The sequence below is a fragment of the Petromyzon marinus genome, chromosome 42 (genome assembly GCF_048934315.1).
Source record: "Petromyzon marinus isolate PM22_M1 ecotype Great Lakes invasive population chromosome 42, UKy_Petmar_22M1.pri1.0, whole genome shotgun sequence".
Lineage (NCBI taxonomy): Eukaryota > Metazoa > Chordata > Hyperoartia > Petromyzontiformes > Petromyzontidae > Petromyzon > Petromyzon marinus.
Window position 1 is genome coordinate 12,277,710 of NC_133708.1, and position 224,234 is coordinate 12,501,943.

General features: G+C 47.1%; 1 protein-coding gene across 7 annotated transcripts; it reads right to left on the bottom strand.

The window, feature by feature from the left end:
- Positions 1-21,725: 21,725 nt before the first annotated feature.
- Positions 21,726-221,994, bottom strand: LOC116951307 (plasma membrane calcium-transporting ATPase 2-like). 7 transcript variants are annotated; one of them, XM_032969843.2, is made up of 24 exons: positions 221,544-221,994; positions 176,768-176,838; positions 150,408-151,253; positions 124,662-124,859; positions 116,375-116,632; positions 114,287-114,412; positions 106,801-106,917; positions 96,539-96,670; positions 91,906-91,941; positions 87,064-87,381; positions 84,730-84,944; positions 81,492-81,734; positions 69,847-70,088; positions 67,705-67,945; positions 62,992-63,171; positions 62,007-62,094; positions 60,686-60,792; positions 58,547-58,738; positions 57,591-57,804; positions 56,606-56,817; positions 55,881-55,988; positions 54,780-54,962; positions 48,581-48,730; positions 21,726-34,930 (listed from the first exon to the last, which is right to left on the bottom strand). In XM_032969843.2, exons 3-24 carry the CDS (start codon positions 150,619-150,621, stop codon positions 34,397-34,399), a joined length of 4,308 nt encoding a protein of 1,435 aa, XP_032825734.2. In that variant the 5' UTR covers positions 150,622-151,253; positions 176,768-176,838; positions 221,544-221,994; the 3' UTR covers positions 21,726-34,396. The 7 variants fall into 7 exon arrangements, 6 of the variants coding, with proteins under 6 accessions (XP_032825734.2, XP_032825733.2, XP_075929647.1 ...); XM_032969842.2 differs by lacking the exon at positions 176,768-176,838 and having other exon boundaries at positions 221,544-221,993; XM_032969848.2 differs by lacking the exons at positions 48,581-48,730; positions 176,768-176,838 and adding an exon at positions 42,281-42,326 and having other exon boundaries at positions 34,770-34,930; positions 221,544-221,991.
- Between the last annotated feature and the right edge of the window lie 2,240 nt (positions 221,995-224,234).

Here is a 224,234-nt window from a genome sequence, read left to right on the forward strand (position 1 = left end):
TCGAGCTGGGTGTTTCACGTTGCGCGTCGAGAGTCAATGCTCTCGGCGCAGTCTCCCAATGGCTGCACGAAAAAAAAAACTTTTGTTGTGTTTTGTTCCCAACACTGAAATTTGTGTGTGTGTGTGCGCGGCACTTCATTTCACGTGGCAAGCATATATTTATAGAGCCCTTTGTTTAGGCAGGCTGTGATGGGCCACCGTTACGATTGAATTGATTGTCATAATTCGGCATACAAATTCCATACAAGAATCAATTATTAGATATATTTTTTTGTGAATGGAGCACCTGTAGTGACTGCAGGATTCATTATCAGCAGCAGCCATGAATTTGTCCATTGTTGGATGACGGCACCCACCAATCTTTCACTTTCACATGGGACACGACGCATGTGGACAGAAAATAAGAGATTCTCGCACGCGATATTTTAAGATGACAACGCGTTACCATCAGTGAGTCGATCCACCATTGCGTGCATAGTTTGAGTTGATTCATCTTATTGCGATCATATCTTCACAGATCCTGGATTCGTTCTTAAGATTCTGCGTTATTTAAGCGTCAATTTCCCCCCTCTCCCCCTCCCAAAATGCACCAGACCTTTTCTGAATGTCTGTCACATCCCAAACCGCGATTTTTTGCGATTTGGTCATATGCAAACACAAACGACAGTAATTCAGTCGTGACCGCTGTAAGAGCCTGCACACACTCGAGAGGCGGGCTTGAGACGCTGATTGAAGGCACCGCTGGCGAATAGGGCCCCCCCCCCCCGTGGAAGATTCCCCGTGCACGCGTCTAGCTATGCTGTCTGAAGGATGTTTAACAGAACGACCATGGTAGGCAGAATGTTTGGGGGGAGGGGGGGGGGGTTCGTAAAAAAAATGAAGACCAAAAAAAATGTTTTTGTGCATGCGTGCCGTTGGTACAGCACTCGATATCCAGCTTGGTGGCGCAGAGGTCAGAGTGCAATTCGAAGGTCACGAGTTCAAATCCAAGTCGGGCTGTTGAGCTCCCTCCTATCATCGCCCCCCCCCCCCCGGGTCCATAAAATGAGTAACCACTTTGTCTGAAGTCACCAGTGGGGTTTTTTTTTCTGCGACAAAAATACAGATCCACTGTCATGGTAATGTCGAATTTCCAAAATTTGCAAAGTGGTCCTCCAACGGGGGAAAGCAAGGTGTTTCTGTGGGTTTTTTTGGTTCGGTACTCGGAAGCAGAGGTTCCGGATTCACACTCAAACAGGCCCTTGCAGGGAAGGCATTTGCAGTGCAACTTTAAACACTCATTGCTCTTCAACTTTTCGGGCAACTGTTACTTACTTGAGCCGTTCAGTGCCGCAGCGACCGTGGTTTCAGTTTTGCAAGGATCACAGAGACTTGCCATAGCAATGTGGAATTTCCACCACGGCCTCCGGGGGTGTCAGAAAATGAGCGCCACTCCATGTTCACTTGAGCAGGGAGGCTTCTTTGACTTTCTCAGTCTATCTGGTATTTTTACCTTTACCGAATTGCCATTTCTATAAGATTGTTTTTTTTTCTTGCAGGACGTTCTGTCGAGTTCGAGACATGGCAGCTCGCTTGGTGAAAAGTTTTCACTAATCTCCTAGACGTTATATTGACGTAAAGCTAATAGCATCACAGCACACACATCCACCACTTCGTTATGAAATAACCATCAATATATTTGTTATTAATCTCACCATATTACAGTCATTTTGCACTGCAATGGAATGTTTGGCCGATCCCTTTCTTACGCAAGTGGGAGCAAACTGCAATGCCCCAGAGAAAACCCACATATACAAAGTTAAATGTATGAAAAATACATGTAAGGTTAGGCCAGCAACCTACTTGATATGCATCATTTCCCGGCCACATCAGTCTATTGAACCGGAAGTATCAAGCATAACGTGGTGTCGATCCACCACCACTCGGCATCTAAAAGTTTTTACTTACACGCTTGAGCCAAGACAATGGGCTATCTATCTCTTGAATACTGTTCCGTATACAAAAGTTAAAAAAATTATGAGCCACGGAGGTCAAGTTAGTCACGCCACTTTACAGGAAAAGAACGCGGCTGGTTATCTGCGGAGACACTGACCAATGTCATAAAAATGTGGAATTTCCACCACCGATTGAGGCCCCCACCAACGTCCACGTTTTCTGTTGTTTTGACCTGAGCATGAGGTTCTCGAAAACACGTACGTCTTCAACTGGATGTCATTTAAAGAGGACTCTTCATCCAGCTTCCCACGGTGGCGAGGGAGGAGGGTCGGGACGATGCCACTTCTCGCGATACCGTACGACGTCAATTGCACGCTGCTGCGACGACGATCACGATTTCACGCGATAAATGTACGGGGCGGGAAAGGGGGGAGGGTTCATATCGTGCGGCGTGAACACGGTGCCGCCACACTTATGACCTCCTGCGTCTTTATCGAACGAGGAGTACCCACGTTTGCCCCCACCTATTTGTTGGGGTTCTTTTTGTTCTTCTATCTTTGTGGAGCCAGGAGGGGGCACGAGGGCCAGTAAAAAAAAAAACGGCAAGCGGTCAGTAACAAGCAGCACTGTTCGAAAGTAAATCCGGAAGATTCGATTTTTTTCATCGGCAGGAGTCGAACCGAAAACGCGCTTTTTGCCAGGCCCAGCTATATCATCGCCTGTCCCAATGCCGTGCGCATTGTAAACTTACATTGTTATTACATATCTATATTTTCATGTTTCAAATGTATTCAGCGAGGGCATGTTTAAAATCCAAAAGGATTGGTTTCAATCTGTTAGATTACATTTTTTTAGAAAGCACTCGGATTGACTACCCACTCCGGAGGTTAAAGTTCAAATCCAGGTCAGGGATTGACTCGGCCCATCACAGTTGTCCCCACTGGACAGGGTAAAGTAAGTACCACTTTGTTATAGCTCTTGCCATAGGAATGTGGAATTTCCACTACTGACTACAGACTGCCATTTGTGCCACCAATGAAGATGTATGCCCCAACTCTCACTTGGGCAAGGAGAAACCTTAACTTTTGTAATGAATGGAATACGTATAGATCTCCTAGTTTATAATGGGAAAAGTGACTTTAAATTGCCATAATTGAGACGTTTGAATAGCATTTGATAAAATGAACATCAGAAATTCGTCAGCAGTATATTTCCGTGGTTAAGTTTTCAACTTTTTACCGACACTGTGGGATGCCAAGTCACTAATGAGTTGGGGGGGGACTCCTGCAAAAGAAAATGTTATTTTCCTTTAAATGACAGCGACCCTGTAATGTTTAACTTTTAGTCACATCGACAGTGCTTGTGAGGTTGTTTCAGAGCTCTGATGTGCACCGTACATGATTTGCATAATATAAAAGAAAGTCCATTTCTCCCTGGTTGACATTCATCTCCATTGGTAGCCCTGAGCCAGCGTTGTAAATTCCAAATTCCTATGACAGTGGCCAGTTTATTCATAGAGAACCAACCACTGTCGACTTCCCACTCGAACAGATAAGTCGTTACATCACACGATCTTGAGAGGTCGCGGTGGCTTTGTGGAGGCCTTCATCCAGCAGTAGATTAACCATGGCTGATGACGATAACGACGATGATGACGACTGATAATGATGATGATTTCAGCAGCGCAACTTGGCACGTTCAGAGTCTTTCGACTCAAACACGCATTGGGAAGTAGATAAAATTCCACATTCATGACCGGCACCAGGGTATTCTGAATACAGCTGCTGCTGATTTCTCACAAATTATTATTCTGTAGACATCTGGGGGATCGATGGCCTGAGGTGACCCCTAACCAGGGTTTGAACCCCGTAACCTTTACAATTGTGAGTCAAGCGTTCTGACCACAGTACCACTCGGCTCGATATTGGTGTGTGTAAGTATATACAGTATATATATGAAATGATTTGTATTTTCCAATTCTGGCTAACAGCGGCATTTCAAAACCAACCCTTTTTTTCCTTTAGCAAACCACACTTCCAGCGTGCGTAGCTGCGCCGTACACAATATGAATATTTTTGTAATTAAATGTATAGGCTTATTGGATTGGCTCAGCGGGCTGAGAGAGTATCGCGGAGAATGTATGGGGGATATTTCTGTCAAATTAATTGTTTTCCGTTCCCGTCCACGTGTGCGCTGTACGCATGTACAAATCCTCTGTTGAGCTGTGCACCGTGTCACTGGCTAGTGATGTTAGCGAGCACCTGTCATCCCGTTTCTGGTGGTCGAGGGGCTGTGCAATGGTTAGCGCATTGTGCCATGATCCCAGCGAACCCGAGTCCCGATCCATTGCCATGATGTACAATTAATCATGTCATTGAACATTGACCTGCGCCTTAGGTGTAGGTTGACCTTGTCTCAATTCAGGAATGTACCTGATGTGGTCTAAATCAGCAAAGGGGGTAGACAAAGGTAGCCAGGGTACTCATGGTCCTGGCCACACCGCTCCTTTCTCATGTGCAATGCAGTAGGTTCAATAGGTGCTCGCTAACAAGACTGGTCCCGGCAGTCAAAATGTTAAACAAAGGGATCTTGTCACGGATAATAATATATGGATAATATGCAAATGCAATTACACTCTATTCATTGGCTTCTAAAGTCATACATATACCATGTACGGAGACATATGTTATAAAGAATTTATATTAAAACTATCAATTCAGATAAATATTTCAAATTAAATGGTCCCCCTGAAGCTAAATACATAAAGGAGTATTAGCTTGGTTCCAAAGGGGTTGTGTAGCAATTTACGTTTTATTTTTGCTGCAAATTTCATTCAACTGTGCTCCAACTGTATTAAAATGTGATTTACATTCTGGGAAATTGCATTGGGGAAAGTTTGGTTACATATGCTCACGGAATTGGCCAGCAAAGTTTACAAACGGACCATTTATCAAGTGAGGTGAACTGCAAAATGTATAACAAAACCTCCTGAAATATAGTTTAAAATAATGACAAATGTACTTCGATATCTACAAGATAACCGCAATATCGCAAGAAGCTGGTAGCACAGCACATCGGCTGCTGACCTGTCTGTAGGAATTGAGTTATTTCTCCCTTCCCATGTGTTTGGGTTTTCTTCAGATAGCGAAACTCAACACATTCTTCAGTCCACACGTGATAGGCAACGTTTCAAGCAATGGCCCTTCTTCATAACACAAGAGGAGGGCAATTGCCCATAAAGTCACCGAGTGTGTAATTTTAATTTTAAGGCCACGTGGTGTCATTGACGAATGTGTTGAAGTTGTCTTGTTACGTATTATAACATTTGGCAATAAAAGGCCGTCCAGGTACTCTGGTTTACTCACTCGTGAAGCCACTCATTCATGACATTGGCCAACGCAGGGCCCTCAGGAAATGCAGCCTTGAGATTACGTGAGGCTTTCCGGTATTGATAAGGCAATGTTAAAACGTATCAGGTCTGTACTCATTCTCTAATTCGCACAGTTCTATTAATTATCGTAATAGTTTTGTTTTGTTATGGCGAATGCAGTGTATCCACGACCTCCCAAGATTTACGAATCTCAAATAAAAACCACTCTTCCACGCACAATTCGATGCATGTTGCTGGAGCATAAGCATCGGTGATTCTATGGGGCGTCACGCCACGAATATTTAACTCCCAACGAACTGGCAGACAAAGGCTAACCTTCGTCTTGTGAATCTCATCGCAGTGCTGTGCATTGAGGGTGCTTCTGCAGGGTGTAACGTTTAGCAGACCGGACTTGAAATCCAGGGATCACCAGTTCGATCTTTCTGGCACGGCAGTAGAAGACAACACGTTTTTTAACCCCTCTCCCCCCACTGGCTGCCTCTGTCAACCCAGCAGCATCAATGGGTGCACTTCAGTTCGTCGATTGTCAGCTTGTGTGTGGTGGGGTAAAGTGTGGGGCGTACTCCCACCTCTTGCAAAACACCTGAGCAGTTTTGAAGAGTAGGCCAAAATAAAATACCTTCCCAGAGGGGGGGTCCTTCTGCCTACAATGGAGGGTTCCCCTGTTTTCCGCCAGCAGCGATCTGAAGCAAGCAATTGCAGTTGCTGCACCTTGATCTTTTTAGCGTGCACTTGGCATCCGTGTCGCAACTTTGATGGCAACGCGCACGCGTTGGTAGCCGGCAGATGGTGACCCAAAAAAACCTCACGTGCGGCCTGCCACCCCCTGTCGAAAGGGGTCGCGCGCTAAACAAGTCCTTAACCTTTCCGAACGATCCCCGGCTGACCGTGGCAATGAACCACCTGGGACCGTTCAAGAATTTTTTGTACAACTGGTTCAGTGGGACTGGTTCACGCTTTTGCCGTGTTTTTTCTTTCTTTTTTTAAAGAAGAATTTGTACTGTGAATTGGTAATGGAGTCTTGCTACTTAACAGCACGCTTTGATGATGATCGTAAGGGCAAATTGAAAGCACTTTAAATGGGCATGGCTTTTCTCGTCGTTTTGACACAAAGGGACAATTTAATTGTCCGTATCGCCACAACGTTTGTGTAATAGGGTTCCCACTAAAGACACAAATGTGGACCCTGGGGTCGGATTTTGAGCGACTCGATTGGAAGCGCTTTGTTTTACGTCGTGCTTGCTTCACGGTTGTCTGCCACTTGCGAGCAAGTGCTGGTTGCATGAAGGGGGTGATTGGGACAAATGTTGTCTTGCATAGAAAACGCATCGAGTGAGCCTTTACATGAGGTGCGTGTCGTCCTCCTCCGACGACGACGACGACGTGAACGCAAAGCAACTGGGTGGTTCATCGGCGTGCCGAGGTCTTCATCAGCGCCTGGAGGGGGGAGGGGTGGGTGGGTGGGCGGGGGGGCGGGGTGGGGGGGGGGACCCTTGGGCTTGCACTTCACGTGAGCTGTGTAACAGCTCGCATTGCTTTCATGGCCGCTCAGGAGGACTTTGCTTTCTCTGCACGGTCACGTTTCCTGCGTCGGCACATGTGGAAGGCACTGGGAGCCGCCGTGTCGAGTGAATTGTATTGTATTGTTGTTTTGTTTCTCTCCACTTTTGTATTTTATACTTTCACCCCCCCCCCCCTCTCCTCTCACACCAAAAAAAAATCTGTTGTTTTTCTCTCTCGAATTTCCTTTTTTGCCGGTTAATAATAAAGGTCAATTTAAACTTCTGTAAAAATAATAATTAAGGTGTTGATATGATTTTTGGTACTTTTTTTTTAAATGTATTATCAGGTCACGGATTTTGTTGTTGTTGACTACTCCTTGTTTGTCAAGCCAAGTGTTTAAATGCAATTATTTGTGTGCCCGCTAGCAATGGCGTGGAATCGACGATGTTTTCGCTGAGACGTGGCCGTTGCATAAATGGTCTTCAGTGGAAAGGAGCACGTGTTATATGTTGCAAGTCAAATATGCGTTCCAAAATCGCTGTTTCTAAGTCAATTGATAAGCTTGAGTCAAGAAACCCTTCCGTAATTTAAAGACATTCGGGTGTTCGTGGCACGACCCTGACTTTTTGTTAATCAGCGTGGCCAAATAACCTAATGGGTGCATACAAAATGGTATTTTCCCCAACACATTGAGTGAGTCTAAAGAAGTCAGAGTAAAATTTCTGCTCAAATGGGCATTGAGGCGGTGCTCATTTCCCGTTTACAGCCCTGAGAACAGTGGTGGAAAAATTCCACATTCCCAAGGCGGGGTTCAGTCTGTCCCAGGGGTCAGAAACCAAAATAACAAGAAGAGCCCTATTTTCAAATTCGGTAAAAAAACAACCCATATTTCCAGAGCATTTCAATACGAGACGGTGGTCCTTAATAAATAGCGTCACGAAGCTCCCCGAGCCACAGCTCTCCGACCCCTGGGCGGTCCGAAGGCCAACCACGGCTGATTTCAATTGAGCGACCCTGGAGGGAATGTGGGCCGAGTCAAGCGCCAGCCAAGATTTGAAATTGCGACCTTCTGATTGTGAGCCTGCTCCTCTCCTGCTGAGCCAGAATTGGGTATTTTACATATGCAGTCTGATCGGTAGCTTACAGGATACCACAGCACATTTGGTTGTCTCCTAAATTGTGGCCTCGGATATTAAATATATCTTACAATAATAATGATGCCATTTTCTCTGGAATATAATGCACTTTTTCCGCTTTATATTTGAAAGAATAGTTGGGGAATGCGTGTCATGATCCAATAGGGGTGTGTGTGTGTGTGAGCATAATTGTACAACATGCTGAAGACCTGGTACAAGTTTTTGAGGTGCTTCTCAAGTCCGGGAGTCCCTTATAATCCAGAAAAGATGGTGGTGGTAGTAGTAGTAATACTACAGCTGCGGTATATTTTAATGCATGGCCAGGTTGTTGCTGTGTTTCTAGGATTTGACTCACAATTGGTGGTCGATTCGGCCAACCACAAACCTGCTGGGTTCAATTAAATCACTTTGCTGTCATTCCAACAGTCATCGTACTAAAGAGTATCGATTCAACAGGACTTTTTTTTTTTACCCTTCCATAGTAATATGGAATTTCCACCACTGGCTGGGTGGCCACAAAGCAACGCCCCAAACTCATTCGAGCAGGGAAATAGCCGACGTTGGACATCCCGAGTTCAACCCCAAATCATTGTTTGTACACGTAAGCATAAAGTAGACGCGGTTGCTATTTATACAGCAGCATTTCTCCTTAGCGTAATGTGCAGTTGTCTGGTAACTGCAACAAATGAAATTGTGAAAATAATGTATGGCGATTGTGAAGATGTTTGTTTTTGTTGTTTACCTGCTGCCGTCTTATTGAGCAGTCCTGCAAACTATTTATCATTTCGCTCCCACCCCGTATCTCTGCCGCGGGTGTGGGTTTCTTTTTTTTATCCCGAGCACGTTGCTTGGCATTTGTTGCTTTTGAAACCCCGGGGCTTTCAAATCAGTCACTCTTTCGCCTTGTAAGTGAAATTTGTAATCGTATTATTATAATTTCCCCCCACACACGTTCCCTGAATGTTTCCAAACGTGAAGGTTGCAGGACTTTACCGTCATAATCAAGGCCTACTTTCCGGGTGAGATGACAGCACCTATTTTTTTTTTCTTCACCTCGATGTAAATCCCCAGTTACGTTTGCTCAAAACGTGTCTCGCGTTCCGCGTTTACAAAAAAAAACACGCAGCGACGGACTAATGATGACCTACTGCATTCGTACCTTCTTCAAAAGGTGGCTTCCGCTTAATACGGCGGAGAGATGCGCTTCAGAAAGCAACGCCTCATGCGTTACATTTCCATCGTGTGTATGCCCTGAACGTGGAGGGAGTTTTGATTTAAAGCTTTCGTGACTGCAGGGATTCATATTCTCGGTTCTTTCGGTAAAGTCACGTAGAAGGGAAACAATAAAATAATAAAAATATAAAACAATTAAATTCTCACGACGTTTCGACTGCAACACAAGCAAACATCATCAGGTGTGAAAACCATAGCAAGACATTTAAAAAAAGTGCCAGGCCACCAAGATTATACGGCTTACCAAAAATACATAAAGTAGATACACCTCTTCGTCCCATCGTCTCTACTATCAACTCCCCCACCTACAAACTGGCTCGTTTTCTGTCTGAAATCCTGCGGCCTTTCACTGGAAAAACCACCTCTGCGGTACAATATTCTACTCACCTGGAATCGACAATCAAGGGTATTTCCCTGTCCCCAGACGACCTGCTTGTCAGTTTTGATGTAGTTTCCTTATTCACCAAAGTTCCTGTACCTGACATCATCGCAATCATTGAAGACTTGGTTCATCAAGGACTAAACACTGCTGAGACACTGCTTAACTAATACATACTTCAGTTGGAATGGAACTTTCTACAAACAAACTGAGGGCACCCCAATGGGCTCCCCCCTATCTCCGGTTGGAGCCAACATTTTCATGGAGAAATTTGAGACTGACGCCATCCAGACTGCCACTCTGTGCCCAACCTTTTGTCATCTGGCCACATGGCCGGCCTGCTCTAGACCAATTTCTCGACCACATCAATTCCATACAACCAGCCATCACATTTTTGGATGTCCTAATAAGAAAGAGACCTGATGGATCAATGAGCCACTCTGTCTACAGGAAATCTACCCATACGGATGCTTACCTGAAACCAGATTCCCACCACCATCCATCCCAGAAGAATTCCCACATCAAAACTCTGCGCCATAGAGCCCAATGCATATCCGACCAGGAACACATAGCCAGTGAACTCAAGCACGTACACCAAGCTCTTAAGGCTAATGGTTGCTCCGACTACACAATCCGCAAAGCTATCACTCTAACCATGAAGAAGGACCCTCTTCAGGAGCCTTTCAAAACCATCACTTTACCCTACATTGCGGGGATCACAAAAAATATCTCCAATCTTGAATAAACACAAGATCCAGGTCCGATTCAACACATTACATAAAATCCGTGATCTGGTTCCATCTGTAAAAGATATGATTCCGGACATACAGTACCCTGGCGTCTACAAACTAAGTTGCCTCTGTGGTAGTAGTTACATTGAAGAAACCAAACGACATGTCTCGGACCGCATTCGTGAACACAAAGCAGACCTAAAACACGGTAGGACCAACACCTCGGCCGTGGCAGCTCACTGTTATAATTCAGTAGGCTCACATGACATTGACTTCTCCAAGACGGAGGTTCTTTGCAAGCCATCTGGCTACCATGAGAGATTCGTTCATGAGGCTATCCACATATACAAACACATAGATAATTTCAACCGAGAAGATGGATTGTGGCTTAGCAATCATTGGAAGGATTTGTTAAACTATATCGGGTCTTAATTGATTGTTCACGCTTACGGTGGCTTTCAGACCGCATCCATTATTTTCGTCTCCCCCTCCTCTTTTCCGAACATTGTTTTATATATTTTTATTATTTTATTGTTTCCCTTCTACGTGACTTTACCGAAATAACCAAGAATATAGATGGACTCGTCCATCTGAACAAACTGTCAAATCGCTCTCCGTTTTGCTAACGTTAAAAATAACCGCCACTTTTTCAAATTTTCTTGCTGTCGTTTTCACACCTGATGATGATTGCTTGTGTTGCAGTCGAAACGTCGTGAGAATTTTATTGTTTTATACTTTTTGTTATTTTATTGTTTCCCTTCTACCTGACTTTACCGAAAGAACCAAGAATATGTGGAGGGAGTTGTTCAGCGTCCTTTATCTTCGGTTTCGTGTCCACTTTGCAGACTCACTTTCGGTGAAAAATCATAGAAGGATTTCGTTATGAACCCGACCCGTTGTATACACAATAGAACGTTCACGTAATTGAGCCATATAATGGTGCAAAAATATCTTGACATTTAATTTCATTTAGCGCTTCCATGTGTCTTGAACGGCCTTTTAGAGGGTACATGTCTGTTATTTCAATAATATTGCTTTTTTACATAATTGTTCTCATAGGGTATGTATAACCAAATATCCCCAGTATTATTTAATCTTTGTGGAATGTGTTCCAAATTAATGTTAAGTGTTTCTTAAGTTAAATTGTTACGTTAGATGATTGTTTGAGGTGTGTTTGTGTGAGAGAGAGATTGTACGACTGCAATAGTGCAAGCTTATGAATTTTTGCACAGCAAGCTGCCAAATTTGACCAAAGCACAGCACAGCGGATAGGAAAAAAATATATATAAAATTGTCACTTGCGTTGTGCTTACAGAAAAAAAATACTATTTATATACGATATATTTATAGTGTTGTGAATGCTAATGATGATATTGTATTTTTCAGTTATACTTTTACTTACATTTTGTTACAAATTACCTTTACTTAATATATACCGTATTCTCTGGAGTGAGGAACTTTCCCCCCATTCCTCGATTTGAAAGCAAAAGATTGGGATGGGGGAGTGCAAGTTATAATCCGGTAGGTATCTGTGTGTGTGTCTGTGTGTGTGTGTGTCTGTGTGTGTGTCTGTGTGTGTCAGTCAGTCGACCCGTGGCACCTGGGTCTGCCCTGTGACCTCTTGCCAGCAGGCTTTCGACACTTCACGTGGCCTCAAGGTGCACATGGCCTGGCACAAGCGTCGTGGTGACGTCACCGCCACTTAGTGGCGCATGGCGGTTGTTGTGTGGTGGTGTAGCGGTTAACGCGCTGCGCTACAAACCCGGCAACCCGGGTTCGATTCCCGCTCACGGCCAACATCGGTGACGATTATCTGAACCGGTCCTGGGCCTCACCTAAATAGACTCAGCCTCCAATTAGTACCTGGTGCGGTGTGTAAACATCGTCACTTGGGAGACAAAGGCGGTCGGGCGTGGTGCTGGCCACCCACCCCCTCGTGTGCCGTTCTGGCCTTAATAGGTGTTCGCTAACAGCACTTTCCACAACAGTCTGTTAAGGCTATACGGGGGATCTTTGTGTGTGTGTGTGCGCGCGTGTGCGTTACAGACCAGATTTGTTCAACTTTATAGAAACCGGGGAGAGTTTAGGAGTGCTTCTTACTTTCCGGAGGGTCTAGTAATCCAGAGAATACGGTATGCATGTCAGTTGAGCTTTGCGCGGTACCGCTGGCATTTGTCCCATGCGATGAAACGCAGGGCATTTTCTTTCTTTCTTACAGTCAAGAAATCCCCTGGCCCCTAGATCGACGTCTTGTCTCGAGAGGCACCTCCACATAGGCTGTGTGAATTTACACCGGTTGCGCATTTGCTACTATGACGGATTAAATGAAAGTCGAATTCTGCACAAACATGATATATTTACTTAAAACGTTTGAATAAAAATTATGTCTTGAGTTTGTGGTTGTGCACGTGTTTCTGCAACCCATCTGCATCTCGAAGTGTGAGTGTTTGGTACCATCGGTGTCAAGATTGGCTTCTGTGGAGGAGGCTCAGGAAGGACGCTACCTGGCAATTGGAGGCAGTCACCCTCCAAAAGCAACGGAGGGCAGAGGAGCAACGCTCACAACAACGAGCGGAGCGTCGCGCAGGCAAAAATGCATCAAGTTGGCACAATCGAGGATACAGCTGTTGCATCTGCGCGTCATCTCAGTCAGCCAACCCATGTCACCTGGGTCTGTCCCGTGACCTCCTGTCAGCGAGCCTTCGACACTTCACGTGGCCTCAAAGTGCACCTGCCTGGCACGGGCGCTGTGGTGATGTCACCGTCACTTAGTGGCGAATGGCACTGATTGGCATTGGTGAGCTTTTGATTGGGAGTAGTGGCGCAGTGGTTAGCCCGCTGCGCTTAGAATCCAGAGATCTGCGTTTTTTTCTTAGCCCGCCACTGATGTCGGTGATAAATGATATCCCATCTGGCTCTGGGACTCCTCCTTATTGTGGAAACACCAGCACTGGTGAAACAAAGTGGGGTCAAGCGTTGATGCTGGACACACAACGCCTTGTGAAAGCTAACTTCGTGATTGAGAGGCAACGTGTTAACGTTTCTTGAGGGAGAACATTGTAGTCAATGTGTACAACCCGTAATTTATGTTGAATTTCGCAGGCGCCGTACGTATTCGCAGGTGCGGGGAAGGACTATAAACTAAACACAAAAAAGACCCAAAGAGTACAAAAAAGCAGTTTTACAGAAATGAGTTTCCAATTGAAATTTAAAAGCGCATCGCTCCAGTGGCTTCCTCATATGAGAAGGAAGAGCGTTCCAGACGGCCGCAGGAGTGCCATCTGAAAGCGCGCGATGCGGTGACCACCGTTTTTGTCAGATGACCAGGCAATGGAACGAAGTTCAACACAATCGTAACAAAGTGGTGCATTGACAAGAGCAAGCCTGTTCTCATCCTCAAATGAGACCAACACAAGTGGTTGTTTTTTTTTTCCTAATGGCTACGTACGGCGCGAAAGAAGTTGAACGTACATGCGTAAGGTTTACATACACAGCAAAAGCGCATTTCGTGACACTTTCGTGGTAGATGTGTACCACTTCCAATGGGACCCGTTCCTTAACAATTTTCCCGTTAATGCCACGAGAAATGCGCTAAATCCCCTCTCTCAGACTTGCGCTATGTGTTTAATCTGTCTCAGAAGACTGAGCTCTTTATAATCACGAGCACAAGGAAGGGGATACAACTGCACACATCGGCCGGCAAAAAAACAAAACCCCGTACTCCGAAACTTCAAAAACAAATTGGACGCACGTGACGTCGTGATTTTAATTTTAATTGCTCTGCTCTGTAAATTTCCACGCCGCGAATTAATCCGGGGAGTTGTGGCGCGGGGTGGGGGGGGGGACGTGAATAAAGAAATTATTGGACTCTTAATAAAATAATTCAAACTAAGCCCAAGAAATAAGTAAATCTCGAGCGGCGACGCTGCCAAAGCCGACAACACCCCCCCCCCCCGCCCCAACCCCAACGTTCTGCGCGCGCTAAATTCATTCCTCGTGCCGCTCCGTCGCGGCAAAGGAGGCGTCGGGGACGATGAGCAAAGGTGCCGCGGGTACCGCCCTGTCCTGGAGCGCACGCTTCACGATGTGCTCCAAGCCCGGCGGCCTTCGTCTGTTCGGAGCGGGCAGGCAGCAGTCGCGGGCGGCCTGCGGCGGCGGTAGTGGCGGCGGTGGAGGCGGCCCGCACCGAGACGAGGTGAGGAGAAGTTGCGTGACCTCGGGCTCCCCCACCACCCCCACCCCCCCCCCCCCCAAGGTGTTTTTTATTTGTTGCGATAAAGTTGCGACGTTACCCAATCGGGCACGGCTTGGAAGGCCTCCCGAGCCCCTGCTCGAGTTGTGAAGTGTGTTCATCTGCCCAGGTGGGAACTCGAGGGACCCCTAGGATAGTCCCATAATGCAAGAATGGCCTCGGTTTTGGGTCACCAAAATGTCTCCAATTTAGCACGGTTGGCTGCGTACGGTGCGAAAGAAGTTCAACACGCGGTGCACACAACATGGGTGGTGGAGAGTGAACGGCGCCTCGACGCTCGAGCATCTTCACAGGACCTCGGCCTCGTGACGTTGTCTCCGATATCCTGTACGGTACTGGACAAATATTCTAATGGTTATTATTATTTGAGTATTATAACATAAAGCAGAGCAACGTCGACCGATTACAAATCAAAGTTTGTTGTCCTTACACCCGCACCTCCGGTTAGCACGATTTGCTAAGTACGCGTGTGAAAGAACTTCTACGTAACAAAGAAAATTAAACCGCGTTGCAGGATAAATCGAAAAGTGCTGCTCGAACACGGGTCAATATTAGAAAGACATTTCCCTGCAGCGAACGCTGGCCGCGGCAAACTACTTTTAAACCGTCCGGCGTACAATGAAGTAGGGTGAACATTTTGCCGACGTTTCCATAAACGCGTAGAACAGACGAGGATGTATGCCACATCCGTTCGCGGTGGTAGGAGACACTTGTCTCCATTGGCCGCTCACAACCGGTGGTGGAAGTCGCTTGATTTGTTGATTCGCGACACTCTCCGGTCCAGGTATCGGTAAACTGCATTGCCCGTGCCGGGCATTCGGAAACAGCGGTCAGAGCCAGTGGTGGAAGTTGCTCATTGCATAGGATGACCGCTACGGTGGCGAGATGTTAACTACCTCGCCCAGTATACAGGAGGTCATGGGTTCCATCCCAACCCTGACGATGTCTGTTGTATATTTAGAGTTTGCAAGTTCTCCCTGTGGTCGCGTGGAATTTTCTCCGGGACCTCCGTTTTTTTTTCCCTCCACATTTAGTATCAACAATGTGCTTTTAGAATATTTGGCTGCTCAAAATGTTCAGGTCATGATAAGCCACTTCGTTGGGCTATCACTGGTGGCCAGGTCTCCTCTGAAAAAGGGGCTATACAGCTCCGTGGGTCATGGCCGAGAAAAATAAAAATAGGTCGACGTCTCAAAAACAGATGATACTTTTTTTGTCCCACCGCCACCCAAGTCTGCCTATCAAACCGGGATTTAAACGTTCAACCTTCCAACTGCGAGTCGAGCGCTCTGAAGCCCCGCAACGTCTCGCCAGGTGTCGCATTCGGTTGGCTCCAATGGCCATCCCGGATCGTGAAGCCAGCAACCACGGCTGAGAGGAAAGCTACCTGCCCACGTTACAGATGAGGATTTTTTTTATATTGTGGGGCGAGTGGCATTGACGGAGCTCGACTCGCGATCGGAAGGGTACAAAGGTGCAGCCCTGCAATTGCTTTGCTCAGTGCCTCTGCTCGTGGAAGGGCCTCCAGCAGACAGAGCTTCTAGAAGGGCCTTCTGGAGGAAAGTTATCGAGTAAACACGAGTGGCTGTCAACTCAGACCCATCATTACTCCCGGGTGGCTAAAGCAGTGCACTTTGTACCAGATGAAATGGTGGTCACAGAGGGTGGTTAGCACTTACCATAGGAATGTGTAATTTCTGTCGATGGAAGTGAGCAACCACCTCATGCTCAGTGGAGCAAGGGGGCCCAACCTTTGTTGCAAAAAAAAGTTTGGACCACCCCACATTCATTACTATATGCATTTCACACTGGCGGTTTTGATATACAGTACATTTACATTTGTAAGGCGTATTTCATCCAAATTATCCCACTGCGTCACCGTGTATGGAAAGCGGGGAAATAAGACCGATCTAGCAGCGTAAACGACCACAACTATGGGGAAAAGGCCATTTAACAGTGGTGCGTTTTCAGGGGCACAGAGATTCTGACCGTCTTTATTGTCAGAGGCAACGCGTTCCATAGTCTTTTGTAGCTGCACTGGAAAAAAACCGATCACCCCAGGAACGGAATCTTGACCTGTGATGATGATGGTGCTAATTGTGATTAAACACAACCTTAATGGCAATCTCTGCCCCGTCCTCCCATGGTTCTGTTCTGCAGGCTTACGATGCCCTTCTGCCAATGGACCGAGACTCTCAGGACTCTGAAACCACGGCAACCGTAATGCCGGCCGAACAAGACAGCCTTGGCATGTATCTCTCCGGGACTACTGAGACGGAATCCGACTGCTAACGAAGCGTCCGTATGGATCCTTCACCGAAGGCCAACTTGAGAGTCACTGCAGTGCCAAGATGAACATTATCTGAGGTGGTTGAGTGGCTACCTGGGAGGCTCTGATAATGGCCCTGTCAAGGCCACTGAGCCAGGCGCTACTGAGATCCGTGATGCAGAGGGCACCGATTCAACTTAAGATAGAAGATAGAGGTCTTGTTAGTGTGTGTGTACACTGATGCTTTCACGAGCCAGAATTTGCTTGCCTGCTTCGCCTCAATAGCCTGTGAGGTTATGCAGGGAATCTTTGCCCATGCGTGTGTGTGACTGTGTGTGTGTGTGACTGTGTGTGTGTGACTGTGTGTGTGACTGTGTGTGTGTGACTGTGTGTGTGTCTGTGTGCATATGGGGAGCGGTAGTGTAGCGGTTTGCACGCTGCGCTATGAACCTGACAACCCGGGTTCGATTCCCGCTCACGGCCAACACCAGTGACGATTATCTGAACCGATCCTGGGCCTCCCCTAGGTCGACTCGGCTTCAAATGAGTACCTGGTGCCACGTGTAAACGTCGTCACTGGGGAGACAAAGGCGGTCGGGCGTAGTGTTGGCCACCCACCCCCTCGTGTGCCGTGCCGGCCTTTATAGGTGCTCGCTAACGGCACTTGCCCCTACAGTCTGTTAAGGCAACACGGGGAACCTTTGTCTTTATCTTTGTTTTTGATGGGGAGCAGTAGGGCAGTGTCGTGGTTCGCGCCTCGGGCTATGAACCCGTCGAACCGAGTTCGATTCCCGTTCACGACCAATAGCAGTGGCGAATATTTGAACTGATGCTGGATCAGTTCTAATATTGAGGTCCATTTAGTCTTAAATGAGTACCTGGTGCAGTGTGTAAACGTTAGCACCGGGGAGACAAAGGTGGCTGTGCGTGGCGTTGCCCAGCCACCCCCTCATGTGCCGTGCTGGCCTTCTATAGGTGCTCCTCGCGAACAGCACTTGGCCGAACAGTCTGTTAAAGACTACACAGCGGGGGGGGGGGTCTTTCTCTTTGTGTAGTGTGTGTAGTGTGTGTATGTGTGTAGTGTGTGTAGTATGTGTGTGTGTAGTGTGTGTGTAGTGTGTGTATGTGTGTGTAGAGTATGTGTGTAGTGTGGTGTGTGTAATGTGTGTATGTGTGTAGTGTGTGTGTGGTGTGTGTAGTGTGTGTGTGTAGTGTGTGTAGTGTATGTGTGTAGTGTGTTTATGTGTGTAGTGTATGTGTGTTGGAAGTGATGGCGTAAAGGTCGGCGCACACTGCCACAGATGAACCAAGACACGTCGCTGATCTCGTCATGGACCATAAACCATCTCGCGAACTCCGGCCATCCTCGCAGCAGCAGCAGCTTTTGGATAACCATCGAACACAGATGGTCACTGCATCGCGCGCCCTTCTCAGATGCTCTCCCACGGCCGTCTGGAACGCTCTTCCGTCTGATATTCGGAAGCCACCGGAGCTATGCACTTCTAAATCTAGATTGAAAACTCAATTTATTCAGAACTCCTTTTTTCGTGTTTTAGTGTGTTGTCGTTCCCTCGCACCTCCGATGAGCACGGTTGGCTACGTACGGTGCGAAAGAAGTTCAACGTGCAGATGCACACGTTGCTGCGAACGTCTGTTCAAGGCTCCACGGGGGGGGAAGAGGGAGCGGTGATCTTGTGCCTCCGTGCGTGCGTGGGAAAAGAGGCCACGGCTCAGTGGGTCCCCGACGGCTTCCCTCCTCCGACGGTACTCGACGCTCGACGTCTCCACGCCGAGCTTCGCTCAAAAGTCGTCTCGCGCTGCTCAAAGAGCGGAAGCGGGGGGTGGCCATCGAGGACATTTTCCACAAGTCGCCACAAGTCGCCACATCTGGCCCACCGCTGCTCGGCGGATCGCTGAGCCCCACGATGCCCTACCCCGCGCCGATTGTCTGTCCGCGAGGGCCCTGCTTGGGGGGGGGGGTCCGATGGATCGTGGGGAGCTGTCTAAACGCCCCCCCACCACTGTCGACGGTCTAGCGCAGTGAGTTTTAACCTTTACTGCAGCAGCCTTGCGACCCCTTTGGTTCTCAATCGTAAAAAAAATAGATGCGTTAATAAATACAACTAAGCTTTGTTGAAACCAGTCAGTTGTACGTACGTGCCCGTGCTGCATTTGTGTTTCGGTGATTTACCTTCCAGAGACGTCTGGCCACGTCTCGCATCCACAGAGAGGGCATCACGCACCCCCAGGGGGTTCCGTGCCCCCCAGGTGAAGAACCACGGCCACTATTTACTACAACCACTACTCTCGGTTGCTTCTGCTCAGAATGTGAGCTGACTGTACTCGATAAAGAAAAGAATAGGCTTTTACCCTTTACGGCAATAATACAGGAGACATTAAGATGTTCAAACACCCAATAGGCATGCAACAATAGGTTTTACTTTTTCTGGCAGCACAAAAATGTGTTAAGATGGTGAAACACGGAACAGAATCCTTTTCCAAGGAATCCTGTCTGCATCAACCACACGTACTTGCGGTGAGCATGCACAAGCAACACGCTCTGGTCGTATATGATGATGCATTGTCTTTGAAACTGATTGGTCCACACCAGAGACAGCTTTCTTTAGAGCCTAGCCTCAAACGGTGTTAGACCAGAGGACGCCAAAAGGCGAACAGCACAAAGACAATGCCACGATCTGGACATTGAGAGCTCGGGGTGAGCAGCTTACAATATGGGACCTTTCTTGCCAGTATCAAAATATAACAATAGTTTTACCCTTTCTGGCAATGAAACAGTTGTGTTAAGATGTTAAAACACCAAACAGGATCCCTTTTCAGGGAATCCTGTCTGCATCAACCGCACGTACTTTTGTTGAACATGCAAACAAAAAACGTGCTCAGATATTATATACATTGTCTTAGGCTCAAAAGAAAGCTGTCTCTGGTGTGGAATCATTGCTTTTATTATCAGTGTTTTTGTTTGCATGTTCACCGCTAGTACGTGTGGTTGATGCAGACAGGATTCCTTGAAAAAGGATCCTGTTCGGTGTTTTTAACACCTTGACACAACTGTTTTATTTCCATAAAGGGTAAAACCTATTGTTATATTTTGATACTGGCAGGAGATGTCCCATATTGTAAGCTGCTCACCAAATAGGCAACGCCTTTTGCAAGGCGTCAAGTCTGCATGAACCACACATGCTCTTGGCAAAACGTGCACACGCACGTGCTCTGAATGTGTGCCTTCTCTTTGACACTGATTGGCCTACAGCAGAGGCCTCGTCTTATTAGTGTTAGGCCAGATAACGCCAAAAGGGCGAACACCGTAAATATATAACTGTACAATTGTAGTCGCTATTTATACGTAGGTTCTCACCCGAGAAAGTACATCATTATTGTCGTACAAATCCACGTGATTTCATATTTCCCTTTTTACTGCTGCGATATTGTCACCAAATTGATTGTTCCCCCCTCTATATCACACGGAAATCTGCATATACTTTTAATAAGTAAATAAAATGACATGTTCACGTAATTCCAAAGTGTGAGAATACAGGGGTTGGTCCACAACATCCCAACCAGTGCTTAATTTCTCGTGGCACATTCCTGGACCGCTCCAGCTGAGACGAAGCCCCATGGGGTGAAGCATTGCACAGCAACACTCCACTCTCTTGGCTGTAACTCATACTGCGCCCTCCAATCCATTCGCGAAAACTTACCAATATTTTGACTTTTTGCGGATCAGACGAGTCGCGTGGCAAATCAAAATCTGTTTAATCCACGGATAAGAGGCGCAACCCTGGATGTGATCGCCCTATGGTGGCGCTAAATTGACCATATTCGTTTGTGAGGGGTTTCACGGATAAGGGGGGTCGTCCTTTTATCCGCATTCATCCGCGGGCGAGATGAGTGACTTTTAGCGAATAATTGTGGGTCGTGCGATCTGCCCACACCGCCCCGGACGATGCGGATAAAGAGACCCGTTGGGGCTTTCCCGAGGAGTTTCGCCGCCATTGCAGGGACGTTTCGCAATCGACATAAAGTAAATTAAACTTATTACGCGGTGCCGCTGCAAGCACGGTGTTTGTTGCGCTCTCGTTGTGATAGAACGAGCCAGAAGTCCGAGGAATCGCAGACAAGCAGGAGGGCAGTCACGTGGTGAGCCGCTGGCAACAATTTCCCAAGTTCTGCAGTTATCTAAGCATTAAGGAGTTTGTATAATAAAAAAAAATAGCGCTTACATGTGGGAGGATACAGCAGCACCTGGAGAAGAGCCCCGCATGCGAGGGGGAAACACTCTATCCCATACATATAGAACGGATGAATTCCCCATTTTGACCGCAACGTCCCAATTCGTTACGAGTACAGCACACCGGCGTGTTGGAGAGTAAATCCACAACGTTAACGACTCGAGCGAGACGCTTCTCCAGCAATTGCAAGGATCATCTGGCGACGGGAAGATGTGTGGAGAAATCCTCCTGTTTCGGTCTTAAATAGAGGGAGGTGATGTCGTCACTTGTGAGCCAATCACGTACGAAGGCCCGGGGGGGGGGTTAATATTTACGCGATCTAACCCCCCCCCAAAAAAATCTTATTGATAATATTGCTCGCGAAATCCTACGTGTTAAACGAAACACAAAAAAAGCAGTTCTGCAGAAATTAGTTTCCAAACCAGATTTAAAAGTGCATAGCTCCAGTGGCTTTCTCTTATATTTGAAGAGCGTTCCAGACGGCCGCAGAAGAGCATCTGGGGTATGGCACACCACCTCGACGCCCAACGGGGAAGGAGTTTCGCAACAATTGTGCGCGATCCACATCACCCCCCGCTGCCTCCAACAGCTCCGGATCACCATCACCACTAGCCGTCTGAGAATAAGAGACGCACACTCGCTCTCGTACCAAAAAAAAAGAGATGCCTTTAATTAGATATTTTGTTACAGATAAGTGTCGGCAGCGAGTTTGCTATTTATTCGCACGTTAATTTATTAATGACAATCGGTCAAGCAACAACACATGGGGCATACACAAGACAAATGACACCAGACCAAGTTGCATAGTTCAATTAGAACAGATTTGCACAGCGGTTCGTATGTACACTACAAATCAGAGAGCTTTGCATTGGTGTTCAGAAATTGAAAGTCACGTACAATTCGAGTGTATGCGATTTTTAGTCACTGGTGAACCTTCACACAAACACCATTCTTCCCCTTTTCGAGCGGCGTTTCCTTATTCGCTTTCATCCCTGGATGAAGAGTGCTACATAAATCCAATGTATTATTACTTTTTTTCTTTTCTCGAATAGCAGTAGCGATGTCTCGGATGTAGTTCCTTATTATAAACGGACGCTACAGTTGGCTCAAGAATTTCCGCAGCTGCTGTTATTGATATAATTAATAGTCACGACACACCAACTTGAAATTGTGGTCGATTATATATTGCCCACAATTCTCTAACGCTGTCAAAACAAGCCACTTGAATGCTTAATGTTGACGGTAAAATAACGTGTTTTTTGGAAGGTGCGTATATTTTTTTCAATCGCTGTTTCTCACAACGTTGCTTACATGTGTATGGCATGAAAATAACAACGAAAAAAAAGCTGTACGTTTTCTTGGAAATATACTTGTCAAGAGCAGTGGTCGTAACGGTCTTACGAATGTTACAACAACAACTTAAGTGAAATGGTTAATTTTTTTAAAATCAAAATCGCAATGAAGCCCTCCCACCCCCACTCCTGGACAACGTTTCAGGACACAGCGTTAATATTGGTCGTGATTGCGATAAAGAATAACAACAGATGAAAACGTGAGAAAAGTCACCATAAAAGTAGTAGTTTGGACTTTGGATAACACTTGAATACTGTTGCATGGCGTTACAGATTACGCAATGCATAGTCCAGACAAAGCTTTTAAAACAAACATTTTTTTAAATTTTATTTTACCAGTTAAGGCCCACTGAGTTTTCTAGCTCTTTGATAAAAGCGACCTGGCCACAAATGGTAGCTCAATGAAGTGGCTGATCACGTGGAAACTTATATCAGCCAACTACTCTAAACGCATGTTGATTCTAAATGTGGAGGGGAAACCCGGAGGACCCGGAAAAAAATCCACGCGTCCACGGGGAGAACATGCAAACTCCAAATATACAGCAGGCTTTAGGGTCGGGATCCAACCCACGTGGCGAGATTTATTAGAAGCCAATGTTTATTGTGTTGCATTCAAGACCCACAGCTTTGACGGGGAATTGTGGCGTCGGTCAAAGTGGGGTTAGGCATGCGGAGATTACATGCTCTCTTCCTGTTGGGTGTTCAGCCAGACCTATCTCTGTAATGAATACGACTACATCGATGAGTCGCATGAATGCGACTACACAGGCCAGCTTGGACTATCCCTCGCTGACCTGTGTGTCATTGCTGTTATTAACTTGCTAACCCACCCCATACAGGAACATCTGTGAAAAAGAGCGTCATAGTTAATCGGATTCCTCCAAATAGAGATTATGATTCTGTCAAATTAACACGTCATGTAATCCCTTGTCTGTACCATAAATGGATTTTTCTCAAATTAAATAGCCCCCCCCCCCCCCAATATCATGCTCTCTAATTGAACTCATTTTTTTGTTTATTTAACAAGACAAGATACACCCAATAAAAATGTAATAACTAAAACCCAAAAATGATCAACTCTACGCGTAACAAATGCATGTTTTCTTCTTTGAAGTTCCATTTTCTCACAGATCAATTTATAGTTGGTGCACTCATTTGAGGAAAACTGCAAGGGTAATAGTTTTTCTGTCGACCTATTAAGCAGCAAAATAAAATTTGGTAACACTCAAATTTACAATCGCAGCACGAATACTGTGGTATTGGCTTCCACACACACCACGGTTCGGGAAAAAATTACAGGCATAGCCCATGGGCCAGTGCAGACATTGGTACCACCTCAGGTGGCAAAACTTTAGTTGTACGGATTTAAACTTGATAGTGGTACGGATTTATTCACGTGGCCAATGGGAGAGAGCGTTACTTGATAATTCCGCTCATTGTCAGTGGCTTTCGCACGGTTCGCTGCGTTTGGCCACGTCAAGGCATTCGGAACCACTTAAGTTTCGCCAACTCGGGCGGTAGCAGGAATGGAAGGTTAAACATTGCTGGAAATGTATTTGACAATTTGAGCTCGGATCAACGCATCACGAGCTCAAAGCCAGACGTGTGAACGTGGTGGAGCCTCAACAAACACATTGCAACACGAAGCCAGCTCTTCCCGAGGCACTGGATTAAAAATCAGGGGTTTGAACTCTCCGTGAATGTTTTTTTTGTCACTCGCTCAGATTTCAGTATCTTGGCTCATTCAGCATTAGTGCCAAAAAAAGGAACGCAAATCCCCATCTGCCATAGATCTCCAATGCAATGTTGGGCTAATTAACTCACGCATCGAACAAGAGGTTAAATTTCCAGCTCACAATGGCATTCTACTCCGTCTCCGTGCCGCCGGAAAGGAGCATTAACAATGACAGTCCAAAGGTTTCGTTCTGTAATCAAATATAACAATAATTGCTTTACAATGTAATTAATTAAGGAGAGGGAGGGAGACGCTGATTTCATTATATGAAAACATGACAGTACAGCACTTTGAATAATGGCGCGTAATGCAAATGTTGTTTTGTGTGTGTTCGCAAAGTGATTTTTGTATATGCCATAGCTATTAGCTGTTTGGAAAACCAAGCAACGAGTGTAATAAACCACGTAAAATAATATTTTAAAATGAATTTTTTGCTACGCACCACGACTGTTATGGCACTCAATAACACAACCGCATGGATGCTTTACAGGCAAATTGAGTCACGTGTTTTTTTTAATAGAATATCAGCGAATCTTGAAACGGGAGAGTCTGACAGAGATTCAAAATGTTATCGACTTTCTACACCAGATACATTCTCTGAAGTCGGCGGACTCCGTTTGGCAATGTGTTCACTTACTAATGTTGTCGTTTAATACATTATCAACTCCACTCCTCTCGTACAATCGTTTCTACTCACCCCCATCAGGGTGAATATGGAGCTGTCCACATACGTTTAGGAACGTTGGAGTGTTCCATTTTCATTCAAAAATGAGGGGGTTGGGGTTGTAATTAGGTTGGTGAGTATTTGAAAGCGTGGTGTTTTACATGTATTTTCAGACAATACAAGCGGAATAATCGATCGTCAGATTCTCTATGATTCCTTCTGTCGGAAAGTTTGTCCCAAAAATACTGCATGCATACACACACGATATCAATGAGATGCTAATCAAATGCAATGGAATCGTCAACATCATCATCATTATTATTGTACTTGACTTAGCACGAGTTATATTTGTTTGCCCTATAATTAGGACAAATATTTATTCTCAACTCATATTTGTATTATTGTTTTTGTATTCCGTTGTCCAAAGGTTAGCCAATTTAAAACCAGTGGTGACAGTGTTTTTCATGTTTGTGTCTATTTGAAATAGACACAAACATTTACACACTACGCCAGATCCTCAAAATGAAGGCGACGAATTAACCTGGGTGGAGGCCAAGACAAGTTCAGACACGTGCATGGCCAGGAATGGAACCCAGGTAACTGGGATTCTAACACAGTCTGTGAACCACTGCACCACTACTCCCCAAGAATAAAATAAACCATGCATCTCTCTTCACATTCTGTACTTGAGTACGTGTGTGGTGTGGTGTGTGAGATGAATTACATATTTTGGGGGAGATGACATGGGATCTGATAAGATATCTAAACAACACAAAAATACCATTACCATTGTAATAGTTCCCTGCTTTGTAGGAAATGGCAATAACAGCTGGTTATAAGCATTTTACAATGTGCGTACACTATTGTATCTTGTATATATTGTGTTGGTACAGATGTGTGCTATAAATTACCAGCTGGCCAAGCTTTATTTGCAAATGTTATCATACATGTCTGTATTCTGTGATTTGCAAGTTGATGGTAGTTACAGCAAGTAGGGCTTTCCTATAGGTGTTGAGGATGAATGCCTCGTGTGTTCTCGAACACGCAAAATCCTCGCCGAGGAATTTGACCAAATATCCCAAAGCGGGAGCCTCGTGCAAAGAGTCTTGAGAGTCAGTGAGGCTTCTCTTTGGCCATAAAAGAAGTAAAAAAATGAACAGTGTGAAGGCAATTAATCTTATCAGATCCCAGAATACAATTACCTAATTCAAAATTGCATTGGGCTTCGTTCCATAGATATTAGCTGCACTGAATGTTGTAAATTCTAAAACCCATTCAAACGTAATTTGTTGATGCCGCTCTGCTTTCAAGTCCTAGTTCAATGGAAGTTGATGAATGTCCAATGCCCACGATTGCACGTGTCTTTCAATATCCCAACACAACAGGCGGATCATATTTACCGTTTTGCTCTAGACGCAGCTGATCGTACAAGTCCACCTGCAAATAAGGTACAACAACAGTATTGCTTGTAGAGGAATCGATTGTTAGATTTTGTCATACTTTTTTTGTAACATTTAATTTGCCTTTCCCGTTTGTAATTATCATAAAAACACGGTAAGTAACTGTACTGTAGGAAATGTGGCAGAATGCTTTGCTCACAATCGAAAGGCTGAGTTTGAAACCGAGATTAGCTCAACTCAGCCCATCGTTATCATCTCTGCAGGGTGCATAAAATAGGCAACACATTGTGGAAAGCCAACAGTGATTACTCAATGAAAAGACTGCTCCCTACCAGAGGAATGTGGTATTCCCACAACTGGTTACAAGATGAAAGTGATTGTGACAGGTTCACCTTTTGATTTCAGATTACGATGATGATACTGATGATGATGATGATTATTATTGTATAGCGCCAGTAATTATTGAAGTACTTGGTTCTCATATCTTCTGCAATATGTTTTCTTTGTAAGAAAAAGGAAACTGACTTCGAAGTACGCACATTTATATTACGGACACGAATACATTCCTTGAGTTAGGAGTACATGAAAACAAGATATTGGTGACTTATTTTTGTTTAACTGGATGGAACGCAACACTTGGGACAGACGATCATGCTTATTTCTCCGGGACGAACAGACGACGGAAACATAAAATATTATTTTTCGAGCAACGCACAAAGACCAAAGAAACGTCGGACAACGTGCAAAGGGGTGAACGGTTGACGTTGGGTTTCGATGATGGACTTGGGGGAAGGGAAGGAGAGAGGGAGGGGGGTCCGCGTACAATCGGTTAGACGTGCAAAAGTTCTGCTCATACTATAGAGATATATACGTGGCGATGTCACAACGATTGCAGTTACATTTTTTTCTTCGAAATTCCAAAAGCTTTCATTCATGTAAGTAATCATTCCTCATCCTGTCTAAATGCATTACTTTTACAGTAAAGCTTTATTTTTTTTTAATGTTCGATTCATTTTTTTATTTTCATGTGTTTTTTCGTGTGTTTTTATTATTATTTTAGTATTTAATATTTAAACGCCTCTGTATTTTCAACACGCACTTTCAGACATGCAGAAAAAGAGCATTATAGAATAGATATTGTTTTTTTTGTTAATCATGCAGCAAACGATATTCACCTTCTTCAGCAACAGGTAACAGAAAAGAAGACACGCAGACACACTTTATATTTTCAAGTTGCGCTCTCTCGTAGGCCCTAACATCCCTTATTTTAAGCCGCCTTCATTTTCCGCCGCCTCGTGACACGGAACCATTTTTTTTTTGCTGCAACAACAGAAAACCTCGCACGGCAGATTCACGCTTAGCAGCAACAATACTGACAATGTGGCAGCGTCTCAAACCCATGACGAGTCAGATTTCTGAGCGCTGCTTTCGGGCCAGCGCTGCAAAAACGCGGCGCAATCATTTTCCATTTGACTTTATTTCACTTTATTTTATTGTCGGTGTCCTCTGAATTTGGCGATGTGTAATTTCGCCACGGCGAGGATTTTGTAGATTTGGGACCTTTTCCAACATGGTGTGGCAAACCCACAACGAAATTGACCTCGCCCTCATTACACAGAGAATGAGTATTGCTTTGCCTTGTTAATACAAACAAATGATTACAGCCGCTGTAATATATCCCAAATTATTGACCTGTTCGTTTCTTCTTCTTCTGTGGGACTATGAGACCTGTTGCTTCCATGATGCAATACTAAGAAAAAGCAGATCCTTTTGTATTTAAGCCCAATATGCTGACGTTCGGCCAGTGAGCGTGCAATTGCTGCATGTGTGTGCATCATGCAGTTCAAAGTGAAAGTTGCCCTCCTTTGCTGCGTAGAAACACTGTGCCAAAAAGTGCACGTGCTGGCCGGCGTTCTGAGGTCATTCAGAACAATTGTTATGCAAAAAAATCCACAGAACGCAAAATTCCCCGTAGATTTCAAATTGATTTTTGTTAATGCCTTAAAGAGTTAAGAATAAATTCTTATAATGAATCAGTTTAGATTAAAAAATGTTATATTTCAATTAAGACTGTTATAGGATTGCACTTGAGGCCTTGCAAGATTTTGTAATCATAACAAATGGATTCACTGGGGATTTTTTGTGTGTCTGTTTCTCGATAAGATGCACACTTTTGCATATGGTAAAACAGCATTGCGTTTGCATGGTTGTGTGCTCACGCACGCACGCGCGTGTTTGTGTGTATACACGCGTGGACACGCGCGTTCAATTGTGTATCGCATAGCTGTTCGGCAACCAGGCAGGGATGCTAATATTAGCTAATCCAGCGTCAAAACCCATACAAATCTCACCTTGCTGGATTCATGCCAACCAAAGAAAACCAGCGCTCCATTACAATTCTTATAATACATTTTAAATTGAACGAGTCATTAATGTCATCAAAGTGCACGGACAACGTAACTTTTAATAACTGTGTCACACTGATCAGGGAGAATCCATGATGCTAAGAATGAAAAGCGTCCGAATAAGATGCAACTGGGCAAAATTATCTACATACCCTGTAAACAAACAAATCAAATTGTAGATTCCACTTTGTTAATGCACCGCTTTGAAACGAGGCATATATCTATAAAGCATTCAAAAATTATCCGCAAGGTGCTCAATTATTCTCCGGCCAGCAAACAATCGTAATTTTAAAATCAAATTAACGTAGGCGTGTATTGGTGCGTTTGTGTCTTTGCCAGTGTGTACATGTAAATAATTCTACATTAGTTTATCAGGTAATGATTATACGTACAAGGATAACATTTTGTAGGGAACAGTGTCAGAAATCAATGTTTGGTCAGTTCCAATGTTTTCATAAGCAAAGCCCATCAACTTTAACGTCAATTTCCATGTTCAGCAATCATTTGTATTTTGAACGGTTTATTATTATTTACAATATATGCATATTTTCGAAGTGTATATATTCGCAGTGTATCTAAATGTTATTAATCAACACTTAGAAGTTAACGATTTATCTTTCAAGAGCCAAATCTTATGCTACCATACAATAAAATTGCCCCCCTGCCATAGCAATGTGGAATTTCCACCATATGTTCAGGAGCTTTTGATAACGACGTGAATAGGCTTAACATTACGTTGGGTTGTTGTAAAAAATATATAATAAACATGTCTACCCAATTGCATTCACACACAGGCGGGTGTGTGTGTGTGTGTGGATACACCCCGCACCTCGGATTAGCACGGTTGGCTACGCACGGTGCAAAAGAAGTTCTACATATGTGCACGCAAGGTGGTGCATATACTTACGTGTATGTGTGCTTGTGTGTGTGCGTTTGTAGTAGAGTGTGGGGAGACGGCCAAACCCCCCCCTCCACCCCCCTCGTGTGCCGTGCTGGCCCGCGCAGGTGCTCGTCGACAGCACTTTCCCCAACAGCCCCAACAGCCTCTGCAGGCTACACGGGCGGGGTGGAATCTTTGTCTTTGTGTTCAGAGAAGCCACCAAACCAAACATGAAACATAACCTCTGATGGAGAACCAAAGGGTGAACCGCGTTTATACTGAACGACCACACTATGGCAATCGAATATTTCGCCAATGTGCTCCCGGTCTCAAGTTTGCTCGCGAGCGCAGCAATCGTTACGCCAGCGATCATTAACACTCCGCCAGTTGTCACCGGGCGAACCTTGTTGACCACTCGAGGGACTCCCCTGCCCGAAGGAAGCGTCTACTCCAACTACGACTACCACACATGCGCCTTCAACTCCGACGTCTCGAAGATCAAGAGTCTTCCGGATTGCGTCCTCCCCCAAGGGGGCGAGGCCGAATTTATCGCACGCGAGAGATGCGGGCGTGCGAGTTCCTCCTCCGTCTCTCCCGCGAATGCCGCTCCATAAATGTCCCGGCCACTCACGCCCCGGCAGTCACGCAGGAGGGTCCGGCGCCGGAACGTCACGGACAACGCAGAGAGCGCGAGCTGCCGACGCGAACGTCGCGAGGTCACCGTCGCTCTGATGCGCCACGTGCCACGAATCGTCGCAAAATTCAACCAAAGCCATTGCTTTTTTCTTATCCCCCCCCCCACGAGTAACACGATACACTATATACAGACACACACGCGCGCGCGCACACACACCTGTAAATGTTTATACGGGCAGTTGCACGTCAATATAATTACAAGAACAATTCGGGGCATATTAGAGACGGTAATGATGCGGGCTCCTTTAAGGATCATCGTGCCGCTCGCGCGCCCGCTGTGAATTAAGAACATTTCAGAAGCTATATATTAAAAAAAAGATCTTTACGTTGGACGTTGTGATTACCAGGCTCTCTGTGCCGTGCCAAAATGTCTTTACCGTGAAATAGGCGATATGCAGACGCAGAGACATCGACAAAAGGAGTTTATGCGGGAGACATAAGGAGAGTTACTTCTGGGTGTTCTTTAGAAGCAGAAAACGCCAGAAACCAGCGCTTCAATTGACTGCCAGTTGCTCCCTTTTGAATGATTTTGTTGTTGTTGTTGTTACCAGCCCTGCCGCATGCATCGCTACCCCAGAGCTGCAGTAACACGGAAAGGGGCTCGAATTGCTGCAAGCAAAGCGGGGGCCGCTACGCTCCGTGTGAGCCAATTGGAGCAAGAAAGTCGTGTTCTGCCCCTTGGGTGAAGGCGGGTTGAACGAAATCATTCTTAATTATGGGAAACATAAACCTATATGGGGGTCTAAATGAAGCCGCATCTCAAAACGTGGTTCCAAAAACAATTGTGGAGAGATATATATATATTTTGCAGAAAGAGGGACAGTCGTGGGCCGATGTTAAAAGCGAAGGCTTGAGCCTCGACGTGAATGGTGGCATGGAGTCAACAGGACAGACGGCTGGGGGGAGTGGAGTTCCAGACAATGGGGAAAGCAGAGGAGAGTGAGCAACCTCCCATGGAGTGAAGGTTGACTGGGAGGTATTGACAGCAATCATCGGCTGCTGTAGCAGAGAGTGCCACATTGCAGGAACTAATCAGTCAAGGAAGCCTGGTGCTGACATTTTCTCTTCTGCAGTAATCCAGAATCAACTCATATCATGTACACACATGTAAATGGGACATACATTAGGCACATACTCGTTCACTCCTCGCCCCATGCCGCTTGTTAATTCTCCACGAATGGAACTGGCCAAATTGGCCAACATAATCCCAATGCGATACCCTCTTTATAAAAAAAATATAAGGGTTTCCTGGGATAATGGGCATTCGTTGAAGTTGTGTCTCATTATTACTGTTTTAGGTTTTACTCTCGTCTTGTATAGTATGGTGATTGTTAGTGTCCTGTATGGTTTCAGTTGCTCCGCAAGCCCAGGGTATTGGGATAGATTGACTTCAATTGGATCCATTCTTACGCACACAATTTGATGCATGTGTCTCATGCAAAGGAATCTATTTTAATCCACTTGCCATTTCATGCCGAACATACATGTCTGTATATGTATATACTGCATCCATGTATCGATAAATACAGCACCTTGTATGTTTGCATGCACACATACACATGCAAACACACATGCACATACAAGCCTGTATATACTTATATATGTGTGTATACATAACATACTGCATATACATATCCATAAATATTCTGCACACGTGTGTACTTGCACCCCCCACATTTTAGACACACGTCCAAGCCCCGTTCAATCGCTCGCTCACTCACTCGCAAGAGGTGGATGTAATATTTTTTCAACGCATTATATTTTTGAAAGGGTTTATCAACCTGATGTTAAGCTTATCCGTCGGTGCCTTTTGACGCTTTCAATGTGGTAGCAGAGTAAAGCGCATTTATTTTAAGGATTGTGGGAAATGCAGTGTAGAGAGAGAGAGAAAGTTGAAAGGGTGCCGTGCATTTGAAAATTGAATCAAAAAAACATTTCCACCGCCACTTCCGTGTGTGCGCGTGATTGTGGCTCGGATTCGGAACATCAGACGCAACATCGAAAAACATTTTATCTCAAATTTCGAGGCCGCTTTTTTCCCCCACTCGAGGCAACAAGACGCCATCAAAGTGCCACTTCCCCGTCGATGCTTCATGTTTTGCATAAAGTCACGTGAGCACGCGCACACACAAAAGTCACTGCTCTTGACACTTTGATGCACTTTTTCTTTTCGGGTCCACGGATGTGCATCGCCTCTGCCGATAAATGAATGTTTGCACGTATGTACGTAATGAATATAGCTGCGCTCCTGCGTTAAATGAATTCAGGGGCACCAACTTTTATGATAGATGGATCGTCGATGACAGAGTAAAAACAGAAACACCACAACTGTAGGCAGGTAACCTTTAGCCTGTGGTGTGTGCGTGTGTACTGTTGCCATATCGGTATACACGCGCGCACACACACGGGGAGCTGTGGTGCAGTTGGTTAGTACACTGCGCCACGAACCCGCCCACCCAAGTTCGATTCCCGCTCAAGACCAATAACAGTGGTGAATATTAGAACCGGTCCTGGGCCTTCCGTAGGTTGACTCAGCCTTAAATGGGTACCTGGTGCGGTGTGTCAATATAAGCACCGGGCAGGCGAAGGCGGCCAGATGTGGTTGTTGACAACACTTTCTCGTGCGCTGTACAGGCCTCACAAAGGTGCTAACAGCACTTGCCCAAACAGTCCGTTAAGGCTGTCTTTGTAGACCATATTTCCCAATAAAATGTCCTCTTTATATATATATACCTTTAAAAATTACTGAAACATTATTTTGTATCGTAATATTGCGAGCTATTTTGTTGTTCGCGGACCTGCGAGTGACGGTCATAGATTCACCCAGAGTCTGAATCAATATGAGCGTAAAAAATAAATCAGATATTGGAAACTGAAAGCTTAAATTAGTTCAACATTATTGGCATTTGGCGAAAATCGTGGCTATTCTTTATCGATGCGGTAGGCTTCCTAAGTACATTTTTTTTTCTAAAATGTACCCCATTGCAAATATTTTATTGCCACTAAAAACATTATAGGCGCTTCACTTAGGAAACTGGGAAAGAAACGTGCTTATAGATTAAAGCGCACACATTTCAACATTGGATGTTACCTGGGTAATGGAAGTTATTATAGTTACTTGTGTTGTGGTAAGGAATCATTAATGGATGATTAAAGAGTGCTTGCATTTTTATAAAAACAAATTAAACATTAAACTTTTTTAAAAGTCTAATACATTAATTTTGCACATTTAATCATACGCTTTTGGTTACAATAACGCCCCCTCCCCCCTACAAACCCCTACCGTAGTGTCAACAGCAAAAAACTAATAAAAACGGCGTTCAATGGAATTGGCCAGGCTGGATTCTACAAAAAAGGTTAATAGCAAAAAATGTACTAAATTGCAACCATGAAAATAGCATCCCAATTTAATTCACACGTCTGTAACTGATTTTTGCTGTTGTTAAAATTGAACATTTTCTTCGAGCGGAATTGCAAAAAATAACGATAAATACATGAGATGAAATATCATTTTCTGAAACAAAGAAAGAAAAATCGTGATGCATATCACCGATCTGTGATTACTAAAACATAAACTACCGTTCATGAAATGTCACGAAAGAAAACGTTTAAACAAAATCGACGAATGCGTTGTCACCCTTCTCTTATGCTGAATCTCTCGAAACAAAAAATGATTGACAGAGCCTGGGTAATCATTCTCTGTCTGCTTGCTGATTAAAGAAGCGCTCTCATGGGCGGCTCGGCTAAATAAATATTAGCTTAAACGATAAATCCGCTTGTCTTGATCACTGCACTAAATTCTACCTACACTTGACTTGGGAGCAAACAAGCCGATGTTTGACTTTAGATTTTTCAATTGGTCATTCTTCGCTCATCTCCATCCCCAACCACCCCCCCACACCTCTCCCACGCCCTCCCTCCCCCGTATTCTTCTGGGTGAACTACGGATGGCCATCATCTTCTCCTGCCTGTGACGACGACGACGGCGGCGATGATGATGACGACGGTGCCGCGGTGGAGCGAAACTCTTCACGATTGCCACCGCCACACCCCCAGTAACGTATTCCGATTAATTTGTTGTCAGACTTTGACGATCCTCGGCCGCTCTCCCTCCCCCCCCAAAAAAATCCAAAAGTGCCCCCCCCCCCTGCCCCCCCCCCTCCGTCACCCACCGCGCCTCTCCGTCTAAAGCGCCGTCTCCAGGCTGTTCTGGGGGCTCGCGGGCGCAGAAGACAGCGAGGTGTTGGTGAGCGCCACGCCGCTGTCCGTGTTGCGGTTGGTCGGCGGCGAAGACGAAGACGAGGACAGATTGGACCTCCCGGCCGCCGCGTTGGCTTTCAGGGCCACGTTGGGGCTAGGGTTGGGGCTGGGGTAGGGGTTGGGGCAGGGGTTCACGGCGAGGCACGGCTCGGACGCAGCGGAGTCGCCGATCGGCGGAGGGAAGCAGGAATTCAGAGGCGTCACTGCGGTGGTGGTGGTGGCGGTGGCAGGCTTGAGGTGAGATTTACTGCTGCCCGTGGGACTGGCCCTGGATTTGATGTCCACGTCGCTCGCGCCGCTGTCCGACGCGGCTCCTCCGTGTCCCAAAGAGGCCAGCTGGGTCTGGGAGTCGTCCATGTTGAAGCCGGGGTCGTTCATGAAGTTGTGGATGGAGGTGCGCGAATCGGGTTTTTCGAAGCCCTCGTACAGCGAGCTACGGAACGCATCCACCACTCGGAGCTGTCGAGGGGGGAGGGCAGTGGGGGGGGGTGACGGAGACAGAGAAACAAAGAGAGAGAGAGGGGCAGAGGAGGGCAGGGAGAGGGCAAGACAGGGAGACGCAGAGAAGCACAGAGACGGGCAGAGAAAGAGGCAGAGAGGCAAGGCAGGCAGATGGGGAGGGCTCGGAGATGAGGTACAGTGGGAGTGCAATGGGGATGTGGGAAAGAGAGAAAGACAGAGAGGGCGAGAGTAACAGCGGCCGTGGGGAGAGAGAAAGACGGAGAAACGAGGGTTACAGGCGGATAGGGAGATGGTCAGAGATGTAGAAGGCACAGTGACAGAGGAAGAGAGCGATGGGGTGGAGGTAGATCGAGAAAAGCAGAGACGTGAAGACAAACAGACAAGGGGGGATACAGAGAGACAGAGAACGCGAGAGGCGGACAGAGCAGCAGACGGCAAACACAACCACGTGCTCGTGTTGCGTGTGTGTTGAATGGTGCACGCACACACGCGTCAGCATTTTATGTCGGTGTGTGTGTGTGCGGAGGTGTGTGTATGTTGAAGTGTGTGATGTGCGCATTTTATTACGCATAAATATGCGCGTGTATGTAAATTTAGGTTATGTTTGTACATATGAACGTGCAAAAGTCCCAAAAGTGTGAATGAGATGTGGTGGTGTTAGTCGGTGGGTAAATTCACGTAAATATGTGTATGTTGTTGTAATGGGCGTATGAATGTACATACACAGGTATACACACAAACAGGGGAACACATGAACACATATCCATGTAGTTGCAGTGAGAGAGAAAGAGAAAAGGGAGAGACAGAAAGGACATTGGAAATTAGTACCGCGTGCTTTGTTGGTCCAAATATTTTAAGAAATTCCATCACGCGCTCATCAAATTGAAAGAAGGTGAAAATCAAAAATAATTGATCCGAGGTTAGGATTTACTGCCTGCAATTGCAAAGGGGGCAATCCTTATCACATATATTTTTTTTACTGTCAAGCAGAGCTTGGTGCTGAAGATGACACTGCAGAACCAATTCTGGAGTCAATTCAAGAAGCCGCTGTCATCAAACAACAGACGGCAATCCTTCGTGCTTTGTGAAGATCGGTTCACCGTATGTGGGTCACATGACATATTTATTAAAAAAAACATAGACAAGGATGAATTAAAATAAAATAAAGACTAAATCCTTACTGAGTGTAGTCATTGGTGACAATTAAGTGATTAGAATTACGAATCCAGTTTAATTGTGGGCATCTCAAACTCAAACCCAGGAGCTCGTCAGTGGCGGCTCAGTTTCAGTCAGAGCCATTCTCAATCTCTCCTGGGCATTTTCCGGCCACAATTCGAGGGGTAGGTTTTGTGCCTAAATGAATTCTCATCTTGTGTTGTTTTTTTTACTCGACAATTCAATTCCCCTTTGCAATTGTCATTTTGCCGATTTCAGGTTAGTTGGCTATTAACGCTGCGATTACAAATTAGGCGTCGCATCGCTCGTTCCGAAATCTCCGAACGTCATAATTTTTTTAACGTAGATTGATTTTCAGGTGAAACTTTCGGTATTATTTTAAGCATCTCACATGTGTCGCAAGCTGAAGAGTGAAGGTGCGTTTGCAAATGGTCATCGATGTAAAATAATTAATGTTCATGTTATAAAACTGAACCCTAATGGTTCAAATGGCACAATTTCTGTCAATGGTAAAATTATATTCAGTCATTTGAAAGGAATCTTAATAGTATGTGGCTCATGAGCAAATATTCCCGACATTATTTGTATTAATATTGTAACTTATTAAGAGTGGTTAAATTTGACACTGGCATAAAATCGTATGTTCTCGTAACTGATGTCAAGAGTATTTTTGTTAAATATATGGACTGGATTACTGTGTTCCACCCTACGAACCCCTTGCAAAAGTGTTCCATTTGCTCAACAAGAATATTGGATTAAAACTTGTGATTAAAACTGATGACGTTATTGAAATGGCTGGTACTTCTAAGCGAACAAATGTTTTATTTATTCTAAGACGGTGAATATTTATCAGATTTTAAAAGACTGCAACGTTAATTTCAAACAATTTTTTTAAAATAAACAAATATAAAGGTACATTGGTATGAGACTGTGTGCAGCTCAATTCACGTGGAAGTAGAGGTATTTTCACCGTCAGTTGATAGGGAGAAAAAAAAAGGTAAAATCTTTGCCATTATCACCAAATTGACCACTTTTATTCTCCACTGAACATTTTTGGAAAGCTGTCATTAATTTCTGGTGTCTGAACATCACAGGTTGTCTCGCCACGCTAGACTCGGGCTGTGGTGGCGCGGGTCTGATGGGAGGGATATTTGCGTTAACAAAAACAAAAAGCGACCCTCCTGATCGTCCATTGAAATCAAAATTCAGCGACAGCAGCTATGCTTTTACGGAGGCCACGCAGCTAGAGGAACGTAAGGGGGGTGGTGGGGGGGGGTGTTGTGCTCTGGATAGACTGTGTCGCAGCTGCTGCCTCCGCTGCTGCTGCTGCTAAGGCGGAGAGATTTGTGGAGGGTCGCACTGCGCTGTCCGGAGTAGCAGGGGTATCATTGTGACAGCCCGTCGGCTCAAACCGGCAAAGACAAAGGATGGGCTTAGAATAAGCGTGCGGTTGCTGAGCGTGGTTGTTGTTGTTGTTGAATGTTTATGAGTGCCAAATAAATGCCGAAATAATCCGGCCGGGTGGCACGATTGTATTCCTGCACATTGCAGTCGACATTTTGAGGCGATGAATGTCAATGTCGAGGTCTGCTAGCCACGAAAAGAGAGCGGGCTTCAGGAGAGAGTTTGTGTCGTTTTGCTATTCCTCCATGGATGAAGTGCAGACTACAGTGGTTTATTATATGGCCCATGGTTTGGGTTGCATAGCTATGTAGCATCGGGTCTAGCCCTTAATCAGGTTATGAGTTAAAATAATGACCCGGGGATCTGCTCAGCCCATCATCTATACTCTGGGGTCAGTAAAATTAGTCTCGCTTTGTAGGAAACCAATTTTCCAATGAAGCTTGCCAAGGGAATGTGAAATGTTCTCCACCAGTCCAGTGCCGACAAGGGAGGTGGAAACATCCCAATGCACAATTGAGTATTGGACAGCAAAGAACACCGATGACTTACAAAAAGGCAATCCAGTATTTACACACCGATATTTTTGCATTCCTGTCCACTTGTGAGCAAGCATTGTGGCACTTGCCATGAATTCAAATTATTCGGTGCTCGGGTGAGTGGATCACAAAGAGATTGCCTCGTGCTTGAGACTCAAAACCCCTTTAGATATCGTCGAGTCCATCAGCTTTCCAGATCAGTAAGGTCAAAATCGGTAGAAAGTCTGCCCGCTTCAATAAATGCTGCCGAACAATAGGCCAAATGGCTGACTGCCTAAACACATTTTAGTAATATGTGGAGGCACAACACGGAGGTCTGCGTATGATTGTTTCATGGAAAAAAAATACTCCACGGAAATGCATAATGGGTATGGGGTTTATCCACTCTGCTATTATTTTCACACGCGCAGCATACTCAATGAGATAATCCCAAGCAGGTCCCTTTGATCACGTGTTTTTAAATTTCCAGGCACGTAACTAACCGTATTGAGCTGATGATTATGTACACATAGCTTCTGTTGTGGGGATGCAATACAAACGATGTATCATATAGTAAGCCACTTCTAATCTACGCTCCTTTAAACGGATAAGGAACAGCAACACTCCATGAACTCTCTCCTGAATACCTCTCGAAACTGGCATCGACCTCCTGAACATATCACCATTGTACGCAAGAATATCACCTGGCATCATTACTTAATAAAATGAGTTACACGACCATGATATTTGTGGGTAAACAAATCGCTGAAAATAAATAGGGCGTGCGTACAACCGTGTGTTTAAATGTTGAAATGCAAAAAGGTATCAACGTTTTATTTAAACTATCCCAGACAGAATTCTGGTTTCACAAAAATGGAACTGAAATGGGTGAAATCGAATAAGAACAAAGTTAAAAGAAAAAAACTTATTTTACAAACGTGTAAACAGGAAAGCCTTGCTTTGAAGCCAAAATGTCCCATTTATTAAAAGAGGCGGCGTGCGTGCCAAATGGTTCGTTAACTTTTAATCGACTCTGATGCCGGGGGGGGGGGGGGCTATAGTGTGGTGGGGGTTCCGGTATCGGTAGTGAATACGAAATGAGGCAACCAACCAATGTTGCGATCTGCGCATTCCGAATTGCTTCAAAAGAATCCGGCGCGAGACAAACAAAAAGTAAAACCGTCAACCGCTCGGACGGCGCGACCGTTCAAGCGAGTGCAATGCGTAAAGCGCCATTGGCAGGGAAACGAAACCTGCAATAGAAATAGGCATTATCGGGGTGTAATTCGAGCAGAGATCAGCGTGCGATTGTGTTCGGTCTTTGCGGAGTCGATTGGCTTAGTAAAAAAAAAGAAATCGACGTAAAAAAATGCAATCAAAAGTATGATCTGGAGCGCTAATTTATGCACGTACACACACAATGAAATAATTATGATGGTTAATATCCCCCCCCCCCTTTATTTTTAGATGTCTACTCGGGCAAGTGCTGTAAGCGAGCATCTCTGCAGAGCGGCACTGCACACGCGTGAGTGGTGTGACCAGTGCTACGCATTCCCAGCTGCCTTTGTCTCCCCAGTGGTGATGTTCATAACCACGCCAGCTAGCCCCGGAACTGAATTATAGTCCCTCGTTAAATTCATTTGAGCTATTTAGTGCCATTAAAATGTTACTTGGTATTTAATTATATACAATTATTTAGAGCGTTATGTCAACCTGTGGCTAGATGGTCTCCCCATGTGGGGTTGGCATGACCAGAGTTTACCACGCTTGTCAATGCAGCTTGGTGAAGAGAGGCCCCATAACCAGTTGAGGTGTCACCCTCCACTGATGTGAGCCGTGGTTGTGAATCAAACTCCGTTTTCTGGATTCCTCGCGCAATTGTACTAATCACCGCTCCTGCTCAACACTTGTTCATTTCATGAAAACATTTTGCGCTGATTCACCTTTGAGTCTCACGTTCCCCTTGCCATGAGCCTTGACAAACTCAATTATGAACTGAAGAACTCGTATGTAAAGCAAAACAAATCAAGGAAACTAATTAAGCACTGGCATGAAATTTGGATGATATCCAGGTTTGTTTGTGAGAGGCTGCTGGAAAAATATGATGACAAAAAACTAACGCTTAATCACGAAAAAAATATTAGTTCAAAAAAAATGTTAGGTTGTTGAGCACTTCATGAAATAAAAAGTGTGATTTTTAATTCGTTTTGTTTCAAGGAAAAACTATTAATCGTAAACTGCTAGACTATGTTAAATAATGGGCGTAAGTGGGCGTAAGTAAATAGTGGGCGTAAGTTTTGCCACTTGCACCCACATGAAAGGCGCTGCAGAGCGGGTCGTAAACACGTCGGCCAATGTGGACGTCTCTTTCAAGTGGAACGCTGCGATCGAATCGTAGTCGATGCAACGCAATCGATTTCTCGCGGAAACTGCGCGCCGTGAACCACGCGTTGAAGGTAAATTCGGGAAAATTGGGTCGAGCGACGCAGGGGGCGACGAACGAGCACGTCATTTATCAACGCACATCTCTCTCATATAGCCCAGGCTTATCTCGGGTGCACCAGAGACGCGGTGAAGTTCATTTGGAGGCGCGATCGGCGGTCGCGACGTCCGTGACAAGGAGGCTCTGCCGTGAAAGGTGTCACAACCGCTGACTTGTGTCACGGTGTTGGAGGTTACATGGCCGAGTGACAATAACATCGCCCCAATGTGCTCTGTTAGGTAAATAGACTTTGATAAATAGACTTTGATAAAATACTCTTTGTGGGTCCATCATATGGCAGCATGCTCTTGCCCACGGCATCACGGGGTGTTGGATATCACTAACCTTAGAGACATGCGTTTAGATTATCAGAATCGTTTTGCTGCTATACATTTCCACATGATAAGCCACTTAGTTGAGCTCATAGCTCGGTGGGCTTTACGTGGTAAAATAAATATATATATTTTTAGTTTAGTTTTATTTGGGTCTTTTTAAAGTAATTTATTTACCTTTCCTATACTTTGCCCTCCCGTCATGTTTAATATTGTGTTGTTGTAACGTTCTGATCTGGAATAAAATAGCTTTATAGCTCATCGGATTCCTCCAATATAAATCAATCTTCTGATTCTCAAGACAGCGAACTGCATGTCAGGTGTATGAATGGGAGATGTGCTAACCACAGGATATCTAGCCACTGCGCATAAAGTTAAATCATATATATTTAGATAAACATTGCACATGTGCATTCAATTTATTTAGGGGTTTAAAATATATATATATATCAAATCTGACAGTGCAATAACAACCCAACATTTAGGTTTGGTTAGAGCGATTGTAATTATCAATAATCATGAACAGTGCTCCAGATAAGCCTCATTTACCCCGCAGTCTACGCATTAAAAAAATTAATTGACTACCTCTGACGATTGCATTTAACGCATAACATGTTTTTTTTTGCGACAACAGTCGAAGCGGGTTTTTTGTTTGCTGTTTCTGCGCCACTCGAGGTCGCGAGACGGGGCAAAAAAAACGGGGGGGGGGGGGGGGCGCACGAGCGGTCACGTGACCTACAGGGCCCGATTCGAGGGCATTTGGTGGCGTTTACCGCTAAACTACAATGTGTAGCTTTTGTTGTTTGTTTTAGATTAGAAGAAATGATTGGTGCGTGAAAAAAAGATTTGAAAATTTCTAATTTACAACGTTTGTTGGGGCTCGTAAGACCATTTGTTTTTCTTTGCAGTAGCATGAAGTTTTTCTACAATGTAACATTGCAGTTCAAATAAACTGCTTTAGCTATGAATGCACCCCCCCCCCCCCACACACGTTAGCATTAATTTCTTGCACAGTATTTATCGAAAGTACTCTCGGCCATGCAGCCCAAACTACGGATCCGGTCGTAAGCCGCTGTCAGTCCGTGCTATATCAACGCAGGAAGAAGAGCAAAGTCGAGGAAAGGTCTCTCTCCTGAAGCCATCTGGTGGCAAGCAGACCTCGATTTTGCCACTTATCCCCTGAACGTGTTTCCATGCACAAGAAGAAAATTTTGCATTTTTTTGCCATCTAGCATACACTGGACAGCACATTTAAAAACACCCCCCCCCCCCCCAAAAAAAAAAACCCAAAAAACTTATTTGGAGCGCTGATCACAGATTTACCATTGGGTTGACATTGAACGGCGTTCTACTAGGATTAGCAGCAGTCTCGGCAGACTAATGATGTGTCGGACACAAAACAAAAACGAGCTGGCTCCTTTAGACACCGTTCACTAACCAGCAGGCTCCTCTCTCCTTCTCGATAAAAACAAAAAAAACACCAACTGCATGATAGAAACCAAACAACACAAAACGATGAAAGAAAAACACGCACACACAAAAAAATATACAACTTTTTTTTTTGCATTTGGCACTCACCACCCCTTAGCAGCGCTGTGGTCAGAGCGCTCTGCTCGCTATCAAGTCACGAGGTCAAATCCCGGTTGAGATTCTATTGAGCCCAGCCCATCAACATCCGAGCAGCTATAATAGATACCACAGCTCCGCTGTGAGCTCCCGGTTGGCTGTTTTATGGATAGACTGCCCCCCGTCATAGGAATGTCGAATTTGCACCACTGGCTCAGGGCTGCTCATGGGGATATGTCCGCATCGCCCAGTTGCTCACTGGATGGAAGGAGTGGCGTCGATTTTTTTGTATCACTTGCAAAAATAATATAAGTACCTTCTTAGCAATTATTTAACCCGTTACATAACAAGCACAGACGTAAATGGCATAACACAATAATGACATGATGACGAAAAAGTAATTAAAAGCACAAGAACAAAAAAATACAGCATACAACAGCTCGAATGCTGAATTCACTCCTCCACCCCGACTGATCTCGGTGTTTGGCCATGGCTGATAAAAGAGTTTTGTCATTTCCGCTGTTGCCTGCCCTTAACCGCGGGGCGAGCCTCAACGCTTTCATTCCCACGGAACCTCCCCCAGGTGTCCGGCTTTCGAGCCCATTCAAGTGTCTAATTGCACCACCTATTAGAAATCAATCAATCGAGCGTTTTAATGCGCCACTGTAAAACGTGAGAGCACTGCACTTCGCGAACACGCGGAGAATTAGTCCTCTGTCCTGAACTGCTCAATGAATACAAAATCTCGGAGTCCCGTTTTTTTTTTGTTGCGATAAATATAATTAACCGATGGGCAATCGCGCGTTACTTTAAATCCTGAATCACCTTGCGAACGACGAATGGTTTGTGCACTCAACCTCTTCAAATCGAGACTTGAAATTAGACTTAGTTATTTCATTTGTTTATTCTCTCAATTCCTACTTGAGCTAAAGTTACATTGGGTAATACGTCGCGCCAATTACTGTCCACGGTAAATGAAGGTACGTGATTGCTCTGAAGAAGGGTCTTGATCCGGAACGTCAGTCAAAAAAATAAGTAAAGTTACAGACCACTTTGTGGGCGGTCGGCAGTGGTTCGCATTTCGATTAATTTCCTGCCAAAGGGGATGATAAAATATTATCTTTAGATAATACGATTGTTTTAAATTGTAAACTTTCGATGTACGGTGAACAGAATTTAAGATATGGTTTCACAAACCCGCCATCGTGTCTATCACCGTGGCGCCGAGTCTGCTGCGATAAGGGGTCGCGTAAGCCACCGCTGGTGTTCCAGCTCATCCCGACTGTGTAGGGTTCAAATATGTTGTGAAAATATTTAGACATAGACTGACAAAAATGAAAAATACAAAAAGAGTCCTGTTAATTGCATTTGTGTTTTTAAAAAAAAATGTCAACATTAACGGACGTCAACCAATGAATGGGCTTGCTTTGTATTGCAGCAAGTAAGGTCAAGCATTGTAACTACACGGTTGCTACGTGTGAATGGAACGTGGGAAGAATGAGTGGTTCAATAAAGGAGAACTTGACTGACGGTCAATGCAATGTCTTGTAGTTTCACAACATTTAAATTCATATTCATGGTTATTCATATAATAGTGTGTGTGTGTGGGGGGGTGATGTAAGTGGGCAAATGAAGTTTGAAAATGTAGGATGACTAGAATGAGCGAGGGAGCAGTTCATTAAGATGTTCATGACTTACTTTGAAATATACTGATCAATGGAGATTAAAGCAGAGGGCAAAGTGGTTATAATTTACCACCCACAAGCTTTAACTTTGAATCATGGGTGAAATCTATAATCTGTAACACGTACACTTAATGGTGGCATTTGGGTCAAAGTTACCAAATCACATCCCGATTGGGTGTTTTGCCTTGGGCACAATCTCTCCGGCATCGATGGATTGAGAACCATTCTGTGGGAAGCCAACGTGGGATATTCCATGAGTAGACTGGGCCCCGTCATAGTAATGTTGAATTTCCATCACCGAAAAAGGAGACGAGAAGCATCCCATGTTCATTCGAGCAGGGACATGACTTTGACTTGACTTCATCTAAACAATATTATCGTGTGTACGTGCGTGTATATTATGCATTTTATATATGTATATATTGTTTTCATCTGAAATGAACACACCTGAAAGGGCAAAACATTTATTTTCAAAGTATAATAATGAAACCTTGGTGCTGGTGAACCACTTACAGAAGAAAGTGGTGGTGTTTTTTTTTTAAATGTCAAGAGTAAAGCAGGCAAAATGCATTTCAAGAGGCAAATTCAAGGAACATGTTGCAGCATTGACATTATAATGGCCAGCAGTGAATACACAAGAGGTGTTCGAAAATGTTTTTGAAACAAATATATCTCAGTTTTATTTTTATAATGGCCTGGCACCTCAGCGGTAGGGCAAGCGGCTCGCACTTGGAAGGTTGCCAGTTCAAATCCTGGTTGAGGATTGACTCAGCCCATCATCCATCGGGGGCAGGGGGGGTCAATAAAATTAGTACCACAGCTCAACTGTTTTCTTGTTGTTGTTATTGTTGTTAAGATGTAATTTTCAAAACATTTTTGAAGCTCCCCCTCTTGTTTGATCTGCCATGCATGGAGAAAAAACATCTGTGTCATGGATGCTGTCTTGCTTATCCAGATGCAGGGAACTTGCACAGCCGTAAATATAAAAGGGGAGAAAATGATGTTAGAGGGGTGGAACAGCAGTCGCAATGGAGAGAGAGAGACGGGTTAGTTTGTATGTCTGTGCGAGGATGTAATGCTTTGCCAGTGTTGGTTCGTGACTTAACACCGCGCTTACACGCTCTTAAAAAAATGTTGAAGACTGGCACAATGTAGTGTTAATGATGCAGTCAGGTAAAAATAAAGTCCATGTATTCCTTTTCAACATCTGTGGAGCTGTCGAGAAGCGAGGGTTCAAGGCCACCGGAGTTGCATGCACGTGCTGTGGTGTCCGTAATGGCCATGACACAATGGCAATGAGATATAATGTGATCAACTACCATGACAATGGGCCGAGAAATTGCGCAATAGATACATTCAAAGCTGCGGTTGTGACAATGGTTAATGTTTCGGTTAAAAATGCGCACTTGAATTTAAAGCCCAATGGAACTGAAGGAGAATTAAAAAAAATCATGCAACGTGATTTTGAATTCGGCCAATTGTTACGTTTGTTACAAAATGTAGTTTGTAAAGTAATACAAATCTGTTTAAAAAAAAACTAACTCGCCAAACGTCCAAACCAAACTTGTCAAATCTCATCCGTGCCTCCGAGCTAAAGCAAATGTGACAAGCTTTGAAGTAATTTCAATTGGTTGAACATTAAATGAAGTTCGGTAATTCATATATCGCTTATGAAAACATGAAAGCAGTGGCCGCCTGTGCAAACAAATTTCACAAACGGCCGCGGAACTCTCTCGCAGTTGTTCGCTTGGAATCGTCGCAAGTGCAAAAGGGATCTTAAAAAATAAGAATCTGAAATTAAAAACGGTGTGCATTGCGCGCAGCATACGTGTACGTGAATTGTGCGGTAACGAGCTCGCGTGTCAAAACGTGTAATGAATTAGAACTTTTATCTGTTGGAGATTAAATAGCGGTATAAAAAAATTATGAAAGTGTATTTTCTGAAAGGGAATAATAATAATAATAATCAGGCTTCTGACGCAATACGCCTTGGAGGGGCGTGGGTGGGAGATGCATCACGCTGGATCCAACCGAGAGACAGGGCACCAGGGGTGCCTTCATGAGGTAGTAGAGCAAGTAGCATGCTGACCTACGTGGATTTTGTCGGACTGTAAGCATTATTCCTTCATAGGCGTGGGTTTTTTTTTAATCCTGAAAACTTTGGTTTCGTCCAACTCAACAAGGAAGTGGCCGAGCATCCCGTTACAGAACCCTCCTGAAATGAGTCTCGAGTCTCAGTGAGGCTTTTCTGGGTGGACAGAAACCGATATTAGGCATTAATGTAATAATGTTTTAATTGGGAGTAATGGAGCATGCGTCCGTTTCATAGTTTAAGCATTCGTCAGCAACATTTTCAGTGCATGTTTGGGAGATTTTGGCTGTTTACGACAGTATCTTGGAATGCTGTAGCAACCAACGACGGGCTTGCTGATGAATGCTTATAAGTGTGAAACGTGGTTTCAGTCCAGCTGTCGTGATCAATCACCTTCCAGTTGTAAATGTTAACCCTCGCAATGTGACGGCCGAAAAGCTGAGTCACCATTCCCTTCAGTGATGAACACATTTTCATCTTTTCTTTTATACACTCACTCCCTCTTGTCAATAAAAGAATAGGGAAAAAATGAACACATTTATAAAGGGGACACTTTGCACATCGTTTGCAATCAAAAGGGTCAAAAAGTGAGATTCAAGTCTGGTCCGCACTTAGAGATCCTTACGGAGAGACACATCAGGGGAGACCTCGGGGCGACAATCGCCGTCGCTCGCCGGGGGTCAGTGATTCGCCCTCGCCGTGACCTACGGTGGCATCAGCCGGGTGACCCTGTGTGGCGTCACGAGCTCAGAGTCGTGATGACTACGAGGAGGGGCTGGACTCGTGTTTCTGTTGCACGAGGACAATGAACGAGGACGCTTGGAGACAGCTGCTGCCCCACAATGCCAATTCCAATTATGACATTCAACACGTGCGTCAATAGCACTGTGTGACAGTTAAAAAAAAACGTTTCAGCCAACGGACCTTCTTCATGGGACATCAAGTAGAGCCATTGGCCCAAATTTTTTGTTTTCCTTTTAAGGCCACGCGGTGTTTTTTGCCGAACACTTTGGGCTTTTCGTTGTTTGTCTTCCACTGCCGACGGAGCATCAACACCAAGCGATTTGTTTGAACTCCGATGGTCGTTTCGCTTGGTTTTCTTAAGGATACTGGAACAAAGCTACGTGCCGGCGAATGTCCATTTTCGCCTCAACGTTGGCAATGCGCAGACAGATGTCTCCATTACCAACAGCGGGGTGAAAATATCCACGGTGCCGTGCATTGTGCCGTGCCTCTGGTGACTGCAATTCAACTGCAAAGTCGACAGTGTGTGAGTTCGGGCTGAATGTCATCGCCTTGGGTTGGATGGCACTTTGCGATAAGTCAATCGTGGTTCTTCGGTTAATTCTGCACCGCAAAGGGCCACTCCCAATCGATGTTTCAATAGGGGTCAGGTACTCTCCGACTTTAACTCTGGCTCTTCTCAATTTACACCGTGAATATGAACGATCAAGTGTACCGTTTTTGGCGACGTTTTTCTTCCTCTGCACTCACCGGGTCCGCAGCCGATTTGTGCGGAGCTTTTCGACGATGCTGCCCGTCCTGGCTACCTTCGCTTTACAACAGCGTGGGAAGCGTGCGCTAAAGACACTGTCAAAGATCTCCGCCCTGGATCTCTTTCGTGCGAAAGAACCTTCTGCCAGCAGCGGCAATGAGGAAATAATTTCAGTGGCTGCGCTTTTGACGTTACAATTAAATCACCTTTTGCCACGATGTCACCTCCTGATTAAAAAAAACCCTCTTACTAATGTGTGCGTGGCGTGGGAACGTGTCGCACTCAACTCTGATTGGACATTCGACATGACCATGCCTCTGCTATCTCAGCTGTTGTGAGCACCCCTAAACCAACAGCAGAATCAGAATATTTTTGTTTATACTGGAGGAATCCAATGAGCTTTAGAGCTCTTTCTCACAGATGTCCAATAGGGGCCGAAACTAAATGACGCGGGTTCAGCAGTTAGATGTAACTCGGTTGCATGCAATTCAATCGTTCGTGCGAGAAGAAAAAAAACCCTGGCTCTGGGCGGACCGAGAGGGCGGATTGGCCACCCTGCAAAAGCGAATCGCTAAGTACGGACCGTGTGCTTGGAGGTAGTTGTGGCAGGGAAGGCGTAGGGGAGGGGGGGTCTCTTTCCGTCGGACGAAACGCCATGCAACGCGCGTAGGAGCTCTCACTCACGGGCAGTGGTGCACGGGACAAGCTTGCGCTGGGTAGGGGAAGAGCCAGCGGTCAAATAGCTGCAGAGAGTGGCCGGGCAGGGCTACACATCGCTGGCGCCAAAGGCATTTTGACTACAACATGCGCAGGGGTGCAGGAGGAGGGCGCATTCATTGCCGCTGCTGATGCTGCTGCTGCTGCCGCTGCTGAAGCACTGATGGTTGCAGCTGCTATTACATCTTGTTGCTGCTGCTGCTGTTGTTGTTGCTGCTGCTGTTGCTGCTGTGAATTTATCTGCTGCAGTTGCTGGCTTAGCACGGATGCCTGTCTGCGTAGGGTCGGGGGAGGGGGTGCTGAGCTGCCTTGAAAGGCATTTACTACGTCCATCTGTAAGGCGTCCGGAGTGGGGGGGGGGCAGGGAGGGAGGGGGTGGAAGGGGGAGGGAGGAAGGACACAAAGGGGCTCCCCAACACAAGGAGAACGAAGACAGACGGACAGACAAGGCAGGGGGGGACGTGCGTGCGAGGAAAATGAACCAACGCATGTGGAGCGAGAGCGACGCCAACGGAAGAACAGCGGATGGAGACAAAGACGGATGGACATGGGCTCGCATGTGGAGTTAAATAAAAGACATAGAAGGGCGAGACATAGGGCAACCGGCAGGCAGAGGAAAGGCGTTCAGAATAAAGATTGACTTCAGCAGACAAGCACACACAGAGAGAGAGAGAGATCGAAAGGTGGAATGAAAGCAGCAGCAGATAATCGAGAAAACGGAAGAGGAATTATGACGACGGCAGTGCAGGTTGCGGTCGGGCATGCCGGGAGAGATCGGGATGGACCAGGGGGTGAGAGTAAAAAACGAAAATGAAAACGGCACACACGGGCAGCGCACACAGACGCACAAGGTCAGGACGAGCTCGACGCTGAGACGTTACATCCGGGCAGAATTAATTCGACAAGAAACGCGCCGGAAACGGTCGAGGGTTGAATGGTGCAGCGCGGCGGTAGGATTTAAGAATGTAACTTCGAGCAAAGAGGGATCTCGTTTTTTTTTGTTTTTAAAACTGCCCTCTCCGCTCAACTCCACAACAAACGGCGCGACCGTGAGATTCACGGCTCGTGGCCCTCACGGGAGCGCAACGATGCGGCGGCGGTGGCACCGCCGATCTCTGGATTAAAGGGCGTCAAGTGGCGCGGATCGTGATGCCACTCGGCGGGTGAAGATCCGGCGCACGGGGCCAGCCGTCGTCACGGCCGTCGAGGTGGTGGTGGTGGTGATGGTGAGGCGACGGGGCAAAACTCTGGCTGCCGTGTAAATAAATAAAGGCTCAGCTTTGTTTTTCTTTCTCGTGCATAATCCCCGGGAAAGTGTGTTGTTGGGCGTATGCCGAGACTGCAGGGATTCGCCCAAAGGCTGCGGGCGCAGTGGCTCTCAGTTGCAGACTTCTGCAACTCGCTGGGATGGTCGCTGCCTTTGTGGAAACGCTGGACAGCGACACACGTCGCTGCGGTTCGCTGGGCGGCGAGAATGTTAAAAGAATTGACTCGTTAATCGAAACGCGCGATCCTGATTCGAGACAAGCCATCAAATTGATCCGGTGCCGTATGAGTGTTAAGAGTACAGTACTCAGATGTCTCCTTGACCGCTGCTTGGCGTCTGCTAAGCCACCGTGGTTTAGGAGCGGTGAGTTGTAAATCAGCATGTCCGCTAGATCGAATCCCGTTTGAGTTGTCGACTCGGACCACCACCCACTTGGGGCCGATACAAAAATAGGAACCGCTTTTTTAAGAATTCACCGGCGGTGTTGTCCTCTGCGGTGACTGACCCCTTGCCACATGAACGTCGAATTTCCACAACGCGCGGTGTGCCATGCACTTCTGAGCGGTGAGAAGACAACCTCGGCTTTGACCTAGAGTGTGCCCGCGTGCTACCAACTTCACCGAGCTCCGCCTAAACGTGCGAGTTTGTGCACCATTCAACCCTAAGCCCCGCGATAGCAGCGAGCGAACGTCAACGCATGGGAGACATTTAGCACGCAGCGACAGTAAACGGCGTGGTTAGAAAACGCACACAATGAAACGAGGTGCCCAAGGAGCGGTCAACGCGGCTAACGACCCTGCCGCTAATAAGGAGAACGCATGCAAAGTGCACGCGCGCGTGCATGCAACTCGGCCGTTGTTACGCTGCAAGAGAAAAGTGAATGGTTAAGAGTGACTGTGGGTACCGCGATCTCTGCATTTAATGGGATGCACAATGCGACTACGTTAGCCCTTGTTTACATGACCAGATTTTAGTTTTTGTCGCTCAAACGACGACCCTTTAAGGGGCTCACCGCAATTTCAGTGAAGGCGAAGGGGCAGCCCCCGTAATTGCTTGTTCAAGCCACTGCTACTGGCCCAAGGGCCTCCATTTTTGGTGGAGATCTATAACGCCTCTGAATTTGAACATCAGGCCTCCTCTTGCAAGCTGACCAGATGTCCTGGAAGGGGTATGATTGCCCACTCTTTTCTCTGCCACAGGCAACGACCTGCCCCATTGACGAAAATCTATTCAATACCAATTTATACAGAGGCGGGGGTGTGGGGGGGTATTTATGTACCTTAAACTCTAAAAAAAATTTTACCAGGTAAGGCCCACTGAGCTATACAGCTCTTTTTCAGAAGCGACCCGGCCGCAAATGATATCTCAACAAAGTGGCTTATCACGTGGAAATGTGTAGTAACCAAATACACGTGTTTGGAAATGTGGCAGGGAAAAACCGGAGGACCCGGGGAAAAATCAACGCGACCACGGGGAGAGAGACACGCAAACTCCAAATATAGAGCAGGCGTCAGCAGGGTCAGGATGGAACCCACGACCTCCCGTATACCAGTCGAGGTCGTTAACATCTCACCACCGTGGCGCCCCATTGTTTTAACTGCCACGCCGGGAGATATGCTTGAACCTCTGGATTGCAAGCCTGGTGGGATAGCCGTGGGGTAACCGTGACACGACGATACCGTTCCAGGCATATGCAGCAAATTGTAACATTCTTCACTTTGGACACTTTAACGGAGATGAGTGACAGAAACAAACTCCATTAGGCTTTTGAAATCAATATAGCCTGATGGAAAAAAATAACCATATAAAGTAAATAAGGGTACGTTAAACACGAAATGGGTGCTGAAGAATACTTTTTAATTGGTCGGTCTAAATCTAGAGTAATGATAGTGTTGATAAAATCGAAATGTTATATCGCTTACTGTGGCAGTCATTTTCCAAAGGCATTAAATACAATTCGATTTGGTGGCATCTAAATGCGATCATAATAATAAAAAAAACCAGTGGCACATGTCTAAAGATAATTTGCATCTTAAACTGCATCGAAAATAAACCGTTGTCATAAGGGCAATTTCTGTATCCAAATTGGGTTAAGGATACATTTTTGATCTATATTCAAATTTGTTTTTTTTTCATCTCACAGTTTAGGGACTTTTAAATTCCAATTTGATCATGTAAATAAAAAGGGCTAAAGTATTTCATCACTGAAAATAAAATGTGGTTAGCATAAAACGACAACATCGGTTATATTCACGTTCATCATAGTTTCACACCTAAACACAAAACCGCAGTTCTTCATTAGCGAAAGTTGTCACTGTAAAACTTTACATTCAGAAACTGTATTTTGTTTTCAATTAAAAAGAACCGGCAAGTTATTTAAACATCCAGATAGCTAAGTTAAAACTTCTGGGCATACACATATATGTGAAGTTAAAGGCGCAGCCCTGCAATTGCTTGCTCACACCACTTGCTGGCAGAAGGGGTTCAGCTAGAGGGAGCATCTAAACAACCGCTTCTAGAGGGTATTTGGCCTACTCTTCCACGCTGGTCAGATGCCTTGGAAGAAGTGGGAGTACCCAGACTTGACCCCCACCGCACGAGACCAGCCGATCGACTCACTGCGGTATACTCAGTTAGACAGCTGGGTGGACAGAGGCAAGGATACAGAATAAACTTGCACCATCGGCCAGAGCAAGGAACTAGAATCCAACTGGCCACCTCTGAATGGCAAGTCCAGCGTGCTTGATAATAATTACAGCACTACAGCATCCATAAACACGTCTTTGTTTGTCAATGGGATCCGCAGGCGGAAATTATATGTGCAATGGATGGCCACCGATTTCGCGATAACCTCCAACCTAAAATCCTCAAATCATGCAATTTGGGAATTAAAATGCAAAATTTGGGGCTCAGTTTTTTTTTCAAACGCTCGTGTGAACATAAAAAACAGCAGAGCGCATCTTGGCAGAAAGAATGTGCAGCTTCAACAGTGTGAGTCAAAGGTGAACACACAAAACACACATTTAATTAGTCACTGACGCTGGGCCTGTAATGAAGAGAAATTGCAATTGTTAGTTGAATTATTTCATCCCTCTGAGATTAAAAAAAAATCAGGCACGCCTCTTGTGGGCATGAGTTAATCGCCATTCACGCCCACGGCATTAATTACGAGGAATCAGAGCCTCCGTTAACATTCCCCCACCGTTGTTGCACAGCTTCGGAGATGTGAATATCGGGCTGCACATGACCACGTCTGGGCTGATACGCGTCTAATAGCCCCGAGCCCCTGTCTGGAAGGAGACTTTGAAAGGTTCACACCCTTGGTGACCCTCTGCTCTGCTAGCGAGCACGCGGCTTAGGGCAAATGAGGCTTTATCCACACTTTATCCACATCTTGCGAGATGCCCGCCAATTATTAATCAGCTGCCTCAGCGTGTGGGTTTGACGTTGGTTGTTTTGATGCAATGGCCCAGATGGAGGCAACCTGCGGATGACGAAGCGTGGGTGCGGCTTCACGCGCACGCCATCACGATGGATCGCCAAAAGATTTTACGAACCTTCGCCCGCAATTATTTGGGACTTTCGGCAAGGGCTTTGAACCGCGTGGCGCGTGTCAAGAGATGAACGTTGCGCTACAATTCCTCGATTCATCCACTAGAGCTCTCGCGCGAAATGGAAAATTTGCAGAAATGATTTAACGCGACCTCCTGTTTTGCGGCGAACATTTGCAATGGTGTCCGTGGCAGCTCGAATTGGTGCTCGCAAGAAATATTTTATTGAGCAAATAAAAAAAACGGATTAAATTTTTACGTGTGTTCAGAACACATCAATTTTGTTAAGTTAGCAGTGACAGGACAGCTGTATTTTTTTTTGTATGCAGAGGGTAATTAAATTCCTTATTATTCGAATGAATGTTACCATCTGTTAGAACATAAGCCCCATTCTATTGTTAAACGACGATGGTGATGATGCAATGCTACTGCTGCTGCTGCTGATGAAGATCGTAAAGATGATGGCAATTTACGATGGTGATGTGTGTCCCCGCCTGGAATCTAGGGATTTGGAGGCAGCATTGATCACGGAAAGAACATCAGGTGCGTGTAGCACCCAACTCAAAGAGGTGTTAGGTGGCCAGTAGATGAAGTGAGACGTTGGTCCCCGTCTCTACATCTCACTGAAGTTGGGCATTTCGAATCTCATAAAAATGGTTTGCATGGTCACCACTTGCTATTCGGAGCACGCGCGCAAGTGCGCGCATACACAGCAGCGCACTCAGACAAACATTTCACGAGGGACAGAACTGTTTTCGCTGCTAATACGAAGTTAAACGAGATTGATCGCGTACGAATTAAGCTTTCGTTACGTCACGCTGAACGCACCAACGATGGCATGCGCATCTTTGGCCACTTGCCGGTGTGTCCTGGGGGTTGCGCCACGTTAATTCGCGGACCGAATTTCAGGAACTGTAATCGACGACTCGGTTCCTGAAAGCAGCTCCCGGCGCATGGAGCGAAACGTCGGACATTAGGCCGAGCAGCGTCAAAACCCCCGAAAACACAGCGGAGAGCCACAAAGCGCCACTGCGAAAACCTACATGGCAAAAGAGAATGGGTCAATAATTGTTCAATTGTTCAGTGTTACATTAACTAAAAATATATATTGGGCAAAAAAAATTTCCATCACATACAACAGTCATGTAAATATTTCAGGGTGGAGGGGGTGGGTAGGAGGGGGGCGATGGGCAGCCACCCATCACCTCTGCACGCACACAAACACAACAGAGAAAGACAAAGCTCCCCCATGTAGCCTATCACAGACTTCTGGAGCAAGTGCTGTTAGCGAGTAGCACCGATGAAGGTCGGCACGGCAGACGAGGCGGTGGGTGGCCAGCATCACGCCCGACCGCCTTCGCCTCCCCAGTGGCGACATTAACACATCGCGGCAGGGACACATTTGAGGCCGAGTCGACCTAGGGGAGGCCAAGGTGTTGGGCCGCGAGCGGGAATCGAACTCGGGTCACGGCCGCGGCTCGTCGCGCAGCACGCTAACCGCTATACTGCTGCTCCCCACACGTGACACAAGTGACACGCACACACACACGTGACACGCACGGACCTGCGTCTGGATGCGGTTGAGCCCCCGGAACCAGAGGATCTGCCCGCGTCGCAGCTCGCGCTCCGCGTGGTCGATCTCGTCCACGTCGGGGGACGTGACGTCTTCGTGCAGCTCGTGCTCGGCCGGCCCGTGCCCGGCCTCCTTCAGGAACTTGAGGTGGCTCGTCGGGATAGTGACGATGAGCTGGGGTGGGGGGGCGGGGCGTCCCGGGACGGCAAGGGTTAAGTTTGTGCCGGGACGGGTTGACACACGGCTCCGTACCACGCTGCGGGCCAAAAACAGTTCTCTCTCCCCAAACTCGTATAATAGTCATAACCTTGCTCAATTAAAGAAACGTGTTCCACTCTTTATCGATTATAACTCTGATACGAGTGCTGTTTGTTGCTGCCCGCTTCGTATTTTTGGCCTGTGCTCGGTACAAAACAAAGACCATAACAACGTGAGATAGAATTACAAAGTTACGGTAAAGTGGCATCGCGATAGTTGTCCCATCATGCAATCTAATCTCGCATTGTCACGAAAACACAACGAGCAACAACCCCTCGTGGCAACATCGAATGATCTCTTAGCACAAGTGCACCATCTGCTGGGGAAATTATCGGAACTACAAAATGAGCACAGGAGCATGTGCCAAGTGACCTGTGTGGGGCCAAACATTGCGCACCTTAAAAAAGGCATCGCTTGTTAACTATACAACGCCAGGCTTCGGGGGGGGGGGGGTCGCTAAAATAGGTACCACTTTGTGGGGAGATTATTGTCGTGGCATACCTTGCCTTCTCAAACCAAGGAAAGCCTCAACAATGAATTGGCCAAACATCTAAATTAACTAAACTAAAACTATTGCTTCACCGGCTAAGGCCCACTGAGCTATATGGCTTATTTTCAGAGGCGACCTGGCCACAAGTGATAGCTCAGCGAAGTGGCTTATCACGCGGAAATTTATAGCGGCCAAATACTCGATGTAAACGCACGTTGATCACTAAATGTGGATGGAAAACCCGGAGGTCCCAGAGAAAAATGCAACGCGCACATGCAGACTCCAAATATGCAACAGACAGACAACGGAAAACGTCCAGAAATGATTTTTCGACGTCGCTATACCTGTCCCCAGAGCAGCTCCCCAAAGCCCAGGACGACGCACCACAGCCACTGGTCGATGCTGAGACCCGAGCAACTGAAGGGTCTTCCTCCGAACTGGACGATGACAATCTGTCGGAGACACAGCTCGGTGTCACGTGGCCGGACCGACGGTCCGTTATCGTTTAACTTTGCTGTTGCGCCTTCCGCGTCTTTAGCGTGGCCGAGTGAGCTGTGCCCAAGCAGCCAGCGGATGTCGTCCATGATGACGACGTCGTGTCGAAATCCTCCACCTTCGTTTTTTTACTTTGCACAGTTTTAAAGCAATCTGGCCGTCACATTATCTGCGGGGTCATCCACGCAATTATATTCCTCCTATCCGCATGATATAAAAGGTTCGCGGATAACCCGCAGATGATAGGATCTCGGGCTTTTGCTTGCAGGATGTATGCCACCCCCCCCCCCCCACTGCGTTTCTTGTTCTGTGATCGGTGCTTTGTAGCGGGCTCGTGTTTGGTTGAAAAAATAATAACACCGCTTACCGCATGCAACAACAACAACTATCGCCATTTGCAACTAAGTCGCGGTGACGTCACCACGGCGCTTGTGCCAGGCTACGTGCACTTCGAGGCCACGTGGAGGTCACGGGGCAGACCCAGCAGATGCCGCGGGTCGACCGACTGGGATGACTCGGCCGATGCAGCACACGCAGGCGCGCGCGACAGGGCAACTCGGTGGAGCGACCAGACCTGGATTGCGAAGGTGCCCAGGACGATGGAGCAGAAGATGGGGTTTCGGAACACGGCCTCGAAGACGTTGCGCTCGCCGTGAATCTTGCGCGCGTTGATCTCGTTGAAGAGCTGCATGAGCACGAAGGTGTTGAAGATGATGGTGTAGTGCTCCGACGGCGGCGCGTGCAGGGGAACGTTGCGGCCGTTGTCGATGTCGAAGATCTGCTCTCCTGCATGGGGCGCGAGGGTGGGCGGCGGACAGGATGTCGTGGCCGGAAAAAAAAGGGGGAGTTGTCCTCAGGTGTTCAGAACAGCCTTATTGTTGTTATTATCAAAACAGACAGTCCAGTGGTGCCCAGTGTTAACAATCAGACACACGTGTGTCCGATGGCAAGGCTGTATGGCAAGGTGAAGCCCTGCAATTCCTCTCTCCTGCCATTGCTGGCAGATGTAGATAGAAAACTCATTTATCGAGAACTGCTTTTCTTGTGTTTAGTTTGTTGTCCTTCCCCCGCACCTCCGATTAGCGCGGTCGGCTACGTACGGTGAGAAAGAAGTTCAACACACACACATGCCCTAACCACTAACCCATCACTCCCCTACACCCAGATACGACTAAGGAATATTCTCCGTATAGCGTGTACGCAAAGTTGGGGCGAGTGCCGTTTAGCGAGCGCCTACGAGGTATGTGGCCAGCACCGCACCTGATGAGCGTAACAAAACCGCCATCGAGCACTCAGTGACGGTGAACTTCTTTCGTGCGGCAGCCCGTTCACATTACTTTAGCCCCGAGAAGGACCTTGAGTACCGATGCTTTTCGGGCCCGGTATACCTTTGTGGGGCATTCGGCCGGCATTTTGACGTAGCAGTGAAGACCGCGAGCAGGCTATCATCTTCTCCCCCAGTAACATTCATTATGCTTCCGACACACATGATGCATACACACATACGCACAGTCCACGCGCAAAACAGACCATCCGGGTGGCCGTGGAAATCACTTTACCGCAGAACAAGAGCGTGAAGATGACGGTGAGCTGGTAGACGGTGTGGCCCAGGATGTTCTTCATCATGGTGCGCGAGATGAGCGGCTTGTTGCGCCCGTACGGCCGCCGCAGCAGCAGCGCCTCGGTGGGCGGCTCAGTGGCGAGCGCCAGCGACGCGAACGTGTCCATGATGAGGTTCACCCACAGCATCTGCACGGCCTTGAGCGGGGAGTCCTGGGAGGGCGGCACGTGCGGAGGGTGGGGGGGGGGGGTGGACTCGTCGGTGTGTCGACTCGTCAACAGCGGAGGCAGCGGTGACCGTGTGCTCTTCTGGATTATAAGACGCACTGGAAAGTAAGACGTGCCCCCCCCCCCACCGTGCTACCGGTGTCACGAAACAAAAGGATCCATTTGGATCCCTCGCAGAGCAGCAGCTGCAACCCCTCGTGTTAAGAGAATGGCCCACGCAAGTGGAATATCGAGGAGCTGCTGCTGTTGCCGAGAAATGCCTTCGAGTGACCCCTGGCCCCGCGCACGACAAAGGGCAGCGCTTTCCACGGCTGCCCTGCACGCGAGTGCGAACGTTCGCCGAATGACAGCGAAACCGTGATTTCAATTCTTGGGATTCGAATTTCGCCGCGCGAAGTGCAGAACAAAATAGAATGCGTTGGCCTTTTTTGTTTGTGTGTGTGTATGTATGTTGAACTTCTTTCACGCAGTACGTGGCCAACCGTGTGTGCGTGTGCAGTCATTGGTGACCGTGTTGAGACCATCGACGGCCCTGCGGTTGAGGACTCAGTTCTCATCACACGCAGCCGCCGGGATTCGGTACCGGGGATCTCGGCGGCACCAGCTCCGAGCCGCCCGGCCACCTCCCGACCCGAAACTCTTTGTTAACCGTGGATTGGCGCGAAGGGACGCGAGAGCCGGCGACCGATCGAGTTGTGGGCTGGCCGGCAGCTCAGGCTCAGGGCACCTGCGTGATGCAGGCGCCGGTGAAGGCGACGATGACGGCCACCACGTTGACCGTGAGCTGGAACTGCAGGAACTTGGAGATGCTGTCGTAGACGTTGCGCCCCCACATCACCGCCTTGACGATGCTGCTGAAGTTGTCGTCGGTGAGGATGATGTCGGAAGCCTCCTTTGCCACGTCCGTGCCAGCAATGCCCTGAGTGCAATCGCAATGGAGGGGAGATAGGAGATGAGAAGCGATGAGTTGTAGAGATATCAATGTGAGCGTGTGTGCGTTTGTGTCTACCGAGGCAATCGCCCACCGAGCAACAATAGAGGGCGGAGGAGCGACACTCGCAGTGAGCAATAGCGGCAAGCAGCTAAAAAAACGTGGCGAGTTGGCACGGTGAGGAGCCCAGGTGCTTAATTTACCCCTCATCCCAGTTATTTAACTCATAACACCTGGGTCTCTCCCGTGACCTCCTGCCAGTGAACCTTCCACACTCCGCGTGGCCTCAAGTGCACGTAGCCTGGCAAAAGTACTGTGGTGACATCCAACGTCACCGGGGGAGAAGATGATAGCCTGATCGCGGTTTTCAGTGCCGGATGAAGCGAGTGCGGGGCCTGTAGCATGCGTTATAAAGGGGCCCTAAATAAATAAAAAACACTTAAATATTAAAACACAAATTCTTTACTTGCATAGTCAAGTAATTGTATAATTGCATTTGCTATACAGCCAGATAATACGACATACCCAGTCGTTCATAACAGTTGAGAGCAGTATAGTACTATAGTAATAGAGCAAGTGCAGAATCACTGAACCGGAATTGATAGCTTGAAAGCATTTAGCACTAGGCCCTTGAAAGTGCGGGGCCAATAGCTACTATATATGTAGCTACTTGTGTAATCCGGCACTGGTGGTCTTCCCTGCGACATTAAATTGCCGGCCGAATTCCCCAACGAAGGAATCCCGGCCTGAAAGCAACAGTACTCAAGGTCCTTCTCAGGGCAAAAGTAATGTGAACGTGCTGCCATATGAAAGACGGAGATCCCCGTCACTTGGAGCTCTACGGCAGTTTGTGCTATGATCATCAGGTGCGGTGCTGGTCACAGACCGTGTCGGCGCCCGCCCCAACAGTGTGCACACGCTATACGGGGCATATTCTTTATTCGTATCTGGGTGTAGGGGAGTGTTGGTTTAGTGCTTAAGCTAGAGCACTTTTGATACGAATCAGGCCACCTGTGAGTTAGATTTTCGGCCATAGCTAACATCAGTGACGAGTATGTATGCATGTATGTTCAACTTCTTTCGCACCGTACGTTGCCAACCGTGCTAATCGGAGGTGCGGGGGGAAGCACAACAAACTAAACACAAAAAGAGTTTCAAAAGAAATTCGTCTTCTATCTAGATTTAAAAGCGCGCAGCTCCAGTGGCTTCCTAATATCGAAGAGCTTTCCAGACGGCCGCAGAAGCGCATCTGAAAACGTGCGACGCTGCGACCGTCTTTGTTCCGTGACAGCCAAAAGCCGCCGCAAGGATGACCGGGCTTCGCCTGGTGGTTTATGCTCCTTTACGAGATCAGCAGCAACGCATCGTCGCTCATTTGTGGCGAGCACTTTGCGAAGTGATACCTGAACAGGCCCTAGCGCTCCCCTCGCTCCAACTTTGGCGAGCAGTCAGTGCCTGGTGCGGCGTGCCAAGACATCAGGGACTGGGAAGAAAGAGGCGACCCCGAGCGCGAAGCTGGCTACCCCTGCCTCATCGTGTGCCATGCCAACCCTCAGTGGGTACTCGCCAAACTGAACTTGCCCCGACAGCCGATAGTCAACCCGCACCTCCGACTAGCACGGTTGGCTACGTGCGGTGTGAAAGAAGTTCAACATACGTACGTACATACCTCCGACTAGCACGGTTGGCTACGTACGGTGCGAAAGAATCTCAGCCAACGTACGCACGTGCAATATCGCGGGATATTTGCGGGTGTCACGCCGAGTATATGTATTCAGACTGGCCGTCCTGCAATCCATCCTGGGCAGCTGTTAGTAGCATTGTTGTTGTTGTTGTTGCCACTGTTGTTGTTGTTGTTCAACGTTGATAAGAATACCGCAGGCGTCGGCTGCCAAGTGCACGCCGGGACGTGCCGCTTCGTGCGACGGCACTCACCATCGCGAATCCGACGTCCGCCTTCTTGAGAGCGGGGCCATCGTTGGTTCCGTCGCCTGTCACGGCCACCACCTGCCGCTGAGCGCAGACGGTGCTGTCGATGATCCCTGCACACGCGCACGGGGTCGGCGCACACACAACCAACACGGAGATTCCACCCGTGTCGCCTTGGCAGAGTTGTGGGGCAAGTGCTGTTTGCGAGTAGCGCCTACGAAGGCCGGAGCTGCACACGAGGGGGTGGGTGGCCAGCATCACGCCCGGCCGCCTTTGTCTCCCCCGTGGCAATGTTTACACGCCGCACCAGGTACTTCACGCATTTGAGGATATGTGGACCAGGCACATGCACGCGCACAAACGCACGCACACAACACACAGCAGCAACCATTCACTACAAAGTGGCCGTGACATCACCAACGTGCTTATTGTCAGGCAAGGCGCAATTTGAGGCGACGTAGACTCACGAGCAGGAGGTTTACGGGACAGACCCAGGTATTTATCATTGACCGAGATGACTGGCGTTCTGCTCGTTGTCCTGAGCATCACTCGTCCACCCTTCATTGTTGTTAAGTGGCCGATTCCTCTAACTGCTCAGCAGTCTCCATGGGACAAGTTCTGCAGGATTAGCGGAATGGCCCTTGTGGGCTCCCCATTTGTAAGAAGTGGCACTGCACTGATTGTGACAGCTGTCAGGGCATCTCCCTCTTTGGGGAGCAGGCAAAGCTTCTGATTAGAGGTGCAGTCTGTTCTCGAACGTGGCGATGTTTGCGTTCCTCAAGAATGCCGCAATATGTAAAAATCGCGTCAGAAGTAATCTATAATGGAGGGTGAAGCGCAGTCCGCGGTGACACGTGAGATGCATATGCAGGCTGAACAAAGACTGAGGTGCGTGGGGAGCATCTAGAAGCATCCAGCAGCATCCCGCCTTGTGTGATGATGCTACATCGAGGCAGCTCTAAAACCGCTTATTTCTACCCGCGCGACGTAGTTCTGTTCACTCAATCGCGTTATATCCCATTCGCATCCGCGTTATTAATAATGTGTTTCCGTTATACATTCATCGCATTGTATTCAATTCACGTGATGAAAACAACACGTGGCGTTGTAGCAGAACGGACTGTATTCGACATTCAGGCAAATGCACATACAACGGCAACCGCCATTCGCCACTAAGTGGCGGTTTACGTCACCACGACGCTTGTGCCAGGCTACGTGCACGTTAAGGCCACGTGAAGTGTCGAACGCCCGCTGGCGGGAGGTCACAGTGCAGACCCAGTAGGTGCCATGGGTCGACTGACACATACACACATAGACACAGTCGTACCTTTCACGAGCGTGTGTTTGTCCGTCGGAGAGGATCGTGCGAGGACCCTCAGCTTGGGCCATATCTTGTCTATCCTCTCCTGCTCAATCTGCCAGCACAAGCGCGCGTGATAGTAGGTAGATAAAACTCAGTTTCACTTCGTGCCATTCACACGAGGCCTCACAGCGCTGTACAACGAAAATTCCAGGAAAGACCCTTGACACTAAAACCAAGAGGAAAACCCACCCCTTACGCAGACGAATAAATGTGTTTTCAGACGAGCCCCAAAAAGGTCGACTTGACGGAGCACCCCTCACGGTCTGGGGCCAAGGCGTTCCACAAACGGGGCACCTGACTTTATTTAGCGACTGCTTTTACACGTGACTGTCATACGGTTAGAGCGCCAGCTTAGCGAGAGAATAATGAACTATGCCTGTCAGTGGTTTATGTTGTGTGAGTGGACGTCAGCACACGTAGCCACTGAGCCACGTGACAGCCTCCTCCTCCAGCACGTGCAGGGCAACAACCACAACCACCACAACCACCAGTACCGCCCGGCAGGTCCTGGCGGACTTCACAGCCGCAGACGATGTGAGACGCAGATTTGTCCCCCGACTGGACATCTGTGTAAATATTCTGCACTGACTGCCAGAAAGGGTTAAAGCCTTTTGTTTGTCTCACATTTAACTGAATTTCACGTACAAGGGACCGCATTGGCAGAAGTGCAAGCACATGTTATGAAGAAAAAACTCAACATCTCCATTATTAGCAATTCCTTATGAAGGAAAATTACATCATAAGCCCATTCTTTTGGCATTAGTCCTCTATTCTATTTCGGGGATTTATGTAGATAAGTATCTCTCGAGAAAGGCTTATACACCAAGAGTTTATAATATATAATGTTCGGTTATAAGGCAATGTAATGGTGGTAGAAAATCACGTGACGTGATACGGTCCAGACGAACAAAGCCTCTGCATTGCTCTCCAGCCCGCATCGTCCACTCGCCTCTCCCTGCTCGTTGCGAATCCGGCGGTTGAAGTCTTTGCCCTCGAGACACAGGAAGTCCTCTCCCGGGTGCAGGATGCCGCACTTGACCGCGATGGCACGCGCCGTGTTGATATTGTCTCCGGTCACCATCCGCACCGTGATGCCCGCCCGCTGGCACTTGCGGATCGCTTCTGGGACCTGGCGGACGCACGTGCGGGGTGATCGCGAGTACCCACGATGGGACCTGGCAGACGCACGTGCGGTGTGATCGCGAGTACCCACGATGGGACCTGGCGGACGCACGTGCGGGGTGATCGCGAGTACCCACGATGGGACCTGGCAGACGAACGTGCGGGGTGATCGCGAGTACCCACGATGGGACCTGGCAGACGCACGTGCGGGGGTGATCGCGAGTACCCACGATGCGAAGTGGTTCACGGGGCAAGCCGTGCGAGCAAATGTCACTCTCGAAAAAAAAAAACGCCGTCGCCATCGGACTGCCTTGTCCACGTCCGAGCGGGTAGCTGTGCAACGAGAGAATTAAACGGGGGGAGGGAGAGGAGGGGGGGGGTCGTAACCACCGATCGCAGTTCGTAAATACGGCACGTGATGGCAGACGTCGCTACGAATCGCTGAGCGGGTCGCCTGAAAGTCGAGACTGCGAAATTGATTGCGCGACCGATCACTCACGTTTTGGAACCTGGCTTTAGCAGGTGTGCAGTTTTACAAGAACTTCGTTACTCAACACTTTAGATTGAAGGACGGTCAAGCAAGGAATGACTACGAATGAAAGATGAATGTTTGGGTTGTTTTATTGGCTAATGACATGCAGCTGTGAGAGCTCGATATTGGCTTCTTGATAATTAGGTGTAACATTATCATCATTTTCGTCAACATCATCTTTTGTTGTCGTTATCTAAATCCAATCGTGACTGTCATCATCTCAAATACATTCACCGTCATTCATGAATTATCGCGTATGTATGTTAACCATAGTTCATCATTAAATATCCATCCATCAATCATTGTCATCAATACCCATCGTCGACCATCATCATCATTTGGGCCAACATCATCATCGTTAAACATTCGGCAGAATTATCATTCATTAGTCATGAACAACCATCCATAAATATATATTTTTACCGTCATTAATCAATCGCGAGCCATCATTCACCATCAACATTAGCTAATCAGTCATCAACAATAACCCTTTGTTTTTGGGTAAACAATACCAACACCGCTTGCAGAGGCTGCGATTAGTAGGGAAAGAGAGGGGCAGATGCTAAATAACGTTTCTACACGATGTAGCCTTCTCGTTATTTAACGCAATGCTTGCATTGTGATTTATGTCATTTATGTAATGTATGTACATTTAATCAAAGCTGTCGGCTCGCTGTGATTAATTTTATTTCTCAGTCCCTTGAAAATGCTCCACTGCGTTTAATCAAGAGTGGGGGGGGGATCTGCAAATGCACAATGATGCAATTAGTTTTCCCCCTAATTTCAAGCAAATTCCACCATCTGCGGTGTCACTATTCATAAAGATTTATTTACGACACGACACAGTGTGGACCGCGTTCCACCATCTGCGATTGGAAATTCAATCAGTGCCGCCCCCCCAGATAATGAAATGCCCTCCACGAGCAAGCTTTTGAAAACGGTCGGGGATGAAACGAAATCAATGTTCATTCCCAAGTTTGCCAGTGCAGCAAATTCAAAACTTTCTAACTTATTCTGAGGACCGTTTGATGTTGCGTATCGCTTAAGTATTAAAACAAAGAATGAGACCGATGACGCTGATTATAGCATAGATTACATTTTACATTAAAAAATCGTGAAATCTGTCTGGAAAATCAGAGGGCTGATGGATTTTAAAAAAATTGCGTTATTTAAACGTGGCCAGACAGATTGGCTTAATGTACGCTTTCATCCGTGCTTCTCCGCAGAAACGTACAATGCGATTTGGATGCAAAATTGATTTTTGTGCTGAACATGGCACTAACGTTTAGACAGAGTGCTCGAGACAATATTATCTGGCAACGCAGCATTTTGTTTAACAAGCCTCACTGCTGATGAGACCCATAATGTCGAAAACCAGTCCAGTATTCTTGTTGCTTAAACAAATTCTGCGGATTATTATCCTGGTAGCCCAGTTTGTTGACGGACAAGGTTATTTTTTTTATGCTCATATATTTTTTTTTCTTTGATCATTTGAGACCTCTGGGGATAAGCATTGCAGCTGTACATATCTGTGGCTGTTTTATTTTAATGTTTACTGATCTATATACTTTTAATTAAGTGTGCATTTAATTATATTATTTTAACGGTATGTTTACGTTGTGCTCTGTGACAATGTTACTGCGAAGGGCGTTATATTAAGTAAAGTTTGATTAACTGCATCCTCACGGTACAAATCTTTTGTTTATCCAGCAGTGAATAGAGAATGGCAGACAATGGTGACAGCAATAAATACATCTGACACGTTTAGGGAAATGTGTATACAGTGTAACATGGTGCAGTATCGTGTTTATCCAGTAATGGATACAAAAGCATTGCCACCCGGAGAGTCCGGCATAAATGGCATCTGTTTTTTGGTGGGCATGAATCGATTTTGTACCGAGATCTGATGGTATTGTGTTGAACTTCATTACAGTCCACTGCACAGTTTTGACAGACCTAGGCTGACTGAGAAATGCCTCGGTCGGGTCTGATGAAAACAGGTGGCTACCCGAGTGGATATACTATATCATCGTTATAAAATGTGAAACAAGGTCACCCAGGAGGTATATAGAACATGAGGATTTTTATAAAACATAGATATGTTTTTGTTCTCTCTCTCTCTCCCCCAGTGCTGTGCAAAGGCACATAGTGTAGATTGTTTTACTGCTCGCTGAGTCAGAACAAACTGGTTTGCCATGGGGAAGTGTGAATCAAGGTGTGGCTATTGTGTTTTTGAATAATTGGAACCCAGTGGAGGAAGCTAGTCAATTGACCAGGACCCATTATTAAGGGCGCTAACCCCATTAGATGGTTTAGCGTGCCTGGATAAGTGAAGGCCCCGTGTGATTGGCTAATGCCAGGGCCAGGCATTATCTATAAGGTTGCACAAACTCGTTTAAATCAATCTCTGTGTGATCGGCTAGCAAGGAGTCCACTGGGGGATAGCCATATGATGCTACAGTAGGCAGATGCTTTGGTTATTCTGCCAATGTGTTAAACAGTTGTAAGTAGGATGTTATGGTAACGGTAAAGAGCTAAAATACTCTTTAAGGGCTCCAACTCCAAAAACTAAACCATTGTGGTTGAATGAGCGAGTGGACGTTGAATTTATTTAGCACCATACGTAGCCAACCGTGGTAATCGGGGGAAGGACAACAGACTAAAGACAAAAATGTGTTTAAAATGTAAGTGATTTAAAAGTGCATAGCTCCGGTGGCTTCCTAACATTGAAAGGAAGAGCGTTTCAGACGGCCGCAGAACCGCATCTGAAAGTGCGCGATGCGGTGACCAACTTTAAACCTCTCTCCTTAGGATTGCGAACTTTCAATACGAAGCTATTCCGAGAGATGTATTTTTTTTCCAACATGACGTCATGTACGTTCATGAGCGCACATACGCGTGCGTCCATTATAGACCACGTAATGGTCGCGCTGCCCATGACATGAAATAGGTGGTGGTGAATGGGTAGTTGAGTGGCCAGGTGGGTGTATCTAAAACAAGAATTAGGAATACTATACAGATTTTTTTTCAGAAGCAACCTGGCCACAAATAATAGCTTGACGAAGTTGCTGATCATGTGGACATTTATAGCAGCCAAATACTTTAAAGGCATGTTTCCAAATATGGAGGGTAAAACCGGAGGACCCGGAAACAAATCCACGCGATTACGGAGAACACATGCAAACTCAAAATATACAGGCATCGGGGTCTGGTGTGAACCCACGTCCTCCTGTATACATCTCACCACCATGGCGCCCCAATTCTGCAATTCATCAACGCTGACAAAAGTAACCGAATGGCTAAATCACTCAGAAGTGAAACCCTAATACCCGATTCTCTGGCTTTATGCGGTGGCAGTAGATGCGTTCTAAAAAAAAGTAGCTCACAAAGAGAACCTGCACGGGACAGCTGCCTGCCGAGTAGCGCGTGTACGCTACACAATGTTGTCCCACGTCCCACCGCGCAGCCGCGTACGAGTGAATTCGAACCGCGTAGAGCGAATTTTGAGTGGCAAAAAGTTAGCCGCATACACAGGGTGCTTCAAAAAATGTTAACACTTATATGGGACTATCGTTTTTGATAATACACTGCAACACGATAACAAATGTAATGTTAATAGCTTCAGAAAGTCAAAGAGTCTCCACTTGTTCGCCATCGTTGTCAACACGTGGCCTGGAATCTTCTCCAGGTGATCTCCAGAGCCCGGAGGGGCACATTTCTTGCGGTGTTGTTGCAAATTCTCGGCAGTGTTAACATTGTTTTGAAGCGCCCTGTACGGCGCGTGAAACCGCGCAAACCGAACCGGAGTTTAACCTGCAGTTAGTTGCTTCACCTTAGAATAATAATAAGAAGAAGACCCAAATAGAAGACCCAAATGAAGCGGTCAGGGAGGGGGGGGGGAGGTGGCCGTCCTTGTCTCAAAAGTGTCCGGGGTATGCCGCCGCCGCTGCCGTCGAGGGCCGGCAACGGGTGGCGAACCGCGCTGACGTGAGGGCGCGGGCGGTTCACCTCGGGCCGCACTGGGTCCTCGATTCCAACGACGGTGATGCAGGTGAGGTCTGTGACGATGTTGGCCTCGTCCTCCCAGTCTGGCTCGCCGGAGCTCCCCGCCGGGAAGTCGCGGTAGGCGAGGCAGATTGTGCGCAAGCCGTCGCACGCCATGGGCTCGATCACCTTGTGCACCATCTCGTCGCGGTCGCGTGGCTTGAAGGCGCGCGCCTTGCCAGACGCGTCCAGGATGTGCGAGCACCTGCGTGTGCGTTCGTGCGCGTGTGTGTTTTGTGTGTTGTTTGGTGTGTGCGTGTGTGGTTTGAGTGGAGTTTCCGTAGTGGGTTTTATGTACGCGTGATGTTCACATGTACGTGCGTGAATTTTGTGCGTGTATTTTTTTTACGTGTTTGTGTCATTTTTTTTGTGGGTTTTGCATCCGTGTTAATTTTCACGTGTGTGATTTTGTGTATATATTGACGTGTGTGTGTTTGTGTGTGGTTGCGTGTGTGTGTGTTAAATTCGTGTAAGTTCACGTGTGTGTTGTAATTGTGTGTGCGCATTGGCATGTGTTTGTGGTGTACAAGTTTACGAGTGTTCACAAGATTGTTTGCAGTGCGTTTGCGTGATTTCGTGTATTTTTGTGTGTTTTCATGCGTGTGTAATTCCAAGTGGGATTATAATTTTGCATGAGTTTTAGCGTGTGTGTTTTGTGTAATTATGTGTGTTTACGTGAGTGTTTGCATGTTGGTGTCATTTGTGTTTGGGTTTTATGTTCGTGGTGGAATACAAATTTGCTTTGAATGTGTGTGTTTTGTGTTTGCAGTTTATGTACATTTGCATATGTGCGTTTTTGTGTGTATAGTTTATGTTTGTGGCTGAATGCAAGTTTAATTGTATTTGGTGTTTGCAATGCGGTAGTTGTTTGTATGTGTTGGTGATTGAATAGTGCATGGGATTCGTGTATGTGTTAAAGCAATTGAGGTGTGCACAATGAATTGCATTTTGAGTTTGTGGATCAATTTATGTTTGCAGATCATTTATATTTGATTTTTTTTTTTACGTTTGAATTGAATGCACATTTACGTTTGCAAATGCGTCGATAATTGCGTTATATTTTGTTTGTTGAATTGTTGTTTGGGAATTTGTGTTGGCAAGTTGTGTTTGTTTTGTGTTGTTTGTGTTGAGTTTCAATCGGGAGTGAAGAGACGCGCTTTGTGCGAGTGTGCAGAAGGGCCCAAAACATCACGTTCACCATTATAATTTGTCCCAAACCCTCCACGCGCAAGACCAAGCGACGCACCAAATTGGCAGACCAGTGTCCGTTTTTTGCCGCGCCATGGTGGCTGTGCAGGCAGGGGTTGGTGGATCACACAAACCTCGTGGATTTGGCATCGATGTCTCCATATCGTGGCTTCCCACGAGAATGTGGTACAGCAAATTGATTCCCCTCCATCCCTTCCCATCCGTTGTGGGATGCTGTTGCCCCCTCGCATGCATGGGTTTTTTTTCGGGTACTCTAGGTTCCTTTCACATGTATAAACGCTAAATAATTAGCCGAAAACATTTATATGTAGAGGACAACATATCTTGAAGGGGGGGGGGGGGTGGTTGAATTTGGCACCGAAAGAAGGAATGAGCAACACGAAGAAGACATTGTTATTGATTTCCTGAATTATTGTAAAGCCACGAATACCCTCTGGAGCAGGGTTACTACAAAGCTCCCTCTCGTAGAGGCCCTTCTGCTTAATGTGGTTGTGAAAATGGTTCAACTTGTCGGCAAGCTGAAAGAACAACAACAAATCATGATGCTAATAATAATAGGCGGGTTAAACGCTTGTAACAGTGACAATTTAATTAGTTTGCCTCTGTCGGGCGGCGGAGGTATTCATGACGAGCAAAATAACATTTGGTCAAAGTATTAATTTGGCACGACCCAAGAAAAATCTATTGCGAACTAATACAGCTCACTTAACGGTAGTGAAATCACCGTTGGTGACATTTGCAACTAAACGGGACCGTGGCAATTGGTGTACGAGGCCTGGGAGCAAAAAAATAGCCACTTTTTCGCCCTCCACTCTGAGTGGCTCCTGCCACTCCGCCCCCACCCCCACCCCTCATCTGCTAATGACCACCAGTTCCCCGGTGCCCCGCTTCCCATACTTCTTGAGGACGATCTCCGACGCCCCCTTGGTGTAGAGGCGGAAGCCTCCGCCCGGCTCGCTGAGCACCGTGCTCATGGACTTGCGCGTCGAGTTGAAGGTGTAGACCTTGTAGAGGGCCTCCTCGGGAAGCCGGTCGCGCACCGCCTGGTAGCTCCTCTTCATATCCAGCACGAGGCCCAGCAGGGAGCACTCCGTCTTGTTGCCCACTTGCTTGGGGAGGCCGCCCGCCTTGTCGGGCGGCTGCGTGGTGCCCGTCGACGAGACAAACGAATGGGGTAATTGATTAAGGAGTGTATGTGCGAGAGGTGCGGGGGTGGTGGGGGGGGGGAAGGTGATATAATGAAATGGATTGATGGCCACATGAAGTACGTATGGCATTAGACCGGCGGTAGTTTTGTCAGGTCAAAAATACCGTCAAATAGGGGGCTCGACAGTATGGCCAGCTAGCACGGGCCCTTGCAACAGCAGCGGTGCGAGTAAGTAATTGCAGGGCTGCGTTATTGCATTTTACACAATAGTGCAGTTCATTGTCGACTGGACTGAGACGATCAAGTCACTTGCAAGCAGCTTCCTGGGTTGGAACCCAGGATCTCGGTGGTGCCAGATCTGTGATAGCTCTGAAGCACCTCATCAAACGTTATATTTTAAGGGGTTGGATATCATGAGGCGTCAGGGGAGGCTAGGAAGCTAAGACACTATGAACGGAGGTCGGCTCCAACTACAAAGAATAATATTTCTTTATGCAACGTTTGTAAAGGACGGGCCGCAATTGAATTACCAACGGACGAACAGGCGAGCAGTAATTGCTTATTTTTAAAGGTCTCTGTGTTAAAAGTTAAAGAGATTACTGGCACTTTTATATTATTATTTTTGTGACACGTTAATTAAAAATTGAAATGTATAAATCTCTCATGACATTTTTTAATCTTTGTTAATTTATAAGGAAGGCACGTTTTTGCGGTGCAGGAAAATTAAACATCACGTGCACTTTTCGACGGCATCTCCCAGGAGCCCTTGCGATGGCCATCTTGCCTGAGAGCAGATCACCCCAAATGCTCCCAATCTCATCACACCTTGGAAGCTAAGCAAGAGTTGAGCCTGGTTTGTAGTTAGATCCATGACGACAATGGTTACCACAATGTCGCGACAAGATCCACAACAATCGTATTGTCCATGATAATCTTGTCGTCAATTTTGCAATGATTGAGCATGTCTGCTGGGGCGTATGCCTGCGGTGGCTGGGTACGCCTGTAATGCAACACTGCGGAGGCAAGGGTTGGTGGACCACACAAACATTGTGAAACGCTCCACCCATGGACATCGAGGTGCCATACCCTGGCACGCCAGGAGAAGGTGGTACAGCAACTGTGGAATAATATTCATCTGTTCCATCTGCATGGGATTCAGTGTTGCTCTCTCGCATGCGTGGGTTTTCTCCCAGGTGTTACGCTTTCCTCTCGTATGGATATATAAAACTAAATTATTTTAAAACATCTTAATATATAGAGGACCACAGAGCATGGGCAATTGTTGGCATCGGCTCAGCACATGGCTGCTACCTTCTCGCTCGTCTGTGGAACCTCCTTGTGCTTCCGTTGATAATAAATAATATATTTTGATTTAAAGCTTTCGTGACTGCAGGGATTCATATTCGTGGTTATTTCGGTAAAGTCACGTAGAAGGGAAACAAAACAATAAAAATATAAAACAATAAAATTCTCATGACGTTTCGACTGCAACACAAGCAATCATCATCAGGTGTGAAAACCACAAGAAAATTTGAAAAAAGTGGCGGTTATTTTTAACGTTAGCACCACGGAGAGCGATTTGACAGTTTGTTCAGATGGACGAGTCCATCTATGTTCGGAAAACAGGAGCGGGGAGACGAAACATAATGGATGCGGTCTGAAAGCCACCTTAAGCGTGATCAATTAAATAAGACCCGAAATGGTTTATCAAATCCTTCCAACGATTGCTAAGCCAGAATCCATCTTCTCGGTTGAAATTGTCTCTGTGTTTGTATATGTGGATAGCCTCATGAACGAATCTCTCATGGTAGCCAGACGACTTGCAAAGAACCTCTGTCTTGGAGAAGTAAATGTCATGTGAACCTAATGAATTATAACAGTGATCTGCCACGGCCATTTTTTTCAAATTTTCTTGTTGTGGTTTTCACACCTGATGATGATTGCTTGTGTTGCAGTCGAAACATCGTGAAAATTGTATTGTTTTATATTTTTATTGTTTTGTTTCCCTTCTACGTGACTTTACCGAAAGAACCAAGAAAAATAATATATTGTTGCTAGATACAATCCGTACGATTGACGCTATCTAAAAAGAAACATGATTATTATTCCCTTGCGTATCGTTTCTCGTTTAATTGTTTAATATTTCATTTCCTGGCACAACGTTTATAAAACAACATTTTAAGTGGGAAAAAATGCATACATTCAATTACTTCGTTGCAATTTCTGTTAATGTAACTGACGAAGTTTCGAGCACATACCATAATAATCGTCTGGGTTGGCCAAATATATTTTTAGTGGAGACCCTTCTGCCACCAGTGGAGGGAGCCGGTTAATAACTGGGTCGCATCTTTACCATTTATCTTTACTGCACATAAGCCGACACAAACCAGCAGCTCAGAAAATCATAGCACTTGAGCTCATAGGGCCTAAACAATATCTGCTCGTTTAACTACGTCTCAAACCGTGAACAAACAAACCAAAAAGTAAAATAAACTTGCCATATATTGCGGAACGAACATTTCTCAATGACGTTATAAGATGGAAAGCGCCACAAATGCCCAGCAGTGTTACATTTTCTGTGCATATTATCGCTACTTGGGAGGAACCAACAGTCTCCTTGAGTGCCTGTCATGTTAGATAAATATAAATACAGTTCACGCCTCCTCCCCGTCTTTGTTTCTCCACACATATATATTTTTAAATACTGCACTTTTTACACGTCCCATTGTCCGCATGGGCTCCTGGAAGCACATCTCATCAACGGCGTTGGATCTTTCCAAGCGCACTCCATACCGCTTTTGACAACAGTAATTATATCAGCAGAGTCCAGCTTCCTTGAACCCATACCGGTGAACTGCCCGATGTGTATAGGCGAGGAGCCCTGTGTGTAAGAAATTCATCCTCGCAGTTGGCCTGGCCTCTGTACTAAAATGGCAACACTGTAAACATAATTGTATCGTTTGTGGAATAAGCTGTTGTTTTGGGTCGCTTGCCGAACCTGCTGGTATCTGTTTTAGGTTTGTACACAAGACAAATACAAAGAGCCCCCATATAGCCTAAGCATACATTTGGGGTAAGTGCTGCTAGCGAGCTGCTATGAAGGCAAGCACGGCACACAAAGGGATGCGTGACCAGCACCACGCTCGGCCGCCTTTATCTCCCCAGTGGTGATGTTTACGCATCGCACGGGGTACTCATTTGAGCCCGAGTTGACCCAGGCGAGCCCCATGACCGCTTGAGATCATCGTTAGTGGTGCTGCCCCTGAGCGGGAATCGAACTCGGGTGACCCGGTTCGTGGCGCACGCGCTACGCTGCTGCTGTTCCCCACTGTGGGCTCGAACACCACCAGCACACGCGGACACACACACACGCGCGCACACACACGCACACGCGCCTGCGATTACGCGGCCAATGAATAATGTGCAAATTAACAAGTGGCAATGCTGCAATCTTTAGACGATCCATAAATCACGCAAAAAAATGCAATCCATAACACGGTGTCAAGGAAGATAAATTGTGTTCGCCATAACGACATTTTACATTTGAATTACTCTGTCTGTTAAGCTGCATGTAGAAGTGCCTGCAATAAGAAGGCCACCCACTATGAATGGGTGTGGGTCTGCCCTCTCCTATGCTGGCCCCCATAGTGAAACTTCTACCGGACACACAGACCTCACCGCATGCGAGTCCTATGTTGAACTTCTTTTGCAACGTACGTAGCCAACCGCGCTATTTGGAGGTGCGATCCCGTAATCTTCAGCTTGTGTCGGGCCTGGTTCGTGCTTGGACGGGCGGCTACACAGGGCTGACCAGGCAAGCGGCTGGCGAGGGCTGTGAGTGACCGCCAGATGGCAGTACACGTGCATCCCAGGAAAGCCACCGGTGTGCTGTGCTATTAACGAATTTGGCCACGTTCCGTTCACGTGACAACGCTTACTAGTTGGCTGTGTCGGGTGGTGGTGGGTTTTAACGACACACATTTACGCGATCTAACCCAAAAAAACTCTATTATGGATGGTATTGGTCGCGAAAGCCTACCACGTGCTAAACTGTTAAAAATAAGTTGGTGTGTTTGAGCAGGACGCATCGCGATAAGGGACGATGGGAAATGGTCGAGACTAATAATGGGGTGCCAGCCAAGGTATGGAACGCGTTCGCGAGAGCGTCCACAAAGGAGATGGAGCGATGGGATCAGTAACAAGTGCAGCTGCCAGATGGATTGTTGCATCACAGGATCGTGAGTGGTTGCGGGTGCTTACGGATACCTTCATCCAGCAGTGGACGGGTCATGGCTGACGATGGTGTTGTTCTATGTAATTGGGTCACATGACCCCTGCATATTCAATAACTCAGACTCAATCCATTGAGCGGATGGAAACCACTGCTGTGGTCCAGAGATGGATTTGGCCCACGCGCTTTATTGACTGTGGATTTAATCCATCTGTGCAAGAGCTTTGAGTGTCATCATCAGCACGGCTGGTCTCTGGGTGTTCTGGTTTACTCCCACATTCAGAGCACTCAAAGCATGTCAATGCAGGATCCCACCAGAAATAAATAAATACAAATATTAAGACTCCGTGAGGCTTTCTTGGGAAAATTATTAATGTACAGTATATGTTAACGTATAATCTGTGCTGGCTCTCTCTGCTTGGATGTCTGTATATGTGTCTGTGATCTGTACTCTATCACTCTTAACCTATAATTTAGCAATCTTTGAAATAACGTAATCAGCCATGCGTTAATTTTGTTTTGACCGACCCTCTGTGCTGCATTATATTGTTTCCAAATTTTACTAAATCTTGTTCAATTTGATGTGCTTCTCCATCTCTCTGTGTTTCCTCTCTCTCTTAAATTTAGCTCTTCTATACCTGATGATGATGATTGCTTGCGTTGCAATCGAAACGTCGTATGCTATTATGCTATTTTATTTCATTATTATTTCTTATTTCTACGTGACTTTACCGAAAAAAAACAAAGAGTAATTCCTGCAGTCACGAAAGCACCAAATCAAGTTGAAAGCACCAAATCAAGTGGTGGTGTAGTTGTATGAATACTCGGCTTTGAACTCGGTGACCTAAGTTCGATTCACGGTCAAGGGTACCTATCGGTAGCGAGTGATACCTGAAACTACCCTGAGTCACCCCTTCACCAAACTTGCTCTGACCGGGATGGTGAAGTATGGGGCGAACAAATCTCAATAACTCACCCGGTGTGGGGAGCCCTTTATCCAGCAGAGGATTAATGTAGGGCCACGCTGTTTTTATTATTTGTATTATTGTTCATTGCACTATAAACCCAGACAACTGGGTTAAATCCCTGGCCACAGAAAGAAAGAAAAAAACATCATCGGTGGTGAAATGGCGTCTGAAATCTCCCGTGTGCTTCCCCTACATCGACTCAGCCTTAACTTGGCACTTGAAACAATTTATCTTCGGCCTTTCATCTCACAGAAGAGGGGGTGGGGGTGGGCGAGGAGGGGATGGCCCAGGACCAGCTCAGACTCTCCACTGTCGTTAGCTCTGGCCATGAATCGAACGTAGGTTACCGGGTTTCATAGCACGGTGCGTTAACCAATGTCCCCGTTGCTCCCGTCGCCTGTACTGTATACTATTCGTAAACATGTGCCTGTGCGTGCGTGACATTTATATGCAAGCCTCGAAAGCAATTAGTGAATATTGACAAATATGGCTTCTTTAGAGCCAGAGTGACTGTTGCAAGGTCACAGGGCAACGATATTGGTGGGTTGACCTATAGGCCTTTGAGGCATTGGGCTTGTGTTTTTTTCCCCTTTCGAATGATGCATGCAGGTAACCAACTTCAAAGTGTACAGCAAAGCTATTGGTACCTCAGAGCCTTGCAATTTTAAAACGTTTTTAAATATCCGCTCGATTAACTGCTCGTTTTCCATTCGGGGGTGGGGGCGTCTGATTTCCCCACCCTCTCCACTCTTTGTCCATGCACAACAGCAATGCGAAATTAGCCGCCTAAAAATAATTAAACGCATTCTGAGCTTTGCCTCGACTCGAAACGTCAATGTTTCCCAAACGGCGACGACTCGAGCGAGTTTTCCTTGGGCGTTGGCTGAGGAAGGCAGCTCATGAAGGTCCTCAGATCGTGCGTTGCTCATCCGTCACCACGGTCTCGGCTTCACGCTTTGGGGGTGAGGGTGCATTTGCAAATTTGGGCACCTGAACTCTGGAACTCCGAGACACTTTACAAATCTTCACATTTCGACGAAGAACGTGTCTGTTTAAATCGGCTTTCTCTCTCGTTATTTTCAACCGCCTTTCTCGCTTCTTCTTTAATTGCTTGTTATTAATCATTTTCCGACTTTCCATGCATTGCGCCCTGAGAACGATTGTTTAAGTGCGCTATATGAATGATTATTATGTTACAACTAGCTTGTTTGCCCATCCAAGGACGAGTGTATATTGCAGTACATCTGAAATATTCAAGATAAAAATTGTTCAGCTCATGATTATTGATGAGGGGGGGGAGTTGCCCCATGTGGAGAGACGTCACCCGCTAATGGTTATTGGGGAGGGGTGCGGCATGTGGAGTGACGTCACCTCCTCATGGTTATTGTGGAGGGGTGCGGCATGTGGAGTGGCGTCACCCCTCATGGTTATTAATGAGGGGAGGGGTGCGGCATGTGGAGTGACGTCACCCCCTCATGGTTATTGTGGAGGGGTGCGGTATGTGGAGTGACGTCACCCCTCATGGTTATTAATGAGGGGAGGGGTGCGGCATGTGGAGTGACGTCACCCCTCATGATTATTAATGAGGGGAGGGGTGCGGCATGTGGAGTGCACGACCTTGTGCGTTAGTGTCCATTTCCACGTGGGCATGAATATTAATGAAGGGGGGGGGGGGCTCTTTTGCAGTGACGTCACGCACGGATGTAGCACTGTGCTGCGTAGATTTACTTTTTTACCGTCACTTTCTGTAAAGGAACGTCATATTTGAAGCGACTTTGCGTCATAAATTATTTAATTCAGCTCGACCTTCCTCTGCGTTAGTGTAAAAATCCACCCACTCATGAATATTAATGATGGGGGGGTGGGCCTCATGTGGAGTGACGTCACGCGGGGGGGGGGCGACAAAATAGGGTACCGCTTTTGATTTAAAGCTTTCGTGACTGCAGGGATTCATATTCTTGATTCTTTCGTTAAAGTCACGTAGAAGGGAAACAATAAAATAATAAATATATATATAACAATAATATTATTATTTTTATTATTATTTTATTGTTTCCCTTCTACGTGACTTTACCGAAAGAACCAAGAATATATATGGAGAGAGCCGACCCGCCCCAACGCAGGAAGGTGGACATTTCCACCACTGGTTGTCGAGACTGTTAAACGGAAGATGAGTGCTAATAAGTGGTCATATGAGCAGGAAATCACTCTTGACTTTTGAATGTGAATCGTATTACATGGAAAGGCCTCATCATGGCCTGACGACCCTTTATTTACGGAGGGTTCTGTATTTAGATGTTTGGCCAATTATTTTGTTGTTTCATAACACGTCGGAGAGCACGTCAATGAAGGAGATGGAGCGATAGAATTCAGGCCATATGCAGGTGGTGGATGCAGTTCTACGTCGTAGAAATATGACAGGTGACGGCGGCTCGGAGGAGGCCTTCATCAGTGGATTGGCCGTGGCCGATGATGAAAACGATGGTGGTGATTAATTATCTTTTACCTGTGTAAGATAACGACGCACGTGAATTCAATTCCGCAGGTCTTTTTAAATGTAATCTGTGTTTTTTTTGTATGCGGCGTCTGCGTGTTAATGCGTGTAGGTGTGTGTGTGCGTGGCGCAGTGGTTAGCGCTACGCTGCGCTACGAACCCGGCGACCCGAGTTCAATTCCCGCTCATGGCCACCAACACCGGTGATGGTTATCTGAACCGGTCCTGAGCACTCCCTTAGGTCGACGCAGCCGAAACAATGAGTACCCGGTGCGGAGTGTAAACATCGCCACTGGGGGAGACAAAGGCGGCCGGGCGTGGTGCTGGCCACCCACCCCCTTCGTGCTCCATACCGGCCTCCCTCGGTGCTCGCTAACAGCACTTGCCCCAACAGTCTGTTAAAGGCTATACGGGGGATCTTTGTCTCCGTGTGTTTGCATCACAGCGGGTGGGGATTGCCTCAAGTCACCCAGAACGTCCACACGGAACGCTCGATTTGCACAAATTCAGAATTTGCGTCCGAGTTGCAAATTGGGATAACCTCCGTGCCATTTCGAGCACGAGCCGCGATTGGTGGGCGGATTGGGACTCCCGTCCGGGATTCAGACACTCTCCTGACCGCGCTGCGCAGGCCGGAGGATGAATCCCAAGAGTAGTAATAATAATAATAAAAAAAGATGGAATCGCTTTTCAAACCGTGAGGTGCGATTGTGCTCATCCGTACGTCCCGCTACGAGCCGTTCATCGTTAACGAGCCGTTCATCGTTAACGAGGAGCGAGCCGTTCATCTTCATCATTAGACCTCCTTTGCCAGTACCAATTGGTGCTCGACCAGATGACGCAAAAAGGCGTTCATCGTTAACGAGGCCTGCGAAAATTCTCTCCAACGCCCGCGCCTCGCGGGGTTCAGCAAAAACACAGAAAAAGTCAGTCGCTGCAATTAAACTCGCCGAGGATTCGCAGCAATTATCAAGTCTTGTCAGCGGGTGAGCTGATGGGACTGAAGAGGGGAGGCGCGCAGCAATCAATAAAAGCATCGGTCGGCACTCATTACTCGTGCCGGCGCGTAAGTTCCGGTGTGTCTGTTGGAATATTATCTTATTTAAAGGCTCCCTTCATCATCCACTGAGCTATATAGCACAAAATGATTGATAAACGAAGTGTCTCATCATCACATGGACGTTTATAGCAGCCAAATGCTCAAAAACGCCCGACAATTCTAAATGTGGAGGAAAAAACCGGAGGACCGGGAGAAAAATCCACGCGGTCACGGAGAAAGAAAGACGTGCAAACTCCAAATATATAAAGCAGGCGTCAGGGTCGGGATCGAACCCACGGCCTCCTGTATCCCAGGCGAGGGAGTTAACATCTCCTAGCCACCGTGATTAGTGCTCGCGTTCAGCTAAACAACCCTGTATCTACGATGGGTGTTGTAGGTAGCAGGGTTGTGGTGTGTGGCCAGGAGGGTGTCCTTGCCGTGTCCTACATACATAGGTTTCATGAAACAAAGTTGTAATTACATACCCTTGCTTAATTTGTGTTTCAATGATGTACCTTCTAAAAAAAACTCTGGCAATGTCTCGCACCCCCAGAAAGGGCATCTCGCACCCCCAGGGGGTGGCGTGCACCCCAGGTGAAGAACCACTGGCTTAGACCAAATCGGAAATTCTTTGTTCGATCTCGCCCATTCTCTGAGCTGGGTCCAGCTTTTGCGGGAGTTACGTGGAGGGCGCCAGAGGGAAGTGCAGCGAAAAAAACAACATTCCACCTCCACGTTTCCATGGTCCCTGCCTTTACAAACCCAAATTGACCGGCGTGGTTCAAATACGGTCATGTGACACGTGCGACCCGCACGGCATGGTTGAGGACTTCATCCAGCAGTGGATTGACAAGGGGCAGGGCTGTGCAGACCTAGGGGGTGGGTGGTGGGAGGTTTCAGGTAACACTGCCACTATTTTGTGAGTTCGTCACGGTCAGGAATTGAAAGCCTTGAATTTCAAGGTTTGCCTTAGACGGCAACAACAAAGCAACTCCCTTCAACTGACGCAGACGTAATTATGTATTTGTGCGGCTATATATTTATTTCTACAGAATGCTAACGACCCGTATTAAATTGGTTTTAATTAATTTGCTCCTGGCATCAGCATGGGGGGGGGGGGGCATTAACCAAGATGCTGATCTGTGCGCGCTACCGAACGCTGGCGCAGTCCCAGCAGAGTTGTCTAAAAAAAGTCAATTAAGTCCAAAGCAACGGTAAACGGCACACTTCAACATGTACATCAAGCTCTCGGGAATATTATAATGAATTGTAACGACCTTAAAGTCTCATATGAGTAGGTGTTAAAGTCGCCACGGTAGTATCTCCCCCCCCCCCCCACCGCCCCTACCCGCCCCTTCCACCTCGCGCCCACATCCCAAGTTTATTTAACGCTTTGAACATTTTACCATCAACTTTGGAACACTGGAAATGAACGCGGCGGGTAAGCATTGTTGCTATAGTTGCCACGTACAGGGACTCCTCTACTTACGAACACTCGACTTACGAACTTTCAGAGATACGAACAAACCTGTCCGTATATCCAGTTGCCTGTTCAGACCGAGAGTCGTAAGTTCCACAGCCGTAGAATCGATTGCGGTGGTGGCATCTACATCTGCAAAACGTGACGAACCATCTACATCTGCAAAACGTGACGAACCAGTCAGTGGCATCTACAGATTATATGAAACGACTTTTAAAGCCATTCCTCATTTTTTTGGAGTAAAGTTGGACTTACGAACAAATCGACTTAACTCGTTCACGAGTAGAGGAATCTCTGTATTTCACTTTTTTCACTTTTGAAGTACAATCGCAAAGCTGCGGAAAACCGATATTGCAATTGTATCCTCTAGATTGACAATTCCTTTCTTGAGAACTGCTTTTTGTGTTTTTAGTTGTCCTTCCCCGCATTTGAAATTAGCACGGTTGGCTACGTCCGGTGCAAAAGAAGTTGAACATGAAAACGCATATCCTTTATTTAACCAGGAGATAATATAAACCCAATGAGACGCATGCAAATAAAAAAAAACGTAACCCATTTTTTGCAAAGGGTCCCCTCTGGGTACAAACTTTGACATGGCGAGACACATCGTAGCTCGCTGAGACGCCCCTACTGGACATCAGCGAAAAGAAGAGAGCTTCAAAGCTAATCGCATTCCTCCGGGGCGGGGCTAAATAAAGATTCGGATTCGATCGCGGCAGCACCCGCCCCGCCTGCCCCACCCCGCCCCACCCCGCCCCACCCTATCCGCCCCACCCCACCCCGTCCCACCCCGCCCCACCCCGTCCCGCCATGCCCGCATCAACCCCGCCCCGCCTTGCCCGCCCCGCCTTGCCTGCCCCGCCCTGCCAGCCCCGCCCTGTTCGCCCCACCCCGCCATGCCCGCCCCACCCCACCCCGCCCCACCCCGTCCCGCCATGCCCGCATCAACCCCGCCCCGCCCTGCCCGCCCCGCCCTGCCCGCCCCGCCCCGCCCCGCCCCGCCCTGCCCGCCCCGCCCTGCCCGCCCCGCCCTGTTCGCCCCACCCCGCCATTCCCACCCCACCCGCCTTGCCCGCCCCACCCCACCCGCCTTGCCCGCCCGCCCCACCCCACTATGCTCGCCCCGCCCCGTCTACCGCTCCTGCCCACCGAGACGCGAACGACCCGTGGGAGCGATCCTCACCAGGATCTTGGTGGTGTAGGCGCAGTTGACGGCGATGCCGTTGATGAGGGTTTCCAGCGTGCTGGACGCCACGGAGTCGGGCTCCGGGATCCCGCGGTGGTGCACGTCGCCGATGTACACCTGCACCACCGTCATGCGGTTGGTGGTGAGCGTGCCCGTCTTGTCGGAGCAGATGGCCGTGGCGTTGCCCATCGTCTCGCACGCGTCCAGGTGCCGCACCAGGTTGTTGTCCTTCATCATTTTCTGTCGAAGGGGGGGAGGAGGTGCGCTATTAGTTTATGACGATCGAGAGCAATCGAGAATGCGTAAGGGCAACAGCGTTGTCGTTCGATCCTTGAGAGAGAGTAGATGAATATTCTATGGCGTGGGAAAACCACAAAGTGGGATGGTAGCCACAGAACCGGTGCCAACAATTGTCTAAGCTCTGTGCTCCTGCATTAATTATTTGGCCAACTCCGTCACTGCGTGAGCGCCATTAGCGAGGACCTATTAAGACCGGGACAGCACAAGAGGGGGTGGGTGGCCAGCACCACACCCGGCAGCCTTTGTCTCCCCAATGCTGATGTTTACACACTGCACCAGGTACTCGTTTATGACTGGGTCCACCTAGGGGAGGCCCAAGATCAGTCCGAAAATCGTCACCTGGTGTTGGACGTGAGAGTGAATCGAACTGAGGTTGCCGGGTTCAAAGTGCTACTTGTTAACCTCTGAACTCCCACGCACCACACGTGACACAGACATGTTGGGTCCATGGGCATCACAACCTCTCATGCAAAGGTCACAGTTGAAGCCCAATGACATTCGGCTCAGTTAGAATATGTAATAAAGTTTACAAAGGGATGGCCATTGATTTCAGTGCCGTAAGTAAAAGCCCTCGAGGGAAAAGGTAATGCAGTCTAATCAATACGCAATCGTAGGTCCAGCAGGTACACAGGCTTCAAAGCAACTCTGACCACACCAGCAATCACGCTGTGGGGTGTGACTGCTACAGGGCCATCAGAGTGCACAGCAGGACATTCGACAGCGATGGGGACACCGATGGACTCCCCAAGCAAAGTTACATTTTTACAACGCGCAAACCCGTCTGCAGAATTACACGTGCAAAAAGCTCCTGGGGCCTTGCCCGGATCGCCAGCTCGAAATAAGTGAAGGCGGGGTGAGCGATCGTTTTGTCGTTGTTGAGACCACACCGACTGGGAAGAACTGAGAAAACATGGGCACATCCTCACAAAAAGTGGTGAAACATGGACACATCCTCACAAGAAGTGGTGAAACATGAACACATCCTCACAAGAAGTGATGAAACATGGACACATCCTCACAAGAAGTGGTGAAACATGGACACATCCTCACAAGAAGTGGTGAAACATGAACACATCCTCACAAGAAGTGGTGAAACATGGACACATCCTCACAAGAAGTGGTGAAACATGGACACATCCTCACAAGAAGTGGTGAAACATGGACACATCCTCACAAGAAGTGGTGAAACATGGACGCATCCTCACAAGAAGTGGTGAAACATGGACACATCCTCACAAGAAGTGATGCAACATGGACACATCCTCACAAGAAGTGGTGAAACATGGACACATCCTCAAAAGAAGTGGTGAAACATTGACACATCCTCACAAGAAGTGATGAAACATGGACACATCCTCACAAGAAGTGGTGAAACATGGACACATCCTCACAAGAAGTGATGAAACATGGACACATCCTCACAAGAAGTGGTGAAACATGGACACATCCTCACAAGAAGTGGTGAAACATGAACACATCCTCACAAGAAGTGGTGAAACATGGACACATCCTCACAAGAAGTGGTGAAACATGGACACATCCTCACAAGAAGTGGTGAAACATGGACACATCCTCACAAGAAGTGGTGAAACATGGAAACATCCTCACAAGAAGTGATGAAACATGGACACATCCTCACAAGAAGTGGTGAAACATGGACACATCCTCACAAGAAGTGGTGAAACATGGACGCATCCTCACAAGAAGTGGTGAAACATGGACACATCCTCACAAGAAGTGATGCAACATGGACACATCCTCACAAGAAGTGGTGAAACATGGACACATCCTCAAAAGAAGTGGTGAAACATTGACACATCCTCACAAGAAGTGATGAAACATGGACACATCCTCACAAGAAGTGGTGAAACATGGACACATCCTCACAAGAAGTGATGAAACATGGACACATCCTCACAAGAAGTGGTGAAACATTGACACATCCTCACAAGAAGTGGTGAAACATGGACACATCCTCACAAGAAGTGATGAAACATGGACACATCCTCACAAGAAGTGGTGAAACATTGACACATCCTCACAAGAAGTGGTGAAACATGCACACATCCTCACAAGAAGTGATGAAACATGGACACAACTGTTGGTCGCTTTCATCATCCCCACCATCGCAATAGTGGAGTCATCACTCTCGCACCTCCTAATTAGCACGGTTGGCTACGTATGGTGCGAACAAATAAGTACACGCTGTGCTTACACAATAATGGTCCTTTACAAATCCCATTGTGCCGTTGACCAACGCGCTCAGAATTCATCCAAACTCATCGGATTTCGGAAGCTCGGCAGAATTAAGCCTCTGACGGTCATTCGCTGGGCGACCACCGTGGATGACGGGCTATAGACTGTGGAGGTTTGTGCGGTGGTGGACAGCGGAGGCGTAGTGGTTAGCGTGCTACGAACTGGCGACCCGAGTTCGATTCCTGCTCACGGCCAGCAGCAGTGACGATTATCTGAATCGGTCCTGTGCTCTCCCCTAGGTCGACCCAGCCTCAAATGATTACCTGGTATGGTGTGTAAAGATCGCCAATGGGGAACCAAAGCGGCCGGGCGTGGTGCTGGCCACCCACTCCCTTGTGTGCCGTGCCGGCCTTCATAGGTCCACACGTGTGTGCGGGTGCACACACACGCACAAACACTCCCAGCGCGAGAGTCACTCATTATATCTCGCGGAGGATCACTGCTTAACAAAATAGGTCCACCGTTCTGTTTGCCAGTAGGAGTTCGCGTTTTAAGTCAATGTAAAAAATATATATAATGGAAGCTGGTTTGTAAGTACGGGTGTTCGTAAGTCGGGTGTTCGTAAGTTGGGTGTGTTCATAAGTCGGGTGTTCCTAAGTCTAGAACTCCACGTACATATGGACCCGGGATCCGCCGCTGTTGCACGCACGCGGCACGCACACGGCACGCGCGCACGAACCTTCACGGAGTAGGCGAGCGAGATGGTGACGGCCAGAGGGAGTCCCTCTGGCACGGCCACGACAAGCACGGTGACGCCGATGATGAAGAACTTTACGAAGTACTGAACGTAGACCGGCGTGCACTCGGCCAGCCAGGGCCGGCCCTCCACCCAGAACGTCTGGATGACGAAGTAGAGAATGAGGATGAGGACCGTGATGGAGGACATGACCAGGCCTGTGTGTGGACAGACGGGGTTGGGGGGAGGGGGTTAAGGGACACGGGTAGAGAAGGGTGGAGAGACCGTGTGAGGGTAAGAGCAAAACAGAGAGCTAGCAGGCGCGCGTGCATGAATGTAGGAGGAAGGTATAGACCTTGAGGGCACAAAGAGAGACAGAGCCAGGTGCTGAGAGGTTATTGAAGGTGAACACAACAGACGGCCGGTATCTGTGTGGGCGATCAACAATGTCAGGAACTTCCTTCCCCCAGTCATCTGAGCTGTCGACTCCCTACCACCTGTTCAATAACAAGTTCAAGACCTTGTACTATCCCTTTGCCTATAAGTGTCTCTTTCTCTTCTATAATGTGATATCAGTATTCCTACGTTATACAGGATGCATGTTTAACGCGTAGGCTTTTGCGACCAATATTATCCAAAATAGAGGTTTTTCTGGGTTAGATCGCGTAAATATAAACATGTTGTTAAACCTTGCCACCACCCGACACAGCCAATTCATGAGGTTTGTCGTGTAAACAAAACATATCTATGTGTTACTTGTACAGCACACCGGTGTGTTGGAGAGTAAACCCACAACGTTTACAATTCGAGAATAACGTTTGGCAGCTATTTACAACCAGCCTCATCAGGCGACACCCAGAGTTGTGGATAAATCATTTTTGGTCTTAGAGGGGATAGATACGATGACGTCACTCGTGAGCCAATCAGGTGCTAAGACCAGAGGGAGGGGGGAATATCATGACGTCACCCGTGAGCCAATCAGGTGCTAAGACGAGAGGGAGGGGGGAATATGATGACGTCACTTGTGAGGCAATCAGGTGCAAAGACCGGGGGAGGAGGGAAGGGTGTTAATGCATTCATATAAATTACAATGGGAACTATTTTTGATTGGGTTATTCACAGTTAATAAATATAAATAATGTACGTACATCACGTGCATTCAGATTATGCATGCGCATTATGTATGCACATTATATCTGTACATTCTGCCGTTTTGGGATGCAAAAATGGCGATACCTGTTATTGGCTGCTCGCAGTGAATCACCATCGACGTATGGTGACCTGTTACAGCGTTTGTAAACACTGTATGTGGGTTGTATTTAGACTCAACATGAATCCAGTAGGTATGGTTCCATAGACGTCACCATCTGCGAGAATTGCACAGTGCTCAACATGTCATTATTTTTTGTTGGGTGCCAAATTTTCTCCGCTTCGAAAAAAAGTTCCCTTCCACGCCTTCGAATTCATCTCGTTTGAGGCGACCGGCGCCGAGTCTCCTCCCCGCTCGGGTAAGCGTCGGGAGATGGTTGCCCCCCTGTCCGTGGTCCTGAACCGGTGGGGAGATGTCCATGATCCTGATGAATGGGCTCGGCAACCACTCAAGGTGGAAAGCTTCTTGACTCGCTCCAAAAGTGGTGCTCGTTTTTAACGACCAACAGAAGAGTGATCGTGCGAGTTGTGACCCCCGCCCCACCCCCGCCTGGGATTTGAACTCGCAACCATCCAACCGTGAGGCTTTAATTTGGCAAAGGTCAAACCCATTGCGAAATAAAATGCTCATGTTCCATGGGGACTTGGTTGCATCGTAGAAACCTGGTCACTACAGCAACAAAACATAGGCGATCCTAAAAGTGGTTCATTTACGAATGGCAAGGTCATGCATCAAGGATGGTATAACTAATACAAAAAAATACAAGGCTAATAGAATGCCAATTTAACACGAAGGCTTTAAAGCGCATCGCATACAAAATCAATAACTCAAATTCTGCAAAGCAGAGCAATCGATTGCACAACTTGAACATTAATATGAGGGCCAAAAGTTATTTTAAAGTAGGACGAGCATAGTAAGGTTTTTATCCAAAACATATATGGGACCACGTGGTCAGATAAGTGGCCACTGTCACTGCTCTCTGCCATATGAATGTGCAATTGCCACCATCGGTTAGGGGCCACCGGTGAACGGCGCCAGGCACCACCCCACGCACGTTTTACACTTTGACACTTTTAATCCTTTCTTCCCACCTTCGCATCATCTGCCAACGGGTTGCCCTGCCGGCTGCTGCGCATCACAAGGCCTGAGGGGCTCCCTGCTTCCCCCCTCACCCGCAGGTTACTCACCGGCTTTCCCGATCTGCACCGCGAGCTTGGTGAGCTTCCCTTGCAGCACCGACTTCTCCTTCTTGGACACGTTGGGCTTCTTTTTGACCTCCTTGTTCTCGTCGCCGCCGTCGGCGGGCGACGTCCCGCAGCCGACGCCTCCCTCGCCGCCGACCCCGCCGCCCGTGGCGGCTGGCACCGGGGATGAGGGCGCTGCCCCGACCCCAACGCCGCCGATGCCACCGCCACCACCACCGGCAGCCGTGCCACCTCCAACCACCATCACCTCCGGAGTCTTCAGCGGTTGCATTTCCATGGCCGCTCCACCTGAGGCTTTAACTAGGAGAAGGGAGGCAGCAAGCACAAGTTGAGGACATTACATTGCAGTTTTCATCAGATCCAACTAACATGGTTGTCATTGGTAAGGATGTTTGCCGTGTGGCGCCAAGGTTAGCACACTGGACTTGCAATCCAGAAGCCATCGGTCCGATACCATCTCTTGGCATGGCAGTGGAAACAATGGGGCAAGGTTATGTATATCGCCACACCACAATTCGTTTGGCAGGTCCCGTGTGGTGGGGTAAAGTGTGGGTTCTCGCACATCTTCCAAGATGTCTGGTGGGCGTGGAAGAGGAGGCAAATTACCTTCTAGAGGGGTTATTTTTTAGTTCATTCTACGAGAGGCCCCTTCTGCGAGGAGCAGCATGAGCAGCATGAGCAAGTGATTGCAGGGCTGCACCATCACCCAGAGCTCGAATTATTCGGCAGTTTGAGCTACGCCCATGAATCCACACCGACGCAGACTTGGCATTGAGAACGTTTCACGAGGCTCGCCTCTCTGAAACCTCCACGTGCAGGCCACGCCATTGCTGGCGACGGAGAGAAAGCGGCGGTCGCCAGTGCCTCGAGTGCGATCGTCTCGGACACTTCTGCTGCGTAGGCTTTCGCGGTCGTGCTGTCGCCGCTGCTGCTACTGCAACTCTGACGTGCTTGTGGGCTTTGCCCCGCGTCGTTCGGAACGACGCCAGACGTTTCGCTCGCGCCCTTGCTGGAAGAGCCTCTCGGGGAACGATTCGCGGTTCCCACTGTCCTGAAGAAGCTTTCCGGCACTCGGAGCGAAACGTCGGACATATTGCGCCCAACGGCTTCGCTGTTCAACCTGGAAAACGCTGCAGAGAGCTGGACGTATTTTGTTGTGTGTGTTTGCGTAGTTTTATGAACTGATTAACTGAGCTCAAGGTGCATGTTTATCATAATTCCTTCATAGTGGATAATACTCTCATAGATGCCCTGTCTACTCAGAATTTATGGCAAAGGAAGACGCAACCCAAAATAAAACAGATATTATTTTCCCACCAATTCAGGCGCGACAAAAAATAAAATACATTCACAATTACAATTTCGATTTAAATGCAACCATATATCAAGACGCCCTACAAAATACTGGCCCATGTGTTTTATTTGGAAAGGTCAGGTGTTTAAGATAATGTTCATGTATTCATCATCGGTGAAAGGGAACGGAGAAGTGGGTGGGGGAGGGAGTCCACAGCACGGATGGCTGGGGGGAGCGGGAGGATGAGTGAACAATTCCAGACTACATGAGCAGCAGATGAGATGGAGCGACCTCCCACAACGCGAAGGTTGACCTTGGGGATTTAAAAGGAGACCTTGGCGGAGAAAGGGGGAGAGGACACGAAGTTGACAAATGCTGCGAGATGAGCGGTGGGTGGGGGTGGCGAAATCCGTGGAGGATTTTGAAGATGGCAAAGGCATTTTTGTAATTGATCTTAGTCACTGCATTGGGAGCCAGTGGAGGGGAGAGAGAAAAGAGAGAGTCTGTTGGAGTGATGTGGCCTCGTTTTACTCGCGAGCGAGGAGTCTGGCAACTGGATCCTCAACAGTGTCTGAGCAATCGGAGGTGGGGGGGGGGAGTGGAAATGCGGCTAAAAAAGTCAACCGCATTACGCGCTTGACGTTTTTTTGGGTCCTTCAGACCTCCGGGAAGAGTCGAGAGAGACACACTCAGCGGCCCGCAGAACCGGTGAAGAAATGCGTCTTGCTGCTCCATCACCGAGACGCAACCGCGCCAAACGACGAGATGTCGCAGCACAGCTTGCTTACGATGTGCGTCCTGGGCTGACGTGACTCGAAAGCTTAGTGAGAAGATGCTCACAAATCTGGCTGTCGCCTGATGAAGCTGGTTGTAATTACTGGCGAAACGTCGTACTCAGATTGTAAATGTCGTAGCTTGGCTCTCCAACACACCGGTGTGCTGTACTCGTAACGAATTAGCACGTTCTGTTTACGTGATAAACCTTACTAATTGGCTGTGTCGGGCGGTGGCGGCTTTATCCACACATATTTAGGCGATCTAAGCCAAAAAAAACCTGTGTTATGGAGAAGATGCTTATCGCTGCTGTTGTTGTCGTGAAAATGTGACTTTCAGATGCACACTGCCTTGGTGCCCTGTATAGCAGTTTGACTTGAACGTGACCACACGAGCACAATGCGATCATCATCAGCCACGATCTATTCACTGCTGGGTCAACTCAGACCCCAAGCCCTCGTATCTCACAGCCTCGTGAAGCAGGCTATCCCATATAGCTCCTTCACACGATCCGATTCCATCGCTCCATCTCCATGCTGCGCGTCCTCTCGGGCGTCGCGTTCCCACCTTTGCCTGCCCACTCCATCGTTAGCCTCCACCATCCCTTCAGACGACGTCTCCTTACCTAGCCCACTTCCTTTATAACTGCTTGCTGGTCACGTACGGTGCAAAAGAAGTTCAACATACGTACTGGGCTCCCATTTTCTACGTACGCTCACGATGGGCTACCCTCACCACCTTCAACTACCATCATCAGCCAGCGTGGTGAAATACGGTCAAGCAAGCCCCGTGACCCGCGCACGGCATGGGGAAAGCCCTTATCCAGCAGTGGACTGGCACAGTGCCGTGCGTGTAATTGCTTTGGCGGGACTGTGGGTGTGCCGTGGTCGATTTGATAGGGCAATAAAATATACTTTTATAGCAGGGGCGGTATGAACGTTTACTTATGTGCCAACATCGTAAATAAACCTTTCGGGTCATACATTTTTACAAACTGCATTTTACTGTGCTTTCAGGTAAAATGTAAAAAATAACGATTATAGTTTCAAATGGAATGACATTACGAACCATGTCTAATCATTCTAGTTAAATGTATGAGCAGTTTTTTTTCCTAATATCATGAATTAAGAATTTTTACAACTTCGCAAGAAAATTAGTTTATACTGAAAGCATTGACATTGAATCCAGGCTCGTAAAGCGCTGAACGCATTACTGTAACCAGACTACCAAAGGATTACCTGTGATCCTGTATTTTTACCTTATTACTGACGTAATAAGTAATATATTACTATGAACTATTATTTGCTAGATGAATACTCTTCATGTTTGCTTTTGTATTATATGTTTTTTATTCCAAAACAATTCCTCGACAATTAAGTCGGGGGGAAAATAATGGTGTCATTTTCCCAACGCGGATTATTCCACGACCAAGGCTTCTCATTTTGTATGCAGCCGGGCAGTGGTGGTGCATGCCTCCTATCCAGCACTGGAGGAAGCAAGGGTTGGTGGATCGCACAAATGTTGTGAAACTCCCCTTTCCCTTGAGTCTCGAGGTGCCATAACCTGGCTCGCCAGGAGAAGGCAGGACAGCGAGTCGACTCATCGCCATCTGTTTCCATCTGCATGGGGGATCGAGAATTGCCCCCCCCCCCCCCCCCCATGCGCAAGGCGTGGGGTTTTCTCAGGACGCTCCGGTTTCCTCCCACGTGATACAATAAACATAGTTCCATTTATTTGGTATAGCCCTGTGAGCCATTCGGCTCTTGAATCGGGTGCAACCGCAACAAACAAAAAACATGAACACGAAAACATCTTAAAGTGACTATGTGAGTGTGCAAACAGAAAATCCAGGAAAAAAAACATCAAAATATTCCTGAAATAGCACCGTACACCAACGCTGTGTGCAAAAATCCCAGTGGGATGCAAGTCAAACAACAACAACCACCCAGACAACTAAGATTAAGGCCATCAGTCTGACTCCGTACTACAATCAACAAAAACATGGCCAAACAAAAAAACTTTTCGAAATCACCAAAATAAAGCCATAAATGCAATGTAACAGTGATCATAGGGACTGTGACTGAATTTTTAACATAGCTCATCATTCATTGCCAAGGACAACATCTTGACACATAAAAACCCAGGACCCTCCTGAAGAAGAGTCCTCCGGCTCGGTGTGGCTTGCATGGATAAAATAAATTACAGGTAGTGAGACAGCCTACAATCGTAGCACCGTGCCGCTATTCTGGAGGCTAGATCGATCAAAAATGTTTCATTTCATTACGTTAACTTTACCCCCCCGTCATGAGAATATGGAATTGCCACCAAAATTGATATTTTAGCCGATGGGGCACTTTGAGATTGTTTCGTAAAAGTGTTGTGAATTTTAAAATATCACGTGCACTTAAATTATATTTAATTGCACGTATTTAAAATGATATTCAACTGCACGTAATTTGTAATCGGAGACTATTTATAAGTAAGCCTAACCCCCATTGCCGGGGAGTTTAACCTATGTTTCCGAGGTTGCCGGCTCATTGCTGGAAGTGAAGATCGGACAAACCCTGCTTTTGAATGTAGCGTTACTTTCCAATACCCTGCACAAGTATTATTATTATAACCTCGATATATAAAGTGGCAGTCGTTTACAGAAATATAACACAACTTTTTTTATATTCTTGGTTCTTTAAATCAAAATACAACTTTATTTGTTTCTGGTTTATATATACTGTACTGTATATATTTTTCCTCATTACCTTTGTCAGTCTCCACAGTTGCGTCTTGGTTTTTTCCTGAAGGCATACAAATGCATTTTACACAACAACAAAAGGAATGGGTTTTAAACGGAAAAGAAGGACCGTGACTCCGATGGTGGTTAAAACAGAGTTAGAAGACGCACGCGCGAGAACATCTGAATATTTTTCGATGCGTTATGCGACCTTTAGCAATGACTGATATGAATTACCCAGACATAGCAGGCTGCAAAATACAACACAGTGATACATGCCGCCTGGGACCCAATGCAAAAATTACAGTAATATTATTGGAGCACCCCCTTGCACTCAACGGGCGATGCTAATATTTACATTTAATGGTCACCGTGTTAGATTGTGCATTGTAATGTGGTCAATGATTTCGTGTGAATATTACACGGCACTGTGTGTGTATATACATTAACCTATGTATATACATACACACAGGGGAGTGGTCGTGTAGCGGTTAGCGTGCTGCGCTACGAACCTGGAGACCCAGGTACGATTAACGCTCACGGTCAACACCGGTGACGATTATCTCAACCGGTCCTGGGCCTCCCCTAGGTCGACTCAGCTTCAAACGAGTACTTGGTGTGATGTGTGAGCATCGCCACGAGGGAGAGAAAGGTGGCCAGGTGTGGTGTTGGCCACACACCCCCTCGTGTGCCGTGCCGGCCTTCATAAGTGCTCGCTAACAGCACTTACCCTAACAGTCTGTTAAGGCTATATGCACTGCTGCAGGTGAGATATAAGTGTGCTTAAGTAGTGAGTATGTCAGTTTAACACGTAGGCTTTCGCGACCAATATCGTCCATTATAGAGGTTTTGTGCAAAACTAGCTTCTACTGGCCAAGAAATCTAAATAACTTTAACCGCTCAGATCGTTACCGCCTTATTGCTGCGTGGAAGCGAATCACAAAATAAAACATTATTTAAATACATGCCGACAAAGGCAGCGTACTTCAATAGGGATTACCGTTGGTAGGGCTATTTGAATAAACACAATAGACAGGAAGGACAAGTTCAAAGCGCATAATGCACATGCATAATGTACGTTGCCTCAGTAATGCCCTCCCCCCCCCCCAATTGTGCAAGATCGCAGAAGGGTGGTCGACATATCTACGCCTCTATATAAGGAACGAAACAGTAAGACTTTTCCACAAATCTGGCTGTCGCCTGATGAAGCTAGTTGTAATTACTGGCGAAACGTCGTACTCTGATTGTAAATGTTGTGGCTTGGCTCTCCAACACACCGGTGTGCTGTACTAGTGACGAATTAGCCACGTTCTGTTTACGTGACAAACCTTACGAGTTGGATTTGTCGGGTGGTGGCGGGTTTTAACGACACATTTAGATATTTACGCGATATAACCCCAACAACCTCTATTATTTATGAGTGTGTGTATTTAATGTGCATTTTTGTGTGTCTGCGAAGGCTGCACAATAGGTGATCTGTATTTAGTAGTTTGGACGTGATGGCCTATCATTGTGGTTAGAACACTGCACTACGACCTCGTGACCTGGTTTTGATTCCTGACCATGGTAGAAAATGGTATCCGTGTGTACCTGCTCTGGGCGACCTCTAGGTCAACTCAGCCCCAAGTAGCTGTCGGACCAGGTATAATGGCAATATCATGAACATTAGACAGAAAACCGTGGATGGGCACGTGTGTGTGTGTGTGTGGTGTTGGCTGCACTGCTATGGTGAGCGGCAATCTAACGGTTAGCGCGCTGCGCTATGAACCCGGCGACCCAGGTTCAATTCCTGCTTCCTGCTCACGACCAACACCAGTGACAAATATCTGAACCAGTTCTGGGCCTCCCCTAGATCGACTCAATCTCACATGAGTACCTGGTGCGATGTGTAAATATCGTCACTAGGGAGACAAAGGCGGCCGGGCGTGGTGCTGGCTACCCACCCCCTCGTGTGCCGTGCCAGCCTTCATAGGTGCTGCTCGCTAACAGCACTTGCTCCTGCAGTCTAAGGCTATACGGGGGATCTTTGTTTGGCTGCACTATCTCCTTTGTGCTGTAATTGCCTTAATAGGTGCTCACCAACAGCACATGCACGGATATTTTATAAGGCCAGACATTTACAATTTATATGAGATACATTATTTATAATGGAGCTAAACTGGTATACGAAAAAAACCCTTTAATGCTATGTTGAATTGACCCAGACAATTTATAATTAGGCTGGAATTCCATAAATAACCAAGCAGGAATTTACCATACATAATTGAAATGGCCAAATATTTGTACATAAGACATTTTTACGTATCATCGATAGGGGGAAATTACTAAATATGAATACACTTAAAAAAATATATTGAGATTTTTAAGAGCAGCACAACAATTCAACAATTAGTGCAATACATTTCATTTTGATAGCTCAAGGATAAGCAGGATAATATAGATTTCCAAGCAGTGTTCATTTGGCCAGCATCTTTTTTCATTGCATTTTAGTCAAGAGTCCTAGTCACTGGCGTGGTAGTCAAGTCTGTGGCTGTGGATTTCACGTTTCATGTCGTCATTCTCTCTCGATCTCGCCCACTCGAGCAGTCAAACGCTGCACTGCCCCTCGTTGTTAAACGTTGGCGAGAACCACGTGTAAGTTTCACCCCCCCCCCCACGCTCCCCTAATATTTTCACGTCGACCGATCCATTAACTCGGTGAATCTCTTCCTATGCAGTTCCAACCAATCACCACGCTTGTTTTTTTTTCTTGGCGCATTGCTGGGGTGCCACGGTGGCTCGAAGATGTTAACTACCTCGCCTGGTATACAGGAGGTCGTGGGTTCGATCCCGACCCTGACACCTGCTGTATATTTGCAGTTTGCGTGTTCTCCATGTGGTTACGTGCATATTCCTCCACATTTAGAATCAACATGCTTTTTGAGTATTTGGCTGCAATACATTTCCACGTGATAAGCCACTTCGTTGAGCTATCATTTGTGGAAATAAAACTATATCGCTCAGTGGGCCCTACCTGATAAAATAAAATAAAAAGTTTGGTTTAGCTTGGCTCTAAGAGGGCTTGTGGATTTGTCTCTGCCTGCATCGTTAAATTCGGCTCATCGTGGCCAAGCTTGGATTGACAGTGGGCGGTCGTGGTCATCGTCATTGCGTTTCGTGCACTCCGTCGTCATGGTTGAAATAAATAAGAATCGACCTTTCGACAAATATGTTTGTCACTAGTTTCATTCACATAATTACCAATGTTCAAATTTTTACGAAGAAGGCCTCCATGACCGATATTATTATTTGGTAATTGATTTTTGTTGGGTTGGGTCGCGTAAATAAAACTTTGTCGTGCACCCTTCTCCACCTGACACGGCCAATGAATAAAGTTGTCACGTGATGAACAAACTTGCCAGTTTACAGCTGCTTCAGTAACACCACCGGTGTGTGTTGGAAAGAAATCTCACAACATTGAAATGGGTACGCCATTTCACTGACAGTTACATCAAGCATCATCGGGCAGTTTCTAGAGTGATGTCGTCATTTACATCATCGGCAGTTACTTGTTTTTATATGATTGTAATTCCAGCACGGTGAATCACGAATCTACGTGTCACACGTTCAACACGACACCTTGGATTTAAGCGAAGCGGGAGTGGAATTTCCGGGGAAGACATTCAGAGTTGGCAAAGTTTGGCAGAGTTTATAAAGCCTGGGCCTTTCCAGCAATAAGACGTCAACGCAGGATCAAGAATGAGGGAAGTCGGACTGCGAATAATGCCGACAGAGAAGTAGACAAGAGCGAAGCAGATTTTACCAAGTTGTGCACTACTCTACGCCACAGATCCCGGCGAATTAACAAAACCATGACAACTCCACTGAAATTGTCCCCTTCTAATAACTTATTTACCCAGGAGAGCATCGGGCAGAGGGAGGCCGAATGCACATTTTCAGGACGGTCCTGAATTGGGATGTTGGGCCAATTGCATGTTGTTGAGTGTGTTTGCATGTGGGCTGACATTGCAGCACTAAGGGCACGAAGAGATGAAGTTTGTGTGTACCACTCCATGGGAAGTCAACAGTGGTCATCCTATTGATAAACTAGCCCCTCATGGGAATGATGATATGAGTGCCATCTCATTTGCCCATTAGAACAGGGAAACTCCGATTTGATTGTCATACACACTTCCCCAGTGAAACTCACTCATCACGTGTCGTTGCTTCAAGGCAATGAGACAAAACTCCCATTGTTATAGTGGCACGCGTGTGCACGTTGTATCCTGTTCTGAAGTTCACGAATTACTGGTTGGTATTTACATCGTGGGCTCATGCTTTATTTCCCAGACCCGGATTTACTTTTGAGAAAAAAAATCAACTTTGATTTATGTATTGCGCTGCCAGCAATAATGGGTTGAGACGATCCAATCGCCATACTTGGGAACTCTGTTTGTTCAAGGGCAGCTGAAGCTCCTGATCGGAACCGCGAATTCGTCAGTGCTGGCTCTATTTTAGCTCAGACACGGCCAAATTATGAGCCTCCTTGTGCAGCTCGGCGAACTCGGGAAGGCACGAGGGAGTTCAAGTGGCCCAGGGTGGAGTGCGGTCCCTGTGGCGATTTTCAACGGAGTTGGCATTAATTTCGCCGGGGAGAGGGGCGGGACGGCGGTGGCACATACCGTTGGAGACACCCGGGTTTGGGTTCGCGGCAGAATTAGCGTGGCCCCGGGCACGAGGCCGGGGGCCCGGAACGTGGGCCGCTGGGGACGAAACCCCGGGGGGCTGGCCCTCCTGCACACCTGCTGGCTTTCCTGAGTGCAGTGCAGTCAGTGGCGTTGGCGGTTTGGGACGGAGGTGGCGCGAAAGGTTGTGAAGGCGACGGAGGTGATGATGGATGTGGTGATAGATTTTTGAATTCCCGTGGTGGTGGATTTGAGAATGCAGGTAGTGGTGGTTGTAGTGGTAATGGTGAAGTTAATGAGTGGCGGCGGTGGTGGTGATATAAATGAGGCAGGTGTGGTGGAGGTCGTGGATGTGCGAACGCAGGGTGGTGGTGGTGGAAGTTATGGAGGTGGTGAAGGTGGGGTAAGTGGGAATGAGTGGTGAAAAAGAGGTGCGAATGGGAGTGGTGTAAATAAAGATGGCATTTGAGATGGTTGTTATAGCGGTGAAGGTGATGGTATTCAGCATAGAGTTGGTGGTGGTGGTGAGAAAATCCAATCAGTTGTTGGTGGTGAGTATTGTGGTCGTAGTGGTAGGCGATGGTAATGATGTAGCGGTTATGATTTTTATATTAATTATTGTTGCGTAGTTGATGATGATGATGGAACAGTGGCCACAATGATACGACAAAGGTGGTGGTAGTGGTGAAGATGTTATTGAAAAATATGATGCGAGTCAAAGTATAACATGAGCATATGCATAATTTTAACGACATGCAGTAACTTAAACTTGATGGCAACCAAACATTCCACCCCTAGTTAAAGACAAATCACGCACACAATCTTTTAATAAAAGTAACACGATGATACGGACAAATGTGAACGAGTCCAAGAGGCAAAGGGGAACCCTCGGCAGCCAAACGGTGGCCATGACGAGACTGAAGCAGCCTAACGTGCCCGGATATCAGGTGCACAACAACAGCTGAGAGATCTAGCAGAAGGAAGGCAGCAATGGCGATGGATAGGGGTACCACAAATGTTGGCCCTGATGACCTCTTGACCTTCACCTCGTGTATGTATGTTGAGCTTCTTTTGCACCGTACGTAGCCAACTGTGCCACTTTGAACGAAAAATATAATATAGGTCTTCTTATGCGCAATAATATTCTCCCCGACCACCCTGATCTACCTGCAAATTCCTCACCCGCAGAATAGAATACCTCTTTCAGCTACATTACAGATCAGAGGTGCCACCTTAAAGTGGTTGAATATTCATCCTGTTATCGGGTTGTCCACGGCACACCAATGATGCTGCCGCTGCAGTTGCTCCTGGCAACTCCTGTTGTCTGTGGAAATTTCACTGATAGGAGGAGAGTCGTGCGGCAGATTCCTCTGATAATAACCGCATTAATCTACATTTGAACTTGCTGTCTTCTGAATCTAGCATTCTCATCGTGCTGCTACCAAACCTAGATTGTTGTTATTACTGGTGCAATTGCATGATATATATTTGTATTATATCGGAGTACAAATTTCTAATTTATAAAAAAAGTATACATTAATATTAAACTGTTACATTTTCACGGAATTTATATGATGTATGTTGAACTCCATTTATCTGACATGCACAGGCCAATCACCTCTTTGAGATCATAGCACCCAATCCTGATATTGAAAATGGCAAAAGAACTTCTGAGGATTTCCATGAAGACAGTGTGGAACTTCGCGGATTGCCTGGCAGGCCTGGCCCTTAACAGAGAGAAGTAGTGCACTGAAAACATGTGCTGTAAAAGGGGCTCTGGGATCATGGCCTGAGCCCCACTGCTGAGCTTCTCGCCTGCGATGGACGGATTCCGAGCATGAGTATCTGTGACCGAGATGCACGGCGCCCGCCACCAAAAAACGAGAAAGCGATTCCCTCGCCCGTGACCTTCAGATGCCCTACACTGCCGAGATGGCTGACAGCGACGTGTGGTTGGTGTGAGAGTGGTGGTTGTGGGGAGCGGTGGCGTAGCAGCAGTTAGCTCGCTGCGCTACGAACCCGGTGGCCCGAGTTCGTCCCCGCTCACGGCCAACACCAGTGACGATTATCTGAACCGGTCCTGGGCCTCCCCTAGGTCGACTCGACCTAAAATGAGTACCTGGTGTGACGTGTAAATATCGCCACCAAGCAGACAAAGGCGGTCGGGGCCTGGTTCTGGCCACCCACTCCCTCGTGTGCCATTCCGGCCTATCATAGGTGCTGTCTGACAGCACTTGCCCCAACAGTCTATTCGGGGTATATGGGGGGTTCTTTGTCTTTTATGATGCTGCGTCACTAGTTTTGAGAGCATCGTTGCCAATGGCCCCATAGACTCGAAGTTGAGAAGGACGTGGGTTTAAATCCCGGTCAATGGTTGATTCAGCCCATCATCGTCATCATCCGTCGTCATCTCGAACCTCCGATTAACTTCGTACAGTGTGAAAGACGGTCGATATACATCATCATGCCTGCTGATCATGATGATGATGATAGCCATGGATAAATTTCGATTTAAAGCTTTCGTGACTGCAATGATTCATCTTCTTTGGTTCTTTCGGTAAAGTCACGTAGAATGAGAATAAAATAATAAATTGATAAAATAAAATAACACAATAATATTCTCACGACGTTTCGGCCGCTTGTGTTGTGGCCGAAACGTCATGAGAATATTATTGTGTTATTTTATCAATTTATTATTTTATTCTCATTCTAGCCATGGATAACATCGGTGGCGAGTGACATCTGAACTGGTCCTGGGGCACCCTCCAACCCTTCACCAACCGGCACGGGATCAGCATGGTGAAGTACGGACAAACAACCCCCATGACCAACACGATATCGGTAGGTCCTTTATCCAATAGTGGATCGATAAAAGAACGAAAATGGAAACCATTAAGGCACCCAAGTACTTGGGATTACTCTGATGATAAAGTGCCAAATTCTGGTATGTGCATAGAAAAATAGTAATCGAGTGATTTCTAACCCATGAGCATCGAGGTAGTTCTCATCACTTATTTACAGCCCTGAGTCAGTGGTAGAAATTACATGTTCCTGTGGCAGAGGTGAGTCCATCCATCTACTACTATATCATGGTTCCTTTTTTTTTACCAGTATCAAAGTATGAAATATAACAATAGGTTTTACTCGAACTGGCAATACACAGATATTTTATTACATATTAAGTTGTATCCATCTACGTTGACTTCTGCACAAAGTTGTACCTATTTTATCGACCATCCCCCCATCCCGAAGAGATGATGGACTGCGTCAAGCCCCCCCGCCCCACCCTCCCCAAAACAGGATTTGATCTCACCACCTTGGGATTTGCGAGCCACTCGCCCCCCTCAAGCTCCTGGCAAGTTGTATACTCAAACAGCCACGAGTAATCGGCAATTTGAGACTGGTGATGTATCAAAACATATTCCTTCTCAGCACCCCCCTATAGATATAAAATGTTGTGTCACTTACCCATTCGGTTGTTAGGTGTAAGATGCCGCTTGTTGGCATTGTTTATCAAGGCACGAGGGAGCTGGAGTAATTCGCATTAACGGATTTCTAATTTGCACTCATTTACACTTCTGTTTCGAAAATAAGGAGCCAGGGACCCTGGTATCATTGTTTCCACAATTAGTATAAACGGCGACAGATCGCGGCTCGCAAATTGTTTTCTCCTGCCTTTGTTTATTTACCCATCTAATACATTTTTGGCCGATTTCAAAACAAGCGATCACCCCGAGGAGCGAAGTAAAAGAGAAGACATAAAACATGCAGGTTTTCTTGACGCAGTCCATCCACTGCACAGCCTTCAGGGAGCTCATTTCGACAGCCATCGATGCCACACAAGCAACTTCTGGACCGGTCGTCACATCCAGCGTCTCATCGGCAGAGAGAGAATTGCTTCGACCGCCGCTGGTGAACTCCCAGGTGCTGAAGGCAAGGGCCCTCTCTTTAAGATGGTGGTTCCTAGCTCACCGAAGATGTTGAAATACAAAGCTCAGAATAATCACGAGCGTCGCTCTGCAGAATGTAACAATACAACTTTCCACTTGTAAAACGCATCGCAGAATGTGACAACAATCGCAGAATGCAACAATGCAGCAACTTTCCACTTGTAAAACGCATCGCACAGCGATCGCTCGTTCTCGAAAACAGAGAACGAGTCGGAGGCGCCAGGAGGAACCAGCACAAAATCCCCCCCCCCCCCCCCAAGCGCTGTGGTCCTCTGTATATTGAGGTGTTAACGGCAAATTAATGAGTGCTTACATATGTGAGGAAACCCATGTGTGCAAGGGGGGAACACTATATCCCATAGAGAGGGGACAGATGGAGATTAGTCCACACTTGCTGTGCACCGCCTTCTCCCGACGAGCCAGGGTTATGGCACCTCGATGCCCACGGCTATGAGAGTTTCCCATCGCTCGTGCGATCCATCAACCCTCGCCTCGGATTTCGCCCGTTCGCAGCCGCCACCGCCGTCCCGGCAATAGCAAGATAGGAGCGCCCAAAAAAAATCGACGAGTGGACAGAATACCGCCTCCTCCCCTTCGTCGTCGAGCTATTTCGCCGCTCCTGTGCCCTCGGTGCAACGCTTGGCGGGCAGCGTCCACAGAGCGGAGGGAAAGCGCGCGTCTCGAGCGGATGCGGCACACGAGCGGGTCTGTGGCCAGTTGACGTGCAGATCAATGACCCCTTAGAACATTCAGATTATGCACTGATTCCTTCATGAACTTTGTTCGGACTGAGATCACGGGTTCCGTTTAGTTCCACTCGTGAGAGCTGACCAAAATCAGCTACACAGCGAACCATGGAGCTTAGAGAAAACTACTAGCGTGCCTCAAACTAATGCGTAATGTCCTGAAATGTTGTTTGCATGGTTTTACATTTGTTTGCGTATCTTGTCATTTATTCCAGTTGTTTCTATTTGCATCGTCATGAGACCAAGAATCCAATCAGAACTCTCACGGGGCGGAGCGTCGCGCAGTGTCATTAAGAGAACGGCCCACGGAGCTAGCTGTCGCAGAACCACAACTCAGAGCCCTATGAGGGACATTTTAATTCACAAACCAGGGGACACTGCACTTACCCCACACGCCACGCTTGGCTTTAATTCGTGATTTTTTTCAATGTTCGCATAAATCGGGCTGTGCTGTAACCGGTGACACCGACAACTACGGAAAATATTTCGTATCCATGACCCAGACAAGAGGAGAGGGCTGGCTCTGGTCAGCGTAATAGCTGACGGCAGAACTATGCCAACGTTACCCTTCATGCCTCGGTGACGAATCACTCGAATGAGCTGATCTCATTTGATGGCATCAGTCTCATCGTTATCCTGGCATGAGTTCACTCGTCACTTTTGACGTGGATTTGTTTTTTTTCCCCTGGACCTTTTTCTTATCACAAATCATATCAGATCATGTCACAAGAAGAGGAAGAGGAGGACGGGCCCCCGTGGAGCCCTCGCACTTAGCAGAGGCTCAAGTTCGTCAGGCAAAATGTCCCTGCAAGGCGACGCCATGGAACTACATCTGCAGTCAAATAAACATGCCTCTTAATAATAATATCCTTTGTTTAAACCTGCAAGGTGATGCCATAGAACTGCAACTACAGTCAATTAAATACACCTCCTTGATGATGATGATGATAACAATAATGTCCTTTATTTCAACCAAGAAAGCCTGCTTGAGTCTTAATCATCCTTTTTCAGGATGGGTCCAGCACTGGCATTCAACCACAACTCTGCAGGTGACAACACTTCTCCTTCTGCTTCACCTCTGTCGCTGCTTCCACTGGGAAATTCCCTCCCGTCTCTCCACTTTTTTACCCCCCCCCCCCCCCAAACGTGTGACGTCCATAACGCCTTCAAGAGTGCTGTTTGTCGTTGGCACCTTGGCAAAAATTGATTTGCCGGCCACTTGGCATGTTGAACCTTTGGGTCGACTGCAATGCTCAGCAACTTTGATTAATAATGACAAAAAAATTGGTTCCCAATTTAATTTAAAGGGTGTGTTGGATATTAGCACGGTTGGCTACAATAAAAGTTCAACATACAGACATACGTAGGAGTGAATAAGAGTTATTGCACTCTAAGTGACTATCATTGTGGCACAATGGTGACATCATATGACATCACTCCCACGCGTTTCGAGACAACATCGGTGTGGGGGTTCCACCGCATCACGCTGACGGAGGCATCCTGACCTCGACTTTGCAGTCTTTCTGCTCATCGGCGATTGCGACGACGCAGCATCATCAGAGGTTGTTTAGCGAAGCTACCGTTTAACACCAGGTCACGCCTCGCATTAGTCGGTCAACCATTCAAGGCTCAAGGAGTCCCGCCACTGCATTGATAGTCGTCGTCAATTAAAAATTGTCGGTACAACTCGAATTTTTGCCATCTCAGGTGGCCCAAATTTGGCAAGTCTCAGATGTGACCCGCAAATGACTGCATTTGAATTACACTGAGCAACCATCGTTCCCTCCTGACAGTCGAGTGCTCACTTGGAGCCCAGTGCTGAGCTGTCTTGTGCCGCAGAGGAAGAAGTTGTCATCAGAGGGTCCTCTAGGCTAAAATAACCAGGCTATGAGATAACGCATTCCATTATAGTAAAAATATAAAACTATAAACAATTTTTTATTGTGCCAGGTAAGGCCCACTGAGCTATAAAACTATTTTTTCAGAAGCGACCTGGCCACAAATTATAGCTCAACGAAGTGGCTTATTACGTGGGAATCTATGGCAGCCAAATGCTCTCAACGCATGTTGCTAAATGTGGAGGGGAAAACCGACGGACCCGGAGAGAAATCCACGCGACCACAAGGAGACCAAGCAAACATCAAATATACAGTAGGCGTCAGGGTCAGGATCGAACCAACGACCTCGTGTATACCAGATGAGGTAGTTAACATCTTGCCACCGTGGCGAGATGAATGCAAGTGTTACATTATTTCATACACCGTCAGGGTCCCATTCTATGTATGTTTGTTGAACTTCGTTCGTACCATACGTAGCCAACCGTGTTAATCGGAGGTGCAGTCCTGCAACTCTTATCAACTCGTTTTCTCTCTGGCCTCTCTCGTCATGTGCTATGGAGAAGGGCTATTTCTCGAAAGGACGCTGGCTACATATTCTCACTTTCAAGGCCACAATGTTCTTGACGAACGTGTTGACTTCATTGTATCGTTCTTTCCCGCGGTGACCTTTCCGACACCTCTTACCCTCTCCTCGTGAACGAAGCTTTGATGTCCGTTTAGGAGAGTTGGGACACACAGCCGAGGGGATAAATTGCGCACGGAGGCTTTAGTGCCCTCATTTGGTGACCGGGTTGAATCTGTTTGTGACGGAACTTTTTCGTTTAAAACCTCGAGGTTACCTCACGAGCGCTTGTTTTGTCATTTGGATATTATGGGGGGGGGGGGGTGATTAATCTCCTCCGACTCTCTCAAAGCAGCAGTGCGTGTGAGATTGCTTTGACCACAGCTCACGGTTATATACATCTCAAACATTCCCTTCCATTTGCGACACCATTCAAATACAGCCGTCAAGAAAGCCAGTTCCATCATGGATGGCTGAGACCCAGGATTGAAGTCGGTGATTTAAGCCGTGCTCTTTCATTGCCCCCTGACCTGCCCATCGCGAGTCCCTGAGCCCAGCGCACCCTTGCCATGAAAGTATTGTCGAAGGCCAGCTTGTGAGGTAGCACAAACAACAATGCCATAGACAAGCAAAAAACTTGTTATGGTGAAACAATGTGCATCGCCTGTTCATGCATGGACGCATTGTTGCACAAATATCTAAACAAGTCGAAAGCGTTGCTGCTACTAAGTTGTGGGCGTAATGCTCTATTGATTCATCAATTAATATAGATTAGTACGCCCATGATAGGTGCATTAAATCACGTATGTAACAATCGATATCCTTTGGTTTTCATCGTCGACAATTATGGTCACTGCTGGATGAAGGCCTCCCTAAGTCGTCACCGTCTCCACATCGCCTCGCGTCGCAAATATCCATCTAAGCGCCTGCACGGGTGAAGGGGAGGGGGGGGCTACCGGGTGATTCATCATCCTCTGGCGTCCGTTCCCTCCCTCGGTTCTGTGATTGATGCAAATTGTATGCACGTGATGTGAAGACATCTCGCGTGGGTTAATTAATGATGCGAACAAAACTGTGCAAACGAGACGGAACATTTTGAAATGGGAATGAGATTCTACAAACGAGACCGATCGTAATTGCTTCGTGCATTGAACAGTGGCCCTGAGTACAGAAGATTCATCCCTAAGTGGGAGGGGGGAGGAGAGAGGAGGGGGAGCTGGATGAATACCAGCAAGTCTGGCTCATCATCTTCATCCTCGTGCCAGATTCTGTGTTTCACTGCCATGAACAAGACCTCGAAGGTCTGATTTTTCAGAGTCTTTCATCATCGTCGCAGACGTCAAAGCTCTGCTTTTACAATCTCCATCATCACAGACCTCGGTCTGATACTGCAGTCTCATCACCATCTTCATCACTACCATCGGTCTCTGTGTATTCTACTTGTTAACCGAGTTAATAATCTAATTTGAGGACCATATTTGCGCTCTCATCGTCATCACCACGTGGCTTCAGCTCTCCCACATCCCCCCCCCACCCCGCCCCCCCTTGGCTGCCAGCCTCTGGGTGCCACTCCGCTACTCGTCTCGGTCACCTACCCCCATCCGCCCTGCGCCACCGCCTCCTTCCCGATGTTATGTCCTCAATTCTTTCTTGCCGTTATTCTATTCCAAGCTTGCGAGCTGCTTATTCTCCCTTAACACATCACACTGTGTGTGTGTGTGCGTGTGTAAATATAAAGTGTAACAAAAACACACCAAACCTACATAATCTAGTGAGCAGATTAATTCTAAGAGGCACGTAAAATCCCCATGGGTGTAACATTCCACATTTAGTTTAGCCCGAAGGCAAAGATGTGAGATTGCTATGTGCGTGCGTGCACACGCTGTGTATACGCGCGAGCGTGTGTGGAGTTGCGGGAGTGTGGTGGTTTAGGGCAACTGCCCTGCAAACCCAGCGACCCGAGTTCGATACCCACCGTCGACCAATAACAGGGACGAATATTTCAACTGGTTTAGGGTCTCCCCGAGGTCGACTCGGCCTTAAATGAGTATCCGGCACGGTGTGTAACAATCAGCACTGCAGAGACAAAGGCAGCCAGACGTGGTGCTGGCCACCCGCCCTCTCGTGCGCCGCTCCAGCCTTAACAAGTGCTCACTAACACCACTTGCCCCAACAGCCCGTATAGGCTAGACGGGGGCCCTTTTTCTTTGTTTGCGTGTGCGGGTGAGCGCGTCTCTTTTTAATTTGATATTTTCTCTGATGAAAAGGACTGTTGCACTGTTCAAGGTGAGAACAAGCCACCCAAATTAATTTTTCACAACAGCATTTCATTGCAGCTCAAAGGAAAAGCTATTAATGTTTTGCTGTTTGTGTTTTTATATATATAAATTATACACACCGCACCTTTACTTAAAGCAGTCGTAGAGGTTTGAAAGATGTAGAGGTCAGAACAAGTGCTATTAATGGGTGTAAACACATTTGTAGTAGCATTTATTGGCCGTGTTTTTTTCGTTGTGGTTCATTCGAGATTAATACCACGGTTTGCCAAGCGTACCGAAACGTCACAACGGTTCTAAACGGGTACGTGCTATCATATGTACGTCCATTCTGGAAGTGAAATGTGAATACTGCCGCAGTGGTGGTGTAATAGTAAGCCGACTGTCCGCTGGACAGGTTGGTCCCTTCACCTGATGAAGGCCGCTTGTGTTGTGGCCGAAACGTCGTGATTTTTGTTGTTTTAATTTTTTACCTACGTGACTTTACCGAATAGACCCAAAGAGTATGTTGTCATATGATTGTGACCTTGTTATGTCCTAAATGCAACATGCATAACAATAGCACACTTGTGGCCTGATTGTAACATATCTGTGGCCCGATTGTGTCCTGATTGTAACATAACTGTGGCCCGATTGTGTCCTGATTGTAACATAACTGTGGCCTGATTGTGTCCTGATTGTAACATAAATGTGGCCTGATGGTGTCCATGACTGTACTCATGATTGTGGATTCACTGTGACCCGGTTGTGACCAAGCGGTAACTAGACCGCGCCTTGATTGTGACCTGGCTATTGGCTGATTTGTGGCCTTGATTGTGGCCTTGATTGTGGCCCGCTTGCCCCGCTGTTAGCTAATCACACGATGGGCCCGGTGAAGGCCCTCTTACTTTGGTCTTTGTCGCCTTCTTCGGCTGCTCCCAGGAGCGTGAAGATGATTCCCGTTTGGGAGTTGACGCCAACAGCTGTGACCACCATTCGGCCCGAGCCCTCCATCACATGGGTACCTGCAACATCATCATCGCCATGGTCAATCGCCATTAGCACCGCCGCGATCATCAACATCATCGTCATCGCCACCAGCAGCTCTATCAACAGCAGCAGTTTCACCATCATTGTCACGATCATCATCATCCTCAACAGAAATCAAAGTCACGGCGATGATGATGATGATGAAGATAACATCACTGCAAAATGATTGTTGTTGATGAATATACGGAAAATGAAATGCACGTGAATAATACAAAAAGTGGCAATATAATATGAGAGCAAGAGGTGCCAGGAACAATTCCATACAAATTCAAGTAACCTCTATAAATTACTATAACTGTGACATAAAGAGTTTGGGGTGGGGGGGGGGGGGTGCATCTATTAATCGTGCACACGTGACCAGATTTGTATAAGTCTATCGAGCGTCTTACAATCCCGGAGAATGCGGCACTGTAGTAATTTCATCGGTTCCCGGCGGCGATGGTGAACTTAGTCCACCCCTTTCCCAGCCATCGGGATTGTGATGGAAGTACTTGCACCTCATCACCGCAACCACCCAGCCGCATTGATGGCGAAGCATTACAACTCTTAAATAAATTAATAGGTCTGTAAATAAATAATTCAAGCGCGTTCCGACAGGAGAAATGATACGGACTGCAAACAAAAATCAATAGGGCACTCAGTCGTAATGAAAAGAAATTCTAAAATGAATGTATTATTAATCTGCGAGAAGCATCTTGTGTTGTTGTTGTTAAAATGCTGCTTTTGTGCACAAAATACAAACAAAATGAACAAAGGTGGCCATTGTGATTCGGTGATTGTGGGAGGGTTGTGATTTTATTTTATTTAGTTTATGCTTTATTTCTTGATTTAACTGGTGATAGCTCAAGTGATATTCTGGGAACCCAAAAGCCACTCAGCGATAGATTTAGTCTGTTCTTTAATGCAATATCAAATCGAAAATCAACGAGATTCTTAGTTAAACGGTAATAATACCAATTATTTGTCCAATAGAGAATCGCTGAGACTCAATACATTTCTTGAGGAAGGTCCTCCTTTGGGATCTTTCGCTTGATGGACGAAATCAGAGAAAACCCAGGAGGGGTAAGATAACCTTAAGGCCTTTCAGACGGCTAGGCCAAGCCCTGACAGTGAACACCTCACCAACAATGATTGTTAGGGCAAGAATTCCTTCTAACCGTCTCGGTCTCCCCAATGACCTTTCTGTTTCGAATCGAGGCACAGGACCTCTCATGCACAGTGGCGTTGGCGCGGAGGGTTGGTGTGCCACGGTGGTTGGGATGTGAACTACATCGCCAGGTAACAAGAGGTCTTGGGTTCAATGCCGACCCTGACGCCTATATATTTGGAGTTTGCATGTCTCTCTCTCCGTGTGGTCATGTGGATTTTTGTCAGGGCCATCCGGTTGTTCCCTTCACATTTATAATAGACATGCGTTTAGAGTATTTGGCAGCTATAAATTTCCATCCTATAAGCCACATCATCGAGCTATCATTTGTGGCCAGGTCGATTCTGAAAAAACAGCTATACAGCTCAGTGGGCCTTACCTAGTAAAACAATATATATATACTCTTTGGTTCTTTCGGTAAAGTCACGTAGAAAGAGAAAATAAGAATAAATAAAATAATTTATTATTCCTGCAATCACAAAAGCTCCAAAACAAGATATATATAGTTTTAACTAGTTTGGTGATGCGAGACTTCCAATTCACTGGGCTGCAAAGTGGCGAGTACTACAGCGAGTAGGTTCCTAACTCGTCTGCGTAAAGCTTTGAGTGTCTTCTCCCCTGACATAGATGATACCCCCTTGCTATCCACCACATGATGCCGCGTGCCCATTGAAAAAGAAATTGGACAACACGTGCCCAAAGAAAGAAACAAAACGTCTTGAGACTTGGCGAGGCTTTCTTGAAAAAAGGACACAGTTGCCTGTGGTAGTGTTTACAATAGTTCTTGACAACACTTACTGAGGTTGGTAACATCTGGAAGAAAAATACTCTTGTAATTTATTAGAATACGAAAATACTGTACTGTATAAGCAAACTTTATTTGCAGCCTCCAAATACATTTATGATATATTTTCGTTGTCAGCCTATCGACTTTTCTGGACCAACATTTTTAAGCAGCAATTGTTTAAGCAAGCAAACTCTGGACCAGTTTCAACATTCTGGGTCTCATCAACAGTCTGGCTTGTTTAACAATTGCTGCTTGATAACCAGGAGTTATAGCCCAAAACACTCCATATAAAATATGGGACCCCCGTTGAAAGTAAAAATCGATCCTGAACCATGCACTTATTAGGTTCCATTCGTAACTGTTCTGATCACAAGGCTCCTTATTTATAAAAATGCAAAGTCTGTAAATAATTTTCTACATTCCCTTTTTCATTCTGTCTTGTTCCATTAAGCTGTTGTTGTTTCACCTTTCGTCGACCCCCCCCCCACTAACTCCATGTCCAAACAATCCTGATTGGAGCGCAATGACAGCTCGCTATAATGAGCTGTCACGCTATTTTTATACATGTGCATTAGAGGCGATGGGATAATTTTTTGATGGGCCATGTGTGTGTGCATGCATGCATACATTCATGCGTTCATGAATGTGTGTGTGTGTGTGAGTTTGTGTGGCTCGTGAAGGACGCTACTGGGCAGTTGGAGGCAGTCGCCCTCCTGCAAAAACAGAGGAGAGAGGAGTGCCGCTCACAACAACGAGCGGAGGGCCGGGTGGCTAAAACACAGCAAGTTGGCACAGTAGGGGGCACAGATGGTGCATCGGCCACTCATCTCGGTCAATCAACCCACGGCACCTGGGTCTGTCCCGTGATCTGCCAGCAGGCGTTCGACACTTCAAGTGGCCTTAATGGGCACATAGCCTGGCACAAGCGCCGTGGTTACGTCACCGTCACTTAATGGCAAATAGCGGTTGTTGTTGTTGTTGTGTGTGTCTGTCTTATTGGCATCCCCCAAGGGACAGAGTGATGATCCAATCTCTGACGCCCCCCCGCCCCCCCGAGGAACAGGTTTGCAGATTTGATGAACATTTCTGTGAGGTCTTGGTGTAAGGAACAAAAAAAACTCCTTCTGCTCAGATGGCACAACTTGGGGTTGACTGATGGCGCAACTTGGGGTTGACTGATGGCGCAACTTGGGGTTGACTCTGATGGCGCAACTTGGGGTTGACTGATGGCGCAACTTGGGGTTGACTGATGGCGCAACTTGGGGTTGATACTGCTGGGACTGCTGTTCCTCAAATATTGGTGCAGGAATTAGACACTCACACAATGGCCTCGACGTTGACCTAGCCCGGTACAAGCGCTGTGATTATGTCACCTCTACTCTGTTGTGAATAACAGCTGCTGTTGTTGCTCTTGTCGTATCTAGTTAAACGCATGTTAGAAGCCGACACACACTGCGTGACACTGCACTAGAATTGTGGAAAACTGGGTTAAAGTCCTTTCCACGATGCACAGCGGCGGTGGACGTTGTGTCTGTGACAGTCATTGCCTTCCCCGAGAATTGCACGCTAATTGGAAATAATGATGACAGGGTATTTGTTTCGACCGTCAGTGGGAAGAGAGGAAGACCTTGAAATGTTCTATTTTGGCCACCTTCAGAGTGTTCCCCTAGGTGAACTCGGCCTCAAAACGAGTTCCCAATGTGGTGTGGGCCAAGAACGTAAGCACCGGGCGAGACAAAGGCATGCGTGGTCCTGTCAATAATAATGAGCCTACTGGGCTCTCACATTGCTTACGTAAGAGATATCCAATGTAATAATTTGCATATTTAGACAACAGCGTGAGAGTTGTAAGACCCCCCCCCACCCCCGAGGAATGGCAGTCAAGTTATTTTTTAAAACCGCAATAGCTAAAAGTAGCGATGACACGAAATGTGACATTGAAGATATCCTTGTTGAAGTTTAAATGAAGATTTACTCATGATTAGAACAAGTCCTCAAGTCCGGCCAGATCATGGCCTGAACCCCAGTCAACAATGATTACGCCATAAAGCATTACATTAAATTAGATTTTTTTTCACTTAAATTTGCTAAATTGCAACTCTGAGAGTAAAGTATCGATTGCACTGTCATTCCACAATATGAGAGCACAGTGTGTGGGAAAATGTGACCTCTCCTAACTGCGTAAAAAGAGAACACACCACGTTTTTGTTCATGACAAGACGCCGGTGGTACAAATTTGAATGCATTTGGTAAAAAATAAAATGTCAATTTACGTAACTGGGGCAATTAGCAATAAATTAAATTATCGAAAGTTAAAGTGGGTTCTCACTAAAACAAGTCTGGAGCAGTGCTCCTCCACTGTTGAAAAGCCTAAATTTATGGATGGAAACTCCGCATTTCTCTGACAGGGATTAGTTGTCTTTTTTCACAGGGGAACACCATACTCTAAAGTAGTATGCATTTTATTGACCCGACTGGGTTTGAAGTGTCGAGTCGACCCCTTTCACCTGGATTCGAACCTATGCCAGCCACTGGTTTTCACAAATGAAACAAGTTGGCGATGCTGCGTTGGCAGCGGCGCGCGACCCACATGTTAACAGTGAACGATTAATGTGCTGCGAACAAGTGCCGTTGCCCGGAACGTCGACCGTCGTTACATTTTTCATTTTTAAGGCCGCAGTGTTTGTTGAGGGGTTTGTTTTTGGGGAGGTGGGGGGAGGGAAAGGGGGTTGAGGGGGGGGGGATCTCACAAAAGTCGTTTCGAAGTTTGAAGAGGAAAAACAAATCTAGGCGTCAAGTTCACCTTCACGAAGACTTTCTCCGCCAACAATGTGTCAAGGAAATAACATTGCCAATGCCATATATATTTTTTTTTTGTTCTCGCTGTTACAATCAGGCCTGTGTTTTACAAGACTTAATTAAGGTTATTTTTCCATCATTTTTAGAGAGCAAGGGAACTTGAAAAAATTACTTCCGCAAAATTCCGCAGACCCGTGTTGAAAGAACGGGGGTTTCAAGAAATGTAAATGCCTGCCGATGATTTATTAGCGGGGTTTGACATTCTTTAACACATAAATATATAGTTTATTTTAAAAGGACGGTTTTAGCGTACGGCGTATTATCGACCTCTGTTGGTTACACCTGCTGAAGCAAAGTTATTTATTGCAAATGAAAATTATGCTGTGGTTGAAGCCAATCACCAGATTCCAAAGAATGTTGATATTTACGTGTATAATCTTCATATTTCTGCGTATAATTTTCATACCTGCATGTATAATAATCATTCACATTTATAATTTTCATATATGCATGCATCATGATCATATACACATGCATAATGTATGATCATATGTGTGTGTGTGCCTAGGAAAGCTTTAAAATACAAATGACAAATTGATGCCTTAATTGTACCAAAGAAACGAGACCCTTTTCAGAAAACCACGCTTGGATATTAAAAGTTCCACTGAAGCATTCATGATGTCAAAAAATAATAATCACAGAGCTATTATAATTTTGCATACAAAAAATGAGTTGTTGAATTTTTTTTTACGTAAAAATACATTTGGGAGAATAATAAAACACTTAACCCCGATTTATAGAGGTGTCATTCCCTCAACGATCTTCCATTCATATCCGACGCACGGTGCTTTTTATTACTCCTGTAATTTTTCTCTTATTTCTGCACAATTTAATGATTGCCGAGGTGTAATTATGGATGAGGACCTGGGGTTGTGGATGAGGGTTAGGGCCTGGAATTGTGGGTTAGGGTTTACAGTTGTGGGTGAGGGTTAGGGTCTGGGGTTGTGGGTGATGGTTAGGGCCTGGGGTTGTGGGTTAGGGTCTGGGGTTTGTGGGTTAGGATTAGGGTCTGGGGTTGTGGGTTATTGCTAGGTTCTGGGGTTGTGGGTGAGGGTTAGGGCCTGGGGTTTTGGGTTATTATTAGGGTTTGGGTTGTGGGTTAGGATTAGGGTATGGGGTTGTGGGTTATTGCTAGGGTCTGGGGTTGCGGGTGAGGGTTAGGGCCTGGGGTTGTGGGTTATTGTTAGGGTCTGGGGTTGTGAGTTATGGTTAGGGTCTGGGGTTGTGGATTGGGGCTAGGGGTTGTGGGATAAGGCCTGGGGTTGTGGGTTAGGGTCTGGGGTTGTGGGTTAGGGTCTGGGGTTGTGGGTTAGGGTTAGGGTATGGGATTGTGGGTTAGGGTTAGGGTCTGGGGTTGTGGGTTATGGTTAGGGTCTGGGGTTGTGGGTTAGGGTTAGGCGCTGGGGTTGTGGGTTAGGGTTAGGGTTAGGCTCTGGGGTTGTGGGTTAGGGTTAGGATCTGGGGTTGTGGGTGAGGGTTAGGGCCTGGGGTTTTGGGTTATTATTAGGGTTTGGGTTGTGGGTGAGGGTTAGGGCCTGGGGTTGTGGGTTATTGTTAGGGTCTGGGGTTGTGGGTTATGGTTAGGGTCTTGGGTTGTGGATTGGGATTAGGGGTTGTGGGTTAAGGCCTGGGGTTGTGGGTTAGGGTCTGGGGTTGTGGGTTAGGGTCTGGGGTTGTGGGTTAGGGTTAGGGTATGGGATTGTGGGTTAGGGTCTGGGGTTGTGGGTTATGGTTAGGGTCTGGGGTTGTGGGTTAGGGTTAGGGGCTGGGGTTGTGGGTTAGGGTTAGGGTTAGGCTCTGGGGTTGTGGGTTAGGGTTAGGATCTGGGGTTGTGGGTTAAGGTTATGGTCTGGCGTTGTGGGATAGGGTCTGGGATTGTGGTATAGGATTAGGGCCTAGAGCTGTGGGTTAGGGTTAGGGCCTGGGGTTGAGGTATAGGATTAGGACCTGGGGTTGTGGTATAGGATTAGGGCCTGGAGCTGTGGGTTATCGTTGGGGCATGGGGTTGTGGGGTTTGTCAGATTCATAGCACAATGCAGTAATCCACTAATCCACTCCAAGTTTGGAATAAAATATGATGATGATCATCGCCATCATGATAACACCGTCATCATGTTACTGCTGCTGATGATGATGATAATAGCTGCTGCTCCTGTTGCTTCTACTGCTGGATTTTCTCCTGTTGATGATAATTTTATCTGCTGATGATGATTATATATGCTGCTGCTGATGCTGCTGAGATTTCTCCTCCTGATGATCATACTGTAGTTACTGCTGCTATGATGATGATAGTGCCTATAATTGCTTCTGATATTTCTGCTGTAACTGAGATTACTCCAGCTGTTGCTGATGATAGCTGCTGCCAATGATGAAGATGATTATTGCTGCCGCATGCTGCTAATGATATTTCTTCCTCTGATAACGAGAGCGCCTTCTGCTTCAATTACAATGCTTATGACACAATATGCTGCTCCTGCTGCGTGGATGACGACGACGACGATGATGATGATGATGACATCATCAGCTGATAAAGATTTTAGAAAAGCCTCACCCGAGAGCAGCATTGGATCCCTGTCGATGCTTTTGCGCACGTGGTCCGATTCTCCGGTGAGAGAGCTCTCGTCGATCTTGAGATCGTTGCTCTGTATGAGCATCCCGTCGGCAGGCAAGAGGTCACCTGGGCACAGGAGTGGGGGGGGGGAGTGGTGGTGAACGAGGGCAGGAGGTCAGCGGAGGCGTCGAATCGTCACGACATTACTCTTGACAAGCAACGGCCGTTTCCACTGTGAGATGAGCGCGTGCCAATGTGGAGCCCCATGTGCACACCGGTGTAATTTTGTCTCGTGCCGCAGTTTTATTCCAGCATCGTGACGCCGAGAGATCGAAGCGGCGGCCAATTGGAACTCGTCATGGGGCAGCGCATCGTGCCGTGCTCGAAAAGAAAGCCCATCCGTGGAAGGAGATGTCGGAGGACATGCCTTTAAGTTGAGCTCTTATTAACACTTGGTGGGGGGAGCTGTTTTACCTAAGTGCCCTGATATGAATAAGTTCGGCGCATGGAAATCAAACTATGTGTATATTGTTTTCGTGCTCAAAGCTGGAATTTAGCCAAATTAAATTGCAGAAAATGTAACATTATGGCGGTGGGGTTTGTGCAGTCATCGGCGGTGACCGAGCCGTGACCATCAACTCACTCCACTTGAGAATTTTTTTTTTTACATATAATGGTGTGAAATCTGGATTCGAAAAACGTATGGAACCACAAAACTTTTCGCCGGCTCCAAACGCAACAGTTTTGTGTTTCCGCCTGCGTTGCGATTTAGTACAGAAATACGACTCCACGGTCCCGCTATTTGCGTAGCAGCATCACTGATGGTGGATGAGGTGGTACCGACGTTTCCGCGCAAGCCCGAAAGAAAAAAACACGTCGGATAACTTTTTTTTTCTCAAGAAAAGTTCGACGGGTTCCAAAAAAAATATGTTTAACGAGCTGAATAGGGCCAGGGGTTTCGTAATCACGATAAATGATGGTAATTAACGTCAGTTCGTAATTAGCATTGCTGCTCTTAGCACAATAAGTCGAGTCAATCGAGCGCAAGATCTTTTTATATTTTTAATCGCAAGAGGTGCGCAAGTAATTATGAAACAGAATAAAAATTTAAATAACTCTTCTGACTAATTCAGTAATAATGGGGACTGAGGAGGGAACGAATGGAATTGTCTGTCTCTGTGTATGCCTGTCTGTTCATTTAACTGTCGGTCTCCCTACCAGATATCTGTCTGGCTTTGTCTTATCTGCCGCATGTCATCTATATATCTATCTGAATTATCTGTGTCTGTCTGTCTATCAATCGGTTCATCTGTCTGTCCGTAGGTCTCTCTGTCTACACGTGCATCTATGTATCCATCTGTTCTTCTGTCTGTCCATCCGTATCGGTCTGCCTGACCTTGATCTGTCTGTCCACTTCTGTGTGTGTATTTGTGGCGCTGTGGTGACATCACCGTCACTTAGCGGCGAATGGCGGGTATTGGTATTGGTGTGTTTGACTCGACAACTGTCCTTCAATCCGTCTGTCCATCTATCATCGGTGGCAGTCTTTCCGTGACTCCCCCCTCCAACCGGCATTGGCGATCATTCATCGCTAACGCTGGTGGAGCGATATTATCGGAGGTGGGGCGGTGGACGGAGCGAACAATCGTCGGCATTGCCAGACGACATCCCGGTGCCTTGCAACAACAAATTAAGGAAGGCTCTAATAGGATGTGTTTTTCAGCCCGTGCCAAGGTTCCACACACTTTGTTCAAATGCAGGATATCTGCTCCAAAAACCGTAGCCTTGGCCATGACCACTCACTCCACTGCTGTGAAAGGTCTCTCTCCAAGCCGCTACGGCCTCATGGTACAATACGGTGCTGCCATTGTAGCAACACATAAAGGATCCACAGCCGATATCATAGATCCTTCTTCTGCAGTGCTCATCTGCTACGGCATTTACCCATCACCGGCTGCTGCTCCAGTACCAGTCTCAACCATTGGCCGAGGTGCCCGTGCCAAGCACATTCCTTTTTTTTTAATATTAAGAATGACGTCTATCAATGTGAGTTGAACTTTTTTCGCACCGTACACACCGCCGACTCACCGTACTTGACCTGCGCGATGTCTCCCACCACGATGTCGGCCACCGGCAGCTGCAGCAGCTGCCCGCCGCGGATCACGGAGAAGCGTTGCTCCTGCTCGATGCGGCTCTGTAGTCCGCGGAACTGACGCTCCTTGCTCCAGTCGTTGAAGGCCGTGACGAGCACCACGCACGCCACCGACAGGAGGATGGCGGCGCCCTCGATCCACCCGGCGGCCGACTCGCCCTCGTCCTCCGCGCCTCCACTCACACTGCCGCACACTGCGAAGGCGGGCGAGTGCAAGAGGTTTGCGGGCGAGCGTCGGTCGAGCGGGCGAGTGCTGGTGGATGATCGTCAGGGGATGGTGGGCTAATTGGACGGTCGACGGTGTTGATGGACGGTGGTGGTTGTGGTTGTTGGCGAACGATGGTCAGCGCTGGTGGTTGAGCGGGTGACCACCAGCGTTGGTGCATGATCGTCAGAGTCGGTCAGCGAATCGACGGTCACCGGTGTTGATGGAGGGTGGTGGTCGTTGTTGGTGAACGATGGTCAGCGCTGGTGGTTGAGCGGGTGACCACCAGCGTTGGTGCATGATCGTCAGAGTCGGTCAGCGAATCGACGGTCACCGGTGTTGATGGAGGGTGGTGGTCGTTGTTGGTGAACGATGGTCAGCGCTGGTGGTTGAGCGGGTGACCACCAGCGTTGGTGCATGATCGTCAGAGTCGGTCAGCGAATCGACGGTCACCGGTGTTGATGGAGGGTGGTGGTCGTTGTTGGTGAACGATGGTCAGCGCTGGTGGTTGAGCGGGTGACCACCAGCGTTGGCGGATGATGGTCACGGCTTGGTGGCCAAATGGATGCTCATCATTGTTGATGGAAGATGGTCGTAGCTGGTGGACAATCCTCAGCGTTGGTGTACGATGGTTCAGTGTTGTGGTTGAGGCGGCAAACCATCAGTGTTTGTGGACAATCGTCCACCAACAAGGCTGATGATCATCAATGTTGGTGGACGATCATCAGTATGGGTGGATGTTCGTTGATGGTGGTGGACGACAACGGTCGGTGTTGTGGAGTGTCACATGTCGAGTTGCGCGTTCATGAAATCAGATCGCCAGTGGCCGGTACTGAGCCAGCAATCTTTTGTAATGTGATGGTCCGGTGATGGGCCTCTCCTTGGTCGACTAAGCCTCAAATGAGTACCTGGTGCGGTGTGTCAACGTCGCCAATAGGGAGACAAAATCTGCCGTGCCGGCATTCATAGGTCCTCACTGACAGCACTTGCCCCAACAGTCTGTTAAGGCTATACGGGGGATCTTTCTCTTTGTTTCGGAGCAGCGGCACAGTGTCTCACATGCACTGTGCCACGGCCGTCGTCACCCAAGTTCGATTCCTGGCCACGGCTCACATCAGTGGCGAGTGCTGAACCGGTTCTGGGCCCTCCCCGAGGTTGACTCTGCTTTTACTGTTCACCTGGCGCATTGTATACAAATTAGAACTGATGAGACAGTGCTGATGTTTAGTGTGTTGCTCATCACAACCGCCCCATCCCCCCCCAACCCCAACATTGTCCACGATTCTATCCTTTATAGGTGCTCGCTAACATCATTAGACCTCCTTTGCCAGTACCAAAATATAATAATACGGGTTTTCCCCTTTTGGCGTCATCTGGTCGAGCACCAATTGAGTCGAGGCTCAAAAGAAAGCCGTCCCTTGGTGTGGACCAATCAGTTTCAAGGACAATGCATATATTATCATAGTATGTTTTTTGTTTGCATTTTGACTGCAGGTATTGTGGTTAATGCAGACATGAATCCTTGTAAAAAGGTTTCAGTTTTGTTGCCAGAAAAAAACCTATTATTAAGTGCTCGCTAAGTTTTCAACAACAGGGCACAGGTCAAGGTTTGGAGTTCCAAGCCCAAGACCGAGTTTTGGGAATTCAAAAAGCTTTGTATTCAAATTGGAATGTCTGAGGCAAGGTCATGTACGTGTCCCCCCCATCGCATATATTAAATAAAGGTCATAAATATTACAACTGTCCCTCCGAATAATTTTCCCTATTAAATATTAATTGCAATGTCACTCTCAGCTCAGTAGTGACACAGACGTAGCGATGGCCACCTGAGCCACACATCCGCTCCTCCGTGCCAGTGGGGGGGGGGGGGGGCTTGCTTTTTTGTCCTCGTCAGATTAATTTGATGAATTGTTGCCATTTCTCGGCTCCGACTTCCACCGCGTCTTCGCCTCAACTGGCACTGCTCAAGCGAGGTGGGTCAACCGGCCTAACTTGGCTTCCCCCATCGCATCGTGCGTTCCGTCTCGCTGCCTCCAAACGGGCGCGAGCGACCTCCACCCCCCTTCTCCCTCCTACTCCTCCCTCCTCCCTCCTACTCCTCCCTCCTACTCCTCCCTCCTTCTCCCTCCTACTCCCTCCTACTCCTCCCTCCTTCTCCCTCCTACTCCACCCCCCTTCTCCCTCCTACTCCTCCCTCCTACTCCTCCCCCCTTCTCCCTCCTACTCCTCCCTCCTTCTCCCTCCTACTCCTCCCTCCTCCTCGTCAAGCCCTATCGTCTGTCGAACCCTACGAGGGGAACGTCGCTTCTCTGTTGCAGCTCCGGTCGTCTGGAATTCCACTCCGCCCATAGAACAATGCCCACAGAGACCCATAGACTCGCAAGGAGGCCCATATACTCCCAAAGAGAACCATATACTCACACAGAGACCCATATACTCAAACAGAGACACTGGCATAGCTACAGTCGTCTTGAATTCATTTCCACCTCTCTTACGCCACCGTACATCGGCGTCAGTGTTGTCCTCCTTTCAGAATCTCCGGGCTTTTCTCTTCCTATAATTGTTCCCCCTACGTCTCCGTCCCTTTAAAGTCCAGATTGCGCCCGCTACAAACCGTATTAATTAATCTGTAAATGGATAATATTCAGGGGGGGCGTGGGTCTTGCCAGAAAATTGAGGAGTGGCTGAAGCTGACGAATAATTGGAAGAGGGGAAAAAAATCGCAATGCAGCAAAACGCAAAAATAGCTGACCCAATAGATAACCACGCGCCGAGAATTTCCCAATCTGGGATTAAAGACGAGATTAAGTCATATACACACAGGGGATCGTATTACCGTATTGACACTGGGATAAAATAAGTCCGGTGTAAATTGCCGACCGCCAGCGCTCTCGTGATGAGTAACACACCCACGGCGGCTGCGCGGGTTGCGGGATGAGGCGCCGTTGAACTTGACAAGCCGGCGAGCCAGTGCGTTAAGCGAGGATCTGTTTGGGATCTTCAAGCTTTTGCGAGAATTAAGCCGGATCGATCCGTGCTCTCTGTGGTTTCCTTATTAAATGTCACTCTTATGCAAGAATACAAAGGTGCATTGGGTCCATTCCTAAACCTTAGAACACTCTTGCATCCCTGAACCTTAGACCAGTCTTAAGCACCTAAACCTTAGAACACTCCTACATACCTGAACCTTAGACCAGTCTTAAGCACCTAAACCTTAGAACACTCCTACATACCTGAACCTTAGACCAGTCTTAAACACCTGAACCTTGGAACATTCTTACATACCTGAACCTTAGACCAGTCTTAAACACCTAAACCTTAGAATACTCTTAAATACCTGAGCCCAGAATGGCAATTACCCAAGGAAACCCCCCCCCCCCGGCGCCTGCTCTGATGAGTCCGGTGTGCTTGATGATAACGTCGATGCCCCTGGTAAATGCCATCAAGACTGTCAGGATGTTGCAACGCGTGATGTGAAGGAGGATGAGCATTAACAATATTTTGTATTTTTAAAAAAATCACCGTTATGGAGTCAGTATCCTCCCCTCCCTCCCTCTAAGCCCCTCCGCTTCCCCCTCCCCACTCCCAACCTGAACCTTGCACACTGACCAGCGTGGTGAAGTATGGTCAATCAACCTCTCATGACTGCAAACGTGGGGGAAGCCTTCATCCAGCAGCTCCCGTGATTTTATTATAATTAATCTATATTAAATATATTCAAGGCATCTCTCTGTAATTTGAATAACGAAGTTCCTGCATCAATTCATTTCAACAATGTTTCTTAATACAATATACATAACGGCTCAACCAGAGCTATTAATGCTTCAATATTTGCATTGCTTTTGTGCTGTTCGTCTTTGGCTTTCTCTGTTCTAACACCGCTGATGCGACAAGGCCATGATAGGAAAATGTCTCTGGTGTAGTTGAACGAACGATTAAATATATAATATATAACAAACGAATATATATTTTTTTACACTGGAGGAATCTGATGAGCTATGGAGATATTTTCAGCAGACGTTCGATGAGAACAATAGCCCTATTCTTGAACGCGTTTCCCCATTTGTTAAAGGCAAAGTATTGTCGTAAGATTTCTATTCTTTAGCCAAACAGTTGCAAAGCGTTTGTTGCGCTGATTGAATGAGCATCTCGGATGTTATTTTTTCTCCCCCCCCCCTCCATTTAGTTTTATTGATTGCATTGCCCCTTTAGCCCTTCCCCTACCTTCCCCCATCACCCCCCCCGCCCCTCTAACGTTCTCCCTAACCAACAACCGATTGCGCAAACAAATCACGAGAGAAGCACAAATAAGACGGGGGGGAGGGGGGGGGGTCTATGTGCATGTGGGAGATCGATAGCGGGGAATGAGAAATCCCGGGCCGTGCGAGATTTTTAATTTGAAAGCTGTCCCCACCACCACCACCACCACCAAAAGATAACCCGTGCCGGCCAATGAGTTGCAGAGGGGTGGTGGGGGGGGTGGTGGGGGGGGTGGCGTGGGGGGTGGTGTGGGGGTAGTGGGGGGGTGGTGTGGGGGTGGTGGGGGGGTGGTGTGGGGTGGGGGGGGTGGTGTTGGGGGTGGTGTGGGGGGTGGTGGGGGGGGTGGCGTGGGGGTGGTGTGGGGGTGATGTGGGGGTGGTGGGGGGGGTAGTGGGGGGGGGGCTCATAATGGCCGTGTCAAAGACACGGAGGATGGCGTCACTCACATCCCAGGGTTCGAATCCAGAGTTTTGGACACTCCCGTTATTTATTTAGAGCTGCTTTTTAGGTGTGTGTGTGTGTTTGTTGTCCTTAATCCCGCACCTCCGATGAGCACGGTTGTCTATGTTCGGTGTGAAAGAAGGTCGGCATACATACACACGTGCGGGCGTGCGGTGACGGGGCCAAGCGGTCGTGTGTTCGCCGCTTGTTGCGGAGGTTTGTGGTTCGAGCCACGCGTCTCTCCCTGGTTAATACTGCGCGCGGTCTACAAACCGTAAGATGCGCCAGCATCTGCTTCACAGTGTAAATTTAAAAGGGTTCAGAATCAGACCGCTCTCCTCCTATCTTGCAGTTACATGCTAATTTCTCACGTAAACATCACTAGCCCCGGCCACTCCTTTATGACCCTTGGACTACACCCATTGAAAACCTTTTAAAACAGTCTACCTCAGCAACAGACCATGCTTTCCCACCTGATGACGAACGCTTGTGTTGCGCCCGAAACGTCGGGATTTATTTTATTTTATACCTACGTGACTTCACCGAAAGAACCGAAGAATATGTATTTATACTGGAGGAATCCGATGAGCTTATAAAGCTCACAGACATGTCCAGTAGTTTCGCAGACGTCCAGTTATGGATCTTCAAGTGCAGCAAAGGGCTGAGGGTCTCGGGCCGGTCTCCAAGTCTGTTGCTTGAGTCTTATCCAACCGTGAGGTTCAGGTGCAGGTAACGGTGCGGGCCCTGCAAAATGCACTCGCTCATGTCAACGCTGGTGGAGGGATGTGGAGAGAGCCCCTCTAGAGGGTATTTTGCCCGAATTATCCGCATCAGTCAGCCATCTGGGAAGAGGTGGGAGTTCCCACGCTTCACCCCACCGCAGGGGGCCTCCTGACGATCGACATAACTGTGGTGCTTGGGTGGACAGAGGCGGCGGCGGTGGGAGATCTGACGGGTGACCTCTGGTGTGGTGACCTTTACACCACCATGGCAGCGATGAGCCTTGGAGTGCGTAAACGCATCGGATGGCTGGTACACGGCATTCCGATGTTTTGAGGGCACGAAGGAGCGCCGTTCTCGTGTTGGGGGTCAGATACAAGTTTATTTCATTCAGCGGGAAAAACAAGGAAGAGCGTCTCGTTTGCCGAGATTGCCCTGGCTCACCAAAAGGTGCCGCAGTGGCGAGATGTGAACTTCCTCGCTCCATCCTGACCCTGACGACTGTATATTTGGAATTTGCATGTCTCTCTCTTTCTCCGTGGTCACGTGGATTTTTCTCCTGGTCCTACGGTTTTTCCCTCCACATTTAGAATCACCCGGTTAGAGTATTTGGCTGCTATAAATGTCCGCATGATAAGCCACTTTGTTGAAAAATCATTTGTGGCCAGGTTTACTTCTGAAAAATAGATATATAACTCAGTGGACCTTACTTGGTAAAATAAAATATATATTTTTTTCATGGAATTGAAGTGTAGCAAAGAATCTAATGAGAAATCGGAGCGAAAACAACTACTGTGTGTCGCATGAAAAATCTAAAAACACTGCGCTGGGCAATAAATCGATGTGAAATCATATTATTTCTATACTGGTGGTAGTACAATTACAAAAGAAAGTTTCAGAAACATAAAAAACTGATTAATGCATCGCTATTGCATTCACATGTAAAAAGACAAGGAAAGTCACCCTGTATCTCAAACAGAAAAGGACGTATTGAGGTAGCTTCCTATTGAAGTCGTTCTGTGGTGACTTTGTCTTGCGGGGCAGTTTCTCCGATGCACGTCGAACTTCTTTCGCGCCGTACGTAGCCAACGACTCTACGGCGCGCCAGGCCCCCACGGACCGAGACGAGTCCGCGAGAGGATTTCTTCACATCGCCGCAAACTGATCGTGAACGTCGCAGCCGGAGTGGGTGGGGCCGGGAGGGGGGGGGGAGGATTTTCCCCGACGATGTAAAGCCACGCAAAAAAAATGTTTTTATTCACGCAACGTGCTCATTATTAAACATGTTGTTCTTGTTGTTGTTGTTGTCGTCGTTCAAATTCCACGGCTCGTTTGTGAGCGCGGAGACTCGACGGGTGCCAACGGTTCGGCCTTCTCAAAGAGCAGGGCGTGTAATCAAGTCGTACATCATGATGCCTGACGTTAATGTAAGTGCTCGAGGCGGACTGCATTTACGCGGGGAGGGGGGCGGGGGGGGTGGCTGGAGTGCTTCTTACCGGAATACGCACGAGGCGATGAATATCCCGCGGTCGCTCAAGGCGCCCTATAGGACGGCGGGCGTCTCGACCGGCCGATAACCAACAGCTGCTATGAAGAAGCTCTTTTAGCCACAGCCACGTCCAGCCACCCATAAGTCAATGTGGGGGGAAAACTAATGATGGCAGCGAATGGACACGCAGCGATTGAAACTATGTCTTCATTCATGTTGCTGCCAAGTGTAAGTCGCGGTGTGTAGCTTGCGTGGTATTTAAACTCCGAATTATACACCGACGCACTCTAGGACCCAATTACTGTTGTGAAGATTGCCGTTTCGAATTACAATCCGTTGTTTTACCTTTATTAACTTATGGCAATGGTGGTGGTGGTGGTGATGGTGATAATGATGGTGATGACAACAAGAGTAATGATGATCACACGACGACGATGATGATGATGATGATGACACTGGTGATGATCATCACGATGACAGATGGCGATGATGACCGTGTAAATGATTTCAACTTGTAAAGCACCGCAGAGTATCCCCGACTCTGAAAGAAAGAGAGCAGCCTGGAGGCGTGAGGAACCACGGCCAAACCGGGAAGGCTGACACATGGTGAACCCGCGCGAAATTCCCCACCAAGCTCTGTGGTTCTCTATCTGTTAAGATGTTCTTAGCCAATTCATGACTTTTTTCGATTTAAAGCTTTCGTGACTGCAAGGATTCATCTTCTTTGGTTCTTTCGGTATTATTTTATTCTCATTCTACGTGACTTTACCGAAAGAACCAAAGAAGACAATTCATGATTGTTTTACTTACGTGCGAGGGGGCAACGCTCTATCAGCTGGAACAGGTGAAGTCCACATTTTGTTATACTCCTGGCAAGCACGGGCACTTCGTGGCCCATGGGAAAGGCAGTGTGACGACATCTGCGCGTGATCCAACAACCCTCACTGCCTCCACGGTGCTGGATCAGAGGCCGCGTATTAGAGCCATCACCCCCCGGCTAATGACCATGATAAAGAGGATCATAATGACTCTTATGATGATGATGATGATGCCGATGACGACGGTGTTTTCATGGCACGTTAGGAAAGCTAACGGAGGGAGATCTTACTGTCGGAGTTCTGCCCGGGTGGCTGGTAGAAAGACAGGCCCAGAGAGACGATGGCGGCGATTTCGAGGATGATGAGAGTCACGTCCTGCAGGGCCTCCCACACGAGCTCCAGAAACGTCTTCGGTTTCTTCGGGGGAATAAAGTTTTGCCCGAACACCAAGCGCCGTTTCTCCAGGTCAGCCGCTGTGCCTGGCAGGCCTGCACACGCGCGCACACACACAGGCACCACGCAATAAGACACAGATTTCCCCCCGTGTAGCATTTAATGCACACCGCACCGGGTCCTCGTTTGAGGCCGAATCTACCAAGGGGAGGCCCAGGACCGGTTCAGATATTCGCCATTGTTATTGGTCGTGAGCGGGAATCGAACTCGGGTCGCCGGGTTCGTAGCGCAGTGCGTAAACCACTGCACCACCGCTCCCCCTACGTACACACAGACACACACGTTTATACATACACATGCATGCTGGGATTTCCACTTCTGATGTACATCAACTGGGACATGTCACGGCATGAAGAATATCCCAAAATACTGGAAGAGGGGAGAACTGCATTTGAATGCTTTGTCTTGAGCGAGTGGCGTACTTCATTAGACCTCCTTTGCCAGTACCAAAATGTAATAATAGGGTTTTTCCCCTTATTTCTGGCAACAAAACTGAAACATTTTACAAGGATTCATGTTACTGCATTAACCACAATACCTGCAGTCAAAATGCAAACAAAAAATTATCATAGTATGGTTTTTTTTGCATTTTGACTGCAGGTATTATGGTTAATGCAGACATGAATCCTTGTAAAAAGGTTTCAGTTTTGTTGCCAGAAAATGGAGTGGCGTACTGTTAAGCATTTGACAAAAACTGGGACTTTTGATGTCACAGGAACATTTCCAGATTTCCCAGGACAGCAGCTGCCTCAACAAGAAGACGTTCCTGGGAAAACCAGGACAAGTGGCAACCCGAGTGCATGCACAAGGACACTTGCGGCTGGCTGGTGTTGGCTGTGGTTAGATAATTCTGCTCGCAGCCGGAAGGTTGTGAGTTCAAGTCCCAGTCGTGAGGTTGATGGGGGTCTAAAACACGAGAACCACTTTGCGTGAAGTCAACAGGAGTTGCCCTCTGAAAGGACTTATCCCTGCCGCGGGGATGTGGAGTTTCCACCACTGCTCTTCCCAATGGGGAGATGCTTTTCCCATGAGCAATGGGGAGATGCCCTTCATCAGTGGCCCTGAGCCAGTGGTTGAGGGCTAGCCGTCTGTTCCCTCGTAGCACAAATTGGGAAATTCCACATTCTCATGGCAGGAGTCAGACCGCCCCATTACGATACAGCCACTTTGTTTCCCTGCAAAGTGGCAGTACGCGCCAAAAGCACGAACGAGAGTCGTCTTTTTTCAGGCTTTCCGCCGGCAGACGCTTTTGATTTCATATTATGTACGTATTCTCTTTTATCTAACTTATTTATTTATACTGAAGATGTTGGCTAATGTGCCCTTTGGGATTATGCAACGGGATTCAGCAATTCTCTCTGAATTAGTGCAATTAAGTGATTCCTGCTGTGATCTATTACAGACTCGTTCTATAACAGGGCCAACGTTTGAATGTAAGTGCCTTCCGCCGCGATTTTATTACCATATACAATACCTACCGAAAATACGGGCAGACATTATATTTTAGCGTGCCCGTTGAATTCCAGCCTTTGCTTCTCTTTCCCCCTGCTCAGTGTAATTTCCATGATTAAGTTTTCCATCGTTCCTGTTTATTATGTTCTCAATGTAAAACATTTGAAAAAAAATTACGCACAAAACACAATGTCAGAGCCAAATCGCGTCCGCCCGTACGAAATGCATATTTATAATCGTGACGTTCCGTTAATTACATGCCCGGAGCAGTCTCGCCGAGTCTCAGGACACTTTAACAGGGGGGGGGGGGGGTACCTCGCACTGCGGACGCTTGGCCAATTCCATGAAAATTAATGCCGGCCAAACCTGGGAGAAACACCGGAGAAGCCGGAGCAAGCCGGTCGTGCGCGAGGGGGATAACGCTCGAAGCTCTGCGCAGATGGATTCACGAAATTGAATTCCGTACTGTCGCGTCTTGAGTGTGGGGACTCACACGTCTGGTTCGCCATGGAAGAGGAGGACAAAAAAAAATCCCCCTCCAGAGCTCCCTCTCGTGAGGGGGCCCTTCCTCCAGTAGTGGAGTGAGCAAGCAATTCCAGGCCTGCGCCTTTATCTCGTTTTTTTTGTTACGATCAGCCCCGAGTTAAACGCCTGCAAGAAGCTTCATCCAGCAGTGGATAATGGTCCAAGGGTAAATCGCCGTGCTAATTTATCATTGTGTTTCAACAACGGTGCCCACACATCCTGATAACGTCTTGAGTCGCCATCACGTCGGCGCCCATCCTAACTGTTAACTAAAAAAAAGAGGCATTCAACTATCACTTCGTATTTTTGTTGTTGTTGTTGTATTTTTTCAGGTAAGGCGCACTCAGCCGCACAGCTTTTTTTTCAGAAGCGACCTGCCCATCACAAATGAAAACTCAAAAACTCAACGAGGTGGCCTATCGTGGCGTGGGAATTTCTCGCAGCCGAATAGATTACGTGAATGCTGCCTAACATTGTATGGCTGTCTTAATGACGTCGCGAAAATGAACAGCGGGCTCCCCCCATCCCCACCCCCCCCCCCATGCAACAACAACACGGCCTGACGTGACAATCCACTTCTCCAATCTGCTGCAAGCAAGTTCCAGGCTTGTCGAGATTGTTTATTAAAATAAAAAATGGCCTTGAAATGCTTCAGACTTTTGACGTATGCTTCACGGAAGAAAAACACAGTGTCCCTGCTCAATGGGTGGGGGGGCTTTGTTGTCCGATTTAACCTATGCAAGAGCGGGCCGAAATCAATCGGCGGTCCTTTCTTTCAGCAGGTGAGAGCTGCACCCCCCCCACCCCCCAATGAGATGCATTATCTGTTTGCAACGCAGCTCTGTCATGATTATTGTATTCCATTTACATACGGGGGGGGGGGGGGACTTGGTGTCCTTCTGGCAATTATCATCAACCCAATAGGGGGAATACAATTAAGACTACTTTGTGGGAAGAATGTTTGTGCTGCATGATGACCAAGGGATAACAAGCGCGACGATGGATTCTTTAATCCATCCGTGCAGAGCTCCGTTGTCCTCCCTCGTGCGCACGTGGCTGACAGCTGATTGCGGGAATTATAATGATTCTAATAATAATTATAAACGTTATTAACAGAAAATGTTAATAAGTGCAGGTAAAGCGTCCCCCTTCCATGTGAACTTGGCGTTTCCTCCAGTGGCTGGCACGCTTGCAAAACAGAGTTCAGGAACAGAATCTTGATTTACCCCAGAAGAATCCGATGATCTACAAAGATCTTTTTTTAACGGATGGTCCAGAATGACCAGAGGAGCACCGCGAGGACACGCGGTGGTCCAAGTGAGAGAGAGACCCTCTATGGACACACTTTGAAATGTGACCCCAAGTGAACTTGGCACCGGCTCGCCGACCAACGCTGGCGATTTTGTGTTATTTGCAGCATTTTTTTTTTTAAGAGCCAGCATTAACTACGCTTCGTCGATCCACTGCTGGATGAATGCCTCCCCGCGCCGGTTTGGTCACCGGCGGGGAGCGGAAGGTTGTTTGACTGTGCGTCGCCATGCTGCCCGGCGTCTGCGGTACACCCTTGGCCGGAAATCAAATTCGGGGTCGACGGCTTGAAATACGCACTGCGCACACCGCTGCACCACCGCTCAAGCCATCGATCGCCATTCGGTCGGAATTCGGGGTTGGTGGTACGGGTTGAAGGGTGGGTAGGGGAAAGACGCCGGAGTTTCGTTGCCGCAGAAGGACGGGGACAGCGTGGCGGAGAAGAAACCGTTCGCTGCGTATGGGGGGATTGCCATCTTCTCCCATCAATTAACTAAAATCAATGCTGCCATTCCCAGAGGAGAGAAAAACAATTATGGAAAATTGCAATTGCTCCAAGATGTGGTTAGAGGAGTTTTTTTGTTCTTTCTTTCTCAGGGAGCAGCCGGGCTGGTTGGATAAGAGGGCAAGTACATTCATAGCACGGGGTGGTGTACCGGCTAATGCACTGGGTTTGATGAACGCACAGCAGCGTCCCCAGCCTCGATGTTGGGGCTCGTTGATGGAGCAGAGCGGTGATCGTGTGAACGAATGGGAGCGTTGCTCGAGACTGGTGCACAGAAATGACAAACTGTCTGCTGTGAATTTCCACGCGATGAGAAGCCAGTGCGTTGAGCGAACATTTGCAGCCAGCTCGCTTCTGAAAAAGAGCGAAATGGCTCAGTGGGCATTACCTGGAAAAATGTAAAAAGATATTGGTTGAGTTTATAGTTTTGTTTTATTGTTTGTGAAACCTGTTCTTATGGAATTTCATACGTTGCCCGCTCGTATGCATGTTGGGTTTTCTCCAGTCACTCATGCCACGCTCATTAAAATAAAATTGACAAAACATCCACAACGCAGGACCCTGTGGAAAAAAAGAGCCTAGAGACTCGGTGAGGCTTTCCTGGATAAATAAATTACAACCGTATTCTATATATACTTTTTATTATTTACTGCCATGGGACATTTTGCATTCAGGTTCAGTGTTGTTCTCCAACAATTGCCGTGTATACTTTTGTAAAAACGTGTACCTATACACTGCGGGCATCTACGTCCATACCCTCTTAGAGGAATGAAAAAGAAACATTGAAGAACGCGGTCTCAATGGAATAAGCAGCGAGATATTATAGGCCAACCCTTAGACAATCAAATAATACAACTTTTGCATGCCATTGTATTGAGTAAACCAATTTCAAAGATTACAAAAAAACGACCATATGTTCCGAGCACTGTTTTGTTTCTGAGTGTTCGAGTCAAGTCATACTAGTGGAGGGGGGGGATGTTGCTGTTTGGTTTAACCCAATAAAGTAATTTTCAAATATATATTTTATAGTTGGTAAATTTGGATCGTGACGCCGGGAACACGTGGTCTACTCTTTGTTTTTATTAACGTCAGGGAACCTTTAAACGTCCACTGTGAAGCAGACGGTACTCATATTACGGTTGGTACACCGCGCGCAGTATTAACCAGGGCAAGACGCGTGGCTCGAACCACAAACCTCCGCAACAAGCGGTGAACGCACGACCGCTCCGCCGCGTCACCGGTACGCCCGTACGTGTGTATGTATGAGAATGTATGTTGAACATTTTTTGCACCATAAGTAGCCAACATAAAAAAATCAGTTCCAAAGAAATTAGTTTTCAATCTGGATGTAAAGGTGCATAGCTCCAGCGGCCTCCTAATATGGGAAGGAAGAACGTTCCAGACGGCCGCAGAAGGGCACCTGAGGGCGCGCGACGATGGCAAGGGTGAGAACCGCAGCCGAAGGAGGGAACGTCGCCTAAGCAGACGACGACGACCATCGCGGACAATGAGTGGCGAGATCAGTTAACGTGCGGAGGCGAGGCGGTTTGGGGCACCGCAGGACCACGAGGGATGGGGATGATCGCTTGCGGACGCTTTCATCTAGCGGTGGATAGACATTGACTGACTGATGACGATGATGACAATGATGATGAGAATATGGAGTTGCTGGTAATGCCGATGATTTTGCTTCTGGTGATGATGACAGCCACTGCTATGGATAATGCTGCTGCTGCTAATTATGTTACCTTGTCATGACTTTAAGCAGACATGTTAATGTTATCATTAAATATGAGAGCGCATCGCAACTCCATAATCCAATAAACACAGTAGAGCGTGTACAGGAGAAACGTACAAAGTCCACGCGCGCACACGCTGCCTGCCGTTTGCATTCCGCTGACGAACAGAACGAGGCAGCCCGTTCCCAAAACCAATTTGTCAGTCATACTTCAGGAGGAATGGCCGGAAGAACTGCATTGTGGGATTTTACGACTGTGCCCATAAAGGAGAGTGGCAATAACTCACTGGCGGGCAGGGGTGGGAGGGGAGCGCAGGGCGTGCGTGGCACGGGAGAGACGCTGGAGGATGAGGCGAGTTGACCAATAATCCTGGGCGGTGTGAGTTGCAATGGTTAAGAAACTGGAAATAATATGAAAAGGGGTTTTTGCTGTATTCAAAATTTTGTTTTACTTTATGTATCACAGCCACGGTGGTGGACGAGCTCGGGATTGATGGAGAGAAGGCAATATCGAAATAGATTCAATGTTATCATTTATTTAAAAATATATTTTTATACATACTGCTCTATTTTGCAATCCCCTCGCTCGGTTTTAATTCGTATATACACATTGGTAAAGAACCCGGGACTAATTGAGCAAAAATCAGCTTTCAGATTATACCAAACAATAAACGAGGAATGAATCAAAATATGCTGAATCGCTTGCGATCGTGACACTCCCTGATTTCTCACGCACTTTAATTCCTTGGTGTCGACCAATCGATGACATTTCACGATATCGGCTTCTGATGGCCCTTTTGCTCTCAACAGTGAGATTTACAAATATTCGGGGGGGTTTCTATCTTAATTTACGTTCGAGTAGAATCATCGTTTGCGGTAAAGATGGAACGTTGAACCAGCATCGAGGCAACGTTTGTCCAACAATGGCAACGTTTGACCAAGGTTGGCATTGTTTTACTCGGTTGCACGCTCGTGTTCTATGATCGTGATCACGGTGGTCGTGATTCTTTGGCGACGACAACTAAATGACATTTCACGATCACTATGCAGATGAAAGGTCAGGAAATGCATCGCTACAAGCAGCAGCAAAAACAAGAATCATCATCAGCAGCAAAATTATATTAATCGTCAATCAGCCATCAATCATTCACCTTCACCGTTACGATCATTGCCATCAATCAGCCATCAGGTAATCATCATCACCGTCAACAATGAACCATCACTGATGTTATCATCGTCATCACAATCATAATTCTCGCAAGCGTTAGTTGGCCATCAAGGAGCAGCAGCGTTAATTTAAACTCCTAAGGAACCCCTTCACCATCACGAACAAGCATCCGACTATCAGGACGATTATTTTTTTGCTCCTGCTGCTGCTGATGATGATCGCGGTTTGGCAATTAGCAAAACGCACGTGCACAATAAAATAACATCTCCTTCCGTGCGCAATGCACCGCGGCAAGCTGCCTCCCGTAGTCTCTGACATGATTGCATACGAAACTAATGAACAAAACGTACACGCAATTTCAACGTTTTAATTAAAATTAGGGACAAATTTGAACCAATTCAGGCTCCAGCCGAAATCATTGCATTTGTAATGTTCGCCAATGCACGGCGAGATCTGCCCAGCCCCCCAACACACAGCCAACAAATTAGTAAAAAGAATATGAATTAAACATTTCATTACGATACAGTTTTAATTCATATCACGTGCCCGTTTATCATCATCATCATCACGATTATGGAAGGATTTTTCTTCTTCCTAAAACCCTTTAATCGAATCACGCGCCCCATCTGATGGCATCCCAAGAAACGCGGCCAAGGGTACAGCCGCGGCAGCGCTGGGATGGGGGGAGGCCGCCAAGCGTGAAACGGGGGGTGCCATAGGCTGATGCGGGGTGGGGGGGGTCTCTTTGGGGGGCTACTCTATGGGGGGCTACTCTGTGGTGGGGGCTACTCTGCAGGGGGGGATAATGTATGGGGGGGGGATAATTTATGGGGGGCTACTCTGCCGCGGGGTTACTCTGTGGGTGGGGGGGGCAGGTCCCCTATAGGGCGATACTATATGGGGGGAAGGTTACTCTATGGGGAGGGGTACTCTGTGGGGGGCTACTCTATGGGGTGGGGCTACTCTGTGGGGGGCTACTCTATGGGGCGGGGGGCTACTCTTCTGAGAATAACGCCACGTGATATTTAACGGCCAGTGCGTAGCAGGCACGGGCGCGTGTACTTTTTTTTTTAATTCACGATTAAAAAACACAAAGCCGCCCTAATGACCAGGGTGGCCGCTGGGCTCGAACCTCTGCAACAAGCTGGCAAGCGCGCCCCGTCGCTCGGCCACGTCCACGGTGGCCCAAACCGCACCTGGGACATCCCGAGTTGGGTCGTGCCGGGATGCCACTGGCGTTGTGGCCATGCGTCACTCGCTAGCGGGGCTAGCCTTGGCGCGGGGGGTCCCCGTGGTTGTAATTGGAATCTATTTTTTCATTATTCATTGGAAATGCAGCCCAGGGCGTTGGGGGGGGGGGGGGCTTTGGAAGAGGAAAACAAATAAGCAAGACCTGTTAAATGAACTCATAAACAAGCCGGGGTTTATTTTTTATTCTTATTACGGCCCCATCTCGATAGCCTTGTAAATGTATTTGACAAATAGCTAGCTGGGAAAATCAAAACCTTCCTACCAGCTGCCCCCCCGCCCCCCCTCCCGAAAAGATTGGATTGTTCTGCTATCATTGCTAGCGTATGCCTGTGCACAGATGTGGAACGCACCATTGTGATGGTGGGGGTGGGGGGCGTAGCAGGGGTGTATGATACTGGCGTAACGATGTAGATACATGTACAGTATCAATTTGACGCGAGAGTCCTTTTTTAATTGAATTGTTTTACGTAATGAGTTCACGTGATCAAATTTGATACATGTATTTCCCACCCTACAGCCACTAGAGGCCGCTACATTAACCGCATTGTCGCAAGAAAAATATTGATTCTGGAATCGAATTTTACCTCAGGTCGTGACAATTCATCACATCACCGGGCCAGTGAGGCTGGATTATTTTTGTCAATCGGTATATCTCCCTCAATCATTAGCACCAATCAATCGATCAATGGCCTCTTTTACAACCATTTTAATTGAAAGAGCTTGGCGTATGAAGATCAGCTCTAGGTTTAAACGAGCACATCAAACCAACACATTAAAAAAAGCATAAACTGGTTTATAATGAAACATGCAGCATTTGACTGCCAGCAAATTGAACAACTCCCGTCTTTTCTGCGTTCTCAGACGGAGCTACGGAAGGCTAGACGCAGTCCAACGTGTGCCCGGTGTCAATAAAGTTAGACAAGGCTGCTGTCTCTCACACAAGCACCTGCCGGATTATAGGACGCACCAAATGAATGTTGTTTTTAAAAATAATAATGTTCTTTTAAAATACACACGGCGGAGGTGTGGGCAGGAATACGTATTCGTTATAATCCAGAGCATACGGTAGTGGCAAAAGTTGCCTGCTTGATTATTATTCTATATATATGACATTCACGTTTTGATCGACAATTCCTGAATCTGTACAATGGCATTGTCTGGGTTGATGAGGATGGTAAATCATCGTAAATGGGGAGACCTTCTTACCCTCCATTTGACGTATCTCGCTTTAAAATAGTTAAGACCAAATTTTGAGCTCGCGCAAAAAGATCTTCCAACTCTTTGTTCCATCAGCTAAAAATCAACGTAGATGTTTCTGCCGAGTAAAAATAGATGCTCTTTCATTCAAAAGAGTAGAGCTTTCTTTTGGTGTCACAATCCAGTACCTTTAACCGCCCCATTGCTGTCAAAAAACTCTGGATTGGTTACAAGTTCGCAAATTTCCTGAATTTCATTTTTGTGCTTTTGATATATAATTGTATATATATATGCGTATACACCATATTGAGTATACTTCTTTTCACAAGCGTTTCTGTCAACGAAATTGTAACAACATCAAAATTGGAACTTAAAATTAGCGAGAGAACTCATGATTTGGAAAAGATAAACATTTTGGGTAGAATAGCGCCTCTAGAAATCGTAATTAAATGTCTTATTACCAAAAGCTTCCCGAAGCAATACATTACGTCTTCTAGGAACGTGTCCTGGGCCAATGTTTAAAGTCACAAAATATTCGCTCAAACAAGCAATTGGTTGGCCCTGAGCTTGTCATGGAAATTCCACATTCCCAAGGCACGGGGCCAGTGTTGATTGTCAAGCCCTTAAATGGTAGTGATTTTACCAGCCTCAGAGTGGTGATGAGCTAAGATGCCCCCCCCCTCCACCCATTCAGGATTCAAACTCCAATTGTAAGCCAGTCGCTCTAACCACGACATAACTCGAGCAGCGTTTGTATGAGATCCGCTTATTAAAACTTACAGGGCGAGGAATTTATTTCATAATCTAAAAGAAAATGTAATATAACAGGATTAAATAAACACATTTTTGTTAGGTGAAATTACATTTTCCCGCACACTTGCGGTTTCAAGCGCACCTCTCAAAAAACTCCGTTCTTCTCCATATACGTGCAACTTCAAGGCACCCGTGCATCATCTTGTGTGGCGCCTAAGATTTAGAACTCCCTTCCGCCAGCCCGCGGATTGCCTCCGAGCACCAAACAGTTCAGGGAACTCTGCAAGACTCATTTGTGCCTTTCAGCTTGTCTTCGAGTATGTCCTCTCTTTTTTATTTTTGTATATGTGTCTTGAATTCATAGGGAGGACTACATTAGTTAAAATTATACTGCAAAGCATTGCGATGCCCTCTTTGGTGATTCTTTTACTCAAAAAAGTAAATGGAACGATTTAATCTTGTGCCGCACGTGGCAGACGATGTTTTTGTTTGTTGGCTGTTAACGCGGAATTCTGGCGTCCACTCTTTATTTACGTTTTAAAACCGCGGGCGTCGATCGACGAATGGTGGGTTGCGGTTTGGAATTGGATGTACGCGGAGGATGAGAACAAAGGGAGGCGAAGTCGTGTTTAGAGCAATGCAGTGATCCGTGTTGAAGGGTGCGAGAGAGAGAGGGAGAGAAGAATCAGTCAACTGGCCACGTGACCGTCACAGTGCCTCCGTGAATGAGCTCGAGAGGGGAATGGCTCCATCGTGAATGCGTTAATAAAAATAAAAATACATTTACGTTCATGTTCACGACACGTTCGGTTCATACGAGGTGCATCTTCTTTGCGCACCACAGCAAGCGAGCTGCATGCTCTCCGCCGTGTTAAGCCTCGACGGAACTCGACGTTTTGTTCACGCGTTTCCTTTACAAAAAGCAGCGCGTGTCCCCCACACGTGTAAACACATGAGTGCATGTGTGCTTGTATGTGGTGGGGAGCGGTGGTGTAGCGGTTAGTGCGCTGCGCTACGAACCCGATTCCCGCTCACGGCCAACACCGGTGACGATTATCTGAACCGGTCCTGGGCCTCTCCTAGATTCACTCAGCCTCAAATGAGTACCTGGTGCAATGTGTAAACATCGCCATGAGGGAGACAAAGGCGGCCGGGCGTGATATTGGCCACCCCACCCCCTCGTGTGCCGTGTTGGCCTTCATAGGTGCTCGCTAACAGCACTTGCCCCTACAGTCTGTTAAGGCAATACGGGGTGATCTTTTTTTTTGCATCCACGTTGAACTTATTTCGCACCGTACGTAGCCCACCGTGCTAGTCGTAGGTGCGAGGGGGTGGGGGTAGGACAACAAACTAAACACACACAAACAACAGTGAGAAATGAATTAGTTTTCAATCTAGATTATTTAAAAGTGCACACCACCCAGTGGCTTCCTAAGAGCGGAAGGAAGAGCGTGTCCAGAGGGCCGCAAAAATCGCCGGTGAAAGCGCGCGACGCGGTGACCCCGCCGTCCCTATTCGACTGCCAGCCAACATCCGTTGCTGCCGCTGCTGCTGCTGCTAGGAGGAGGATGAGCCGAGTTAGCGCGATCGTGGGTTCAGCTCCTTGACGAGATCAGCGAGGTGCTGCGGTTCACATTCTTTGGGTCTTTCGGTAAAAGTCCACGTACAGTGAGGGAAAAAAAGTATTTGATCCCCCGCTGATTGTGTACGTTTGCCCACTGACAAAGAAATGATCGGTCTATAATTTTAATGATAGGTTTATTTGAACAGTGAGAGACAGAATAACAACAAGAAAATCCGGAAAAACGCATGTCAAAAATGTTATAAATGGATTTGCATTTTAATGAGGGAAATAAGCATTTTACCCCCTCTCAATCAGAAAGATGTCTGGCTCCCAGGTGTCTTTTATACAGGTAACGAGCTGAGATTAGGAGCACACTCTTAAAAGGAGTGCTCCTAATCTCGGCTTGTTACCTGTATAAAAGACACCTGTCCACAAAAGCAATCAATAAATCAGATTCCAAACTCTCCACCATGGCCAAGACCAAAGAGCTCTCCAAGGATGTCAGGGACAAGATTGTAGACCTACACAAGGCTGGAATGGGCTACAAGACCATTGCCAAGCAGCTTGGTGAGAAGGTGACAACAGTTGGTGCGATTATTCGCAAATGGAAGAAACACAAAAGAACTGTCAATCTCCCTCGGCCTGGGGCTCCATGCAAGATCTCACCTCGTGGAGTTGCAATGATCATGAGAACGGTGAGGAATCAGCCCACGGGAGGATCTTGTTAATGATCTCAAGGCAGCTGGGACCATAGTCACCAAGAAAACAATTGGTAACACACTACGCCGTGAAGGACTGAAATCCTGTAGCGTCCGCAAGGTCCCCCTGCTCAAGAAAGCACATATACATGCCCGTCTGAAGTTTGCCAATGAACATCTGAATGATTTAGAGGACAACTGGGTGAAAGTGTTGTGGTCAGATGAGACCAAAATGGAGCTCTTTGGCATCAAATCAACTCGCCGTGTTTGGAGGAGGAGGAATGCTGTCTTTGACCCCAAGAACACCATCCCCACCGTCAAACATGGAGGTGGAAACATTATGCTTTGGGGGTGTTTTTCTGCTAAGGGGACAGGACAACTTCACCGCATCAAAGGGACGATGGACGGGGCCATGTACCGTCAAATCTTGGGTGAGATCTGCCTTCCCTCAGCCAGGGCATTGAAAATGGGTCGTGGATGGGTATTCCAGCATGACAATGACCCAAAACACACGGCCAAGGCAACAAAGGAGTCGCTCAAGAAGAAGCACATTAAGGTCCTGGAGTGGCCTAGCCAGTCTCTAGACCTTAATCCCATAGAAAATCTGTGAAGGGAGCTCAAGGTTCGAGTTGCCAAACGTCAGCCTCGAAACCTTAATGACTTGGAGAAGATCTGCAAAGAGGAGTGGGACAAATTCCCTCCTGAGATGTGTGCAAACCTGGTGGCCATCTACAAGAAACGTCTGACCTCTGTGATTGCCAACAAGGGTTTTGCCACCAAGTACTAAGTCATGTTTTGCAGAGGGGTCAAATACTTATTTCCCTCATTAAAATGCAAATCAATTCATAACATTTTTGACATGCGTTTTTCTGGATTTTGTTGTTATTATTCTGTCTCTCACTATTAAAATAAACCTACCATTAAAATTATAGACTGATCATTTCATTGTCAGTGGGCAAACGTACAAAATCAGCAGGGGATCAAATACTTTTTTCCCTCACTGTAGATAGGTTTTCTACGTTGACTTTACCGAAAGACCCAAAGAATATGAATTCCTGCAGTCACGAAAGCTTTAGGTCAAGATCTGTGTTGAGGTTTGTTTGTGCATGCACGTGACCTGGGGGGCGGGCGGGGGCAGCGTCACAGTGGGCGCCCTTAGCAGGCGAGGTTCAATTCAACTGCTGGCAATGCAACAAAAAATACAAGTGGCAATCGGAAGCTGAACCTGCTGTGTTCCTCCACTGGGTCAACTTTGCCTAAAATATGTGTTTGGTACGGTGTTCTCGTCAGGGGCAGCGCTGGTGAGACTCGGGCAGCCGAGCAAAAGCATCACTGCGCCAACAAGGTTTTACTGATCAAAGGAGGGTTGAGGCGGTGCTCATCTCCCGTTCAGAGCCCTGAGCCGGTGCTGGACATTCCACATTCCCATGGAGAGGGCGAGTCAAGGCACAAGACGACAGCTCTCGACTTCCCCGCAAAGTGGTACTTGTTTGATCAACGCCAGGGGGACCATGGGCTGAGTCAACCCCCCAACCACCTCCAATCCGCACCTCCGATGAACATGGTTGAGTACCTCCGGTGTGAAAGAAGTCCAACGTACATACCGCCCCTATCATTGCCATTGACAAGGACGGTAACTGTATCGCGCGCTTTCAGATGCGTTTCTGCGGCCGTCTGGAACGCTCTTGTGTCCGACATTAGGACGTGACTGGAGCTACGCACTTTTAAGTCTCGATTGAAAGCTAATTTCTTAAGAATTGCTTTCTCTTTTTTCCTGGGGTGTTTAGTTTGTTGTCCTTCCCCCGCACACTCCGATTAGCACGGTCGGCTACGTACGGTGCGAAAGAAGTCCAACGTACGTACGCGCGCAACCGCGACCTAAACCTCGTCGCCTTCCGCTCGCTCGAACCCCGCGAGTCACTAGGCCGGTGATTGTGTGCCCACGCTGACCTCGACAGATGCTCGCTAACGGCACCGCCACAATGCCCCCCACACCGAGCGGGCAAAAACTGTGACGTGATTAGCGTGAAGCAAAACGAGAACAACACGAAAGCTAAAACAAACAAAAAAATGTAGCTTACAAGCGAGACAGACGGGTTTTTTTTTTTTTGCATTAAGAGTGTGGACAGCACGGCGAGGATCAGCGACGTCGTGTCCGGGATGGGATCGTGAATCCCAGCGCGCACGAGCAGCGTGCATCCCGCGGTGGGGGGGGGGGGGGGGGGTCTGGAATCGGGGGGGTGGTGGGGGGGGGTGAGAGGCCCCCCATCTCCCCCGGTGTTTCTCGAGGCAGCCCCGAGCCACCGCGCGCATGGATTGGTGCGAGCGTCGCGTCACCGACTGGAAGCCACCGAACCCAGAATGAAGTTGCGACGGTCTGGGGAGCGACATGGCCCGCTGCCTACTCGGACGTTCGCTAATTCATTCTTAACATCATAACGTCGGGCTTTACACACTCCCTGTGTGGTGCTGTGAGAAGAAAAATAACTCCCCCCCCAAACCCCCCCCCCCCACCTCCCCCTGCACTTATTATATTAAAATAGATTAATCTGCGTTAGTGAATGGCACAGCAACAAAATCAGCGTCGTCTTCGCACTCACAATGTCACGTGTCAGAGAGCAACTTCAAACTATTCTTGTCGCTCCCGAGCTGAAGTGGCCCGTTGCGGTGCTGGACCCTGCGAGGAGTTCGACTCGCGATTTTAAAATTCGTAAGAGACGGCCCATCGTCGTCGTCATCCCTTTGTGGGAAACAAAGAAGCGTTTGGAGCCGCTGAGAGCCCGGCCCAAGCCATGGGAATGTGGAATGTTTTACCACTGCCTCGTGGCTGCCAATGGAAGGTGAACGTTGCCCCATTGGGTGCAACGGTTAGCGGGATGTTAACTACCTCGCATGGTATACAGGAGGTGGTGGGTTCGATCCAAACCCCAACGCCTGCTGTGTATTTGGAGTTTGCATCTTTTCACCGTGGTCGCGTGCAATTTTGTCCGGGTCCTCAGTTATTTCTTTCCCTCCGCATTTAGAAACGCGCGTTTCGAGTTTGTGGCTGCTAGAAATATCCACGCAATGAGAAGCCACTTCGTTGAGCTATCATTAGTGGCCAGGTTGCTTCTGAAAAAAGAGCCGTATGGCTCAGTGAGCCTTTTAATGTGCACCAATAATCCACATCTCTCCATCAGCCCTACACCTTGCTCCTCGATCAGCTCAACCATCTGGCCACCAGACCTCTGCCCCTAACACCCTCCACCTATCCTCATCCATGCCCATTTCATCACTTCACACTCGTCCCCCATACCCCCACCGCCTCTCATCCACGTTGCACCCATCAGACACCCTCACTCGCCATCACGTTCCACCTTATTCTGCCTTACCTACCCCAGTAACATCAGCTCCATTCCCAGCCCCTGTCCCTCCATTCATTCCATCACCTTCATCGCTGAACGCCGTCGGTTGCGCATTTTAAAAATAAATCCGAAATAGAATAGAATAAAAAATATATATATAGTTCATGTGAACTGGCATATCATTTGACTTGGTCATATCAAACAACATGAAGTTGAAGGTTTATAAATGGGCCTTTTGAAGTAAAGGTTACATGCACGAAAATAATGAATGATACGGACTGAGTAATCTTCACAGGAATTCATGTTCACGGGACAATATTTTGATTTATACAGCATCTAAATGCGACCACATCTCAATATGCCGTACGGAACATTGCCGCGTGGGTATCCTGGGGATATAAGGCGTTGTTATTTTGTATCGAAAGGAGACAATTAGATGCAGAGGTAGACTGATAGGCCCTGAGCCTGGCCCTGGGAAGGGGCAGGGAGTCAATACCTCAGACGGTGTAGGAAATGCGGTTTTAGACTACCAGGCTATGCGTTTGTGTGTTTTTTTCACAAATCCTGCAGAAATATATCGCAGTGTCAGTGCATCACACAGGATGATATTTGACAACAGGCCAGCAGAGTGGCAGAGCGGTAACGCCTGTGGCACACCACAAGGCAGCATCCTGTGTGGAGTGTGTATGTTCTCCTCCTGTTCTGCATGGGTTTCTTCCAAGATTCTTGAAGTTCCACAACCCATCACTCACTTGCTAACACCGTCCCCTGCTGGACATCTGTGAAAAAGTGCTTCATAGGTCATCAGATTCCTCCAGTCTGAATAAAGATTCCGATTCTGAACTAAAACAAAATCGTACAATGTCAACGCAGTTTCAAATTTGGACAAAAAATAATTACAGTCTCCCCCTTTAACCCCCGTTTCGCAAATACCCCGTCGCTTAATTAATACCACGGTTCGGATTTACGTCACCTCAACCCCACACGCTGACATCGCTGACGGCATCATCGTTGGTCCTTTTTCGTTATCCCTCGCCTCTCAGCCTCCACCACCACCTAGCATCCTCTGCCTCGCTTTGTGATTTGCACCGTCTCGATATTCGCCGTCGCGTTCCCCGACGTCAACCGGGGGCATCACTCTCTACCCAACAAGCAACTGTGCTCGTCACAAATGATCTCTCCCCCCTCCTGGCAGATGAATGCGCATCGTGAGCCAGGGACAGCTGCCAATGGGCGGGTGGATTTTCGCTCCCAGAACGTTTCGTTGTGCGATGGGCAGTACGAAATACGAATGCGAAGTTAATTCATTCATCCCTTGAGGTGGCCTTGTCGCGAGCTGTACTTTCCCCACGCACCCTGAAATGGAGGTTTCTGTCACATCCAGACTAAAAGCCGCGCTCACTGCATGCAAAAGCGCTCGCCACATATTAACCTCGATGCCTTCGCCAATCTCGTCAAGGAGCATCGATCGACACGCAAACTCCGGTCATGCTCGCAGTGGTGTTCGGCCGTCGAACAAAGACGGTCGCAGCGTCGCACGCTTTCAGACGCGCTTCTCCGGCCTTCTGGAATGCTCTTCCTTCCGGATATGAGGAAGCCATTGGGAGCTACGCACTTTTGCATCATCGTCCAGATTGAAAATTAACTTCATTAGAACTGCTTTTTACCTTTAGTTTGTTGTCCTCCCGCACATCCGATTAGCACGGTTGGCTACGTACGGTACGAAAGAAGTTCAACATACGTACGGTACGAAAGAAGTTCAACATACGTACGGTACGAAAGAAGTTCAACATACGTACGTACACTCCCTGCAGCGAGAGCACGTTTTGTCCCCCCAAACTTCGCGACGTTTCTCATTATCCAGGTTGCCCCGGCGGAGAAGTTCACCTCACAGCACTCGATAGCACCATCGTACAAAGCACCGGGCTGCCACGGCCGATGATCCTGGGTTCGGATCCAGGTTTCAGCCACCTACGATTAAACCGGCTTCCAATGACTGCGCAAGATATTTGTGTAAACTGTTGGCTCTGAGACTTAAATGTTTTGGTTTGTGTTTGATTGGCATGTGGCAGTCAACAAAAAAAAACACAAATACACATGGTGGCCATTTTCTTGCTGTGCACTAATCGGTGGCCGGGCTGAGATCGTAAACTCGCCGCGCGCCGGAGAAGTTTCCTTGACGACGACCGGGAGCTGAACCCTGGATTCAAACCCGGGCCCTCAGTGGTGCTGTCGTCCGTTCATCCTCTCGAGCCACGTGCAATATCTCGGAGATGTTTAATATGAGGCCTGTTAAACTCGTCGTCTCTCAGTTAATAACGTGGAAGGACCTTCCGAGTGTGTCCTATCTCCTTCCAAGAGGAGACCTGCATTTTCACAATTGCATTTGCGACAGTCGTTGAAATACAAAAATAAAATTGTGCCCCCGAAGGGTTATATTTCTTGAAGCTACGGCGTATTATTTCTAACGTGTCGGCTAGAGAGCCGTATGTGGCGTGAGTGAGGAGGGTGGTCAAATTTGTTTTATCTGAAATGTCAATCTCTCCTTACCATCTACACTGAAGGGGCCATCGCATGCAATATCGCCCAATTGTATATTCTCCTCTAACCGGGCAGCACTAATGACGAATGTGGCAAGTAAAAAAAAACGCAATCCATTGCAGTTTGATAGCAGCCTATATTTCATTCATGCGCAAATGCTGTTCATCATCAGCAGCAGCAGCAAGCTTCATGGATGACGCCTGATGTACAAAAGGTTGTGGATTCGATCCCGACCCTGACGCCTGTATACTGGAGTTTGCATGTTCTCCCCGTGGTCGTGTGGATTTTTCTCCGGGTCCTCCGGTTTTTCCCTCCACATTTAGAATCAACGTGCGATTTTGGGTATTTGGCTGCTATACATTTCCACGTGATAAGCCACTTCGTTGAGCTCTCATTTGTGATAGCTGGATCGCTTCTGAAAAAGAGATGTACAGCCTTACCTGGTAAAATAAAATAAAATAGTTTCGTTTTAGTTTAGCAGCAATAGTTAATCTACTGCTGGATGAAAGCCTCCCCATAGCCAGTTCTGATAGTCCCCACTGAAGTTAGCCGTGGCTAAGGAGTTGAACTAAGTTTGCTGAGTTCATAGTGCAGTGCCCTAACCAAAGCACTACCACCCACCTTCCCACCCCACGACACATACGCACGTTCACACACACACAACTCAGCACTTGCAACTACCCTGGTCACGTAGAGGGTACTCATGTATAAAGCATGTATCGTTTAAAAATTTAAGCACCTGGGCGCTTGTCCTCAAGAGAACTCCGGGGTTGATTTAAACGGATATGGGTTCCTTTGTTTCTCGGTCGAATTAGATCCTGAACGCTATCGCGGGAACCCATCTCTCTTAACAGACGCAAAAAAAACCCCAAAGAATCCCCGTATCAAAATCTTCGAGGACGTCCAAGGACAAGTGTGTGCGCCGATCGCCACGCGAGTCTCACCTTGCAAGTGTGCGCCGTGCGGCTTTTATGCCTTACTAGTGGGGCAGTGGGTAGTGCAGTGGTCAGCGCGCTGTGCTACGAACCCGAAGGGACCCGAGTTCAATTCCTGCCACAGGGGCCAACGAAATGGGCTAATTTTCTGAACGGTTTCTGGGCCTCCCCTGGGGCGACTCGGCCTCAAATGAGTAGCTGGTGGGGTGTGTGAACATCAACAGTGGGAAGACAAAGCCGGCCAGGCGTGGTGCTACCCACACTACCCACAGGGGCGCGCTGCGCCTGCCTTATAATGGGTTTGCTAACGCCTCCAGAAATCGCTTGAATGGCAAATGTATCTGCACTAGGGGCACACCAACTCATGCCCTTGAGTGGTTGCCACGTGCCAATCAAAGAGAAAGCAAAACATATCAGTCTCGTAAAGATGTTGTGCACAGTCACTGTTTACCGGGCTGAGACCATCAACTCCCTGCACGTGATAATTCGGTTTAATCGCAGGTGGCTGTAACCTGGATTAGAACCCAGGTACATCAGCAGTGGCAGCCCGGTGCTTTGTAGTATGGTTCCTATCGAGTGCGGTGCAGTGAACTTTTCCGGGGTAACCGTCGGAGCGGTGGCCTGGATAATGAAAAACGCAGCAAAGTTTGGCTACAAAAGCATTGTCACGTATGTTGAACTTCTTTCACACCGTACGTGGCCAACCGTGCTAATCGGAGGCGCAGTCCTGCAACTCTTTCTCTCTCTGGCCTCTCTAGGCATGTGCTATGGAGAAGAGCTGTTGCCCAAAACGCCGCTTACTACATATTCTCACTTTCAAGGCCACAATTTCCCTTGACAAACCTGTTGACTTCATTGTATTGTTTATCCCCGTGGTGGAATTTCCGATACCTCTTGCCCTGTCCTCATTAACGGAAAAGGACAACACACTAAACCACAGAAAGTAGTTATAAACAACCGAGTTGTCAATCGAGATGATTAAAAAGCGAATAGCTCCAGTGGCTTCCAAATATCGGGAAGGAAGAGCGGTCCAGACGTCCGTCGAAGCGCATCCGAGAGCACGCGATGCGGTGAAACCGTCTTTCGGGGTCGAAGTCGTAGAAAGCGTCGTCCGTTTCCGGCGCTGCTCAAAATGTATCGGTTCACGTGTCGACACGCACACGTGGTCAGGTCACCTGACTACCAAGCGACCCACCCCCGATGATTGAGGAGCAGCGACATGATTCAATCTTCACGATGCACACTGGGTTTTGTTTTCATTTCTTTCCGCAAGCATCGTTAAAATCCGCAACCGGGCGAATCCACCCACGGATGATGACGCCGGAGGCAGCGAGCGGGCGGACGGACGGACGACCGCGGTACGGACAGCCGTGCAAGTGTGAACGTTACGTTGTGAACACAAAGCCGTAACAGCATCGCCATACCCGTTATGAAGTACTGGGCGATATCTGGGTGGCCCACAGGTGAGAACGCATGGGATATTTTCATCCGTTTTAACGCTGGCAATAAAACTTTTACATTGTTTATTCTGTTTAACACGTGGGCTTTCTCGACCAATATTATCCAAAAGAGAGGTTTTTTTTTTATTAGATCACGTAAATATTAACGTGACGTTAAAAACCACCACAGCCAATTTGTAAGGTTTGTCAGATGTTGTGAGTTGACTCTCCAACACACCGTTGTGCTGAACTAGTAACGATGTTACACGTTTTGTTTACGTGACAACCCTTACTAGCTGACTGTGTCGGGTGGTGGCGGGTTTATTTATATTTACGTAATCTAACCCAAAAGCCTCTATTATGGGTTGCTTATTCTTTAAGTTCATATTTTTTTCTGTTTATAGTTATTAATGAGCTACTATTTTTCTGTAGGGGCAGAGGGGGGGGGTTGCCCAAAAATCCATCGTTTACAAAACTCGACCGAGAATTCTGAATGATTCAAGAGGAAACTGAACTGATGAACGTTCGAGGATTACACCTTTGCAATTTTTAAACAACAAAAAAGTCCTGAATTAATTGAAAAGAGATATTTCGTGCATCGCGAATTACTGTTAATGGAGATAAGCTTGAGCATTTGTTAAGATAAATTAAATAACCATATGCATTTGTTAAAATAAATTAAATGATCAAATACGATTTGTTAAAATAAATATCAGAACCCTACGTGTCCTGACTTTTGGGCCACCCTGCATATATGGAGATATTATATCTATACAAAAACCCACCCATCCCGCCCGCAGAGAGTAGCTCATCAAAAAAGCTGGATGTTGGCAAGGCGTGAAATTGCGACTCGCTGATATTTTACAGAGCGCCCTTAATTCGAAGAGGCATCGTCTTCGAGTTGAAACGAGTTGAGATTGGGGTTTTTAATTCCTCTTTTTTTTTCCTGGTAATCTGCACGTCGTCGCGATCCTTCCCGTTGCGCGATCAGACGGCGCCGTGCCGTGCGTGGCAGTTTTCAAGTGACGTGTTTCCGGGAGGGTTTGATCCTTAAAACATTTGTCGTTCAAAACAAAAATGTTGTGACGCGCTTCGCCCTTTTGGATGCAACGAGAAAATTCACGGTAGACGAGGTCCCGGAGCCAAAGAGATTCTCTGCGCAAACGGGAATTTGCCAATGGAGGAAATTCCACATTCCACATGACGGGGTCCGTAAGCCAACTCGACAAAACATTGTGATCGGTGTAATCTTATAATATTAAGCCGCTGATCTCTTGTATACTGATATGTGTGTGTGCGTGGCAGTCACACAGTGTTTGGTACACTGTGTTATGAACCCGGTGAACTCGACTTCAATTGCCGGCCATGGCTAATATCAGAAACGAGTAAAATCTAAACCAGTCCTGGCCCACTCTTAGGTAGACTCGGCCTTAAATGAGTAACTGGCGCAAGTGTGCAATTATCAGCATTGAAGAGCCAACCGTGACCGTGTGTGGTTTTGACCACATCACTCCTTCATGCACCGTTCTGGCCTGAATAGGTGCTCGCTAACAGCACTTATCCACATGATAGAGACAGGATATGGCTAAAATGTAAAAAATGACGTTGTGTGTGTGCAAATTAGGGGGAGCGGTAGTGGAACGGTTAGCGCTACGCTGCGCTACAAACCCAGCGACCCGAGCTGGATTCCCGCTCACGGCCAACACCAATGACGATTTCTGAATCGGTTCTCGGCCTCCCCTAGGTCGACTCAGCCTAAAATGAGTACCTGATGCGACGCGCAAACATCGCTACTGAGGAGACAAAGGCGGCCGGGCGTGCTGCTGGTCACCCACCTCCTCGCGTGCTGTTCCGGCCTTCATAGGTGTTCGCTCACAACACTTGCCCCAACAGTCTGTTGCAGGCTATACCAGAATATTTGTCTTTGTTTGTTGTAAAATGTGAAAATAGTCTCTTGGAAACCCAGGCCGGACCTTCCCCATGTTCATCTGAGGACTAAATGACTGCACGGTGCAACGCAAATCCGCGCGGGAATTACCAAACGAGGACCCGGATAGACATCCACCTCGTTCAGAAACGCAGCTGGCTAGAGCGGGTGGGCGTGGACCTGCTCCCTGTTGTCTCTGCACTGGCAGTCGGACAGGTTTTGGAGTGGACTGTAAGATCCTGCTGTTGGGGGCTCTTGATGGGTCACCCCCACAATATGTCCTGGAACCGATCCATGTATGTTCTCCAACGAGGTCCCTGAGATCCTTGGATCGCCTTACTCTAAGGACACCAAGGTCGGGGGCTCTGTCCCTGGGGTGATTGAACCGTTGCCAGTGCAGCTCCCAGACAATGTATCGTTTATGCCTTGTGCTAATCAGGCGATTAGAGTCACTGGAGGTATTTAAATCTTGAAACCTCACCTCTTTAAATTGGCCTTCACCCCACAGTTCTGGCCATTTGCCCTGGCTGTGGTTTATTTAATGATTTCCATTCATGGCACATAGGGATCTTTGGATGAAATGTGTCTTGCAAATTCAAATCATGATTATAATTGCAGTGAAAGGGTATCAGGACAATGGCAGATTGCCTTACCAGCCTTAATAGGTGCTCGCTAACAATATGTAGTCGTCTAATCTGAGGCTACACGGGGCATATTTTGTCTTTGTGTTCATGTGGAGTTTTTTTTTAGCATGTAAATATATGCGCATAAATTAGATCTCAATTTGAATAAAACAGTCGTAAAATTATGCAGAATTTCTCCGATTTTGCTGAATATTGTAAAATTAAATAATTCCATTGCTCCCGTGCCACCCATTTACATTACACCTTGACATTTTTTAAATCTGATTTTGCTAAATTGTTCTTATAAATATATAGCGTTCATTTTAGGCGTTCTCTTAAAAATGTCAACCTGAGCATTTTCTGAGTCATATGTCAGCTGTTGTGCATAGAATATGATACTCGGTGTAAATATTACCGAATTATATTAACGTTCTGAAGGCATTTCACCTGCTCGAGTGATCAGGTCCGTGTGCTTCTGAATACACAAATCTGTCTTCTTACCTGCCTTTCCATAACCACTCTTTAATCTAACAAAGCCTTAACCTCATAGACTGGCGGGGCAAGTGGCATTTGGCGAGTGCCTATCAAGGCCACAGCAGCACACGTATGACCGGGCGTGGTGTCTCCCAGGTGCTGAAGTTAATGTTACACACTGTGATATGCATTCATTTAAGGCTGATTCGACTTAGGTCAGGACGAAGCCAGGTACAGAAGCGTCAGTGCCGATGGTGAAGAGTTGTTTGCGTCATGGACAGGAATCAAACCCGTGTCTCCGGGACAGGGATTTCTTCCCGCCACAGGAACGTGGAATTTCCAGTAGCTGGTTTTGGACCACGAGGGGAGATGAGCGCTGCCTCACACTTTCTTGTGTGTAGGTGCCTTGACTTTTAAAAAGATGTTTAATAAGATGGTAAATAATCATCTGGATGTTATAAACGTAGCTGGATAGCGCTGTGATTAGAGCTTTCAATTTGTGCTTGATAGGTTGTAAGTTCAAGTTGTAGTCTGGGGACAATTAATCCCCATCATTCTATCATCATCATCATCCCTCTGGGTAAAATAAAACAAATTCCACTTTGCGGGAAATTAACAGTTGTCAATCTATGGAGAGACCGGCTTCCTCCGCTGACTCGGTTACAAGTGAAGTTGGCTGCTGCCCTAACACTCACTTGAACATCAATCCTTTAACTTTGAATACACCTTCCCGTGACTAAGACCAAATGACACAGATTGTGCGCGATGGTGTCAGATGTGAAAAGCTGAGCAGTGTTGAGCCTGGATGTGTGCGAACACCACGCATAACAGGTGCTATAGGCTGCTACGGGGCTACCGTGCGGACAGCGTAGCAAAATCCAATGTTGTACTGTACTTTCTATGCTCCCGCATTCACGCACCCACAGTGACCAGCGTTGTGAAGTATGGTCAAATAACTCCTACGGCCCATGTGGTGTGTGTGTGTGTGGAGGCTCGCATCCAACGGTGGATTGAGCGAGGGGCTGTAAATTGTAACGCGTTACGTATTGTTCCCTGCGTTCGTGTGCGATGTGGGTTCTCACTTTTTTTTCCAGGACACCATCACAGTTTATCACCGCACGAACACTTAAAACTATTTACTCAACTATTTTTATTTATTTCACCAAGTTACTTACATTAAATTACGAGTGGAACTCTCAGAAGCCACACGCCAATTAACTACACACCAATTAACTACACACCCATGTCCCCCTCCTCCCCCCCTCCCCTTGTATGTGCGTGTACGTATGTTTAACTTCTTTCGCACGGCACGCAGCGTACCGTGCTAATCGTAGGCGCCACGGAAGGACAACAAACTAAACATGAAAAGGAGTTCCAAAGAAATTAGTTTTCAATCCAGGTTTAAAAGTGCATAGCTCCCAGTGGCTTACCAATATCGAAAAGAAGAGCGTTCCAGACGGCCACGGAAGCGCGCTCGCGCGATGCGGTGTGACACTCTTTGTTCGATGGCCATACAATTGTTTTTGTAATGCCACGCTTCTGATCCTTGCCCCCCTACGAGAGGAGTAGAGCAGAGAGCCCAGTCACCTTTTTGCCGGTCCCTATCCCCCAAGGCACCTGGCTCCTCGGGTTTGTTGCTCGCGAGGTGCCTCGTGTTCCCTGTGCCCGGCGTGCGCCGTCTGTATTGCACCGGAAGGACACTGCTGCAACTCTAAGCTGGACCCAAAAGAGTGAGCGATGTTGGAGTACAGACAAAGAGGTTGCACGCAAAAGAAGACCTGATGATGTGAGCAGTGATGAGACGGAAACTGACACTATTTGGGCACGCATGTGGGATGGACAACAGGACAATTAGAAAAAAAAACGTGCATTGTTGTTCAGAAAAATGGAAGGAATTGTAAAGAGAGGGAGACCTAACAGGGAATGTCTCGACGACGACTACGACGTAAGAGACTGGTGCCAGAAGGTTTGCGGCCACTACTTGAACATGTTGGCACAAGACCGAGGAAAGTGGAAACGAGTGACGAAACGCGCAGTGGGCACTTACTGCAGGACATGTCTGCCGACGGGTCGCGATGACGGACGGACGGACAACAAAGGCAACGCACGCGCGGGTTTTGATGGAAAGCGACGGCGCTCACCGTCATTGGGCGATGTGTGCAGTCGTCGGCAGACTCCCTCCTTGCCCCCGTACGCCTCCTGCACCATGGCGATCGCTTCTGGCCCCCGTAGTTCCATGAGGGCCCTGAGTTCATCCACGGAGAGGCCAAAGTCGCCATCCTGGCTGCCTCCGGACGGCCCCACGCCCTTTGGCCCATGTCCGACGTTGGCCGTGCTGTTGGCCATTTCTCCCATGCTTGGGCGGCTGGCCTTAGCGGAGGCTTGCGGTGAGAGCGGCCAGTTCTACGGCAGCGTCAGCTTTTAATTAGAATTGTTTTGCCAACGATTGCATACGTCCTGGATTTTAACGCCAGTTGAACTGAACAGACGGCAAACGCAATATTTGTTTGCCTGCTTCGTTCGATCGAACAACAGCCGCCGTTTTGAAACTTTACTCGTTTCTAATTTCTTGGCTTTGCTTTGTTTTTCTTTCTTATTTTCTTATGGACACTGGAATCAATTCTTTCTGAAATTCTTATTGCCCAAGATGGAAATTCAATTTATTATCAGTTAGCAGTCTTATTGTCGTCGTTGTTGAGACTTGTGCAGCACTCGTTCAAAAAAACGTCCGTTGTCCATGCAACACCGAAATAAAATACTCATAGCAAACAAAAACTTGATTTTTATGACTTGGCGAATGCGCAGCTGTGTATTTCTTGATTTGAGCGGTGCAGTGGCTTCTGCCTCGATGGCTGTGGAAGTGGCCCCTTTCCGTCGTGTTAGGAGATTGTGGCTGTCCCTTGGCTCTCTGTGACTCGAATAATTCAGCTGCCCATGACCGCGCAGATTTGCCCGCACTCCTTCCGTCTCTCTCTTCTCCTCTGCGCCTGAAACGGCAGACGGGTGGATTCGTCAGCAGAAGCCAAAGCCTGAGCACAGGGCCCAAATGCCCACAATGCCAAGTGGCCAACAACAGACGGCACTTAAAGTTGTGTATGTTCTTTAGGTTTTTTGAGCCAGCTGTCACAGGATTGGGCAAAACTTTTCCCACTTTTCACCCAGGCAACTAAAGAACAGCACAGACTAAGTGTCTAACTCACAAGAAACATGTTTAAGAATCACAGTTAAGAGACAAGCAACATATATACTTTGAAAAATAATTTAAATATATTAAAATAAGAGCTTTAAATCTCATCAATGTTTCCTCATACTATCCGTTACACTGTTTATTTACAAGTAGGTGAGAACTCTATAGATCCAGAATAAAAGTGTAATTGGGAAAGGGTGAACCAGAGGCATTCGTCTGTCAGTATGGGCCACATATCTACGTGCACATATAGATGTGTATAATGTATTAAACCAGGAGAACAGTGGCGAGTGATATCTGAACCAGTTATTTCCCCCCCACTTAAAAAAATATATCTGCGCTGACTAGCCTGGTGAAGTATGGTGTCACCATCACCATGAGGATCAATTCATTCAACAGAGGATTAACAAAGGACTGTGCAACATTGTATAATCATCATTATTATTATTATTTGTGATATCGCTGTAAATGTATGCGTGCACGACATTTGCCAAACATCAACGTTCGGGACCCTCTTGAATGTCTTGAAACTCATGGCTTTCCTTCATAAAAATACAATAATAATTATTATTATATATACACATGCACATGCCCTCACATACACACACATATAAAAAGACAAAGACCCCCCATATACCCTTTAACAGATTATTGGAACAAGTTATATTTGCGAGAACCCATTGAGGCCAGCACGGCACACGAGGTGGTCGTGTGGTACCTAGCACACCCGACCGCCTTTGTCTCCCCAGTGGCGATGTCTACACACCGCACCAGGTACCCAGTTCAAGCTGAGTCAACGTTATTGTCGGAACGAGCCCGTGACTCGTTACGACAATAACCGCTGATGTTAGCCACGACTAGGAATCGAACTCAGCTTTTGCAGGTTCATAGCACTCGCCACTATGCTACCACTCGACCCTCACATTTAAAACACACACACATTGCAATTATTATTAAATTGTATAATATAAACCCCACGTCATCCATCATCTCCGCCAATCGCCCACGCTCGTGCCACGCTTCCAGGGGGCTGGCACGTAGCCAGCCCTGTGCTCCTGGGCACCCCCCCCCCCCCATCACTGCCCCCCCACACACACACTGCTGGCTGCTGGGTATTTTACGCGCGCACGCCCACACACAGCAGCAGCACAATGTCAGACAACGGCGGCGATCGGTGGCGGTTAAAAGTAATGGCTTTGTGTAATGAGTTTTTCCAAATGCAAGTTCCATTCAGGTTATGGCTAAGGTCAAGAGGTCATCGCGGCTAAAATGTGTCGTAGCTCTTGGCTTTTTGCTTCCTTCCTTCCTTGCTGCCTCATGCCCCAACTGTAGCCACAGTTGACACCCGAACCCCCACAAGGTCTTGCTCTTGAGTCTATCACGTGCTCACTATTAACGTCGCCGCCTCCGCTGTCGAGCGAGAGGTCTTCTTACCCTTGGTCTCCGAAAAAAAAAACCCTGGGTTGGCACTCCACTGCCCGTGTCGGTGGCCTGCCCTCCACCACCCTGCGAAACGTGTTGCACTCGTCGTCACAACCAAACTGTGGAACGCCTTGCTACTTGGAATCAGCCAATCGGAGTCGGTAGATATACGGGGTTATTCAAAAAAATGTTAACACTTAGATGGGGCTATCGTTTTTAATGAAATAGAATTGATAATAATAACACTGCAACACGATAGCAAATCTAATGTTAATAGCTTCAAAAAGTCAAAGAGTCTCCACTTGTCCGCCATCGTTGTCAACACGTGGTTTGGAATCTTCTCCAGGTGGTTTCCAGAGCCCGAGGGCACATTTTTGTGGTATTGTTGCAAATTCTCCGAAGTGTTTACATTTTTTTGAAGCACCCTGTCTTCATGTGTGCTTTGAAAACCCATCTCTTTAAATTGTCCCTCCATCTTAATTTTGGTCGGTTACCCTGGTTCTGTTATTGTTTCCTGGTTTCCATGCCTTGTGATCCTATGATGGAATGTGCATTATCCATTTTAATTATTATTAATCTGTTCACCTCATCAGATCTACAATAGCTCATTTCCGGCAAGTTGCTCGAGAGAAATGTCCTTCAATTAAATACCTTCAATTATATACCTTCAATGAAATACCTTCAATGAAATACCTTCAATTAAATACCTTCAATTATATACCTTCAATGAAATACCTTCAATTAAATACCTTCAACGAAATACCTTCAATTAAATACCTTCAATTAAATACCTTCAATTAAATACCTTCAATTAAATACCTTCAATTAAATACCTTCAATGAAATACCTTCAATGAAATACGTTCAATTATATACCTTCAATTATATACCTTCAATGAAATACCTTCAATGAAATACCTTCAATGAAATACGTTCAATTATATACCTTCAATGAAATACCTTCAATGAAATACCTTCAATGAAATACGTTCAATTATGTACCTTCAATTATATACCTTCAATGAAATACCTTCAATGAAATACCTTCAATTAAATACCTTCAATGAAATACCTTCAATGAAATACGTTCAATTATATACCTTCAATTATATACCTTCAATGAAATACCTTCAATGAAATACCTTCAATGAAATACCTTCCATTAAATACCTTCCATTAAATACCTTCAATTAAATACCTTCAATTAAATACCTTCGATTAAATACCTTCAATTAAATACCTTCAATTAAATACCTTCAATTAAATACCTTCAATTAAATACCTACCCTCAAAGACTTTCAGTTAAAGAATAACGTACGACTGCTGTCCCTTACAAATTAAGGCACGTGATTTACAATTATTTCCTTCCGTATTAATATTTTTCAACTTGCTTACCCTGTTTTGCCATAACATTCCGAGTTCCCTCCACATGCACCGGTATTCAAACAAGAAGCGAACATTCGAAACCGACGGTCATGCTATAATTTAACTATATTTTGGTGTGTAATCACATTAACAATTTTTACTTCATAACACACATAGTTTCAGTTCACTCCCAGAGAGAGAACGATTTAGAGGTGCGGGAAACCACACACAGACAAAATCTGAATATGTATTTTTACTGGAGGAATCTGATGAGCTATAACGCTCTTTCACAGCTGTCCAGTAGAAGCGGGTCAGAACGTTACAACAACACAATAGAAAAACACGATAGGAGTGCAAAGCATAGGAAAGGTCAGCAAATCACAAACACACACAAATAAAACGAAATAATTTTATTTTACCAGATAAAGCCCACCGAGATATTAGCTTATTGTTCAGAATCGTCCTGACCACAAATTACAGTTCAACAAAGTGGCTTATCACGTGGGAATTCATCGCAGCCAAATACTCTAAATAATCTAAACTGGGGAAGTCCAGCCGGAATGCAGAGCAACAACTGTTGTCCTATATTGCCATGTTTGGCCAACTACCAATAAGGTTAACAAGTACCAGTTTAATACTTTTTATTGACGTGAACGAAAGTGAAAAGTCAGAGTGTGACTCCGCTCATAAATTTTCCAATCCATTGCCAGTGCTATGCGAACGGTGGAATTCCACGTTCCCATGGCATGAACCAGTCCCTCCAAAGGGTTGACCACTGTCAGTGGTGGAAATTCCTCGTTTCTATAGCAGGGGGGAAATTCCTCTAGAGGACATCGAGTGGTAACTTCTGCAATGGGGTACTCGGTTTATCAACCATGGAGAGATGATGGTACGAGTTGACCCCAATGACGATTTTGAACTCGAGATCTACCGATTCCTGATCGAGATTAAATTGTTATTTTATATATATTTGTTTTACAAATTATTTAATTACTTGCACAAAAACACAATTAAAGGCAGAGAATGCCTGGTGTCAGCAGCATGGATCAACTTGATGACAGCAGCAGCCAATGTGAAAAGATCACGACAACAACAGCCCACAACCTTGGCACGTGCGGCTGCTATTTCCATTGCTGAATCAACCTAATGTGTATTGATTTCGAGAAAATAATCGTTAGGTAAAAAAGTCAGGGCGGAAGTGTCTCCCTGTTCGAAAGAGTGAGGAGCAGTGCTCATTTCTGTTCGTGGGCAGAGTGCAAGGGAAAAAGGAGCGGCCCTGCAGTGCCGTGCTCACGCCAATGCTGGCAGAAGGGTCTTCATTAGGAGGAGGGTACTTGGCCTACTCTTCCATGCTGGCCAGATCTCTTCGAAGAGGTGAGATTAACTTACACTTTACCCCACCACACGCGAACTGCCGATTGACTATGTTTAGTTTGTTGTCTTTCTCCCCCTCCCCCCCACCGCACCTCCGATTAGCACGGTTGGCTACGCACGATGGGAAATAAGTTCAACATCCATGCTGCGGTGATCTATACTGCCTCAGGGGTGAAGAAACTTGCCTCATTATTGAAGCTGCCGCGCTGGGAAATCGAACCTGGCGACCTCGGCATTGCAAAATCCCGTGGCCATTCATGGAATAACCTGGGGGAGGTGTACAGTTGAAAACGCCTCCTGATTTTGATTTAAAAGTGAGCATCCCACATATTTGTTCTACACCCCCTTCAAGCCACCAACACCCATGCTGGGTAACGTCCACAGGGAGCTCAACTGGGAATGTTCCGTGCTCTCCCTCCTCGTGTTCACTCGCGAGGAAGGATTCAGAATCGGAATATTAATTTATTCATACTGGAATATGAATTGATTCATACTGGAATATTAATTGATTCATACTGGAATATTAATTGATTCATACTGGAATATTAATTGATTCATACTGGAGGAATATTAATTGCTTCATACTGGAGGAATATTAATTGATTCATACTGGAGGAATATTAATTGATTCATACTGGAATATTAATTGATTCATACTGGAGGAATATTAATTGATTCATACTGGAGGAATATTAATTGATTCATACTGGAGGAATATTAATTGGTTCATAGTGGAGGAATGCGGAGAGCTGTTGAGCTCTTTTTCACAAACGCCCAGTGCCCGCTCCCCTCCAACCCCCACCCACCCTCCCCTACATACTTTTTAAACTCTTTTTTTTCACCAGGTAAGGCCCACTGAGCTACTTAGCTCATTTTCAGAAGCCAATTGGCCGCAAATCATAGCTCACTCAACGTGGCATACCATGCGGAAATTTATAGCAGCCAAATACGTGCAATTGACATGCGTAATTAATTAACCCTACTGGGTGTGTCGGGTGGTGGAGGGTTACGACGCATTCATACTCACGCAATTTAACCCAAAAGTATTTACTAAAAAATAATATTAGTCGCAAAAAGCCTAGGTGTTAAACTAACATGCTTAAAAACACTCATCAATCGGCCGCTAACACCTTCGTACGTAGAGAACCACAGAGCTTGGGCCATTGTTGGTGCCGGTTCATCGCGTGGCTGCCTCCCTGCTTGTCTGCGGTTCCTCCTCGCACCTCCGAGCTGTTCTCTCTCTCTCTCTCTGCCTCTACGACAGCGAGCGGACGCGGTGCGGCGAGGGCGTTTTACAACTTGACTTGGTTTATAATCTTAAAATAAAAAAATATATATACAGACGAATTATAAAGAGTGACAATCCGTCCCATCCCAATTCGGGACGAATGCGATGGGCAAATTTGCACTCACAAAAACCGCACCCCATGGAGAAACGCGTTTAATTGGTTAAAGGTTACGGGCAGGGAATATGTTCGGGTGGTGTGACGGTGATGGGAAAGGGTGGTTGGATCGTGGGGGTGAAGGGTCGAATAAACGTAATGGCTTACACTCTTCAGACCCATCTTGACGCAGGGATTAATTTTTTTCATTTTCACTCCTCTCCTCTCCTGGCTTTCCTTCCACCATGCCAATCAATCACTTTCTATGACCCGTTCTCATTTGCTATTTCTCTCTCTCTCTCTTTGTGTCATTGCTCACTCAGTGAACCACATAAACCTACGCTATCTCTAACATGCTCACGCTGGCTGGTGCAATGCATGGACTTCACTCGCGGCTGCTGTGATCAGGGCCGCAAAAACAGCAAAAAACAACGAAAGCGACATTTGAAATTTAGCACTTAGCTTTTAATAGCCAATATTACGATTCATAATCTAGTTTTGGGTTAGGCCAAGTCATTTACAAATCAAATTCGTGTCAAATTCGTGTCAATAGGGCCCTCAACCACCTGACACAGCCAAAACTAATACAATGTCACATGTATAAACATGCATCATGCCAAGAACATATAGTATGAATCGTGATTTTTTTGTCATTCTGCAACACCATTCCTGATCACGTGACGCCGTTCGAGTCAATGCAGCTTGGATTAATTAAAGCTTAAGAATGCACACGGATCTCTAAAAAGCCACGCAGATTTAATGGAGTGCTTGCGCTTTTGAGATTTGAAGGGAGAATTGTATCTTTGTAATATTAGTGTAGTGTGACCAACTGAGGGGTACAGGACCGCTACTGGGCAAAACTGCTCTAGAGGAGTTGTACACCCCTAGCTGCCACTGCTATTCATTGGCGTAACATAAAATAAAATGTTTCGCTCCGTATGACGCTGCAAAGTATTATCTGTATTTTGATTTAGAGTGCTGATCTTAAAGGTGCATTGAAAAATGTGATTCTCCGACTGATGCTTCTGTTGTTGTGGAGTAACTCATGCAGCCAGCTATGGCTCTAGGATTTGGTGTTACATGTTATTTATGTCGTTTATTGTAAAAATTCGGTCACAGTCCCTGTGATCACTGTTACGTTGCAATTATGGCTTTATTTTTTGGTGATTTCGAAAACGTTTTTTTGGTTTGGACATGTTTGTTTTGTTGTAGTACGGAGTTAGACTGATGGCCTTAATCTAAGTTTTCTTGTGGTTGTTGTTGTTTGACTTGCATCCCACTGTGATTTTTTGCACACAACGTTGGTGTACGGTGCTTTTTTCAGGAATATTTTGCTGTTTTTTTCATGGATTTTCTGTTTGCACAGTCACACATAGTCACTTCAAGATGTTTTTTCTTGTTCGTGTTTTTGTTTGTTGTGATTGCACCCGATTCAAGAGCCGAATGGCTCACAGGGCTATACCAAAATAAATAAACTGAAAACTGAAGGGAGATGCTATCGAAGCAATGTGAAGCAAAGACATTCATTGTACAAGTGGGAAGTGTTAAAATTCATAATGATCATCAGCTGGGATCTATCGCTGGTCTGATGAAGTCCTCCCCCAAGCCCTCTCCACCTCTCTCTCACCGTCGTATGATTCGACAATCCGTCCAGCTGCTCACGTAACTGTTGATTTAATCTCCCCAATCTCTCCGGCGGATGTTCTCTCGGGCATATTCTCTATCCATAATAACAATACATTATTTAGCCTTTTTTTATCTGGCCAGAGGCCCCTATGGTGATGGCACTCAAATCAAAATCGGCGGGTTACGACCCCGCATCGAAGTTGGGGGTCAACTCGTCCCATCAGCATCGCCGTGAGATGGATAATATCAGAAGCACTTAGTGTGTCTGTATATATATCTGCGGTTCTGTGTTTCCTCTCTCTCTTAAATTTAACTCTTCTATCCCTGATGATGATTGCTTGCGTTGCAATCGAAACGTCGTATGCTATTATGTAATTTTATTTCATTATTATTTCTTATTTCTACGTGACTTTACCGAAAAAAAACAAAGCGTAATTCCTGCAGTCACGAAAGCTCCGAATCAAGTTTGAACCACCTCTTCGGGGAGGTATCAAGTCTGTGTCTTTGCGTTGTCTCTGTTTGTGTCTCCGTGTATGTGTCTTGTCTCTCTCTCAAAGGTCACACTTAACTTAAGTTTGTGTCTCTGTGTTGTCTCTACCTGTGTTTCTGCCTTTGTGTCTACGCGTATGTGTCTTGTCTCTCTCCACAGTCCCTGTGGGCATGCTAATCTGATTTTTTGTCCACCTCCCCCCTCCCTCACCACGCTGCAGCGGCATGTGCTCGTGTACCTCTACCTGCTCAGCCCAGTCCCTGTTAATTTGTATCCCTTTATCTCTGTTTCCGCCCCCCCCCCCCTCCCTCTATTTAAGGCTTCGACACAGAAGCATTGTCTCACTGTGTCCCGTGTGTGTCTCTCTCTGTGTGTCTCTGTGCTAACTCTCTCTGCTTGGGTGTCTATATATGTGTCTGCGATCTGTGCTCTATCACTCTTAACCTATAATTTAGCAATCTTTGAAATAACGTAATCATGCAGCCAATGCGTTATTTGTGTTTTGACCGACCCTCTGTGCTGCATTATATTGTTTCCAAATTTTACTAACTCTTGTTCGATTTGATGTGCTTCTCCATCTCTCTTTGTCTCCCCTACATGCTAAGGCCTCGGCACGGAGACCCTATCTCTCTGTGCTCCATGCGTTGTGTCTCTTTGTGTCTCTGTGTTAACTCCCTCTGCTTAGGTGTCTGTATATATATCTGCGGTTCTGTGTTTCCTCTCTCTCTTAAATTTAGCTCTTCTATGCCTGATGATGATCGCTTGCGTTGCAATCGAAACGTCGTATTCTATTATGTAATTTTATTATTATATTTTTTATTTCTACGTGACTTAGCTTAAAAAACCAAAGCGCACTTAGTGTGATGCCCGGAGTGGTGGTCGCAAGGAAAAACTCGTCTCTGCCATGGGAATGTGGAAATTCCACGATTGGATCAGGATTGTAAATGGAATTGGTGGCTGCCCAATGCTTGTTTGAGCAGAGAGAGAGCCTTTGAAATTAAACCTTTCATAGAGAGACATCCATGTACGGGATGTTGAACTTCTTTCGCACCGTATGAAACCAACCCGTGCTAATCGTAGGTGTCCAATGCAAACACACACACACACACCTTACGAACAAATATAAAATGTATATATAGCCAACGGTGTGTGAGTGAGTGAGCAGTGTTTATTCGAATTTTGTCCATTAGAGGCTTTTTACAACTTCAAACATTTGTTTGTGTGGCCCCTTCAACATGTGGCACTATTTTGACGTTGTTGCCATGCTTGACAAACATTGTATTGTAGACGTATGGAAAGATGTTGAACCCCATAGTAGGATATCACTTTTTTTGTTAAGCCAAAAACAATATTGAACTTAGGACCCCTCTCCGCAATAGTGGGATAAAAACATTATATTGGAACTCAATTTTGATGCTACGAAAGTTTGTAACGGGATGATTTGGAATGCGTACTGAATAAAAAAAATATATGCATGAAATAATGTTTTGTTGACACAAATGTATTATCCCATGAGCAATGGGCCAGGTAATTTGCCTCTCGTGTTGTGACGCTCGACATGACAGAACGTTGGGAAAATTCCACTCTGGAGGCTGCTCGTGAACAATATTCACGAAGGACACTGACAAAGTGTTATGCACACACACACGATTTACCTTGCTTTACATTTACTCCTTCAACCTAGAAAGTAGAGTTTGATACCCGGCCACAGTTAGCATCAATGGCGAGTGGTGACTCAATAGTCCCTGGGTCCCCCCCCCCCACTTCACCGATCCACACTGCCCATGCGGTGAAGTATGGTCAAACAACCCCCACACCCAGCACGGCATGGGAATTGACAAGAGGGCTGAAAATGGATTTTACGGGAATTATTATTTTGTATACGTACTCCACAAAACCCCAGGCTTTCAGCAGGTTTGAATAAAGAGATCGATTTCACGAATCGACCGGAGCTCAATAGGCAATCACAAATGCTGGATAGATTTTATCCACCAATTAATGTATGACTTGACGACGTTGTTCATTTCGAGTTGTGATTTCTCTTACTAAGCATGGTGGTGGAAGGAGAAGGAGGAGAGTGAAGCCGAAACAGAAGTTGTTGTTCATAATAAAGGTTTTTGGGTTAGATCACGTTAAGTATAAATGTGATGTAAGCATCCACCACCCGACACAGCCACTAAGGTTTGTCACGTAAACAAAACGTGCCAATTAGTTTCGACTTCACCCCACCAGTGTGTCGGAGAGTAAATCCACAACATTTACAATTTGAGTAACTAATTGGCACGTTTTCTTCACGCGATAAACCTTACTGACTGTCTTCTTTGGTTCTTTCGGTAAAGTCACGTAGAATGAGAATAAAATAATAAATTGATAAAATAAAATAACACAATAATATTCTCACGACGTTTCGGCCATAGTCGTGAGAATATTATTGTGTTATTTTATTTTATCAATTTATTATTTTATTCTCATTCTACGTGACTTTACCGAAAGAACCAAAGAAGATGAATCATTGCAGTCACGAAAGCTTTAAATCGAAACTTACTGACTGTGTTGGGTGGTGGAGGGTTACGACACATTTATACTTTACGCGATCTAACCTACAAACCTTTCTTATGAATAACGTTCGTCGCCAAAGCCTGCTACGTGTTCAACAGAAGTTGTATTTCATATTCTTAGTTTTTTCGGTAAAGTCACGTTGAAGGGAAACAACAAAATAATAAAATATATATAAAACAATAAAAAAATTCTCACGACGTTTCGACCATAACTCAAATGGTCGTATTCAGGTGTGTTGGTTTGCATAAATTTATTTTTAAACGGCGCATTTATTTATTTATAATAAAAAAAAATTAAAAAAAATAAATTTATGCAAACCAACACACCTGAAGATGACCATTTGAGTTATGGTCGAAACGTCGTGAGAATTTTTTATTGTTTTATATATATTTTATTATTTTGTTGTTTCCCTTCAACGTGACTTTACCGAAAAAACTAAGAATATGAATTACTGCAGTCACGAAAGCTTTAAATCAAAATTTAGAAGTTGTATTTATTTCGCCAGGAAATGTTGGTTGACTTCAGGAATTGACTTTCGCCGGATTCTCAGGTTTCCTCCCGCATGCAAAGCACTCAATAATTGGCCGATGACACCTTCATATATAGAGAACAGCAAAGCTTGGGGGAGAATATGGTGCTGGCTCACTGTGTGGCAGCCTCTCCCTCTCGCCTGTGGTTTTTAGCATCGCCGAGTTATCTCTTTAACTTTAATAGCGAGGGAATACTGCGTGATGCATGATGAAATCATCACCGGATCCCATCAGACACCATCAGATCTTAACAGACCTTGAGAGCTAAGGCGGGTTGAGCCTGATTAGTGCTTGAATGGGTAAACACAACTATAGAACTATACAAAAAATATATTTTACCAGGTAAGGCTCAATGAGCTATGTAGCTCTCTTTTTTTCAGAAGCGACCTGGCCACACATTATAGCTCAACGAAGTGGCTTATCGTGTGCAAATGTATAGCAGCCAAATACTCTGAAATGTATGTTGATTCTAAAATGTATAGGGAAAACCCAGAGGGCCCGGAGAAAAATCCACACGACCACGGAGAGAGAGACCATGCAAACTCTAAATATACAGCAGCAGCAGGCGTGAGGGTCGGGATTGCACGCCACTACTGATTTAGTATCAGCCACGGCCGGGAATTTTACTTCGGCCGCGGGTTCATATCGGTATGCGTTGAACACAGGCCACCCTGAGTCCACCCTGAGTCGTTTTCTTAAAAACACAATAATAAAAAAAACACACGTTTTGAATTTCAGCCCCCGAAAATACATTGTCGCATGTTTTCACTGTTTCACTTATTGCACAGCCACCTAACCATCGCACCACCACTCTTCCCTAGTGCTGCATATGTGTGTGTATATGTTTAATATATGCATGTGTACCTATGTAGGCGTGAGTAGATAATGGGCGCTCACTTGCGCTGTGTTTGCGTGGGCGCTTTAATCTGTCACCTCCTCCTAATTTGATTGATTCGTTAAAGGGAGTAGTGCACGCGAGCGAGCGCGTGCGCGCGTGCGTGAGTGTGCGCGCGCGTGTGTGTGCGCGCGCGCTCATTAATTTCCACTGCGTCGGGGCGAAACATATGTTTATAGGAGGTGTCCCCCCCCCCCCTTCGCCGGCCCCCCCCCCGAATTCGCAGAGAGTGCGCGCGCGTGTTTCGGCCACGTAATGGGAGCTCTCTCGCTCATTAAACTTTCAAAGGCCGCCCCGCAGTTTCCATCTGAAGAGCCCACCCCTGTTAATTATTCAGCAGATGGCTTGCCTGGCTTGAGACCGCGCGGGATCGGGAGGGGAGGGGAATTTTGCACGGGGCAGGCGGAGTAGACCGAGGGCTAAGCAGGAGAGGGAGCATCCTGCAACTGACCCTTACAAATGTTTGATTTTTTTTCATCGGCCGGTGTTGGTCGGCTTTGGTGCATTTGAACGCATTGCCGCTGTTGTTGTTGCTGCTGTTGTTGTTGTTCCCCGGGGTAACTATAATTAGCAGATGCGTTTGAATTGAAGGTGACAGAAGTGTCATCAGCTGCGAAAGCATCGGCAGCAGTAGAGGTGTTATCTCCATCATCATCAACGGCAATAACAAGAGCAATAGCAATGTCATTATCGGAATGTATCATCATCGTCAGCAGGCAGCAGTAGTAGCATCATCGTGATTAGCCATTTAATCATAAGTAGAATCTTCAACCGTGCCCACCATAACCCACCACCACTTTGAAAAAAGATTACAAGAATTGTGCTTAACACGTCGTAGGCTTTCGAGTCCAATTTTATTCATAATGAGATTTTGGGTGAGATCGCATGACTATAAATGTGTCGTTAAACCCGCCACCAACCTACACAGCCAACGAGTAAGGTGTGTTACTAGTACAGCACACCGGTGTGTTGGAGAGTAAAGCCACAACATTTACAATTCGACAACGACGTTTCCCCAGTACTGCAATTACAACGGGCATCATCAGTCGACAGCCAGAACAAAACAGGAGGATGTATCCGCAACTCTGGCTGTCGCCTGATGGTGCCAGTTGTAATTGCTGGCAAAACGCTATCTTCGAATTCTAAATGTTGTAGATTTACTCTCCAACACACCGGTGTGCTGTACTAGTAACGAATTGCCACGTTACTTATTGGCTGTGCCGGGTGGTGGCGGAGTTTTAACGACACATTCACATTTAAGTGATCTAACCCAAAAACATCGATTATGAAGAAGTGTCCTGTTGCTGCTACCGCTGCTTATGATGATGATGATGACAACGACGACTATGATGACACGTACGGCCCATGATGACGGGGCCAACTACTGCACCCACAGCGGCTGCTCCCGAAGAAACTTCTCTCGCCGCTCAGTGATGACGGTGGCGCTGACGCTCACGACATGAACGTTCTACGTGACGTTTAACACGTAGGCTTTCGCGACCAATATTATCCACAATAAAGGTGTTTTGTCGTTGCTGTTGTTGGGTTACATCGCGTGAATATTAATGTGTCGTTAAACCCGCCGCCACCCAGCACAGCCAATTAGTAAGGTTGAGTGTCAGGTAAGCTATTTGAGACGGAAACAGGAAGACTTCTTTGCACTTATGGTTAATCGCCTGATGAAGCTGGTTGTTGTACTCACCAGCGAAACGTCGCACTCGAATTGCAAATGTCGTGGGTTTACTCTCAAACACACCGGTGTGCTGAAACAGTAATTCATTTGCACGTTTTGTCTACCTGACAAACCTTAATAATTGGCGGGTCTAACGCCACATTTGTATTTATGCGATCTCACCCAAGCGACGTCGATTGTGGATTCTACACACTCCTGCCACCGACTCAAAAATAAATAAAGCCAGTCACCACCACCACCACCATGTGCCACACGGGTCAACATTGACGACGGCGGCGAATAATTCTCGGTGAGGTCCCACGCACGCCGCGCCGAAATCCATTCGTACGTAATTTTAAAGCACACGTGCGCGCGACTCGTGGACACGTGTGCATGGGTGGGTGTGAGAGGCGGTGTCCGTGTGAGTCGGTACACCACTCGTTGTCGTGCCACTTTGCTGTGAGCGGTGTTTCACAGCCACTGTCCTGTGCGTGATGGAATTGCAATCATGTCCGAGGTCGCTTTGACCGTGTGGTAAATCCCGGAAACAAAACCGGGATTTTTTTTTTTGGGGGGGGGGGGGGGGAGGGCACAGAGGGTGAAGATGAACGAACAGGTTTCTGAAACGGCTCCACGAAACGCCTCCACCACCACTACCGGTTCCACCATCAAGCACGCGATCACAATCAGTATTTATACTGGAGGAATCTGATGAGCTATAAAGCTCTTTCACAGATGTCCAGTAACACATCACGACCACCACCACCAGTTCCACCACCAGCCACTAACACTCCAGCACGATCATCACCACCTCTTGCACTGTCACGATCACCACCAAAGACAAATATTCCCGGGTATAGCCTTGACAGACTGTTGGGGTAAGTACTGTCAGCGAGTAGCACCTACGAAGGTCTGCACTGCACACGAGGGGGTGGGTGGCCACAGCACCACGTCCAGCTGCCATTGTCTCCCGAGTGGCGATGTTTACTGCAACACCGCACCAGGTACTCATTTGAGGCCGAGTCGACCTCGGGGAGGCCCAGGACCGGTTCAAATAATCGTCACTGGTGTTGGCCGTGGCCGAGACTCGAGCTCGGGTCGCCGGGTTCATAGAGCAGTGCGCTAACCACTACACTACCGTTCCCCACGCACACAGACAGACACACACAGACACACACACATAGACACACACACAGACACACACATAGACACACAGACACACACACATAGACATACACAGACACACACATAGACACACATATACACAGACACACACACATAGACACACAGACACACACACATAGACACACACATACACATAGACACAGACACACAGACACACACACATAGACACACACATATACACACACACAGACACACACACATAGACACACAGACACACACAGACACACACACATAGACACAGACACACACACATAGACACACACATATACAGTCACACACACATAGACACACAGACACACACACATAGACACACACATACACATAGACACAGACACACAGACACACACATAGACATACACAGACACACACACATAGACACACACATATACACACATAGACACACACATACACATAGACACAGACACACACACATAGACATACACATAGACACAGACACACACACAGACACACACACATAGACATACACAGACACACACATAGACACACACATATACACACATAGACACACACATACACATAGACACAGACACACACACATAGATCCCCCTGAGTACTGTCGGCGAGGACATGCCGAGGTTGGCACAGCTCACTAGCAGGAGGTGCCGACATCGCTAGGCCCCGATGCCTTTATCTCCCTAGTACACAGATTGCAATCGTGACTCATTTAAGGCTGAGTCGACCTAAGAGAGGCTCACGACAAGTTTACGGGTTCCTGAAAGGGGCGCTCAGAGACCGATTGCAGTGTAAGCGGTTACTTCAGCCGTAGCCATGAATCAAGCTAAGGTCTCACTGGCGTCGCAGCCGATGGCAATAACCAACTTAGCCACGACTACAAATGCACTTTCACACAGTCGTGCTCGCGAAGCCAAATAGCAGGATTCAATCCCCGTAAACGGAGCAAACGCCAAACAAATAACTGTGCACGCGACTTCAGTCTTTGATATTCCACGGAAGGGGTGGGGGGGGGAAATTGGCCCCTACCATAGCAATGTGGAATTTCCACCACGAGCTCAAGGAGCCTCAAGCAGAAACAAAAATGAGCACCGCCAGATAACCATTTGAGCGGGGAGACACTTCGATTTCATGAATGAAGGCGGGGGGGGGGGAAACGACGCCAAGATCAATCGCCCTGAACCCTTGCTCCGATTCCGCCTTCATCCCCTAAAGGACATTGCTACGATGAATCACCGCATCTTGGCCACCGGGGGGGAATTTCTGTGCAGGAATATCCCGGGTAGACGCACCCCGCGTGCTTCTGCCGAGGCAGAGTGGTGCACCGTTCATTCTGCGCGAGCGGGTTTATGGATTTCCTGCTAAGAGTGCATTTGCGAATGGAAGTTCCGGCATTGCTGATTGGTATGGAGACTGGGTGGAGCCCTTTTCTGGCCAGCTTGGCCCTCCATCGAGTGGGCACGTTATTCATCGGCGTCGAACAGTTCAGTCTGCGATGCTTCAACACAGCTCTGATAATGATAATAATAGCACTTTAAACATACAATGTACTCTACTATCCAAGCAACTTGGCAGAGTGGTGGTGTAGTTGTTAGTGCACTGCACCGTGAACGTAGTTACCAGAGTGATTTGGCTGCTAAAAGTTTCCACGTGATAAGCCACTTCGTTGAGCTATCATTCGTGGCCAGATTGTTTCTGAGAAAGAGCCGTATAACTCAGTGGGCTTTACCTGGTAAAATATTTGTTTTCGTGTGACTTCCTTAACTTTCCTATACTCTGCACTCCTGTCGTATTTTCGTATTGTTTGTTGCCGTAACTCTCTGACCCACCCCTACTAGACATCTGGCGAATCGGATTCCTCCAGTATAAATATAGATTCTGATTCTGAGAGTTTGATTCACGGCCATGACTGGTATCATGACTGGAGCGAGTGGTGTCTCAAACTCTCATGGCCACACACCCCCCCGCCCCGCCACTCCCCGTTCACCAACGCACACCGACCAGCGTGGTGAAGTATGGTCAAACACCCCCCACACACACACACCACCCCATTGCCAAGGCTGCCCAGAAGTTTCCAAGAGGTTCCTAAGATGTCCAGGGTAACAAAAAAAAGCCAACGTCCAGGCCCCCTTTATTCATGAACAACAAACAAAACAGGCCCGCTGTAAGGGCGCTTCGATTGCGTGAGGCCCGGGGGCAAATGTCCTCTTTGTTGGACACTCGCTTCTGCGAAGCCCTGCCCATGACCGACACGGAATGGAGAGGGTTCGGTGCAGATAGCCCTTGGATTTTAACGATAAATCACCGAACGGGTTCGGTACTTCGTGAAGGAGAAGGTGAATATTTTTGAGCGTCTGCGTGTGAATATTCTGGGTGCTTCAAAAAAATGGTAACACTTGGGAGAATTTGCAACAATACGGCGATAAATGTGCCTCCGGGCTCAAGATTCCAGGCATGTGTTTACAATGATGGCGAACAAGTGGAGATTCTTTAACATTTTGAAGCTATTAACATTACATTTGTTATTATGTTACGGTGTATTATCCGTTCTATTTCCCATTAAAAACGATAGTCCCATGCAAGTGTTAACATTTCATCGCAGCACCCTGTATATAAAATCTGGTGTCACAGACCTCGTGGGGAATAAGCGGTGGCAAAACGTGGGACATGTGTGCGTGTGATGCAGGAGGGCAGATTGCCAACATGGGAATTGCAGTGGCTCCCTGGAGTTGGCAACCACAAGGGGAAGACATGAAGCCAGAAGATGAGACCGCGAAAGTGAATCCTGGGAAATCAGGCGTCAACTATCCTACAGCTGAAGGATCCGGCAGAAGGAAGGAAGGAAGCGATGCCGCTGTGTGGTGACATCGGCAGCATTGTGGACGCATCGGCAAGTTAGCTCGGCCCAAAGTGAAGGCCATTTTATGGGAAATTCGAAAGTGAACGCTCCGTGGATGTACCGGCACCGGTCATGGGAATGTGGAATCTCCAACACTGGCTCTAGCCTATCAACAAACCATAGCCCCAACCCATTGTGTATTTATGCAGAGAGGATAACTTGTTTGACTGTTGTAAAACAACCGAAACGCCCTTCCTTTATAATAATTGCCAAAGAGATAGCTTGATGTGTCAATGATAAAACAATGGCTGTCCTGCCACTCTTTCTGCCAGCGTGTGCACTCCGAGAGAGAGCGAGAAAGAGACAGGAGGGAGAGACGGCCAGAGAGTATATGTGTGAATGAGAGAGGCACACACGCACACACAGAAAGAAAGGGGCTGCGGCGTTTGGCATGCTAACGAGCCCCAGTAGGCAAAGCTGTCATCATTGTTATCATCAGAGTCGTCATCGCCCGTTTGCCGTCTTTGTTAAAAATAGGACTTCAAGCTGTACAGTGCAAGTGCTTTGTAAAGGCAGCCATCTGGCCCCCCAGTGATGACACCAGCCAGATTCACGCACAGACAAACACGCACAAACGCAGATATATCTATCTCTGTACTCTTGTCAAAGACCCTGAAAGTCATGGCAATAAATGACCGTAAAACCAACACAGCAGCAGGTATAGCTTTGTTTATTTTGAATTATTATCCAGCCTTGCGGCGCTGTGGTTAGGGCAATCGACTAAACGATTAGAAGGTTATGAATTCAAAATGCTGATTGAATGTTGACGCAGCACGTCATCGTTCTCAGCACATTAGGGTCATTGAAATGAGAAACACTTTGGGGGGGGAAATCAACAGTGGTTTTTATATGGAGAAACTTCTCTTGCCTCCTCCTCATTATCAAATTATTATCATCGTCATCAGATTGGGGAGAATGTGTGAGCAGGATGAACGGCGAGATGAGGTTACGCGGAGAGGCATTGAAGTGAACACCCCGTGGTTTGGAAACCAATGAGAAGATGATTCGACCCTGCGCGAGGCGTCGACTGCGAAACGAGGGGAAGATCCAAAGCCAGATGGCGATGACGATGATGGTGGTGATTTATCACACAACAGTTGTGGGATCTTGCGGAAGGAAGAAAGCGAAAGACGAAATGGTGAAACCTCAACAGCAATGGGTTTGGTGACCTCTTGACCTTGCCGCTGACTTCGACCTCAATGCTATTTTTTGCTACGTACGTTGAACGCCTTTCGCGCCGTACGTAGCCAACCGTGCCCCATTCGCAGGCGCGGCATCGAAGCAGAGGCTTGTGTGGCGCCCCGCTTTCGAATCTCCCGGCAGGCGCGAACGTCGAATCTGGAGCAGGAGAAGCACGGCGAGACTCCCGATTGAAAATGTAGGCCCGGTCAAAACCCCCAGAGGCGTTTCTTTCCCGCATTGCGCAGGGGTTAAACTCAGGGTTAAGTTCCAACATCTAATCCTTGTGCCCTTGCTAGTTCACCCGGGTCTAATTTGAGCCCCTGTGACCAAACACAAAGTGTATCCATCCGCAGCTCGTGGGCAGAACACTCAGCATGGGGCGACTTAGAGAAAGGGGGAGAATGCACTGCTATGCTCTAGAGAGGGCCCGTAGAGGGAATTTTGGCCAACCCTTCCACGCTGGCCAGCACCCACGTTTCAGCACACCGGTGGTGTATACATTCGCCCTACTGGGTGGGCAGCGGAAGGGAGATTTGAGAAACGTGCCCCATTGTTTCAGCTGTCACGCCGGGATATGGAATCGAACCGCAACCTCTGGATTGTAAGTCCAGTGCGCTAACCATTGCATGAATGTAAACCCATCAACGTTCGGTTGATGGGTTTACAGTTCTCCTTCATAGTTGTGTATTTTACTCATCCAAATTCAGAGCGCAAGCTCGTGTCCCGTTACGCATGGCCGCTTGGCACGAAGGTCGGAGGGTCAACCCCGCAAATGGAAAGTCGTAAGTTCAATTCCCAAGTGTGGGTGAACGAATCCCACAAAATGTATCGTGCCTCTGGGGACGTTAAAGTAATTCAGTTCCTGCGCGATGCAATGAGCCGTCACAATGTGATTTAATGATCGATGGTTGTTGTGCTATTATTGTTGTTTCTTAGTCGAAGCGACTTTGCTCACTGTTTCTATACAGCACAACTTCAAATGTCATTGCATCGAACCGGCACTGCCCACGCACGGCCGGGGTGGAGGATGGGGGCGACGTCAGGGGGGGGGGAGCGTGACGTCGCCGCGACGTCCGAACCCGGCCCAACGCTGCCTGGGATGCGGGGGTGACGTCATCACGCAGATCTGCGCAGTGATGTCACGACCGTGCACTTACCCGCGTGTTGCCATGGATTTTTAAGATGAGATGCAGACAATTGCATGATTAACAATATAATTCAATATTCCCGATGTACCACAAATATATTGCCGATGTTACATTTTGGCTGATGAAGCGAAACAACAACAAAACTTGACAAACAAGACGGAGAAAAATAATTGTGACAGGAGACATTTCGTAGATTTTGCCTGATAGGTTTGAAGGCAAACGGTGCCTACCCACTAATAAAAAATAAATAACGCATGTGGGCAGTACTGGCTACTGCCGCATGAATGTGGAATGTCAAACCACTGGCTCAGGATCACTAACAAGGGACAAGCGGCAAAGATGTATTGTTTGAGAATGGGGACTGATTGTGTCTCTCTTCGTTTAATTGTAATGCCATTTTAAACACGTGGGGTAGTTTCATTCATTGAGTGGAGTGTGCACCCCTGAGAGCTCCCTTAAAGAATGCTCTGTCCGTTCATTAACGTTGGTTGTTTCCTGGGCTCTTCTACTGCGCTCAGGGGCAGGTGCTTAGTCACGAGGACGGGGGGGAGGATGGGGGGCGTCCCTGCGGTGAGAGAGCTCGACTCACAGTTGGGAGGTGGCGATTTAAAATCCCGGCCCGGGGTGAGGTGGTGGGTAGTAGATTCATTCCACCACTCTACCACCACCGCTCCAAGTGCCATCGAGTGGCTATCAACTTCGGGGAGCCAACGCTGCGCGTCGTGTCGGACAGATTTGTCCCCGTCACGGGAGTGTGGAGTTTCCACTGCTGACCATGTAGATGAACATTGCACCAATGTTTCGTTAAGTGGGGGGGGGGGGGGGTAAGTATAACACGTCGGCTGTCGCGACCAATTTTATTCATAATAAAAGGTTTTTGTGTTAGATCGCGTAAGTATACATGTTGTGTCGTAACTCTCCACCACCCGACACAGCCAAAAACTTTAAATAGTTCCTACTTCAGCCCACCGGTGTGTTGAAGAGTGAATCCACAACATTTACAATCTGAGTAGTACGACGTTTCGCTGGTAATTACATCCAGCATAGTGAAGCCATCCACCTGCCTCCGGTCTTAAATAGAGCAGCAGCAGGACTACGTCATCACTGTGAACCCATCAGTGATGACGTCGGGGTAGCAAATAATACAAAATGGCCGAGTCAATTAAATATTTTATTTCTGGGACACTGTTTTTTTCTTTGGGTGTACTTCACTCCGCGACTGGGGTGCCAATCAATCCGAGATCAGTGGTGCCACTCCGCGATGTCGAAACTCAGCGAGGACGATTGCGCCGAAACCCTGAACGCTCGCGCACGCACCGTAGTGGTGCATCGTGTGTACAGCTCGTCGAGATGAGTCGATTGCCGCATCGCCGACCATCATCAGACTAAAAGTGACCGCATCACGGAGACATTGTGCGAGATCCGGGGTACTGTGGTACTCCGGGGTACCACCATAAGGTTCATATGTCGAAGAGCTCGGTGGCTGGGCACCTCAGGCGTCTATGAACCAGCGCTGCTAAGTTATTGGGTTCGAGTCCAGGTTTCAGCCATAAGTGCTTAAACCGCGTGGTCCCGAATATTATTTTAAACACATTTTATTTGTATTTTACCAGGTAATGCCCACTGAGCTATATAGCTCTTTTTTTCAGAAGCGATCTCGCCACAAATGATAGCGACCACGGGGAGAGAGACATGGAAAATGTGTCAGGGTCGGGTTCGAACCCACGGCCTCCTGCATACCAAGCACGGTAGCAAACATCTCGCCAATTAATGTGTACAAAATTTGAAATTCAGGAATTTTATTTGACTGCCATGCAATGCACGGTGGGCAGGCGTTGCACAACAGGAGTGTATAAAGAGGGTCACTTGAAGGCGTCTCAGAAATAGTTCCGTGAAATCTGCTTTCTAACTCGAGGTAATACACAGCTCTCTGCGAGAGTTCCAAGCGGACACTTCATGCAATGGTGGAAAAAATTTTGACAAAAAAATAAATGTGTACAATATATTGTTGTTATTATTACCATCGTTTATGTTCCAATTGACATTCAGAGCAGGTCTTGATGTGAGACTCAGGCTAGCTTCAGATGCCAGTTGCCACTGGTGTTGCGCATCGTCGTCAGGAATTGTACTTGGGTTGCCAAGATGACAGAACAGTGAGTTACTCCCAATACCACTATATTCCACAAAGACATACAAATACCCGAATAGCCTAATTAGCGAGCACCTATGAATGCTGGCATGGCACACGAAGGGGTGGGAGGCCAGCACTCCGCTCGACCGCCTTTGTCTCCCCAGTGGCTTGGTCTACACACCGCATCAGGTACTCATTTAAGGTTGAGTCGACCTAGAGGAGGCCCAGGACCGGTTCAGATAATTAATCGTCATTGGTGGTGGCTGTGAGCGCGAATTGAATTCGCGTCACCGGGTTCGTAACGCAGCACGCTAACCGCTACACTACCGTTCCCCACATCTAAACACAGACACACATACAATAATGATCCCCTATTTTTTCCCTTATATACCATAGGGGCAAGTGCTGTTCGCGAGCAACTATCAAGGCTGGCATGGCACACGAGGGAGTGGAGTGACAAGCTCTATTCCAAAAACACAATTGTCTCCCCAGTGTCGATGCTTACACATTGCACCATGTACTAATTTAAGGCTGAGTTGGCCTCTGGGAGGTGCAGGAAATATAATTCAGATTGTTGTGATTGAAACACAGTGCGCGAAACACTACGAACCGCTGCTCCAAAGACAAAGATCACCCGTATAGACATTAACAGACCGTTGGGGCAAGTGTCGATTGCGAGCCCCTATGAAGGGCGGCACGACACACGAGCGGGTGGGTGGCCAGCACGACACCCGGCCACCTTTGCCTCCACAGTGATGTTTGTACATCGCACCAGGCACTCATTTGAGGCTGAGTCGACCTAGGGAAGGCCCAGGACCGATTCAAATAATCGTCACTGGTGTTAGTGACCGTGAGCGAGAATCGAACCCGGGTCGCCGGGCTCATAGAACGGAGCGTTCGCCGCTGTGCTGCCGCTCCAAACAAAGACAAAGACCCCCCATATAGCCTGTAACAGACTGTAGGGGCAAGTGCTGTTAGCGAGCACCTATGAAGGCCAGAACGGCACATGACGGGATGGGTGGCCAGCACCACGCCCGGCCGCATTTGTCTCCCCTAGTGGCGATGTTTACACACCGCACCAGGTACTCATTCGGGCATAGTCGACCTACGGAAGGCCCAAGACCGGTTCAGATAATCGTCAAATGGTGTTGGCCGTGAGCGGGAATTGAACTCGGGTGACCGGGTTTGTAGCGCAGCGTACTAACCGCTACACTATCGCTTTCCACGTACACACACACTCTCATATTTGTGGCGAGCCGGGCATTATACCAGCGTGCAAAGGACGAGCAAAGCATGTAAACAAAGTGAACCTCTAACCTCGTGCGATGCATTGCACGAGACCGGGAGGCTATGCTCCTTACGCCGCCGTTATTTAGCTCGCAGACATGATGCACTTGCCACCATAATGATGGCTCAATTTCAGCGAGCCCCTTTGAAACGCTAGAGTGCAGACGCGACTTTGAAATTTCACGGGGCTGCCCTTTTAGAACGCATCCCTAAACGAGCTCATTTCCATATGTATCCCGGAACTTATGTCATGGCTGCAGGAAAAGGCAAATAACGACGTTCCTTCTTCACATTGCAAGCTATCTAAATATATATTTTTTTCTCCAAGCAACACTGTCTTTGTTTGTGCGACGGTGGTCAAATAACGCCACCACGACCACCACCGCATCCACCAGGCGGTCATTATTGTTTATTCAATTTGTGGTCAAAAGTTCTCGTTTTTTTATTTTAAAGAGAGCAGATTTGCCTACTTTTTTTACGCCTGGGAAATATGTCTGTCCCGTCCGTCCATCCATCCAACCATCCCTCTCTCATCAAAAGACACTTCGTGTGCTTTGATGAAAGCTGGCAAAACGAGTCCGGCCATTTGCAATGAAACTCAATAACACAGCTTTGTAATGTTGGTTGTTGCCTGGGTCTGTAAAGTTTTCGGGCAAGTTGGGCAATGATACACTTTCAAGTTAAATGCTGGCTTTAAAACTGTGCTGTTCGTGAGCCTAGCATCGGTGTAATCGGTGGCAGCTTTAGCGCATAGGCGTTTATGGATCTCCAGAGTAAAATAATAAAAATAAAACATAATAAAATTTTGACGACACAAGCAGCCGTCCTCAGGTGAGCGCTGTCTTTCCGACAGTTCTGTTTCTTCACCTGAGGACGGCTGCTTGCGTTGTGGCCGAAACGTCGTGATAATTTTATTTTATTATGTTTTATTAATAATTTATTATTTCCCTTCTACGTGACTTTACCGAAAGAACCACGACGATTAATCCCTGCAGTCATGAAAGCTTTAAATCGACAAAACTCCAGAGTAGTTCGGTGGTAGCTTATTCCGCAAGACGTTCCCTCACGCTGACGCGAGGCACTGCCCTGCGAGAGTTTACGAATGTACAGCCTCATGGCGCCATACATTCTATAAGTTATAGAATAAAAGACAAAGTAGGTTGTTGAATCATGATTCGTGTTGTTACATTATGCCGACATTGTTTCAGCATACGTTCATCCTTAATTGTTTTAGTTAATATTGTTAGCATCTTAAGTGAATCACTTTCGATTGGGAACAAAACATCCCTGAGACAAAAAAAAACTACGCTCACTCGCACAACTTGAACATGGCGTGGGATTCTCCTAGATCAACTCAGCCTAAAATTAGCAGCGCCTGGGTGTTTGTGCTCACAACGAGCGCTATGAGAAACAGGCGGGTTGGCACGTTCCTTGCTGACCTTAATGGGTGCGCGCTAACCACGCATTATATATGTGTGTGTGTAAAGAAAATACGTGGCACACATGTCAACCAAATCACTGACACACACTCCCGACTGAACCACACACTCACCGTGGGGGGGGGGGACCCCTAAGAGACTGCAGCAGCACCTCAAGAAACCGAGGCACAGAAGCACTCAGCCATCGCGCAAAGGCAAAGGGTTGAGTCTCGTAGCTGTGAACCCATACGGGTCATGGCGTATTCGTATACAGGGACATTGAGTTTCCAGATCCGTACAGCGTACAGCCGTTTCGATACGGACCAAATAATGATCATACTTTTGTCTATTTTTTTGGTTTCTCCCTTCCGATGGCACTTGATGAACGTTGAGATGTATAAGGGCACGGGGTGACCATTAAGGTCTGAATTAGTCTGTAATAAGGCAGGGCAATGATAAGGGGTTGACAGGTGCGCTATGCCAGCAAGGGGGTTAGCTCCCACAAGCCGCAGAAGTGCGACTGTGCCCGTGAGACCAAAACTATGGACCGAATACTTCACCACTAAAACCTGCGCTCCTTCCGTGGAGGAGGAAGAGCAAAACTATATAATCAGCTCTCTCTCTCTCTATCTCCTGAAGCCCTCTCGTTGTGGCCAGGAGACATCGACATTGGCATTTAGCTCCTGAACACACTGCTGTTGCCACCGTGCACAAGAATAGAACCGGGCATACAACTTGAAAGCGTGAGCCATCATAAAATCCTGGCACGGAACTCACGGTTATTGGAGGGGTGGGGGGGGAGTGTTTTTGGTGCTTTCGTCCAATTGACGCGGCATACGGTGATCCGCCTGCGCCCCGAGAGGGAAAAAAATAATCACTCGGAAAATTACCGGCTTGAAAGGATGCCGTGTGTCCCAAGGGGTTTATAATGGCCGTGTCGGAGGCACTGAGCCGGCACGGCCAATACCCTGGGTCCGGTTCCGGGTCTCGGTTAAATTCCGCTTAAACCGGGGTTTTTTTTTTCAAGCGAAGCGAGATTATGGTCCCAGCTCGGTCGACAAGTAGCGTGCGTAAAAAAATTTCTACGCGCGCTAAAGTTTAAATTTAATATAAAATTCCTTTGGGAAGTGGGACAGCAAGTAGGTTTCTGATCTCATGTACGGCTATGAAGAAGGGTCAGTGCGTAATACGTTGCCTATTATATAAAAAAAAATGTCCCTTCTATTTTTTTAAGGTCAACGTCGACTTCTGACAAAGTGGTGCTCATCGCTCTGAACACGCTCAGTCTCGTCAGATATTATAAGCTAAGCAGGCTTTGAGCCTGGTCAAATGCTTGAATGGTTTCCCATCAGGGATTTCCAGGTCAGCGTACAGCTGTGAATTAGCCGTGAGATGGCGATATTGAGTGTCACCACCACCCTCACCACCACCTCGTACGCATGGGGTTTTCTCCAGGTTCTCCGGGGTGTCCTCCTACGCGAAGTCAAATGCTTATTAAAGGGAAGTCAATCATCCCGATGCAGGAATCTCTTGGAAATCAGAAGTGATACTCAGCGAGGCTTTTTCTTAGGCGATTGATATAATTATTATTATTGATAATCCTGGAGGGCTGAGTCAACTCACGACTAGGATTTGAACCTGTGATGGCCATATTCTTATTTTAAACTCTCACCAACGTAAACAGTGTCGTGGAGGTCCAAGTCGCGGCATTCCCTTGAGTTTAAATGCTGTGCAAGATTACCGGCGTGGAGTTATTATGTTTACTTTCTGCCGATGTGGTGGAATGGGGGTTTGAGTAAAACACAGCGTTCCTTTATTCATTGTTCCACCTGCGGTATAATCTCTGCCTGGTAATCCACGCCGGCATTTAATTTTTATTTTTTTGTTTTTAATGAACGGAGATTTTTAAGCCACGTTTAAGTACGCTTGGCGCAGTCCGGCAAAATCCCGATAGGGCAAATTCTGCCAAATGGCAGCAAACAAAAATTCCAGCCTCAACATCCCACCTGCCCGTAGAGCCAGCCTCAACATCCCACCTGCCCGTAGAGCAAGCCTCAACATCCCACCTGCCCCTAGAGCCAGCCTCAACATCTCACCTGCCCCTAGAGCCAGCCTCAACATCCCACCTGCCCATAGAGCCAGCCTCAACATCCCACCTGCCCCTAGAGCCAGCCTCAACATCCCACCTGCCCGTAGAGCCAGCCTCAACATCCCACCTGCCCCTAGAGCCAGCCTCAACATCCCACCTGCCCGTAGAGCCAGCCTCAACATCCCACCTGCCCATAGAGCCAGCCTCAACATCCCACCTGCCCGTAGAGCCAGCCTAAACATCCCACCTGCCCGTAGATTCTCCCCACGATTCCCCAGCATCGCTGAAATTGTGAACAACAAAAGATCAAGGTTGGGTGCATGAGCAGCAGTGCGCAAGCGCTGAAGAAGAGCCATTGCCTAAAACGTCAGTCTGTCATACATGTTTAAATGTGTTTTTTTTATCATTGTCAGCCACGATCTACCCTCTGCTGGATGAAGGACTCCCCGAGTCATCACAGTCGCGTCCAGCCACAGTCCATCCAGCTGCTGCACCCCAGGCCGATTTAAATGCTCCATCTGTGTGGTAGAAACGCTCTCGGGCGGGTTCCCATCTCTGACTACTTCTCGGGCATTAGTTTCGATCACTGGGCATCACCCGTTCAAGTCGTTAAAGGTGTCTTTAACTTATGTTGTATGCATGTATGTTGCGTTTATTTCGTACCATACGCAGCCAACCGTGCGAGTCGGAGGTGCGGGGGAAGGACAACAAACTAAACACAAAAATCAGTTCTTAAGAAATGAGTATTAAATCTACATTTAAAAGTACCTAGCTCCCAGTGGCTTCCTAATATCGGAAGGGAGAACGTTCCAGACGGCCGCGGAAGCGCATCTGAACACGCGCTACGCGGTGACCGTCTTTGTTCGATGGCGAGCCTAAAACCCGCTGCTGCGAGGTTGACCCAGAGTGTTGAAGGCGTGGTGCATTTAACAAACCTGTGCCCTCTCTAATCCACGCGCTACACTTCAATAAGGCCCTGCGGTTTAACAACACCAGCGACGGCGAGGCAAAGGTGATGGCCAGACCTGCGAATCGTTGGCCCCACCACCCTCTCATTAACCCGGAGTGAACGCCACCCGCTGGGTGTGCGAGATGCCCTTCATCGAAAACACAAATTAAGCACAGGCACGTAAGTACAACTTACTTTGTGTCATCAAACCGCTGTGTATTTATTAACATTATAACATGTTTTACGGTTGAGAACCAAAGGCTGCATGTAAAGGTTTAAGAACCACTGCTCTAGCACATTCGCCATGCCAGCCTTGACGAATACGCACTTTGTGAACAGTCGCTAACGGCGCTTGCCACTGTGGTCGCAAACCAAAATGAATGGTCTGCAACGGCAGTTTTTTTGCCATGCATGTGCGTGTGTGTGTGTCTGTGCGTGCGTCCTCAGGTGCAGTCGATGTCACACAAACACACAAGCAAATCGGTATTGCATTTCATTGCTGTTGCTCTACGTTTCAAAATAAGACGCGGAGCATCGCAACAGTAGAGCAACACGAGATGCCGCACAACGCTTTACAACGGGGATCTCTCTCTCCTGCAGAGAGGTTACGCAAGAGTCGTCGATAAAATGACGATACTGAAGCATCCACTGCGGAGGGGTCCCACACGTGCTCGGACGCTTGGCCATGTCCACTCTCGGGTATTTGACCTCACGCGGAAGGTCAACCGGAGCACCGCGCCCAGAGAAGCCCCCACCGTGCACACGAGAAGATAATGGGGCACAAAGCGCCACACAGATAGATTCTAGAATCTAGAATCAATCCACTGGCGGTCTCGCAGTCCAGGCCCTAGGCGGTCCGCCGTTCAATTACTGAACAGGCTTAAGAAATGCTTCGCTTTATTAATTTGATGTTCTCAAATCCGGTGCATTCAGGGTGATATCATCGTGTGCATAACGTACCCCTACAGAAGTGCGCGTGCAATGTGAGGTATGATCACCTTGTGTTTGTAATACGGTAATGTATGGACTTAAATCGTACGGACTGAACACGAAATGGATGAATTAATATTGCCAGTTTGGTGTCTAATGAGCCACCAAGAAGCATCAACATCTCTATCGATCTGCAATCATATCTAAATCACCAATATTACAATGATCATAATCATCATCATCCATTTATTATCACCTTTATCCATTTCCATCTATACCATCATAATCATCGGTTCCATAATCAGCTCGTATTAATTTCCGCATCGTAATCTCCATCATCATTTATCATCTTCAACATCATCACTGCTCATAGTCGTGCATTAGTAATCATCATCATTATCACCATCTCCATAATAGCCATTCATCTTCATCTCCATATCACCATCATCACCATCAGTAGCATCATCATCATCACCTTCATCAACATAGATCTGGTGTCCATAAAATGATATGCCACTCCGTGGCAGTCAACAGTGGCCTTGATGGAGATGGACATGCTCCCGGTATAGGAATGTGGATTTTCCACCACCAGCTCAGCAGCACCGGGATGTTAATGAGCGTGGCCAATTGCGTGTGTTTACCCAAGCGGGCCTCCCATTAGCACGGTCGGCTACGTACGGTGCAAAAGAAGTTCAACATACATTCCTGCTGTGACATGCGGTTCGGATACAAGCAAAACATACAGAACAAAAGCCGAAAAGTGTTTTGGGTTCGATGGCGTGATTAGGAATGTGTCGTAAACCCACCTCCACCCGACGCAGCCACTCAGTAAGGTTCGCCACGAGAACAAGAACGTGCACGTTGGTTACTATTTCAGCACACCGGTGTGTTGGAGAGTAAACCCACAACGTTTATAAATTCGAGTTGAAGACGTTTTGCTGGTGATTACAACCAGCTTCATGAGGCGAGATGGGTTTATGACTCAACAAAAAAAGTTATTAATAATGATATTGGTCGCGAACGCCAGCGTGGTAAAAAAAACAATGAAAATTGCACAAAGAACCGTAGAGAGAGAGAGATGCATGTTTGGAATTACAATGATGCAGAAAGAGGGACACGTGGTATTAGAGAGCACGCGCAGGTCAATGACATCATCCGAACTCTTCTTGGTTCTTTCGGTAAAGTCACGTAGAATGAGAATATTCTCACGTAGAATGAGAATATTCTCACGTAGAATGAGAATATTCTCACGTAGAATGAGAATATTCTCACGTAGAATGAGAATATTCTCACGTAGAATGAGAATATTCTCACGTAGAATGAGAATATTCTCACGTAGAATGAGAATATTCTCACGTAGAATGAAAATATTCTCACGTAGAATGAAAATATTCTCACGTAGAATGAGAATATTCTCACGTAGAATGAAAATATTCTCACGTAGAATGAGAATATTCTCACGTAGAATGAGAATATTCTCACGTAGAATGAGAATATTCTCACGTAGAATGAGAATATTCTCACGTAGAATGAGAATATTCTCACGTAGAATGAGAATATTCTCACGTAGAATGTAGAATGAGAATATTCTCACGTAGAATGAGAATATTCTCACGTAGAATGAGAATATTCTCACGTAGAATGAAAATATTCTCACGTAGAATGAGAATATTCTCACGTAGAATGAGAATATTCTCACGTAGAATGAGAATATTCTCACGTAGAATGAGAATATTCTCACGTAGAATGAGAATATTCTCATTCTACGTGACTTTACCGAAGGAACCAAGAAGATGAATCATTGCAGTCACGAAAGCTTTAAATCGAAATCATGCGAACTGTTAAGTGAAGGAAGTGGGCTTGGGAAGACGCGTCGCTAGAAGCAATCGAAGCAATGACGGCCGATGCTTACGAATAATAATAATAATAATAATGAGAGCAGCAGCCAATGAATGGTAGGCATGCGAGAGGACATGCACCCGGGAGATGGAGTGACGAAATTAGTTTATGCGGATGATGACATCGCGGAATTACGCGAGGTGGAGGTTGGCGGCTTGGGGTCACCTTCATCCAGCAGTGGATTGACCCTGGCTGATGATGATAATTTTGATGGCTGCAACAGAACTGCATTGTGGGTGTTCCTTCCCATGAACCCGTGCGAGGCGACTTGAGCCGCCGTCGGTGTTGTTAGCCGCGGAGAGTTTTGTGATGCATCCCCGTGCGCGTTCGAGTTACAACAGCAGCGGGCGGGCAGACCGATCGAAGAGCTCGACTCAGCCCTGTATCACGTGGCCGGCAAGCCAAGGAGTTCCAGGGTCACGAGCTGGCACGCGCACGTGCGTTGAGTCACAACGTTGGGGGTGGAAAGTTGCACCGAATACGCACCGCGAAACCCCCCCCCCCCACCCGCCCCCCCCCCCCCCCCGTTCATTTAACGGTAACACAAAACCTGCTAAACCAATGAGTTGGCGAGCCAGGAGATACAGAAAAAAAACGAGCCTCTACTTTAATCTCGGGGGGGGGGGGGGGGGTGACACACAGCAACGCACCTCCTTTAAGAAGCCTAGAGATGGCTTGTGTCTTGGACGGGTAATATTGAACACCATGAATACCAATGGTGTCTTGGTCCGCCCGTGTGAGCTCTTGAGAATTCACACTGAACGCCAATAATAATCACGCCTGCCGTGGATCTATACCGACAGATGCCCAAGTCTCGTGTGATGTAACACTGAAACCAAATAATTACGCAGGTGCCTTAGCCTGGGTGTTTGAGTACTGGGCGTTACTATTGAACCATAATCATGCTATTGGTGTTGTATTCTGACACTCTAAACCTCAGAGTGGCAGACAATAAACATCACTAAAACTGGAAAGGATCCTAAAGATAATTGTCTGTCTGAGGGGGTCAGTGTTTAGACTGAACCCTAAAAATCTTCACGACGTCAATTTAGTTATATGAGACTAAAACCCACTGTAGGAATGACAGTACAATTGCATGTACAATGAATGTTTCTGAATGACTTAATCCAACCAATAATGCAAATTACATAATTGTTTCGAACAAAACAAGTATTTGTTTGAAGGATGAATATTCGCACCGTGTATTGGAGAGCCTCATTGACGACAAAAATCAAAATAATAGTTCGTAATGTTGACTATTCACAATGTTGACTCTTCGGCAGGGGGCTTGCACTGGACTTGGCGGCGTCGCGAGAAGGGGCCATGACTGGTAGGTGAGAAAGTACTGAGAGAACAAAAAACTAAACTATTTTATTTATTTTACCGGGTAAGGCTCCCACTGAGTTACGTACAGTGAGGGAAAAAAAGTATTTGATCCCCTGCTGATCTTGTACGTTTGCCCACTGACAAAGAAATGATCAGTCTATAATTTCAATGGTAGGTTTATTTGAACAGTGATAGACAGAATAACAGCAAAAAAATTGCAGAAAAACGCATGTCAAAAATGTTATGAATTGATTTGCATTTTAATAAGGGAAATACGTATTTGACCCCTCTGCAAAACATGACTTAGTACTTGGTGGCAAAACCCTTGTTGGCAATCACATAGGTCAGACGTTTCTTGTAGTTGGCCACCAGGTTTGCACACATCTCAGGAGGGATTTTGTCCCACTCCTCTTTGCAGATCTTCTCCAAGTCATTACGGTTTCGAGGCTGACGTTTGGCAACTCGAACCTTCAGCTCCCTCCACAGATTTTCTATGGGATTATGGTCTGGAGACTGGCTAGGCCACTCCAGGACCTTCATGTGCTTCTTCTTGAGCCACTCCTTTATTGCCTTGGCCGTGTTTTTTTGGGTCATTGTCATGCTGGAATACCCATCCACGACCCATTTCAATGCCCTAGCTGAGGGAAGGAGGTTCTCACCCAATATTTGACGGTACATGGCCCCGTCCATCGTCCCTTTGATGCGGTGAAGTTGTCCTGTCCCCTTAGCAGAAAAACACCCCCAAAGCATAATGTTTCCACCTCCATGTTTGACGGTGGGGATGGTGTTCTTGGGGTCATAGGCAGCATTCCTCCTCCTCCAAACACGGCGAGTTGAGTTGATGACCAAGAGCTCCATTTTGGCTTCATCTGACCACAACACTTTCACCCAGTTGTCCTCTGAATCATTCAGATGTTCATTGGCAAACTTCAGACGGGCATGTATATGTGCTTTCTTGAGCAGGGGGACCTTGCGGGCCCTGCAGGATTTCAGTCCTTCACGGCGTAGTGTGTTACCAATTGTTTTCTTGGTGACTATGGTCCCAGCTGCCTTGAGATCATTAACAAGATCCTCCCGTGTAGTTAGTTCTGGGCTGATTCCTCAATGTTCTCATGATCATTGCAACTCCACGAGGTGAGATCTTGCATGGAGCCCCAGGCTGAGGGAGATTGACAGTTCTTTTGTGTTTCTTCCATTTGCGAATAATCGCACCAACTGTTGTCACCTTCTCACCAAGCTGCTTGGCAATGGTCTTGTAGCCCATTCCAGCCTTGTGTAGGTATACAATCTTGTCCCTGACATCCTTGGAGAGCTCTTTGGTCTTGGCCATGGTGGAGAGTTTGGAATCTGATTGATTGATTGCTTTTGTGGACAGGTGTCTTTTATACAGGTAACAAGCCGAGATTAGGACCACTCCCTTTAAGAGTGTGCTCCTAATCTCAGCTCGTTACCAGTATAAAAGACACCTGGGAGCCAGAAATCCTTCTGATTGAGAGGGGGTAAAATACTTATTTCCCTCATTAAAATTCAAATCAATTTATTACATTTTCGACATGCGTTTTTTGGATTTTTTTTGTTGTTATGCAGTCTCTCACTGTTCAAATAAACCTACCATTAAAATTATAGACTGATCATTTATTTGTCAGTGGGCAAACGTACAAAATCAGCAGGGGATCAAATACTTTTTTCCCTCACTGTAACTCTTTTATCAGAAGCGACCTGGCTATCACAAATGACAGCTCAACGGAGTAGCTTATCGTCACGTGGACGTTTATAGCATCCAAATACTCTAAACACACGTTGATTCTAAATGTGGAGGGGGGGGGGGGGAAACGGAGGACCGAGAAAAAAATCCACGCGACCACAGGGAGTGACACGAAAACTCCAAATATACAGCAGGCATCAGGTTCGAGATCGAACCCACAACCTCCTGTATACCAGGCGAGGTAGTTAACATCTCCTAGCCACCGTGATGATGATGATGATGAAAGAGACACAGAAACTCCAAATATACAGCAGGCGTCAGGGTCGGGATCTAACCCACGACCTCCTGTATACCAGGCGAGGTAGTTAACATCTCGCCTCCGCGTATGGCCACACTTGGGCCATGAGATCATTTTCAGCACAGGGCTGAGGTGGATCGTGGCATTGCACAATCGAAGGGAATGGCATGGGGAGGCCTTTATCCAACAGTGGCTAGACAATGGTTGATGGTAATAATGATTGGGCAAGACTATACCGACATTTAAGATACGATTGAAGATTCGCATGCAGCCCAACAAAACACCCCAACACAGGACCCTCATGGTAAGTCTTGAGACTGAGTGAAGCTCTCCGGGGGAAATGATTTGTGATAATTATTCTTACGCAATATATTACGGCCGATTTTTTCAAATGTAAAAGGAGTTTGGACGTGACAAATATTTAAATAAATCAGCATACCTACCTTATGCGTTTATTGAGTAGATTTGTTCTAACATAAAACAGCAAATCTCCTTAGTAGCGGTCAGCAACTTTGGATAACCTTACCCTGAATACAAATTAATTCATGCGTAAGGTTTAAACTTTTTAAGAGTTTGTCTGTGACTAAATATCTACGAATAGGATAACTGTTCCTATGCCAACATGAGCCTGTTTATCTAGAGATTCAAAACAATACATTATTGGCTAGCCCCCGTGGTTTTTATGGTGGTCTAGTGTAGTCCTCCAATATTTATTTCCTCGATCTCACTGGCGCCTCCATCTCCCTGCTGTGAAGAAGGGCAATTGCCCGAAACGTCACCTATTATATTGGTAGTGGGGTGTTTTTTACCTTTAAAGCCACTGTGCTATTGACAAATGTGTTGATTTTTGTTGTTGTTATTTTTACTTCAACAGAAATTGTTCAAACGCTCCAAGAGAAGACCCTGTTGTAAAAAAAACCTCATTTGCTATTTTATATAAAATAAATAAGTGGACATAATGCCTCACTCCCATACACTATTTGTCTTTACACATACATTTAAAAAAAAAAACATTTTAAATAGATTACTTTTTGAGAACTGTATCTTTTGAGCAAAAAAAAGATATAATCGTTTTATAATTTTTTTCAAATTTGTTTTTATATATATGGAAGAGATGCATATAAGGCATAATGTATCCTCTTATTTATTGTATTGCTTACATCTACACAATGGTGCTGGGTGACTATTGTATGTTACGTATTACTTTCCCCCAACAGCTTCAAATGACACCTACACATGATTCATGTTGTTGCCCAACTCCGACAATGAGAACAGAGGTCTGACTTTAGGACCCTCAATACTAAACCATTGACAACACCTAGACTTAACACTTTGGTGACTGCAGGAATTAATATTTTTGTCTCTTTCGGCAAAGTCACGTAGAGACGAAACAAACATTTAAATTAAAGCAAAAAAACCACGACGTTTCGATCGCAACACAAGCGGTCTTCTTCTCTTTTTCACTCCACCTGAAGAAGGCCGCTTGTGTTGCGATCGAAACGTCGTAGTTTTTTGCTTTCAATTTAGATTTTTGTTTTCTCTCTACGTGACTTTACCGAAAGAACCAAGAACATTGACAGCACCTAAAACAAATGTGTGTACGTACACAGATTTGTTCTGCTACAACAGTGGTAGTATTTATTACATGCTAGTTCATGAAGCCTGTCTTGGCCAGGCAAAAGTTTTCTATAAATATAATAATTAACCTATGATTTTTTTTTTTACAATTTTTATCTATGATCAGACACTAACAACTACTCCCAAAAAAATATTCCGAAAAAAACGTTCTCGACTTGATTCAACTTGTTATATTTAAAGACGTACCCATCTCAAACCGCTCAATTTAAACATTCCGTTATTTTTTATATTCTTGGTTCTTTCAATAAAGGCACGTAGAAGGGAAACACTAAAATAATAAAAATATAAAACAATAAAATTCTCACGACGTTTCGACTGCAACACAAGCAATCATCATCAGGTGTGAAAACCACAGCAAGAAAATTTTGAAAAAAGTGGCGGTTATTTAACGTTAGCACCACGGAGAGCGATTTGGCAGTTATTCAGATGGACGAGTCCATCTATGTTCAGAAAAGAGGAGGGGGGAGACAAAAATAATGGATGCGGTCTTTAAGCAACCATAAGCGTGAACAATCAATTAAGACCCGAATGGTTATCAAATCCTTCCAATGATTGCTAAGCCAGAATCCATCTTCTCGGTTGAAATTGTCTGTGTTTGTATATGTGGATAGCCTCATGAACGAATCCCTCATGGTAGCCAGATGGCTTGCAAATAACCTCTGTCTTGGAGAAGTCAATGTCATGTGAGCCTACTGTAATTATAACAGTGATCTGCCATGGCCGAGGTGTTGGTCCTACCGTGTTTTAGGTCTGCTTTGTGTTCACGAATGCGGTCCGAGACATGTCGTTTGGTTTCTCCAATGTAACTACTACCACAGAGGCAACTTAGTTTGTAGACGCCAGGGTACTGTAGGTCCGGAATCACATCTTTGTTTTTATTAGAAAGGACAAAAAAATTCACGTTATACTCTACGAGGGGAAGCTCCTATCTTTGACCGTTTTCGAATTATTCAGATTTGTCGTTAAAAACCGCTTGAATAACAAATATCTAAAAAAATATATAGACTGATTTTCGTTGTAATTTTATTTGCTGTTTAACGCTCTTCCAAAGGGAAAAACCGCAATCTTACAGTTTGAAAGGTTTCTGAATGACACCCACAAACATTTCGATGGGGGCAGTTAATATCCAGATTTGGCGGCCTTAAAGATTTCAGCTTCATACCTTGTCGGACGTACAAATCAAGGTCTTTATTTATATAAAAGATGCCCTCGTGGTACATTACAACCATTTCACTCGACGAGCTCAATTTTGTTTTACTGCTGATCGAACAACAACGTTTGAGCATCCCCTTTAGATGACGTCTTATTATGTTTATCAAGTGGGAAGTGGAGCGATGGTGGTTAGCACACTCTACAGGCACTCCTCTACTTACGAACACTCGACTTACGAACTTTCGGAGATACGAGCAAGCCTGTCCGTATGTCCAGTTGCCTGTTCGGACCGAGAGTCGTAAGTTCATCCGCCGCGTAATTGATGGTGGTGGTGGCATCTACATCTGCAGAACATGACGAACCAGTGGCATCTATGTCTACAGGACATTATACAACTTTTGAAGACATTCCCCGTGTTTCGTGTACATGCCGTGCAACTATTTGAAATCGACAGGAGTAAAGTTGAACTTACCAAGCAATCGACTTACGAACAGACCTCTGGAACCTAACTCCTTCATAAGCAAAGGAGTCCCTGTACTATGAACCCTGTGATCTAAGTACTGTTCCTAGCCAAGGCAAACATCAGTGGTGAGTAATATCTGAACCATTCCTGGGCCGTCATTTTCACAAACTTGCAAGTGTTATGAAATATTGTTTAAAAAACCACCATGAATTACGTGGCATGTGGAAGCCTTCATCCAGCAGTGGGTTGAAAAATGTCTATCAAGAAGTCACAGGGTGTATTTTTACCAATAAATAACTTAAGCCTACATGGGCTCTTCTACAAGGTCGACTGGGTCGAGATGCCCTTATAAGTAAAATGAAAAGATAACACAATCAAACAAGTCTTGCTCGTTATCACAAAACATGCCTCAAAATAATCATTAGCATTGTTGCGGAGAATTTAAGTGACAAAATAAGTGGGCAGAAAGTGTATATCCATCTCTCCACGTGATGAAGAAAGTATTATTTTAAACAACACATCAGCCGCATGGCCTTCTGGGAGAGTGCAATTTCAGCGGCATTGATTAAAAACACGCAAACTGGACCGGTTTTGACATGCAGCGTCTCGTCAGCAGATACATGATTGTCTGAATATAGATGTATGGCACAAAAGGCTAATTAAATAAATGCTCTACAACGAAAGATGCCGTGAGAGAAATATAATGACGGGACAAAAGCAGCTGATGGATTGCAATGGACGGGCATTTACCATCCGGTTGTAATCATTAGAATATTATGTTGGGCACTTGTCGCCACTGAACTTTGTTACACTAACAAGAGATGTCACTGCGTGTGTGGACCACCCCGAGTGATATTTGCAGCGGCTTCCACGCCCTGCGGTGTAAATCAACGATCTAGAACGAACCAATGAAGGGTTATTTTAATCTTTTCGTAATGCGTACGAGTTGTACCAGAGACATTTTACTGAACAAATCTGAATTATATATATTTATTAAGATTGCTACATTTATCTCAAGAAATGGGATCTGAGAAATGAAAGCGGGTCGTTTATTATCCTCGTACGGCGTTTTTGAAAACGGTTTTCTCTTGAGACCCGCAACTACGTTCTCCCTTCTCCCTCGACTGCCTTTCAATCCAAAATTACCTCCCGCAGCAGCAGCAAGATGTTAACTACCTCGCCTGGTATGCAGGAGGTGGTGATCCCAACCCTGACGCCTGTATATTTGTTTGTATGTTGTCCCAGTGGTCGTGTGGATTTTTATCCAGGTACTCCGGTTTTCTCATCAACGTTTATAATCTACGTGCGTTTAGAGTATTTGGCTGCTATACATTTCCACCTGATAAGCCACTTCATTAAGCTATCATTTGTGGCCATGTCGCTTTCGATAAAGAGCTATATAGCTCAGTGGTCCTTTCCCGGTAAAATGAAAAGTTGATATTTTTAGTTTATAGTTTCCTCCAGCCGCCTGCGCTGTCGACTCCATGCCACTGTTAAAAAGCAGAGCTCAAGGCCTTGACTGTCTGCTCTGCCCCTGACATATCTTCTCTTTAAGACAAAAAATCGACAATACTCTACTTGCAAGTCTCCACATCCTGCTGATTTGCTGAGCTTCTTGATATGCGGTGGCATTGAGATGCTATATATATCTAAATTGCATTGCAATGTAGCACAGATTGAACGTTATTTTCTCTATGTCTGCGAGCGCGTGTGTGTGTGTCTGTATGTACAGCTCAACTTCGCATATCCGGCTCCCTGGATACTGAGATACTAGGAGTGTTTGTGAACATCGAGATAACAATTGACAGTTTACACCGTACGCCAACATATTATGTCTGGGATGAACGTAGGGGAATGCTTCACTGTCGCCTGTGAAGTGAGCAAATGCACGCGTGGATGAAATGCGCATTACTTGCGTGAGGTCAGATTTGTGAACTTTTATTAGAAAACTACAGTAACACCATCATGCATCTTCGCACTGGCGAAATGTTAACTCCGTCGCCTGGTATACAGGAGATCGTGGGTTCGATTCCGACCTTAACAATGCCTGCTGTATAGTTGGAGTTGGCGTGTCTCCCCCCCCGCCCCGCCCCTTGTGTTCGCGTAGATTTTTCTACCGGGTCCTCCGTTAGAATCAACGTGCCTTTAGAGTAATGGCCGCTATACATTTCCACGTAGAAAGTCAGTTCGTTGAGCAATCATTTGTGGCCAGGTCGCTTCTGAAAAAGAGCTGTGTAGCTCAGCGGGCCTTACCTGGGAAACAAAATATATATACATAGTAATAGTAATTGGCCAGGACGGATATTTGATGGTCGGTATGCAGCGTTGCACGGTATGAGTGACGTGGAGTAGATGTACCTCTGTGCATCCGCGGGGGGCCGTTTCATAATGGGCACCAGACTGGGCTCCAATGTCACTCGCCTTGGTTCGATCCCTGGCCATGATGCGCATCGTTACCAGTGGCCAATTCGTTTCTAAGCCCGGCCTGGGCCTCGCTGAGACCGACTCAGCATAAACTGCCTACCTTGCATGGAGCCATGGTTACATTGTCTTCCTGCCCAAACGGGCATCTGCTGAGCCGACTGTGGGAATTCAAGGCTTCTCTGGCAAGGGCCAGTCGCTCCCGACAATCACTCCTCCGTGTTGACTTCACACATAGCCATGACTCGTGCTCTAGACTCCTTGGCGATGATCGGTTGACATTTGGTCAATGTAACCGCGTGTTTTTGCGTACGGCCAAATCGGCCGGGACGCGACCGCCACCTCTTCAGACCTGTTGAGAGCCTCGGGCGGTGACGGGACGTTGAGGCCACCATGCATAACAACGTTGCTGTAGGCCGTGGGGATGGATACGCGGTGGGCTGTAGTGGAGGGGGCGTCGCAGGCGAATCCCTTGGACTCATCGCCTTCACCAACCCGCACTGAAGGAACTGGGCGTAGTTATAAGTCTAATAGCCCCCATGATCCACACGGCATGGGGAGGTTGTCATCCAGCAGTGGATTTACAGAAGGCCCAGTACGCGTGCGTATAACTGCACGGTGGTAACAAGTGAGCCCACAGCGGCTGCATTTCAATACAAAAAAGACAGCGACTGATTTTGTCGACGCATATTTGGAGTGCGCGCAACACGGATGTTCACCACACACGGCACCGTGACGCAAAGCAGCCTGTCTCTTGCCTCTGGGTCTGGGGTCAATTCATTCAAATCCAATCTCAGATGGGACGGCATTAATTACCAAAACCAGCGTGTCTAATTTGCATGGCATTTATTTTTTTATCATCATATTACGCTATTTTGTTAACTGTTAGATGCCAGATTAGCTGTAAATCTGCTAGCGTTTTTTTTGTATCGCGGTGACCACGCCAAATGTTATTATTTGTATATTTTGTATATACTGTATATATCTCTCTCTCTGTGGGTAAAGGTCTTCTTAATCAGAGCTAAAGCTTCTCCCTCTTCAAACGCCAGTTGGTTGGTGGCCATCTTTGTGGCTCTGAGACACTGGGTGACAACTCCACATTCACGTGGCAGAGCCCAGTCTATCCATGTAAAAATACCTTAGTAATGTTTGCTAGTAACACATTCCTGCGGAGGGAGCTGGTAGGAACGTTGGGTTGCTCGGTCAATGGCCAGGGTCAATGGCGGTGTGGTGTATTCCGCAAATATTCCCGACTGTGAGGGCGGGCACAAGCCGGCGTGAGTAGGTTAAATGTTGAGTTTTATAAGGGCACCACGGGGTGACCAGCCCCTCCCCACTCAGCCCCACCCCTCCCACCCCCCACCCAGCCCCTCCCCACCCAGCCCCTCCCCACCCAGCCCCACCCTCCCCACCCAGCCCCACCCACCCCTCCCACCCCCCACCCAGCCCCTCCCCACCCAGCCCCACCCCTCCCACCCCCCACCCAGCCCCACCCTCCCCACCCAGCCCCTCCCCACCCAGCCCCTCCCCACTCAGCCCCTCCCCACCCTCCCCACCCAGCCCCTCCCTCCCCACCCAGCCCCTCCCCACCCTCCCCTCTCCACCCAGCCCCACCCCTCCCATTTTTGGATGCACGACGGACGGACACAATAATCCCCTGTGGGCTGATGTAACCAGAGGTTCCTACCAGTATTATCCAGTAGGTAGGCCACTATCAGCATCATTTGCAGACATAATGGCAGCACCATCATCAGCAGTGGCAACATCATCATCACCAGCAGCAGCAGCAACAGCTGCAGCAGGAGCAACAGTGCCAAAATCAGCAGCAGCAGTATCATCAGCAGCATCTGTAACAGCTGCAACAGCATGATCACCATTTGCATCATCACATCATTAATAGTAAAATCAGCAGTGGCATCATAATCTGCAACAGCAGTCGCATCATCATCACATCGTCCGCAACAGCATCAGTGTCATCATCACCATCCACGGCAGCAGGAGGATAAAACATCAGCGAAAGTAACAGCAGCAGCTGCAGCAGTAACAGCAGTGTAATTCTTATTGTTATCACCAGCTGCAGTTGCAGCAGCTGCAGCAGCAGTGTGTGGTTATTATTGTGAGCATCAGTAGCAACAGAGTAATTTTGAAAGTCAGCGGCAGCAGTGTAGTTATTATTTATTAGTAACAGCAGTAGCAGCAGTGTCATTTTTATGATCAGCTGCAGCTGCAGTGTAGTTGTTATTTATCATCAGAAGCAATGCAATTATTACGTATTATCATAATCAGCAGTAGCAGCATTGTAGTTATTATTATGTATCAGCAGCAGCTGCACCATCACAGTGATTATTGTTAGCATCAGTAGCAGCAGTGTCATTATTATCAGCAGCAGCTGTAGCAGCAGCAGCAGTGTAGTTATTATGTATAAGCAGCAGCGGTAGCATCAGCAACAGGAGAGGCGAGTGCCGAATGGCATGGCGTGCGCCCTACTTTGGGACGATCCTTGCCAAAAGCTTCCGCTTGTTGTCTCGGCCGTAACTCGCATTAAACACGTTGGTAGCACAGCGATTGCACGAATATTTTGCTCACAAACCATTGAATCATCCGGCTGCTTAGAATTATGTTAAAATATATGCTGTGTGTGTATATATACACACCGTGGCCTCAATTTCCAGCACAATTGCACAGCACATTGCCAACGGGATCGTGTGCAGAAGTTCTCGTTTTAAAATGCCACCGGGCCCGCAGGCATTGCTCGATGCATTGTTATGTAATTGTTATTTTAGATTACATGCTTTTATGGTTTAATTATCAGCAGGATTTGATATAATTCTTTCGGAATCAGTGCCTTGGGCTCAGAGTTGTTGTACTTTGTCATTCTAAACAGCAAACCCAGATAATAATCCCTCCGTTTGTATTCGAATGCCGTACACACAGGTATAAGAAATTCCCGTGGTGCAATATGTAGGTGCTGTGTATATGTTGAACTTTTTTCGCACCGTACGTAGCCAACCGTGCTGATCGAAGGTGCGGAGGAAGGACAACGAACTTATCACAAAAATCCGTTCGAAAGAAATTAGTTTTCAATCAAGATTTAACAAAAAACAAAAGCTCTCTGGACCTGCATTGCAGAAGTCGCCAGCTCGATTCCAACGCCTTCCCTCTGTCTACCCGGCAGTATAAAGGGGTGCAAGGCAGCCAGTCGGTCGGCAGGTCACGAGCGGTAGGGTAAAGTGTGGACGCTCCCACCTCTTCCAACACGATTTGATCAACGTGGAAGAGTAGACCAAATGCATTCGAGAGGTCGCTCCAGTGGGAAGCTCTTCTGCCCGCCGTAACGGCGTGAGCAAGCGATTGCAGCAACGTATCTTTAGCGTTTTAGAAAGCGTAGGTGCAATGCAATTCTGCTGCCAATGCCATGGCAGGAGGGGCACCACAGTGGCGAGACGTTAACTACCTCGCCGGTATGCAGGGATCGTGGGTTCGATCTCGACCCTGACGCCTGCTGAAATATTTGGAGTTTGTGTGTCTCTCTCTCATCATCATCATGGTGGCTAGTAGATGTTAACTACCTCGCCTGGTATGCAGGGGTCGTAGGTTCGATCCCGACCCTGACACCTGCTGTATATTTGGAGTTTGTGTGTCTCTCTCTCATCATCATCACGGTGGCTAGTAGATGTTAACTACCTCGCCTGGTATGCAGGGGGTCGTGGGTTCGATCCCGACCCTGACGCCTGCTGTATGTTTGGAGTCTGTGTGTGTCTCTCTCTCATCATCATCACGGTGGCTAGGAGATGTTAACTACCTCGCCTGGTTTACAGGAGGTCGTGGGTTCGATCCCGACCCTGACCCCTGCTGTATATTTGGAGTCTGTGTGTCTCTCTCTCATCATCATCACGGTGGCTAGGAGATGTTAACTACCTCGCCTGGTTTACAGGAGGTAGTGGGTTCGAACCCGACCCTGACGCCTGCTGTATATTTGGAGTTTGCGTGTCTCTCTCTCATCATCATTATTTTTAGAGCATGTGTCTTGGCATGTTTTGCTACGAGTACGTGTGGTTAATGCAGACTTGATACATTGCAAAATGTGCCTATTTGGTGTTTGTCCACCTTAACTCCTCCTGGTTTATTGCCAGAAAGGTTAAACGCCTCTTCTCATTTTCATTTTGACGCTGGCAAAACGCTCCCATAGATGTCGAGTGTTCGTCTTCACCCGTCTGCTCTTCCTCCGGCGTCTTCTGCCACCGGGGCCAACAAAGATCGCCCTAAACGGTGTTCAGTTTACTCCTCCCCCCACCTCCTACCGCACCTCCGATGAGCAGGGTTGGCTACGTGCGGTACGAAATGAGTTCCCACGTGCAAACCCTGGACAAACCATCCCCGGAGCAGCACCCCTCCTTGAGATCAAAATCTTGAGGTCTCGGAGAGTCCTCGCACTCGCGAGCAGAGACGTTCATTGGGAGATCCGCAACGGCTGCAAGGGAAGCACGGCACACCAACAAAACCTCGTCGTCGTCTTCGTCGTCGTTGTTGTTGTTCTATTTTTATTATTAGGCTGTGCGCCGAGGCCTTGATCGCACCACTCGTCGCCATTGTTCCTGCGAGCCCCACTTGGGAGTCCGTCAATGACGTTGGGCAATGTCGTGACGAGCAGAGAGCACGGAGCGAGTGGCGGAGGAGGGGAGGGGGCGTTGGAGGCTCACGAGTGGGGCCGTGCGCTTTTTGTGCTTTGTTTTGTACAGTGGAAGAGGATTTCTTGATTGTATTTTTTGTTCTTCTTCATTTGTTGCCTCTGCAATGACCTTCAGAGAAGCCAATGGGGGTTCTCGGCACTATATAATCCGAACGAACGATCAATCACTGCTCGGCTCAGAGCGCTGTGCGTTCACCCACTCGCGCGCGTCCGCCGTGCCGCGTGTAATACACGCGCGCGCTCCGCGCACGAACGCGCGCACGGAGCGCAGAGGCGCAGCCCTGTAACGAGCTCGCTCACGACACTGGCGCGGAAGGGAGTCTTCCTCCACGAGGGGGAGCTCTCGGGAGGCCCCTCTCGACGATATGTTGGCCGATGTCTCGGAAGAGGTGGACGTGCCCACGCTTTACCTCACCACACGCAGCCTGCGGATGGACGATTGCGGTTAACTACAGGAGGTCGTGGGCTCGATCCCCGCCCTGACGCCTGCTGTATATTTGGAATTAATTAACGTGTCTCTCTCTCATCATCATCGTGGTGGCTAGGAGATGTTAACTACCTCGCCTGGTATATAGGAGGTCGTGGGTTCGATGCCGACCCTGCTGTATATTTGGAATTTGCGTGTCTCTCTCCCCGTGGTCGCGTGAATTTGTCTCTGGGTTCTCCGGTTTTCTCCTCCACATTTAGAATCAACGTGCGTTTTGAGTATTTGGTCGCTATAAATATCCACGTGATAAGCCACTTCATTGAGTTATCATTTGTGATTAGGTTGCTTCTGAAAAAATAGCTATATAGCTCAGTGGGCCTTACTTGATAAAATACATAGTTTAGTACATGCCACTCGACTGATTCCGCGTGACACCGCTGTCAAGCCAGAGCTGGCCATAAGCACATTGCCCAGGTAAAGGAACGCCTCGATTCTCCACATCCCATTACTTATGGAAAACTGAGGAGTTAGAGTGTTCAATGACCAGTGTGCCCAGGGCAAGTGGGTTTTCTTGGTGTGGCTGATGGTAAGGCCCTACCTCTTGCTGGAAAGCTCACGGCTTTGCAGTCAGAATCTCCAGTTTCTCAGAATGAGCAGTGATTGGGCAACTCGTCAACAGCCATCGCGTGGCAAACCAGCGTAGAGCCATCCGTCGATCGCACTTTGGCATCGATAAGCTTCCCCAGTGTAGCTGCACCAGGTGGCACAGGGGACCTCACTTTGTGAAATTCATGGAATTGCTGGAAGGGCTGGATCTAAACTAAACTCGACTATTTTTTTTATTTTAACAGGTAAGGCCCACTAAACTACATTGGTCTTTTTCAGAAGCAACTTGGCCACAAATGATAGCCCGACGAAGTATATGTGCATACGTGCAAATGTATGCGAAGTTTTTCAATAATTAAAGGGGAATTTTTACAATAATTTTCGGTGCGATTTAAATACGCGGTTCGATTCGCGCGGTTAGCTACGTACGGTGTGAAAGAAGTTCAACATACAGTGCATACACTTCATCTCGAACTTGGGCGTAATAATGTAATTCGTGTGCTGTAATATATTTTTTTCCAATGGAAGAGCAGCCAACCGCTATTTTTGTATCCTTTGAAGGGTGTCAAAACGAGCTGAATGTATCGACGGTTGAAGCTACAATATGGTGACAATCGCAATGCATCAAAGGCGGCGTTTACAAATATATGGAATGGCTTTGGACGCATAGAAACCAAAAGTTGCTTTGCTTTCGTGTGGGACTATGTCCGATAAGATGTGACCCAAAGTGACTTCTGCTCGCTCTGTGGTCATTCGAAACAATATTTTTGGCACTCTTTCAGAAATCCAACTCGTCGCGGGCTATGGAATGAACTGCTCCCACGCGTATCCCCGCGGCTACAGATATTCTGCGTAATTCCTTCTCGTATGTCATCCGCAATGATCGCTCTCAACACGAGCGACGTCGGTTGGAGTTAAAACGTAAACTCACTTTGCACTTCCGTGGCCATCACAGACGCCCCACCCCTTGTGGATGCAATCGCTCCACCCGTTTGTAAACACTGCTGATACAATTTTTTTTTATTCAATCGCTGCACCCGTTTGAAAACACTGCTAATACAATTTTTGTTTCATTCAAAGTGTGCTTAGTCTTAGACGAATCTTATTTGCTATATTCTCCGGATTATAAGATGCTTTTTTTCCCCCCACGTAATTTTTAGAAACAAAAATTCCGCGGTGTATTCTATCATCCAGTACACATACAAAGACAAAGGTCCCCCGTGTAGCCTTCATCAGACTGTTGGGGCGAGTGCTGTTAGCGAGCACCCATGAAGGACAGCACAGCGTTTGAGGGGGGTGGGTGACCAGTACCATGCCCGGCCACCTTTGTCTCCCCAATGCTGATGTTTACACACCGCACCAGGTACTCATTTTAAAGCTGAGTCAACCTCGGGGAGGCCAAGGACCGGTTCACATATTCGCCACCGAAATTGCCGTGAGCGGGAATCGATCTCTGGTGGCACCTACATGTCAAATGAACATGCTGATAAATATATATAATCATAGTAATGATTTCGGTCGCAGTCACGACGACGATCATGATGAGGGTGAGGATTAAAATCTGTGACGGTTATAACGACAGTCAACATCACATTTGCAGTGTCAACAGTGACTGACAGACGGAGAGATAGAGAGACAAAGACGGCAAGCCTCGATACAGGCAATTGCTCCACCTTGCCGTGTCATCTCGCGGCAGCGTTATAATTTTCTCTATTGAATGATTGCGAGGTTAAACGCTAAAATTACAAGGACCTTGCGCCCTGCCGACACCCTCTATATACGGCGTCGCGGGGAGGGGGAATTTCCGCAGAGAGAGAGAGCGAGCGAGGAACGGAGGGAAGAAGGGAAGGGATTGGGGATGGAGGTAGCAACAGCACAAAGCGCTCGGTGTCACCATCGCCAGACTGCTCCCTGTGTACCCGGTGAACTCGTGGTGTTAATGGACAAAGGAAAACAAAACAAGAACAAAAATCCCCTGCACAGCCTTCACAGACTGCTGGGGCAAGCACGCACGAAGGCCGACACGGTACACGAGGGCGGGGGGGGGCAGCACCACGCGCGGTCGCCTTTGTTTCCCCAGCCGCGATGTTTTACACACCACACCAGGCGCTCATTTGAGGTTGAGTAGACCTAGGGGAGGCCCAGGACCGGTTAGAATATTGTCGCTGTCACCAGGGCCGGATGAAGATTTTGTAGGCCCCTGGGCTACAAGTACTGTGAGGACCCCAGTAATATTGTCAAAAGGAAAACAAATATGCTTGGTTCTTTTGGTAAAGTCACGTAGAAGTGAAACAATAAAATTATAAAAATATAAAACAATAAAATTCTCACTACGTTTCGACTGCAACACAAGCAATCATCATCAGGTGTGAAAACCACAGCAAGAAAATTTGAAAAAAGTGGCCGTTTTTTTTTTTACGTTAGCACCACGGAGAGCGATTTGGCAGTTATTCAGGTGGACGAGTCCATCTATATTCGGAAACGAGGAGGGGGGAGACGAAAATAATGGATGTGGTCCTCTTTTCCGAACATAGATGGACTCGCTCATCTGAATAACTGCCAAATCGCTCTCCGTGGTGCTAACGTTAAAAAACGCCACTTTTTCTAATTTTCTTGCTGTGGTTTCACACCTGATGACGATTGCTTGTGTTGCAATCGAAACGTCGTGAGAATTGTATTGTTTTATATTTTTATAATTTTATTGTTTCCCTTCTACGTGACTTTACCCAAAGAACCATGAATATGAATCCCTGCAGTCACGAAAGCTTTAAATAAAAAAAAGGAAAACAAAGTTAAAGAAAAATAAAATGTACTTTTTTCCAAGGCTAACAACAAATAAAATGCAGCATTCACAAACGAAATAACTGTTTCACTTCATCTCTGGAGGCTCTCCAGCTGGTGGAGGCCTCTGAGCTGCAGCCCCTAAAGCCCCCACGCCTGAATCCGGCTCTGGGTGTCACTGCTGGTGGCCGTGAGCAGTGACGGAGGCGATGCGTGCCCGGAGCGGCCACGTTGTGCCCGGCGCGTGCCGTCCACATTTCTGCAACGCGCTTAATAAGGCACACGCGTTTCGATTGTAAATGTAATTAATCGCTTCGTCATAATAGTTTACAGCCGCTTGTCAAATGCGGTGCCGGTGGAAAGCCTCCCAATGTCGTTCCGGTCACGAGGGGGTTGTTTAGCCATGCAGGAGAACTCCTCCTGTCCACGGCGCTGTGACCCGCGTCTCCTACTACACGTGGCAGCTGTAGGCTGTGACAAAACCCCTATTGCCCGTGGCCCTATTTCTTCCTATTATCCGCGATCTTTTTTTACTCCGCGGATAACAAGAGTAGAATCGCGAATAACCCCCGCGGACAATAGGATCCGTGATATTGGTCCTTCATATCATCGCGGGGACCGGGACCGGGTTTCAGACATTGCTCACCGGCTGATGTTAGCCATGACCGAGTGTCATGTAGAGAGACAACCACACGGAGACCCTGGAAGGCATGACCTGGCAAGGTAACTCCGCGTGCTGGGCTTATACCGCATTGCGCGAGCCACTAAGGGGCCATCCATTTGGTACATTCGCAAAACTCTGTCAAAACTTGACCCCTCCCCCCCTCCCTGTACGCACGCGGACTTTTTATACCCCCCCCCCCACCTGCGTACGTACGCCTGACCCCCCCCCGCCCCGAATCCTATAGAACGGCCGATATTTAATCCACGTAGAAACGATCAAGGATTAATCATATAATAATATTAACGTCTTCAAGCAAACAGATAGTCCATCGCCGGCTGCATTATTATTATCGATGCTTAACACCCCGCCCCCCGTTTCCTATGCGTACGTACATTGTCAGTAGACCCCCCATACACAAGCGTACGCATTGGGGTTAAACTCCCCTCCCCCGTCCATGCGTACGTACTCACTGGATGGCACCTAAGCCTCCATTTGAGTGTATATTACTCTGCGTCCCTCTGTGTCTCTCGATTCTCGCGTCTCAATCTTTGTCTCTGTTCCTTTTCGGTGTCTGTCGGGTTTCTCTCTGCCACGTCTCTCCGGCAGTAGTTCTAAAGCAATGCATTGAAATGGATAAAGTTGTCATATCACATTAACTTAGACATTACATTCATTTAAGCTGTCACCGCATAGTTATTTTTAAGCAAGCTTTTTTTTTTCTCTCAAGCCTGTATCTTAGGCCTGTATTCCAGGTTATCCTAATTATGAGACTAATCTAAAATTACAAAAGAGTGTTTTACTGTTGCCCATAGTAACAGAAGATGCCTACATAATGGCCAACTGCGCTTCTGCGGGGAATAATTGAGTTATTTTAAGGCTCTCGCCATGAAGCCCCCCCCCTGCTGTCAGAACAAGGCCCAATTTTTTAGGCCCGTTGACTCATACCTCTTGATCACAGTCAGGCTCTACAGTATTCCATGGCTTAACATCAGCGGTGAGTCATTTCTAAGCCAGTCCTGGTGAGAAATCCTTGAGACATCAGCTCTCTTTTGCAACCAACGCACAGTGCAATGGAGCCGTAACGTACTGTTGATTAACGGTTGCCACCTGCCCTGGTTTTACCAGGAATCGCCCTCTTTCTGAGTCTCATAGCATTCTGAGGAAATCTGTAAATCTTCCTGGGACATTAAAATTCCAGTTTTGTTATGTTTTGTCGGCTGCTAAATAATAATATGAATACACCTCTCAAGATAATGCAATTTAACTGTAGTTCTTTCCCCTTTTGGTCATGTGAGATATTCTTCCCATGATGGTAAACTCCGGTATTAACCATATACAGGCCTTTGCACGCAAATCTCCATGATCCAGAGCTTTGCCGGCAAGGGTTGATGGATCATACAGATTTGGGCTGTGTATGCATGTATAAACCTCTTTTCCACCGTACGTAGGCAACCCGTGCTAATGGCGAGGTGCGAGACGTGTCCAGCCGTGAAGGTGGAGTGTTCAGTGTCACGCAGCACCAAGGCAAGCGTTTTGCGACAGCCGCCATTCACCACCGAGTTGCGGCGACCGTCGCCACAACTCTCGTGTCAGGCCAGGTGCACTTTGAGGCCACGTCAAGTGGCAAAGGCTCACCAGCAAGAGGTCAACACGACAGACTCACCAGCAAGAGGTCAACACGACAGACTCACCAGCAAGAGGTCAACACAACAGGCTCACCAGCAAGAGGTCAACCCGACAGACTCACCAGCAAGAGGTCAACACAACAGGCTCACCAGCAAGAGGTCAACCCGACAGGCTCACCAGCAAGAGGTCAACACGACAGACTCACCAGTAACAGGTCAACACAACAGGCTCACCAGCAAGAGGTCAACACAACAGGCACACCAGCAAAAGGTCAACACGACAGGCTCACAAGCAAGAGGTCAACACGACAGGCTCACCAGCAAGAGGTCAACCCGACAGACTCACCAGCAAGAGGTCAACACGACAGGCTCACCAGCAAGAGGTCAACACGACAGACTCACCAGCAAGAAGTCAACACGACAGGCTCACCAGCAAGAGGTCAACACGACAGACTCACCAGCAAGAGGTCAACACGACAGGCTCACCAGCAAGAGGTCAACACGACAGACTCACCAGCAAGAGGTCAACACGACAGGCTCACCAGCAAGAGGTCAACACGACAGGCTCACCAGCAAGAGGTCAACACAACAGGCTCACCAGCAAGAGGTCAACACGACAGGCTCACCAGCAAGAGGTCAACCCGACAGACTCACCAGCAAGAGGTCAACACGACAGGCTCACCAGCAAGAGGTCAACACGACAGACTCACCAGCAAGAAGTCAACACGACAGGCTCACCAGCAAGAAGTCAACACGACAGGCTCACCAGCAAGAGGTCAACACGACAGACTCACCAGCAAGAGGTCAACACGACAGGCTCACCAGCAAGAGGTCAACACGACAGACTCACCAGCAAGAGGTCAACACGACAGGCTCACCAGCAAGAGGTCAACACGACAGGCTCACCAGCAAGAGGTCAACACGACAGGCTCACCAGCAAGAGGTCAACACGACAGGCTCACCAGCAAGAGGTCAACCCGACAGGCTCACCAGCAAGAGGTCAACACAACAGGCTCACCAGCAAGAGGTCAACACGACAGGCTCACCAGCAAGAGGTCAACCCGACAGACTCACCAGCAAGAGGTCAACACGACAGGCTCACCAGCAAGAGGTCAACACGACAGGCTCACCAGCAAGAGGTCAACACGACAGACTCACCAGCAAGAGGTCAACCCGACAGGCTCACCAGCAAGAGGTCAACCCGACAGGCTCACCAGCAAGAGGTCAACACGACAGACTCACCAGCAAGAGGTCAACACGACAGACTCACCAGCAAGAGGTCAACACGACAGGCTCACCAGCAAGAGGTCAACACGACAGGCTCACCAGCAAGAGGTCAACACAACAGGCTCACCAGCAAGAGGTCAACCCGACAGGCTCACCAGCAAGAGGTCAACACGACAGGCTCACCAGCAAGAGGTCAACCCGACAGCCCCAGGTACTGACACATCGGCTAACTGGTTCTGTTCCAGGGGGATGGGCGCGGTGAGAGTAGTTTTCACACAATCAATAAATCAAACTTTATTTCTCTGAAGGCACATTTCTTAAACCAATGCCCCTGATCTCTCTCTCTCTCACACGCACACACACTCCTTATGCATTGTATATGTCCAGTGATTAATCTGAAGTTCGGGCTCATCAGCCCAGGGGCATAATGTGACGCACTTTGTCCAAAGTGCTCACGAACCGGTGCCAGCAGTGGCCGCCGTAATTGCTTGATTAATGAATTCCCGTGCCATTTATGCGCTGAAGCTCCGGACATCCAGAAACCCTTTGCATTAGCAAGTGCGACCGCGTCCACTGGCCGGTGCCGATGTTTCATCGCCGTTGCCTTCTTCATCTGCTTTGTCTCATCTCCACTGTGCGCAATTCTAACGCTGCCTTTTCCATGTGACGTGCATTATCTGAGCAGTGTCTCGGTTGCACTGCCTTCTTCGTGTGTGTTCTGCCTTACCTGTAACTGCCTGTCTCACCGAAACTGTGTTCTTGGTTATCGTTTTCGTCTGTAACGTGCATCTTGTTTAAACCGTCTGAAATCTCCATCATTATCCGCACTGCATGCCTCCTTTGTAATATTTACGTTGCATGTACTGTCTTTCTCCTTTTTGACTTTGTGTTGCGTGTACAAGGTTCAACTGTACGGTCTTATATGTGCTGTCTCCTTAATTCTAGGCTTTATCCCAACAACAACAACAAAAAATGCATACCACTTTGCAAGGATCGTAAACAATGGATTTCTTAGCGGCATTAATTCGATGCATGCAAACGAGGTGTAAGGATCGATTGTAATCGCGAAAGCGTTACATTCCAAGTCCCTTGCATTCCACAGAGGGAATGTTGAGGCTCATTTAGAAGACACCTCTTGTCAAACTGCCAAAATGGATTGATTCCAGTTTAATAAGTGCATGCCAGATTTATTTTTCTGACCACATTAGCGTGACGACATGTGGCGCAAGTAGGTGCTGGCCGGAGTAACGCGACTGATCGACGCATCTGGCTGTCGCCTGATGAAGCTAGTTGTAATTACTGGCGAAACGTCGGACTCAGATTGTAAATGTTGTGGATTTACTCTCCAACACACCGGTGTGCTGTACTAGTGACGAATTGGCATGTTCTGTTTACGTGACAAACCGTACTAATTGGCTGTGTCGGGTGGTGGCAGGTTGACCGACACATTTACATATTCATGCCATCTAACCAAAAAAACCTCTATTATGGATATTGGTCGCGACAGCCTACTACGTGTTAAACTGTAATCAGATTACAAAGCCGCATCATAATTATCATCAGTTGTCATCAACCAATATTCTATCAAATGCTGGATGAAGACCTCCCCAAGTCGTTTCTATGATCGTGTAATGATAACTATATTGTCAGCGTTTAATCGGATTACGTGTTACGTGTTGCCTGTTGCTTAGCATGGGCCGGTTGATTACTTTTCTTCATTACGCTCATTATTGCAAATGTGAACGTGATCCCAATAGGAATGAACCAAAGGGACATGATGGTGGCAACAGCTTCGAGAACTCTGGGCGGGGGGGGGGAGCAGCAGTCAAAGCGTTCACATCACGGTGCACAGCCTGCAATCATAGCATAGCGCTGTTATTTCTGAGGTTAAATCAAGCAAATGTACATTCATTGAAATAATAAAGCCATCAAATCTGCCGTCCAACCAAGGTGGTGTTGAGGTCAGAGCTCTCAACTCACAATCAGAAGTAAGACTGTCACCTCACCACTCACACTCAACTTCCACCACTACCACCATCCATATCCACTATACTACCACGACCAACAACAACATTGGCCACTAAGTGGCGGTGACGTCACCACGGCGCTTGTGCCAGGCTATGTGCACGTTGAGGCCACGTCAAGTGTTGAGCACCACTAAACCACTACCACGACCACCAGTCACACCCACCAACCACTGCCACCACTACCGCCTCTCACACCCACCAACCACTACCAGCACTACCGCCTCTCACACCCACCAACCACTACCAGCACTACCGCCTCTCACACCCACCAACCACTACCACCACTACCGCCTCTCACACCCACCAACCACTATACTACCACGACCACCAGTCACACCCACCAACCACTACCACCACTACCACCTCTCACATCCACCAACCACTACCACCACTACCGCCTCTCACACCCACCAACCACTACCACCACTACCGCCTCTCACACCCACCAACCACTATACTACCACGACCACCACTCACACCCACCAACCACTATACTACCACTACCACCTCTCACACCCACCAACCACTACCAGCACTACCACCAGTCACACCCACCAACCACTACCAGCACTACCGCCTCTCACACCCACCAACCACTACCACCACTACCACCTCTCACACCCACCAACCACTATACTACCACGACCACCACTAGCACCAACCACACCCACCAACCACTATACTAGCACAACCACCACCCACCAACCACTATATCACCACAACCACCACCCACACCCACCAACCACTATACTACCACGACCACCACTAGCACTACCCACACCCACCAACCACTATACTAGCACGACCACCACCCACACCCACCAACCACTATACTACCACGACCACCACCCACACCCACCAACCACTATACTACCACGACCACCACTAGCACTACCCACACCCACCAACCACTATACTAGCACGACCACCACACACACCCACCAACCACTATACTACCACGACCACCACTAGCAGTACCCACACCCACCAACCACTATACTAGCACGACCACCACCCACACCCACCAACCACTATACTACCACGACCACCACTAGCACAACCCACACCCACCAACCACTATACTAGCACGACCACCACTAGCACTACCCACACCCACCAACCACTATACTAGCACGACCACCACCCACACCCACCAACCACTATACTACCACGACCACCACTAGCACAACCCACACCCACCAACCACTATACTACCACGACCACCACTAGCACTACCCACACCCACCAACCACTATACTAGCACGACCACCACCCACACCCACCAACCACTATACTAGCACGACCACCACTAGCACAACCCACACCCACCAACCACTATACTAGCACGACCACCACCCACACCCACCAACCACTATACTAGCACGACCACCACTAGCACTACCCACACCCACCAACCACTATACTAGCACGACCACCACTAGCACTACCCACCAACCACTATACTAGCACGACCACCACCCACACCCACCAACCACTATACTACCACGACCACCACTAGCACTACCCACACCCACCAACCACTATACTAGCACGACTACCACCCACACCCACCAACAACTATACTACCACGACCACCACCTACACCCACCAACCACTATACTAGAACGACCACCACCAACACCCACCAACCACTATACTACCACGACCACCACCCACACCCACCAACCACTATACTAGCACGACCACCGCTCACACCCAAACAACCACTAACTATCACCACCACCTACATCCACTAACCCCTACCACCCACACACCCACCAACTTTCAACATCGCTACCACACACGCCCAGTATAGGGCTGCCATCTGTCCTGATTTTCTCTTTTTAAGGCGGTCATTCCTGGAAATCTGGACGTATTCTCAGGACAGATGTGTAGCACTGCACCACTCAGGTCGATGCATTTAACAAGTAGTTCTGCCCAGTGCCGGTATTGTGAGACGTTCTCTTTGACGAAGTATCCAAATGTTGTTTGTGCTCCCCCAGGGGCGACAACTCCGATTGGAATGCAGCGAGTTCCAATCCCCATTGGGTTATGCACTCGGCCAATAATTATCACCCCTCTGGGGCAGATAAAATAGGTACCGCATTGTCGAAGACAAGAGAATTACCCCCCCCTTCTCCCCCCCTCCCACCTTAGCCGTGAGCGATTGGACAAGACTGGCGACGGAATGGCAGCCAAAGGGGGAGCGCAATGCTTGCCCGGGAGGACGACTACCACGGAGGTGGTGGCGGCGACATCGCCTCCTGCGCAGGTGGAGAGGGTGTGATGGGTGGTGACGGACGGCAACGGCACGAGGAGGCCTTGACCCCGGCAGCGGATAAACACAAGGGGGCCGATGGTGATGAACAGTCGCGAGCGAATCGAGTGATGTCACGTTGAGGCTCCGCCGCCCCGCTCGCCTCCGTCAACCCGGCAGTCTCGACGGGGTCAACAGCACAGTCGGTCGGTGGGTTGGCGCGCTAAAGTGTGGGAACTCCCGCATGTTCTAGGGCAGTGGTTCTCGACTGGGGGTACACGGACCTCCTGGAAGGGGGGGGGGGCGGTGTACGTGGAAATGTCCCAGGGGGGTATGTGAGCTGATTTTATAAATGTGCGACATTATATGATGCATGAAAGTCGTTGGTCAATAATGATTGTATGATTCTGCCAAATGTAAAATAACCACGATATAATTTAAATCCACGTGGTAACCTAGAGCGATATAAAGTACCTTCTTAAATTCATTGATCGTAAACAATGTTGGTTTCCAAGAGTAACCAGCGAGCGAGGACAAAATGACATCACCCGTTGCATAGCGTCAATTTGAATGTTTTCTATTCGCTTGCGGTTACTTAGCGAGTTATGATGCCTCAGAGAAATGGACAATTGGTTAAAATATTGATGCTCCTTCTGGGTTCTTTCGGTAAAGTCACGTAGAATGGGAATAAAATAATAATAAAAAAATAATAACAGAATAAAATTCTCACGACGTTTCGGCCACAACACAAGTTCACTCAAGCGCTGTCTTCCGGACAGTCCTGTTATTTCACCCGAGGAAGGCTACTTGTGTTGTGGCCGAAACGTCGTGAGAATTTTATTCTGTTATTATTTTTATTATTTTATTCTCATTCTACGTGACTTTACCGAAAGAACCCAGAAGAATGATCCCTGCAGTCACGAAAGCTTTAAATCGAAAAATATTGATGCTCATTATTCGTACATTCATTTCTCAGAACCACGTTGGGTCAGGTAAGGGCGGGGTGCAGTAGTAGTCGAACAAAGATTGAGAACCACTGCTGTAGGACATCTGCTGGCATGGAAGAAGAGGCCAAAATGCCATTTAGAGCAGTGGTTGCTTAACCTTCACAGCAGCCTTTCACACCCTTTGGTTCTCAATCAATAAACAAATGTACAACGTTAATAAATACACAGCGATTTGATGAAACAAACTGGTGGTACTTACGTTGCCCGTGCTTGATTTGTGTTTCGATTATTTACCTTCTAAAAAAAAGTCTGGCCACGTCTCGGCACCCCGAGAGAGGGCATCTCGCACCCCCAGCGTGTGCGTGCACCCCATGTTAAGAACCGCTGATCTAGAGGGGCTCCGTAGAGCTTCCTCTGGTGGAGACCCATTCAGCAGCAGTGGCGTGGGCCGGAAATTACAAGGCTGCACCTTTCCCTTTTACACGGCAAACACGAAAACATATTATACTCCTAAAACATCGAGTAAGCGGTAATTGGCGAATAATTACTTTTACACAATTAAGCTCCCGCTAGAGGGCCGGTAATTGAACGGCGATGGAATTGTAACGAGAAAGCAGTGTGCCTTGCGTGTATGTGTGTCTTGTCTGTGGGGAGCGGTGGTGCAGCACTTATCGCGCTCCGATAATAACCCGGCGACCTGAGTTTGATTCTCATTCACGGCCAACACCGGTGATGATTATCTGAATGAGTTCTAGGCCTCCTCGAGGGCGACCCAGCGTCAAACGAGTACCTGATAACGATGTGTAAAACATCACCAATAGGAAAATAAAAGCAGCCGGGCGTGGTGCTGGCCACCCACCGCCTCGTGTGGCGTCTCTGCCTTCATAGGTGCTCACTAACGGCACTTGCCCCAACAGTCTGTACGGTGGTGGCAAGGGGTGGGTGGTTTGTGGCAGGTAGAGAGCGTAACCTTCCGGCTGTCTCTGCGTTCGTGCCGTGTGTTGTATATGCCAGCTGCATGTCGCGCCGAATTTGATGTTTAGCCCACGCAATAATTCGAGATTTTTGTTATGAGATCTTGCGCCATCGGTGTAACGTTGCGTCGTCACATTACTTGGTGCGGTATTGATAGCTCGCGGTTGAGGCTTGACGGTTGGTGCCAGCCGATGGGGGAGACCCAAGAAGGGTCTCAAAATTTCCGCGAAATTCCAGTCTAGGACCATCCATCCTAGCTGAACTTGCAATGGCCACAATTTACAAAGTAGAACAGAAGACCCTTGCGCAAGAGTGTGTGTGTGTGTGCATACATGAGTGTGTCCACACACGTGTGTGTATGTATGTGTTAATGCGTGTAGTGTAGAGTGGTGGTGCAGTGGTTTGCGAATTGCACAGCAATACTGTACTCGTAACATGGGTTTGGTTCTTGCTGGTATCTGAACCGGTCCAGGGCCTCCCGTAGGTCGAATCGGCCTCAAATGTGTAGCTGGTGCGGTGTATAAAACATCACCACTCGGGAGACAAAGGCGGCCGGACGCATTGCTGGCCACCCACCCCCTCGCGTGCCGTGCCGTGCCGGCCTTCATAGGTGCTTGCTTAACAGCACTTGCCCAGCAGACTGCCAAGGCGACACGGGAATCTTTGTATTTGTATAATTGCATGCGCTAAGCAGCACCCCGCCACCGTACCCTCCAAAAATATATATAAATGATAAAATGTAACATTTTTCAAAATCTCTATGTGATTCAATTTGTGCCAAGCAGTCAATTGTATAGATTGTTTTTCAAATAAAAATGTGTACGCCTGTAATGTTAAGTCAATGGCCACGGTGCCCTTACACTGTGTTAATGGTGCAATTAAACAGCCACCATATCGGTCGGAGGCCCGTAGCCAATACTAATGCAAATATAGGCAACTGCATGTGGTCTCAAAGCCACCAAAACTCACCGAAATGCAAATGTCGCGTGCGTTCAGAATCTAGGGTATTACAGTACAGTGAGGGAAAAAAGTATTTGATCCCCTGCTGATTTTGTACGTTTGCCCAATGACAAAAAAAGGATCAGTCTATAATTTTAATGGTAGGTTTATTTGAACAGTGAGAGACAGAATAACAACAAAAACATCCAGAAAAACGCATGTCAAAAATGTTATTAATTGATTTGCATTTTAATGAGGGAAATAAGTATTTGACCCCTCTGCAAAACATGACTTAGTACTTGGTGGCAAAACCCTTGCTGGCAATCACAGAGGTCAGACGTTTCTTGTAGATGGCCACCAGGTTTGCACACATCTCAGGAGGGAATTTGTCCCACTCCTCTTTGCAGATCTTCTCCAAGTCATTAAGGTTTCGAGGCTGACGTTTGGCAACTCGAACCTTCAGCTCCCTTCACAGATTTTCTATGGGATTAAGCTCTGGAGACTGGCTAGGCCACTCCAGGACCTTAATGTGCTTCTTCTTGAGCCACTCCTTTGTTGCCTTGGCCGTGTGTTTTGGGTGATTGTCATGCTGGAATACCCATCCACGACTCATTTTCAATGCCCTGGTTGAGGGAAGGAGGTTCTCAGCCAAGATTTGACGGTACATGGCCCCGTCCATCGTCCCTTTGATACGGTGAAGTTGTCCTGTCCCCTTAGCAGAAAAACACCCCCAAAGCATAATGTTTCCACCTCCATGTTTGACGGTGGGGATGGTGTTCTTGGGGTCATAGGCAACATTTCACCTCCTCCAAACACGGCGAGTTGAGTTGATGCCAAAGAGCTCCATTTTGGTCTCATCTGACCACAACACTTTCACCCAGTTGTCCTCTGAATCATTCCGATGTTCATTGGCAAACTTCAGACGGGCATGTATATGTGCTTTCTTGAGCAGGGGGACCTTGCGGGTGCTGCAGGATTTCAGTCCTTCACGGCGTAGTGTGTTACCAATTGTTTTCTTGGTGACTATAGTCCCAGCTGCCTTGAGATTATTGACAAGATCCTCCCGTGTAGTTCTAGGCTGATTCCTCACCGTTCTCATGATCATTGCAACTCCACGAGGTGAGATCTTGCATGGAGCCCCAGACCGAGGGAGATTGACAGTTCTTTTGCGTTTCTTCCATTTGTGAATAATCGCACCAACTGTTGTCAAAATCTTGTCCCTGACATCCTCGGAGAGCTCTTTGGTCTTGGCCATGGTGGAGAGTTTGGAATCTGATTGATTGCTTCTGTGGACAGGTGCCTTTTATACAGGTAACAAGCTGAGATTAGGAGCACTCCCTTTAAGAGTGTGCTCCTAATCTTAGCTCGTTACCTGTATAAAATACATCTGGGAGCCAGAAATCTTTCTCATTGACAGGGGGTCAACACTTATTTCCCTCATTAAAATGTAAATAAATTTATTACATTTTTGACATGCGTTTTTCCGGATTTTGTTGTTGTTATTCTGTCTCTCACTGTTCAAATAAACCTACCATTACAATTATAGACTGATCGTTTCTTTGTCAGTGGGCAAACGTACAAAATCAGCAGGGGATCAAATACTTTTTTTCCCTCACTGTATGTCGCACTGCACGCCACGTGCTGCATTGGTATTGTTACGTGTCCAAGTTGCCATCTATAATTTGGTCACACCTCTTGGACAAAGGACCATTCTCATAACGAGTCGTGATACTCGGAAAGGATTTCATGGATTCCAAAAATATGTTATGAGGCCTGTAATGATTCACTTCCAGTCCCAAGTGATGTTATGAATTGTTATGACGCAGGGTAATGGATGTATTCATGAATCAATGGGGGGGGGGGGGGGGGGGGGGGGTGGTTGGCGCCTTTGTTGAGAATTTTAATAACGAAATAAATAACGCCACCGTCCCTTATTTGTCTCCAACACGTAAAATGAGACGCTTCATTCTTACTTTGTTATGTGTTGTGTAGTTCTTTGTTTTGTCGAACGAGGTCTCATTTCTTCGAGACATTACCCTTGACTCGAGTATCAACATCATGCACTTCACCGGCATTGCTTCAAGCAAATCTGACTCCACTGATGAGACACTAAATGTTGAAACCGGTCCAGAGATTTTTTTATCATTATTATTGAACCCGACACTCCCGATTATTGACCAGAACATCAACTCGCTCCACTGGAGAGCCACATTTTAATCACGGGCGGCTGGAACGTGGATTCGAACCCAGGGACTCAATGGTGCAGGGTCAGTGTCCTGACGAATCCATTATCACCCCCCCCCCCACCCCCCTTAAGCCACCGTGGACACATCACTGCACCGGACTGACGATCGTCATTATATGTGTACACTCATTTTCAGAGAAGCACAGGATTAGTGTAAATATAAATATATATTTACATCGCGTTCCGTGAACAACCCCAGTCGCCTCAAATCAGCTGAAGCTCAGATGGACCACACCGAGGCGTTGCCGAAACAGAGCCAACACAATTCAGTGTGGATCATTGACAGAACGAGATTCCTTTATTTTTTTAATTAACCACATTTGAAGTTGTTGGTCCATTCAAACCGAGAGGCATTTTCACCAACCCCGTATGGAATAGTGAACAAGTTATAAAGGGGCACTTGTGATTCGTTGTGGTCTTTCGAAGCGTGAGTGATTCTGTGATATGCTCGTCAATGGTGCGAAAGAGATTGTGCGTCAAAACCCAGTCTGTATGCCATAGTAAGGTAGCACATCGGCCCATGTCAGAACATGATTTGCCATCATGTTCTGCCATACTCACGTCCTTCATTTCGCTGGCCGCACTTACCAAACACTTAATTCATAAAAAAAGATATGGGAGGGTATCCCCCCCCCCTTCACTCCCCCGCAAAGTTTAATTATATCACGCTGTTGGTTTCATTTCATTAGACAGAAACTCCATTTGGAAATCCAGCGTTGTTCCAAGAATGGCAATGGAATAAATAGTTAACGGGCCATCAACGTCGTTAGCCTTCGAGTGGTAGTTTTAGCCTTTACACAGTAGGGGTCACACTTCCCCGCACACGCTGCTACGAGATCGCTTGTCACGTGGGAATCAAAGTGATATTTGTAATTCTTCAGAGCTGGAATTTAGACAAATTAAGTGACACGTTCATTTCAACCCAAATTTTTTACGAGTTTTTATCTCCATTTAATTTAGGTTTGTTTTTTTCTGCTAGATTCTGCAGCTTTGATTATGAGTGTATTTATTGCTTTTATTTACGTGTGTACTCTACGCTGTGTATACTGTATTCCAAAAGTCAAAGTATCTTCCTGATAAAACTCTCAATGGGATGGCAATCCCTCCCATTGGTGGCACTGAGCAAGTGGTGAAGATCAGCAACAAGTAGCAGGAGTAGCAGACAATCACCGCTCTTTAATGGCGTTAACGAAGGTCACTTACTCGGTTTACTAATAATAGGTAATCAAAACATTAAAGTTTTTAGCAAGGGATTTGAAGACAAATTGTGAAGCCTAGGCTGAGCCTACCTTGCATATATTAAAATTGTGCGAGGCTAACCAGATTCTGAATCCCTTTCCTCTTCCCAGCCCCCTGTGAAAACACACACCGCTCCACCGTCACGTCAGCCGCCCATTTCTTCTCTCTCGCTCTCCTCCCTGCCATCTCATCCCCGACATCTTGGCCCGGTCATTCCTTCCCCCCCCTACTCCTCTCCCTTCTCGCCCCGGCACTCCTCCTTCCTCCCTGCTGCCCTCCTGATCTTTGTCCGTCTTGGGAACATCCGTGCTGGCATCCGTTCCCTTTCCCGCTCCTTTCTCTTTTTCCATTCCTTCCCTCCTTGACTCCACTCCCATTCCCGTGATGCGTCATGGGTAATAACGTTTTACGAGTGAAACTAAGCAACCTTCAGGATGTCATTTTTGGGGGCTTGGTTGTCAGGTTTTGTTAGTTATGAGCACGGGCGCGACTATGTCTGCGCCAAATTTCAGCTCTCTTGTCATTCTGTAACATTTTAACGTGTAGGCTTTCGCGACCAATATTATCATCCATGAATCTGGACATCGCCTGATGATGCTGGTTGTCATTACCGGCGAAACGTCGTACTCGAATGGTAAATCTTGTGGGCTTACTCGACAACACACCGGTGGGCTGGACTCGTAATGAATTGGCACGTTTTGTTTAGGTGGTGGCGGGTTTAACGTCTCATTTATATTTACGCGATAAAACCCAAAAAACTTCTCTTGTGGATTCTATAACATCATTAGAATGTACATCATTCGGTTCGTCGCGATTATCTGTGCTAAGATACACACACTGATATAATACCCACTTTGTGTTCTCTTTTAATTAAATGTTTGCAGGTAATAATTTTTTTAATGCTATCAGACAGTGCCATGAAATGCGCTTCAGAGCCGGTATATTTCATCCGAAGGGAGCGAACATGCATTGGTGCGCACGTATGTGTACTGCGATACCTGCGCACATTGATTGAGCTCTTTATTTAACTCGCGTGAAAGCCCATTGAGAGTCATGATCTATTTCGCAACGAATACCTGTGCGACTATAGTTACACGGGGACAGTTATTCATGTTTTTACATTTAATCGCAAGTCAAAGTCAAAAGTGTCTCCCCGCTCAAGCGAGCACAGAGCGGTGGCCACCTCCGCTCGTGGCCCTGAGCCAATGGTGGAAATTCGTCATTCCTTAGACAGAGACGAGTTCGTCCAAAAGACAACCGCCGTTTACTTCCAACGATGTGGTGTTACATTTTAACAACCTCGTAGGTATGATGATGATGGACCGAGTTAACTCCTGACCAGGGTTTGACCTACCGACCTGCCGCTTGTGAGTCAGGTGCTCTACCAGCAAAGTCAGCTGTTTCCCACTCAAGTGATCCTCTCTTGCTAACAGCCCTGAGCAGTGGGGAAAATTCCACACGCGTATGGCAGTGATCCGTCCATCCATAGGACAGCGAACGTTGAGCAACATAATGTAGACTCAGTGGTAGGGGTGGAATAATTGAGACCGCACCATTGCACGGGCGACTTAATTCATGTTCATGTAATCGTGAGTCATGGCTGGACTCAATAAAAACGAGGTTGACAATTAGCATGAACCCTCAAACAGCATTTAAACTTTTAATCTCACAGTGTAGAGTCAACCGCTCTAGCCATAGCGCCAACTGGCTGGATTTTTTTTATCATAATTGAGGTCATCTTTTTTTCTAAATTTAGTACATGAGCTATGACCAGTGCTTAATTTTTTATGCAGAACAGTCTGGAACGCGATTGCGGGAATTATTGTGGACGCATCACATCGATCTCGCCTTTACAAAATCCGCACTCACAACAAGGATGAGGCCATATGCGTTTCATTTCTATAACCCTCCTCATAGGATTATAATAATATCGGGTACAATACAGGATTAGTATGCATAGGCATGCTTTGTCCTGTAGTGGTAGTGCCTTGCGCCGATAATCCCTCCTCCGAGCCAGCCTTGCGGCATTCTGGAAAATATCGAGCGAGAGATTCAGCCCCGGCTATGACTCTTGTGAACGCATTCTCTCTTGCAAGCCATGTCACACGATCCGGCACAACGACTTTTACGTAAGATGTCTCATCCCGAAATTCGGTGCGGAATATTACCGAGCGGATTGTGAAGGGCAAACCGAATCGTCGCCTTCTCGCGAACTTGCTCGGCATAGAGTGACACTCGGCCAAATCAATCGCAGCCAATCTGGTTGTAAACGGTGAGAATATATTCTGGCCCTGCAAGCAGCATGAACTACGGGTGGGGGTGACCTCTGACTTTGCTTAGATTGATAGCAAGGTATGCATTCTTGGAACATGTCAAACGTTACATACAAATTGGACATCGAGCCCTGAGCCAAATATATAATGCCACATAATAGCATTAGTGTACCTGCCCGGCTATAATTAGTGCCTGCACTTCAGAATACAGTAAAGCCTTCTTTAGTACTGGCGATGCGTGCACGTGCACGCGTACATCTGCACGTGCGTCTGTACGTTCCCACAACAAACACGACGGCCACCGTTCGCCACCAAGAGGGCGGCGACGTCACCGCAGCGCTTGCGCCAGGCTAGGTGCACATGCACTCGCGCTCAATAGCAGTTAGCGCGCTGCGCTGCGAACCTGACCAACCGAGTTCAATTCATGCTCACGGTTAACACCGGTGGCGAATATCGGAACCGAGCCTCAAATGAGTACCCGGTGCGGTGTGTAAACATTGCCACTGGGGAGACAAAGGCGGTCGGGCGTGGTGCTGTCCACCCACCCTCTCGTGTACCGTTCCGCCCTTCATCGGTGCTCGCTAACAGCACTTGCCCCTACAGTCTGTTAGAGGCTACACGAGGGATCTTTGTCGTTTGTTGACATAGATTCATCTACATGCGATTGCATCTCAAGACGGTGTACAGAAACAGGGGAGAATATACGAAATTCCTCTTTCAGCCTTACAGACAGTTGGGTCAAGCGCCGTTAGAAACCGACGTTCAAGGCCAGAACGGCGCAGGTGTGCCGGTGCTAACCTGTGGCCATTGCCAGCACGTGCGCTTGGCCGCCTTTGTCTCTCCAGTGCTGATGTTCACGACCGCCATCGCTGCACCAGGCGCACATTGCAGGGCGGAATGATTCCAAAGGGAGGCACGGGCTTGACCCCGATACCAATTGGCGCTCGGTGACAATGTGCATCATGGCGAGGAGCTGAACGCGGGTGGATTAGATTGCAATCGTGACACGAGCGTGTATTATAGGAGATTAATAATAACATGACCTGCCCCTTTTCGACCCTTTAAAAGACTAATTCATTTATAATTAATTGGCAATGGCTATAATTTATTACTGGCAGTGTGCAAGTCCTGCCAGGTAGTTGGCAGCGAAATATCACTGCATGCAAGCCACGTGCAGAGTGTGCTGCCCCTGATCAGTAATCTGAACATACATATATTTCTCGTTACAGACACATTCAATGCATGTATGGCATCTTGAGTGGACCATTCCTCGTAATTCTCAGTCACGCCACACATTGCATTGCACTAATAAATGCATCGCCGATTGGCGAATGGTCACATTGACAAAGACAAATATCTCTGTCATAGTTTTAACAGACTGTAGGGGCAAGTGCTGTCAGCAAGCACCCATAAAGGCCGGCACGGCACACGAAGGGCTACGTGGCTAGCACCACGCCCGACCGCCTTTGTCTCCCCAATAGAGATGTTTATATGAAGCCGAGTCGACCTAGGGGAGGCCCAGGACGAGTTCAGATAATCGTCACTGGTGTTGGCCGTGAGCAGGAATCGAACTCTGGTCGCCGGGTTCGGAGCGCCATCCGCTAACCAGTGCGCCACCGCTCCCCATGGTCACCCATGGTCACACACACGCACACTCAGACATAAATACACACTTTTCCATTGTAGCATTCAGCGAGCAACTGGTGCAATGTCCCCGTTGAACAGTTGCTTGGATGCAGCCGGCGATGTTGTGCCTTTGCACGATGCGCAATCTTCGCGGTAAAAAGTGTGCATTCAGAAAACATCAACAGCTATATATAAAACCATATTTATAGTCATATGTTTACTGTGTCTGTTAATACAATTATATGCCATTCATTACGAGCATGGGTAAAGGTGCAGCCTTGCAATAGGTTGCTCACGTCACTGCTGGTGGAAGGAGCCTCCACTAGAGGGAGCACTTCGAGGCTATTTGTGGCCTATCCTTCCATGCCAGCAAGACATTTAGGAAGTGGTGGGAGTACCCACACTTTACCCCACCACACAACCTGCCAATGGAGTAACTGTGGTGGTACCCAATTATTTTACTTCAGAGGACAGAGGTGGGGTGTGAGGCGGGGGAGGGTATTTAAGGAGCTCGCACCATCGTTTGAACTGCAATGCCAGGAGTTTGAACCGGTGACCTCTGCATTGCAAGGTCATTGTCCTCACCATTACACCGTGGCAGCATCACCATTCATTACTACTCATTATTTATTTGCATGAAAAAGCCTGGGCTGAGTCTGAAGACTCTCTTTCAGGAGGTTCCTGCCTGGTTTGTGAGGCTTCATTCCGTAGACACAGGAGTGTTTTAGGGTGTGTGGGAGGATATTGGGGAGTGCCTGAAGGAAACCCCATGGGCAGATAAATGAGAACATTAAAACTGAAGAGCGTCGAATTTTTGCAACCTACTTTCTGTACTGCATCCTACGAGTAACTTATTTTCCCTGTTGATGGATGCCACTTGTTTGAAGTCTCCATCTCTCTGTGAGCCACTAACCCCCCCCCCCCCCTCGTAAGTCATTGGATACAGGCAGGTTCATCTACACATTATTTATCTTGGCGTGAGGAAGGCTTCATCGAGTCGTGGATTGAGAAAGGGCCGTACATTATTATTTTTAAATCGTTATAATCCGACCGGATGCTGCTCACAAACGATAGAGGGCCCATCTAACATTAGCAAGGTCGCGGCGAGTTCACATCCAAGGCCAGGAATCACCTAATCACATCATCTATTTTGCCTTCGTAAAAAAATAAGGACACTTGCAGTTGTACCACTTTGTGAAAGATCAACAGTGGGTGTCTATAATAACTGTCGCCTGCCAAAGGAATGTGGAACTTCCAACAACGGCCCAATGGCTGGCAATAGAGGTGATCACTGCCTCTATGGGATGATTTGTTAAGACCGTAAGTAAAAAAAACCGAATTGAAACAAAACAGAATGTCAGCATGCATATATACAAGTCTATTGTTTTTTTTCGTGCAAAGTATCTCCACGTTGGAATGGCGCATTGGGCAGTGTCGATCTCTCTTTCGGTTTGGTCCGTCCCACGTGCCTGGAGTGTGAATGTCACGTTTCTATGACAAGTGCCCGCCATTCAGTGCACGTGACTACACCGTGCACGTGACCAAACCGTGCACGTGACAACACCGTGCGCGTCTTGCCAGTGACAGCCCTGGATGCCAATCTAAGGCCATTTCCAAGTCATCGTCCCTACATAGCCCATTCTTGGAAACTGTTTATGGATAATCTGCCTTAGGGCTGGATGTAATGCTCAATTCAAACCGCGTGCAACTGTGCCAGCCGTAAGGAAAGCTGATAAATGTCCATTAGAAATCCCCGCTTGCCCAGTTGCATGCGTACGTACGCCTGGTCGAGCAAAGTTGATGTCGTAAATATTATCGCTATTTTGTGAAATGGCAATGTAATTGTTCGCGTACGGATTTACACGCCAGTACGCGTGTGCAGTGTTTGTGTGTCACAGTATGCTGTATTTCAAGCCACGCAAAATAATCTGCGGGCATTACATTTACAAGGTACTGTTTTGGCCCTGACTTTAAATGTTTTTTTTTATGTGGATGTGACATATAGACAATTAGGTTTTGCAAATTTTTGCTGCGTGTTATATTTATCCTTTTTTGTCAAAGGATATTGTTTTTTTTTGTTTCATTTCCGATGTTTAATTATTTAAGTTGAATGCATAATTGTTAAGTTGGACTCGTGTCGCACCTTCGAGGAGTGTTTAACATATCTGTATGTTCTCAAATTACCGGTGCCTGAATTGTAACCGTTGTCATTCTCCCAACGAAGACGTTGTGGCCCGTGTGATATTGTTATAGCTGGAGAAACTGACTTACACGAGCATTTAAAAAACATTTTTTTTTTACCATTTGTATCATTTTATCACGCGTTCTGTACTGTATTATACTATTCTCACTATTCTACACACACACACACACAAAGACACTCGCACAATGCTACATGTACACACGTGTACGAAATTGTACAACCCTTAATACAGTACCAGTAGTGATATGCAACGAACTATGCACGGTAGGTAGATTCCACAGCGATCTATGCAGCAAAGATTGTGACAGAGAGAGAGGGAGAATGTCATTCGCAAGGAGGCGCAGTTTACGGGATGACCTTGAGAATCCATACCCAATCCAACCGATCCCAAATCTTACAGGCGTACATGCCTTCCACACACTCACACACGTGTGTGAGTATGTAACACACACACACGCGCGTGTATATTCAGTAAACCGTGCACATGCAATCCTCACGCCAATGTATTTTCACAGGGCTTCATTTTCCGTTGATATCAACTGGCTAGCAACCAATCCCTGCAGACATGACGCTAAAAGCACTGCAGATATACACACACACACACACACGCGCGTACGTACGCATTTCACATGTCACATGTACACGTGTGTGTATGTGCTTTCATTAATGGCAAATGCGTTTTGTCTTCATTAAATGTTCGCTAACGTGGAATTGTATTGTATAGGGCCAACTTGTACTGCGCCAACATGGATTCATTACTGCAGTGTATGGAAAGTGGTGTTTGCATTTGTGTGTGTGGGTGTATGTGTATTGCAGTCCGACGATATATATACACACACACAAAATAGTATGCAGAAAAAAATATAAAATACAGCCTAAAAGCCAGGCAATTGTATCCGAGTGTTCAAAAAATAGCTTAGCTAAGAATCTGTGCATGTGCAATTAATATGAGTTGATATGCTGCAATTGAAGAAATGTTATATTGCTTAATAATACAGTACCATTTTTGTCGAACAATACTTAACGCCCCCTTTCATACATAATATACTAAATGTAAATACATCTACTGCAGTGTACACATATATACTGTCGTACAATGTAATAGTATAATGTACAGTATTATGTAATTCAATAAAATATTGGTATCGAGGTTATGACACAGGTGTTAATTTGGAGTTGGTGTGTGTACGTCTGTGATGTGTGTATGTACGTAACAACGGTTTTGTATATACTACACATCGTGTGTTGTCGAATGGAATTATTTATATAATGTGTGGCTAAACATGTGAATACATGTAAGCAACATGTGTGTTGAGTGAAGGTGTATTAACTCATAACATTACATTTACAGCTCTTGGTAACAGATGGACGTGTGTGTGTGTGTGTTATGAAACGCAGGTTAGTGCATATAATGTATGTGTGTGTACGCTTGTCACACACACTGTGTGTGAACGCATGCAGCACGCATTACACACTCATTTACGTTACGCAATATCAGTATGCAATGCATGCGTCACAGTGTATCAGCATGTGCAACGTGTACCTACGCCTGTGAATATATGTGTGCACGTGTGTCCATCCAGCAGTCGTACACACGTGCAGGTGACACCCCTGCATGCACGCGGACCACACGAAATCTGCGTGTATCAGAGATGTGCGCGCGCGTTATGCTGTGCATGGCAGGGTCCCGTGCGTGTCCACTGTGTGACCATATAGGACACCTGTCGATGTGCACACGTACGGCCGTGTGCAACGAACAACACGCGTGCATTGGCGCCTATCAATGTCGCGTCTCACAATTTACGTTCACCTGCGCGTGTGACTGTGTGTGTGTGCCCGATATGATACCCGTGACAATGTCGATGTGTGGTGTATGCGCGCGCGCGTGTGTGTGTGTGTCCGCAATACACGATGTGCTATGCCTCATCTTACCGCAGTCAAGATGCAGACTGCTGCCACCTCCCGCCAGCTGTAGCGGTGGCCAAGAGCGGACGATCAAGGATGGATCAGGCAGCCGCAGCAGCTCCCTCCGAAGCGAGCCAGCCCTCTCTCCTGCACGGCACACTGCGGCTCAGAAACACAGCTCTTGCTGGGTGCGGTGAAGGGTGCGAAGGGGAGTGGGTTTGGCGATGGGGAGAGTGGGTGGAGAGACTACGCGAGCACACGCGCACACGCGCGCGCGCGCACAGGGATGGAGGGAGGCAAGCAAAGCGAGCAGGCGGTGGTGATGGAGAGAGAGAGTTGGTCGGAGGCTGACGGGGGTTGCGTTGGATGCTCTAGACGGGGAGAGCTCCTACAGGGGCTGTCCTGCACATGCAGTGAAATGCTGTGCAGCTTTCGCAGCCGGCTCGTTGGCTCGTACCACTCCCGCTCTTTGGTGTGGGGGGGGGGGGCACACGATGGCGATGCTGTAGTGGGATATTCGTGGGTTTGGTGGCTGGGGGGAGCGGTGGCGGTTTAATGTGGTTGCTGCACGTTTAGTCATTCAGTGCAGCTGAGCTGGGCTGTACCACTCGAGGCAAGGGGTGGAGGAGAATGATGTCAGTGAGGTCGTCTCAGCAAGGTGGCTTGTGGATGGGGCAATTGCTTGGTGATGCCTTAGCCCATTGGGGACCCTAAGCAACAACAAAAAACATAATTTTTTGCTTCAGGTTCCCCACTTTCAATTTATGACCGCCCAGCGAAGTGAAAGGTGTACAATTCTAGAAATGCAGTGAGATTAGATAAGGATGGGAGGGGGAGATTAATCACAAATGTAGTGAAATGAGAGCGATGCAGACAATCGAGAAGAGATAGCGTGAGCTGAGAGATATGCGGACAAGATAGGCGTGTGGAGATGATACAGGAAATAATGTAGCACTCAAATAGAGTAAGATAACGTGGACATGGATGTATTTGGAAAAAATAAAAATGAGAATTGCGGGAGATTTCTTCAATTGAGATTCGAGAAAGATGCTAGAACATACATGAAGATGAACGAATACGCGTGGGAGATATCGTATCATTATTGAGAGATTGACATGATATATAACTTGCATTCAGATGGGTTAGAAAGGGGATAAGGAAGATGATGATAATACATTATAAATGTTAGTATGATATATAAGAGATGATATATGAAATAAGAAACGGATACATTCGCAATCAATAGGTAGATTTAACATTAATTCAGATGAGATATTGAAGAGAGACGTATTCATCAGTTTAAAAGGGAGAACGATTATAGAAGAGATGCATTAAGATGACACATATATCCTGTAGAAAGAGATTATTGAGGAGAAGAAGAGATACAGGAGCGACAGAACAGGGGACAGGAGAGAGATGTAATGATAAAATGTGAGATAGGACGCAGGTGTATTCAGAAGAGACAGAAGAGAGATGCAATGAGAAGATGTGAGACGGGGGACAGCTGTGTTTAGAAGAGAGGGGCCAGGAGAGAGATGTTGTAGAGCGCGCGGGTGCTCTGCTCATCCTGCTGTCCGATGTTGTGGCCGTGACGAGCATTAGGCCCCCCAGCCCACCACCCTCACTGATGTCACCGCCAGTGTTACGTGACCACCGGGCACGCGACGTAACTTAATTACATCACACGGTTGTGTCGAATAATTTAGTTGATCGACTCCGTGCAAATGTACCACTTTATTGTGTCATTTGCAATCGACGTATATTGGCCTCTGAATGCGGAGATGATTTTTTGGTTCACTCCTAATGGCCTTTTTATTTTCGCCCTCGACCCAAGGGACCCCTTTAAACACTTGGAGGGGGGGGGTGGAAGGGGTGTGAGGAGTTGGGGGGGGGGGACCCCTAAGCTTTTGCTTCGCGTGTGGGCCTGGCACCGCCACTTGGCGTGGGGCGACTTTGACGGTGGTTGCGGACTACAATGCCCAGTGCTGCACCGTGTCGTGATGCTGCTGCTGAGCTGGGATGTACCACTCCTCCTCTTTCGAGGGGGGGGGGCGGTGTAAGGCGAACGATGGCGATGTTTGGTGATTGTGGGATTATCCCAGGCAGGTGGCTGTGTTGGTTGGGATGGGGCTTCATGAAGGGAGTACGTGGTGGGGGAGGCATAATTCCGCAACTCCGATTAGCACGGTTGGCAATACGTACGGTGCGAAAAAAAGTTCAACATTCATCATGCGGTTCTGCACTCTAAGCAGTATCATGCAGCTTGGCTGGATTGTACCACTGTGAAGTTTGAATGGGGGGGTGGGGGGGGTATAGGGATAAAGGTATGAGTTCAATACGCTGTGTGCAGTGGTGGTAAATTGTTACTCGTACGAGAATTATCAATGCATTGGAGTGTTATTCCGCACCTCCGATTAGCGAAATAAGTTCGACATACCGTACACACATACATTGGCAATACTCAATATCATGAACAATAGCGGACAAATGTACGGCACGTGTAACACAATACAATGGAGACGTGTCAAATGATCAGGAAACAGGTGACAGCATCGCATCTGTAAGCTGCCTGTGGCCAATCTACGCCGTGGACTCGGCACTCGACTCGCTTTTGAAGTCCAAATTCTGGTCGAAAGTTGGCTCGGTTCATCACTCCTCTGGGGTAGATAAAATACCGTACCGGTTTTTTTAACCGTTCTGGATGAGTTTAACAACAAC

Coding starts and splice junctions, on each gene's coding strand:
- LOC116951307 (XM_032969843.2), bottom strand. CDS start 150,621: ATGGGAGAAATGGCCAACAGCACGGCCAACGTCGGACATGGGCCAAAG. Junction 70,089..81,491: donor CCTACACCACCAAGATCCTG/GTGAGGATCGCT, acceptor GGCACCACGCAG/CCGCCCGACAAGGCGGGCGG. Junction 58,739..60,685: donor CGGACGTCGGATTCGCGATG/GTGAGTGCCGTC, acceptor GATTGCACTCAG/GGCATTGCTGGCACGGACGT.